This window comes from Hemitrygon akajei, chromosome 2 (assembly GCF_048418815.1).
Source record: "Hemitrygon akajei chromosome 2, sHemAka1.3, whole genome shotgun sequence".
Taxonomy (NCBI): domain Eukaryota; kingdom Metazoa; phylum Chordata; class Chondrichthyes; order Myliobatiformes; family Dasyatidae; genus Hemitrygon; species Hemitrygon akajei.
The window spans coordinates 91,009,332-91,297,689 of record NC_133125.1 but is presented as its reverse complement, the minus strand read 5'-3'; the positions used below and the strand labels follow the sequence as shown (position 1 = coordinate 91,297,689).

Below are 288,358 nucleotides of genomic sequence, written 5' to 3'. Positions count from 1 at the left end.
TAAATTCACCTTAATTACTGTTGTGGAAAGAGAGGATTTACATCCTTGGTACACAATTGCCTGAATTGTTACATGCACTGTAAAATCATGAAATTGAGGTTAGTAATTCAGAATGCCATTGAAATGAAATAACTACAAAGACAAATAAAGATTAAGCTACTTAATTTACAATTAATGTAGAAGATAGAGTTTTAAATTTTAGAAGAGAAACATTATGCCTTTATGAAATCTGCAATTAATATCTCTCAAAGTTCAACCAAACATTGAAATATTCACTACTCTCCCTGCTCTAAATTACTCATGTTTAATCAAAGTTTTGGACAACTTTTATGAAACAATGTCTTACTTTGGACAGCACTGTCATGAGTGTTCCTTTTGATTTGAAGATATTATGTAAATTTAACTTTTTAAAAAATTGAGCTTCTATTCAAATTGCTGATCTTGTACTAAACATATAAATGAAAATCTGAATCATCTGCATATGTCAGACATCAAAATGAAACCCTGTAAACTCTTAACAGGTCAGCAGAATCTGTGGAAAAAGGCGATAAGTTTGAGTTTCAAGTAAATATCTACAATGTCTTTTCTCAAAAAAACTCGGATCTCAAAAAGAACTCTTCTCATTGTTAACTGTCGGGAAGGAGGAACAGAAACCTAAAGGCACACACACAGCGATTCAGGAACAGCTTCTTCCCTTCTGTCACCTGATTCCTAATGGACATAGAATCCGTGAACACTACCTCACTACTTTTTTATTTGTTTATTTTTGCACTACTTCTTTTAACTTAAACTAGTTGAAGGACATACATTGAAATCATTATGTAAATCAGATTTCTGAATTAATTACATTCTTACTATAATTCAGATTTTTTGTCCAAATTTATCATGTATTTTATTGTACTGCTGCCGTAAAGCTAACAAATTTCACGACATATGCCAGAGATATTAAACCTGATTCTGACTCTGAAGATAAACTTGATCGGGAATGTTTATTGAGGAGTACAGTTCTTTCACTGAGATTATTGGCTACCACCAACTTCTTTTGTGCTAAACAGGGTTCCAACACTTGAAGCTTTCTCTAGTTGTGGCGCTGGGAATAACTTTGATAGGACCTTTTTGTCATCTTCCCTCCAAACCTAATCTATTTTTATTTATCTGAATCAGAATTTTTTTTAAATCTCTAAAAGGTGGGCAAGGATCCATTTAAGTAGGAGTCATGTCCCATTATTATCAGGTTTGCGCTCAATTTTAACTGCTGGTCTAAACATTAAACATTTACAGACCCACCTGCAAAAACTGGCAATTGTATCTGCGAAGATTATCATTATGCTTCCAAAATTTAGGCGTTACTTACTAACTTTCCTTGAGGCCAATCCTGTAGCTCCCACAATGGACAAAGTCCCCAACTAATTTTGAATTGAGGGTCCGAGCTACTATCAAGGCAGAATAATGAATCCTGTAGTTTAATGCTCCAAACCTCACAAGTTCTGAGTGGTTCATCACTTTCTCTGGCCGCGGCACGTCCAAATCACATTGAGTTAAGATCGATCATTCGTAAAGGATTATGAGATTAGTCCTAAAGTATGTTTCCCATTAAGCCCCACTGTGAGGGCTGCCAAAAGTCTTGTAATCAGTGTTTGAATAAAGGGTGGAAGGAGAATGATCCAGCAAGGTATTATACAGTACTGCTGTTCTTCAGGATGCCGCATCAGACCTGAAGTCAGGGGTCTTCCTACAAACGAGGGTTGATGACGGGCTCCTCAACCTCGCAAGACTGAGAGCAGAAACAAAAGTCGGGGACATTGTGGGGCATGAGCTACAGTTTGCTGATGACTGTGCACTGGTTGCCCACTCTCTCAAAGACTTACAGGAGATCACCAGTCACTTGCCAGTGCAGCCAAAAGCTTCGGACTGACAATCAGCCTGAAAAAGACGGAAGTTTTGTACCAACCGGCTCCTGGCTCAGGCTACAAAGAACCAACTGTCCTCATTGATGACACTCATCTCAATGTTGTCAACAAGATTTGCTACCTGGGCAGCATAATAACATCCTCAGCTTCTCTGGATGTAAAGATTGATTCAAGAACCAGAAAAACCTGCTTTGACTTTGGTCAGCTGGTAGATTGAGTTTGGTCACAGAACATCAGGTTGGCCACCAAGTGCAAGGTATACAGGGCTGTTGTCATATCAGCCTTGCTATACGGATGTGAGACGTGGTGCCCATATCAGAGTCACTTATGCCAGCTTGACCAACTGCAACAGCGTCACCTACGTTCTCTGATGAAGATCACCTGGCGAGACAAGGTCTCCTATACCGAGGTCCTCTCTTGAGCCAGAATGCCAGCAACATTGGTGATGTCAGCCCAACTGCGCTGGGCAGGACATGTTAGAAACATAGAAAATAGGTGCAGGAGTAGGCCATTCAGACCTTCGAGCCTGCACCGCCATTCAGTATGATCATGGCTGATCATCCAACTCAGAACCCTGTACCTGCTTTCTCTCCATACCCCCGATCCCTTTAGCCACAAGGGCCATATCTAACTTCCTCTTAAATATAGCCAATGAACCGGCCTCAACTGTTTCCTGTGGCAGAGAATTCCACAGATTCACCACTCTCTGTGTGAAGAAGTTTTTCCTCATCTCGGTCCTAAAAGGCTTCCCCTTTATCCTTAAACCGTGACCCCTCGTTCTGGACTTCCCCAACATCGGAAACAATCTTCCTGCATCTAGCCTGTCCAATCCCTTTAGAATTTTATACGTTTCAATAAGATCCCCCATCAATCTTCTAAATTCCAGTGAGTATAAGCCTAGTCGATCCAATCTTTCTTCATATGAAAGTCCTGCCATCCCAGGAATCAATCTGGTGAACCTTCTCTGTACTCCCTCTAAGGCAAGAATGTCTTTCCTCAGATTAGGGGACCAAAACTGCACACAATATTCTAGGTGTGGTCTCACCAAGGCCTTGTACAACTGCAGTAGAACCTCCCTGCTCCTGTACTCAAATCCTTTTGCTATGAATGCCAACATACCATTTGCCTTTTTCACCGCCTGCTGTACCTGCATGCCCACCTTCAATGACTGGTGTACAATGACACCCAGGTCTCGTTGCATCTCCCCTTTTCCTAATCGGCCACTGTTCAAATAATAATCTGTTTCCCTGTTCTTGCAACCAAAGTGGATAACCTCACATTTATCCACATTAAATTGCATCTGCCATGAATTTACCCACTCACCTAACCTATCCAAGTCACCCTGCATCCTCTTAGCATCCTCCTCACAGCTAACACCGCCGCCCAGCTTTGTGTCATCCACAAACTTGGAGATGCTGCATTTAATTCCCTCGTCTAAATCATTAATATATATTGTAAACAACTGGGGTCCCAGCACTGAGCCTTGCAGTACCCCACTAGTCACTGCCTGCCATTCTGAAAAGGTCCCGTTTACTCCCACTCTTTGCTTCCTGTCTGCCAACCAATTCTCTATCCACATCAATATCATACCCCCAATACCATGTGCTTTTACTTTGCACACTAATCTCCTGTGTGGGACCTTGTCAAAAGCCTTTTGAAAATCCAAACATACCACATTCACTGGTTCTCCCCTATCCACTCTACTAGTTACATTCTCAAAAAATTCTATAAGATTCATCAGACATGATTTTCCTTTCACAAATCCATGCTGACTTTGTCCGATGATTTCACCTCTTTCCAAATGTGCTGTTATCACATCTTTGATAACCGACTCTAGCATTTTCCCCACCACCGATGTCAGGTTAACCGGTCTATAATTCCCCAGTTTTTCTCTCCTTCCTTTTTTAAAAAATGGGGTTACATTAGCCACCCTCCAATCCTCAGGAACTAATCCAGAATCTAAGGAGTTTTGAAAATTTATCACTAATGCATCTACTACTTCTTGGGCTACTTCCTTAAGCACTCTGGGATGCAGACCATCTGGCCCTGGGGATTTATCTGCTTTTAATCCCTTCAATTTACCTAACACCACTTCCCTACTAACATGTATTTCCCTCAGTTCCTCCATCTCACTAGACCCTCGGTCCCTTACTATTTCCGGAAGATTATTTATGTCCTCCTTAGTGAAGACAGAACCAAAATAGTTATTCAATTGGTCTGCCATGTCTTTGTTCCCTATGATCAATTCACCTGTTTCTGACTGTAAGGACCTACATTTGTCTTGACCAATCTTTATCTTTTCACGTATCTATAAAAGCTTTTACAGTCAGTTTTTATGTTCCCTGCCTGCTTTCTCTCATAATCTTTTTTCCCTTTCCTAATTAAGCCATTTGTCCTCCTCTGCTGGTCTCTGAATTTCTCCCAGTCCTCAGGTGTGCTGCTTTTTTTTTGCTAATTTATATGTTTCTTCTTTGGACTTGATACTATCCCTAATTTCCCTTGTCAGCCACGGGTGCACTACCTTCCCTGGTTTATTCTTTTGTCAAACTGGGATGAGCAATTGTTGTAGTTCATCCATGTGATCTTTAAATGCTTGCCATTGCATATCCACCGTCAACCCTTTAAGTATCATTTGCCAGTCTATCTTAGCTAATTCACGTCTCATACCTTCAAAGTTACCCTTCTTTAAGGTCAGAACCTTTGTTTCTGAATTAACTATGTCACTCTATTAATTAACTATGTTTTCAGAATGTCTGACGGAAGACTGCCCAAGGACATCCTGTACGGTCAACTGTCCAGTGGTACCCGAAAATGAGGAGGTCAGCAACTACGGTACAAGCATGTTCTGCACAGGAGCCTCAAGAAAGAGCTGACAATGCCCCATCAACGTGGGAGGATCTGGCACAAGATCGCTCACAGTGGAGGGACGCCATCAGAAAATGTGTGGACGCTGCTGAGAACAAGCTCATAGAGGCAACAGAGGAAAGGCACAGGAAGCCCCCCCCCCCCCCCCAGCAGAGCTTCTGCCCCTGCTGCCCCTCCAGGCCTCACCTGCCAAGTATGTGGCAAGCAGTGCCTGTCAGGGATCGGCCTGTACAGCCACTCCAGGACGCACATATCAAACCCCACTAACTGACTGAAAGGAACCATCATCATCCTTTGGGATGGGTAGCCGGAAGAGGAAGATACAGTACTGTGCAAAAGTTGTAGTCCCATATGCCGAAGAGTCCTGCTCAGTACTGTATTTGTCAACATGGAGCAGACAGTGAGTTTGTAAATCTGGGAGAGAAAAGGATTTTGGAAGTAGCAAGGATGGACTACATTCTGGAAGGGTGTGGTGGCAGAGGAGGTGTGCAGGCCAAGGCCTTTTGATTCCAAACAATTGGTTTAATGATCATTACAGAATACCTCTCTGGTCCTTCCCACTCCCTCACCTCTCCCTTCCCCTTTCCCAACCATGATTCCCCTTCTCCCTGCCCCTTTCCCACTCTCAGTCCACAAAAGAGACCCGTATCACAATCAGGTTTATTGTTGCCCACATATATATCATGAAATTAACTTTTTTTGTAGCAGCAGTACAGTACAATACATAAAATTACTACAGTACAGTGTAAAAGTCTTAGGCACCCCAGCCATATATAGGATCCTAAGACTTTTTCACAGTACTATATATCAAAAGACTACTGATAATATTTCTGAAATTATTTATCTGCATCTTAATCCCCCGATGGGTGGCCTATATTATCTTTGTATAAGAACACTAGCTCTCCACTGACAGAGAAAACAAACAATATACAATCTAATGTGTGTTCACATGTTGTTATCCAACATGTAATCAGCTGTCTCAGACAGTAATACAATTAGAAATGGAATAATATTTACACATGTACCAAGATACAGTGATGAGCTTGTATTGCATGCTGTTCATACAAATCAGATCATTATACTGCACATTGAGGTAGAACAAGGTCAAACAATAACAGAATGCAGAATAAAGTGTAATAGCTGCAGATAAAGTGCAGTGCAGGTGGGCAATAAGATGCAAGATCATTATGAAGTAGACTGCAAGGTCAAGAGTCTACCTTATTTGCTAATGATACTAAGCTGGGTGGCAGTGTGACATGTGATGAGCATGTTAGGAGAACTCAGGGTGACTTGGATAGGCTGGGGGAGTGGGCAGATACTTGGCAGATGATGTTTAATGTGAATAAGTGTGAGATTATCCACTTTGGGATTAAGAACAGGAAGGCAGATTATTATCTGAATGGTGTAGAGTTAGGTAAGGGAGAAATACAAAGAGATCTAGGAGTCCTTGTTCATCAGTCACTAAAGGTGAATGAGCAAGTGCAGCAGGCAGTGAAGAAGGCTAATGGAATGTTGGCCTTTATTACAAATGGAATTGAGTACAAGAGCAAGGAAATCCTCTTGCATTTGTACAGAGCCCTGGTGAGACCACACCTGGAGTATTGTGTACAATTTTGGTCTCCAGGGTTAAGGAAGGACATCCTGGCTATAGAGGAAGTGCAGCGTAGATTCACGAGGTTAATTCCTGGGATGTCCGGACTGTCTTACGCAGAGAGGTTAGAGAGACTGGGCTTGTACACGCTGGAATTAAGGAGATTGAGAGGGGATCTGATTGAAACATTTAAGATTATTAAGGGATTGGACAAGAAAGAGGCAGGAAATATGTTCCAGATGCTGGGAGAGTCCAGTACCAGAGGGCATGGTTTGAGAATAAGGGGTAGGTCATTTAGGATAGAGATAAGGAAAAACTTCTTCTCCCAGAGAGTTGTGGGGGTCTGGAATGCACTGCCTCGGAAGGCAGTGGAGGCCAATTCTCTGGATGCTTTCAAGAAGGAGCTAGATAGGTATCTTATTGATAGGGGAATCAAGGGATATGGGGACAAGGCAGGAACCAGGTATTGATAGTAGATGATCAGCCATGATCTCAAAATGGCGGTGCAGGCTCGAAGGGCCGAATGGTCTACTTCTGCACCTGTTGTCTATTGTCTATTGTCTTATCATTCTAGGGAATCATTCAGAGGTAAATCTGTCCTTGAACTTGGTGGGACATGCCCTCAAGTATATTCTGGATGAACTCAGCAGGTCGGGCAGCATGAATAGATGCTGCCTGACCTACTGAGTTCATCCAGCTTGTTTGTACGTCTTGATTTGACCACAGCATCTGCAGTGTACTTTGTGTTCAAGTATATTCTGCCTGGTGTGAGAGGGAAGAAGAAACAATGTCCAGGATCAGCTTAGACCTTAATTATACTGTCTGCTTTACTGAGGCTGTAAGGAATGCAGACAGACTTATTTTCTGTGATGTGCTCAGCTGTGTCAACAACTTGCTGCAGCTTAATCCGGTCACAGGCAGAGCAAGTTTCTAAGTTGGTTAAAAGTATATGATAAAAGTAGGTACTTAAAAATTATTTTGAAAATTTGTATTCACAAAAATACCAGAGGCATAATATCTTTTCAGCTCCAAGCTAACATTCCAACAAATAAAGCCAAGATTTTAAATGAATTTGTTGGTATCTACTTATCAAGTCAATGGTGCCACCTTAAAAGGACACAAGGCATTGTTTTACATCACAAAGATTGTGCCAAGATCCAATTGTGAGAAAGTTCTTTTTCTGAAACTAATTCCTCTTAGATTTATAAGGATAAATACCTAAATGGGACATGTCCTCTTCTCATTACTAAAGCTGGGGAAGAAGTACAGGAACCTGAAGACCCACACTCAATGAATCAGGAACAGTACCTTCCTTCCACCATCAGATTTCTGAACAGCCCATGACCAATACCTCTTTTTTTTTGGCACTATATATTTATTTTATTATTTCTAGTGATTTTGCACTGTGCAGCTCTCACAAAATGACACATTTCACATCATGTAAGACAGTGAAGTTTCTGATTCCCAAAGTTACCTCCAAGTTACTCAAGAAATTTGAAATTTAAAAGCTACAGTGGCAACATTACAGTGCAGTTATATCCAATTTTATTTACTTTTCTTCATAAATGACATTTTATGGAATAGTTCTCTATATTCCAACATTAGAGTGGGGCAGAGATCTTGCTTCTATTGCAGTGAGATTACAAATCATCTTGGTCTTCTTAATTAAAATTTCAATAATGTTTCCATTCAAGCATTAAGTTATAACTGAGTATAAAGTTTTATTTTATCAACACAGAACAATACTTTGTATTGAAAAAGATCCACAATATACTGAAGTGTTGGAACGTTATACAGATCTATTAATACAGCTGAAAGATGTTTATTATAAAGTGCAAGAGATTTAGAACATAGAACATAGAATAGTACAGCACACTATAGGCCCTTCGGCCCACAATGTTGTGCTGGCCCTTAAACCCTGCCTCCCATATAACCCCCCCATCTTAAATTTCTCCATATACCTGCCTAGTAGTCTCTTAAATTTCACTAGTGTATCTGCCTCCACCACTGACTCAGGCAGTACATTCCATGTACCAACCACTCTCTGAGTAAAAAACCTTCCTCTAATATCCCCCTTGAACTTCCCACCCCTTACCCAAAAGCCATGTCCTCTTGTACTGAGCAGTGGTGCCCTGGGGAAGAAGCGCTGGCTGTTCACTCTATCTATTCCTCTTAATAATTTCCTTAAAGTTAACTTGCAGGTTGTGTCAGTAGTAAGGAAGCCATATGCAATGTTAGTGTTTAAGAGCACTCTAATATAAAAGAAAGGAAATAATGCTGCGGTTTTGTAAGGCATTGTTCAGACTGCATGTGGAATATTTTAAGGAACTTAAGGTCCTGAATCTCAGGAAATATTTGCTGGCCCTGAAGAGGGCCCAGAGTAGGTTCACAAGAATTACCCCAGGAATGAAAGGGTTAACTTCTGGTGAGCATTTGATGCCTCTGGGCCTATACATGAAGGACTTCAGAAGCATGAGGGGGAGTGATGGGAAGAATCTCATTTAAGCCTACCTGATACAGAAAGGCCTATATAGAGTAGATGTAGAGAGAATATTTCTCTTATTAGGAAAGCCAATGATCTGAGGACATAGCCTCAGAATAAAGGGATGTCCCTTTAGAAATGAGATATGGAGGAAGTTCATTAGAAAAAGGGTAGTCAAGCTGTGAAATTTGATGCAACAGGATGTTGTGGAGACCAAGACATTGGGAGTATTTATGACAGAGATGGAGAGGTTCTTTTTGGGTGAGGGGGACAGAAGGCAAAAGAATGATGTAGAAAAAAGAAAAATAAATCAGCCATATTTGAATGGTAGAGAAGACTCATTTGGCTGATTGGCCTAATTTTGCTCCAATATCTTATGATATTCTGGTAATGTTAGTTTATGTCTAACCCACCATACAAGCCTGATTTATAAGTCTTTCAAAAGCTGTGTTGAGTGATTTAATAGTTTCTTTGCTAAGTAATCCAAATATTTTGTATTTAAAAGCCTTTTAAAGTGACCCACTAATAAATTGGACCAAAAATAAATGAAGTCCTCTGTAGTTTAGCAGCTTCCTTAAAATTCACAGCAAAATACAAATGTCAGAAGCCCAATGGCGCTAGACGGTGACTCATTTGCTGGCATCTTTAGAAGCAGCTCCATCTCCATCTTTAATATCTCTATTTTTCCCTTTCAGGTTTATTTTGAAGTCCGTGACCTGGAGTTACACGCTGACCAGTTCTTTGCAGGTATGGGTCCCACTGTCAGGCTGTCATGACTGGTGTTATCTGACATGCCAAGGGCATGGCTTTAGGGCTCTAGAGTTGGGTGGATCACAGGTTGGTGTCCTGGACCGATGTGTCGTGGGAGCTGGAAGATCTTTGGCTCTGTGCCCAGAGATCTAAGATCTTTGGGCACAGAGTTTGTAAAAAGCGATGCAACGGACTTTTAACATCGTAAACCAGCAAGTTGTTTGTTATGTCTCCCCTTTCACTGTGTGGTCTTTGGAGTACTGCAAGTCTGTGTCTTTGCTGTTGCTTTTGCTGCACACTTGAGTGCTCAGTGTCGGGTGCCAATGTTTTTTTTGCCGGTGGGGGGGGGGGAGATCGTTGCTTGCTGCCGTATATGCGCAGGAGAGAGAGGAGCTAGGGTGGGGGTACTTTGGGGTTCTAATATTTAACTTGATGCACCATCAATAACTCTCCGAGACGTGAGGCGAGATATCGGCTTTTATTGACTGGAAGAAAGAACAAGCAGTAGTTGACCACCATACTACATCCTGGAGACTGAGGGCAGGGCTCAGGCCTCAATCGCCTTTATACCGGGGTCTGTGGGAGGAGCCCCAGTCAGTGGGAGGAGCCACAGGAGCAGTCATCAGTGGGGTGTGTCCAGACAGGTATATGTAGTTCACCACATTACTGTCATTCATTCTTTGGGCCACTCCTCTGTTTTTGTGGATGGTTGCAAAGAAAAAGCATTTCAGGATGTGTATTGTATACATTCCTCTGGCATCAAATGTACCTTTGAAATTTTTGAAACATGGTGATTCATTCAACTTGAGGGCAGGGCTAGGTTTGTCAATGAAACCAGCATCTATCAATATCATTCAAAGCATAGCAAAACAAAATATTGCATCAAATCTGAATGAATTTATTCAAAATTCCTCAATCGATAATGATTTTGCCGACTTGGAACAAATAGTGTGAAATCAAACAATCCAACCAACAAAGCATCCAAACCACCACCAAAGTTGAAGATAACTCTTCTCGCCCATAGAAGAATGTGGCTTACTGGATGATTACTTATAATTATATCTAAGACATAAATAAATTTTATATATAGATATAAAAATTGGGGCAAGAGAATATTGTTGAACAATTTCTAACTAGTGGCAGTCCTACGGACTTGTTCTGCTGTTAGACACTATTCTGTGCTTAGAATGATCAATTTTTAAATAGGGTCAGTTGTGTTGTTTGTGTTCAAAAAGTAGTGATTTTTGTTACTGATGGTGGAAAATAAGCAGTAAGAGAATTCAGAACTGTTTCACTCACTGGAGTTTGAAGCATTCTGACTTGGAGATGCCAGAATGGCCAGAAGTGAAAGTGAAATGATTTCAGTACTTCAAGTTAAGAATTATGAAGGTACCAACAATCATCTTGTATGTTACAATGAAAACAAAGATCTGGAGGATGCAGTTCTCCAATACATTGTAAGAAGGTAGTCCATTGTCTGCACTAGCTGTCCACACTGATTTTCTTCATTTACAGTCATTCATCAGAACCTGGCTGAGGAATTCCTCGTCAATAAATATTAGGAACTAATACACAGTTTTATAGTACTATAGAGGTATTGGTGGTGTTCTAATTTGTTCTGTATTTCATTTAAATACATAAGTTGTTAAACAGTTAGATGATGGTCTGCCTTTTATTCATGAAACTTTGGCTAATTGGGCAGCTGCTTAATTAGGCAACAATATGTCCCAATAAACCAGAATCCACTGTAAAAAAGTGGCTTCCCAAGTTAGCCAACGGGGGGGGGGGGGGGGTGTGTGTGTGTGTGTGTGTGTGTGTGTGTGTGTGTGTGTGTGTGTGTGTGTGTGTGTGTGTGTGTGTGTGTGTGTGTGTGTGTGTGTGTGTGTGTGTGTGTGTGTGTGTGTGTGTGTGTGTGTGTGTGTGTGTGTATATATATAACTGCTCTGTTGGATATATATACATATCCAACTTTATCTTCAGGTACTATGTTAAAAAGTGGTAAGGCAAGCCACTAATGCTTGAAAACTGGCTGATAAGAAGTTAATTTTCAAACCAGAAAGTAGTGGGCACTTGGACACTAACAGGAACCCTGCATTGACATTTATCACTCAATTCAAGTAAAGACTAAAAATGAGAATTTTTTTCCTCTACGTGGCTCTTCAGTGACAATGACAAGTTATAGTTGAGACGTAAGAGACTACCAATGTTGGTATCGGGAGAAACGATCTGCTTATAGTAAACACAAGAAATTCTGCAGATGCTAGAAATCCAGAGCAACCCACACAAAATGCTATCCAGCATTTGTGTCTCTTAATCTACTTATCTTTTCATACTTAGAGAATTACCAATTCTTTTTACACTGATCAGTGTAAAAATGATTACATTGATCATTGTAATAAAAATACATAAGTATAAGGAATCAAGATTTAAGATTCAAGTGCGTTTATTATCAAAGAATGTAGATATTATACAACCTTGAGATTTTCTTGCTTGAATTTATTTGTCCATTTTGGTTTACTCATTCAGAAGGCTCAGAGATTCTTCAAAATCATGACAAATTGCTTTCCAATATGCCATAGCATTGGAATTAGACCAAAACTAATATGTGACTGCTTTTTCACTACAGGAGGTGCATTTTTGCATTAGTTGCAAATTGTGTGAAATGTTTTGATGCAGTTTTTTAGTTTAATTTTTCACATAACTGGTTACTCAAGATCCTGATTAACTTCCCTGGGTCCGGGAAACTTTTAGTATTTTTGTCCAAACTAGCCTATCTAGGAGCCCTGATGAAGGGTCACAGCCCAAAACGTTGACTGTTCGTTTCCCTCCATAGATACTGTTTGACCAATTGACTTCCTCCAGCATCTTGTGTGTGTTGCTCAAGACTTCCAGTATCTGTAGAATCTCTTGGGTCTTCACTGTTTGTATTGACCACTGTCTGCTGGTAATTATTTTGTTACTACTTGAATATGTACAGAAATATGTCATTCAACCCCATGGGTCTCTTCCATATTTGAACTGCATCAATTTCTATTACATGTATGTATTTACCTCATGTAATTAATATGCCATCACAACAATAAAGTCTGAAAATGATGAAAACAGCAATAAACTAAGAAAATGAAATTTAATCCGAGAAGAAATGATGGAAGAATGACATTTTGATCTTAGGCCATAAAAATAGAAATATTTCAAGGTGGCCTTGCTAATTAAGAAGATCATAAAAAATAAAATCTTCAGCTCCATAAAGAGATGAATGGAATACAAGACCAACGGTGTTATGGTCAATATTAAGCATCAACATTTATGACCCTGGAGAAGGAGCATTACAGTGGTACCAATAACGTGAGAATTTAATTGTGCAGTGTAATTGAAAATCATGCATTTGGTTTTGCTACTCTCAAGAGAACAATGGGAAGATTATCTAAGGGTTTTCAAGATTAAGGGGAGTTACTGGAATGTACATTGTTGTTGGAATCTATTATCAGAGACAAAGAGATTGAGCATGGGCAAAGTATGTGTGAAGGGTTTTCACTTTTTTGGGCCTGACAGTCTTATTGCTAACCTCAGCTTGCAGGCACAGCAGCATGACATTACCAAAGGGGCAGAGTTGTTTTTAACAAGTAAGCAGTGAGGTTTTGCAGGACCATGTTTGATCAAGAGAAACACTGGGACTATGTTAATCAAACCAGGGAACTAGAGCTAAGTTATTTACATCACTCTGATAGAGATCAAGGATAGATCCTGAGAGACTTGATTTGTCACTTAGCACATCAAACATGGTCACAGGTATAATCAATCAATAGCTGAAATACTTGTGTACTCAGAGAGTCTGCATTAATTCCCAAACAGTGCATGGAAAGCTATTCAATCTGTTGCTCTATCTCGGGCCACCAGACAACACTTTGAGCCAATGCTTTCATTTTGACAACACCTAAATAACTAGCATGTAGCTCCTTCAACATTTTAGCTCTCAGCTTTTATGGATACAACAATCCTTTGCCCAAATTGTACATGCTGACCATATTGCCCAATTCTTTCAGAGTAATTCTCTTAGAAAATTACACATCCTTTTTGAGATAGTTCACAGAGGGTGGCTTCTTCAAGCTCATCTGCGAAACAGCTTCCTCTTTAATGTCTCTTATTTGCTTTTCAAGGTGGATGGGGTTCTGTCGGAGTCCGTGATCTGCAGCTGCACTTGAACTGTGGTTCTTTAAGGCAATGGTTGCCACTTCCAGAGCTCACTGATTGTCTGTTTTCAGTATCCCCAGGATACGGCCTGGAAGACGCGCATCTTTGGGGTCAGACCTTGCAGCCCTGAGGACGAACTGATTCCATGCTGGTGTCACTGACTGAGACGCCGCAGGAGAACGGAACATCACATTGCGACAGCAGATGAGGCTGTCGGAGGCCTCTGTACTCAGGTGATCGATCTCTCTCTCTCCCCCTCTTTCTCTCTCTTTATCAATGGTGGGGGAGAGTTTGCTGCCAATTCTTGAGTCAAAGGAACTCAGAGTAAAAGTTATGCTGCAGACAGTAACGTCATAATCAACAAACTGTTTTGTTTTGTTGGTCTCCCCTCCCACTGTGAAAGAGTGGCAACTTACTGTTCCTTTTAGTGAAAGAGAGAGAGAGCCTGAGGCGTGTCAAATTGTCAGGTAAACAGTAGTTTTTGCTGGACTGCCAATCATGGTTTCTCTTTGAGGGCTTTGCTGTTGCTTGGGGGGTGGTGGGTTGTGGGCATTGATGTTTGCTACTGAAATAATTGGGGGAAGGGGAGGAGGAGGATTGATGCTGATGCTTGTGCAGGGGAGGGGGAGAGGGGTGCTTTGGGGTTCTAGCATTTTTCATTCATTCCTTGGGGTTCTTTTTGGTTTTTGTGGATGTCTGCGAAGAGTAAGAATTGCAGGTTGTATACTACATACTGTACATTCTCTAATATTAAACCGAACCATTGAAATATTGAACATCAGAAATGCAAAATCATACAACAGACAAAGAAGCAATTGAGCAACTTGTGCTTTGCTATTGATGCGTCAGCTATAGATCAAGAGGAATCACTTACTTAATTTAACTGAGGAAATTTAGGACAGAAGAACAATATGCAGAGGCTTATTACCATCTGTACTTCTTCCCCTTTATTTCACCACTGTTTGATCAGTGAAACTGCTTTCACAATGTTGTCAGTTTTAAAAATAAATTTATAGAACATCTTTCCTCTCAGATAGAATTAACATTGCTTTCCAATATGAATCATCAGAAGTAATGCTTGCAGCAAACTGAACCATAGATTTGTATTGTGGTTTGTCTCAGAAACTCCTCCCTTTGGCTGCAAGGCCACTTTGCTTTTGTTTTATGTAGCTTATCATTAAGTGAAATTTTTCAATGCCCCATTTTGAAATGTAGGTTAAGTAAAATAGGCTCTAGTTTTAATCTTCAAATTTGAGGATTTAAGTTAACTGGATGGTTCTGTTCTTAAAAATATTATCCAAATAACCTGATGTGAAGTATGCAGTTCAAATTTAACAAATTTCTTCTTCAGTTTTCTTCTCTAGATTTTCTTTAACTTTTTTGAGAACAGTCGATTCTTTACTCTCTTGACTCTACCGGTTCACATAGACTGTATAGACCCTACCATTTTGTCATAGAAAGTAAACTTCAATGTATCTAATTCAGAAATATACAAGAATTGTGACAACAATCACTGATCAAATTATGCCATTAGGAATGTGCTAATAGATTTTCTTTTGTAAGTAATGGCAAACAGAATAAACATGGGAAATACGAATTTGTTGTGTTACTCAAGGAATAAAAAGATTGGTTAGGGGAAACTTCGTGGATAATAAGATCAATGCTTGCCTGCACCCAGGGAAGTACATCAGGATCTTGGGTAACCAATTATGTTAGAAATTAAACTAAAAAACTGCATGAGAACATTTCACACAATATGCAACTAATGCAAAAATGCACTCCCATAGTGAAAAAGCAGTCACATATTAGTTTTGGTCTAACTCCAATGCTATGGCATATTGGAAAGAATTGTTGAAATCTATATTTGTTGAGGCCTCTGTCAGTCAGAGTTGACCATGGATATTCTTATCCTAGCTATCTAAACATGTAAGCCTGGGCAGTATGATATGGAGAGCAAGCTGTTGCCCATGTAGCAAGCTCCCCCTCTTCATGCATCTAATGAACCCAAAGGAATGCAGAGACCAATACAATTTGGCTCCATCAGCACTGCAGGAGTTGCCAGTCAGCACTGAACTCAACATAGGACAGCCTTAGGGACTCCAGCTCTAGATTTTTCCCTCAGGGTTTACTCCCAAAACCTTCCCCAGATTTGGGTATAGCCGCAAGGCAGCAGAGGTTTGAGATCAGAATTTTCCTTCTCCTAGATGAGCTGCCAATCACAGCCCCATCTGCCCAAAGCAACTGGTTTTAAGGTGCCAGTAACTTACCTTTGCCCCTTCTCCCATTAGTAGAAATGATTCTGCCAGGCTTAGGAGCTAAACCACATGTGAAGGCCAGGAGCTGGACCTGGTGGTCAGAGGGTATTTGAGGCACATGCCTTTGGGAGTATTTACTAGGTAGTGGGAGCTTGTCCCCATTATCACCCCCAACTATAACAACCTTATGGAACCTGAAAGCTATATTAGTTTTGTATAATCATAAGACCATAAGGCATAGGAGCAAAATTACTCCATTGTCCCATTGAATTTGAATCTTGGCTGATTTATTATCCTTCTCAGCCCCATCTTCCTGCATTCTCCCCCTATTTGGCACCCTGATTAATAAAGGAACTGTCAACCTCCACTTTAAATATAACTAGTGACTTGACCTTCAAGCTGCCCGTGGCAATGAATTCCATGGATTCATCATGCTATGGCTAAAGGAATTTCTCCTCATTTCTGTTCTAAATGTATGTCCCTGTTACATCCTCTCCACATGTACTCATTCTTGGCCTTTCAACATTCAATAGACTTCAATGAGATACCCCCCCCCACCCCCGAAATCCAGGTGTACAGGCCCAGAGCCATCAAATACATCTCATGTTAACCCATTCATTCCTGGAATCATTCTCATGCACCTCCTTTGCATCCTCTCCAATGCCAGCATATCTTTTCCTAGATAAAGAGGCCAAAACTATTCACAATACTCTAAGTGTGCTCTAATGGCTTATAAGTCCTCAGCATTACATCTTTACTTTGTATCCTAGTCCTCTCAAAATGAATTCTAACATTGCATTTTCCTTCCTTACCACTGACTCAACTGCAAGGTAACCTTTAGGGAATCCAGAACGAGGACTCTTTGCACCTCTGATCTTTGAACTTTCTCCCCATTTAGAAAATAGTCTATCCCTTCACTCCTACCAAAGTGCATGACCATACACTTCTCTGCACTCTATCTATCTGCCACTTATTTGTCCATTCTTCCAATCTGTCTATGTCCTTCTGCAGACTCCCTGCTTTCTAAACACTACTTGTCCCTCCAGCTATCTCTGTATTGTTCACAAAGCCATTAATTCTGTCATCCAAATCATTATCATATAATATGAAAAAGTGGACCCAAAACCAACTCCTCTGGAACACCTCTATTCACCAGCAGCCAGTCAGAAAAGATTCACTTTATTCCCACCCTGCATCCTACCAATCAGCTAGTCTTCTAATGCATGCTAGTAACTTTCCCATAATACCATGGTCTCTTGTTAAGCAGCTCATGTATGGCACTTCGTCAAAGGCCTTCTGAAAATCCAAGTAAATTGTTGTGTATTTGATATTTCAATAATATTTGAGTAATATATATATATAGGTTGATGAAGCATTCGTGTTCAATTAATTAATTCATTATAGGTTATATGTATCTCTACCACTTGACACGCTACGCCTCGCTTAAAATAAACTCAAAGTTAGACCTGCATTTTCAGACTCCCGTCTCTTCCTTTGAAGTAGTTTAATGTTTTAAAGTTGCAAAATGTAGCATTGGTGATGAGGTATTTTTAAAACAAACACGAAACTACTTCTGACCTGTTGAAACACAGCAAGACATTTGAACTAAAAAAACAGTGAGGAACGGTCGTATTTAAAAAAAACAACCCAGCACATGCAGAGACTGGTGACTTTTAAAAAAAACAGCATAGTACTTGTTCTTCAGAACTGAAAATACGATTGAGTTTTCTAAAGTCATAAAATGGAAGAATTCATAGGTTTATGAAGTGTGAGTGCTGGAAGATAATAATCATAAATAAAAAGAGCAGAAATAGTTATCTACGTCAGAAAGATTAACACATTTGATTGCTCAGTGGATAACAGGTTTGTGTATACTGAGCTAATTCAACAGTATTTTTAAGCAAATAAAATAGCTAATGAGAAACGAGTAGCAATTTTACTGAGTTCATTGGCTTTAAAGGCATACAGCTTGTTTCAATGTTTGACTCCTCTAACCAGAGCAGCAGAAATAAGCTTTGCAGATATTGTCAAAGTAATGCAGCAATATTTAGAACCAAAGCCACTACAGATTGCAGAAGAACTTGGGTGAATGTGAACAAAATTGCAATGTCTAAACAGCAAATGGCCTGGCTAAACAAATTGTGTTACCATTGTGGCAGGGGCTCACATACACCAAACAAATGCAGATTTAAAGGTGAAACTTGCAGAAAATGCAACAAAGTAGGACACATACAAAGAGTATGTTGGGCAGGCAAAAATAAATGGACTGCTCAAGGAAGAGAAAAAGATTAACAGTTAAGTTGCAGTTTCAAAAAGACCACTAATCTGCATGCTGTTCATGAAAAATCTGGTAATACTGAGAGTGACACGGGAGTGGGTAGTCTTCAGTTTATTTACAGTGTGAAAATTAACAATACACAAGCAATATGATTTACGACAGAAGTGACTGCCAAAATTAATTAAAATGGAATTAGACACTGGTTCAGCTGTTTCAGTCATTCCACAAAATGAATTTGAATGGCATTTCAAACATACTATATTAAAGCCTGCAGATATCCAACTAAGAATGTATACAGGAGAAAAGATCATTTCTATGGGAATGACATCTGTAAGAGTATAATAAAACAACCAGCAAGCCACATTGAGCTTGCATCTGGAAAAAACAGGAGGGCCAGCATTGTGAGGAGATGAGTGACTGAAACAAGAGATCCATCCACAATTTGCATGTCAGATCCCCTGAAATGAAGCCAACTGAAAGCAAATTAAGAAAAATATTGCATGATGCTATAACTGTCTCTATTCTGAACATCAGGAACCATTGCCAAATAGAGGATAAGCAGGTGTTGGTGCCAACCTCTGACCCTCTGGTTGGAAATCATATTGGACCGAGGAAAGACCATGCTGCTCAAAGGAATCAGAAAATGTCGAAAGTAGTGGTCCAACTACAGCAGTTTTTGAAGGCAACAGATCTGAGGAAGTTTCTGTTATGTTAATCAGCAGTTACATCATCACACTACCACCTGATATGTGCATGCCTCGATTACAGTAAACACGAAGATAGATCTGTATTTTCGGATTCCCGTGTCTTCCTTTGAATTAGTTTAATGTTTTGAAGTTATAAAACATAACATTAAACAAGATGCACTGACTTCACTTTGTTCATCTCGCATGTTAATTCCTCCAAGTATTCCAACAGTTCTGTCAGGGAAGATTTCCCCTGAAGGAAACAATGATGACATCCATCCATTTTATGACATGCCTCCAAGTACTTTGAAACCCCATCCTTATTAATGGACTCCAAAGTCTTCCCAACCTCTGAAATCAGGATAACTGGCCTATAATTTCCTTTGTTCTGCCTCCCTCCCTTCTTAAAGAGTTGAGTGACATTTGCCATTTTCCAGTTCTCTGGAACCATTCCAGAATCTAGTGATGCTTGAAGGATCATTAGAAATGCCTTTACAATCTCTTCAGCTACCTCGATCAGAACATTGGGGTATCATCCATCTTGTCCAGGTGACTTATCTACCTTCAGACCTTTCAGCTCCCCAGGTACCTTCTCCTTGGTAATAACAACCACACTTACTTCTGTCCCCCGACATCCTCAAATTTCTGGCACACTGCTAATGTTTTCCACTGTGATGCAAAATACTTATTAAGTTTGTCGGCCATTTCCTTGCCCCACTACTACGTCTACAATGTCATTTTCCAGCTGTTCAATATCCACTCTTGCCTCTCTTTTACTAAAAGCTATCTTCTTTTATATTTTTGGCTAGTTTTCCTTCACATTTAATCTTTTCACCCCTAATGGTTTTATTTCATTTGGATTCTTTAGGTTTTTAAAAGCTTCACAATCCTCTAACTTCTCACTAATTTTTACTATATGTTCTCGCTTTTGCTTTTGGGCTGCTTTTGACTTTCTTTGTCAGTCACAGCTGTGTCATCTTTCTTTCATCTTTGCTTCCAGAAACTCCAGCCATCGCTTTTCTGCCGCCATCCCCTTCCAATCAAGTTTGGCCAGTTCCTCTCTCATGCCTCTGTAATTCCATTAGCTCCACTGTAATAATGATAGGTCCAGTTAAAGCTTCTCCCTCTCAAGCTGCTGGGTGAATTCTGTCACACTATGATCACTTCTTTCAAAGGGTTCTTTTATCTTGATCTCCCTAATCAAATCTTGTTTGTTACACAACACCCAACCCAAAGTTGCATTTTCCCTAGAGGGCTCAAACACAAGCTGCTCTACAAATCCCCTCTTCTCAGTTCCAGCAGTAACCTGATTTACCCAAACCACCTGCATATTGAAATCCCCATGACCATTGTAACATTGCACTTTTTACATGCCTTTTCTATATTCTGTTGTAATTTGTATCCCACATCCTGGTTACTGTTCAGAGGCATGTATATAATTCCCATCAAGATATTTTTACCCTTGCAGTTTCTTAATACTACACACAAGGATTTGGTATTTTTCTAAGGATTTGATTTCATTTTTACTAACAGAGCCACCCCACCCCACCCCCTCTGCCTACCTGTCTGTCCTTTTAATACAATATGTATCCTTGGACACAGCTTCCAACAGTGATTTTCTTTCAGCCACAACGCAGTTATGCCCACAAAGTCATACCTGCCAATCTCTAGTTATGCTCCAAGATCATCTACTTTATTCTGTATACTGTCTGCATTCAAATATAACCCCTTTAGTCCTGTTTTCATCACCCTTTTCAACTCATCCCACTGTCCTATCATCTGCCTGTCCTTCCTCACATTCTCACTACATTTACTTGTATACCAACTCCTCATCCTCAGCTCTATCACTCAGTTCCTATCCCCTTTCCAAATTAGCTCTAGCAAACCTGCCCACAATGATATTAGTGCCCCTCGAGTTCAGGTATAATTCACAATTTTTGTACAGGTCATACCTTCCACAGAAGAGATCCCAATGATCCAAAAATCTGAAACCTTGCCACCTGGACCAATTCCTCAGCCATGCATTCGCCTGCCAAATCATCCTATTACCCTCACTGGTGCATGACAGAGATTCCAGACCCAGCCAGTCACCTTCTACCACGACACTTCGCCGCCTCGCAGAATTAGTCCTCACCCTTAACAATTTCTCCTTTGGCTCCTCCCACTTCCTCCAAACTAAAGGTGTAGCCATGGGCACCCTGCCTTTTTGTCAGCCATGTGGAGCAATCTATGTTCTAAGCCTACACCGGTATCTGTCCTCCTCTTTTCTTACGTTATATCGACGACTGCATCGGCGCTGCTTCCTGCACGCATGCTGAGCTCGTCGACTTCATTAACTTCGCCTCCAACTTTCACCCCGCCCTCAAATTCACCTGGTCTATTTCTGACACCTCCCTCCCCTTTCTAGATCTTTCTGTTTCTGTCTCTGGAGACAGCCTATCCACCGATGTCTACTACAAACCTACAGACTCCCACAGCTACCTAGACTATTCCTCCTCCCACCCTGTCTCCTGCAAAAATGCTATCCCTTTCTCTCAATTCCTCCGCCTCTGCCACAGTTTTTGTCTGCAATTTGAGAAGGATAAGGGCAGCTCGGAGGTGTCAGTGTTGCAGATGAACAGGGGAAACTATGGAGCCATGAGGGAGGAGCTGGCCAAAGTTAACTGGATGGATATCCTAGCAGAAAAGACGGTGGAACAGCAATGGCAGGTATTCTTGGGAATAATGCACAAGGTGCAAAATCAGTTCATCCCCCAGAGAAGGAAGGATTCAAAGGGGGGAAAGGGGCCACAGTGGTTGACAAAGGAAGTCAGAGATTGCATAGTATTAAAAAAAAAGGAAGTATGACAGAGCTAAGGTGAGTGGGAGGACAGATGATTGGGAAGTTTTTAAGGAACAACAGAACTAAAAAGGCAATACGGGGAGAAAAAAATGAGGTATGAACGCAAGCTAGCCAGGAATATAAAGGAAGATAGCAAAAGCTTTTTTAGGTATGTGAAGAGAAAGAAGATAGTTAAGAACAATGTTGGGCCCTTGAAGAATGAATTGGGTGAAATTGTTATGGGAAACAGAGAAATGGCAGAAGAATTTAATGTGTACTTCACGAAGGAAGACACAAGCAATCTCCCAGATGTATGGATGGGCCAAGGACATAGGGTAACAGAGGAAATGAAACAGATTGACATTAGGAAGGAAACGGTGTTGAGTAGACTGATGGGACTGAAGGCTGACAAATCCCCAGGTCCAGATGGTCTGCATCCTAGGGTACTAAAGGAGGTGGCCCTGGAAATTGCGGATGCATTGGTAATCATTTTCCAATGTTCCTTAGATTCAGGATCAGTTCCTGAGGATTGGAGAATGGCTAATGTTATCCCACTTTTTAAGAAAGGAGGGAGGGAGAAAACAGAGAACTATCGACCTGTCAGCCTGACATCGGTGGTGGGGAAGATGCTAGAGTCCATTATTAAGGATGAAATAGTGGCATATCTAGATAGCAGTGATAGGATTGGGCCGAGCCAGCATGGATTTACCAAGGGTAAATCATGCTTGACTAATCTGTTGGAGTTTTTCGAGGATGTAGCCAGGAAGTTAGACGGGGGAGATCCAGTGGATGTAGTGTACCTCGATTTTCAGAAGGCATTTGATAAGGTCCCACATAGGAGATTGGTGAGTAAAATCAAAGCTCAGGGCATCGGGGGGAAGACATTGACATGGATAGAAAACTGGTTGGCAGATAGAAAGCAAAGGGTAGCGGTGAATGGGTGTTTCTCGGAATGGCAGGTGGTGACTAGTGGGGTGCCACAGGGCTTGGTATTGGGACCACAGCTGTTTACAATTTACATCAACGATTTAGATGAAGGCATTGAGAATAACATCAGCAAATTTGCTGATGATACTAAGCTGGGTGGCAGTGTGACATGTGATGAGGATGTTAGGAGAATTCAGGGTGACTTGGATAGGCTGGGTGAGTGGGCAGATACTTGGCAGATGACATTTAATGTGAATAAGTGTGAGGTTATCCACTTTGGGAGTAAGAACAGGAAGGCAGATTATTATCTGAACGGTGTAGAGTTAGGTAAGGGAGAAATACAAAGAGATCTAGGAGTCCTTGTTCATCAGTCACTGAAGGTGAATGAGCAAGTGCAGCAGGCAGTGAAGAAGGCTAATGGAATGTTAGCCTTTATTACAAAGGGAATTGAGTACAAGAGCAAGGAAATCCTCTTGCATTTGTACAGAGCCCTGGTGAGAACACACCTGGAATATTGTGTACAGTTTTGGTCTCCAGGGTTAAGGAAGGACATCCTGACTGTAGAGGAAGTGCAGCGTAGACTCACGAGGTTAATTCCTGGGATGTCCGGACTGTCTTACGCAGAGAGGTTAGAGAGACTGGGCTTGTACATGCTGGAATTAAGGAGATTGAGAGGGGATCTGATTGCAACATATAAGATTATTAAGGGATTGGACAAGATAGAGGCAGGAAATATGTTCCAGATGCTAGGAGAGTCCAGTACCAGAGGGCATGGTTTGAGAATAAGGGGTAGGTCATTTAGGATAGAGTTAAGGAAAAACTTCTTCTCCCAGAGAGTTGTGGGGGTCTGGAATGCACTGCCTCGGAAGGCAGTGGAGGCCAATTCTCTGGATGCTTTCAAGAAGGAGCTAGATAGGTATCTTATGGATAGGGGAATCAAGGGATATGGGGACAAGGCAGGAACCAGGTATTGATAGTAGATGATCAGCCATGATCTCAAAATGGCGGTGCAGGCTCGAAGGGCCGAATGGTCTACTTCTGCACCTATTGTCTATTGTCTATCTGCTCTCAGGATGAGGCCTTTCATTCTAGGACAAAGGAGATGTCTTCCTTTTTTAAAGAAAGGGGCTTCCCTTCGTCCACTATCAACTCTGCCATCCATTGCGTCTCCCGTATTTCATGCAGCTCTGCCCTCACCCCATCCCCCCGCCAGCCCACCAGGGAGAGAGTCCCCCTGATCCTCACCTATCACCCTACCAGCCTACTGATCCACCGTATAATCCTCCGTAACTTCCGCCACCTCCTACGTGATCCCACCACCAACCACATCTTCCCCTCCCCCCCACTCTCGGCTTTCCGCAGGGATCGCTCCCTACGTGACTCCCTCGTCCATTCATCCCCCCCATCCCTCCCCACCAACCTCCCTCCGGGCACTCATCCCTGCAAACGGAAAAAGTGCTACACCTGCCCCCACACTTCTTCCCTCACCACCATCCCAGGCCCCAGACAGTCCTTTCAGGTGAGGCACCACTTCACCTGCGAGTCAACTAGGGTGATATACTGTATCTGGTGCTCCCGATGTGGCCATTTATACATTGGGGAGACCTGCCGCAGACTGGGAGACCGTTTCGCCGAACACTGACGCTCAGTCCTCCAGCAGTGGCGGGATCTCTCTGTGGCCACACACTTCAATTCCACAGACCACTCCCACTCCGACATGTCTGTCCATGGCCTCCTCTACCGTCAAGATGAGGCCACACGCAGGTCGATGGAGCAATACCTTATCTCCCGCCTAGGTAGCCTCCTTCCTGCCGGCATGAACATCCAACTCACAGACCTCCGTTGATACCCCTGCCCCCCCCCCTTACCCCCATCACTATCTATTATTTTAGTCTGGTTCTCTTTCTCTCTCTTTTTTCACCCCTCACTATAATCTCCCCCCAGCCCTACCTTTCTTTCTCCTTTATTTCCCATAATTCTCCACCTTCCCCCTAGCCCATTTCCCTCCAGCCTATCACTTCCTAGCTCTCTACTTTATCCCTCCCCCCACTTCTTATCCCCCCTTGACCATCCCATGTTACTTCACTCCTGATGAAGGGTTTCGACCAGAAACGTCGTCACTACCTCCTCCCATAGATGCTGTCTGGCCTGCTGAGTTCTGCCAGCATTTTGTGTTTTTATTTATTTCCAGCATTTGCAGATTCACTCGTGTTGCCTTTGAATCCAGAGGTTACTATCCTTGAAGTCCTGCTTTTCAGCTTTTTGTCCAACTCACTAAATTCGTTCTTCAGCACCTCCTCCCTCTTCTAACTACCGGTATGTCATTGCCACCACTGTGCAGCATGACTTCTGGCTGCTCATCCTCCCCTTTAGAATGCTAAACTAATTTATGGCAAAAAGGTGTTTGAGTAGTGACATCAAATTTGCGTATTCACTTGGTTCATGATAAGTCACTCATTCACATTTACTTGAAGCAATTGTATTTGTTGAAGTTGTATATTTCAATAGTACAAGTCTTATTCAGGCAGACATGCAATAATTTTTGGTTGAGTGCAAAATTGATTAACAATGGGCAGAACAATGTACTCGGTTCAGCTGAAGAAGGCAGCAAAAGTTCAGTGCCATTGCCATGAATAAATCCTGTTACATACAGGATATAATACACGTCAGTGATAACATATGTCACTGTTTCTTATTCTGACTATCTGTTTTCAAATCACCACCTTGGAGAGTGTAGGTTCATAATTATCCAAAAGCATCAAGTAAAACTTTAGGTTGTGAATGCATGCACATACACTCTTGCCCCATTAAACCAAGGAAGCATGCATGTGCACCACCAGAAGCCAACAGATCTAAGTTCCTGTTTGCAGCCTTAAGGGAGAAATCTGATGAGGTCATGTTGGTTATGCAGAAGTATTCTAAAGTGTTATTGTTGGAGATATCACTATTGAGATGTAGTAAAAATAATAGCAGCACATACAAATTTCACAATCCAAGAGTAAATGCTATAAGTACAAACTCTATTTTTGCATTTTCCCTGACTGCAGTCTCTATCCTTCAACATCTACTTAGTATACCTGCTGCTAAATGTCTGTCATCAACGTGTGGTCACAAACTGATAAAGATAACAATGCCATTCAATTCCAATCAATATGAAGCCAAATGAGTCACTTGCAGCTTCAGCTGGATCAAGATTCACAAATGCTTCAACACATGAGAATCAACTAGTAAACTAACACCCAGCAATCTATGCCAATTTCCTCCAAATATTGTTTAATTGTGATGCATAAGTCCAATCGGAGATACTACAATCAGCGTTGAGCACAAGAGTTCTTTCAAAGAGCAACGTGAGTATCAGTCAATGGGAGGAAAATTTCAGCAATGCATTGTTAAGCCCATGATTGCATGGCCACGCACAGCTCAAATGCCATCTATAAATTTGCTGCCAACAGCAGAATTTCAGATGGTGATGAGAAGGCATTCAGGAGCAAGATCAATTAGGAGGCCGAGTGATGTCGCAGCATCAACCTCACACTCATGTCAGTAAGGCCAAAGAATTGATAGTGGACTTCAGAAAGGGTAAGATGAGGGCATTCATACCAATCCTCATCGAGGGATCAGAAGTGGAAAGGGTGATCAGTTTCAAATTCCTGGGTGTCAACATCTCTGAGGATCTATCCTGAGCCCAAAATATCGATGCAGTTAAAAAGAAGGCATAACTGCAGCTATATTTAATTAGGAGTTTGAGGAGATTTGGTATGACACCAAATACACTCACAAATTTCTACAGATGTACCATGGAGAACATTATCATTGTCTGGTAAGAGGGGACCACTACACAGGATTGAAATAAACTGCAGAAAGTTGTGAACTTAGTCAGCTCCATCATGGGCACTAGCCTCCCCAGCATCCAGGACATCTTCAAGGAGTGATGCTTCAAAAAGATAGCATCCATCATTAAGGACCCTCATTACCTAGGACATGCTACCATCAGAGAAGAGGTGCAGGAACCTAAAGGCATACACTCAACAATTCAGGAAGAACTTCTTCCTCTCTGTTATCAGATCTTTGAATGGACATTGAACACATGAACACTACCTCGCCACTTTTTTTTCTCTTTTTGCACTACTTATTTAATTTAACTTTTTAAATATATATATCTTACTGCATTTAACAGCTTTAATTATGTATTACAATGTACTGCTGCCACACAACAAATTTCATGACATATGCCAGTATTATTAAATCTGACTTTGATTTTGAAATATTAAGCCCATAGCCTAAAAGATTGACTTGGCCTCGTGAAGTCAAGTCTTAATTAACACAAGTTTCAATACTTACTATCAATACAACATTAACAGAATTTTCAGCATAGGACGTGATATGCACCTACATAATTTTACAAAGAGAATAAAGGATTAAAATAATAAAATAAAATAAATAAATCAGATCATTCTAACATTTCATTCTATACATCGTGTATTGTCTTTACTCAGAGTAAGTTTAGCAATTTGCCACTCTATTCCCTAAGTTTGCAGAATTATAAATTATCTTACTTTATAATTATGACCAAAAGGTACATTTGCATTTGGTTTATGAGAAGCTCAGTTTTCCCTGCACACTTAAGATTATTTAAAATGCAACACAATTTGCAACTTGCAGGGTTAAGTCTACTGTAAGTTGATTGTTCAAAATTCAGGAAGAAAGCAGAATATCTTGATTTAATAAGTTTCAGACCCGTTAATGTGCACCACTTTATTATTCTGTGAGACAGAGCAGCAATAAGTAAAGTGTTCATGGAGCAAAAGGTCTAATACAAATGAAGGTTGGGCTCATGCCTGATTAAAATCTTGTATTTTTAATTACACAAGATTTTTCATCAAGAGTAGGCTTTGCAGAATACATACAAATTACCACATACATTATTCTTATTAAATAAGGCAGCCAAACACAATATGTTCGATGATATTTATGAAGACAATGATGATTAATAGCACTGGCCATTAAACAAATCCATAGTGATTCTGACCCTCGATGATTAATTAGAAATCAAATGCAGTACCCTGATGAGTCCATACATCCATTTATATCGCAGAAATATAAATGCCAAAGGAACAGAACTGTCAAGACAGCAGATGACAACATCGGTTGTTATAATGAAAGCATGGCCAGGTTTATTGTTTAGTTTTATAGTCCCTCACAGACTTCAGTCTGGAGATCAGAATCAGGTTTAATACCATGAAATTTGTTAACCTAGCGGCAGCAGTACAAGGCAATACATGATAAATATAGAAAAAGATAGTTAAATTTAGGAATAATAGTGCAAAAAACAAATAAAAGAAGATTTGCTCAACAGGAATATCAATGCACATTTTAGAAGTTCAGCATACATATTCCTGCTGCTGCCTGTAAGGAGTTTGTACGTTCTCCCTGTGTCCACGTAGATTTCCTCCAGGTGCTCCAGTTTCCTCCCAGAGTCCGAAGACATACTGGTTGGCAGGTTAATTGGTTGTTGTAAATTATCCCGTGATTAAGCTAGGGTTAAATCAGGGGATTGCTGGGCTCAAAGGGCAAGAAGGGTCTACTCTGTGCCATACCTCAATAAAATCACCTTGAAATGGGTCCAGCATGGATGGTAGCAGGTTAGCAACCCGCCGGCCCTCTACTGTCACAGGGAATGGTCCAGGGGAAATCTGCAGTGTCTATGACCAAGATAGGAAAGACAAGACCTCAAGCCAGACTAGAGACAGAAAGTGTAACAGGAAATATGATCTATAGGAAGCAAAACAGACTGGAAAATCAAGAAAGCATGAAGAGCAAATCGGAATCATGTTTATTATCACTGACATACAGTGTGTGGTGAGATTTGTTTTGCTACACCAGTACCATGCAATACAACGCTATAATATAAAATAGGCTATAATAGGAAATAAATAAATAAACAAACAAACAAACAAATAAATAAATAGCAGAAAAAGAGAGCAGTATAGTGAAGTTAGTGATGTAGTGTTCATGGGCCATTCAGAAACCTGATGGCTGTTCCTAAAATATTATCTTCAGGCTCCTCTGCACCTTCCTGATGGTGGTAATAAAAAGAGTGCAAGTCCCAGCGGTGAGGGTCCTTAGTGATGGACGTCAGTGTCTTGAGGCACTACCTTTTGAAGATGTCCTCGATGGTGGGTGATTAGTGCTATGATAGAGCTAGAAAGGGTAGAAGTGGCAAGTTGAAAGAGTAATAAAAGTGTTTTAATTAAATAAATATATATATATTTTTCTTTCAGGGAATTAAACTCGTGAAAAAGATTGGCACGTAACTAGTTAGTGATTAAACCCATTTCATACTGCAAAATTCAGGAAGAAAACTGACTTTGTCACCAAATTTATTTGTGAGGAGGACAACAGATAATCCTGAAGATGAACAAATAATCTTTGAGAGCAACTTCTGGATTTCCATGATTGGTTGAATGTATATAGAACCTGGAAATTTTTGTTCAATTCAAACTGATCTATTTTCTACACAAATCAAAGGCAATATAAAATTACACAAAATATGCACTGTAATAACATTTAGTCTATGCCAGAGTTTATGCCCAGTTTGTGCCTCCTCCTATCATTTCATATATCAGATGATCACAACATAAGCTATTCCCTCTTTCCTTACTTATCTAAGCTCCCTTAAGTACATCCTTAGCATTGTTTTCAACTATCAACTACAGCATCTGCTTTTTCTCCTTACACAATCTGCTGGATTTCCACTTCAATTTTGTTGATTCTGAGGTGGCTAATAAGGCATTTTGGGAATCAGCGATTCTTCTACAGAATGGAGGTGTGGTGTCTGATGGAATAGCCATTTCCACACTCACACCTCCCTGGGTAATGAGGTTTCTCACTGGACTGTGTTGGCTGCATTCTTACGAGAACATTTTGGATGTCCAGTCTATCAAATCCCTGTAAAAGTTCAGTAACAGATTACTCGGTTGCTTCTTTTCAAATGAAAATAAATCCTGCTCTTGCAGGGTTTTTGCACACCCAAAACATACTTTTCTGTATGTTTTTCTTGTGTATTTAAATTTGCTTGCTGGTTACATGCCAGTAATGCAGGCTTGTTACAAACAGACGCACAAAATTCTCACTCTTCTTAAATATGGATATTTAATTAACTAAGCAATACATGCACACTTTCACAGTGCTATCCAAAAATTTTAAAAGTTATGTTTTTGATTCTATAGATTAAATAGTTACTGTAAATTGTGAACAGCAAAGTTCTGCTGTCCCTTTTTGTAACTCGATCACTGACTCAATTTGTTCATATCTCCACTATGCAGAAGGCTATGAACTTCAGAAATTGAGACAAGCAAGACTGATCAATTCCACTTCCCAGTCCCATTCTGATATATCTGTCCATAGCCTCCCCCACCGCCCTGATGAGGCCATACTCAGGTTAGAGGGGCAACACCTTATATTCCAACCTGGTGGCATGAACATCAATTTCTGAAACTTCCGGTAATGCCCCCCCCCCCCCTTCACCATTCCCCATCCCTTTTCCCTCTCTTACCTTATCTCCTTGCCTGTCTATCGCCTCCCTCTGGTGCTCCTCCCCATTTTTCCTTCATCCATGACCTTCTGTCCTCTTCTATCAGACTCCCACTTCTCCAGCCCTCTGTCTCTTCCACCAATCAACTTCCCATCTCTTTACTTCATCCCTCCCCTTTCAGGTTTCAACTATCATCTTGTGTTTCCCTCTCCCATCCTTTTAAATCTACTCAGCTTTTTCTCTCCAGTCCTGCTGAAGGGTCTCGGCCTGAAACGTTGACTGTACTCTTTTCCATAGATTCTGCCTGGCTGAGCCCCCCCAGGTGTGTGTGTGTGTGTGTGTGTGTGTGTGTGTGTGTGTGTGTGTGTGTGTGTGTGTGTGTGTGTGTGTGTGTGTGTGTGTGTGTGTGTGTGTGTGTGTGTGTGTGTGTGTGTGTGTGTGTGTGTGTGTGTGTGTGTGTGTGTTGGTTGCTTGGATTTCATATGTTCCATCTTCCTTCTTAAATACAGGCAAGAAACTGCAAGATGCTATTTACACCCCAAACATAACTTTCATTAATACAAAAAAACTTTTTAGTGAAAACTGATAGAGACAAATAGTACCATGTATGCCCATGAATTTCTTCATTTACTTAGTCATCCCTCAAAACAAGTTATCTGTGGAAATAGAACTCTAAAGTTAGTGATTTGAAGAGTTCTTACTCTAGTGAACATTTTGTAAATCCTGCGAAGACATATCACAGCAGTTCCGAGAAAGCAGGGAAGGAACTTGAGTCCTTAGTTTAACCTTGTTTATGTCTCAGTAAGTATGACTCCCAGAAAGTTTTCAATTCTTAGTTTTAAAAGTTTCTTCAATAAGTTCCAGGTTATTTACTTATTTATTTATTTGTTCAGATACCCTTTCTGCCTTTCAATTTGCGCTGCCCATCAACTCCCAATTTAATCGTAGCCTAATCACAGGACAATTTACAATGACCAATTAACCAACCAACCAGTGTGTCTTTATAATGTCAGAGGAAACCAACGCCCAGATGAAACTCATCTAGTCACAGGGAGGACGTACAAACTCTTTTCAGACAGTGCTGGGAATTGAACCGGGTGACTAGTATTGTAAAGCTTTGTGCTAACCACATGCCGCCTCAAAGCTTGCTGGGATACAAGCTTTGGCCAATTTTAGTCAATGTTTATCATCAGGATTTCAATGCAGGTTTCGGTCCACAATAGTGCTATTTCCAGTACTAGAATTACACAGAACATACAGGAACAACATTTAGCCCAAGTATACTATTCCAGAGTTCATGCTCTACATGAGCCTCCTCCAGCCACTTCTAACATATGATCGAGATATTCTAACCCCTTTTCCCTTATCTAACCTTCCTTAAATGCATCTGTACTATTCTTTTCAAATACTACCTGTAAAAGAAGTTTCTCCTCCTGAGGACCAACAACAGGATCAAACAATGGCTTACTTCTACTTTGATTTTGTGAGTTCTAAGGTGGTTAATAAAGACAAAGAGTAAATCAGATATTCTTCTACAAATGGGAAGCGTGGATACAAATTGATAAGCGCATGTGTATCATTGTAGACCGGAGCAACAGATGATAATAAAGCCAACTTTCCGGGGCTGCAAGTAGACTGGTCAATAAGACTATAAAACAGTGCTGTAAAATAACAGTGGAAGCATACTCTATATAAATACCCTTTGCCATTTTCCCAATATTCATGTACTGTATATAGTCACATATGTCCAGATTTTAAAACTTTTACTTAAATTATCTTTACCAACCACACTGGGTTCACTTCCTAATCTTTATAAAGGTTGTAAGATAAAGATTAGCTTTATTTGTCACATGTGCATTGAAACATGGAAACATTCAGTAGAATTGGTTGTATCAAAGACCAACACTGTCCGAGGATGTGTTAGGGACAACCTGCAACTGTTGCCATGCTTCCGACACCGACCTAGCATTGCCCAAAATTTACTCTCCCTAACCCAGACGCCTATCAAAGGTAGGAGGAAAGCTGGGCACCTGGAGGAATCATACGGGGTCACAGGGGAAAGTGTACGAACTCGTTTACAGACAGCGACAGGAACAGAACCCTGATTGCTGCTTCCGCTTCTTACATTGAAAAGGGTTTGCCTTTGACCTGTTTTGATAAGGCAGTCAGCGAATTCTTCAGCGAATCTTGAAGTGGCATTTCTTGACATTAAGCCATGCTTCCTGCGTCTGCATTAAAACTGCAATGACTTTTGTAGAAAATGTTGTACGTGGAAATCAAACAGAGTACCTTAAAATGTACGTCAACTAATAGTCATTTCAGAATCTCCGGTAATTCCATGTAGATGACCATAGCATAATTACAACTGCCTTTAGTTTTAAAGGAGCCCTTATGCTAATGTTAAAACAACCATTCACATGCTATTTACTTACTTGAGCATATGACGTGCTGGGTTGAGACTGATGACCACCCAAGAAGACAGCATTCAGAAATGTTTGACAATTGTACTGTAAAATTCAATTATAAGATCTAAAGTGTGTATAATACTGCTGTGGACTAGTTTCAACTGCTCTGGATTTATTGGATGGAAATAGATGGATAAACAGCAGTGGGGCAGTAAAATGACTCTGCTGCAGTGAAACTATCCCACATTTCCAGAAGTCCAATTTCAATTCTGACCTCTGGTGAGGTCTGCATGGTGTTTGCATGCTCTCCATGCAAATACATGCGTTTCTTCTGGTGCTCCAGTTTCCTACTATATCCCCAAAATGTGCTAGTTGTTGGGGGAACTGTCTTCTCTAAATTGCATGGGTGGGTGCTGGGGGAAATGAGGAATGAACATGTGAAAGATGGCAAAGTTATTGGGATTATAAATATGTAGGGTAATGAGATTGATCGGGTTACCCTATAAACTAGCATAGACTTGATGGGCCAAAAGGCCATCTTCTATGCCACAAGAAAACATGAGATCTTTGGTCTGGCACACATTGCCTGCAGTTTTCAGCTTAGTTTTAAAAAAGGAAAATAATTCTCATCAGCCTGCACCCTAATAAATGACCAAGTACAAAGTAATTTCCACTGTTAATTAATAATACTCCAATACGCCAGAGATTATTACAGTCTTATTTACCTAGAAATTAGATTTCTAAGATGTACTTATCCCAAAGTGACACATGTATGACTCTTGATGAAATGTCACTCCAGTCAGCAGAGATGTCTTATGTGCTTCCTGAAAGTGAGGCATTTGTAATCAGGAAATTCTAGCAGTGATCCATATTGTGCTGTACATTATTGATTAGTGAAATTTGTTCCTGATGAAAAATAATAGTCTAGGTTCTTCATGGAAGTCCTTCTTGAACATGAGTTCAGCCAATGTCTGCCTGCCGTTAGGGGGAGCCAGCTAGCTACAAGAGTCCAGGCTGTTGTTTCATCATCTCTGAAATCAACATCAGGGGAATAATCACTTTATGAATACACTGGCCTCTCTGATAATGTAGCAAGTAGCACATTGTGACTTGCCACTTGGAAACTTCCTTTCACATAGAAAGAGGCATGGGTGACTTTGAGATCAGCCTATTTATGAGAGTATATGACATATCTCGCTGATGCGAGCCTTGGAAAAACTCAGCCTATGAATATGTTGTTCATCAGAAAGATCCAAGCAAGAGACTCTCTAACAGAAGGTGTCTGTGGAGAACACCATTTATCATTTTCAAAGAGTTTTAAGATCCAGGAAAGGTTAAGGCAAATGATCATCCTGGTGCTCAGAATCAAACTCTTAACACCCTGTGTTCATTATCAAAAACATTTGAGTTAGATTCTGCATGGGTCTTTTCTTGCAACTGCTTATAATTTCAATTGTACTGAGTACAGAAAGTCCATTTCAGAGTTGGCATCTGCATATTGCTTGCAAGAATAATTAATAAACTGATAGAATAGTTCCAAAACAATTTATAGCATGGGCTTATTTAACATCATGTATTAGTTACAGCAGCAATAACATAAACCATTCATTAGCTAATCAGTTCATTATTAGAGCTCTTCATTTTATTTGTTTAGTTCAGAACCACAAGATGTCCTAAATCAATCTCGTAGCATCATTACTGATTAAGGAGCGGAGAAATTTGGCAGCCAATTCGCACACACATAATTATGGAGAACACAATAAATATAATATTTGTGAAAGACTATTTAAATAATCCAAAGATCTGTGAAGGTTTGTGGAAAATGCTTGGACTTTGAGAACACAATTGCTTCTGGTTTAAAGGTAGTGATATGTCCTGGCCATTAATGTTTCAAGTGCAACCTCTGCAGATATACAAACACATTTAGTTTGGAAGCAATATTATAATAATGGCTTAGACTTTACTGAGGGTAAGCAATGAGGCATATTGCAACTAGTTATTTTTAAATTGGATAGGAAATACTTGAATATGAACGCAGAAAGAGCAAAGGATGAAAAGCAAACTCCTGCACTGTAATAGTAGCCTGCTGATGGATCCAGGATTGTTGAAATAAATGCAAAGTCATGAAAGTTGCATAGTTGCTCACCGGTTATTCATTAAACACAGCCGAAAAGAATGTGGGCAGCTGTGCTCATGTACAAGTGATTTTTTTTTTCAAACCATTATCTAGCTTTGAAAATTTATTCTGTTTACGAATACTTTCATTCAAAATTTATTATTTGGGGATTTAAAACATTTGTTTTTGGCCAGTTGCTTCATCCTCCTTTTGATCCTGTTACTAATCTTTATTTATGTTGTGTAGTTTTCACTTTCGATTCTACATGCCACAGCCGGATACTTCAGTGTGAAGAACATTGGTTTTGCTGCTCATCGTCACATGCCTGTTGGATGTCATGTAGAGGGGTGTGCAGATCATTCTGCTGCACTGTAAACTGACAAGAGGTGTCTGCATTAAAAAAAAGTCTTAAAGACATTTGTAGGCACAATGTGCTCCCGTTCTTAGAATTCTGTAAAATCTATCATTATTAATGTAAAAACAATCTTCGATTTAACAGTTTTCTTTCTGGATAATAAGCAGTATAACCTTGTTCAATTCTTTAAAATAAAAAGTTTTTAAGTGGAAAGATATACAAAGATATTTCTGGTTTAAAAAATCCTTGGTTATCCCATGGTTAAAATGAACCCTCTATGGATGACAGAGTTGTTTCCAAATGTGTAATCTTTCTAGGGTTCTGAACACAGCTCAGCACATCACAGGAACCAGCCTCCCTGCTATGGACTCTGATTCTACATCTCGCTGCCTCAGTAAGGCAAAGACCCCCACCAATCTCAGACATTCACTCTTCTCCGCTCTCCCATCAGGCAGAAGACGCAAAAGCCTAAAAGCACATTCCACCAGACTCCAGGCCATTTCCATCCCACTGTTATCAAACTCTTGAATTAAGATGGACTCTTGGCCTTACAATCTACCTCATCACAATCTTGCACTTTATCCTTTCCCTGCAATATGCCTTTTCAGTAGCTTTTACAGTTTATTCTGCTTTGGTACTGTTTTATCTTATTGTAGCTCAATGAGCTGTGTAATGAGTTGATCTGTATAAACAATATACACGACAAGCTTTTCACTGTATCTTGGTACATATGACCATAATAAACCAATACCAAGCCACTGACACAGAAAACAGAGGAAGAAATGACCGATGAGCCTAGATGTGCTTTCAATTGTTCAGAAACAAATCGACTGCAAAGCATGTGTGTAACAATCTTGTTTTCAATTGGCATCATTACAGCAAATGCCAAATTCCTAGAGTAGTTTTTATCTGATGCATCTTGATAGCCAGATTACATTTAGATGAGTGTCAAGAAGCGATACTGTATATTATGAGCTATGGTGGGAGTTTTAAACTGTTGAAAGTAAATTCATATGGAAATTTAGAATTGCTTTATAGACAGGTAAATAGAACTGTTCAAAAATGATTACAGACAACCAGGTAATTAAACGTACTCCTGCGGTTGAAAATCAAGCTGAGAACTATTGTTAAGAAAGAATGGGGACTGTAGAATCAAGCAGCACAGAAAAGTACAGTCTGTTTTATATAAAAATAAAACAAGGATATTACAATAAGCAGATACAAATGCTGCTACTGGAGATTTGAAAGAAAAGTGTTGCATGTTGGAAACATCCAGTAGGTCAGACAGCTTTGGTAGCTTTTAAGGAGAGGAAATAACCCAAACTGACAACGGTTTCACTTTCACAGATGCTTCCAGACCTAACTCCCAGTATTTCCTGGATCCTGAAGACCTCTGTCTTGGCTTCAAATGGAGTACAGTCGGCCCTCCTTATGCGCGAATTCAACCAACCGCAAAGCGCAAAAACCCGGAAGTGCTCTTTCAGCACTTGTTGTTCGAGCATGTACAAACTCTTTTTTCTTGTCATTATTCCCTAAACAATGCAGTATAACAACTATTTTACATAGCATTTACATTGTATCAGGTATTATAAGTAAGCTAGAGATGATTTAAAGTATACGGGAGGATGTGCGTGAGTTATCATGGATCGGGATCGAAAAAACATCAGAAGTTCTTTTACTAAGTAAGTCAGAACAGGTACATCCGGTATTATTTAGCGTCAGTTAGTCAAACGTTTGTCTTAGTATACAGTATATATTTTACCTTTCTATGCATATAAAACACTTAAGAACGAATGTTTCAGCGCCGGGCTCGGGAGTTCGATCCAGTGACAGATCGCTCCTGATTGCGCTCACCACCATGTCGGGTCAATGTGGAGGATCAAAAACCCAAAACCCCAAAACCCAATAATTGTAGCTTTCATCGGGGCAGGGCCTTTCTCACTTTATCCTTTAAAATTGTTCCAGTCGTTGTCCGACGTAGCCTAACGCTTTTCCAACAACCGATGGCGTTTCACCTCTTTCCGATCGCTTTATTATTTCCACTTTATTTTCAATCGTGATCGTGATTATTTTCGCAAACAGAAACACTGCGGATTCAGAGCTCTGACACCGGGTTCTAATGTCCCGGTGAGACAGGTTAAATAAGGTCTGGGGTTCCGCTGGGTCCTAAGGTTCATTGTATGGAGACAGGTTGAATAAGGGACTTGAGCATCCGCAAATTTTGGTATCCGCGAGGGGTCCAATCCCCTGCGGATAAGGAGGGCCAACTGTATTGTGACAAGGTATATTAATATAGTTCATAGCCCGCCCCCTTTCGCTCATGCAGCTTTTGAAGAACTAAGCAATTTTCTTCATAAGACCATAAGAAGTAGGTGCAGAATTAGGCCATTCAACCCATCGAGTCTGCTCCGCCATTCCATCAAGGCTGATCCCAGATCCCACTCAAACCCAAACAACTACCTTCTTGCCAAATCCTTTGATGCCCTGACCGATCAGAAAACTATCAACTTCTACCCTAAATATACCCATGGACTTGGCCTCCAATGCAGTCTGTGACAGATTAACCACTCTCTGGTTAAATAAATTCCTCCTTACGTCTGTTCTAATAGGTTGGCCCTTAATTTGTTTCATTGGGGAATAATATTGCTGGACTGTGTGTTTAAAATGCAGAGCTTGCTAACACAGAATGTCACTGTATCAACAGATTGATTGTTTTTAAAAAGACAACTAGACTACTACTTGGGAAATAGAAAACTCTACTGAAAGTTGGGGAGGGGCAGATGGAGTATGGACCAGAGAAAGGGTAGTAAAATGGACTGGATCAATATGGCTTCCTACAGATGAGCATGTCAATTTAACAGATTCAACATGGATGTCAAACTCTTCCCTTCTACACAATATCCCTGGTTACATTTGTACATACTGCTGCTTAGCCAATCTGACTGCATCTGTTTATGATGCCAAGATACATCCCAGGATGCACTGGGACACATCATCAGTGATGTAACCTGGGGTCATTGAGTGTTTCAAGTCTTTCAACATCAGACATCCTACTGCAGGTGACCCAGCCAGGGTTGATGAGGCCCCAGCTTTTGTCCCAGCAGCATTGGTCCATGGGTCAACACCTCTTAATCCATAGTCATCTGGAGACTTGCCTAGCGGCCTCTGTGATGATGCTGATGGTTCTTCTCTTTGCAGCTCCTGTAATGCCAAGGGTGGCATGGTAATGTAGTGGTCCATGCAACACTTTACAGTACAGGTGACCTGGGTTCAATTCCTGCTGCTGCAAGGCATTTGTATGTTCTCTCCGTGACCGTGTAGTTAACTCTGCTCCTCTGGTTTCCTCCCACAGTCCTAAAGATGTACCAGTTGGTAGGTTAACTGGTCATTGTAAATTGTCCCTTGATTAAGCTAGGATTGAATCGGGGGATTGCTAAGCAGATTGGCTTGAAGAGCAGAAGATCTTATTCTGCACCATATCTCAATAAAATAAAATGAGAGAACAGGTTACAATAAACCAAAGCCTATTCTCTAGACTGAGTCTGAAGTGAATTTCTGTGGGATAGCAAACTGTATGTAATAGTTTATTGCTTAATCAGTTGGTAATAAGCTACAACAATCTTTCATTCTGGCATTTCATTTGTTCATAGTTGGTTTGTTTCTTCAAGATCACTAGCATCAAGCAGGAGACAACATTAATCATAAGTTGTTTCAGTTACGTCAATTTCACTTGCCGTCAGACCAAACTCGTTAGAAACGGTGCTTTGCTTCACTGTTTTAAAGGATAAAAGTCATTCCACATAAAGGGATGTTCAAGACTCTGCATCTTCAACGCATGGTGGCTTTAACGCAGCACAAGATTCCAATCTGCTCCCCAACTGGGCAAACATCCATGAAATTAAAGGAAAACAAGTGAACAAACATTTGGACAAAGTCAGATTTTAAACAATATCTGAAAAATCAGCAAGACTTTTAAAATTTGAATTATCGATTCAGTAGAGGCATAAATTTGAATTATCGATTCAGTAGAGGCATAAAAGAAGTGAAGAATTGGCTACCGTAAGAAATAAAGAACTGAAGATTACGGAGACAGGCCAGTTATGACTGAGGAAAATAGAAACATGTTCAGTAATAATTTTAATGTGAACTGGGTATAAATTTGAAAAGGAATATTCTGCAGTACTAAAAGATACAGCAGGAGAGTTGATATACTCCAGATTAGAACTGGAATTGGTTTTAGATTCACATGTATCGAGATACCATAAAAACTTGCATAATGTTCACACAGATCAAATCATTATACAGTGCATTGAAAGAGAACAAGGTAAAGCAACAGCAATGCAGAATAAACTGTAACAGCTACAGAGAAATTGCAGAGCAGATAAACATTAAGGTTCAAAGGTCATAAAGAGGTAGATTTTGAGTCCATCTTATTGTACTAGGAAATCACATAGTAGCCTTATAACAACAGATTAAAAGCTGTCCTTGAGCCTGGTGGTATGTGCTTCAGGCTTTTGTATCTTCTGGCCACTGGAACAGAGGAGAGGTGAGAATGTCTGGGACGGGTGGAGCCTTTGAATATACCGGCTGCTTTATGGATGCAGTGAGAAGTATAACCAGAGTCCATAGAGGGAGAGGTTGCTTTCCGTGATGTGCCGAGATGTGTCCATAATTCTACAGGTCTATGCAGTTGCAATAAGGGCAGAATAATTGCCAGAGCAACACACACAAAACGCCGGAGGAACTCAGGGCAGGCAACACCTACGGAAATGAATAGATAGTCGACGTTTTGGGCTTAGACCCTTCTTCAGGACTGAGAAGGAAGGGGGATGATGCCAGAATAAAAATGGTGCAGGGAGGGAAAGGTGATAGGTGAAGCCAAGTGGGTGCAAAAGGTCAAGGACTGCAGAAGGAATCTGATAGGAGAGGACCGTGGACCACAGGAGAAAGGGAAGGAGGAGAGGACCCAGGAGAAGGTTATAGGCAGGCGAGAAGAAGTAAAAGGACAGAGTTGGGAGTAAAGGAAATGAGATGGAGGGGTGGAGTGGAAGTTGTTTACCGGAAGGTGAATTCAATATTCATGCCATCAGCTTGGAGGGTACCCAGAAGGAATACAAGGTGTTGCTCCCCCATCTTGAGGGTGGCCTCATCTTGACACAAGGGGATGCCATGGATCGATATGTTGGAATGGGAATGGGGATAGGAATTAGAATGACTGGCTACTGGGAAATTCCAGTTTTGGCAGATGGAGTGGATGTATTTGACAAAGCGGTCACCCAAGGGAATCATGGAAGGAGCAATCTTTGTGGGGGGGGAGGATAAAGGTATGTTTGGTGGTAGGATCCTGTTTGAAGATGGCAGATGTTGAGGAGAATGATGATGGAAGCGGAGGCTCATGGGGTTGTAGGTGAGGACAAGAGGAACCCTATCCCTGTTAGGCGACGGGAAGATGGAGTTCTGATATGCATTCAGATAGATGCTTATTTAGTCAACAAAAAGTCTCACATCTTCTATTGGTAGTGGAAAGAGTAATGTTGAAAAGTGATTTCCCCATAAATTCCTGCTTCCCATAAAATTTCCCTGTCATTCTCCCAGTACCAGTGCTTGGAACATAGATCATAGAAGAGTACATCTCAGGAACAGGCTGTTCGGTCCAATGTTGTGACGAACCAGCTAAAAAGTAAATCAAATACACCCTAAAACTAATCCCTCCAACCTACACAATGTCCAAATCCCTTCATCTTCCTTGTACTTATTTGCATATCTAAATATCTTTTAAAATCCTCTAATGTATTTGCCTCTACCACCATAACAGGTAGTGCATTCCAGACATCTCAGTAAAAAACTTAGCTTTCACACCCCCTTGAACCTATCCTCTCTCACATTCATGCATGCCCTCTGGTATTAGGCATTTCTACCCTGGGGAAAAAGATACTCCCTGTCTACTCTGTCTATGCCTCTCATAATCTTATAAACCTCGATCAGATCTCCACTCAGACTCTGCCACTCCAAAAAAAAAGCCTAAGTTTATCCAACCTCTCATGATAGCACATGCCCTCTAAATCAGGCAGCATCTAGGTAAACCTCTTCTGCACCCTCTCCAAAGCTTCAACATCCTTCCTATAATGGGGCAACCAGAACTGTATGCAATACTCTAGATGTGGCCTAACTAGATTTTATAAAGCTGCATCATAACTTCTTGACTTTTGAACTCAATAGCTTCAGTTCTTTCATAAATTTCAGCTTTTCAATCATTTCAGTTATTTCATAATGTAGCTTCCCAATTTCCGGTCAACCATTTCTTCTATTACCCACACAAATGCAAGATCAGTCTTTTGGAGAATGAACCAGCAAAGCATCAGGCCTGGATGCTGTCCCTCACCATGTCAGCAGATCCTGTGCAGATCATCTGTCAGGCGTGTTCACAAACATTTTTCGACTTCTCCCTGCATAAATCTGAAATCCCCACATGCTTTAAGATAAGCACTTTCATACCAGTACACATGAAAAACAAGGTAACATGCCTTAAAGTGCATCACCCAGTGGCTCAGACATTCATCATCATCAAGTGCTTTGAGAGGCTGGTCATGGCACATATTAACTCAAAATGCTGGTAGAACTCAGCAGGTCAGGTAGCATCTATGGAAATGAATAATCAGCTGATGTTTTGGGCTGAGGCCCTTCATAAAGGCATTGAGAATAACTAAGAAATACTAAGCTGGGTGGCAGTGTGACATGTGATGAGCATGTTAGGAGAACTCAGGGTGACTTGGATAGGCTGGGTGAGTGGGCAGATACTTGGCAGATGGCGTTTAATGTGAATAAGTGTGAGGTTATCCACTTTGGGAGTAAAAACAGGAAGGCAGATTATTATCTGAACGGTAAGTTAGGTAAGGGAGAAATACAAAGAGATCTAGGAGTACTTGTTCATCAGTCACTGAAGGTGAATGAGCAAGTGCAGCAGGCAGTGAAGAAGGCTAATGGAATGTTGGCCTTTATTACAAAGGGAGTTGTGTACAAGAGCAAGGAAATCCTCTTGCATTTGTACAGAGCCTTGGTGAGACCACACTTGGAGTATTGTGTACAGTTTTGGTCTCCAGGGTTAAGGAAGGACATCCTGGCTGTAGAGGAAGTGCAGCGTAGATTCACAAGGTTAATTCCTGGGATGTCTGGACTGTCTTACGCAGAGAGGTTAGAGAGACTGGGCTTGTACACGCTGGAATTAAGGAGATTGAGAGGGGATCTGATTGAAACATATAAGATTATTAAGGGATTGGACAAGATAGAGGCAGGAAATATGTTCCAGATGCTGGGAGAGTCCAGTACCAGAGGGCATGGTTTGAGAATAAGGGGTAGGTCATTTAGGACTGAGTTAAGGAAAACCTTCTTCTCCCAGAGAGTTGTGGGGGTCTGGAATGCACTGCCTCAGAAGGTAGTGGAGGCCAATTCTCTGGATGCTTTCAAGAAGGAGCTAGATAGGTATCTTATGGATAGGGGAATCAAGGGATATGGGGACAAGGCAGGAACCGGGTATTGATAGTAGATGATCAGCTATGATCTCAAAATGGCGGTGCAGGCTCGAAGGGCCAAATGGTCTACTTCTGCACCTATTGTCTATTGTCTATAAAGACTGGAAAGGAAAGGGGAAGATGCCAGAATAAGGAGGTGGTGGAGGAGGGAGGTGAAGTAAGAAGCTGGGTGGTGATAGATGAACTCAGAAGAATGAGGGATAACCTAATTGAAACATATTGAATGGTGGAAGGCCTTGATAAGAGTAGATATGGCGAGGATGTTTCCTATGGTGGGAAAGTCTAAACCAGAGGACACAGCCTCAGAATAGAGGGGCATGCTTTTGGAACAGAGAGTGGTGAATCTGTGAATTTGTTACCATGGGCAGCTGTAGAGGCTAAGTCTTTATGTATATTTAAGGCAGAGTTTGATACATTCTTGATTGGTCAGGACATGAAGGGATACGATATGGGGGTGAGGGGGTGGAGAGAAGGCAGGAGAATGGGGCTGACAGAAAAAATGGACTAACTATGATGAAATGACAGAGCAGACTCAATGGGCCAAACAGCCAAATTCTGCTCCTATATCTTATGGTCTAAATGGAAAAAGGGTTGAAGAAAGAGAAATAGGAAAATGGGTCATGGGACAAAGGGAAGACGGGTGCCAGAGAGAGGCAATAGGCAGGCTTGGAGAAGAGGTAGGAAGTCAGAGTTAGGAAATGAAGGAAATTGAAGGGGGAAGGAAAAAAATTACTAGAAGTTGAAGAAATCAATATTCATGTCTTCAGGTTGGAGACTACTTTAACAAATGTGAGGTATTCCACTCCAACCTGAGAATAGCTTCAATGTAGCAGAAGAGATGGCCATGGATTGTTAGAATGGGAATGGTGATAGGAATTGGAATATTTGGCCAGCAGGAAATTCAACTTTTTGCAGATTGAACCATTGAACTACAGAGTTGGGGTGCTCAATAAAGTGGTCCCCCAATCTACACTGGGTCTCACCAATGAAGATGGGACCGCACCAGGAGATCTGGATACAGTGGATGATTGCAACATATTTGCATGTGAAGTGTTGCCTCACCTGGAAGGACTGTTTTGGTCCCTGAATGGAGGTGAGGGAGGGGGTGTACGGACAAGTGTAGCACTCGGGCCACTTGCAGCGATAAATGCCGGTAGGAGATTAGTGGTGTGGGACAAACAGTCAAAGGAACCTTACAGGGAGCAATCCATGTGGAAACGGAGAGTGTGGGAAAGGCAGACGTGTTTGCGTAAGGTCTTGTTGAAGATGGTGGAAGTTGCGGAGAATGATGTGTTGGATGGAGAGTCTCATGGGGTGGTAGATAAGTACAAGAGGAGCTCTATCCGTGTTAAGGTGGCAGGAAGATGGGGTGAGTGTGAATGTCCAGGAAATGGAGGAGATTAGGGTGTGTGTAGCATCAATGATGGAGGAAGGGATCTCTGTTTTCCTGGAAAGGAAAGCCTTATCCTGGGAACAGATGTGGTGGAGACAAAGAAACAGGGAAAAAGGAATGTAATTTTTTACAGGAGATGGTAGGAAAAGGTATAGTCAACATAGTCATGGGAACTGGTAGGTTTATAAAAGATATTGGTAGGTAGTTTGTCTCCAGTGATGGAGACAGAGATCGAGAAGAGGAAGAGAGGTGTGATAAGTGGCTAAGAAAGGGGAGCGAGGTATACATTCACTCCCGTTTCCCAGACAACCATGACCCACCACAATTCACTTATTGCTCAAACAGGTCTAGGGCAAATACCCTTCTTCCTGACCCTATTCTCATCTCTGGAGCATCTGGACAGTAAAAGTCCACATTAGACTATTGATCCACCTTTAATCCTATAATTCCAAGCAAACTCATCACCAGATTCTTAGACCTGGGACTCAACTTGCAATAGGACCCTCAGCTTCCTGAAAAGACCACAATCAGTAAGGTTAGGCAGCAACACCTTCGCCACAAAGTATTCTTGACACTGGTGCCCCACAAAGTTGCATCCTCAGCCCTCAGTACCACTCTCTGTACATTGATAACTGCACGGCCAGATTCTGTTCCACTCCAAGTTTGCAGGTAAATACCACTGTAGTGTGCTTTATTTCAAATAATGATGAGTTGCAGTACAGGAAGCAGACAGACCTAGGGACAAGATATCAGGACAACATCCATGTCAGCAAAAGAGCTGATCATTGTCTTCAGGAAGTGGTGCAGTGCTCATACCCATTTGTATCTATGGTGTTGAAATCAAAAGGGTTGAGAGCTTTAGATTCCTAGGTGTGAACATCACCAATGGCCCATCCTGGTCCAGCCACATTGATGCCTCAGCCAAGAATGCTCATCAACACTCCTACTTCCTCAGGAGGCGAAAAAATTCTGGCTTGTTCCGTCAACCCTTACCAATTTTTATTGATGCACCATCGAAAGCATCCAATCAGAATGCACTGCGGCTTCACATAGCAGCTAACTCTGCTCATGACTACGAGAAACTGCGAAGCTGTGGACCCAGTGCAGCACATCACAAAAGCCAGCCTTCTCTCCAGAAACTTCTTGCTGCCTCAGCAAAGCAGCCCCAACATAATCAAAGACTCCATCCACCCAGATATTCATACTTCTGTCCCCCCCACCCCCCACCATCTCATTGAGCAGAAGGTACAAGATGCTGAGAGCATGCTGCATCCGGTTGGAGGACAGCTTTTAACCCACTGTTATAAGATTGTTGTATGGCTCCCTAGTGCAATAAGGTAGACTCTTGGTCAGTCTACCTTGCAATGACCTTGCACCTTGTCTACGTGCAGTGCACTTTCTCTGTAACACTTTGTCCTATATTCTGTTACTGTTCTACCTTATACTAGCTGAATGCACTGTTGAATAGATCTGTCATTTAGGATACATTACAATAATAAGCCAATTTACCATTTATTTCCTGTACTCTCCCTACTCCACTTAGAGCAAGGATAGCATCTTTCATTGTCTGTGGAGGCTGCTTTGTAATTTCCACAGCTTTGATCAGATTTCACCATTAAATGCACCTTCTCCTCCACTTCTCGCACTCAAGACACAGCTCCCTCCAGGGATTCCTGCTTCCCTGTTCCATCTCTACTCACCTTCTCTTTACCCACAGCACTTTACTGATGCAGCTGAAAAAGATACAATACCAGTCCTTACACCTTTTCCCTTTTTACCCTACAGAAGCCTGAGCAGTACTTCCAAATAAGGCAATAAATATTTTTTTCATTTTTTTCTAACATGATCTACGTTGTTTAAAAAAAAACAAATGCAGATCGGGTGACCTTTTTGGAGAATATCATTTTATTTAAATTCAATAATACTTCGATTCTCCGTCTTTCCACAGTTACTATCTAATTTGGGAAGAACTTACAGGTTTCCTTTTTAAGTTATAGATTTCCACAGCTAATGTATTTTGATCGCACAGCTCTGCATTGTATTTTTCCTTCTCTACAGCCTCATTCATCTTCCTATGTTTACTGTGCTCTAGACTGATCCACTCCAATTAACAAATGTCCTTGGTTTCCTAATCATCAGACATTCCCTTTGCTCACTCCATCCCTCCACCTCTGCAATTAAATGACTCATTTTCTCCTCTGCTTGTTCTGAGGAAGGGTAATTGAAATATTTGCTGTTTCTCTCTTCATCTACTCTTTCACTTTTTGTAACTTCAATATCTAAAGTTCCATACCAGTGATGCAAAGTTGTCATCTCGGGAATATTCTGAATGGAGGGGTAGAATTTATTAGCACTGACAAGTGAACTGTTCTGATGAAGAGTCTCGATCCGAAATGTCGACTGTTGACTCTTTTCCATAGGGGGTGCCTGGCCTGCTGACTTCCTCCAGCATTGTGTGTGTGTGTTGATTGGATTTCCAGCATCTGCAAGTTTTTCTTGTTTGCCCTTATAAATATTATAGCTGGTAAAACAGTATTTTGTATATATTTTCTTGCTGGATTCCATTTTATTTGTGTCTACTACAGAAATTCATTTTTTATAAACAGGTACAATATTCTAAAATTTTATCGTGAGTCAGATGTGCAGACCAACTTTTTACATCTTTTCCTGAAAGCAATTATGTGATCTGTGCTGTGTTTACCAACAGTACAAAAAGTTAAAGACAGCCTAAATACACAAGAGACACGATTGATTGACTCAACAGTAAAATATTTACATAAATATCCAAGTAATTAAGCTTCCAATGACCTAAAACTACCAAACACTCCTACAAAAAGAAATGCAAAACGTAGTCCATCTTTCATTGGAATTGTCCCGCTTGGTTGCGCAATAATATCAGCACCGGACTCCAGAGTGAAAGTTCCCAAGCTTGAATCCAAGTCGGGTTGAGCGTCGAGCTAGCAACTCAGCCTCGTAAAAACAAGAATAGCTTGCTATGGAAACACTGTCAAAAGACTGTGCCCCGATAACTCCACTGCCGAGTTTAGGGCTTTTCTTCTTTTACTTGGAACGCCACAATTGGCAGATTATTATCTGAACGGTGTAGAGTTAGGTAAGGGAGAAATACAAAGAGATCTAGGAGTACTTGTTCATCAGTCACTGAAGGTGTATGAGCAAGTGCAGCAGGCAGTGAAGAAGGCTAATGGAATGTTGGCCTTTATTACAAAGGGAATTGAGTACAAGAGCAAGGAAATCCTCTTGCATTTGTACAGAGACCTGGTGAGACCACACTTGGAGTATTGTGTACAGTTTTGGTCTCCAGGGTTAAGGAAGGACATCCTGGCTATAGAGGATGTGCAGCGTAGATTCACGAGGTTAATTCCTGGGATGTCCGGACTATCTTATGCCGAGAGGTTAGAGAGACTGGGCTTGTACACGCTGGAATTAAGGAGATTGAGAGGGGATCTGATTGCAACATATAAGATTATTAAGGGATTGGACAAGATAGAGGCAGGAAATATGTTCCAGATGCTGGGAGAGTCCAGTACCAGAGGGCATGGTTTGAGAATAAGGGGTAGGTCATTTAGGACAGAGTTAAGGAAAAACTTCTTCTCCCAGAGAGTTGTGGGGGTCTGGAATGCACTGCCTCGGAAGGCAGTGGAGGCCAATTCTCTGGATGCTTTCAAGAATGAGCTAGATAGGTATCATATGGATAGGGGAATCAAGGGATATGGGGACAAGGCAGGAACCGGGTATTGATAGTAGATGATCAGCTATGATCTCAGAAGAGCCTTCGTGCAGGCTCGAAGGGCCGAATGGTCTACTTCTGCACCTATTGTCTATTGTCTAATTGTTTGAATATTTCACCATTACCCATGTGCTTTGTATTGAAGACCTAAAGGATAAATCTATGGCAGTTATTTTCAAGTTTAGATATTGTGAATATCACATTTGTGCTGACTGTTCTTATGTCAGAATTTACAACATTGTGGTTTACCGCTGTATAGGTGCCATAAGATACTGGAATATCTTCATGCCTATCTGAGGGAAAAGCCTATCCAGCAATACTAGAAGATTTTATTTTGTTGTTCCCACTTCTCTTCAGAAGCTGATATCCCAGTTCAATCAACAAAAATGTCTTTTGCACATCAAATCTGCCTTTGAGTAAAATCAATCCTGTCATCAGTGTAGTACATAAATAGTCTTGCTTTATCACCCATAGATCAACAATTCCACTAGTAGGATCAAATAATCTTATCTACTTCTGCAATGTTTATTTCAGAATGGTCTTGGTTGCAGTGGTGGCTTGAATCTAATTATCATTTGATTTTATCAAATTCTCCTCATTTGGATGGCTGACAAAATTTATTAGAGTGTTACGTACCCCATAACCGGCTGTCTGACCAGCAGAGAAAGAAGAATCCGTTGGAGTCTGGTGGTACCAAACTAAAGGTGTTTATTAGTAAACTACACAATACAATATTAAAAATGCAAATATACATATAAAACAAGTTAGCAGTAATAAACCTAAAAGTGTAGGAATAATAATAATCAATAATAAACAAGCTCTATCGATGTCTAGGGGTAAATGAATTGTCATAGGAAGGTAGAGTTCAGTTCATAAATGCTGAGGTGGTTATGGTTGTTGTATTGAAATCGTTGGAGAGAGAGAGAGAGAGTGAGATGTAACAGCAACAGCTGCGGCAGGCAAACCTTTTGTGGCTTTTTTAATCCGTCGTATCGTTGTGGTCATTCAGTTATGACCCCTCTGGTCTTCAGCTAGACCGTTCTTCTGTGGTGGACTCGTCACTCTGGCATGAGTGGACACACACACAAGTCCCCACCGGCCCTGCCGTAACACTGTGAGCTTTACTGACCAATCTCCTGGTTTGGTCTCCGAAGCCCCCCCCCCAACCTTTCTGTGGGTTCCCAACACTCAATCAGTGTCCACTAGTGTGTCTGAAGGGTGTCTCTCCAGACCTGTCTTTTATCCCCACTCACGGGGTCTCAGCTATCCATCAACTCTGAATGACCCTGTCCATCAAATCAGGCCGCTCCTGCTATCTCCTGAGGAACATTAACGAGCAAAGTAAAGTCCTTGTAGTGGAAGGTAAATAATGCAGGAAGAGTCAAAATACCATAAATCAACAGTCTCTCTCCCCCTCTTATCTGTAGCAGATGTTCTTGCCTGGGATTTATCTCTCTCTCTCTCTCAATAGCAGCATAGCAACAGCAATAGTTCGTAGTTCTCGGGGGGGGGGGGGGGTAAATGGTTAAATGCCATATGCCTTCTTAACCACCCTATCAACCTGCATAGTCACTTTCAAGAAGCTCTGAACTTGGACCCCCAAGATCCCTCTATTCATCAATACTGTTGAGGGTCTTCCCCTTAATAGCATACTGTCTCCTTACCAACGTGTAGCACTGCACATTAAAATGGATTAAATGCCATCTGCCATTGGAAATTAAACTGTCTACATCTCAGAAAGCAAAGAAATAACAGTGATATTTTTGTAGCTGAAAGGCTATTGCCAGAGGGGCTTCACAGGATTCAGCCTTTGGTTTTATTATGCTAATAATCAAGACAGAATTTTAAAAAGAACCAGATTTAGTAGCACAGGCATATGTCATGAAATTAGTTGTTTTGTGGCAGTACTGTGCTATACATAATTAAAAAACTACAAATTACAATGCAAAATATATACAATTAAATTAGTGCAAAGAGAGAGCAAATAAAAGTGAGGCAGTCTATGAGTTCATTGTCCATTCTGAAATCTGATGGAGGAGAAGTAGCTATTTCTAAAATGTTTATCTTCAGGCTCCTGTACCACCTCTTTTTTGGTAGCAATGAAAGGAAAGCATACCCTGAACAATGGATGCCTACTTTATTGAGGCATTGTATTTTGAAGTTGTCCCCGATGCTGGGGAAGCTGATGGAACTGGCTGCTTGTGCCTTTCTGCAGCTTTTTCCAAATCTGTGCAGTAGCCTCTCCATATCAGGTAGTGATGTAGCTGTTAGAAATCTCTCCACTGTACATACTTCTGTAGAAATTTGCAAGTCTTTGGTGACATACCAAATTTCCTCACACTCATAAATAATTATAGTTGCTGTCATGCCTTCATTGTATTGGATATGTTGGGCCCAGGTTTGATCTTCAGACATCTTGGAACTTGAAACAACTACCCTATCCACTGCTGGTCCCTCAATCACTGACTTCTGTTCCCTTGACTTTCTCTTCCTGACATCCACAATCAATGACGTTGAATGGAAGGTTGCTTTTGCAATACCACTCAACAAACTAATCTATTCACTCCTGAGCACGTCACCATCTGAAATTCTGCCAACAATATTTGTGTCATCTGCAAATTTATAGGTGGCAATTGAACTGTGCCTAGCCACACAGTCATGTGTACAGAGAAAGTAGAGCAGTGGGCTAAGCATGCATGTTTGAGGTGCACCTGTGTTGTCAGCCAGGAGGAGATGTTATTTCCGATCTGCACTGACTCGGGACTCGACAAGGAAATCAAGGATCTGGTTGGAGGGAGGTACAGAGGCCCCGGTTTTGGAGCTTGCTGATTAGTACTGAGGATATGATGGCATTGAACACTGAGCTGAAATCAATAAACAGCAGCCACACATAGGAACTGCTATTGTCTAGTTGGTCCAAGGCCGAATGGAGAGCCAGTGAGATTCATCCATTGTAGATCTATTGTGGTGATAGGCACTTTACAGCAGGTCCAGTCCTTGCTTAGGCAGGAAATGATTCTGGCCATGACCAACCTCTCATAGCACTTCATCACATTTGTCATTGAGGCAGCTCATCTTGGTCTTCTTGGGTACTGGCATGATTGCTGTCCTTTTGAAGCAGGTGGGCACCTCCAGCTGTGGTGCAAGATTGAAGGTGACCTTGAACACTCCTGTCAGTTGATTGCCAGAGATCCACAGTTCCCTACCAGGTACGCCATTAGAGCATGATGCCTTATGGGGATCACAAACTTGAAAGGTGTTCTGATGTCAACCTCCAAGACAGAGATTGCAGTGTCTGCAGGGATTCGCACAGGTGTAGTTTCAGTTTCCCTTTAAGACACTCATATTAGATTTCATGTTAGCTTCCCTTTTAAGGACACTCATGTTAGGTTTCATCTTGTAAGAAATAATCAAGAAAGGAAGAAATTATAAGATCAAAAGTTTTGGTGCATGATTTAATGTTTGCTGATGACACATAGTTTGGCTAATGATAATTTTTATTAGATTGCAGGAACATACTGATGATAGCATGATCAGCTAGACAGCAAATAGAAACATGAGGTTACACAATCAGGAAGATGCATCGGAAAAGGAATATACCCTCAATGCCTGCTGTACCTAATAAAGTGGCTACTGAATGCATGTTGATGCTAGTCTTTTGCTTCAACATCCACTTCAACGTTCAATGTGATGTGCATTCAGAGATTCTCTTCTGCCTTCCTGTCAGCTTGAAGAGTCAGGCAATTCTCCTCTGACCTCTCACAGGCATTTTCACCCAGAGAACTGCCACTCACTGAGTTTGTTTTTGCTTTTTGCACCATTATCTGTAAACTCTAGAGGCTGTTGTGCATGTTTCTAATTGGCAGTTTCTAAGATACTCCAACCACCCCATCTGGCACCAAAAAACATAGTCCCTTAGTTCACATTTCTTCCCCATTCTGATGTTTGGTCTGAACAACTGAACCTCTTGACAATGTCTGCATGCTTTTATGCTGCCACATGACTAATTAAATATTTGGATTAACAAGCTAATAAAGTGGTCACTGAGCGTACAATAAATGGGAGGATACAAAATAGTGTGGAGTTACAGAAGAATCTTTAAATGTGTATACACAAATCCTTAGGGTAGCAGGGCAGGTCAATAAGGAAGTTTAAAAACAGACAATGCTATTCTTTCTTAGCTGAGTAGATACAGTAGTGAGATTCTACTAGAAAAGTAAACACCAATGGGCTATGGCTTGTATATTGCATATTGTTCTGATCACCATACAACAGGATAGATGTGACTGATTTGGACGGCTTAAGAAGTGATATAATAGGAAACTTGTCAAAATAATACCTTTGAGGAAACACTGATTATGTTACCTAAGGAGCAGAAGGGAAGATCAATGGAGGGGCTGGATAGAGTAAACAGGAAAGACTTTTTACACCCTTCCACCCAATAATGGGGAGATCAAAAACCAGTGGACACAGATTTAAAGTATTTGGTAAAAGGATTAGTGGGGAGATATGTAAATCAATAAGGGTAGGGACAGGAACCCATTGTGCAGAGGAGTGGTAGAGATGGAAACCCTCATCATCATTGAACCAAGTATTGATATGAGCCAAATAGTCTTCTTTTGAGTTGAAGATTTGTGATTCTGTGAATTGAAAAGTTCAAGCACTATATCATTCATATTGTGTGTACACACACACAAGAAAAGGAAAGATCCTGTGATACTAGAAACTGCATGATTCAGTTTCTCCTTCTGAATCCCTTTCTTTGCACAAGGAAATATTTCAGTAGAATGTTTAGTCAGCATAAATTAATTCAACTTTAAATACTTTTTATTTCTTCATAATCATGAAAACAAATTGCTTCCACTTGGTTTCAATCTGACACGCTCCTCAGACATAGCTGCAAGGAACTATTATTGGGTGTTTTCCCTTTTGCATCAAAAGGCTTCAGTCATATCCCAGAAGATGTTTTGCCAGTAGCAACATTAGAAACTTTTGAGGCATGATGAATTAAGTTAAATCATTTACATCAAAGGAAGACATAAAATTCCATTAACAGCAACATTATCCTCAAAATCATTTTAATTGCATATTTTTCTTCTCGAAAACTAATTTTGTACCAGAGTTTTTGTATTTACTTCAAAGACACAGAAAGAGACAAATAGACAATTCTTTTTAACTACAAACACTTTATCCCTTCCCGAAGTAAAAATTCTCCGCTTAAAATAAAAAGAGGGAAGAAATTGCTGATTGGCAATCAGGGTTGTTTTAATACAAGACCAGAAGTACAGTGGATTCTGCTTAATTAGACAATCAGTTAATTAGGGCAGCTGGTTATTTGGAACAACTCTTAAAGAACAAAATCTAATCAAGAAAATTGCTGGTATTCCTTTCATTTATTTGGGACACTATGCTGCTTAATTGGAGTAGGAGACTTGAACAGGTTCTAACTAGAATCAGTCAGGCGCACTTGTGTGGCCATTAGGCGCTACACCATGTCTAGAGCAGAGTTTTACCCATAGCATCAGTTGTGTATGATTGTGTTTAAAAAAGCAGTAAATTTTCTGATAGTTGGCAAGAAATAAACAGTAAGACAATTCCAAACTGTCTTGCTCAGCATTCAGACTTGGTGATGCCAAAAACAGCTGGGAGTGTAATTAACTACTTCAACTTGGAGGAGTTTGAAGGTATCAACAATCATCTTGAATGTTACAACAAAAATTAAGATTTGGAGGATGCAATTGTCGATAGCACTGTAAGAAGACAGCCTATTATCCACACTAGAAGCCTGCGCTGATTTTCTTCATTGAGTACACTGGATGAATTCCTCCGTCGATAACTGTTAGTTCTTACAGTTTTCTAGTACTGTAGTTATATTTTCAAATTTATATATATCTACCTCCATTTCCATGAAACTTCAGCTAATTGGGGCAGCTGCTTAATTGGACCAAAATGTACTGGTCCTGATTAAGTCCCCATTAACCAGAATCTACTGCATTTAAATGTTATTATTCATCTTGCACATCTTTTGATAATGCACAAGACAGGGAGAATAGCTTATAGGTTTAAATGCAATTAGTAATCACAGGACAAGCTCCCATCATAAAAAAAAGAGAAAAAGCTAATCACATACAAGTATTTGCAGACCAGAACACCAGCAAAAGAGCACTAGAAACCTAATCAAAGGAAAGCATAGGGTAAAAATCTAGTGCAGGAAATCCTAGCTCTCTACTTCAAGAGAGAGCGGTATGTGGAAATTAAATTAAATTTTTTCCAGTTTGGGGTTCTAAGCACAAGGCCATTTTTATGATTGTGCTTACAGAGGGAGCTTCAATAATTCAAAGGCAGGGAAATGCTGCTGTAATATTTTAAAGACTAGTGATCTAGGAAATAGATGAACACTTAGAGACCTAAAGTAAATTAGACAAATTACACTTCCTGTACATTTCGTGCCTAACATGAAGAAAATACACCATGACATTTACACAGGGATGAAGGGGTAGGGGGTAGGGACAGAGAGAGAGGGAGGGGGGAGAGGGGCAGAGAGGGAAAAAAGAGAGAAAATGAGAATCTGGAAGGCAGAGATGAAGGGTTGCAGATTCTGGAATCAAATAAGGAAGGCGATAAACAGAACCTGACATGAAAGGAATGATGAGCTACTTCTTAACATTGGTTTGCAGGCTACTCAAGTGGAATATAAACTGTAGTGCCACATCCTGGCAGGGGAGGCAGGTCATTTTGGAGTGGGAAACTAAAATGGCATGCAACTGGGAGCCTGAGATGGCCACTGTAGATAAGAGTGCATGTGTGCAGCCAAGCAGTCACATATTTTACACCTGGTCTCATCGATGTAGAGAAGGTGATTATCACAAACACTAAATGCAGTGGGCAAAGCAGAATGGGGTGCAATAGATGCAGGGGAAAGTGATGAGTGAACCAGGGAACCACAGAAAGTGTGGTCCCTGCAGAAGGCAGAAAATGTTGGGGGTGATGATAAGTAATTGGAGTGTTCTGTCTGTAGGTCAATGAGCAGTTGTGTTCTACAGGGATCTGTTCTGGTTTCTTTGCTCGTTCCAGACTTATAAAATCCTGTTCGACCACACTTGGAATATTGCAAGTAGTTCTGGTTGCCTCATTATAACAATGATGTGGAAGCTTTTGAGAGGGTGCAGAGATTTACCAGAATGATGCCTAAACTAAAGGGCATATCTTATGAAGACAGGTTGAGTGAGATGAGGCTTTTCTCCTTGGAGCAATGAGGATAAGAGGTGACCTGATATGCAGGTATAGAAGAAGCATTGTTAGAAATATAGCCAGACTTCTGGCCAGAAGGGAGTATAGTTTGAAAGTGATCACAACAAGTCTACCTCTTTGATACTATGGTGGGGGTGGGAGATGACCTATCAGGGCCCATCAGAAGCAGTTGCAACAAGTTGCATCAGAAGCCAGTTGCAAATTTGATTAAGCAGATGAAGATAAAGGAACCCTTGGGATGAAGTGATCATAATATGATAGAATTCACTCTGCATCTTAAAAGAAGTCAGATGTATCAATATTACAGTGGAGTTGATGGAATTACAGAGGCATGAGAGAAGAGCTGGGTGAAGTTGATTGGAAGGGGACACTAGTGGGGGAGGTGATGGCAGAACAGCAATTGCTGGAGCTTCTGGGGGCAATTCAGAAGGTGCAGGATAGATACATCCCAAAGATGAAGTAGTAGTCTAAAGGGAGGATGATGCAACTGCGGGTGACAAGGAAGTCAAAGGCAGCATAAAAGCAAGAGAGGGCATATAGTAAGGATTAGTGGGAAGTTAGAGAATTGGGAAGTTTTTAAAACCCAATGGAAGGCAACTAAAAAAATCATAAGGAGACAAAAAGTAAGCTAGCCAAAAATACCAGAGGATACCGAAAGTTTTTTCAGATATATAAAGTGTAAAAGACAGCAAGAATGGATAGTGAACCCCTGGAAAATGACACTGGAAAGGTAGTAATGGAGAAGAAATGGCAGATGAACTCAAGTATTTTGCATCAGTCTTCACTGTGGAAGATACTAGCAGTATACCAGAAATTCAAGAGTGTCAGTGGGCAGAAGTGAGGGTAGTTGCTATTACTAAGGAGATTCAGAAATAGTTCTAGAGAACTGGAAAATTGCAACTGTCACTCCACTCTAAGGGAGGGAGGCAGAAGAAAGGATAGTTAGCCCCACTTCAGTGGTTGGGAAGGTGTTGGAGTCCATTATTGAAGATGAGATTTTGGGCTACTTGAAGGTATATGATAAAGTAGGCCAAAGTCAGCATGGTTTCCTTAAGGGAAAATGTAAACGGAGAGACAGTGGCTATTATTTACTTAGATTTTTCAGAAGGCCTTTGACAAGGTGCTAAACATGAGGCTGCTTAACAAATGCCCATGGTGTTATAGGAATAATACTAGCATGGATAGAAGATGGGCAGAAGGTAAAGTGTCTGAATAAGGGGAGGCCTATTCTGGTTGGCAGCTGGTGACAAAGTGGTGTTCTGCCGGCATTGGGACTGTTTCTTTTCACAATATAGGACAATGATTTGGATGATGAAATTAATGGTTTGTGGCCAGGTTTGCAGATGACACAAAGATAGGTGGAGGGGCAGGCATTTTTTCAGGAAGTGTATGATCATGCACTTCAGTAGAAGGAATAAAGGCATAGACTTTTTTGTAAACGCATAGAAAATTTAAAAATCATAACTGTATGTTGCAGGGTTTGCCAAGCTTGCAGATGTTTCATCACTAGTCAAGGTGAGATCTTCAAGTGCGTAGTTGTTGGTGCTTCTCTCTGGGAGTGCCCATGTTTATACAGTGCCCCTCCCCATTCTCTTGCCCCAGTCCTGATTGGCTAACCCTTCAGCTGTCCTTTGAATTCCATTGGCTCTTAAAGGCTTGTAGTGGCATTGATTTCAATATGTTGGTGTAGAGTTTTCAGAAGACAGCCATGCTTCTAAATTTTTTTTACTTTTGTCTGTGCCAGAACTTCCATCGTGTCCTTCTTGATATTCATGTACTGATATCAGCAACAATGGATCGTGTCTTCGTACTGCCCATTTGTGTTCCCGTAAATGAGTTGAGCATTTACATCCTGTCTGGTCTACGTAGTTCTTGCTGCAGTCTCTGCAGGTGATCCTGTACTCCACATTGCTTTTTACTTGGGAGTCCTTGTGTAGAATTCTCTTAAGGTTAATTTGCAGGTTGAGTCAGTGGTAAGGAGGGCAGATGTAATGTTAACATTCGTTGAGGGACTAAAATATAAAAGCTAGGATGTGATGCTGAGGCTTTATAAGGCATTGGTCAGACACTTGTGAGCTGTTCTGGGCTCTTCATCTAAGGATGTGCTGACATTGGAGATAGTTCAAAGGAGGTTCATGAGGTTTAATGGCTTTGAGCCTGTACTCACTGGAGTTTAGAAGAATGGTGGGGGGGGGGAAATTGGATCTCATTGAAACCTATTGAATATCGAAATGCCTGGACAGACTGGATGTGAAGAAGATGTTTCCCCATAGTGGGCGAGTCTAGGACTAGAGGGCATAGCCTCAGAACAGTGGGCCAAAAATGAGAAGGAATTTCTTCAGCCAGAGGATGGTGGATCATTGCCACAGACGGCTATGAAGGCTAAGTCATTAAGTACATTTAAAGCAGAGGTTGATAGTTTCTTGGTTAGTCAGGGCATGAAAAGTTATGGGGAAAAGGCAGAAGAATGGGGTGAGAAGGATAATAAATTAGCCATGATGGAATAATGGAGAAGATTCGATATGCCATGTGACCTAATTCTGCTCCTATGTCTTATGATTGGAGGTAAGTATTGGGGTGGGTGGGGGGGGGAAGGATGTCAAGAGTTAATTCTTTACAGAATGGTGCATGCATGGCACACTCTGCCAGGGATAGTGGTAGAAGCAGATACTTTGGGGACATTTCAGAAACTCTTAGATAGGCAAAATAATGATAGTAAAATAGTGGGCTATGTAGGAGGGGTTATAAAGCCAGCACAACATCATGGGCTGAAAGGCCAGTACTGTACTATGTAATGGTTGGGAGATACTTCTACATCTGGACGCTGACAGAAATTTGGAACTCTTCTGCATCATTATCCACAACTTGGCTTATATATCTAGAATAATAGGTTATTATTAACCAAAAGCATTACAGGATATTAAGATAAATAAATATGAAATTAGACTATGTATCAGCCATCTCACTAAATATTCAATGGGAAAACTGTCTACTCCTGTTCTTCTCATTATTAAGCAAAACCTAATTAGGTAAGTGAAATCTGGTTTTTAAGTTCAACAAGTCTACTCTTTTCAAACTGCCCACTTTTAAAACAAAGGATCCCGTTTCAAATGACACTGAAATATGCTCAAAGGTGTTTGTCACCCCTCTTCTCAATCACACAGAGCATATCCTATTTGGACTATGAATAAGAAACTAAATCAGAAGCAGAGAAATTATAATATAAAAAGGACAAAAGAAATTCAAAAGAAAAAGACAGAGATGACTTCTTTCTATGACATTTCACTGTCGACCAAAGGCTAATCCATATTCTTATCTTCCCTAATTTTGGGAAGAGGAAATGATTAAATGAATAAAATTATACAAGATGGTACTGCCCAGGCTAAAATAATCAATTCACAAATAAATAAAATTAAAAGAAACTATTCATATTCAAACTCCTCGGTAGAAGTACTAAGCATTATTTTTGAACAAGCATTTCAATACTCATTTTTAAGATGTTTTATTCAAATTTTCATGGTGTGTAGTTCATGCAACCATACTTTGAATTTGTGATATGACAGTAAACAGATACATTGACAAATTAAACCCATTGGCTTCTTGAACTTCCAATTTTTAAAAAATATTTGAGCACTCTAACAAAAAATGATTTTCACGAAACAATAGCCTACAGAATGAACAAATTAGCCTACAGCTGATACAAATTAGTGCATTCAATTGCATTTATAAAGTTTTACAAAGTTTCTTTAACCTAACACAAGTCTTTTTTTATGAAATATATTGATGCATAATAAATAAAATAGCAAAACATAAGCAAATCAATTGCCATGTAACGTCAATTTGAGGCATTGCAAAAATCATTGTTCTGAAATGTGGAGTTTTCTACAAAATTTACAGTGTTACTTTAGCAGTGTCTCAGACAAATGACTTGATTACAATACCTGTTCAATCTAAAAATGGAATTCTCCTCAGTGGCTCAGTAAGTTTATCCAGTGAGTCACTGAGCCACATGTACCAGGAAGATCTGTTTCAAATGCTAAGCTGTGCTGAGCTAGATGGTTTAGCTGAACTAGCAGCAGAGCTGCTCTAGTGGGCTATAAACCCACTTGGGTAAAATGGGAAATTATCCAGGGTTCTCACTTCTGATTGCCATCCAAGCTGCATGTTGGGTGAGTACTGCAATATGCTTGACTGTCCCCCAGTGGTTAAAATAGCCATATGAAAGTCACACTTGAGCAACAGCCACTTGGGTGAGATACTGGATGGTGGTGGGCGGCCAGCACCCATGGATCTAGATCCAAAAGAATCAGCACCTCAAGGAAAGTAAGGTGAACAGAAAATTCTTGTGAAGTTAAAGGGATAGAAATATCGTAAACATATTCTGGAAAAATTAATTTGATCAGGTGATCTTCAGTGTCTTAACATTGTTTTGGGAATTTTAAAGGGATAGTCTTCAGAAATGCTCTTTTGTTATTCAAGTTAAATATATTTAATTGAATCATTCCAATGTTTTGGTACATCAGTATCACAAATTATAGTGTTTCTACTTCAGTTATGTTGCAATCTCAAGTTCTAGAAGGTTGCTGAACATTACAAACCATTTTCACACAATTGTAACAAAGGTCTTTAACATTTCTGCCAAAATTGTGAATTTAATCTTCAAAAAAAATCTGTACAGTAGAAATTCCAAACTGTAAACAAAGTTTACAAACACTGAAAAGAAAATGGTGGTTCACAAACCAACCACGTACTTCATATACCACTGGCCCAATAAGGACATGTGCTATTGAATGGTACATCCCTTTCAGGCTGTCATGCAGAATTTTAACAGTATCCATAATGCAAATGTGTATTGAGGAAAATCACAATTGAAAGCTAATATTGAAAGGTGAGTGGTTATAGCTAACTGCTCCAATTGTTGGCTAATTAAGGTTAATAGACAAATTTGCAGGGAAGTTAATTATTAATTATACTTTCATGTGAAAGAGCAAACACTTAGAAAAGTGTTAGAGGGTACGTTTGCCTTTTTCAACTATTCAATGGATGGTTCTGCATTTTGGTTTCTGATGCAATTCTGCATAGCCTAGTCTTTTGACAAGGCACACATTAATTTAAAAAATAAGGAAACATAAAAAATATTTAAACTGAACTAGAAGGATGAAAAATATTTAAGGCTGTTTAAGTGGCTGAGAGAAAAGCATGTAAACTAATTTAAAGCTGAAGACCATACTTGAACACATCCTTCAGCAGAGCAATTAAAAGACGGTTAAAGTTCAGGTTGTGTCCTGTGTATGCAACTGACGAAGTCTTCATCCTGCATGGGTGGGTGCAAGGTAGAAATACCTCTACACAAAGTCAGTAGCAAGATCAGTACCTAAAGTCCTCTAGCACAATTACGACTGTTTTAATCGTTTGCGTGGAATACCAAAAGTAGGGCACTGTGCCGTTGCTAGTGCTCGGAAGGCCTCTGCAACTAAATGAGGGTGGGAGTGGATCATCGATTTCCAGCCTTCTGTCTCCATTACGTCAGTGGCATGGCTGTAATTGAGAAAAATTGGTAAAAAGCTATCAGAAAATCAGCACAGTATTTGTAAATAATGAGCACAATTATTAATAACTGTTGTTTAAAGATCTGGAGAATAATGTTTTATTAATGAGGGATTTGCTTTAGACAATGAAGCTTTCTTTACCAAATTACTGCATATTAGGAACTCTTGCAAATTCCTATTGAATCTACAGTGAAGAGCATTCTGACTAGTTGCATCACAGCCTGATATGGAACTTCCATTGCACAGGATCTCAATAGGTTGAAGTGGTTTGCAGACTCAGCCAGTTCCATCATGGGCACAACCCTCCTTAGCATCAATGTTATCTTCAGGAGATGGTGGCTCAAGAAGTCAACATCCATCATTAAAGACCCACACCATCCAGGCAGGACATGCCCTCTTCATGTTACTATCATCGGGGAGAAGGTACATGGGCCTGAAGACCCGCACTTAATGTTTGAAGAACAGCTTCTTCTCCTCCACCAGCAGATCTCTGAACAGTACATGAACCCACAAACACTACCACATTATTATTATTTTCACCATTTTATAACTTAGTTTTTTTTTAAAACTTGCACTGTACTGCTATCGCAAAACAATACATTTCATGACATACATCAGTAGTAACAAACCTGAATCTGATCTTCCCTGGAGGATAAAATCAGGTTTCACTGGACTGATCCAACTTGCTGCTGATGGGGAAAGATTATTTTGCTTTGCAAATCTTTACTTTTTAGTTTTCCCTTCTTACTCACTCATTTTATTCCTCACCCCTTTGCTGTACCACTTTGTGCTCTCTTCCATTCCACCTTTTGACTTCCCTCTACTCTAACTGAAATTCAGCTCTTCCTCTTAAATGCTGAATTTAAAAAAACAAATGAACAAACTGACAGTTGTACTTTACCCAACTTCACACTATTTAGGCCAGGGGTACTCAACCTTTTTTTTGCCATAGCCCCCTACCATTAACTGGAGGGTCTGTGGACCCCAGGTTGGGAAGCTCCGATTTAGACCATTGCACTCTCATATGCTGTCAGGAAATGGAATATAGCTTAAAAGGGCCATTTCACAATAGGGATATTGTATTTTGTTTTTGTAAGACCTGTACTTCTCTCAATTTACAAAAGGACTTTAAAAGAATTTCAGTTGCTCTGTGCTATGCAAATCTTCAAGCTTTTAAGAATGTCTTTAAATTCAAGAGATATTTACAAGTTGACTCTCACTACCTTACCAGCAACTTTGATTGTTAACAATTTTCAGATAAGAACAAATTGTTACATTAGAGAGACCTGATTGAAAGTATCTATTACCAAATTCACAAGCAAATCATAAAAAGGCATTGGTGAAATAGATAAAGCCCATAAAAATTTCTTCACAGTATTTCACAAAATGTTTTAAAACTTTCTAGTCTGAGATGGCAAACCTTTCAAGTTTCATTTTATTCTTTGGATAGCTTTTTGTGGAATGTTTTCTTGACTACATTGTAGGTGCTCTTCTATGTTAAATCAAAAATGGATAAAAAGGTCCAAAATCAAAAATGGACTACTTTGGTGCAAAAAAAGTCACAAATGATGCACAGTGATAAACCCAAAATTAAATATTCCATCACATTACTGACTTGTTACTCCAGTTTTTCCCATCCTTACACCCAAGTTGTCGGAGAACACTGCACCTATTAGGAAAAACCGTAAGGAAAAGAATAAATAACATCAGACATTTAAGATAAATATTTGGCAATCTAGATAACACAAGACAGAAAGCAATGACACTTGCCTGTTAATGAAGTCTATTGCTTGTGCTTTCAGTTGCTCTGCGCTGTGCAAATCTGCAAGAATGAGAATTTCTGCAACATTTTCAACTGAGAGGTTACTACACAAAGTTTCTTCACACATGACCTTTAGTCGATCTAGTGCATACTGTAAGGAGATAGAGAAAAAAATCCATTACCCGACCATGATGGGAAATGACAACTAGAAATGCAATTTACTAACCGAAGATTTAATCTAGATCAAAATGACCATCACTTCTGATAGCAGCTTCCATTTTTCCGAAGCAGCTCAAATAAGTCCCTTTCAAAAAATCTTTCTAAGAATGCAATAAAACATCAATATACAAACCAGAACTTTAAATTCACAAAAAACACACTACAAAAAAACAATATCTTACCAATTTCAAAGATTATTTTAGCTACTTATTTTATGGCTCAAATTCCCAACAGTTGGGCACGGAAGTGCCAAATGGATCACCTCATATGCTTTGGTACAATCCAAAGTGCTTCAAGTGATATTTTAGGGGTAATACAACATCGTGAGGAATGTACGGTAATGGGAGAATGCTGATGGGGAAATTTGGAGAGTATGTGCACTGCGAGGAAACGAGGGGGGGGAGCTAATCATTAGCAACATGTCTGAGCAATTTGAGGGAATGATGTACACTTGAACATGATGGGCGTTAGATCATTCAACCAAGGCATGCTTCTACATTCAAAAGAACATTGAATATTTTATGGTATCTGATGAGCTCAAACTGTACAATATTTATAGTGAAATTTCTAATCCTAACACTTTAAGATCTAGATAATCCAATCTCATTTGCTATGGCAATTTGTCATATGCAAAACAACAGTCATTTGCCTTCAAAAATATTCTTGCATGACATTTATTTGTCATTGTCATTAAGTACTTCCAGGCATCTAGATGACTTGAGATGCACATTATATCTACATTTTCTGGACACCTGCTTCAGAATACTCATTACTTACTTTGTCTGCAGCTGCTAACAGGTTGTCAGCCATTTTATCAAGATTTGGTGCTTTTCCTGTGTAGATAAATCTCATCATTTCTTTAAAAACTTCTGGATCTACATCATTAATTTCTACTCTATTCTGTTGGGAAAAATTGAAAAGAAAAATAAATGAGTATACATGAACAGAGTTTAAAACTAAATAGCTTCATTAATATTCCATCAATGTAGCAATTGCATTTCTCCTACAGTAATTATTTTTATGAAGATACACTTAGTCACATTATCGTCAAAACTAGAATCAAACTGCAAAACCAATTTCATGATCAGGACTTAAACTTGAAAATAACAAGTACATAGAATTCTTACCCTCTTACTTTCTTTCATTTCATGTTCAAACATAGCATTAAAAACAGGAGAACGAGCTGTCAAATGGAAAGGAAAAAGAGTATTAAAAAAATCAGGATTTCTTTTTGCTAATAAAATACACGTAACTTGACATCCAAGCTTACCTACCTGCTAAAATTGATTTGTGAGCTTTAAATTCTTGCCCTCCTACATAAAGGGAGCAATCTGTGAATCTAGAACTTTCCAATAGATTCCCCAAATCATCTGCTAGACGACATTCTGGAACTTTTAATGTATTCATATTTGATTGGCCGGATATATTAACAGAATCTTGAACTACACTCACCTAAACCAGAGCAGAAAGAACACAAGTTTCAAAACCAATAAACATTAGGTTTAAAAAAAATTGTAATTAATTCAGCTGAAATAAATATTAATAAATAGCTTGCTAGGGAATTACTTATTTGCCTTTCAGATTATATTTAGGACAACAACAGCCTTAAATGTCTTACGATCTAGGTGGCAAAACATTTGGGTGTTGGAGACAGCAACCAAAACACTCAGGGAAATGAACAATGGAAAGACGGACATTGTTTAAGGAGCATTTGCACGGGGTTCCAGATAGGTCTGTTTCATCGAGCCGAGGGAAGTATGGTAGGATAAAGGAATCATGGTTGACAGGAGATGTGGAACACCTTGTCAAGTGGAAGAAAGAAGTTCACTTAAGATTTAAGAAAACATTAGGGTCGATAAGTCCCGAGAGCTAGATGGGATATACCCCAGGTTACAATGGGAGGTGTGGAAATATTTCTGTGCCCTTGGTGCTAATCTTTGCATCCTTACTGGCCATAGGAGAAGTGCCAGATAATTGGAGTGTTATTCCTTTTGTTTAAGCAAGGGAGTAGGAATAATACTGAGAATTATACCCTGTTGAGTCTTACTTCAGTGGTGGGCAAATTATTGGAGAAGATTTAGAGGTAAAGATTTGAGAACTTGGAGAAACATTTTCTGATTAGGGATAGTCAGCATAGCTTTCTTCAGGGACAAAGACATGCCTCATGAGCCTGATCAAATGCTTTGAGGATGTGATAAAGTACTATGATGAAGGTAGAGCAGTAGGTCGCTTGATAAAGTTCCAGCTGGTAGGATCACTTAGAGAGTCAGGAAGCATAGGATCCAGGGAATCATGGCTGTGTTGATTCAGAATTGGCTTGTTCATAGAAGCAGAGGTTAGTTGGAAATGAAGCATATTCTGCTTGAAGGTCTGTGACCAGTGCTGTTCCACAGGGATCTGTTCTGGGATCCCTGCTCCTCATGATTTTTATAAAAGACTAGGATGAGGAATTGGAAAGCTGTGTAAGTTTTCAATGACACGAAGGTTGGTGGACCTGCAGAATCTGTAGAAGGTTGTGATAGGTTATAATGGAACATTGACAGGATACAGAGCTGGGCTAAGTGGCAGATGGAGTTCAACCCAGAGAAGTGTGAATTGTTTCACTTTGAAAAGCTGAATTTGAAGTTTGAATATGATTCTTTGCAGTGTGGAAGAACAGAGCAATTTTGGAGTCCTCATCAATAGATTCCTTAAAGTTGCTGCACAAATTGATAGGGTTGTTAAGAAGGTGTATGGTATGTTGGCCTTCATTAGTCAGGGATTGAATTCAAGAGCCATGAGGTAGTGTTGTGGAAATGACTAATAACAGGCAACATATTCTTAAAATGATTGGAGGAAAGTATTGGGGGGCGGGGAATGGATGTCAGGGAAGCTTTTTTTAAAAAGAGTTCAAATGTGTGAAACACCCTACCAAGGGTGGTGGTGAAGGCAAGTATGTTAGGGGCATTTAAGAAAATCTTAAATAGGCACACCATGATAGAAAAACAGGAGGGCTACGTAAGAGGGAAGGGTTAGATTAATCTTGAGTAGGTTAAACAGGCAGCACAACATTGTGGGCCAAAAGGCCTGTACAGTGCTAAAGTGTTTTATGTTCAGTGTTCTCCATATGGCTGCAGGGATGAGGGATGATTGATGGATGGATAGATTAGAGGGGTTGGGATTACTTTGTTTGAGAAGGTTGAGGGGAGATTTGACAGAAGTATACAAGATAATGAGCATTTGAAGAGAATGAATTACAGGAAGCTCTTCTCTTTGGTAAATTGTGTCAAGGATCAGTTGTCACAGGTGTGAAATAACAGAATTAAGACTGACATGAAGAAAAATCTTTTTCTTTTTAAAAAAAAGCATATTGTGTAACTGGGATATGAAATACACTGTTTGCAGGTGTGATGTAGGCACACTGTGGCCTTCAAAAGGGAACTTAAACACATACATAGTGATCAAACATTCACCAGGATTCAGAGAAGAAGCCAAGGGATTGGGGGTGGCTGGCGATTGGTGGAATTATTGAGTGATTCTGATGGAGCTGGTAGGAACGTGATAAGCTGAATAGCCCTCCTTCAATAAAGTAACTATTATGTAAAAGTAACACAATAAGGTTGGTTTCTCCCAATGACAACTGAGTTGCATATTTTTCCACATTTAAAAAAAAAATTTAATTGGGAAAAGAATGCATTAACTGTTATTATTAACAATAATGTGCTTCACTTGATCTTGTTTACCAGCTGAATGGTTTTACCACTGTCATATTGTTTAACAGCCATCTGAACGAATAACTAGATTGTTAGTTAAAAGAATGCAGTAGGATTTAAGAGATTTATAAAACAAATAAATATTCAAAAACTAGAACCTAGATGGAAATGTCTATGCGCACCATGATTTTTAACAGTGTAATGATGACTTTAACTTCATGGATCACAATACATCCAGAAATGTACATTAGTAAAATTAAAATTCCTTTCCTCTAAAAAGTTACAATCATCTAAAAAATAGCAACAGATGACATTTAGCCAATCTCCTGACACTTCTTGTAATCTTTATCAGCCAAATTATATTTATAGCAAATATGTATCATATATTAAACTTCTGACCAAGGGAAAATAAGATACATTAGAGTCACTGTAAATACTTCCATATACCACATTTCAATGATTCTTTTTGCAAAGTAACATGACATTATTAAACAACTTGACAATAAAGTTTCTCACATAAACTGTAAATACCGGAATAAAATTGAAATGATGCAATGATCTGTCAATCTTGAAACCTGCTAATCAGTCAGCTGTTTCAGTAATAACCTGACAATCTATCTTTATTATAATTCTAATCTTCGCAGCATAGAGGTTCAACACACTAAAGATGACAACTGTGTTCAAACAATTTCACTTTATCTGTAGATATGTTATCTCACCATGTCTGCTCATGTAAATATGTAACATTTTAAGTATGCATTAAGCTAGCTCATAGAAGTAAGCTATTGACTAAATAAATACTTTCTGAAGGGCGCTTGGAAGTTCACATTAAGTATATAGAAACTAGTGAACACAATACTAGTTTGACACTAAAACTAGCCTATAATTCAAATCTAGAACTAGTTGAAGGAGGATAAATGTATTCAGAAGAGTGTGCGCATTTGGAACCCAAGTGTCAAGAGTTTTCATTTCAGATTGCCATCCACAAAGCCAGTTAAACAGATTAAGTGAAATTTTGAGGATTACCTTCACAAGTGATTTCCCTTTTATTTTATAAGTAACAACTACTAATTTCACAAAACAATAAATTCTAAAGTTAGTGCACTGCAAGTTGAATGAGGTTTAAATTTTTCATATTAAAATGGGAAGTCTCAAAACAAACAGGAGAAAAGGAGAACAAGAAAAACCTGCAAGAAATGAACTTTGAATGACGATAGATATTGCTAAAGAAATAAAGTAAAATCCCAATAATCCAGCAACTTCATGACCATTGTACACTGGACAGGTAGATTTCCTGGATGACTGGAAATTATTTTTAGTAATACACCAATCACAGTAAAGCATTCTGTATGTTCAACAGGAATGCAAGTACAGAGCCTTAGTATTTTTAACAGGAACAAGAGAAACAAGGCCTGGTGAGCACAGAGAACCTGCGTCCTGCTTAGCTTAAAATGAGTACAGGAAATAGATCATTGTGAGCGAGATACTGAACCATCAGCGTTTGTGAACAATAGGAGAGTGAATTAACAAAGTATTATGTACTATCATTTGGCAGGAATGATGTCAAAAATTTCCACTTAGGCCTTACAACTTCTGAGTGGACAAGGCAGAAGGCAAAAATTGAACAAGTTCAAGACTTACAATGGTCAAGTAAACTTGGAGTGGATGTCTTAAATAAAACTGATACATTAAAATAAACACTACATTAAAATACATTTACCCAACCATTTGTGATTTAAAACATTCACCTACTTCACAAAACAGTGTAAGTTTATCATCTGGAAGAAGACCATTCGCTTCATCGAGAAGGAAGTCTCTACGGATAAACTTTTTGAAACCCCAGTCCTTGCCTTGGACAAATCGATATGCCCTTTGACTTTCTATTAGAAATAAATTGAGAAAGGGGTATTTAATAAAACAAGTACATATATGCAGCAATCATATGACTATATTAGACAAGTATCAGAATTTCATTATTTCTGACAAAAGCTATTTTTAATGAAAATAATGAAGAGGAAATCTTATCTCCTTTTGTACAGAGAAAATTCAATTTCATTCATTCTACGAAAAATAGACCTATGACATGTTGTGTTGGTCTAATTCTTAAGACAGATTAGTTTAATCATAATTATAATATGTGCTCTCTTTATAATTGATAGAATTAACACTGAATACAGCTCTCAAGAAAAGATTACATGACACTACAATGTAGTGGATTCCAATTAATGGGAAAAACATCGGAAACAGTTCATTTTAGCCCAAAGTTTCATGGAAATAGTTAAAAGGGTATAAAAACACAAACTCATTTTAAATGAGTAACAAATGATATATTTAAATTAAATACAGAACTTAAAAGCAACACTGTGTACTAGTCCCTAATGGTTTTCAACAGAGGAATTCATCCAGTGTACATATGCTGCTGTGTTCTATTGACAGAGCATAAATGAGCAAAAGCAGAACAAAACTGAATGGACTTCCTTCATACAATGGTTTTAATGATTGCACCCTCCAAATCTTCATTTCACTGTAACATTCAAGATGTCAATACCTTCAACTTCTTTGTAGTTCCTAAATTGCCAAAGAAGTGAAATTGTTTTAATTTCATTCTCAACTGTTTCCTGAATCTCTGAGCCTGAATGTTTGAAACCACAGTGAGCAGGGAATCCCAGCTATTTTCTCAATTACCGTAGATTTCGCACTACAGAGCGCACCTGATTAAAAGCCGCTGGCTCTAATTTTAGAAAGAAAATCAATTTTGTACTTGTACAAGCCGCACCGGATTTTAGGCCGCACCGGATTTTCGGCCGCAGGTGTCCCACGTTGTAATATGAGATATTTACACAGAAAGATATTACACGTGAGGATTTTTAAACTTTTAATTAAATCCATATGGTAACATAAACAAATACATATTGCAAATGCTTTTTTTCGAACCGTGCCTGTAACGCGGCTACTTTTAAATATACATACGTATCGGTAACACAAATTACGTTGCGTATACTTTTTTACTGAACAACATTCCAATATCTCCTAACGACTGGTAAAAAATATATATACTGCAGCCTACCAGGAAAAGTTATTGATCGCCTTTAACTTAAAAGCAGCGTTCGCTCAGATCTAATGCCGCTCGCCCCCACCTTCCCGTTTATCGCAAACCAGTATTTCCCACAAGACGCGGCGAAACCGGGTGTGACGTCATAGCATCCCGCGATGTAGTACAGAAAACAAATATAGTTAAAACACTTCTAACTTTAACTAGAAATTACTAACAAATGAATTACTAAGCAAAAATATTATAAACTAAATAACTGCTATAAAGGCAGCACAATGCTTTTCTTCGAGTGTTTTCCATGTTGATGAGGGTGAGTACAAATGACTGATTTACAATAATTTAATTGTGAAAGTGCGCTTGATTTATCGTACAATTTCATTGGACCTCTGTGAACTACTCATCAATTTTATTGGTCTACTGTTACGAGGCAAAATGTTTTTGGCGGCATGAAAAAAAATCATGCATTAGCCGCACCGCAGTAAAGGCCGCAGTGTTCAAAGCTGTTCAAAATGTGGGAAAAAAGTAGCGGCTTATAATCCGACATCTACGGTAGTTTTGTTCTTTAGCAGTTACCTCAAATAAGCAGGTACTCTGATTAACTGATGGCCAAATTACCAGGAATCCACTATATTTACTGCTCTTGACACTAGTGCTCAGAACAATGAGCTCTGCACTACTTTGTAACGTTTGATATGATGGTGGATGGCTTAAGTTAAAAGCTCTTTGTATGTATTCTGGTCTGAGTACTGGACAGAACTGGAATCTAGCACATTCCCACTGTGCAGAATTGCCTTGGATTCACCATCCACACTGTCTGCCTGCACTAACATATTCTGGATGAATGGCCAGTCAAGCTGAGACTTTATACATGAGATCAAATCCAAGAGTATTTTCTGTAGAAAGACTTTAGGCAAGGATCCTGAAGACTAACGATTGAAATACCTGATAACCTTGACACTTAACTGCCATCACAAAACATTTGAAACTGGATTTGAAATGCTTTTGATCATTAAGGACGACCTAAAAGCTGTTCAAATAAATTTAAACTTTTAAAGAGTAACATGTAAAAATTCTTAAAATATTTTAAAGCTGGAGAAGGCCACCAACTCTTAGAGGGAAATGCAGGTACAGTGGAAAATGTTTTCCAGCAATTTTGAGCCATCAGTTTGGTAGCTCTGAACAGAGGCTGCTTTGACTGAGAGGGAAAACAAGGATACCAGCAAAGAGACAGAATACTGAACACCATCAACCTGTGAAATTAAAGAGAACAGTGCCCTATAGTGTTATTGTCAATTCTCAAGCACGGGAGTTACACATTCTTATTAAATTGTTTAAATTGATGGACTGATGAGTGACACGACAAGCCAATGATTGTTGCAACATACACTCACTCTGACACCACCATGGAAGAAAGCTGACCTGGAGTGACAACAATTAGAGGATCCACTGTAGCAGCAGCAGCAGCAGATGGCTACTGCTTGCAATGTAACCTGCAGCATCAGCCACCAAGCACTGTACCCGTGGGGCTCACCTATAGAAGTGAGATTGGGCACCACTTTCACAAAGACTGTGCTTGAAAATATGCAAACTTAGGAGCATATAAGAAATAGAGGAAGGAGGCCATTTGGCTGCTAAAGATGTGGCTTGAGGTTAGATAATAGAATGAGAAATTAAAACAAAATAAGCAAAGGTAGGAGTGAATAGTTAGTCGATGCAGGAATTGAAAAAGATGAATGCTTACGCCATCCACAGGTTGTATACCAGGTGTAGACAGAGGAATAGGGCATTATCTTGAAGTTAGAGAAATTGATGTTCATGCCATAAGGTTGCAGGCTATATTAATTAGCTTTTACTAAATCTAGCTAAAGCTGTTTAAGTTGATTCCTCACATAAAGGTGTAGGAAACTCTTGTTTACACACCACAAATTCATCCTCTGTATATTACCGCTCATTGTTTGCCCAGTCTATAGGTAGATTAAAGTCCCCCATGATCATTATACAACATTATCATTGTGACACATACCTCTAATCCTCTGATTTATACCATGTTCTGCTTTACCATTACTGAGAGAGCCTTTAGATTACTCTCACTGACAATTCCTGCCTCATGGTGCATCATATAATTTCTGAATGCACGATGAACCCATGAACCCTCAATATGTTTTCCTCACTTTTTGCACAACTTAGTTATTTTTTTACAAATCCTTCTTATTGTAATTTGTTGTTTTTATTACTATGTACTGCTACTGCAAAACAATAAATTTCACCACATATGCCAATGAAATTAAACCTGATTCTTAAATCTTATTTCTGCAACATAGGGGAACCCGATTGCCAGGTCCAGCATGTGTTGATTATGAACCAGCAAGAGGTAGGCTCTTGAATCCTAGTGACAATACCTAGGAGGTGCAGACGATGGACTGAATATTAATGTTACGGCTTTTTTGGGAATCACATGGCTGTTAAATTCTAGTCATTCCAAAATTGTTACCATATTTTTACTGAGAAACAGAAAATGACCAAAACAAATAATTGTGACCAGCTAATGCACAGAAGATTCATTCAGTATTTGATGGAAAATAAACGATGAACAAGGCAATAAAATGTTCTTATACTGTTAAATTATTTGCGTTAAAGCACACAAAGAGAATAACCAGCAGGTCTCTAGCAATGTATAGAGTTAGAGAGTCATTCCTTGAATCTGGATTATTAAGCACTATTTCTACAATGATGATGCTTGTGTCTTAATCTGAAGAAATATCAGGAATAAGTCATTAAAATATTAGGAAGCACCAGCAGGAAGTTCCAGTCAAAAGAACTGAACCATAAAAACTAGCTAGTACTAAAATACAGGATCCTAAAACAAAAAAAAGCAAAGTTGAGCTAAAAAAATAGATTCATACTAGAGGGCTATATAATTATGAAGGCTATAGAAAGATAGTAGAGCAAATCAAAGGAGGGTTATCAGCATTTCTGAAGTGTAGTTGAGAAATTAGAGTAAAACCACTTCTCAATTGAAAAGATTTCCTGGGACCATTGACTGTCAGAATTCAGCACACATACAAACATTTGATAATACTGTAAAGCAAGTTCATTGCCCTGACAATAATGCTGAATTGTACACAGTAATCAGACAAGGTTCAAAAGCAGCTATGTTGTGTTACATAACATTCAGACTGAGGTCTTTCAACTTTGTTCTTAGATAAGACAGGGATCCATGACCTCATACATGCTTGAAAACCCATGCTATGAATGACTGTTATAATTGTTGTATAAGCTGACATTTAATTCATTCCTACCCTCAGATGAAAACAGATCTCAAAGAAATGATGCAAACCATTGTGTTATCTTCTGCACTTAATTCTCCATGTTTGTTATGTACCTCATGTAAGCCTTATATGTACCTTGCAAATACACACAAAAAGCTGATGGAACACAGCAGGTCAGGCAGCATCTATAAGGAGAAGCACTGTCGACGTTTTGGGCCGAGACCCTTCGTTAGGACCCTTCCCCCAGCATTTTGTGTGCGCTGTTTGAATTTCCAGCATCTGCAGATTTCCTCGTATATGTACCTTGCCACAGTTTGTCAACTGCATTACTAAAGGACTGCTAGATTTCCTTGCATTGAAGCTCTGAGGTATCCTGATGTTATAAAAGCAATGTTATAATGCAAATTTATTCATTTAAAAATAAAATCAGGGAAGAACGTGAAAAAGGAGGAAATATTTCACTCTGCTTACAGTTCTGTTTGCTGATACATTACTCCACATTAAAAGACTTGTATAAATTCAAATGATTCATTGCCGTTAGCTCAATAGAGTTGAAGTTTCAAGCTTTCAAAAAAACTGGGCTAAACTCAGAATGCACGCCAGTTTAGGAATATATAAGTAACAATGTATTCCCACAAATTATCACCAATAGTTGGTAAATTGTTGAAATTGGTACTAAATATAAATTGACAATTGATATGTCAATCTTCACAATTCAAGTATCGTAATAAAGGAGGGAAACAATGGCAACTGTACATAATAATAAAGCCAACCAGCTGTTGAGATGTTGAGGATTATATGTCAGAAGCAATAATGGAAAATGTTTTCCAATTCAAATAATGTTTTGATACATTTTGTGGCCACACTGAGGACAGTTATCAGTAATGAAATATAGTTGTTTCAACAGTGAAGGAAAGTTTCAGTTCTAAAGTTCTTACTGTTCAGGTGTCCATAATGGGAACTGAGCTCATGACATTCTGATTACCTAAGAGGAGGAATGTCCTTGCCCATGAATGTTTAAATTCCAACCTCCAATAAGGCAAAAACAATCACTGGAAATGATCTTCAAATAAAAATTAGTGTAACATTCGTGCAAGCACTTACCCATAGCTTTTGTTTCTTCTCTTTTTGCATTCAATAAAGAAAATTTAAATTTTGCTCGAACTTCACTTTTTGGACAACTAACTAAAAGCAAATATAAGGAAAGGTAGTCTTTGCTTTCTTCATCTAAACCCTTTGGGTTTACTCTGAGGCACCTGGAACATATGCATTGAAAAGTATCAGTTAACAGAAACAATTAAGTACTTTCCTTATTAAGTATAACACAGATCTTTAAGAATAATTGTTAGTATTCATATATTCGTTAAAATATTCCAAGCTCTGTGTATAAGGACCTTGCTTTCCAGAACTGAACACCTAAAACCTGTAAGAGACAGAAACCTGTCATTGTGAGTAAATAGTTAACAGTCCATTTAATATTTCTGCTATGCAGAACTTCTAGGAACATGATTATTCCCATAGCTATAAATCAGGCCTTGATTTTGGCCACAGCAGTGTGTTGTTCATCAAGGGACTACCTTGAACCATGGCAGGAGGAAGGATATCAGAAGTGACAATCTACCATTAAAGAAGTTAATCAATCAGTTCCAAAATCAAATCTTTTAGGACAACAACTATTTGCATAGCATCTTCAGCACCTTAAAAACTGTCAATAGCTTGTCACATATGGTCTCTGTATAGTAATACAGAACTATTACTGCTATATCGGGCAGTAAGTAGCATCCTCCCAATGTCTCAATCTCAATGTCCATCTTCCCTGGATGAACTCAGAGGCTTGAGGTTACAATTAAATACATTAAAGGAAAATTTGTACCCTGCAATAATCCAGGTGGGAGTGTTAAATACTGGCTGCTCCTTTAGCTAAGCTTTCAATCGCAGCTATCCTTCAATGTGGAAAACTGCTAGGCAAATTTAATTTACAAGAAACAGATCAAATCAAGTCTCGGCATCATCAGACTCTTATCAATAAATATAACACCAACTAATTGACAATGAGCTGTTAGTGTTGGCGCGTGGCCTAGTGGGCAAGGCATCAGACTAGTAACCTGAAGGTCACTGGTTCGAGTCTCAGCTGAGGCAGCGTGTTTGTGTCCTTGAGCAAAGCACTTAACAATACATTGCTCTGCGACGTCACCGGTGCCAAGCTGCATGGGTCCTAGTGCCCTTCCCTTGGACAAAATCGGTGGCGTGGAGAGGGGAAGGCCTGCAGCTTGGGCAACTGCCGGTCTCCCATACAACCCTGCCCAGGCCTGCACCCTGGAAACTCCAGGCGCAGATCCATGGTCTCTTGAGACCGACGGATGCCACTACCCCCACATGCTGTGTTACTGTTCCATGGCAATTACTTTCATTGATTCAGACATGGAAACAAGAGCAGAACAACAGTAGAGAACAGTACCCTCTTGCATCAAAGTAGCATTCAATGTAAGAGCGACATCAAGTGTCCCAAATAAAAGAGATGCCCATACAGGTCTAAAGATATACTTGACAAAGGAAAATGGATATCATTGTTTATTTCTGGTGTCAGGACGTGGTGCAGAATAACTCAGAATTATCCTCAATTGAATCATCTTTGGCCATTCCTCCATCACAAGCCCAGGACTTGGCTCACTAATCCAGCTCTTTTCTCCCCCCACAATTCTCATGCTAATATATCCCATGTCAGCTACATTACGACCTCAACAACAATTATTTTAGAACATCAGATAATTAAGCCAATATGTAACAGCCAACTCTAAGCTGTCATTTGTTTTTGATGGTGTCCAAGTCCTCCATTGTTCTAGCCAAAAGCTGAATTAACTTGGCCATAGCAATAATTTCAACAGCAGGGCAAAGGCATGCAGACACACAATTTGTTTGCACAAGAGCTGCAATACAACAATCAATCTGGAAACATGACTTCAAGACACCATTCCAGACTCAGCCATTCAGTTAGGACGCCTAATCTCTTTTCAGGCATACAGAAATGTGGTGAACTCTAGCAAGACCCATGGAAGAGGTCTGTGTCTACCTCAATAAGAAATGAAATGTGAACGCCTAGGTAGTAATGGCCCACTGCTCACCACAGAATTTTTAATGAAATACAGGCCTTTCCACTTACTGAGGGAGTTGACTGCAATTGTGATTATTGCTGTTTACTGTCCCTCCCACCCATGCTATTGCTGGGGAAGCGCTGCGCTGCAGGAGTTTTATGGCGCAATCTGCAACCTCAAAGTCACTCGCCTCAATGGTTCCAATCTCTATTATTATGCAGCAGGGATTTCATTTTAGCAATTTTCTGCAAAAGCAATGTGCCCTGCTAGTAGAATATTATTCTGTTGCCCTTTTGTTCAACTTAGGAATGTTGTGTCAGTCAATCAGGATGGTGCGATCTGGAGATGGTTCCAGAGAGCGGGGTGGAGAGAGATTTGTGGCAGACAGTAGTCTGCTTTGGTGTCTTTTTGGTGGGAGCTGCAGAGCGGGACAGAGAGAAAATGCTGCAGAATACTGTGGGAGGCAGAGTCCTCAATGCAAGAAGTGCTTTGTGCAGATGAATAGCTCCAAGGAGGAGGGCCAATACTTCAGAGAGAGAGCTAGTTTGCTCGAGAGAGATTTCAAGGGAAGTTCGGACTGTGGCTGCTGCTTTCACGCAGACCATGGGTTCAGCACTGCGAGTAACGGTTGTACCCAGCTTTGGAAGAGACCAGCTCCAATGGTCATGTGCACATTTAGACTGCTTTAACTGTAATGAGCTCTTTTTCTTTCTTTTAATAAAGCTGAATTTGGTAAATATAATTTCCTTATAATTTTATGCGGCGTACGATCTGTTATTTCTTGCTGATTGATAATTGTGTATGGGCTGTATTTACACAGCAATCGCTTAAGTCGAGGTTTCTTTAATTAGAACATCATGACGTTCCTGTTTGGTTGAACCCTAAATCCTATCACCCTTAGATGCATATTGTTTATGAAAGGTGGCCTTCTCACCTCTGAGTCACGTGGCTGCTTGCAGAGTTTTCATATGAGCCCGGTGACAGGGTTACCAGTGGAACTGCTAAGAGATCAGGGAAGAGGACAACTCTAAGATCAACAGGAGCCGTGCTCCCCTGTGACACCAGGGACATGCAGCACACGTTATGGTCTGTCTACTTTGCCACCAGTTACAAGTACACCCTACTTCATCGACGTCTGCGGTGCCTCCCTTCCTGATAGGCTGAATGCTTTTTATGTATGATTTGAATCAATTAAATGTGAGTTTGAGGAAAGCCTCTTCTCTTCCTGAGGAGCAGGTAGCTGCCAAACAACATACCTGGTCAGGTGCTGAGGGACTATGCAGCTCACTAACAGATTAACACCTCTCTGAAACAGTCCCCCGTCCCTGCAGACTTCAAGGCAGCCAGCATCAATCCAATGCCTGAGAACAATGGTAACTGGCTTAAATGATTACTATCCAGTGGCACTGACTTCAACAAACATGAAGTGTTTTGAGTGGCTGGTAATGAATCGTATAAAATCCCACCTTCCAGCTACATTGGACCCTTCTCAGTTTGCCTACTGCACAAACAGATTCACTGATGATGCCAAAGCCTCAGCCCTTTATTCCATCCTGTCCCACCTAAGAAATGATGCCTCGTACATCAGGATGTTGTTCATTGACTTCAGCTCGGTGTTTAACATGATCATCTCGCAAAGGCTCATGGTAAACTGTCTTCATTGGGACTCAACACCCCTCTCTGTAACTGCGTCTTGGACTTCTTTACAGAAAGACTCCAGTTAGTTTGGGTTGGGAGCAACTGAGCGTTTGTGCCCTCCAGGGCTGCGTACTTAGCCCGCTGCTGACACATGACTATTCTGCCAGATTCAGCTCAAACTGCATCACCAGGTTCACTGATGGTACCTCAGTGGTTGGCCTCATCAGCAATAAGTTGGTATACAGAGAGAAAGTAGAGAGGCTTGTCAAATGGTGCAAGAATGACAACCCGAGTCTCAACATGGTCAAGACGAGAGTTGATTCTGGACTTCAGGAAGGCACAGGTCAACCAGTCTCCACTGCATGTTAATGGCTCTACCATGGAGAGAGTGAAAACCACGAAGTTCTTTGGTGTACACATAATGGACAAGCTAACCTGGGCCGGTATTACCTCTTTAATAGTCAGGAAGGTACAGCAGCCTCTACACTTTGAAGAGATTGAGATGTGCAAGTTTCCCTGCACACATTCTAACAACTATCTACAAAAATACCATTGAAAGTGTCCTGTCTGACTGCATCATTGTGTGCTGCAAAGCATCAGACCTCAAGATCCTAAAGAGGACAGGGAAAACCGCTGAGAGGATCATCAGGGTCTCTCCACCCCCCTATTTGTGACATTTACTGGGAGCGTTGGAGAGGAAAGGCCCAAAGCTTTGTATCTCACAACCTCTTTGACCCACTACTGTCAGAAAGGAGGTACAGAAGCATCAGGACTATGACTGCCAGACAGGGTAACAGCTTTTTCCCCTAAAGCTATGAGACTAATGAATAACCTGCCACCACAGAGGTCTCGTCACTAGGGCAGCAAGCTGTTTGCTGTAGTTTACCTGAGCTGCGTTTTACTACATGCATTTCAAATTACATTTTATTAACTTATTTACAGTCTAATATTTTGGTTTATGTGCTGTGGATGATACATATTGTGCAGGTGCAGTGTGGTCTGGAGGAACTTTGTTTGATTTGGTTCTATATATGTACAGTGAGATGACATTAAACTTGATTTCAAGAAAGTCACACTGGAGAATTATTTATCCAATGACCATCATTCACTCTATTCCTGGTACAGTAGACCTGGAGTATGTATTTACAAAATTGTTTACAGTATTTTTTTTAAACATTGATTGCACATCCTCCATACAACATAACAAAAGGAGCAATGCAATAAGCAATAAAGTCTCCTTCAAGTTCATCCAAATCAAAATAGAACCAGTTACCTATTCATTCACTACCACCAGTAATTTTGAAATTTCAAGAGAGTATTTTGAAACCATCTACCGTCACCATCATCAGATCATCAAAACACAAGTTGGATTACATCTTATCAAAACAATTTAAAGAATGATGGCATCTTAACACCGTGGCTTAAATTCTGATTTTTTGCTTTAAAGGAACTGAGTAATTTGCCTACCATCTGCCTATAATCCACACCCCAACCTATCTGTGTTTATTCCCCCTTGGTTCTTTCCCCACCACCACCCACCACCCCTAACAACCTGGCCCTATCTATCTATCATCCTTCTCTTATCTGGTTCTACCTATAACCTATCAACCAATCTCTACCTTTACCCCTTCCGGCTCCCATTTGGCTCCATCTGACTACTCTTTTTCATTTATATTTCCACCTATCACCGACTCGCCTTTGTCTCAACACTCCTCCCTCCCCTTCTACTCCCCTCCCCCAGTTTCAATTCTACCAATTACTTACCTGCCCGAGTCCCACCCCTCCCACTTGATTCTACATACTGGCGGTCTTCTTAATGCAATGTTTTGACCCAAAGCATTAACCCTCCCTGTGCACAAAAATCGCACAAAACACCAGGTTGTACAGATGGCTCAAAAGCACACCTCCCAACGGGAAATTACAGGCTGCAGATTGCAATGATCAGTCCTGACAAAGCATATTTAGTAGAATTGTTAGTACTTTGGTTAAATGCCTGCAAAGCATCGCTGTGTCTCACCAGCGCCATCTTCTTCTAGGTGTGTTGTAAAAGAATTAAAGAAATGACCTCATACAATGTTCTGTATATATTATAACAATGACTAAGCTAGACATAAATTTATGCATAAACAGCGAGTTTATGTAGGTATAATTTTCAACATGCAAAGCCACAAATTCTACACTTTAAGTGTTAAGAGTGAATTTTGGGTTTAGGTCATTTACATTTAGCAAATGGCTTTGGCTACCGGTCTTCTGTTCCTTGATAATGTATTGTGGATTTAATTTGGAACAATGCATTTCCTAAAAGCTGTGGATCCCAGTCCAGACGCTGCTGGTTGCCTGTGGGATAGATGCGAGTCAGAAAGTGAAAAGTTTGTATGTAGCTTCAAAAGCATTGGCTACACTTTGTAAATATGGAATTGTCCTTTGCGTTTAGCAAATAAATATTGAGCCCCACGTTGGGCTAGCAGACATTTTCACCAAAAAAATTTCTGCATGATGCCTGCTGTACCTCGTTTTGGTGAATAAAGAAGCTGCTTTGTATCTACCAGTAACTCTCTCTGGTGATTTTGTTCATGCAACAAGAGTATGTTTGGGAAAATAAAAATAAACATCTATTAGTTGTATGTTGGTTACTTACATTTTCTAAGAACTATTAAAACATCAAGCTTTGATTCTTACAGTTTGAAAATTTTTTTTTTAATTATTTTGTATAAAATATTTCTCAAGCACTCATCCTGGTGAAGTCAGTGAATTAGAACTTGTTAAAGATTGACTGAACTAAGAAAATCATAGGAATTCATCTGGATAATCTTAAAAACGTTTGTTGTTTCTTTGCGCATGCAGTGAGGGGCTTTGATATAACCATATAACAATTACAGCACGGAAACAGGCCATCTCAGCCCTTCTAGTCTATGCCGAATGCTTACTCTCACCTAGTCCCACCGACCTGCACTCAGCCCATAACTCTCCAATCCTTTTCTGTCCATATACCTATTCAATTTTACTTTAAATGATGTTCTTGTTGTTTGCAGGATTTCTCTTTTTTGTGCATGGGGGTTTGATGTTTGATGTTTTTCTTCTGAATGGCTTCCATGGTTTTCTTTGTTTCATGGCTGTCTAGAGAAGACGCATCTTGGAGTTGTATATTACACACATACTTTGATAATAAATGGATCTTGAACCTTAAAAGCATTGAGAGCCAATAAACTCTTCTCACTGCCTACAGTATAATCATTCCCAAAATTACCTCCTGCTATATGGCCATATCCAGAAAAAAAGCAACTGATTTGGCTGCAGCTTACAAAATAGCCCAAATTTGAAGCAGTTGAATGCTATGTATTTTTCTATCCTAAAAAGCTGTTATCACCAAATACACAATGAATCATCACTCACCAAAATTCATTGAAAGCAAAAAAAAGTTTTGTTGCAAGCCGACCATGTATTACACATAAAAGAACAGGTGGAGGAGAGAGAATTGCATATCAAATGCATATTATTATGGATCCCAAATAAATAAGATGAGGTGGCAGTCAGGAGTAGGTCAATCTGCTCTCCAAAGTGAGAACAGAACCAATCACAAATACTACACATCAGGATTTTTCAACACTATCCTTTCTACCCAAAACAGCACATTAAATTTGCATACAGTTAAACACAATATTTGTAATCATATCTGGAGAGTGTTGAGAAATAAAATCAGCTACTTTACAGTGATTTACAAATAATTTTACTTGCTGCCAGAAGTATATATAGCTTTCAAATAATGGAGTCTTTGAAGCCATTACTAGGTGTCCAGATTACATCTGCTCAGAGTACACAGTCAAATGTAAATTTAGTCAGCTCTATTGAATTATTACCTATATTCCATTCATATAGTTTTCTTTGATAAGATGACCAGAGTACATGTGTTTTATACTGTTTCAATAGATAGAAATAAAACTTACCATTTCATTTTATCATTTGGGCCGGATGAGAAAGTTGAGCTCTTTAACACTTCACCCATTTCCTCTCGACAAAAGCTAAAGTTATTGATGGTCCACATGTAGGAGAACTTCACCACTTTTACCTAAATATTAATCAAAAGAAAGCATTTGAAAGCAACAATAAAAATAAAATGGTTTAGATTGCCAAGCATTGAACGGTGATAATCTCATTCACAAGTGGAATCAAGACATTTCACATGATTTGTTAGCTTTCCAGCAAGCATAGTTCTCTCTCCTCACACACACACACAAATATGTAAGTAAAACTTCCTATGATGTTGAACAGGAGTAAACAAAAGGAGTTATTAAGCTTTGGTCAAGAAGTCATAGAAGGACATCATAGTCAGCAAAACAACAAAGGGGAAACTTGCAAGGATTGCTCTTCCCTCATCATTACTGGTCCAAATGCTCGATTCCTCTATCTTACAACACTGTGGTAATATCTTCAAAGCTCACATCATCTTCTTCAAAAGAAAAATATGCTGGGCTTTGCAACCACCCATCATTCCATAAAATGAATATTGAAAAAAAATTTGTACAGCACTATACAACATAGCGGCTACACATGCGATATGTTGAATTTGGTCAGAACCTAAAAAGTTTTTCACTCTATCTTACACGTATCCCAGTGTCTCACAGTCAATGAACCGTTCATTAAAAAATGTCAAGTTTTGTATCATCCAAAAACACTTCACTGTGCTTCTTGTTTAAAAAATATTGCTGAAAGTAACATTTTGCATTTTCTAGTGCATATCAGGATAACAAGTTGTTCCATGTATGTATGACTACTAAAGTAAGCTTTCGATGTAGCAATTTTACACATAGCAGACAATGAATTTGCAATTCTTTGAGGTGTCACACTATCAAAGGAAGCTTAGTTACAGATAAATGGGCAGCATCTGAAGACAATGAAATCAGCATTTGTGGATCCCAGACATTGGAACTTGAACAAAGAATATCCTTTTATTTCATAGCTTAATCTTCTCAAAACTAGACAAAATCTAAAAACATTGATTATATTTCTTTGCAATTTATGTCTTATAATAATTGTAGATCTGGCTGGTCAGCAAGCCAGTGCCAAGTACACAGGTGGCACAGAATCAGAGCAACACACCCAAATGCTGGAGGAACTCAGCAGGCCAGGCAGCCTATGGAAAAAAGTACAGTTGACTTTTCGGCCTGAATGTTATCTTAGATGCTGCCTGCCCTGCTGAGTTCCTCCAGCATTTTGTGTGTGTGGCTCGGATTTCCAGCATCTGCAGATTTTCTCTTGTTTGGGCAACTATAATGCACATCTGTTCTTCCCTTGGAAGTTATAACTTGTTTGAGCAAGTCCTTACAGCTTTTGCCATGCTTTTGTGTACTGCACTCTGGTGACTGTATATTTCTATTATGTATAACAATATCAATACACAGCAGTTAGAAATAAGAATATCAGCTTCAGCTACTTGGCTCGTCAACACCCTTTGGGAAAGGAAATTTACTGTCCTTAGAACTGCCTCCAGATTAGTGGAAGATTTACTGGACTCTGGACAAACAAATTTGGGCAATTCCCACAACTTACTACGGTGGGATATGGCAACAGCAAACCCCAAATGATAACAGAAGATCCTAGAAGTAGCTCAGGTCAAAGGCCAAACAGCCAAAGAATTAAGTGATATACATTGAAAGGGAAAAAATGCACTTCAAACATTCATTAGTCACTTATTCCTATAGTCACACTCTTTAAGTAATGCAATCCTCCAAGTTACATTCAACATAAAAAAAAAACAGGAGACATGAACCATTTGGTCCGTAAAATCCTCTCTGCTCCTCAATATCAAGATCAACATGACCTTATACATCAACAACATTTTCCGTACTGTCCTCAGTAACATTTTGATAATCCACTCTCCAACCACTTAGAAACCCCAGTAGTTTGGTATGGGACCGAGATGATGTTTACTGTGTTCCCTTTTGTCAAAGCCTTTGTTCCCATGCTCCCTCTGCACTTTAGGGTATAAAATTTCAACTCTCTTCTGTGTTAAGATACTTCTCAGCCTAATCATTAAATTTCCTACCGCTCATTCTGTGATGGCGACTCCTCAGCCTGGGGAAACATCCTCCTTACATGCAGTCTGTTGGGTCTTACGCTTTAATGAGATCTTAAGTCTGGAGAATACTCCTTTGTCTATTCAATGGCAAGCTCACAATCACTGAAAGCAGTCTAGTAAATCTTCACTACACTCTGTGCAAGAATATCAGTTTGCTTTAATGAAAGGAGACTGAAACCCTACACAATATACCAGGTGTGGCCACACCAACCTCCCGTGTAACTACAGTTTCTGAATTTCTCATGACGTGCGATGCCAATGCTCGCAGTAGTGGGCAGTGACTGAGCAGCTTCGTTAGCAATCTCGTTAGAGGTCTCAGTCCAGCATGGCACTGCACAGCAGGACCGGGTTTATTTGGTTGAGTCCATTCTCAGTTTTTGATGTAAGATAGGGGAGGTGATCACTGTATTGCTTGGAGGGGAGGATGGTAGGCTGATGAGGAGCGCTGTATTGCATGGAGGAGTAGCAAGTAGGCTGATGAGGAGTGCTGTATTGCTCGGAGGGGAGGATGGTAAGCTGATGAGAAGCATGAAGTGCTTTTTCCAAGCATTGAATGGACTTGCCCAACTTGTGCTGACGTCAGCCTCTACTCCCCAAACAACTTCCCTCAACCTCCCCTTAAGCACCACATTGTTTGTTATGGGAACAAACAAACTACAGGTGCAGTAGAAAATTGAAGGGAAATTTTCATTCTAAAGACAGCCCGATATGGCAATTTTTGAAGAGGAGGTGTGAGATGGAAGAGGAGGATTCTAGGCCTGGGCCTACGAACAATTCTGATAGGTAAATGATGAAGAATTACAGCTGGAGTCATTTCACTGCACTAGTGCAACAACAAACACACAATAAAAGTCTGTCTTTACAATGAAAGCTACTTATCAATGGGTTTTACATTGACTGGTGATCCAAGTTTATATGATTTGCAAATAATAGTGAAATACAAGAAGACTTTTTCTGTTGCGATGAGCTGCCCAAAGCAAGCAAAGGCCAACTTATATTTAATGGTTTGTCTTTGTATCTGGAAACAAAAGGTCTGTCTTGGAGGAACTGTGTTGCCATCTGTTCTGATGGTGCCCTATCGATGATTGCCTCCATGAGAGATTCCGCTTGTCTTGTTATAAAAAATCTTGATGTTGTCACAACACCCTGCTTTCTTCACAGAGGTGTGATGTCAAAAACGCTTGGAGATGAAATAAAAAAGTTTTGGATGATGCTACAAAAAAGGTTAACTTTATTAAACAAAGACCAGTTCACTCGAGAATGTTTTAAAAAACTGTGTCAACACCTGGACAAAGAGCATACCAATCTCTTACTACATACAGAAAACCAGGGGCTCAGCCGAGGAAGAGTTCTCAACAGGGTGTTTGAGCTGAAAGGTGAATTGAAGGAGTACTTTAAAAAAAATAGGAGGCCAGATTTTGCTGAGTGCTTTGAAGATGAAGAATGGCTGCAAAAACTAGCCTACTTAACAGACATTTTTCATCATATGAACCAGTTGAACAAGTTTTTGCAAGGCCCTGGAGAAAATGTTTTGAATTAAGTGATAAGATTTTTAGATTTAAAGGGAAACTGAATCTTCGGAAAAATTTTGTTGCAGAAAGGAAATCTTGAAACTTTTGCACTGCTGCTTGGGCTTGAGAGTGAGAAAGGATATCAGAAAGTTTTCAAAACCACCTGAAAGAACTGCAGAACAAAATTGAACAGTATTTTTCCTCCCTTTTAACACAAGTGTATAACTGGGGAGGGACCCTTTCTCTGAATCTTCTGCTCAGCCTGAGAACTTCACTTTGAAAGAAGAAGAGCAACTTTGAGATTGTACACTTAAGATGAGATTTACAGACCCTGCCAGTGGATAAGTTCAGGATTTCTGTGAAAGAGTATCCTGCACATGATGCTGCAGTTTTTAACTTCTTACATGTGTGAGCAAGCTTTTTCTTGTTTAACAAGCACCAAGAGCAAGGACAGAAATCATCTCATTTCAGTTGAAGATGAAACCCATGTGTGCTGACCTTAAGTTCAACTCAGAGCTGAATATTTGTGCAGCAAAAAGACAAGCACAGGTTTCACATGATAGGCCTATATTTGAGCCTGGTCATGTCACTTAGTAAGAAAATGTTTTTTCAAAGCCTTGATTAAAATTGTGTCTTAGCTTATATTTTTATCCATATTGCTTTGGATTAAGGTTTTTAGTAACTACTGTTCAACCATGTCAATTAATTTTGATGTTGTAAATAACATTAAAATCATTTTGCAACCTTTATTTAAATTAAATCTACTGAACTTACCTTTAGAAAAATTAAGTCCCATTTGGCTTAAGCCAGTTATTTAACAGAAATTTATTATATATTCCTTATGAGTTTTTAAAATTTATGAAAGGGAAAGAAAGAGATCAACTTCAAGAAAGTTAAGCTTAGCTTAACCACCTGCTTCTTTCAAGAAAGATTGGCTAAAAATTCATTCTCTACTCAAAAGAGCATTGACAATTAATTTTGTGTTATATCTACAACTTGCTAACGTATCGTGAACTGTAGGTTTAATAAATTATTTTTACACAGGGGTTCCCCAAGACATGAAAATTATTTCAGGGGTTCTGCCAGGGTAAAAAAGGTTGAGAAAATGTGTTCTAGGATTTCCCTGCTACAGATGTTAGGCTGATGTAGTTCTTACAGGTGTAGTTCTTATTTTTTCTCTTCCCTTTCCTAAATATTGGGATTACTTTTGATACCTTCCAATCAGTGAGAAACACCCTAGAATATGGAAATATACAAAAATTGCAAGTGCCTCCATTATCTCTCATCACCAGCCACCTTCTGAAATTTCTTCAGAGACTTTATTCAGAGAATTCTGAATCTTCACAATTTTCTACTCAAAAGGCCTGCAGAATCTCAACTGATTCTGATATTTCAGGAAGAGATTGTTAGATTTTTATAGATTAAGAAAATCAAGGAAAATGTTAATATGGGGAAAATGGGATGGGGTACATCAACTGTCATCTTGATAAATTGTGGAGCAGGCATGAGAATACTTCTACCCCTAATTCTAAATTCTTCTACTTGTGGTAGAAGACCATAAGACATACGTGCAGAATCAGGCCTTTCAGCCCAACGAGTCTGCTCCGCCATGCCATCAAGGCTGATCCCAGATCCCACTCAACCCCAAGCGCCTACCTTCTCGCCATATCCTTTGATGCCCTGACCGATCAAGAAACTATCAACTTCTGCCTTAAATATACCCATGGACTTGGCCTCCAATACAGTCTGTGACAGATTAACCACTCTCTGGCTAAATAAATTCCTCCTTACGTCTGTTCTAAAAGGTTGCCCCTCAATTTTGAGCTGTGCCCTCTAGTTTTGGATACTCTCACCATAGGAAACATCCTCTCCACATCTACCTTATCCAATCTTTTCAACATTTGCTATGTTTCAATGAGATCCCCCAGCATTCTTCCAAATTCCAGTGGCCCAAAGCTGCCAAACACTCCTCACATGCTATTCATCCTTGTGAACCTCCTCTGGACTCTGTCCAATGACAATACATCCTTTCTGAGATATGGAACCCAAAACTGTTGACAATATTTCAAGTGTGGCTTAACTACTGTCTTTTAAAACCTCAGCATTATACCCTTGATTTAATATCTATTCCCCTTTATTCTTTCTCGGGGTAAACACAAGTTTAAAGCAGGCGTCTTTTATCGTAAAAGCGAAAATCCTCTTTCGGTTAGCGAAAACAGCTACTAATGTAAATCTTTCATAAAAGCAAAGTTGCGTAAATCATACGTTTGGAAAGAGGGGGACACCTGTAACACTGCCAGGGCAGTGAATAAAGTGGCAGATGGAAGTGTTGCGAAGTGTAATAGAAAGCATTTTGGAAAACTATTGTGCAGGCTATTATCTAAATGTGGAGAAGGTTCAAACATCAGAGGTGCAGAGGGACTAAAGAGTCCTTTTGCAAGACTTCCAGAAAGTTAATTTACAGGTTGAGTCTGTGGTAAAGAAGGCAAACGCAATGTTGTCATTTATTTCAAGGGGAATAGATATTAAATTAGTTCTGACCACTGGCATGTTTTCCCACGGTTTGCACATTTCGTCTTTGGCATTTCCCTCAGCATGTCCTCTGCCTTTCTCCACTCTCTCACTTGTTTCTCATTTACACTAAACTTCTTAGCAGCTGCAGAATTATTCGTTCCTTTAGCAAAATCAACAACCTTCAGCTTGAAGCCAGCATCATATCGCATTCGTTTTAATCTTTTGTACATGGCGGTCACAAACTCAATACTGAGTAGACGTATTGATCCTGCCGCCCCATGTTATGTTTTAATGAGATTATGATAGGCGCTAAATGGTTTCACGCGGGTTACATTTCAGAGGATCCTTTGCCATTGGAGACCTAATCCAAAATTTCCCTCCCTGATTTATTTATTAATAATTTGCTTATAACGCTCTACAATGTGTAGGCCTGTTTTCTTAGCAGGTATTGGTTCACAAAATTTCCCAGTTCCAGATCCGGCAAAGCTGAGTACCAGCATGTGAGACCTTGTGATCTTTTCTGTTTAAATCAAAAACCTCTAGAAAAGGGGTCAGCATATACAATGGTAAAATGAAAAAGTCACTTTTTTAACCTTGAAAATGGGGGGGGGGGGGGGGGGCTGGCTTATACTCCGGAATATATGGTAGATTATTTTCTAAACGGAGAAAATTCAAAAATCAAAAAGGTAGAAGGCATTTGAGAGTTCATGAAGGTTAACCTGCAGGTTGAGTCGATGGCAAGAAAAGCAAATGTAATGTTAGCATTCATTTCAAGAAGTCTAGAATATTAAAGGGAAGATGTAATGCTGAGGCTTTATAAGGCATTCATCAGACCACACTTGGAGTATTCTGATCAATTCTTGGCCCTTCATACAAGATGTGTTGTCATTGGAGATAATCCAGAGGAGGTTCATGAAAATGGGATTAAAGGTAATTTAAGGGATTAAAAGTAACATTAGCAAATTTGCAGATGACACAAAGCTGGATGGCAGTATGAAATATGAGGAGGATGTTAGGAGAATGCAGGGTGACTTGGACAGGTTGGGTGGGTGGGCAGATGCAGTTTAATGTGGATAAATGTGAGGTTATCCACTTCAGTGGCAAGAACAGGAAGGCAGATTACTATCTGAATGGTGTCAAGTTAGGAAAAGGGGAAGTACAACGAGATTTAGGTGTCCTTGTTCATCAGTCACTGAAAATAAGCATGCAGGTACAGCAGGCAGTGAAGAAAGCTAATGGCATGTTGGCCTTCATAACAAGGGGAGTTGAGTATAGGAGCAAAAAGGTCCTTCTGCAGTTGTACAGGGCCCTGGTGAGACCACACCTGGAGTATTGTGTTCAGTTTTGGTCTCTAAATTTGAGAAAGGACATTCTTACTATTGAGGGAGTGCAGCGTAGGTTCATGAGGTTGATTCCCGGGATGGCGGGACTGTCATATGTTGAAAGATTGGAGCGACTTGGTTTGTACACTGGAATTTAGAAGGATGAGAAAAGATCTGATTGAAACATATAAGATTATTAAGGGATTGGACACGCTAGAAGCAAGAATCATGTTCCCGATGCTGGGGGAGTCCAGAACCAGAGGACACAGTTTAAGAATAAAGGGGTAGGCCATTTAGAACAGAGTTGAGGAAAAACTTTTTCCACCCAGAGAGTTGTGGATCCATGGAATGCTCTGCCTCAGAAGGCAGTGGAGGCCAATTCTCTAGATGCTTTCAAGAAAAAGTTTGATAGACCTCTTAAAGATAGCGGAGCCAAGGGCTATGGGGAGAAGGCAGGAATGGGTTACTGATTGTGGATGATCAGCCAAGATCCCATCGAAGGGTGGTGCTGGCTCAAAGGGCCGAATGGCCTACTGCTGCATCTATTATCTATTGTCTAAAATTATCCCAGGAATGAAAGGGTTAACGTATGCAGAGAATTTGATGGCTCTGGGCCTGTAGTACTCACTGGAGATTAGAAAAATGGGAGGGGTTCTCATTGAAACCTATCAAATATTGAAAGGCCTAGATAGAGTGGAAGAGTGGATGTGGAGAAGATGTTTTCTATGGGGGTGGGGAGTCTAAGATTATAGGGCATAGCCTCAGAATAGAGGAACAATCATTTAGCACAGAGATAAGGAGGAATTTCTTTCACTCAAGGGAGGTGAATCTGTGGAATTCCTTGCCACGAATGGCTGAGAAGACCAAGTCATTGAACATACTTAAAGCAAAGGTTGACAGTTTCTTGATTAGTCAAGGTGTCAAAGGTTATGGGGAGATTAGGGTTGAGAGATAATAAATTAACCATGATGGAATGGTGGAGCAGACTCGATGGGCGAAATGGTCTAATTCTGCTCCTTTGAGGCCTCCCGGAAATCTAAATAACTCAAATGACTTGCTCTCAATAAGATTTATCAAATGCTCATTCCTTTTCATATTTCCAGTCACCTACAACTAATTTATTATCCAAATGCTCTAACACATCCTTCATTCTAGCTTCCAAACTACAAAATCAGTTCCAGAACCTGGAATTTTGAAAATATCTGGTATTATGTTCTATATTCATTATCATTTCCTTTAAATCTTAAGATGCCAGCCCGTAGGTTAAGGGGTTTGCTTTCAGACCTATTAATTTTCTCCACTTTTCCCCAAATATGAATTTATTTGAACTCATTTACTCTAGATACACAATTCTGTACAGGGGAGTTTTGTGTTCTTTTCAAGTCAAAAATAAAATATCTATTTAATTTCTATGCCATTTCTTTATTACACTACATACTTTCACCTGTCTCAGTCTACAGGAGAAGCACATTCATCTTTGTCTTTTTATTATGTGTATTCATAAAAGCTTTCTCAGTACACAATACTAGATCTAAAATAGCTTGTTCCCTCATTGTTTCTGAACAAACTGATTTAGGAAACCACCTGTCATACATCTGAACACATTTGGGTGCCTACATGAGGGTACACTAATTGCTGCTCATTGTTTCAGTGCTTCCCAGGCCCTTATTTCAAAATCACCTGTCATCCATTATTAAAAGTATTGAATTGAAGTTACTCTTCTAGCCAAGTTATCCCGGTAAAATTCCAGCACTGACATTGACTGTGGGTGAAATTTGCTTGAGAATAACATACCTCGACAAACCAGGAAAAACCAAAACCATCCAATTAGCTGCACCTGTCTTGATAGGTGCTTTGGTATCACTTATTCATTAATAACAAGCACTGATGATTATTTAGGGCTCAACCAATGCCACGATCCAAAATCCTTCACGGGGAAATGGGCACCGTAACACTCCCTGGCTAAATATAAACTTCAACATGATTTTTTAAAAATATAACATTTCAGAAAACATAGAGTATAAATGCAAGGACATCCCAGGGCACTTTAGAATCAATAAAATGCTTTGGGATGTGCCACTATTATAAAACAGGAAATGGCATAGATAATTCAATAATGACCAAATTATTTACTTTAGTAATATTGATCAGATAATAAATCTCTCAGCTATTTTCCCACTTAGTGTCCTGGGATCTTTTGAACCTAGACTGCAAGAGGGTTCAGAACCATTTGTTCGTTTTGCAATATATAACAGGCCCTTTGGACAAGACATAATGTTGATCTAATTGAACAAGTAAGTAAATGAACTATATTAATCCCTTCTGCAAAAACAATAATTTGCTCTTATTTTACAATCATAGCTCTGCTCCTTCGGTGTCTATCTGGCACAGCCATGTTGTCTGCTCTTCTAATCCAGCCTACAGACTTCAAATAGATAGTTTAAAAAAGATTTAACAACCTAATAGAGATTACTCATTTCAGTTCTGTTGCCTAGTTTGATTAATCAGAGATTAAACTTTATTATGAAATTCCCAGTAATAAAGCATGTAAAATTCAATAAAATGAAAAGCTTGAATAACAGAAAATTCAATATGAAATGATATAATCAGAAACAAAAATGAAAAGCACCAAGATTATGTGAAATATCAATACAACAATCTTGGATTGTTTAAAAAATAAAAATAAAAATAAAATAAAATTTAAAAATACCCTTTTAAAAAGGGTACAGAGGAGATTTACCAGGATGCTGCCTGGTTTAGAGAGTATGGATTATCATCAGAGATTAAGGGAGCTTGGGCTTTACTCTTTGGAGAGGAGGATGATGAGAGGAGACGTGATAGAGGTGTACAAGATTTTAAGAGGAATAGACAGAGTGGACAGTCAGCGCCTCTTCGCCAGGGCACCACCGCTCAGTACAAGAGGACATCGCTTTAAGGTAAGGGGAGGGAAGTTCAAGGGGGATATGAGAGGAAGGTTTTTCACTCAGAGTGGTTGGTGCGTGGAATGCACTGCCTGAGTCAATGGTGGAGGCAGATACACTAGTGAAGTTTAAGAGACTACTAGACAGGTATATGGAAGAATTTAAGGTGGGGGGTTATATGGGAGGCAGGGTTTGAGGAACGGCACAACATTGTGGGCCGAAGGGCCTGTAATGTGCTGTATTATTCTATGTTCTATGTTAAGAATTAATGCCAAAATAAAAGGCTGCCTGAAGACAGAATAGAAAACTAAAAAGTGAAACAGCTCAATTCTTCCTTCAGTAAACTCCAGTCAGTCCTTAATCATCTCTCTCACTTTCGTCCTGCATTTTGCCTGTAGGGATCACCTGCTTTTCCAACAGATAATGCACTACATTTACAATGAATCACGAGTGTATGCCTTGTTATGACCTCGGCCCCCTCCTTTGTGAGAATCGCAAGAGCCCTAGTCAAGGGGGGGTCAACTGACCCAAGAGGGGGAGAGACGTGCTGAATAGACACAGGAAATGGGAGAGAGAGAGAGAGAGAGACGTGCGGAAGACCATGTTCTCCCGAGAAGCAGAATAAAGGCGATATTGACTATTGTCTCATGAAGACCACGTGAAAAGCCCTCGGGCAAAGTGGGCTGGTTGAGAGAGAGATCGCATCACCTGCAACCTGATTGACACCTGCGATCCCGTGAAGAAGTATAAAGGAGGGTCTGAGGGGGGCACAACCCTCAGACGCACCCAGGAGACACCAAGGAAGCACGATACCGATTCCCGTGGGAGCGGGAAGGCATTTTGAAGGAAGCCACGTGCGTTAGATTCCAAATTTTGAATCTGTGGCTAGAACCAATGGAAGACTGCTTTTAACTAACAACGGGGAAGCCTGCTCCCCTGATTCCAAGGATTTGCTCTGTAAAGACAACGGGCAAGTGTTTATCCTTTCTCAACCATCTCTCTCTCTCCACAACGTGAAACCCCAGCGGTTCCCAAAAGGGAAAAGCCTGCAAACTTCTGAGTGACTCTTTATATTTCAATTGGACTCAGTATTATCCCCTAGACAACTATAGAGCTTATTTCTGATTGATTATTATTACACCGGTGTTTTAGATTGAGTTTTGACGATGTATATGATCTGAATGTTTTGTTTTAACCATCCGTTTGTGCCCCTTTTTGAATAAAACGTTTGAAAATAGTAGCATCCGACTCAGCTGATCCCGCTATCTTTGCTGGTAAGTTACCTGGTTACGAGGTTACGTAACAGCCTCAAGTAATATGTAACTACCAAACAAACTATATTTATTTGTGTCCATTTGGGAATCCTTGATTGCAATGTAGAGCATACATTTGTTTCAAAAGTTGTCCACTGTTCATGCCTAACTATGAAGAAAAACAGTTCCAATTTAAAGTCAGGTGAATGTCACAACACTTAAATTTGCTGTTCTTCTTTTCCACCGAAAATCTCGGTTCCACTGTCATGACTTTATAATCAGTCACAGAACTTCTGGGGTGTACTGTACCTGGGTGTAACACCAACTCTCTGCCACAGGTCCACTAGACATTTCTCCAGGCGGAGGGGGTGTTGGCACCCTTGACATTGCCAGCTTGTCCACTGTTTTGAACCTTTACGCCACAGCAAATTTCAGGCCTTCTCCTGCAATGAAACAGAGTTAAATTATTAACCTCGAAATACACTTATTGTGTGGTACAAAATCAAGTAAAAAAATCAAAAGCAATTGAACTACTAAATCTCTTAGAAAATTCCAAATGCTAGAATTTGCATTTACTGAAAAAAATCATGTGCATTAGTTTTCTCGCACATAGACAACTACATAAAATATACTGCTCTTTCAATTCCGCTTATAATATCCATAATGTTCAGTGCTGCAGAAATAGAATACAGGACAATGAGTCAAGCATTTTCACATTGATATATCCTCTCAGGCCAACATCCCCTGTGCATTGCAAAGTTATTTAGTGGGTTTCACGCAGATTAATGGGGGTGGGGGTAGTCTAATAAAAGAGTGATTTATTGTTAACTACTTTAATATTAAATAACTTTAATATACAAATGACTGACGAAAAAATCATTTGCATGCTTACATGCCCATTTCAGTTTTAGTCTAAGCAATAAGGCTTTCCAAAATACAGGTTCATTTTGATTTGCACATCAGCATTAAAAAGCGATGATAAAATAGACTGATTAAAGAACTAAAATTATTACTAAGACAGAATGTGAGGTGCAGAATCCAATAAGGAGTTGGTAACCAGATATGACACTAAAACAAATAACCTAACTTAACCTACCTGTTTATAGTAACTTTCATGAAGCAAATTCAGTACTTTATTTGACAACTCATTCCTTCCACCAGTCCTGCTTCGAAAATGGTAAACGCTCCACTCTTTGCCATTCTGGGGAAGGGGGAACTCACCTAAAACATTGCCTGTTTCCTTCTTTCACAAATGCTGCTTGACTGGCTAGTTTTTACAGCATTTCTATACTTCAGTTTTGTTCAGGTCCTTGTATAGCAAGAAAGCCTTTTTTGCTTGCACATAGGATGCTCCCAGAGTGATATCCTTTAATGCTTTTCACATTGGTTTGCTTTCTCAAATGCAAAATGACACATCTCTTAAAACCATTAAAATGTTTAAGTTTATGTGTTTGAGAAATACTAATTAACCATGTATTTAAAAAAAATAAGATTTAACAGTAGAAACTGCAATCTCTCTCACCACTGCGTACACAGCACCAAAGTGGTAACAGAATCAAGTGCAAAGAGGCTGAACTCTGCAAATTAAGGAAGCCTTATTTATTAAGGTGATGAAACAATTACTGTTCAATCTCACATGAAAAATCACACCAGAAAACACTATTATAATTTTGAAAACCTTCTCTACAAGTGATAATGAAAGTTGTACTGATGTCCTCCTTGAATTGGCATAGCAAGGTTTTGGCCAGCATTCGGCTGGTGCACTAACAGCACAGCGTTCATCATTGTACCGCTGGAGTAACCTGAGGCAATAAAGTATGACCCAATGTGCAGTAGCTTCCTGTACAAAATAATTGCAATGTTCATCAATCAACAAGCCCTTGATTGAAGATGCTTGACAGAATTACAAAGACAATTCACTGTAATTCCAGAGATATACAAAGTCAGTCAGCTTCTATAGGAAGAGAAAAAATATTTCAAGATGAGACCAGATAAAAAGGTGATGAAGTCAAAATGTTAACACTGTTCCATCGACAAATACAGTGGATTATGATTAATCGGGACACATCGAGACCAGTGCATATTGGCCTAATTAAGTGGCTGCACCAATTAGCCGAAATTTCAAGGAAATACCTAAAAATAGGTATAAAGAGGACAAAATGAGTAACAAATTATGTATTTAAATGAAATACAGAACAAACTTGAACACTACCAATAGTACTATAGTATTATAAAACTGTACAAGTCCCTAATAATTATCAGAGGAATTCATCCAGTATACACAATGAACAAAATCAGTGTTGACACCTAGTGCAGATAATGGGCTGCCTTCATATAATGCTAGCAAGGAATGCATCCTCCAAATCTTCACTTTCATTGTAATATTCAAGATGACTGTTGATAGTGTTACGAATGTGCCGCAACTCTGAGGGGCCGAAGGGTACAAAGTCGCCCCCTCCTTTTTGAGAATCGCAAGATCGCTATTAATTCGGGTCTGGGACCCAGGAAATGAGAGAGAGACAAGCAGAATCCACAACGTTTGGAATGTGTCCTGGCCTCAGTGAAACAAAACCATTGATAACAGCTATTGTCTCTTGGAGACGGAATTGTGTATTGAGTACTGTACTATTCATTGAAGCCCCTCAGGGGACAACCAGAGTAGGCTGGTTGAGGGATTGCATCATCCCAACCTAATTGACATCTGAGACCCCGTGAATAAGGATAAAAGAGGCTCTGGGGAACAACCCCTTCAGACGCACCAGGAGAAACGCTAGAAATCCCGTGACAGTGTTTAATAGCGACAGCTGGTGGGGGGCTCGTGTGCGTCCTTCCCTTGCCTGGGATTGGCGGGCTCACCACGGAAGAACGGCTTTAGCTAAAGGAGAGGCCACAAGTGAACGGCCACACCAACGGGACTCCGACGGATCGAAATCATAAAAGGAAAGCTGGCAAGTTTTTCTCCCAAAACTCTCTCTCTCTCCAACCATTGCAAACCCAGCGGTCCCCAAAGGTTGCAGCCTGCATGAACTGAGTGAACTTTATATTTCCATCGGACAATACATTATCCCCTAGACAATGATAGAGCTTATTTCTTATTGATTATTATTATACCCGCACTTTTAGATTTAGTATTGACGACGTATATTATCTGTATATTTGCATTGATATTATTTTTGTGTATTTTTACTAATAAATACTGTTAAAAATAGTATCATCAGACTTCAACGGACCTCTCTATCTTTGCTGGTAAGTGACCCAGTTACGGGGTTCGTAACAACTTGGGGGCTCGTCCAGGATTTGATACCAAATTGGAGGGCCAGTGAATCGGGCTTTTAAGTCCAAATGTGGGTCTGGTTGCGCGGGTAACCAGACGGGAAACCAGCAAAGATGGACGTTGACGAATTTATAGAAAATCCGACTCTGGAGGCGCTAGAGGCCGCCACAAAGTCGGACTTGATAAATATCGCGAAAGGACTAAATCTCGCGGAGGTGAGGTTGTCAATGAAAAAGCTGGAGGCGCGGAGGGCCATAACTCAGTATTATATTGTGAAGAATGTGTTTTCGGCTGAGGTATTGGAAAATATCCCTGAAAAGGTACCAGTTAGTGGGACGGCTCAGTTAGAGTTGGAGAAATTAAGGTTGGAACATGAAATTAAGTTAAAGCAGCTAGAAGCAGCCGAAAAGGAAAAAGAAAGAACCAAAAAGGAAAGGGAGCAGGACAGAGCTGAGAAGCAGAGGGAGCATGAAATTAAGTTAAAACAGCTGGAAGCAGCTGAAAAAGAGAAGGAAAGGGCCGAAAAGGAGAGGGAGAGAGCCGAGAAGGAGAGGGAGTATGAGAAGGAGAAACAGAGGCAACATGACTTGGACATGGAGAAGTTAAGGCAAGAGTGAAGAGCTCAAGGGTCAGACCGAGAGGAGCGGTTTAATGTTAGAAGGGAGTTCAGGTTAGTACCTCCGTTTGAGGAGACGGATGTTGATAGTTATTTCTTGCATTTTGAAAAGGTGGCAGTGAGTCAGAAGTGGCCCAAAGTGGCGTTGTTACAAAGTGTGTTAAAAGGGAAGGCACAACGGGCATATGCGGCGTTGTCCATGGAGGAGGAGGAGTCTGAGAATTATGAGAAAGTAAAGGAGGCCATTCTTCGGACCTATGAATTGGTACCTGAAGCGTATAGACAAAAGTTCAGAAATTTAAAGGGTGGAATCAGACGTATGCAGAATTTGCCCATGAGAAGGGTGTGCTCTTGGATCGTTCGTGTGCAGCAGAAATAGTGGAAGAAGATTTTTGGCGTCTCAGAGTTAATTCTGTTTGAGGAATTTAAAGGTTGTGTTTCAGATGATATCTGGATGTATATGAATGAGAAGCCGAATAAGTCCATATCCAAATTTGCTAGGTTCACAGATGAATATGCCCTAACCCACAAGACAAAGTTTTCCTTGAATAAAAGTTACCAGAGAGACCGTGGGAACGGTAGAGAAAGCCCGCCGGCTGAGGCAGAGATCCCGCTGGGAGCTCGTGGTAAAATTAAGGAGGAGGAAAGGCATGACGGCAGGAGAGGTCCTGGCTTGACCTGTTTTAATTGTGGAAAGGTGGGCCATATTGCATCTAAGTGCCTTGCTCCGAGGAAGGAGACAGGAAAATGGAGTGCAGCAGTCCCTACAGGATGTATTGTGGTGATCAGTAAATCGACGAGAAAGCCCCAGGTAGACAGAATACGAGAGGGGTCTGAGAAATTTATAGCAGAAGGAACCGTGTCTGTGAAAGAGGGAGACACACCAGTTCCAGTGCGGATCTGGAGACACAAGGGAGCTGAACTGTCATTGATTCGCAGTATGGTGCTAGATTTTGGTTCTCAGACTGGAGAGGTAGCTTTGAGAGGCATAGGAAAAGGGACAGAAGTGGTGCCTTTGCATAGGATCGTTATAAATTGTGAGCTGGTATCTGGACCAGTTGAAATAGGGGTGCGATCAGAATTTCCGAGAACTGACGTAGACATCCTTCTGGGTAACGATTTAGCTGGTGGTGAAGTCTGGTCGGCCATGGAGCTGACGAGCCAGCCTGTAAGTGTTGAGGACCTGCCCCTAGATTCAAAGATCTATCCCACATGCGCGACCACTCACAGCATGTCGAGAAAGGCAGCTGAGAACGAGACCAGTTTAAATCCGGCCAGTATCGATTTGGCCGAGACGTTTTTACCGACCCTGTACCAAGAGGAGTTAGAGGGTGGTAAAACGGAGAATAGGAAAGTGAAAGAGAGTAAGGGAGAGGAGGTAGACCTGCCCTTAGCTAGGAGGAAATTTATAGAGGCACGGAGTAAAGATGAGAAACCGATAAGGCTGTTAAAAGGTCCAGGGTTGGACATGGATGATCTGTCTGGTTTGGCAGAACTGTTTGAAGAAGTTGAAAATTTTAAATGTGTTCCCGATAATGAAATGAGGGCAGTCCTAGATGAAAAGGATGCCATTACCTTGAAGAAGTCTGCTGGGTTGGCAGATGAGGTTGTTTCAGCCCGCAGGGTTGAGTTTACTCCGGAAGGGAGTTGCCCAGAGAGTAACTGGGAGGATCAGGGGAACTTAGAATTTGAAAAGGGTACGGGTATTGAAAGCCTGGAAGAGGCAGATGTCCCGTTCGAGTGTGTTCAAGATGTGGATGCACGTGGTACTGAACCTAGTAAGGGAACTCAGAAAAAGTCTGAGGTATTTGATTCAGTTGATAAGGAATGCAGTCCTTGTGGGTCAGATAGACTTGGTTCAGTGAAGAAAGGGTTAACCTTGGTATTAGTGGGAAGTGAATTCCCAGTTGTTTGTGCTCAAAGGTGCGTTAAAAGTTAGTGAGGAGATAAAAGGTGGTGAGGTGAATAGTATTATTGAAGGAAAAGGGAAAAGTGTAGTTCCTAAATTGAATGAAGAAAATTTAAAGCAGAAGCAGCAACCAGGCTACAGAGACAATGGCTTGTTAACACGGTGCCTGCGAATCAATTACAGGTTGATTTGGAATGTAAAGGTGCCCTACACGCTATTGTTATTCAAGAGAGTGCTGTGAAGAGGCAGAATTTGAAATGCTGTTTGGACAAAGAGGGATCGCTTGCAGAGTTTAAACTGAAAACTAATAGCATGAAGGGTCCAGAAGATAAAATTAACGACTTGCTTAAAATTAAAGAATTGTGTGGAAATTCGGAAAATGGTCTAAGTTTGGAACACATTGTTGATAAAATAACTCCTATGAAAGGAGCATGCAAAAGCCTATTCCACACTAGTATACAAGTTAACCACGTGGGAGTTAACTGGAAACGGGGCGAGGGTTGATGGGATGCCACTTTAAATAACAGGATCCGGTTTTAAGGGATTTTGACAAAGCATGTAACTAATAAAGACAACCCCATGGAAGATTGACTGTTAAGTTTGAAAGTAAAATAAAGATTAGTATTTGCATGAACTTTTGTAATATACACGTAAGCTAAGATCACAACTCTTTAGTTTTTGTTTGCTGAAGAAAAGGAATAAAAATAAGGTGGTTATTAAATTGGAGTCTGATGCTACAAGAATTTATTAAGGTACAAGATGTTAAGATATTAAAGGAAGTGACAATGTAATCGCTAACTGTTTAGATGCTGACTTGAATGTATAACTGTATTACTCTGTAGTGAAAAAAAACTCTTTTGTATTGTGTTAGATTCTGAAATCCTGTAAGACTCTGTATTAATTCATTTTTACCGGTGGTAAAAATCTTAGAAGGAAGGGGGTGTTACGAATGTGCCGCAACTCTGAGGGGCCGAAGGGTACAAAGTCGCCCCCTCCTTTTTGAGAATCGCAAGATCACTATTAATTCGGGTCTGGGACCCAGGAAATGAGGGAGAGACACGCAGAATCCACAGGTTTAGAATGTGTCCTGGCCTTAGCGAAACAAAACCATTGATAACGGCTATTGTCTCTTGGAGATGGAATTGTGTATTGAGTATTGTACTATTCATTGAAGCCCCTCAGGGGATGACCAGAGTGGGCTGGTTGAGGGATTGCATCATCCCAACCTAATTGACATCTGAGACCCCGTGAGTAAGGATAAAAGAGGGTCTGGGGAACAACCTCTTCAGGCGCACCAGGAGAAATGCTAGAAATCCCGTGACAGTGTTTAATAGCGACAGCCGGTGGGGGTCTCGTGTGCGTCCTTCCCTTGCCTGGGATTGGCGGGCTCACCACGGAAAAACGGCTTTAGCTAAAGGAGAGGCCACAAGTGAACGGCCACACCAACGGGACTCCGACGGATCGAAATCATAAAAGGAAAGCCGGCAAGTTTTTCTCCCAAAACTCTCTCTCTCTCCAACCATTGCAAACCCAGTGGTCCCCAAAGGCTGCAGCCTGCATGAACTGAGTGAACTTTATATTTCCATCGAACAATACATTATCCCCTAGACAACGATAGAGCTTATTTCTTATTGATTATTATTATACCCACACTTTTAGATTTAGTATTGATGACGTATATTATCTGTATATTTGCATTGATATTATTTTTGTGTATTTTTACTAATAACTACTGTTAAAAATAGTATCATCAGACTTCAACGGACCTCTCTATCTTTGATGGTAAGTGACCCAGTTACGGGGTTCGTAACAATAGCTTCAAATTTATAGTTCTTAACTTGAAGTAGTGAATGCTTGAAACCACCAGTGAGCAAAAGTTTGGAATAGTCTTACAGCTTATTTCTCGCCAACTATCAGTAACAAAAATCACTGCTTTTTGAACACAAATGTGTGCAACTGATGTTATTTAAGAACTGTTCACTTTAAGCATTATGTAGTGTCTAACGGCCATGGAAGTGCACACACTGATGATAGTTCGTATCTGTTTGGCAACTCTCTTGCCAAAATTAAGCATATTGTATCCCAAATAAATGCAGGGATTTCCAGCCATTTTCTCAATTTGTTTTGGGGTTTTTAAAAAAATAGTTGTCCCAAATAAGTGGCTGCAATGATTAACCAATGGCCCAGTTAACTGGAATCCACTATACTACCCAACCTACTGAGCATATATGTGTATTCATGTACAAGGTCTTCTAAAAAAAACAGTATTAAAAAAATACATCTTTCAAAAATGCTTTTCAATTTGACCTCAGTCTGCTGGTAACTAACACCCACAACAATTCAATGCACCAGCCTATAGTAAATACAAGCATTACTACCAACACTCTAGATCAGTTTGTGGGCATTTATCACCAACATTACCCAAATTATTAAAAAAAACTAATATTTAACATTATGGATTTTTTAAAACTGTCGAGCAATTTCTTGCCACAGTTCTATTTAAACCTTTGGAAATTCTCTACCTCAATTAACAAAACCTTGTAATTTTTAATGCTACTCTTTATTTGCTCGCAATATGAGAAAGGTTAAGTACTGAGCAGAGTTTAACGTTCCATCCTTTACTACTTACAGCCAGATACAGACAGATGCATGTTTTATATAATAACAAAATTCATTCCATTTTTAGAAAATTTGATTTAAATTAAGAGCTGAATTACCAATCAATGTATTATTGCGGTTTATTCAGAGACTTAATTATGCAATAACAACTGACATTTGGTAACATTATTACATGCAGAACTTGAATTACTTGCTAATACCACAAAAGTATAAGCTGCTGTGTAGGTTGACTGTGTGGTTAAGAAGACATATGGTGTATTGGCCTTCATGAACCGTGGGATTGAGTTCAAGAGCCGAGAGGTAATGTTACAGCTATATAGGACCCTGGTCAGACCCCACTTGGAGTACTGTGCTCAGTTCTGGTCACCTCACTACATGGATGTGGAAACTATAGAAAGAGTGCAGAGGAGATTTACAAGGATGTTGCCTGGATTGGGGAGCATGCCTTATGAGAATAGGTTGAGTGAACTTGACCTTTTCTCCTTGGAGTGATGAAGGATGAGAGGTGACCTGATAGAGGTGTATACACTGATGAGATGCATTGACTGTGTGGGTAGTCAGAGGCTTTTTCCCCAGGGTTGAAATGGCTAGCACGAGAGGGCACAGTTTTAAGGTGCTTGGAAGTAGGTACAGAAGAAATGTCAGGGGTAAGTGGTTTTTTTTTTTTTAAAACGCAGAGTGTGGTGAGTACGTGGAATGGGCAGATAGCGACAGTGGTGGAGGTGGATACAATAGGGTCTTTTATGAGACTCCTGGATAGGTACATAAAGCTTAGAAAAATAGAGGGCTATGGGTAACCCAAGGTAATTTCTAAAGTAAGTACATGTTTGGCAGAGCATTGTGGGCCTAAGGGCCTGTAATGTGTTCTAAGTTTTTCTACGTTTCATTTGATGTTTCCGGTTCTTTGTCATATTACTTTAAGTACACAGAGATAGACTGGAGCTAAAATAATTTTTTTTTTTTAAAAATCAGCCTTTCATTTAAAGTTAGATATAATTTAAAAAGATGTGCGTGTTGCGTATTTTAGAGTCACCCATAGCTTAGTGTTGACAAAGTGCCCTTTAGGCTTCTTTCTCACTTAAAGGCCAACAATGTATTGGCTATACGTTGACGTCACACCCAAGTTGCTGCTGTGACTTCTAATAAATTTGCAGAGATGGGAGCCATTGTGCTGCAGTCTTTTATCATAGTTAACTGTGGTCTATTTTGTGGCCTAGGGAGTCTAACTTCAAAAAATTTGATGCAACTAAAACCACCTTCTTGTATGAACCTTAGTTGAAAGTGCAGATCGGTCAGGAGATCAGTGTGACATTAGATGTGCAGCAAAAGCCAGAGGCTGGAACATCGAACACAGTGGGGCCTGGAGGCACCGTTACTTATGTGGTTTGAATTCTTGATTGGAAATGGTATCCAGTATGCAGCTCAGAGCAAGAGCTGGGAACAGGTCAAGTAAAGACATTGATGTGAATCTAGATGGGAAGCAGCGGACAAAAGTTTTCTCATCTTATGTGAGCCTAACACACACACACAGTGTACATACATCTACTGGTTAGCACTTTACACACAAGTTCACAGCCGTGACAGTGCAAACAGCTATGCAGCAGAATTGGTCTCCAATTAGCTTAGGCCCATTTGCCACTGGATCGAACCCTATGACAGCTGATCTGCAACAGCAATTCCAGACAACAGCTACTCTCACTTGAGAAGGGTTCCTAAAGATCACCGACAACACCCTAGCACAAATTTCATGGTCTTCCAGATGGCAGTAGTTCATATGGCTGAGATGTTCCGAGATCCACACATATAACAGACAGGTACCCAAAGCCATAGCTGCAAAATCAAAATTCACTAGCAGCTGGACAAATAAACCAATGCCAGCATTTTGTCCTTGGCTAATATCTTCAGCATTGAGGCCCTAGTTGTAGTTAGTTAACTACATTGGGTAGTCCATGTTGTTCACTTGTCTGGCACTATGTTCCTGAAAATGTGCTCAGAAAAGAGCATCTGTTCCTAGAAGAGATTACCAGATGGACCAGAGAAAAAAAATAAGATTGTGCTCAGGACCTCTGAGAATGCAACATTCCCAAACTCCAGTGAATCTCTGGTCCATGACTGTTATACGAGGAGGAACAATTAGGACAGCATTTAGTAGCTAAGACCATTCATTCAGAATCCCTGTGTAAGTGGAAATGAAGCATAGCATCTAACTACCGTAGATTCCGGATTTTAAGCCGCTACTTTTTTCCCACATTTTGAACAGCTTTGAACTTTGCGGCCTTTAAAACGGTGCGGCTAATACATGATTTTTTTCATGCCGCCTCGTAAACATTTTGCCTCATAACAGTAGACCAATAAAATTGATGAGTAGTTCACAGAGGTCCAATGAAATTGTACGATAAATCAAGCGCACTTTCACAATTAAATTATTGTATATCAGTCATTTGTACTCACCCTCATCAACATGGAAAACACTCGAAGAAAAGCATTGTGCTGCCTTTATGGCAGTTACTTAGTTTATAATATTTTCGCTTAGTAATTCATTTTCTAGTTAAAGTTAGAAGAGTTTTAACTATATTTGTTTTCTGTACTACATCGCGGGATGCTATGACGTCACACCCGGTTTCGCCGCGTCTTGTGGGAAAAATGCCGTTTGCGATAAACGGAAAGGAGGGGGGGAGCGCATTACGCGAGCGGCTTTGGATCTGAGCGAACGCTGCTTTTAAATGCCGTTTGCGATAAACGGGAAGGAGGGGGCGAGCGGCATTAGATCTGAGCGAACGCTGCTTTTAAGTTAAAGGCGATCAATAACTTTTCCTGGTAGGCTGCAGTATATATATTTTTTACCAGTCGTTAGGAGATATTGGAATGTTGTTCAGTAAAGAAGTATACGCAACGTATATTTAAAAGTAGCCGCGTTACGGGCACGGTTCGAAAAAAAGCATTTGCAATATGTATTTGTTTTTGTTACCATATGGATTTAATTAAAAGTTAAAAAATCCTCACGTGTAATATCTTTCTGTGTAAATATCTCATATTACAACGTGGGACACCTGCGGCCGAAAATCCGGTGCAGCCGAAAATCCGGTGCGGCCTTTACAAGTAAAAAATTGATTTTATTTCTAAAATTAGAGCCAGCGGCTTTTAATCAGGTGCGCTCTGTAGTCCGGAATCTACGGTACTCACCTACCCATCCTATTGTTCACTATTTGATTAACACATAGAACTCTCAATAAACAAAGCAGGAGTCAGTCATCTTCAACCCTAAGGTAATGCCCAAGGAAAAATTATGATCTGAGATGTTTTGAATAAATATTCTATTATAACTACTGGGATATTGAACACAGCATTCTGTTTCACTTGGCTGTATGTAATCTGAATAACAAGTCAGCACAAAAAGAACCAAACAAATTAAAAGGAAAATCGTAGTAGAAATATTGCAACATATTGCTTTAGATTTTTGTTTTGATAGCTGAAAAATACAGGCAATTACATAAGGTTTTGTTTACAACAATTTCAGAAAAGTATACATCTTTTTGTTATATTGCCATACTCTTATTCCTCACATAATTATCTTGTAATTTGAAACAGATTATATTTACTGAACATTTATGTCATTATTCAAATATTAGTGCAAATTTTGAAGATGTACTTTATTCCCTCTCCCATCCAACAACTAAGTTCCATACATACCCAGATTCAGGATCAGGGTTCTCACAGAGGCACCAAGAATACTGGAATATCTTGGCAAATCGAGCTCAGCCTCAGCAAATTAAAGGTAGGAATTTCTTCATTCCCAAATTTTGTGGTGAAATCTCAAGGACATAGTAAATTATCAGCCCTCTCAATTCTCCTCTGATATTCAATATGATCATAGCTGATTTGCCCCAGGCCTCAATTTCCTACAAACTTAGGTAGAGAATTCACAATAGGAAATAACTCAATTTCTACCTGTCATTTCCCCTTCGAATCTATATCAATACAATCACTTCCAGTCTACATTCAACAGAATTTGAATCTAACTTTCTTCATGGTCGACAATAACGTTGCACCTTACTGAATAGATTTTAAGGGTGCACTAAACCACAGTTACTGCTAAAAAAAAAACTCTGATGCTAAAAAATGTGCCAGATATTTCTGGACTGCCAATATAAAAATTCTCAAGTACTTAATTAGGTTATGTTTTTCAACTTTCATCTTGGTTAACCAATTCTCCACTCCTAATTTTGCTCTCAATAACATGCAGTATTATTCCATTTTAACATGCAGGGGGTGTGGTAGTGTAGCAGTTCATGTAACCTTTTACAGTGCGAGAGACAGGGATTTAATTCTCGCCACTGTCTGTTAGGAATTTGCATGTTCTCCCCATGACTGCTTGGATTTCCTCCAGGTCCCATATTCTAAAGGTAAACAGGTTAGTAAGCTGTGGCAAAGAAATGCTGTCACCAAAAGCATGGTGACAATTGCAGGCTGCTCCAAGTACAGTACATCCTCAGACTGTGTTGGTCATTGACGCAAACAACGCACTTCAGCTTGACACATCAGTTTGATCCCATAGAAATCAAAGCTAGATAATACAACTAAAAACCTAATAAAAGATGCAACACAAAACTTCAATGGTAATACCTTCATGTCAGTTAATCTAAAAGTGCTTTGTCATTTTCAATACAATCATAGGTGAATAATCTCTATGCATCCTTTCTCTAGATTTGCAGTGCTAACTGGACTAGCAGACTTATCTCTCTTCATCTATCCTGAGTTAAGGAATCCATTAATGACCCTATGTTGTGATAGGAATATAGAAAATACAGAACTGAATAACTAGGTCTATAGCTTCTCAACACAGTGGATTATGTACATAGCTTTCTATTCTACAGTGACGCAATTCAGTAGATTCTGGTCAACTGGGACACACTGGGACCAGAACATTTGGCCCAATTAAGTGCCTGCCCCCAATTAATTGAAGTTTCATGGGAATAATTAAAAAGATATAAAAATAACAAACCAGCCTTTAACTGAGTAACAAATTATGTATTTAATTGAAATACTGAACAAATTAGAACATTACCAATGCTACTACAGTACTATAAAACTGTATTAGTTCCTAACAGTTATTGAGGAAGGAATTTATCCAGTGAATGCTGCCATGTATTGAGTGTTCTGGGAAGGTAACATCTCCAGTGAAGGGACTTGCCATGTCCATTCTGGGGCAGCACATTCACGTTTGTTCTGCACCGTTCACTCAGCTCTCAGCTGTGGCTCCAAATTGCTGTTTGCATGTGACAGCGGCCACACTCCGGTGAAATAGGGCATGCCTGTCATAGCATGTGAAGTCAGCTCTGGAGGACTAAGCAGATGATTTCGAAAATGTGATCAAATGGCCAAGAGGGTGATTCTACAACACTTCATGGAGAGCAAAGGGCATGACAAGGCACAGCAGTAGTCATGGCTATCTGCTGCAACCAAGGAAGACCCCAGTTTGTGAAGGCTACTTGTACACAAGACCCAGACTTTTGAAACTGAGAGAGCAAACTGTTTCAGTGCACAGCTTTTCCACTTTAAAATCTTTCCGCACAGGTTTCGTTGTCATCTTTGGATAGGATGGACAACAAATATACTGTCATGTTTCTTTTCACTGATCATAAATGAACAAAATTAGTACAGATAATGGATTGCTTTCATACAATGCTATCCAGATGAATGCTGGTATCTTCGAATTCTTCATAGTTCCCAACTTGGTGAAGTAGTGAAATCATTTAATTTTCACTCCCAGCCGTTTTTGGCATCTCTACACTTGAATGCTTCGAGATGAGTAAAACAGCGAGCAAAACAGTTTTGGACTGTCTTACTGCATATCAGTGCAAAAATCACTGCTTTTTGAACAAAGCACACACAGCTGATGCAATTTAAAATGTGTTCACTATAAGCATGCTGTAGTGTCTGACGGGCACACAAGTACACACACTTGCAGCATGTTAGAAATTATTTCAAAAGTCTCCTGTCCCAATTAAGCTTTTTAGTGTCCCAAATAAACAAAGGGAATCCGAACTATATTCTCATTAGCACTTGCTCTGAGTTGTCCGAAATAAGTGATTGCCCTGATTAACCATTGGACCTATTAGCCAGAATCCACTATATTTCATAGTTATGACTGTACTTTATCAGAGTTCAAAGTAAAATATCGAAGTACATGTATGTCACCAAATACTACTGAGGTTAACTCATAGAACACTGCAGCATAGAAACTAGACCTTCAGCCTATCTGGTCTGTACCAAGCTATTAACCTGTCAAGTCCCATCGATCTTCCATACCTTTCCTATCCATTTACCCATCTAAAATTTCTCTTAAATGGTGAAGGTGACCCTGCATCCTCCACTTGCACTGGCAACTCATCCCACACTGCCACCACCCTCTGAGTGAAATAGTTTCCCCTCATGATCCCCTTAAACATTTCATTTTTCATCCTATCCCATGACCTCTAGTTCTAATTTCATCCAACCTCAGTGGAGAAAGCCTGCTTGCATTTGCCCAATCTGTACACCTCAACTCTGTATACCTCTGTCAAATCTCTCCTCATTCACCTGAACTCTACGGAATAAAGTCTAAACCTATTCAAACATTCTCTCTAACTCAGTTCTCAAGTCCCGCTGGCAACATCCTTGTAATTTTTTTCTGTACTCTTTCAATCATATTGACGTCTTTCCTGCAAGTAGGTGGCAAAAATTGCACAATCTACACCAAATTAGGCCTTATTAATATCATACACAAATTCAACATAACATCCAAACTCCTGCACTCATTACTTTCATTTAGAAGACTGTACTTAGGACTTCCAGCCCATTGGATCTGCTCTGCCATTGCAGCATGACTGATTTATTATCCCCTTGTCCCCATTCTCCTGCCTTCTCCCCGTAACTTTTGGATGCACTGACGAACCAAAAACCTATCAACCTCCACTTTATATACTCTATGATTTAGCCCCCATGGCCACCCTTGGCAATGAATTCCACAGATTCACTACTCTCTGCCTAAAGGAATTCTCCCTCATCTCTGTTCTAAAGACATCCCTCTATTCTGAGGCTATGGCCCCAGTTCTAAACGCACCCACTATAGGAAACATTCTCTCCAAATCCACTTGATCTAGGCTGTCTGGCATTTGATAGGTTTCAACGTGACTCCTCTCCCCCCATTCTTCTAAACTCCAGCGTATGTAACTCTCAGCCATTAAACGTTCCTCATACATTAACCCTTTCATTCCTAGAATCGTTCTCCTGAACCTCCTCTGGACTCTCTCCAAAGGCAGCACATTACTTCTTAGATAAGAATACAAAACTTCTCACAATACTCCCAGTGTGACCTGACCAATGCCTTATAAAGCCTCAACATCACATCCTTGCTCTTACATTCTAGTCATCTCGAAATGAATGCTAACATTGCATTTGTCTTCCTTACCACCAACTCAAACTAAAAGTTAACCTTCAGGGAATCCTGCACGAGGACCAAGACGCCTCGCACCTCTGAGTTTTGAATTTTCTCCCAATTAGAAAATAGTCAATGCTTTTATTCCTTCTACCAAGTGCATGACCTTACATTTCTCTACACTATATTCCATCTGCCAATTCTTTGTCCATTCTTCTAATCTGTCCAAGTCCATCTGCAGACTCCCTGCTTCTTCCATGTTACCTACCCCTTCACCTATCTTCACATCATCCACAAACTTAGCCACAAAACCATCAATCTGTCATCTGAATCATTGGTATAATGTAAAAAGTGATGCCAAACTGACCCCTTCCCCAATGAAGACCAGTGTGTCTAAAGCTTTCTTTACAACCCTCTCTACCTGTGACACCACCTTCAAGGAATTATGGATCAGTATTTCCAGATCCCTCTGATCTACCCCACTCTTCAGTGCCCTACTACTCACTTTCCTCCTAAAGTGCAACACCTGGCATTTACCTGCATTAAATTCCATCTGTCATTTTCAATAAGCATCACAGTAGAACAAAAAAGTACAATAAAATCAATGAGAAACTACACTGACTGACAAACTGTAAATACAAAAAAAACAATAAATAACTGAGAACATGAGTTATAGAGTCCTTGAAAGCGAGTGAGAGGTTGCATTCCATGTTCGGTGCAGTGTTGTGGTGAGGGAAGAAATCCATGCTGGATCAGGAGCCCGACAGTTGAAGGGTAATATCTGTTCCTTGGGTGGAATGGAATCCAAGGTTCCTGGACCACCACCTTGACAGTAGCAGCACGAAAAGAAAATGTCCTGGATGGTGAGGGACCTTGATGATTGATGCTGCTTTCTTGGGGCAGCACTCTGTGTAGATGTGCTTAGTGATGAACCAGGCTGTAGCCACTACTTTTTGTTGGTTTTTCTGTTCCTTGGCACTGGTGATTCCATAACCTTCCGTGATGCAACATCAGTCAGGAAACTCTCCACTGTGCATCCACAGAAGTCTATCAAACTTCCAGATGGTGCCAAACTTGGACAAACTTCTAACAGCTTTCTTTGAAATGGCATTTACCTCCTGGTCCCAAGACAGATGCTCTGATATGATTATGCCAAGGAATTTAAAGTTATTAAGCCTCTCCATCTCTGATGCCCTAATGAGCACTGGCTCATGGACCCCAAGATTCTTCCTCCTGAAGTCAATAATCAGCTCCTTGGTTTTGTTGACGTCAAGTGAGAAGTTGTGGTGGCACCACTCAACCAAATTTCCAATCTCCCTCCAATATGCCAAATTGTCACTACCTATAATTCAGCCAAAAACAGTGGTTTTGTCAGTAAACTTAAATATGGTGTTTGGGCTGCACTTGACCTCACAGTTGTAAGTGTACAGCAAATAGGAGGATAAGCACACAGCCTTGTGGTGTACCTGTGGTGATGGTGATTGTTGAGATGTTGCTATCAATCTGTACCTTCTGGGGTTTGCAAGTGAAGAAATAGAAGATCAAGATACACGAGGCCTAGGTCCTGGAGCTTATTGATTAGTTTTGAGGGATGATAGTGTTCAATGCAGAGCTGTAATCAATGAAGAGTTTGCTGATGTATGCATTTTCACTGTCCAGATGTTCCTAAGTTGAGTAGAGAGCCAATGAAGTGGTATTTGCTGTTGACCTGTTGTGAAGGTAAGCAAACTGGACTGGATCCAAGTCATTCCTCAGGAGGAGTTGATGTGATTCATGACCAACCTCTCAAAGCGCCTCATTACAATGGACGTACAGCATGTGCTACTGGGTTATTTAGGCATTGTTCCACGTTCTTCTGGGTTACCGGTATGAATGAAACCTGATATAAGTAGTTGAGTACCTGACTGCCAAAGTGAGATGTTTAAGATATCAGTAAATAGTTGATTAGCATAGGTAAATATTACGGAAAATTACTGTTGCAAATTTAATCATCAGGTTGCTTAATGCTTGTAATTATTTGTTTACAGTCTACTCTAAAACGTCATTGTTCATTATCCAGGCTTTGAGTTTCAGGAATACATTAGTCAAACCCTGCATTTGTTTCATTTCTGAACTAGCTATATTTAATTAGATATTGTCATGAGATACACGGTCAGTGTCATAGATATGGGCCCTTCAGCCCAATGAGTATGCCAACCACAGTGCTCACTCAGCATTCGGCCTCTAAGCTCCACCACTACATGTACCTATCCATGTGTTCTTAAATGATGCTAATGTACCTGCATCAACCACTTCTTCCGATAGCTTATTCCATGTACTCACCATCCTGTGTGTGTATAAAAGTTGCCCCTCAGCTCACTTTTAAATCTTATCCATCTTATCTAAATCTGTGCCTCTTAGTGTATGTCTCATCCACTCTGTGGAAAAAGACTTGTCATCTGTTACCAAATATTTCCAACTTTTAGGAATTCCAACAACTAAAATTTGGACAAAAACTATTGCTAGTTGCATAATCACAATTAATATGAAGCCTCAAGCAGCATTATTCTGTTCATTTGTTTGTCCTCTAACTCCAACAAATATAGAGTCAGCTGCATTAAGGCAAGTATAAAATTGTGCAGTACATAATAAGCATATAATTATGCAAATTGTACAATCTGGACAGCTAGGTCATGCTGCCGAAGTACACCCTCACTGGCAATAGGAAGGAAAGAAGGTGATTGATTAAAGCCATCTTAATATGCAACTCCAGGCATGAACAGAAGTCTATTGCGTGGGGAGCAAATTTCTGTAAGCATAAAAATAGGTTTTCGTCATGATTCTTCGGTGTGGCATTACACCACATTCTGCACAATCTGTTGCTGGACGTTTCTTCTTACATTGCTCTTGAAGACAGGGTGACTTGTTTCCATGCCAATTATGCAGAGTAGAAGACACCCACATTTGATTTCTTTACCATGGGTAGTTGTTACAATCTGGCCAAAAGAGATTTGACAAAGCAGGTTCTTGGACCAGTGGCAAATAGATCCATAACAAGCAGAGGATGGGCTCCCCACACAGAAAACACATGGACACAAGGAGTCAGATTTAAGTCTTGAAAAAAAAATCTTGGGTCTGAAGGCAAGAGAACTTGAAGAGAAATGCATGATAATCAAAAGATTGAATGTTACCAAGAAATCTAAATGGAATGTACTGGGCATCGTAGGTCAATGAGACTGGTAGCAATAATCCGATTGTGCTTAGTACATCAGATGTTGGCTGCTCTGTCGTTAATAAGTTTCTGGGTGTACCAGGGTGGTTACACACTACATCTGATTAAATCAAGGTTTTTAACAACACATCCATAATTGGAATGAAGATAATGCAGAGGTACAAGAAAACAAAACACATCTTTGCGTAGTGGGTTAAGAACATACACTCTACTAGTAGCTGGTTTCATTCAGTCTTAGAGGTTGAAAATGTTGATGGCATTATAAGAAAATATTTTTGATGATAGCTAAACATAATAGCTTCATTCTTCTTAATGCTCATCAGAAAGCAACTGGAAATCTTAGAGTTAATGATAATTATCCAAAACTGTGGTTTATTGATTAAGCTGTCAAGAGATATAGTAGAAAAATGGAGCCTGGGTTTGCTATGCTCACAAGTGAGTTTGTCAAGCAATAAATAAAGTAAAACAAGGTAAAACCTTCATCTTGGGAATTCTTCTTTTAAGTTATTGACTTTGTGTTACTTCAATGACAATCTAAAATTAATCATATAAACATAAGAAATTAGCACACATTTGTTTTGTCATCACATTAAATTATTAGCTAACTGTTTCAGAAATCAGTTTCACCACACAATAAACTGTTCAAAGTTAAAGCATCAAGCTTCAGATATAAAATTGTTACTCATTTTCCTCACATTTTACTGATTGGTTTCAAATACGCTTTCTGTTTGCCTGCTGTCCCCTTTTCCCATTTTGGGAGCATTTTTTTTGACATTTCTTGAAGTGATAGTGAAACTCCTTGAAGCATTTAGTCATTCACTGCTTTACCCCCAAGAAGCTGTTCTACAACACTCCCTAGTTTCCTGTCATTCACTATCTTCCCTTTTCAAATGTATTACTTTGCACTTGTTAGACTCAATTTCCAACTACCTTTCCTTTATCCAACTTCCTAGTTAATATAGATCCTTTTGTAACTTTAGACAACATACTGTATATATTTTGTAACTACAGACACTGTCCACTATACCGCCAACTTGGTGTCCCTTGCAAATTTACTAATCGTGCCACCCCAGAATCAGAATTATCACTGATACAAAATGTTAAATGTGCTGATTTGCAAAAGTATACAGTGCAAAGGCATAAAAATTTATAAATTACAGAAAATACGTGGAGCAAATAATGTTAATAGTAAGGCAGTATTCATAGGACATTCAGAAATCTGATGACAGAAGGGTAGAAGCTGCTACTAAATCAATAGAATTGGCTGAGTCTATAACCTTCTGCAACCCTTCATATTGCAGGCTCCATACCAAGCTGTGATATAACCAGTCAGAATGCTCTCCACTGCACATTTAGAGAAATTTCTAAGAATCTTTGGTGACAGACCATATCTTTATAAACTCCTAATGAAGCTGCGATTCAGGCATGCCTTCTTTGGGATTGCATCAATGTGATGAACCCAGAAGAGATCCATGAGATGCTGACACCCAGGAACATGAAGCTGCTCACTATTTCCACTGTTGAACTCTGAAAGAGAACTGATGTGCGTTTTCCTGACATCCCCTTCTTAAAGTCCATAATTAGTTCCTTGGTAGTGCTGATGTGTGCGAGTTTACTATTGCAAAGAGAAAAAAAAACTCAACCAGCTACTCTTGCTCATCACCATCTGAGATTCTACCACAACAGTGGAGTCATTTTATATTCTTGTCTAAATTATTAATATATATGACAAACAGAAGCCTACACTGAATCTTGTGGGTAGTGTCATGCAGTGTTATTAACACCAAATGGATCAGAGTATCAAAGCACCATTTCCATTCAAATCAAGATTTTTAAAAAGTACCCACATTCCGCCATTCAGCCCACTACGTTACACTGATTGTGATGCCAATTTATACTGGATGTCCTCCTCACTTGATCCATTTATAATCACGCCATTCCCTTCATATTCATGCATCCACCTAAAAGCCTCTTAAACGCCTCCAAACTGCCTGCTTCCACTACAACTCCCAGAAACCTAATCCAGGCACCTACCATTATCTATGTAATAAACTCGCCTCACACATCAGCTTTAAATTCCTCCCCAACCATAAAACCATGTCCTCTGGTGTTTGTCACTTCTACCCTGGAGAAAAGGTTCCTCCTTTTCCAGCCCTTTGCCTTTTCCACTGATCACCTACCAGGTTCTTACTTATCCCCCTCCTCCACCCATCTGACTTCACCTATCACATAGTTTGTCCTCTTCTTATTCTGGCTTCTTCTCACTTCCCTTCTAGCCCTAATGAAGGACCTCAGCCCAAAACATCAACTGTTTATTCATTTCATTGGTCCCCAATGGGGTCCAATATTTTTGTGGGCAGATTTGTTAGAACTGTTGGGGATGGGTTTAAACTAATTTGGCAGGGGGTCAGGAAACGGAGTGAAGGGACTCAGGATAGATGGATGGTGAAAAAAAAGCAAAGACAGCATGCAGTCAGACTGTCAGGAAAGGCAGGCGGGTGATAGGACAAAATTGCAGCCAGCAAAGTGAGTATCAGTGCATTAGGGATGCAGAATCAAAAAGGGCAGCAAATATAAGAAATAAGGTGAATGATCTTGTTGCACTTTTACAGTGTTGAATCTTGAATACCTACAAGATGGCATTTTAGAGCAGTTTGTCGTTGAGTTACTAGGGGATCAGCTACATCAGACTGAGTGTTATGAAATGAACCGGAGGTGATAGACAAGCTTAAGGTAAAGGAACCCTTAGGAGACAGTGATCGCAATATGATTGAGTTCAACTTGAAATTAGATAGGGAAAAAGTAAGGTCTGACATGGTAGTACAGGCAGTCCCCGGGTTACGTACGAGTTCAGTTCCTGAGTCCGTCTTTAAGTCGGATTTCTACGTAAGTCGGAACAAGTACATCCAGTATTATTTAGTGTCAGTTAGTCAAACGTTTGTCTTAGTATATAGTATATATTTTACCTTTCTATGCATATAAAACACTTAAGAAACATATGTATTCCAATAATTAAACCACTGCATTGCTTAGTAATAATAGTAGCTTTTCATCAGGGCAGGGCCTTTCACATGCTCCATTATTCTCACTTTATCTGTTATTCTTTAAAATTGTTCCGATCGTTGACCGATTGTAGCCTAACGCTTTTCCAATGACCGATGGTGTTTCACCTCTTTCCAAACGCTTTATTATTTGCACTTCATTTTCAATCACTATCGCTTCCCGTCAATGGAACAGAAACACTACAGGCGATGGGTCCTGACCTGCACCGTGGTGCTCCTGAGATCCGCTAGGTCCCAAGGACCACTGCACTGAATTCCCCGGGTCCTAAACTCCACTGCACTGAGACAGGTTAAACGGGATAAGTGGGGGCTGTGCTGGGTTTGGGTATTTGATCCTCCACAATATTCCGCATGGCAATTTAAACTGGAGGTGGCAGTGGGTTTTTTTTACAAGGTCAAGTTGCGAGCTCGACATCAACCTGGCACGGATGGTACGGGAGTAACTGGATCGACATCAACCCGGCACAGGAGGGGTCTGTCACTAAATTGAACTCAGCAACCTCCATTCTCGAGCCCGGCGCTGATCTCATTGCGCCACCAGCCGACCGGAACTGGGGTGGGGGTCAGGGTGAATCTTACTAAGAAAAATTTAAGCTAAATACAACGTTAAACACTCAATACAGTGTCAAAGGCAATGACTTAAAATGGTGGACGATGTTCTCCTTCCTCGGTTCGTAAGTACGAGTTGTCTGTAAGTCGGACGTTCGTAACTCGGGGACTACCTGTATTTCAGTGGAGTAAAGGAAATTAAAGTGGTATGAGAGAGGAGCTGGCCAAAGTAAACTGGAAGGAGATACTGGCAGAAATGGCTTGAGTTTCTGGGGAAAATGAGCATGGTGCAGGGTAGATATATTCCAAAACAAAGAAATTCTCAAGCGGTAAAGCAGTACAACTTTGGCTGACAAGGGGAGTCAAATCTAATGTAAAAGCAAACGAGGGCATATAACAAAGAAAAAATTAGGAGGAAGAAAGAGGATTGGGAAGCTTTTAAAAAGCTACAGAAGGCAACTAAAAGAATCATTAGGGGATAGATGAAATATGAAAGCAAGCTAGCAAACAATATCAAGGTGGATTTTCAAATATATAAAAATTAAAAGAGAGATGAGAGTGGAAACAGGTCTGCTAGTAAATGAGGCCTGTGAAATAATAACGGGGAACACGGAGAAGACAGATGAACTATGAGTATTTTGCATCACTCTTCACTGTAGAAGACACTAGCAGTGTGCCAGATGGTGAAGGGTGTGAGGGAAGAGAAGTTACAATTACAAGGGAGAAGGTGCTCAAAAAGTTGAAAGATGTAAAAGATACACAAGTCACCCAGATCAGATTAATTGCACCCTAGGGTTTTGAAAGAGATAGTGGTAGAGATTGTGGAGGCATCAGTAATGATCTTTCAAGAATCACTGGACTCTGGCATGGCTCCGGAGGAATGGAAAATTGCAAATGTCACTCCACTCTTTAAGAAAGAAGGGAGGTGGCAGAAAGGAAATTACAGAACAATTAGCCTAACCTCAGTGATTGGGAAGATGTTGGGAGTCAGTTGTTAAGGATGAAGTTATGGAGTGCTTGGTGAAACAGGATAAGATAGGACAAAGTCAGCACGGCTTCCTTAAGGGAAAATCTTGACTGACGAACTTGGCGGAATTCTTTGAGATTACAAGTAGGATAGACAGATAATGGGGATGCAGTGGATGTTGTATATTTGGATTTTCAGAAGGCCTTTGACAAGGTGCCACACATGAGACTGCTTACCAAGTTAAGACTCCATGGTATTACAGGAAAGTTAGTAGCATGGTTAGACCATAGGCTGCTCGTAGGAGGCAGTGAGTGGGAATAAAAGATCCTTTTCTGGTTGGCTGCCAGTGATAGGTGATGTTCCGTAGAGGTCGTTGTTGGGATTGCTTCTTTTTATGCTGTGTATTAATAACTTAGATGATGGAACAGATAGCTTTGTTTTCAAGTTTGCAGATGATATGAAGATTGGTGGTGGGGGGCAGGTAGTGTTGAGGAAACAGGCAGGTTGCAGAAAGACAGATTAGGAAAAAGGGCAAGTGGCAAATTAAATACAATATTGGAACATGTATGGTCGTGCACTTTGGTAGTAGAAATAAATGTGCAGACTATTTTCTAAACAGGGAGAAAATCCAAAAATCTGAGATGCAAAGGGACTTGGGAGACCTTGTGCAAAACACCCTAAAGGTTAACTTGCAGACTGACCCAATGGTGAGAAAGGCATATGCAATGTTAGCATTCATTTGAAGAGGTCTAGAATACAAGGTAGGGATGTGATGCTGAGGCTTTAAGATACTGGTGAGGCCTCACCTTGAGATTTGTGAACAGTTCTGGGCTCCTTATCTGAGAAAAGATGTGCTGGCATTGGAGGGGTTCAGAGGAGGTTCACAAGGATGATTCCAAGAATAAAAGGGCCATCACATGAAGAACATTTAATGGCTCTGGACCTGCAGTCGCTGGAATTTAGAAGCATGAGGGGGGAATCTCACTGAAACCTTTCAAATGTTGAAAGGCCTAGAAAAAGCAGATGTAGAAAGGATGTTTCCCACAGTGGGGGACTCCAGGACAAAAGGCCACAGCCTCAGGATAGAGGGGTGTCCACTTTAGAGAGATGTGGAGAAATTTCTTTAGGCAGAAGCAGGGCATCCATTTAAAACAGAGATGTGGAGAAATTTCTATAGGCAGAGGATGGTGAATTTGTGGTATGTGTTACCCCAGGCAGCTGTGGAGGCTACATTGTTCTGTGTATTTAAAGCAGAGATTGGCATCAAAGGTTACGGGGAGAAAGTCAGGGAGTGGGGCTAAGGAGGGAGGACCAGCCATGATTGAATGGCGGAGCAGAGTTGATGGGCCTAATGACTTAATTCTGCTCCTATGTCATATGATCTTATTTCCATAGATACTACTTGATCTGCTAACTTCCAGCAGCACTTTGTGTGTGTTGTTCTGGATTTCCAGCATCTGCAGGATTGCTTGCATTTACCTTTCTGCAAGAGCCAATCTTATCCTTACTCATAACCATCTCAAAACAATGTTTTAATGCATTGAATAATATTAAATCTCTGAAATGGCGCCAGCAAACAATATGAGCGATGACAACATCCTTCAGACAGTTCACAAAACTTTTTTTTAAAAAACACCTTCTTTCAAATATGATTCAGCTACTACGCTGTGTGCAAATGGAACTTGCAATTTACATTCTGATGGTCTGTTTTCGCGCCAATTGAGCGTTCTGGTATTTTGCCATCTCCGAGGGAGTTAGGTGAGATTTGGAGTGGAGTGTGTGGCCTGGAGGTGGGGCACAAGCCCATTTCTTGCCAATCTCAGTGGTGTTCAAGATTGAAATCAACGAAGGCGCGAGTGGAAGGCAAGCGGTTGTCCAATGCCATCTGCCTGCGTTTGACTGCTCTCTCTCTATCTCTCGTTCCCTGCTGTGATAGGAAGGCGCCTGCTTTTGACCACTCTCTCCCAGTTCCTCAGTGCTGCTGGTGGATGGTGCCAGAGTTTTGGACAAGGTTTAATTGACACGGTTTGTAGATCTGTGTTTTTTTAAATTCCTACTTTGTGAAATTTTGATCGTGGTCGACTGGCTATGCAGTCAACATGCAACAGTGCTAAATTGAACCAAACTGAACATTCCTAGACTGTTTTAATGACTCTTGTGATTTGATGTTTTATATTGTGTCTTTTTAGCTCTTTTTTGCCGCTTGCACAATTTATTCTTTTTTTGCATGTTGGGTGTTTCATGTTTTCTTTGAATGGATTCCATAGGGTTTCGTTGTTTTGAGGCTGTGGGAAGATGAATCTCAGGGTTGTATACTGCACAAACACTTTGATAATAAACGTACTTTTGTTTTAAATGTGTTGCATTCATATCAAGAGTAACAACATGCTGAGATTTTCTGTGCCAGCTATTGTAAAGGAACAGCCTTCAAAGATAATGTTAAGCAATTCTAAACAACACACAAAATGCTGGAGGAACTCAGTAAGTCAGGCAGCATCCATAGAGGGGGATAAACAGTTTTTTGGACTGACATCTTTACCAGGACAATAATTCCATACCAGAACCTATGCATGAAGCTATTTTCACGCTGTATTTGATGTACATCCAAAATAAAATTCTGTTGACAGCAGTCATTGGCACTTGCTGGAGTATAGAGACAATGGCTGAGGCTTAACCAATCCTAACTACACTTTCACAATGAAAGTCTGAACACTTAATAAAATACAAACACAAATGACAGTGATATTAGTAAAGAATAGAGAAATCATACCCTGTAACTATTAATCAATTAGTATGATGTCAATGTCTTCATGAGATAGAAGGAAGATCCGAAGACTATCCGAAAGGTTGGAAGACTTTTTTATAAAAAATCTCTGGTAACACTGACATTGTCATACACACATCTTAAACTCGAAAGCCAAAATTTAGATACAGCATACTCACCTAATGGCAATAACTCTGTGATTGCCCTTTTCAATCTGCAAATCCCAATTATCTGGGGAATGCTACCTTCACTCGGGAATATTGTATATTGGCTAGAATGGAGTCATTGCCAGAAAACTGATGCCTACAAAAGAAAAGATTTTCTTTTTTAAAAAAGTAGCTTTTAACTTTTATATTAAAAAATCATTGCATGGCTCGTTGCTGTGAACTACCAAAAATGTAAACATACTGTTCTCAATGAGGCCCATTTTATCAAGCAATTAAAGTTCATTTAATGAAAAGTGATTATGTGGAGAATGTGTAAAACTATTTCCCATGTGTAAAGACTCATGCAAAACTGGATGCTACAATAGAAGTTGTTTGGTGAACTCATACAGAAGTTGAAATATCACAAAATCATTGGCTGAACAGAATTTGCATGGATGTATCTATCACTACCTAATGCCAGTATTACAAATGAACGTATATCAAATTGCAGCAAGTAAACAGTATTAATAAGAAGTGCCTGAAACCTGGCTTACTTAATTCAAAGTAATTTATTGCACTCATTAAATTCCATTGTGATCTGTTTACCTCAAATGCTTTGATCAAATGGAATTTTTCTAACAAAGCTGCCACACATTACAATAAATGTGACGAAGAGCCCTCTATAATGTTAAGAGAGAAGTGTTAGTAATTCAAAAAGCTAAGAGTTCAAGTTTCAGAGGAGTCTCTGGAGAACAAAACTGCCAACCATTATCATTTAATAGAGAAAGCAATAAAAGGGCTAATAAATAATTTATAAACATGATCAGTGAGTGAAAACAATTACTTAAAATAAATGAGAGACGAAAACCAGTGAAATATTTGCAACATGTCTCCAACTTCACCTTAGTAGACTGCACAACATACCAAACGTAGTAATCATAAATTGCATCTAAATTCCTATGAATCTGGAGCAGAATGAATGTTTCGGAGTTTGTAAATTAATTGTAACAGACCTTATTTTGCCCAAAAGGCCTACAGTAATATGTTAAACAAAATAAACTATACTTCCAGACCCTCTCATCCAATTCTTACTTCCTTCAATCACTAGAGCCAATATGAAAGTGTCCCCAGTGTTACACCACAGCACTTTATAAAGCCGCAACAATAGAGCCTCTACAATTACTGAGGGTTAAATATCTATTCTCTCTACTTCTGTCTTCTAGCTGAAAATCACCAATAAGCTAGTGCATATTGTTAAAAATATTCTATATATACACACTCACACACACACTTGAATTACTTATCTCAACACGATTGGGATAGGAAAGTGAAGAGATGTTTTAGCTATTCACAAAGTATTAGCCGTAGATGCCGGATTATAAGCCGCTACTTTTTTCCCACGCTTTGAACAGCTTTGAACACTGCGGCCTTTACTACGGTGCGGCTAATGCATGGTTTTTTTTCATGCCGCCAAAAACATTTTGCCTCGTAACAGTAGACCAATAAAATTGATGAGTAGTTCACAGAGGTCCAATGAAATTGTACGATAAATCAAGCGCACTTTCACAATTAAATTATTGTAAATCAGTCATTTGTACTCACCCTCATCAACATGGAAAACACTCGAAGCATTGTGCTGCCTTTATGGCAGTTATTTAGTTTATAATATTTTCGCTTAGTAATTCATTTGTTAGTATTTTCTAGTTAAAGTTAGAAGTGTTTTAAGTATATTTGTTTTCTGTACTACATCCCAGGATGCTATGACGTCACATCGGGTTTCGCCGCGTCTTGTGGGAAAATACCGGTTTGCGATAAACGGAAAGGCGGGGGGGGGGGGGAGCGCATTAGACCCGAGCGAAAACGCTGCTTTTAAGTTAAAGGCGATCAATAACTTTTCCTGGTAGGCTGCAGTATATATTTTTTTACCAGTCGTTAGGAGATATTGGAATGTTGTTCGTGTACTGTTCAGTAAAAAAGTATACGCAACGTAATTTGTGTGTTACCGATACGTATGTATATTTAAAAGTAGCTGTGTTACAGGCACGGTTCGAAAAAAAGCATTTGCAATATGTATTTGTTTATGTTACCATACGGATTTAATTAAAAGTTAAAAAATCCTCACGTGTAATATCTTTCTGTGTAAATATCTCATATTACAACGTGGGACACCTGCGGCTTAAAATCCGGTGCGGCTTGTACAAGTACAAAATTGATTTTCTTTCTAAAATTAGAGCCTGCGGCTTTTAATCAGGTGCGCTCTGTAGTACGGAATCTACGGTAGCTTGCATTTGGTTTCAAACACTGAAGCTCATGAAAGATACATTGGCCTGAAAGTATTGTGCAGATTCACCAGAATGATCCCAAGACTTACACATTTAATGAGATAACAAATTGCATAAACTTGATTTATACTTTCAGCTTAAGAGATCAAAAGACAGTTAAGATGTTACCCCAAATTTAATTGGGGAAATACAGAAACATTTTCCTCCAACTGCAAGAATCCGGAACAAGAGGGATCAGAAATTAGAGCTAACATTGTACAGCCAGATTTTCAGAAGAATCATAAGGCACTACTTCCACCATTCAAAATATCAGACTGATCTCTTGCAAAGATGGAATTAAACTGTAAAATGAATCAGAAAGAAAATCTGCTGATAGTTGGGATCAAGCACAATTTGATCTTCTTTCACTCTCCATAAGACATAAGAGCAGAATTATGCCATTTGGCCCATGAAATCTGCTCAACCACTCCATCATTTCATTTATTCGCCCTCTGAACCCTATTCTACTGCCTTCTCCCCATAAGCTTTGGCCCCCTTACTAATCAAGAACTAATAATCTCCATTTTAAATATATCCAACAACTTGGCTTCCATAGCCACCTGTAGCATTGAAGTCCACAGATTCACCACCCTCGGGCCAAAGAAATTCCTCATCTGTGTTCTAAATGGACATTCCTCAATTCTGATGCTGTGCCCTCTGGTCCTAGACTGCCCCACTACAGGAAACAACCTTTCTATGTTCACTCTATCTAGGCCTTTCACTATTCAATAGGTTTCAAGAGAACATGTCTGGCAAAGTATCTATCGGAGTAGATGTCAGCGAAGTCTTCACCATCAACTACGGGTAAAACGGATGCATGCGTTCTTGCTCCAACATTGTTCACATTATACCTTGCTGAAATTTTGGAAATAATGGACCATAATTTAGACAAAAGTGTGTACATCAGGACTCGCTCAGATGGAAAACTGTTCAACCTGTCAAGACTCAAAGCCTCAACCAAATCAAGAGAGATTGTGTCAGAGAGCTTCTGTATACAGACGCCTCAGCCCTGGTTGCTACTGATGTTAATGTGATTCAAAAAATTGTAGACCGCTTCTTATTTGCTGCCACTCTTTTTGGCCTAAGAATGTCTCCAAAACCAAACTTTTGTACCAGCCTCCTCCGTGTAGTCCCAGTGAGACCCACCCACCAGTCATATCGGGTAATGGGGTAGCGCTGAAATGTTCTGACTCTTTCTCATACTTAGGAAGCGCTGTGACCAACACCAACTCATCAGATCTGGAAGCTGAGAGGAGAATTCAATCAGCTACAAAAGTCTTTGGTGCTTTGCAGAAGCGACTTTGGTCTCGCCACAACATTAAAATGGCAACCAAGGCCAAAGTGTATAACACAGCTGTTTTACCATCTCTGCTTTGTTCAACTGCAACGATGACATTGGATCGGAAGCACATCAGAAATTGACCAAGACACAACTCAAGAATTTACGCCAAATATTACACATCAAGTGGCAAGAGAGGGTACCAGATGTGGAGGTGTTCAAATATGCTGGGACAGTCAGTGCAGATTCGCTCATCACAGCTTCTCAGCTGTGTTGGACTGGTCATGTCACAAGAATGAGTGATGATCGTTTACACAAAGCTGTTTTCTATGGCCAGCTACATGAAGGAAAGAGGAAGCATGGTGGTCATAAGCTGCGCTACAAAGATGTGCTCAAGCGCCATGTGAGGAACACTGACATGAATGTCAACACCTGGGAGAAAGATGCTTTGGACAGAAGAAGTTGGCTCTGCATTGTCAAGAATTGTCAATCCCTGCTATTGAGGAGAAAAGGCAGAAGAAATATGAAGCAGGTCATGAACACAGACATTCAGTGCTGGACCAGTCAAATCACAAAAGCAACCGATGTGGGAGACGGTGCTGATCCAATGCTGGTCTTGTGGCCCATAAACGTGCCTGCAGAAACTAAACTCTCAGCACAGTCAACATCAAAATCGATGGACAGCCGAAGAAGAAGAGGTTTCAATTGGATCCCCTCTCCCCCACCCCCATTCTTCTAAATTCCAGAAAGAACAGGCACAAGCTATTAAACGCTCTTCGTATGTTAACCCTTTCATTCCTGGGTTCATTCACCTGAACCTCCTCTGGACCCTCTTCAATGCTAGCACATCCTTTCAAAGATCAAGGGCCTAAAATGGCTCACAATAATCTAAGTGTGGTTTTAATCAATGCTTTAAAGTCAAATATCAGTTGTAACTCCACAAGTGAATGGCCCACTTTCATTCCTATGTATCACAGCAAACGATCAGGTATACAAGACTAACTGAGATTCAGAGATAAGTGCTTCATGTAGTCACTAGTGAGCCAAGAATCCAAATGCTTAAATTCCTTTTACATCCCCACCATTGACTACTTAACACTGAGCGTCATAGGAAGTCATTCCTACCTGTGGCCATCAAACTTTACAACTCCTCCCTCAGAGTATCAGACACCCTGAGCCAATAGGCTGGTCCTGGACTTATTTCCACTTGACATGATTAACTTATTTTAATTTAATTATTTATGGTTTTATATTGCTATATTTCTTCACTATTCTTGTTTGGTGTGACTGTAACAAAACCCAATTTCTCTCGGGATCAATAAAGTATGTCTGTCTGTCTGTAAAACACTTATCCCTGAACTTCAATCAGCCTTGTTCTTGTCTCCAAGATCTTACACTACGCATATTCAGGCTGTGGACACATTGTTCTGCTTGGGCAAAACCCACTATTATTATCACTTTATATAATGGAGCTGTTCATTGATGCGTTTACCACAAAACCATCAATTCTAACCATATTTAATGAGCCATAAAATAGAACACTACTCCAACCATAAGTCAATAACAAATGCTTTGCACAGAATAATATATTTCAACATATTTGCCACTTTGAAGGCGTTGGTCCCACAGGATGTTCATTCCAAGAACTCTGCACTATGGACTGTTCCATTTGGACAGTCTTTAGACCACAGACTACGGACTGTTAGGCTGTCTTTAGCCCAGGCAAAGTATGTTGCCCCTTCAGTGCAAGGAATGATCTAAAAGTGAATGATGGGCACATTGAATCTTGATCCAGCCACAAAGAGACTGTGGGAACAGACCACATTCTAGTGTCTTGTCATCATAGGGTTAGTAACACTGACATATCCTAGGGCACCCATTACAGTGAAACTCCAATAATGTGATACTCAGGAGTATGATAGTCTAGACTTGCAGAGTTTTCAGTATATTGGATGGTACACTTTATTTCCAAAACATTTTAAATCATTTTAACAGGTTACAGTTATACAATATTTTTGAAATCACCCTAATGAGTCAAAATGGATTAATGGGATCTTGCCCACAAGTCAGTCAGGAGGATGCACGATAAACTACCAGATGCAAAACTATTAGGGAATTACAAATAGCATATTTAGCTGCCCTTCTCCAAAAATATTCCATCACATTTTCCTTTATTTAGGTTTCCTGGTCTCTAATTTTATGTCCAGCTTCTGACTTTAGTACAATTCTTAACGATTCACCTTCATGTTTGCCAACATTTGCCACTGACAAAAATAAGAGAATTTTTCAAAAGAAAGTTTTCTGTTAATTCAAATGAATATTAAGTCGTGACTCTCGCTCAACTTTACTCAGTAATTCACTTCCATGGATATTACTGCCTACAAGGATATCACTACCACAGGTTTTTATTAATTGTACAGCATACAGCACACATCATGAATGGCAGTGATGCTTTACTCTCAGATAAGCTTAATACTTTTTAAGCTCGCTTTGAAAGGGAGAACAGAACTATAGCAGTGAGAATCCCTGCCGCACCTGGTGACAAATCCCCAGGGCCAGACGGTCTGCATCCCAGAGTGCTTAAGGAAGTAGCCCAAGAAATAGTGGATGCATTAGTGATAATTTTTCAAAACTCCTTAGATTCTGGATTAGTACTTGAGGATTGGAGGGTGGTTAATGTAACCCCACTTTTTAAAAAAGGAGGGAGAGAGAAACCGGGGAATTATAGACCGGCTAGTCTGACATCGGTGGTGGGGAAAATGCTAGAGTCGGTTATCAAAAATGTGATAACAGCACATTTGGAAAAAGGGGAAATCATCGAACAAAGTCAGCATGGATTTGTGAAAGGAAAATCATGTCTGACGAATCTTATAGAATTTTTTGAAGATGTAACTAGTAGAGTGGATAGGGGAGAGCCAGTGGATGTGGTATATTTAGATTTTCAAAAGGCTTTTGACAAGGTCCCACACAGGAGATTAGTGTGCAAACTTAAAGCACATGGTATTGGGGGTATGGTATTGATGTGGATAGAGAATTGGTTGGCAGAAAGGAAGCAAAGAGTGGGAGTAAACGGGACCTTTTCAGAATGGCAGGCAGTGACTAGTGGGGAACCGCAAGGCTCAGTGCTGGGACCCCAGTTGTTTACAATATATATTAATGATTTAGACGAGGGAATTAAATGCAGCATCTCCAAGTTTGCGGATGACACGAAGCTGGGCGGCGGTGTTAGCTGTGAGGAGGATGCTAAGAGGATTCAGGGTGACTTGGGATAGGTTAGGTGAGTGGGCAAATTCATGGCAGATGCAATTTAATGTGGATAAATGTGAGGTTATTCACTTTGGTTACAAGAACAGGAAAACAGATTATTATCTGAACGGTGGCCGATTAGGAAAAGGGGAGATGCAACGAGACCTGGGTGTCATTGTACACCAGTCATTGAAGGTGGGCATGCAGGTACAGCAGGTGGTGAAAAAGGCAAATGGTATGTTGGCATTTATAGCAAAAGGATTTGAGTACAGGAGCAGGGAGGTTCTACTGCAGTTGTACAAGGCCTTGGTGAGACCACACCTAGAATATTGTGTGCAGTTTTGGTCCCCTAATCTGAGGAAAGAGAGTCTTGCCATAGAGGGAGTACAGAGAAGGTTCACCAGATTGATTCCTGGGATGGCAGGACTTTCATATGAAGAAAGACTGGATCGACTAGGCTTATACTCACTGGAATTTAGAAGATTGAGGGGGGATCTTATTGAAATGTATAAAATTCTAAAGGGATTGGACAGGCTAGATGCAGGAAGATTGTTTCTGATGTTGGGGAAGTCCAGAACGAGGGGTCACAGTTTAAGCATAAAGGGGAAGCCTTTTAGGACCGAGATGAGGAAAAACTTCTTCACACAGAGAGTGGTGAATCTGTGGAATTCTCTGCCACAGGAAACAGTTGAGGCCAGTTCATTGGCTCTATTTAAGAGGAAGTTAGATATGGCCCTTGTGGTTAAAGGGATTGGGGGTATAGAGAGAAAGCAGGTACAGGGTTCTTAGTTGGATGATCAGCCATGATCATACTGAATGGCGGTGTAGGCTCGAAGGGCTGAATGGCCTACTCCTGCACCTATTTTCTATGTTTCTATCTCTCTTGGAGGCCGATGTCAGGTTGTTTTTTCAAGAGTTTCTACCCTCGCAAGGCGACAGGCTCCGCTGGAGTACCTGGAAAGGCTCTGAAAACTTGTGCCAACCAACTGGCAGGAGTGTTCAAAGACGTTTTTAATCTCACTGCCAGATGGAAGTCCCCACCTGCTTCAAAAGGGTAACATTGTACCAGTTCCCAAGAGGAGCACGGTGAGCTACCTAAATGACTATCATCTAGTAGCACTCATATCTACAGTGATAAAATGCTTTGAGAGGTTGGTTATGGCGAGGGTCAACTCCTGCCTCAGCAAGGACCTGGATCCACTACAATTTCCTTTATTGCCACAATAAATCTATGATAAACATGATCTCATTGGCTCTCCACATGGTCTTGGATCACCTGGGCAATACAAATACCTTTGTCAGGCTGCTACTTATTGACTATAGCTCAGCATTAAAACACCAATATTCCTACACTTCTGATCAAGAAGCTCCAGAACCGGAACCCAGAGGCACACACTCAACAATTCAGGAACAGCTTCTTCCCCTTTGTCATCCGATTTCAGAATGGACATTGAACCCAAGAACACTTCCTTACTACATTTTTATTTCTATTTTTTGCACTATTTATTTAACTATTATTAATATATATTTAATGTAATTCTGTTTTTCTTCTGCATTATGTATTGCATTGATATTAAACCTGATTCTGATTTAGACAATAGTTAGTTGAGAGACTTGAACAGATGACTGGTCACATGACATATTCAAATGTTGAAAAATGCTGCAGACAGAACACATTCAGTGACTGATCCAAATCTAACTGCTGAGTCATAAGAGATGAATATGTCGCAAAATTAACTTAGAAGGAAACAAGATTGTTAAGGGATAGGAAGTGAATGGGTAAGGTAATGCAACATTGAAAAAGATAAATTACAGATGGAAAGAAATACTTCACAATGAATGATCAGTGGACTTACAAATACAGCAAATACAAAAAAAAACTCAATAGCAGGTGAATGATGCAATGAAGAATAACAGAAATCTTTTGAGATGGATAAATTATTAGATGTCAATTCTGTTCTTCATCCATATGTGAAACGAAAATGCTAGAGATGCAGAGTACCTGAAATCTGTTAAACTCACTGTTTTAAAGGCCATAATATCTGTGTCCTTTAGACAGCATTATGCTTGTTGCTATCCAATGCAATGATTTCAGTGATTCAATAATTAACAGAATTTCAAACACTTTCATTCCAGCAGTTTTCTCATCTACTAATTCTGCAGCCTCAACATACATCTACTCCTCCAGACTTTTCTTCCCTCACTATTACCACCTTCAATTTTGTCATTTAATATCCTTTACTTCTGTCATTTCCCTTGATTTTATCATTTTCTAATTCTTAAAATTATTCAGGCCAAAATTATTTAGAATTAGAAAAGAATAAATTCGAGGAAAATGAAAGTCAAATTTTAAGAGGTTTTGAAGAAAGCTCAGGTGCAAGCAAAGTATTGAAGTGTAAGCAGAAATAAAAATATCTAAATAATATGGCAGCTGTTGTAAAGAAATAATTAACATTATGAAATAAGAAAATATGTTATTTTTCTCTGCTTTTCAATCAAGTTCGATGTGAGGAAAGAAATCTTCCATTTGATATCAAGCAAGAGAAAATCAGCAGATACTGGAAATCCATGAACTGGCATGTTGGAATGGGACGTGGAGTTACACACACAAAATTCTGGAAGAACTCAGCAGAATCAGGAAGAACTCCCATGCCCATTCATCTCCCCCCACTGATTTCCCTTCTGGCATTTATCCTTGCAAGCAGAACAAGTTCCAAACTTGCCCCTAAACCTCCTCGCTCACTACCATTCAGGGCCCCAAACAGACCTTCCGGGCAAGGTGGCACTTTACCTGCGAGTCTGTTGGGGTGCTCCTGGTGTGGCCTCCTGTGTATCAGTGAGACCCAATATAGACAGGGAGACCACTTCACTGAGCTTCGTCCTCCAGAAAAAGCAGGATCTCCAATGGCCAGCCACTTTAACTCCACGTCCCATTCCAACATGCCAGTTTATGGCCTCCTCTACTGTTGTAATGAAGCCACACTCAGGTTGGAGGAGCAACACCTTATATTTCATCTGGATAACCTCCAAACTGATGGCATGAACATCAATTTCTCGAACTTCTGGTAATGCACCCCCCCATTCACCATTCCCCATTTCCTTTTCTATCTCTCACCTCATCTCCTTACCTGCCCCATCACCTCCCTCTGGTGCTCTTCCCCCTTTTCTTTCTTCCATGGCCTTCTGTCCTCTCCTATTAGACTCCCCCTTCTCGAGCCCTGTATCTCTTTCACCAATCAACTTCCCAGCTCTTTGCTTTACTCCTCCCCCCACCCTCCGGGTTTCATCTATCACCTTGCATTTCTTCCTCTTCTCCTCCCACCCAAATCTGATTCACCTCTTATCTTATCCAGTCCTCATGAAGACTCTCAACCCGAAACATCGACTATACTCTTTTCCATAGATGCTGCCTGGCCTGCTGAGTTCCTCCAGCATTTTGTGTGTGTTGCTGCCACCTAATACACTGTCTATTTGCACTTAAGACTACATTACGCATCTTTTAAAAACACAACAATCAGAACGTTTACACAAGCATCTCAGGAATGGTGTCTTACTTTAATAATAATCCAGCAGAATTTGCTGTTGTTTCATGTTACAGATAATTAATTAAAAATGTACGCACTCACTGACATTGGAGTTCTTCAGCAGAAGGTACAAGCAGAACCATTTTGTTAGAACACAGCAGCAAAATAACATTTTCTAGTCTGGTTTCCATAGACAGCAAAAACAAGATCAACTCCCTACAGTAAACAAATCTCTTGTTCAACAACTGAAGTTGCTTTTCATTCTGCCTGGGCAAGTCACTTACAGGTTTATACTTGTTGTATGGTTGGGCAAGTTCATCCACAGGTGACAAGGGATGTCATCGTTTTTCCCCTAACAGCAGTAAGTACATTAATAATGTAACAAACAAGAAAGACTAAAAATGGTACTTTGATTCAAAACTTGTCAAAGCCTTTTGTTATAAACTGAACTGTATTCTATTCTGGCATTTTCCACATTGGATATTGTTAATGACAAAGCCTATTCTGAAGTTTCCTATGTAATTACAGTTAAGATCAAGAATATAATCTTCAATATTCTACTGCAAGCACCGTATAAATGGAACTGATGTGTAGATTTGGTTTTAAAAATACAATATTAAGGCTCTCAGTTAAATTTAAATTAAGTACTGACACTTTCCAAGAATACTTCAACTATTTTTTTTTTAAAAAAGGTTTACCAAAAAGCTCCATAATATAAAGAGCATGTTATACCTCAGAACCACTTGATTTACAAAAAAAATGCTCCCCTGGAAATAATTTAAGTGTAATTTTGTAAATCCAAAAGGCTGGGCAAATGCATCATCCTTGTAATGAGTTGGTGGTTAATCAACAGATGTGCAGATTTTAAAATGTGTGCCTAAAATAGTCAAAGAACTATCACAAAAACTTGAAAATCTTGGAATTCCTATACTGAGCAAGCTGAAAAGGAATTCACTCCCCTCCAGAACCACAATAAAACACAGATTTGAGTTTTATTTTTAAACTAGAATTATTTTGAAGTTAGTTTAATGGTGCTGAACAGTGTAGTTACTGAAAATAGTTAACCAGTTGGAATACAGGTTTCCCCCACTATTCAAAAGTACAGTGTTCCTATGAAATGGTTCGTAAGCCAGAATGTCGTAAAGTGAAGAAGCAATTACCATTTATATGGGAAAAATTTGTGAGCGTTCGCAGACCCAAAAAAATAACCTACCAAATCATGCCAAATAACACATAAAACCTAAAATAACAGTAACATATAGTAAAAGCAGGAATGATCTGATAAATACACAGCCTATATAATGTAGGAATACTTTTCTGCAATTATTGCAGCACTGTCCACCGCAGCAAAAATCTCACACAAGCACTCTTGGCAGCACTCCCGGCTGAAGCACTCTTTCCAGTAACCTTTAAGCTATGAAGCTACCAAATAACACATAAAAATACACAGCCTATATAAAGTAGAAATAATCTATTTCATATGGCTTTGACTCGAGAGATTCTGGCAGTTTTGGCAGTTGGACTGTGCAATCAAGTCAATCAAGATTTGAATAGCTCAGCAGAAAGCTGTTGATTAGACAATCAAGATTTGAATAGCTCAGACTCAGCAGAAAGCAGCTCATTGGGCAATCGAGGTCAGGTGACCAAGCAGTTTGAAAAGCTCGAACAAATAAATAGAGGGTCACCTCAAGCGGAGCGGCCTGTGGAAAGCGGCCAGTGAAGGAGTGGAGATTTGAGGCTTTGATGAGAAGAGGCAGAGGACGAGCTTGTTCCCAGTTAGTCTTTACAATGCCTCCTGAGATGGTGATGTGCCTCTCCTGTGAGATGTGGCAGTCTTGGGGGAACTCCCCTCTCCCGCAGAGTCACATCTGCCAGAAGAGCTTGCGGCTGGGCGATATGGAAGACCGTGTGAAGAATCTGGAGCAGCAGCTGGATGACCTTCGACTCATAAGGGAGAATGAGGCAGTAACAGATGAGAGCTACAGGGAGGTAGTCACACCTAGGCTGCTGGAAGCAGGTCGTTGGGTGACAGTCTGAGGGGGGAAAGGGAAGGAGAGTAGACAGGTAGTGCAGAACACCCCTGTAGCCATTCCCCTGAATAATAAGTTTACCATCCTGGATGCTGTTGGCGAGGACGACCGACCAGGTGTGAGCCACGGTGGCATAGCCTCTGGGACTGAGTCTGACCCTGTGGTGCAGAAGGATGGGACGGAAGAGGAGAGCTGTCGTCACTGGAGACTTTATAGTCAGGGGAGCAAACAGGAGATTTTGTGGACGTGAGAAGGAAACCTGCATGGTTTGTTGCCTCCTGGATGCCAGGGTCCGGGATGTCTCCGACCGGCTGCATGACATCCTGGTACGAGAGGGACAGCAACTAGAAGTTGTGATACATGTTGGGACCAACATGCCTATGTCCCAGGAAGAGGGATGAGGTCCTGAAGTGTGAGTTTCGGGAACTAGGCAGAAGGCTGAAGAACAGGACCTTAAGGGCGGCGTTCTCAGGATTGCTGCCAGTACTACGTGATAGTGATGGTAAGAACTGGAGGAGATGGCAGTTCAATGCGTGGCTGAGGAGTTGGTGCAGGGGGCAGGATTTTAGATTTTTGGACCATTGGGATCTCTTCTGGGGAAGGTGGGACCTGTACAGACTGGATGGGTTGCACCTGAACTCGAGGGGGAGCAATATCCTTGCTGGTAGGTTTGCTAGCATGGTTTGGGAGAGTTTCAACTAATTTGCAAGGGGGATGGGACCCGGAGTGATACAGCAGTGAAAGAACTGCATGGAATAATGCCAGATCTAACATATAGAGAGGCTTTGAGGGAAGAGCAACAGAATAAAGGTAGTAAGCTAGAAGGGCTAAAGTGTATGTACCGTACTTCAATGCAAGAAGCATCAGGAACAAAGGTGATGAACTGAGAGCTTGGATACATACATGGAATTATGATGTAGTGGCCATTACGGAGACTTGGCTGGCACCAGGGCAGGAATGGATTCTCAATATTCCTGGATTTCAGTGATTTAAAAGGGATAGAGAGGGGGTGAAAGGGGAGGAGAGGTGGCATTACTGGTCAGGGATACTATTACAGCTACAGAAAGGGTGGGTAATGTAGCAGGATCCTCTTTTGAGTCAGTATGGGTGGAAGTCAGGAACAGGAAGGGAGCAGTTACTCTACTGGGGGTATTCTATAGGCCCCCTGGTAGCAGCAGAGATACCGAGGAGCAGACTGGGAGGCAGATTTTGGAAAGGTACAAAAATAACAGGGTTGTTATCATGGGTGACTTTAACTTCCCTAATATTGATTGGATCTTGATTAGTTCCAAGGGTTTGGATGGGGCAGAGTTTGTTAAGTGTGTCCAGGATGGATTCCTGTCACAGTAGGTTGACAGGCCGACTAGGGGAAATGCCATACTAGATCTAGTATCAGGTAACGAATCGGGTTAGGTCACAGATCTGTCAGTGGGTGAGCATCTGGGGGACAGTGATCACCGCTCCCTGACCTTTAGCATTATCATGGAAAAGGATAGAATCAGAGAGGACAGGAAAATTTTTAATTGGGGAAGGGCAAATTATGAGGCTATAAGGCTAGAACTTGCAGGTGTGATCTACGTGGATTTTAGTAAGGCATTTGATAAGGTTCCACACGGTAGGCTTATTCAGAAAGTCAGAAGGCATGGGATCCAGGGAAGTTTGGCCAGGTGGATTCAGAATTGGCTTGCCTGCAGAAGGCAGAGGGTCGTGGTGGAAGGAGTACATTCAGATTGGAGGGTTGTGACTAGTGATGTCCTACAAGGATCTGTTCTGGGACCTCTATTTTTTGTGATTTTTATTAATGACCTGGATGTGGGGGTAGAAGGGTGGGTTGGCAAGTTTGCAGACGACACAAAGGTTGGTGGTGTTGTAGATAGAGTAGAGGATTGTCGAAGATTGCAGAGAGACATTGATAGGATGCAGAAGTTGGCTGAGAAGTAGCAGATGGAGTTCAACCCGGAGAAGTGTGAGGTGGTACACTTTGGAAGGACAAACTCCAAGGCAGAGTACAAAGTAAATGGCAGGATACTTGGTAGTGTGGAGGAACAGAGGGATCTGGGGGTACATGTCCACAGATCCCTGAAAGTTGCCTCACAGGTAGATAGGGTAGTTAAGAAAGCTTATGGGGTGTTAGCTTTCATAAGTCGAGGGATAGAGTTTAAGAGACGTGATGTAATGATGCAGCTCTATAAAACTCTAGTTAGGCCACACTTGGAGTACTGTGTCCAGTTCTGGTCGCCTCAGTACAGGAAGGATGTGAAAGCACTGGAAAGGGTACAGAGGAGATTTACCAAGATGCTGCTTGGTTTAGAGAGTATGGATTATGATCAGAGATTAAGGGAGCTAGGGCTCTACTCTTTTGAGAGAAGGAGGATGAGAGGAGACATGATAGAGGTGTATAAGATTTTAAGAGGAATAGACAGAGTGGACAGTGAGCGCCTCTTCCCCAGGGCACCACTGCTCAGTACAAGAGGACATGGCTTTAAGGTAAGAGGAGGGAAGTTCAAGGGGGATATTAGAGGAAGGTTTTTCACTCAGTGGTTGGTGCGTGGAATGCACTGCCTGAGTCAGTGGTGGAGGCAGATACACTAGTGAAGTTTAAGAGACTACTAGACAGGTATATGGAGGAATTTAAGGTGGGGGGGTTATATGTGAGGCAGGGTTTGAGGGTCGGCACAACATTATGGGCCGAAGGGCCTGTAATGTGCTGTACTATTCTACGTTCTATAATGTATAGTGTAGTTTCACTTACTGGAATCGGGAAGACAGTGAGCACACTGATGATGTTGTGTTAGGCTGAGTCGTCTGAGGTTGGGGTGGTGGGAGGTAGAGGAGACTGGGGAGTCATCGTCGCCTGTTTCCATCAGGGCAGGCAGGACACCTACTTCTATGTCTGCCTGCCTCGATGTCGAAGGTCGAGGTTCATCATCTGCTGTGGCTGATGTGGAAGGCTTGAAAAACGACAGTATGCTTGACTGCTTAGCCTCGCGCATTTTTCTATCATACACTTCTTTGTAAGCACTCAAACCAACCTGCAAATATGCCTTAGACCTATGTACCTTTTCAAAATTAAAGTCATACTTTTCTGCAATCATTGCAGCATTGTCAATCACAGTGAAAATCTCACACAATTGCTTCACGTTCAGTTCCTGGACAACTTCATTTTTGGGCTGTTCACTACTGCGTTCAGCTTCAATTGTTAGCCTTTCCTCTTCATCAGCTCTTCATCTGTCAGTTCTTGGTCATGGGATGCCAAAACCTCTTCAACATCATCTTCGTTAACTTCCACAAACCCTTAGCCAAACTCACTATGTCCTTACTTCATTCACCACGATCGAAATGCTTAATTATGTCTAGTTTTACGCTAAGTGTAACACTCTTACGCGCTCTTTTAGGCTTTTCCAATACCTTAGATCCCATCTTGCTAACGGATGCACAAAATAAATCGACATAAAGCACAGATGCTCACAGGCACGTGTTTAAGCAATGCCGGCTAGAATGCAGTTCCGGGGGAGGAACTTAGCTGCTTGGCGCACGCACGCTGCCTTTTTTCGTGTGCTACCTTTTTTTGTAACAGTGAAAACATCTACTGTTAGCGAAAACAGGTAACTAATGTAGGTCTTTCGTAACAGCAAGGTGTCGTAAAGTGAATGTTCAAAAAAAATCGGGGGACACCTGTAGCATAAAGGAAACATTCAGATAAACTTGGCTCTTACTCTCAAAGAATAGCTCATGCTCATCAATTACACTGAGTACGTCAGTGATCATACACCTGACTATGATTCTAATTTTCAAGAACCTAGACTGATGTGACCCAAATATTTCACTTCCATTTATTGTAGCTTTACAGTAAAATATCCTTAAGCAATTTCAACCAAGTCTGGAGGTAGCCCTAAGCTTCCCTTGTAAATGACCCAGATTCAGAAAAGATATACATAAAGAACATTATACAATGAAAGAAGAAAAAAACAAGCAGTGAAAAGGAAATTGTAGAAGACGAGAGGAAACCACCACGAAAAGGTTAATTATAGAGTCTCTGGCTCTCCGCATGATCATTGCTCCTCATCTTATCCACCTCTATCAGGTCGCCTCTCATCCTCCATCACTCCAAAGAGAAAAAGCCAAGTTCACTCGACCTATTCTCATAACCAGGCATCATCCTGAACATTAGGGCACCGAGGAGTATAACAGAACAGAAGGTTCTCGGAGTAGGAGTCCCTAATTCATTGATCAAAGATAGGGCGTTATGTTGAAGTTTTATAAGATTTTGGTGAACCCTAATCTGGAGCATTGTGTCCAGTTTTTGTCACCTACGTCCGGGAAAGATGTAAATACGATTGAAAGAGTACAGAGAAAATTTACATGGTTGTTGCCAGGATTCAAGGACCTGAGTGTGAAGGAAAGAGTACTGTTTTTGTTGGAGGGGGAGAAAACAGGAACTCCTGTGAGTGGTACTCTATAATCGACCTGAAATTGTTCCCTTTTGTCCTAGAATCCCCTACCATGGGAAATATCTTTACCATATCTAATCTGTTCAAGCCTTTTAACATTTGAAATGTTTCTATGTGATCCCCCCTCATTCTCCTGAACTCCAGGAATGAAAGGGTTACCATATGTTAGAGGCAGCGCGCACCCCGAGCAGCCTCTATATAAATTAATGGTAATTGCTTCTTCGCTTTACACCATTTCAGTTTATGAAAGGTTTCACAGGAACGCTCTACTTTTGGATAGCGGGGGAAACCTGCACAGTCGCTGTTGCAGTACCTCACTTCTAATGACTGTGTCCAACTCCTGAGAAAATACAGAAGTAAAAAATCCAATGAAGATCTCCATCTAGTTGCAAAGTGTTCCCCTATACAAACATCAATTTCAAAAATTCTGTCTTGCCAAGAAAGCAGAAATGAGATGCCAACCTACTTCTTAATTACTCCTAACCACTATAAAGAATTTAGTATTGAACTGGTACCAAGCAAAGTTTTGTTGAAATTTAAGCTTCGCAAACAGACCTTATAATGCACATAAGAGAATTTCAATGTAATGCTCATGGATTTCATATTCCAGGATCAGACATTACATCTTGTTCCTCTATCCCATTTATAAAATGAAAGAATCCATCTGTTACAAATAGTGAATGCCCTACAGCTGTTACATGGAAAAGCAAGGTTGGTTTTAGCCAAGTACTGACTATGTGGTAAAATTTTACTTGCAAAACAGCAACTACAAGAAAATAAACTCAATTACTCATTTACTCAATAAACTCATTTCTAGAGTTATGAAAGCTGACTCAATACTTTACAGAAGGGAAAACAGCCTTGTAATCCTGCATTACAATCCTGCCTTGTAATCCCGCATTTCTATCAGCTTCACTTAACCAAGACATTTAAAAGTATACACAGTGCACATGCAGAAAAACATTTATGTTTTGCAAAATTTACCAAAGCTTGACTTCATCCATGGTGTCAAGAAAGGGAGTTTCATTGCTCTAACTTGTGTCTCAATCTTTCTTAGCAAGACGCTGCATCTCATTTCCAATGAGCTTCCAGCCAGAGTAAAGTTAATCTACAGGACAACAGGAAACCACTTAACCTTCATCTCCAGACCAGAAGCAGTCACTTCAACTGCAGGATACCTACAATGCTAATGATGCATATATCTGGAGGCCAAGCCCCAAGTAATCGTGGACAACATTCAATAAAACATAGAAAATAATGCCCTTGAGTCAACTGTTCAACTGCACAACATCTTTTGATAATAAGGGTTTATATTGAGTCCATGATAAATGTGGACAACATCCCACAGGAAAGGTAGACATCAACATTATTGCCTTAACTGTACTAACAAGACATTCAGCAGTTGGAGGCAAAGTTGCTTAAGTGAGAGACAACCCTGAAAATAACTCAGCATCAACGCGCTTTCAGTCATTTTCATTGTCCAGTGTCCTCCACAGCAAGGCTATAAGCAGGTATCTGAAAGAACACTGAGAGATACCAACAGTACTGATGCTGAAAATTGCACCATCTCAATCTAGCTTTACAGTTTTGATGACTACACAAATGTAGACTATTATGCAAAAAGATTACATGATATACACAAAATTAAAGAAAAATGGCAATCAGATAGAAACATGAAACTTGCCTCCAGACTACGCAGGTAAAAGCTTCCTTTGCAATGGCTTCAGGTGGTTGATTTCCTCTCAAAATAAAACAATACACTTTATCTTGTCAGTTAATATAACCCATAAATTACAATGATTTGTGACTAACACCAGAAGTTTTGACACTAATTGAGAACGTAATAATTCACTGCCTCTACGATTTTCACCAACTGTTTACGTCAACTGAACTTCACTGACAAAATTTTCAAATCATGAACTGTTCTGAGCAGGAACATGAGCACAGAGGATATTATGACATCATTTCAAAATTATGATGTATAACTGCATTGTCTAGTAATTGTTGACCAAATAATTGCAGCTGTATTAGTATTTCAACAGCAAATACAGTAAAAATTAAACAATATCAGAGGTTGAGGACAATGAAAATCCATACATAGCAAGTACATGACTATGCTATACAATTTTACTTCCAAATCATCCACTATAACAAAATAAACTATTGTAGTGTTGTGAAGACTGACTCAATATTTCACAGCAGGGAAAACAACCCTGTTATCCTGCCTGTGGTGAACTACATGTACCTGTCTGGACACGCCCCCCCCCCCCCCCCCCCGCTGACTGCTCCTGTGGCTCCTCCCACAGACCTCGGTATAAAGGCGATTGGAGCCACAGACCCTTCCTCAGTCTCCAGGATGTCGTGTGATGGTCACTTGCTGCTTGTGCTTTCTTCCAGCCAATAAAATCCTACCTTAACCCACGTCTCAGAGTTATTGATGGTGCATCACTGCCTTACATACATTTCTATCAACTTCACTTAACAAAGACATTTAAAAATATACACAATACACATGCAGACAAGCATTAGCAAGCATTTATGTTTCCAAGTCTGTTTCTCCAGTAGTATCTCAAAATTCAGTTTCATAGCACAAGGTGAAGAAGTCACAAAGCACTGACATAACATTCCATGAGTCACGGAAAATACTGAATAGACCTTTACCTGAGACAAGGTCTATTTATTACACTGAATTTTGCATTGCGTAGTTCCCTTTTGTTCGAATGAGTATCTTTTGAGATATTACTAATATCACACATTTTAATTAAAATATGTACCTTCTAATTCAGTAACATGCAAAAAACTGTGGATTCCAGAAATCTGAAATTAAAACAAAATGTTTGAAATATTTCTAACTTGCAAGTTGAGGAAATAATAATGGTGCAATGCAATATGGAGTAAAACTCCAATAATCTGACATCCGTTACTTGGAAATTCTAACAGCTTGTTCACCCATTAGGTTTGGGCCAGGTGACCAGATTATGAAGAGCATACAGCCTGAGCCTGGACTGTAGACCAGATGGGCAGGGAGAACTGTGAATGGAGTTCAGAACACCAGCAGTCAGAAGCACGGGCAGGTTTGCAGTGAATGCTTATTGCTACTTTAAGAAACAACAGGTTCACTAGAAAATTAATGATTTTACTGTGTAATAATAGGTAAAATTGCAATACAAATATATTGCAATATAATTAGGAATGTTTTTGGAAAGTTGGCAAAAATTTGCCGAACCAGCATTGAGTCTCAAAGGTGCCAAATTATTGGAGTGTTACTCTAGAATGGTCTGGAGCTGAAAAATAGCAAATGCAATCTCTGCCACCAAATGCTATGTGAACAAATCTAAACATTTTTTGAGCTCAACTTGGCTTTAGGAAGCATGCAAGGTTCCTAAGGAAAGGTAAGATTAATTTCAACAGAACATAGCAGGTGTTAACAGTACCAGGTTTTTTGATCATCACAAACAAGAGAAAATCTGTAGATGCTGAAAATCCAAGCAACACATACAAAATACAGGAGGAACTCAGCAGGCCAGGCACTATCTATGGTAAAAATGTACAGCTGACATGTCGGGCCAAGATGCCAACTGTACTTTCTTTCCCCACAGATGCTGTCTGACTTGCTGAGTTAGAAACATAGAAAACCTACAGCACAATACAAGCTCTTCGGCCCACAAAGCTCTGCCGAACATTTCCTTATCTTAGAAATTACTTCCGGTTACCCATAGCCCTCTATTTTTCTGAGCTCCATGTATCTGTCCAAGAGTCTCTTAAAAGACTCTATCTTATCTGCCTCCACCACCGTCACTGGCAGCACATTCCACGCACTCGACACTCTCTGAATAAAAAACTTACCCCTGACATCTCCTCTGTACCTACTTCCAAGCACCTTAAAACTGTGCCTTCTCATGCTAGCCATTTCAGCACTGGGAAAAAGCCTGACTACCCACATGTTCAATGCCTCTCATCACCTTGTACACCTCAATCAGGTCACCTCTCATCCTCTGTCGCTCCAAGGAGAAAAGGCCGAGTTCACTCTTATCTGTTCTCTTAAGGCATGCTCCCCAATCCAGGCAACATCCTTGTAAATCTCCTCTGCACCTTTTCTATGGCTTCCACATCCTTCCTGCAGTGAGGCGACCAAAACTGAACACAGTACTCCAAGCAGGGTGTGACCAGGGTCCTATATAGCTACAACATTACCTCTCAGCTCTTAAACTCAATCTCATGATTGATGATGGCCAATGCACCATATGCTTTCTTAACCATAGAGTCAACCTGCGCAGCTGCTTTGAGTGTCCTATGGACGTGGACCTCAAGATCCCTCTGATCCTCCACACTGTCAAGGTCTCACCATTAATACTATATTCTGCCATCATATTTGACCTACCAAAGTGAACCACCTCACAGTTATCTGGGTTGAACTCCAGCTGCCACTTCTCAGCCTGGTTTTGCATCCTATCAATGTCTCACTGTAACCTCTGACAGCCCTCCACATTACCCACAACACCCCAACCTTTCTGTGCTCAGCAAATTTACTAACCCATCTGTCTACTTCTTCATCCAGGTCATTTATAAAAATCACAAAGAGTAGTGGTCCCAGAACAGATCCCTGAAGCACACCACTGCTCACCAACCTCCATGCAGAATATGACCCCTCTACAACCACTCTTTGCCGTCTTGTGGGCACGCCAGTTCTGGATCCACAAAGCAATGTCCCCTTGGATCCCCTGCCTCCTTACTTTCTCAATAAGCCTTGCATGGGGTACCTTGTCAAATGCCTTGCTGAGACCAATATACGCTACATCTACGGCTTTACCTTCATCAATGTGTTTAGTCACATCCTCAAGAAATTCAATCAGGCTCGTAATGCATGACCTGCCTTTGACAAAGCCATGTTGACTATTCCTAATCATATTATGCCTCTCCAAATGTTCATAAATCCTGCTCCCCAGGATCTTCTCCATCAACTTACCAACCACTGAAGTAAGACTCACTGGTCTATAATTTTTTGGGCTATCTCTACTCCCCTTTCTTGAATAAGGGATCAACATCCGCAACCCTCCAATCCTCCAGAACCTCTCCCATCCCCATTGATGATACAAAGATCACTGCCAGAGGCTCAGCAATCTCCTCCCTCGCCTCCCACAGTAGCCTGGGGTACATCTCGTCTGGTCCCGTGACTTATCCAACTTGATGCTTTCCAAAAGTTCCAGCACATCCTCTTTCTTAATAATATCTACATGCTCAAGCTTTTCAGTCCACTGTAAGTCATCCCTACAATCACTCAAGATCTTTTTCTATAGTGAATACTGAAACAAAGTACTCATTAAGTTCCTCTGCTATCTCCCCCGGTCCATACACACTTTTCCACTGTCACACTTGATTGGTCCTATTCTCTCACTTATCATCATCATGCTCTTCAAAGAAACATAGAAAAACCTACAACACAATACAGGCCCTTCACAACACAAAGTTGTGCCGAACATGTCCCTACCGTAGAAATTACTAGGCTCGAAGGCTCTTACACATACATGTAAGAAAATGATTTTTTTTTAAAGTCCCACATCCAAATTTGAGCTACAGCTATAAAATTATGGTTGTCCAGTTAGGAATAAAAAGATCACACTGATTTCACAACATATTATGATTTGATTATGTACTTCAGAAAGGTTTGTTAAATTGTAGCTGTGATCTCACATACACAGTTCCTGTTGAATTAGTGTGCAAGCAGGATGCTCTGAACTCCACCCCCCAACTGTCTCGCTCATCCAGCACACCTGAGATCCAGCCAAGGACACATGCCAGCTAAAAACAGCGAGTTCCCTGGACCAGGTAGTATATCCCTATAGCAAAACCAAGGACACATGCCAGCTAAAATCAGCGAGTTCCCTGGACCAGGTAGTATCCCTATAGCAAAACCTAACAAATTCACATTATAAAACAGGAATTTAAGCGCTGAAGACAGTATAATTTAGAACACATCTACATGAACTTTTCAACACTATCAAATAAATTGCTGATAGTAATAAAAAAAAACTGCACACAAGCATTGCTAGCACAGTACTCAGAATTACTAGACTAAGAGTTATACTTTTATACTAGATTCAATGGTGATCCAGTACAGTAATTCCATAGAGATCTTGTTTCAGACTCTTTAAAATTACATTGACCTCAAAGTAACCTATCCAATTCAAAATAAAGAAAGAAATTGCAAGGAGCTGCTGCAGGGATGCCAACAGAGCAGCAATGGCAAGAGTTTCTGGAAAAAATGAGGAAGGTACAGGACAGATGTATTCCAAAAACAAAGAAATACAGTACTCAAATGGCAAAATAGTATAACTGTGGCTGACAAACGAAGTCAAAGCTAATGTCAAAACAAAAGAGAGTGCATACAACAAAGCAAAAATTAGCAGGAAGATAGAGGACTGGGAAGCTTTTAAAAACCTACAGAGGGCAATTAAAAGAATCATTAGAATGGAAAAGATGAAATATGAAAGCAAGCCGGCAAACATAATCAAAGTGGATTGTAAAAGCTTTTTTTTAGGTATGTAAAAATAATAGAGATGAGAGTGCATATAGGTCAGCTAGAAAATGAGGCTGAAAGAATAAGAACAGGGGACAAGGAGATGGCAGATGAACTAAATGAGTATTTTGCATCAGTCTTCACTGTGGAAGACACTAGCAGTGTGCCAGATGTTGTTAATGTGTGAAGGAAGAGAAGTGAATGCAGTTACTATTACGCGGAAGAAGGTGCTCAAAGAGCTGAAAGTCACTTGGACCAGATGAACTGCACCCTAGAGTTCTGAAAGAGGTAGAGTTAGAGGCTGTGGAGGTATTAGCAATGATCATTCAAAAAACATTGATGCCAGTGGACTAGAAAATTGCAAATGTCACCTCATTCTTTTAGAAAGGAGTAAGATAGAAGAAAGGAAATTAAAGACCAGTTAGCCTAACCTCAGTGGTTGGGAAGATATTGGAGTCAATTGTTAAGGATGAGGTTATGGAGTACTTGGTGACACAGGTCAAGATAGGACAAAGTCAGCATGGTTTCCATAAGGGAAAATCTTGCCCGACAAACCTGATGGAATTCTTTGGGGAGATTATAAGTAGGATAGATAAAGTAGATGCAGTGGACCTTGTACCTTTGATTTTCAGGCCTTTGACAGGGTGCCACACCTGAGGTTGCTTACCAAGTTAACAGCCCATGGCATTACAGGAAAGTTACCAACACGGTAAGAGCATTATCAAGAGAAAATCTGCAGATGCTGAAAATCTGAGCAACACACACAAAATGCTGGTGGAATTCAACAGGCCAGGCAGCAGCTATGGAAAAAAAGTACAGTTGACACTTTGGTCCTCTGTTCCTTTGTCTGCCTGGTAGGAGGCAATGAGTGGGAATAAAATGATCCTTTTCTGGTTGGCTGCCAGTGACTAATGGTGTTCCACTGGGGTCATTGTTGGGACCACTTCTTTTTATGCTATATATTAATGATCACCATTTAGTGGTCACCAACATTTTTAAGCCCAAGATCTCCTACCTCAGCCTTAGTGAAAGGTAAGATCAACTCCAAATCGATTAGTTACACGCATGCGCACCGGGGCAGAAAAGACCGATAGTAAAACCCCACAACTCTGAAGTAGAAATAATATATAAACACCATGGGTACCCATCCTTTTTTGCACCGCGGACCAGTTTAATATTGACAATATTCTTGTGGACCAGCCGACATGGGCGGGGGGGGGGGGGTCCAAACACGACCGGAATACAGCGATTCTCGAAGCAGGTTCCTTATGTCCAGTCTATGCCACAATTTAGTTTTTGTGGCTCTCAGCACTTAGCTTCTGTTCCGCTTGCTCACATTTTTTCTGCTGAAAAAACTCAACGGGTTTGTCTTTAAGTGTAGGGTGCTTGGACTCAAGGTGCCAAAGCAGTTTTGAGTGCTTCATTGCCTCATTAGACAGCCTACTGCCCGCCCGCCGCCAGACGCCTTGGCCAGATGCGGCTGTTCCCGTGCTGGGGCTGCGGCGATCGCAGTCTGGAGCGACCGGCCGACCGAGGAGTGCGGCAGGATGCGCGCCCACCCCCCTTGAAGAACCTATCAGCTGACAAAAGTTTGTTTCAGTAGATTGCAGCGAAGTAGCTGCTCTGCTACTTACGAAAGCCTGAGCCCGAATTAGGTGGTCTGCTAATATTTTAGCACCGGGTTCCCCACGAGTATTTGGTGTGCTAAACAGGTTTAGAGGCAGCGCCCAGGCCAGTAGCAATGGCACTTCCCGCCGGCCGCGCGAGGCCAATCAGTGAACCCTGGCGTGAGAGTATCACCGCGTTTAGGTGACTGATGATCTCGCATGCATTCAAGTTCAACAGTGGGCGTGACAGGGAATGAGGAAAGGTGCAGCTGACTCATATCGTTTCCTCGCGGCCCTGTGGTTGGGGACCACTGAAGTACACTGTATAGTGCGGGGGAGCTACACGCATGTGCACTGGGCAGAGAGAACGGAACTAAAACCCCGCAACCCGGAAACAATCTCTCAACAGTATTTGCGTATTTATTTTTCTTTTTTTTCCGGGATCTACTGGAAAAGTCTCAAAGATCGACCAGTCGATCATGATTGACGGGTTGGTGACCACTAATTTAGATGATGGAATAGATGGATTTGTTGCCAAGTTTGCAGATGATACGAAGATTGGTGGAGGGGCAGGTTGTGTTGAGGAAACAGGTAGACTGTAGAAGGACTTAGACAGATTAAAATGAGCAAAAAAAGTGGCAAATGAAATTCAAAGTTGGAAAATGCATGGTCATGCACTTTGGAAGTAAAAATAAATGTGCAGATTATTTTCTAAACAGAGGAAAACCAAAAACCTGAGAAGCAAAGGAACTTGTGAGTCTTTGTGCAGAACAACCTAAAGGTCAACTTGCAGGTTGAGTTGGTGGTGAGGAAGTCAAATGCAATGTTAGCATTCATTTCAAGAGGTTTTGAATACAAGAGTAGGGATGTGATGCTGAGGCTTTTTAAGGCACTGATGAGGCCTCACTTTGAGTATTGTGAATAGTTTTGGGCTTCTCATCTAAGAAAAGATGTGCTAGCATTGGCGAGGGTACAGAGGCAGTACACAATGATAATTCTGGGAATGAAAGGGTTATCATATGAGGAACGTTTGATGGCTCTGGGTTTGTACTCACTGGAATTTAGAAGGACGAGGGATGAGCTCATTGAAATCTTTCAAACGTTGAAAGGCCTAGACATAGTAGATATTGATAGAATGTTGAATGTTTCCGATGGGGGTGAGGGGAACCTACGACAAGAGGGCACAGTCTCAGGATTGAGGGGGCATCCAGGTAAAACAAAGATGCGGGAAAATTTATTTAGCCAGAGGGTGGTGAATTTGTGGAATTTAGTACTACATGCAGCTGTGGAGGGCAGGTCATTGGGTGTACTTAAGGCAAACTGACAGGCTCTTGATTGGCCATAGCATCAAATGTTACAGGCAGAAGGTCAGGGAATGGGGTTGAGAAGGAGAAAAAGAAAAGGATCAGCCATGATTGAATGGCGGAGCAGACTTGATTGGCCAAATGGCCTAATTCTGCTCCTATGTCTTATGGTCTCATATTGTAAAATAAAGTCGCAATATACTTTGAATATGTTTTTATACGCTTACCACCATGGACCACATGTTAACATTCCTACTTACAAAGTTAATCCCCGCTATAATTAAGTTATCCACATATTTGAAATGATTTAGCAAACTATTAATTCATAAATTATTTTCCAACCAACAAGTAATTTGAAGAGCCAGTGATATTTTAGAACTTTTCTGTATGGTATGCAAAAAATTATGATCACTATTTAGTACAGACATTTAAAACATCATATATTCAAAAAAGCAAATACAAGTCAAAACCGCAAACGAGAAAATCTACAGATGCTGGAAATCCAGGCAACACACATAAAATGCTAGAGGAACTCAGCAGGTTCAGCAGCATCTATGATTGAAAATACCATTGAGAATGTGAAGAGGGTAAGGGGTACATGTAGAAGGGGTGGGTGAGGGGTAAGTGTAGCAAAATATGACATGACCAGGGAGAGGATACGTCATTGGGGAAGTGTAGGAGGACAGGGAATAGGTAGCTAAAATAAGATGCCAGACAGCATGTGGCAACCACAAGGAAGAGGAACCTTGCGACCACAAGACAATGTGTTCGGCAAAGTATTTTGAGCTATATACCTATTTCGAGTGTTTTGCTTGCGTCCATACCCATTCCAAGTATTACGCTTGCATCTATGCTTATTCCGAGTATCCTGCGTGCTTAGCCATGCAATAGCCAATCAATTGATGAATTTGAATCGGTAACCATATTTGCGAATGTAGTACCCTGCTTTTGGGTATAAGTATGACCTTTGTAAACTGACAAATTGGGAGTTGGCTACCTTACGCCCGAAGTGCGTGGGGCTGCGAACTCCTCTCTGAATAAAAACCGTTTCAGAGGTAATTTCGTGTCTCTGGTGTTTTTCCTCCACTGAGCAGGTTAATAATTTCAGGTTGACACCATCGGTATCAATTAACAGCAGAATTAGACACCAAGCAAAACTGGAGTGATGGCAGCAACTTACTCAAAAGTTGTCTACAATACAGTGTTGATAATAATGAAATGGTTTTAGGGACTGCATCATTACCAGTTTTATTTAAGATGATAAATCGTCAAGAGTATAGCAGCTAGTTAGAAATTCTCAAATTTACATTGCAATCAAACAGAATTTCATCTTCATTGCTCTAACTCGTGTCTCAGTCTATCTTAAGTTACTGCACCCTATTTCTAATGAGCTTCCAACCAGAGTAAAGTTAATGTACAGGACAACAGAAAACTGCTTAACCTTCATCTCCAGACCAGAAGCAGAGTCACTTCAAATGCATGATACAGACGACACTAATGAAGCACATTTTTGAAGGCCAAGTCCCAGCTAATCATGGACAACTTTCAATAATATATAGAAAATAATGCACTTGAGCCAACTGTTAGCTGCACGTGATAAATGTGGACAACTTCCCACAGGAAAGGCGGACATCAACATTATTGCCTTATCTGTACTAAAGTTGCTTAAGTGAGAGACAACCCTGACAATAACTCAGCATCAGCATCCATGAGCTCTCAGTCATTTTCATTGTCCGGTGTCCTCCACAGCAAGGCTATAAGCAGGTATCTGAAAGGGCACCTAGAGATACCACCAGTACTGATGCTGAAAATTGCACCATCTCAATCTAGCTTTACAGTTTTGAAGACTATTTAAATATAGATCATTATACAAAACAGCACGCTACACTTACAAATTTCAAAAGAAATGGTAATCAAATAGAAACATGAAACTTGTCTCCAGGCTATGCAGGTAAAAGCTTCCTTTGCAATGGCTTTAGATGGTTGATGTCCTCTCAAAATAAAACAATACACTTTATCTTGACAGTTAATATAACCCATAAATGACAATGATTTGCGACTAAAACCAAAAATTGATACTAATTGAGAACATAATGATTCACTGCCTCTATGATTTTCACCAACTGTTTACGTGAATTGAACTTCATTGACAAAATGTATTTTCAAATCATAACCGTTCTGAGCAGAACAATTACCTTGAGCAGAGGATATTGTGACATCATCTCAATATTATGACATATTATAACTGCACTGTCCTGTAATTGTTGACCAAATAGTTGGAGCTGTATTAGCAGCATTTCAGTAGCAAATACAGCAAACCCATATATATAAAGTAGTATCACCTCAGTGACCTCAGAAGTTGAGGACAACCAAAAGCCACACATTACAATGTTTTCTTTTCTGGGTTCTCAAGGAGATATTCACATATTATTTGAACAAGATTACCAGGATTGGGTGCCCAAACTACTCAAAAAATCCTACTTTTTTTTTGCTAAGAAATGCAATTAACTACACTATATCTGAATCCCTATATGAGGGTGATCGGTAAGTTCATGGCCTAAGGCAGAAGGAGTCAATTTTAGAAAACCTAGCACATTATTTTTCAACATAGTCCCCTCCTACATTTACACACTTAGTCCAGAAGTCATGGAGCATACAGATCTCGGACCTCCAGAAAGTGTCCACTGCATGGGGTGATTGATAAATTTGTGGCCTAAGGTCGAAGGAGATGAGTTATACAGCTCTCGTTACATGCACATGCAGTTCAACTCTGAGTGATTATGCAGAAAGTCTGAAGTTAATAACTCATCGGGGATGATTGATAAGTTCGTGGCCTAAGGTAGAAAGAGACAAGTGCTTCAAACTTTTTGCATAATCACTCAAAGAGTTGAACTGCATGTGCATGTAAAGAGAGTTGTATAACTCATCTCCTTCTACCTTAGGCCACGAACTTACCAATCACCCCTGCTGTGGACACTTTCTGGAGGTCCGAGACCCGTATGCTCCACAACCACTGGACTAAGTGGAGGGGACTATGTTGAAAAATGTGCTAGGTTTTCTAAAATTTACTCCTTCATGAACTTATCAATCACCCCTCATATTAGCAGCTGGAACATTAATCAAAAGGACAAAATGAAGTAGTACGGGAATTTATATGTACTAAATTATGTTTTTTTCCCCCCCGGGGTAGAAGTTGGGAATAGAAAATAAATAAAATCAAATTAGTACCTTTAAGGGCAAGAAATGAAAAACCTGTTTGCAAAGAAAAAGTATCTGTCAGGTACTGTCAACTCTGAAGTATAAAGAGGTATAGGAAAGAATAAAATAAGTTTTAAAATGTTGCAATTTCTATTGCAAAATACATTACAAAAATGTGCTGGTATTTATACATAGTATTTGCAAATGTGATTACAGTACTGCATGTTATGTGGTTTTTCTTGTGTGGTCTGTTTTGTCGTGTGCTTTTTTGTGATATCATTCCAGAGAACGTTGTCTCATTTTTTAACTGCATTACATTTGTGGTTTCTAAATGACAATAAACTGAATCTGAATCATGTTATTCATAAAATAATGTTGAAAATAAAGGTTATTTTTAGGATTTAGCCACTTGGTGGCAGCATAACATGACCACAATCAGTCATTCACACTTCCACAACCTTTGTTAGATAGCTTCGTACTTTTAAGGTAATGGCTGAAAGCTTAAAACATTGTACTAAAATCATTCAGAATATATCTCTACCTCTTATTTAAGCTCATGAAACAAGCCTTGATCAGCTGGCCTGAACATTTTATTTGTTTCCCTATGTGAAACTTTGGGACCATCAGAGGAGGTACAAATAGTTCTACGTCTGCAGTCAGATAATTTGGGTGAGAATGTAGTTGGCGTGATTGACAAGTTTGCAGAAGACACCAAATTTTAGGGGTGCCAGGGTAGCATAGCAGTTAGCACAATGCCATTTCCTCCTACAGTCCAAACACCTACCAGCTGGCACATTATTGGTCATTGTAAGTTGTCCTGTGATTAGAACAGGATTAAATAGGAAGGCTGCTGTGTGGCACAGCTCATTGGGGCAGAAGGGCCTGTCCCACAAAGTATCACTAAATAAAAATGGTGAGGGGGTAGCACTGAAGAAGGTTCTCTGATATTACATTAATTGGAAAAGTGGGCAAAGAAAAGCAGATGGAATTGAACTCAGAAATTTTGGATAAACCAGGGCAAAGCAGGTGAAGGAATGAATGGTAGGGTTCTGGAAAAAGTTGCTGAACAGTGAACAAGGAGTACAAGCACACAAGACCCTGAAAGTGGCATCACAGGTAGTCAGGTCAGAAAAGACAACATAGTACATTTACCTTCATAGGCTGAGGCAATGAGAACAATAGTTGGGACATTTAGACATAAGCATGGAATGGGCCCTTCAAGCTGCACCACCCAACAACCCCGATTTAACCCTAACCTAATCACAGGACAGTTTACAATGACCAATCTACCTGGTACATCTTTGGACTGTGGGAGAAAATTTGAGGACCTGGTGAAAACCCACCATTCTGTGGGTAGGACATACAGAGACTCCTTAGAGGATGCTGGGATTGAACTCTGAACTCTGACATCCCAAACTGTAACAGCATCAAGCTAACCCCAATGCTACCATGGCACCCAACCATGACATGTCATACGAAACATTAGTTAAGCTGCACTTAGAGTGTTGTGCACTGTTCTCGTTTCCACACTACAGAACTATGTAATGTTAATGTTCTTTATATCAGCATTACATGCAAACTAAATAAAATTCACTTTTCTCAGAAAGCAGTTGGCTTCTTTGGAGCATTATTCCAAAAGGCAGTCTCCATAATTTAGCTAGCAGTAAAGACATTGCTTTGGAGGCCCTCTGTTGATCGGGATTAACCACAGATGGTGCATACCAACTGTCTGTGACAGATACATAGATATTTTATTGATCCCAAAGGAAATTACAGAGTCACAGTAGCATTACAAGTGCACAAATATACAAATATAGGTAGTAGGCAACTGTCAATCCCAGGAGATCATGAGTTTGCGCCTCTGGTGGACTGTGTCCTCTCCAGGGCACAAGCCTGGGTGGGAAGATTTGAAGAACCAGCTGTTGCCCATGCAGCGGGCTCCCCCTCTCATGTCACTGATGTTGTCCAAGGGAAGGGCAAGTGCTGATACAGCTTGGCACCTGTGTCATCACAGAGGTTGCCGGAATGAAGCTGTAAACAACATCAAGCTGCCTTAGGGACCCCAGCTCCAGATTTCTTCCTCAGGGCTTACTCCCAAAGCCTATCCCATGGGTAGGTGTGGCCGCAAGGCAACAGAGATTTAAAATCAGTTCTCCTCCTCCATACAAAATATTAGAAAAGAAAGGATTAAAAAAATCAGATACCTCAAACAGTCTGATAGGAGGAGGTCATCACTTTCCTGAGTATAGGTTGACTCATTGCAGAACCTAACGGCAGGGCAGTACGAAAAGCAGAGTAAGCTGTTGTAAGCCCATGTTGCAGGCTCCTCCTCTGCATGCAGTTGATGAATTGAAAACAATGGCAGAAACCGATACAGTTTGGTACCAACGATGTCACAGGAGTTCCCAGTCAGCATTGAACTCAATGTAGGACTGTCTCAGGGACTCCAGCTCTGAATTTTTCCTTGTGTTTACTTCCGAAGTCTTCCTCATGAGTGGGTATAGCTACAAGCCAAAGGACATCAGTTTTCCTACTCCTATGTGAGCTGCCAATCACAGCCAATGAGCTCCATCTGCCTCAAACAGCTGGTTTTAAGGGGACAGTAACCCAACTTTGCTCCGTCTCCTGTCAGTAGAAATTGTTCCACCAAGTTCAGTAGCTAAGTTGTGTGTGAAGGCCAGGAGCTTGACTGGTTGTCAGAGGTTATTTGAGGCACACACTATTGGGAGCATTTAATAGACACTGCAAGCTAATCTCCGCTACCACCATGGCTATAACAACCATAATGAACCAGTAAAAGCTATACAGATTAAAAAAATATATTCACAATACAGTGCATCTTAAACAGTAGTTATTCAGGATAATTACAAAGCAGTGCTTTAACCTGCTGATGCACAATGAATAGGAAATTGATGATCTAGAGTTATAATTATCAAATTTATGAATGCTACAGCAAAATGTGTAGCTTAGTTTAAACAGGGAATGTAACAGGGCAGAGTCAATTTAACCCGTATTTGTGGGAAGGACAGAAACATAAAACATGCACATGATGCTAATATCAATGAGCTCAACTTGTTTGAACTGAGTATTCATTATGCAATGTGTACTAAATTAGCAAAATAAGTTAATTGCAAATGTCTAATCTGAGAATGTAGAGGTAGAGAAAATGTTGAAAGAAAATTTCATTTCAATCTTGTACCAATGCCAATATTGCTCTAGTTGTTTATACAGGTTACAACGGATGATAAGACACGTAAAGTAAGAGCAAAAGAGCAAGAAATAATAATTAAGTAAATTAACAGGTCTAAGAACAAAAGCTCCTAAACATTAGCAGGTTCATTTGTTGTCTCTTAAAATTCTCTAGGTTCTGAAAAAGTCCCAGCAGACTGGAGAACAGAAACAGCACAATGGAAAGAAGAAAACAATATGTTTACATAAATTGTCACAAAACTTTTGCAATTTATTATCAAGAAAGTGATAACATGGCACTTAGAAATGCCTAATATGATTAAGCAAAACTATATTAAACCTCAAATCTCAAAGTAAATTATCGAAGTACATATATGTCACCATATACAATCCTGAGATTCATTTTCTTGCAGGCATTCACAGTAAATACAAAAACCCATAAAATCAATCAAAAGCTGTACACAAGACAGACAACAATCCATGTGCAAAAGACAACAAGCAGTGCAAATACAAAGAAAATAATAAATAACCAATAATTATCAGGAATATTAGATTGCCAAGATGGCACCAATAAACAATGGCAATGTTCCACAACCACATACTTCTAAATGTACCTCTTTTGAATTACTCTCACTGCAATCTTTAGCAAGTAATTTCCTTTAAGCAATGTACTTTTAAATCTTAATAAACTACAGATTTCACGGTCTTCTGAAGGACTCGGCAAACTTGACTCTCAAGTAGGTATGGAACCTTAAGTTGACCAAGGCTCATCACCATGGTCAGATGTGAGGCAGGAGGGATGGGAAACAACTCCAAGCACTGCTGAAATGCAGAAGGGCGAGGGCCCCTCTACCAAGTACCTTGCTAGCAAATGTGTAATTGCTAGAGAACTCCTACAGGCAGGAGTGCTGTATCAAAGAAAAATGAGAAATTATTGTGTCCTGTGTCTTACCGAGATGTGGCTTATTCAGAGTACGAAAGATATGGCGATCAGTCCTGAAAATTTCTTGAAACACAGGATGTATCCAACTGCAGATTCAAAAAAAGGCAAAAAGTAGAAGTGTGCGTTTTATGGTAAACTGTGTGGTGCTACAATTTGTGGTTTTGTCATACATTTGTTCCCCCTGACCTTGAACACTTATCAAATGCCAACCTTTATTTACCAGGAGAGCTCTCCTCTATAATCCTGACGGCAGTTTACATACCATCAGTGGTCGACTATAATTGAGTGCTTGAGATCCTGCACAATCTCATCTCCAAACATGGAACTGTCCATCCTGTCGCATTTCATATCATAGTCAGGGATTTCAATCCGCTTGTTTGAAGAAACCCTGCACTATTACCATCATTATATAACCTATAGCACCAGAGGTCCCACCATATTAGACCACTGTTGTACTATAAGGAATGCCTACCATTCTGTGCCCAGACCACATTTCAGTAAATCTGATCACTTGGCTGTCCTTCTACTACCTGCATACAGGCAGAGGCTAAAGAGCAAAGCTCCAGAGATTGGGACAACAAAAGCAGTGGTTGCAGTAGGCAAAGGAACAGCTATGAGATTCCTTTAAGTCAGTGGACTGGGCTCAAGGACTTAACTGTGGATCTGAATGAATTTGTGATGGTTGTCACAGACTTTATTAAAACAGTTGCAGATGAGTGCGTCTACACAAAATTATTCAGTGTCTTCTCCAACCAGAAGCCCCGGACGAACCATGGTATCTGCAATCTGCTGAGGGTTATGTCGGAGGCATTCACGTCCGGTAACCAAGAAAGTTACAAGAGGTCCAAGTACGATCTCCGTAAAGTGGCAATTCCAGACTAAATGAAGGATGCTTGACAGATGCAGCAGGGCTTGAACACCATTGCCTCTTACAAAGTGAAATCAAACAACATAGGTAACAACAGGCTTTGACTTCCAGATGAACTCAATGCCTTCTCTGCTCGCTTTGACCATCAAAACATGGACCATCACGAACTCCCATGGCCACCAGTGATCCTGTGGTTTCAAGATCTGAGACCCATGTGCAAGTATCTTCCAAGAGGGTGAAACCAGACATAGTACTCTGCCAGGTACCCCTCTGGGCCAGATGCTGAGTGCTGATCAACTGACTAAAGTGTTCACGGATGTCTTTAACCTCTCGCTTTGGCAGTCTGAGGCACACCAGCTTTAAGCAGGCCTCAATTATTCCGGTGCCCAAGAAGAACGTGGTAACCTGCCTCAATGACTATCCATCCAGTGTCACTTGCATCCACCATGATGAAGTGTTTTGAGAAGTTGGTGAAACATACCAACTCCTGCCTGAGCGGTGACTTGGATCTGCTCCAATTTGCCTAGAGGCACAACAGGTCCACAGTGGATGCCATTTCATTGGCTCTTCACTGAATCCTGGAACATCTGGGCAGCAAAGGATGCTCTTTAGTGACTAAAGCTCAGCATTTAATACAATCATACCCTCAAAGCTAATTAATAGGCATCAAGACCTTGGCCTTAATACTTCCTGTGATATTGAATCTTTGATTTCCTGCTTTGCAGACTCCAGTCAGTTTGGATTGGCAACATCTCTTCCACGATCTCCATTAGCACAGGTGCACTACACGGCTGTGCTTAGGACCCCCCTGCTCTACTTACTTCATACTTCTGACTGTGTGGCTAAGCACAATTCCAATGCCATATTTAAACTTGCTTGACAACACCACTGTCAAGTGTGAAATCAAAGGGGGTGACGTATCAGCATACAAGAGGGAAAGTGAAAATCTGGTTGGATGGTGCCACAACAATCTATTACTCTGTGTAAGCAAGACTGAGGAGATGATTAAAAATGTGAGAAAGTCTGCAGATGCTGTAAATCCGAACATCACACAAAATGCTGGAGGAACCCAGTAGGCCTGGCAACATCAACAGAAAAAAGTACAGTCAATATTTCAGCCCAAAACGTCAACTGTACTTTTTTCCATAGATGGTGCCTGGCCTGCTGAGTTCCTCCAACATTTTGTGTGTGCTGTTCCAAGGAGATGATTATTGACCAGGAGGAGGAAACTGGTAAGTCCTCACCGAGAATCAGAGGTGGGGGGAGTCAGCAACTTTAAATTTCTCTGTTTTCATTCCAGAGGACTTGTCCTGCACTCAAGACACAAGTGCAATTACGAAGAAAGCACGGCAACGCCTATACTTCCTTAGGAATTTGTGAAGATTTGGCATGACATCTATAACTCAGACTAACTTATATAGATGTGTGGTGGAGAGTATATCGACTAGCTACATCACAGTTTGCTATGAAAACAGCAACGTCCTTGAACAGAAAATCCTTCAAAGATTAGTGGATAAGGTCCAGTCTATCACCATTGAGCATATCGACACAGAGCATGGTCACAGGAAAGCAGCATTCATCATCGGGGATCCTCACCACACAGGGTATGCACTCTTCTCGCTGCTGCCATCAGAAAGGTGGTTCAGGAGCCTCATGGTTCACATCTCCAGGTTCAGGAACAGTCATTACCCCTAAACTATCAGAGTACTGCTACTGAACCTGAGAGGATAACTTCACTGTTACTGAACTGTTCAAACAACCTATGGACTCTCTTTCAAGAACTCTTCATCTCATGCTCTCAATATTTATTACACATTTATTACTGGTTTTTTCCCTTTTGTATTTTCAGCTTGTTACCTTTTGCACACTAGTTGTCCATTCTATTGGTGCGGTCTTTCATTGACTCTACTATGGTTACTGGATTGATTGAGTATACCTGCAAGAAAATAAATCCCCAGGTTGTATATGGTGATGTATATGTACTTTGATAACAAATCTACTTTGAACTTCAAGATGAAATGTCCTTGAAGGTGAGTATAAGGTTGTCGGAACTTCAGTGTTGGGGTGAGTGAAGTTATGCCCTCTGGTTTAAGAACCTGATGGCTGAGTGATAATAACTATTCCTAAACCTGGTGATGTGGGAAACTAAGTAAAATAGGGATAAGCAAGCCAGTTTCAAGCTGTAATAATTGGGGCATTTTCATTCAATGCAGAAATATCAGCAAATTACAATTTATATTAATGACTATGATGACATAGGAGAATAAATTGCATAGTTACTAAACTTGAATGCATTATACTATCTGATTTTGTGAGATGGCCACAAAGGCCCTGAAGGAGTTGAAGGGTGTTTCATGTATTAAATGGATACTGCACATAGGGCTAATGCCAAGTAAGTAGTCACAGAAAATAAAGCAAGGATGACAGTTATGCAAGCTTACTCTCCATTAACCTATACCTGCACAAGTCAGAGACAACTTCAGCACAAGCCACTGCAGCTCCCACTACAACATACTAATGGGAGAGGGACAGGCAAGTAGAAAGACTTAAAATAGGGAAAAACTTAAAATTGTTAAATAGGGAAGGGAGTCAAGGGAAGATAGACATTTAATGGAAAAAACTTTCAAAAGGCAGATAGCTAGTTCAACTACTTTGCATGATGCACTAGTCATTTTAAAATGTGTTAATCATTAAGTGTCGTAGTTTGAAACCTATAGATTCAATTTCCATCATTAATTAATTAAAATGAATCACGCACATAAATAGATAGATAGATAGATACTTTATTCATCCCCATGGGGAAATTCAGAATGTCCTCATCACCTATAGGAAACTTAAATGGTAAATGTGTTAGCCCTAATTATGTCCCAACTCGTCAACCCACTTATCCAACGAGAAAGACTTCCACAGGAAATGATAACAGATACTTCAGGAAGGCGGAGCTTAGAAGGGATAATGGCACCTAACGGCAACTCCTTTGCTTGCATCTTCGGAAACAGCTCTATTTCCATCTTTACTATCTTTATTTTCCCCTTTCAGGGTTCTTTTGAAGACCCTAACCTGGAGTTACACACTGACTTTGGTTCATTGCGGGAATGGGACCCGCTCTCAGGGTTTCATAACTGGCCGTAGAGTCCGGCTCCGATTTGGAAGCCTAGGATCTCGGGGCTCTGGAGATGGGTGGATCGAGGATTGGTATTACAATAGGAAACCCGTGTGTCATCGGGGGAGTCAAAATATCTACAGCTGTGTGCCTGGAGACCCGGGATCTTTGCGAACTTCAGGCACAGTGCTCGAAAAAAGTGAGGTAGCGGACTTTTAACATCATAAACTAGATAGTTGTTTGTTATGTCTCCCCAATCACTGGGAAAACGGAGATACCTGCTTCTCCCATATTAGGGAGAGAGAGAACCTGTGGTATGTCGAATACCAGGTGAAACACAAAGTCTATGGGGTAACTGCAAGTCTGTGTCTTTGCTATTGCTTTGTTCATGCTTGAGTGCTCGGTGGGTGCCGATGTTTTTTTTGCCGGTGGGGGAGGGTGATCGTTGCTCGCTGCCGCTTACACGTGGGGGGGGGGAGCTGGGGGGGACCTTGGGGTTCTAAATTTAACTGTCGTTCATTCTTTGGAGCACTCTTCTGTTTTCATGGATGGTTGTGAAGAAAAAGCATTTCAGGATGTATATTCTATACATTTCTCTGACATTAAATTGTACCTTTGAAAACAGGAGATTTTTCTATCAATTTCAGAAAAGGATGTGCTATTGGATTCAATTTCAAGTCTATAAAATGATAGGGGCAAGTTAAATGAAAGACCGATTAAAAATAACGGTAGATGGAATTTAATGAGGAGGTCTGTGAGAGACCCAATTTGATTAAAGAAAGGCAGAGTATTATTTAAACATTGTGAATATATTTCCATCCTAAGAGGAATCTATCAACTGAGGCTTGTGCTTTAAATCCTTCCTCCTGCTCAGTGGAAAATACAGATTAAAACAGAAAACTCAAATGCATAACAGTTGTAGACACTGAGCACCAGGCTGGCAGAGCAATAAGGCTTCAGCAAATCATGGGCCCTTGTACATCTTCAAAGTAATCACTGTTATCATAGATTAGTAAACTGTCTAACATGATATTTTTGTTATGAGCTAAATGGAACAACATTACAGCACTTAAGCCCTTGCCAAGAATTTATTGACAATAAAATGGTTCGGGTTACAAACAATATATAGCGACTGAATTAAAGAGCACAATTATACATTTCCTACACTGCAAAAAAAAAAATGACATTACAAAAGTATTTCATTACATTGAAAGAGCCCTATTACTGGAAGTTTTATTAAGCTGGTACACCACTTCAATAATAAAGGAATAGTGGAAATGGTTAGCAATATTTCCCTTATCCACGATATAAACAGACCATTAAAGAACTGTTAAAGCAGCTTAGATGCACGACCTGAGACTGAAATTGCTAGGAAATACTTTGTTCTTGCCACAAGTTCTCTTCCTGGTCGTATATAATTATTCTCATCAGGTGCAATAACTTATGGAAAGTTTCTCTAGATAATTTAGTTCTTAACAACACTGACTCTGACTTGGAATTTGAAGATAAATTCTATTCCTCCCCACTGCCCCCCCCCAAGTAAAAACTGACATACATTATCAAACGTTTTATAAAAAAGACTGAGGTCTGGCAAATCATTAAGTTTCATCATTCCTCAAAATTGAATAAAAGGGAGTGAACAAACGGGTTGGGTTACATTAAGCATATAACATGGAGACAACTAATGGTCCAAATCAGAAAGATTGACTAGTGTGTTGCTATGCTGTAACATTTATAGTGCAGGTTGTAACCAAATTTGTTTATGATGCAGATGCTTTTGTCACTCCCCACAACCAGATCTTTATCTGTAGATAGTTATTAATTAACCAGTATGATGTAATGTATTTCCAACCTGATGTTATTTTCCTTAAAAAGGCCAGTATCATATATACAGATAGCTGAGAAAGCATGAGTAGTTAAAGATCTGAAATGTAAAATTATATTTGCACATTTGTAAAATTAAACCAATAAAATTTCACACAATGCCATTTACAAAATGAAGTCAAATTATTACAGATTCAGTTTATATGTAATTTTAAACAATTGACCTTAACTGACTCAAAAACTTTATTGAAATCCATCTGTTTTACTTCACCTGCTCTTAGTCATTAACTTGGCAGTGATTAAACCACTGTTAAGAGTCTGAGCTTGACAATATTGAGTTGGTATCAACAGTAATGCTGTTAATTTATATGTGACATATCAACCTGCCATCCTGTTATGAAAAATGGATTTACCAGCATAAATATCAGAGAGCCCTCAAATGTCAGGCTCAGGAAATAAAATTGACAGAATATGAAGAAGATAAAAAAAAGATTGCTAGCTCCACCATAGCTGTATTTGTTTGGCTATATGCCCTCCAGCTTATAGGGATGCAAAAATTCAATTTTGCTATCATTTAGCAACTTTCTAGTGGACAAGTAATGGCCAAAAGTTTAAGAAAGGAAATGCAATAATGTGGATATTAATTAAAAAATGCATGACTAAAATACTTTAATATGTCTTATTCACGTAGCCATGGAATAAAACAAAATCACTGGAAGAACACAAGTCAAAGTAGCCAATTTTCTACCCTGGTGTTCATGAACCTAACCTATTGAATTGAATTGACTTTATTACTTACAGATTCACATACATAAGGAGTAAAAATCTTTATGTTACATCGCCATCTAAATGTGCAATGTGCAATTAATAGTAATTTGTAATAAATAGTATGTACAACAGGACAGTCAATATAGTGTAACCCCTGGGTCGCCTCAGGCATCGCTCAAACTCGTTCTAGTCTAGGGGGAGCAGCCTTCGGCCCCGCCAAACTGGGTAATCAGCTGGTGTGGATGCTGTGTGATGTCCCCGCCTCGCCCAAAAAAAACAGACAGTACACCTTATGCGATTAAATGAGTACAATTTATAAAGATTACTATAACTAAGCAATTACTAACGATACAGTATATATGAATAAGAGAAAAAAAAGAAAAGGCGCCAAACTTATCAAAGTCCAAACCACTTCGTGCACAATCGTTGGAGCTCAATTACTGAAGTCTTCTGGCCACCATTCGATCCCCTCCGACTTCCTCGACCCACCTCCTGGGACCCCCACCGTAGTCGACCAGACGCTCCACACTCCTCTGTCTCTGTCTTCTCTCATCACCGAAAACCTTGGGCCGGGGACCGTCGCCCAGCTTCCAGCATCCCGTCCTCTCTCTCTCACTCCATCGCCCCGACTCCCCAAAATCCCCGCCAACAATCAGTTTACAGTCCCAAACAAGTTTCCAGCACTTATCATAACAAAGATGCTAGCATTTCTACTATTAACACAGGCGCCAGCATTCCTACTTTTAACAAAACAAAGACGCCATTTTGATTACATACACAGTAACCAAAAAAAAGAAACCCCCCCGTTACAATAGTATGGAAATACTATTGTATCAGCTTGAATTAATCAGTCTGATGGCCTGATGGAAGAAGCTGTCCCAGAGCCTGTCGGTCCTGGCTTTTATGCTGTAGTACCATTTCCCAAATGGTAGCAGCTGGAACAGTTTTGTGGTTGGGGTGACTCAGTTCCTTCAATTATCCTTTGGGCCCTTTTTATGCACCTGTCTTGGTAAGGGTCCTGAATAGTGGCAAGTTCACATCTACAAATGTGCCAGGCTGTCTGCACCACTCTCTGCAGAGCCCTGTGATTGACAGAAGTACATTTCCCATACCAGGCAGTGATGCAGCCCGTCAGGATGCTCACAATTGTGCCCCTGTAGAAAGTCCTTAGGATTTGGGCACCCATACCAAAATTCTGCAACCATCTGAGGTGAAAGAGGCATTGTTGTGCTTTTTCACCACACAGCCAGTATGTAAAGACCATGTGAGATCCTTGGTCATTGCAGACATAGACTATTATGTACAACTTAACGTACATAGTTGACTAATCTATGATAATAATTTAAACCTTAATGCTCTGATATTAATGTCATTTCAGTTTTCTCTTGTGATGTGAATCTTCTAATGCCCAGCAGGAAGGTTTACAGCATGAGCTTCAATTTGTAGATCGCTCTTTAGGATGAGAGCAAGGTATCATGAATTTCTTTTCTAACAAATAATGAATGGAAATATGCTCACACAATTTAAATAACGCACTGGCTTTCTTTTCATGTTATCAAATTGGTAACTCACAGACCCCTCAGCAAATACCATCTACCTTTTACTTTCTGGCCACTCAGTTAACTTGCCCTTATGCCTTTTGTATACATCATTGCCTTGAAACTGAATCCATTAGCAAATCTATTTTCTAAAATCCTCATATTAAAAATCTCCTGTTTTGAAGTCTCCATGCTCAATTCCTGTGGAAGCCTTTATCATTAGGGAAGTAGACCTACAAATTTGGACACAAGTCAGGGCTATCACATCTACTGGTTAAATTTCCTACATGTGTTGACGTCATTGATGTACATGATTCATTTTAATTAATGACAAATTAAATCTACATGTTTCAACCTGTGACACTTATTAATTAACACATTACAAAACAAGGAGTGAACTGCCTATGATTTCAAAGTTTTGTTTTAACATTAGGTATAATTCTTCCCCTTGCTGTCCCTCTCCCAGTAGTAAATTGTAAATTATGTGGCAGCTACTTGTGGTAAAGTTTCTTCTGATTTGTTCAGGTTAAGACTTTACACCTTAAGGAGACTAAATCTCCATAAGTCAGCCTTGCTTTAATTTCATAATTATCTGTGACTTCTCATTTGGTATTAGCCCCATGTGCAGTATACAATTAATGCACAATGCGCTCTTCAAACACATTCAGTGCATCTGTGACCTTTCTCACTAGAACAGATGGTACAATGCATTTAAGTTTACTGACTATGCAATGTTTACTAACTACACTATGTCTCTTCATCATAGTCGTACCATACCATACCCACTTTGCAAACATTATAATAAATGAGGACTCATTTCTATCCATTTTCTCAAATGGATTCATTGCCAAATAGTAATTTCAACTGAAATGCAAAAAAAGATGGATGCCTTCTTAGTACGTCAATACACTATTTTAAGTGTAGGAAAGAGATCGACATTCAGGAAAGTTTGTAAGGTCAATTCCCCCCCCCCCCCCTTTAGTAACATTGGGACAATCACCTAAAGTTCAAGGTAAATTTATTATCAAGATTCATATATGCCACCATACAGTGCTGTCAAAGGTATTCACCCACTTGGAAGTTTACAGGTTTTATTGTTTTACAACATTGAATCACAGTGGATTTAATTTGGTCTCTTTTGACACTGATCAACAGAAAGAGACTCTTTGTGTCAATGTGATCACTACAAAGTGATCTAAATTAACTACAAATATAAAACACAAAATAATTGATTGCAAGCGTATTCACCCTCTTTAATATGACACATCAAATCATCACTGGTGCAGCTGATTCGTCACGACCTTCGATTTGGCCAGCTTCAGTGGTGTTGTCAGCAAACTTACAATAATTCAGAAACCAAGTTTGACAACAGCTTGACAACACAACTACCTGCAAAGTGAGCTTTTTACCTAGAAGCAGAGACTACATAAACTTGTTGCAATGAGAAAGGTACTTCAGTGCACATTCACAGTCATCACTAAATATCATAATATACATAATTAATGTTGACATTTCTGAACACCTGACACCAAATTTTGTAGTTTTTTTTTAAGACAGCTACAATTGCAAGAAAAAGCTTGTGAACCATAACCTGGTTTCTGCATTAATAACTCATAAAATGTGATCTGATCTTCATCTAAATCACAATAACAAACACAATCTGCCAAAACTATTAACAAACGTTACTACTTCTCATCAATACGGAGCATACCATTTAAACAATCACAGTCTAGGTTCAAAAAGTACATGAACCTCTGAGGTAATGCCTTCTACAACAGCTATTTGGAGTCAGGTGTTCCAATCAATGAGATGAGCTTGGAGATGTGGGTTGTAGAGATGCACTGCCCTATTTTTAAAAAGACACACAAAGTCAGGTTACTGACAGACCCTGATCTTCTCGAGAAAGATCTGTTTACGTACTTCATGCCTCGATCAAAGCAACTTTTAGAGGACCTTGGTAAAGATGCATCAAGCTGGAAAAGGCTACAAAAACATTTCTAAAGACCTGAAAGCTCATCAGTCCACAGTAAGGGACGTTGTCCACAAATGGAGGAAACTCAGTATTGGTGCTGCCCTCCCTAGGGGTGGGCATCCTGGAAAGATCACACCAAGAGCACAATGTGCAAAGCTGAAGGAGGTAAAAAAAGAACCCAAGGATAACAGCAGAAGACCTGCAGAAACCTTTAAAACTTACTATAGTCTCTGTTCATGTGTCCACTACAAGAAAAACACAGAACAAGAATGGTGTTCATGGAAGGACACCACAGAGGAAACCACAGCTCTCCAAAAAAAACACTGCTGCACATTTCAAGTTTGCAAAAGACCACCCTAGATGTTCCACAATGCTTCTGTGACAATGTTCTATGTACAGATGAGACAAAAGTCGAACTTTTTGGCAGAAATGCACTCCGCTATGTTTGGAGGAAAAAGGGCAATGCACACCAACATCAAAACCTCATCCCAACTCTGAAGCATAGTGGAAGGAGCATCATGGTTTGGGGCTGCTTTGTTGCCCCAGCCCCTAGATAGCTTGCAATAGTTGAGGGCACAATAAATTCAAAATTGTATCAAGAGATTTTACAGGAAATGTCAAGGTAGTGATCCATCACCTGAAGCTTAATAGAAACTGGATGATGCAACAAAACAATGATCCAAAACACAAGAGTAAATCAGCAACAGAATGGTTTAAGAAGAAAATTTGTGTTTTTGAATGGCTAAGTCAGAGTCCAGACTTAACCCAATTCAGATGCTGTGCCATGACCTGAAGAGGGCTGTTGCTACAAGGTAGCCCAAAAGTTTTATATGGAGGAATAGTTTAAAATTCCTCCTCACAGTTGTGCAAGTCTGATCAGTAGCAACAGGGCATGTTTAGTGGAGGTTATTGTTGCTAAAGGTTCTACCAGTTAATAAATACAAGCGTTCACATACTTTTTCCAGCCTGGACCATGAATGGTTAAACAATGTGTTCAATAAAAGTAAATGAAAAGTACAAATATTTGCGTGTCATAGTTTAAGCAGATTGTGTTTGTCTATTATTGTGACTTAGATGAAGATCAGACCGCATTTTATGAATAATTAATACAGAAAAATAGATAATTGCAAAAGGTTCACAAAACTTTTTCTTGCAACTGTTTATATGCTTATTTCCATATAGCATAAACCAGTGAAGAGTCTGAATTGCCCACAAAGCTAAGGAAGTAATACATCTATTTATATTGCTCTCTAGCACAAAGACCTGGAAGAGAACTTGAATAGAAAATAACATTGTTCAAAGGAAGCAGGAGATGAACCTCTGAACTCAATTTCTCTAAGAATTCATGAATGGAATAGGAATGAAGGAAACTAGATTCTGGACCAAAACATAGCAAAGCAGCACAATAAAATCTACTTCAAGATACAAGTAAGTGAAGGGTCTAATAACAAGAACTGAAATAATAAGTATTAGAATACAAATAGTACTCAACAGTTGACGTGACACAAGGCTGACAAATTCCAAAGACCTCACAATCTACATTCTAGCTCGTGAAAAGCTGTCTACAGAGCCAGTCAACTCCCCCTCAGTGATCTCTGCTGCCCTGCAACTCTTCGTTCATGTACTCACCCAGTCTTACCACATATCCTTCCTGGGAAGTTGTCTTCACCACTATCTTGTTCCACATGACTTCCAGCTCCATTTTCAGACCTCCCAGTTTGGACCCACCAAGAATCCCAGATACTTATATTCCATTAACTGCTTCTCCCTCCCTCTCCACTATGTGGAGATACCTGCAGGCCCTCTCTCATTCTCTGCCTCAGCTCCAGGCCAACCTCTCCTCCACCTGCCATGGACCCCTCCAACATTTCATCCTCTATCAGATCCAGTCTTCAACTGTCAGTTCTTTGCCTATCTCACATCCAGGAAGATCGTCCATTTTCAGACAGCAGATCCAGCCAACCTCAACTCCAGTTTTGATGCCCTGAACATCCCAGTACTGCAGTCTTTGCCATTTCCTGCTCGGACCTCAATTTGATCAGATGCTTCTGGACTGATAATTACCAACTCCAGTTCCCAATGACCCTGGATGCCTTCAGACCACAAATTATGTGGCCTCTAGCTCTGGCTCCAGCCTGAACATCGGCCACTAATACCTCCAAACCAAGACTTTTCTCACTGCTGCTGGACCTGTAGACTCCCACTCCCCTACCAACACTCTCCAAACCCGGACTCTCAGGGTCCACCATCATCTCTTGGGTCTTCCAAGTCTCCATCTTCCCCCTATCCCACTTTCCCTGAACACGCCAACCCTGTCCACTCCTGACACTACCAACTCTCTCCCCAACCCCCACCCCCGATCCCAGCTCTAATCCCTGCCATGTTTTCACCATTCCTTCCAACCTTCCCCTCTGAGGTGGAACATTCTATCCTCAGCAAGGGCCATACCCTTGGCCGCCTTCACCCACACCTTAGTGAATTCCACACCCGCCATGACATCAAGTTATTCTCTCTTCCGTCACCTCTGTTCCCAAGCTACTTATTTGGCAAGAGTTTCTTAGCACACACCAATGATCCCTTCTTCCATCCCCAACACTCCTCCTGTTCTTGATACACCCCGCTCTAGTTCTCAGGTTTTTTCATCTCTAATTGCCAGGAGATATAAACTGGCTCAACTTCAGCACTCCTCCTCGAACCTTATCCCCTCTGAACACACTGCCCTACACGTCAATCCCAACTTTACTATCAAATCCGCAGACGTAAGGGGTGCTGCTGCCGTGTAGTGGACTTACCTCTACCTTGAGGAGGCCAGGCAGCAACTCTCAAACACCTCCTCTAACCTACCCTTTGAAAAGGACCCCACTCCAGATCATCAGAATTTGAAGCATAGTAAATTAACAGCTCCAGGTTCAAGGATGGAAGGAAGTCAGTAGATAGGGAACGAGACTTCTTCAACTCTGGAAAATTCCCATCCACTGCCACCAAACTCAGTTCCCTAACTCCACACTGCTTGTTTCTACCTCCTACCCAAGATCCACAAATCCGAATGTCTAGGCAGGCCCATCATCTCTGCCTGCTCCTGTCCCATTGAACTTAAGTCCACATACAGAGACTTCATTCTATTTGCCTTAGTTCAGCCCCTTCCTACCTACATCCACAACACTGCTCATGCTCCTGACCTCCTCAACAAAGTTCAATTCCCTGACTGCCTCATTTTCACTATAGATGTTCAGACACAATTCACTTCCATCAAGAAGCCTTAAAGTTCAATACTTCTTTCTCAATAAAGGACAGAACCAGTTCCACTCCATCACCACCACCCTCCTCCATCTGGCAGAACTGGTCCTCACCCTCAGCAATTTCTCCTTTCACTCTTCCTACCTTCTCCAGGGTAGCCATGCGCACCTGCATGGGCCCCACTATGCCTGCCTTTTTGTTGGCTATGTAGAACAGTGCATGATATGTGATACAAATTAAGACAGATTGAGAGTGGGGGAAAATAATGTAGAGGTTTCAAGCAGATCAGAGATGATGAGTCATAGGGCTGATACTCAAAAGGACTTAAATTTCCTCATTCATAAACCATTGAAAACCATTATATACATGCAGTGATCAGTTAGGAAGACAAATGGTAAAAACTGATTCAAGTACAGGAATAAAGACAGCTTAGTGCAACATAATGGATCCTTGTTAACACCACACTTGGGAGTACTGTGCACAGATTTGTAGCGTTACCTAAAATATATATATAGTTGCCATTGAGGGCATGCAATGGAAGTGGTCAAGACTGTCAAGACAAGTTATCTAGTGACAAGTTTAACCACAAAAATTGAGGCATAATAAATTAACAGCTCCAGGTTCAAGGATGGGAAGAAAATTAGTAGATAGGGAATGGGGCTTCAAACTTCCAGTATAACAATGGATTAAAGGAGAAAATGGCCTTTTAGGCACAGTGCAGGAAAATTGTAAAAAGTGGGGAGAAAATCAGCCATGACTTTGATGAATGGAAAAGCAGTTTCAAATATCACAAATGGCCTACTTCTACTCCCATTTCTTCTGTACTATGAACAGCGCTGGTGAAAATGTTATTTGAACCTCAACTGTTCTGTTTAAAGTATTACTGTACAATGTTCATTAGTACATATGGCTTGTTATTTTAACTGGCTTTGCATCTTTAAAGGCCTTCAGAGCATGTGATATTCATATGATTGTGAAGGGGTGTGGGGGACATGTTGGATTTTATTTTAGAAACTGCAGAGCCAAAACTCTTGCTCAGCATTGGTCATTGCCATTATATCACACAAATTCCAATTCAACGGGATCTCAACTACATTTTCAAATACCTAAACAACTAAATTTTTAAACAGGATATTGAGATTACTGGCAATGCCTGAAATTTACAATTACCTGTGAGTCAGGAAATGGTTAAGAGTCACCCACAGCAGTGAGTCTAAATTACAAAAAAAAGGCCAAAACTAAGGCCATAAGACATAGGAGCAGAATTAGGCTGTTTGGCCCATCGAATCTGCTCCACCATTCAATTCATGGCTATTCTTTTTTTCCTCTCATCAGCCCCACTCCCCAACTTTCTCCTGTAACCTTTGATGGCATGTCCAAAAAGAACCTATCAATCTCTGCCTTAAAAATACACTCAACGGCCTGGCCTCCACAGCTGACTGTTGTAACAAAACTGATTTAAGAGTCACTTCCCTCAAGGATATATGTGAGCCAGATGGGTTTTTACAGTATCCTGTTAATGTTATTGTGACCATTATTTTGACTGGATTTTCCTTTAGTTTTCCCAGATTTAGTAGTGTGTTGCCTTTATGGCATTTGTTTAGTTTATAATATTTTCAGTTTAGTAATTCATTTGTTATCATTTTCTAGTTAAAGTTAAGATTGTTTAAAGTAAATTCGTTGTCTGTGATATATCGTGGCATGCGATGATGTCACACCCGGTTTCGCCGCGTCTTGTGGGAAAATACCGGTTTGGAGAAACGGGAAGGAGGGGGCTCACATGTGCAGGATCAGCGCAAGAAAAGTTTTCTTTCTACGCACTAGAAACATCAGTGAAGCAACGCCGTAAGTTCATGAGATAATCGATATGTTGAATTAAAAATGTTAACGCTGATTCTGTTAAAAGTAATGACGGTTGATAAGGTTTATGTTTTTGTTATTTAAAGAGCTGCAGATAGTTTGTGTTGAAGTGTATTTAAAGCAGTCAATGGCGTAGGTAGATTCTGACTGTATGTTGCACTTTAATGTAATGTAGTTGTTGTAGTTTTACTTTTGCAAGTATTTACGATGTAAATGTGATATCAAGAAGGAAACAAATACTGTATATATTTTGTACTGTTTTATCAACAGTTTTCACCATACGTTAATGTGGAAGAGTGAACAGTAAACGGTTAATCTTACTGCAATCCTGTCTTCATTGACTACGGTTTACCTCGGTGTTTAGTTCAGAGTTCTTTTACACCTGTGCGAGAACACTACAAGTAGAATAGTTTAAATTCCCATGTTATTATGGTGGGATTTGAATTTGTGCACTTGGATTAATGGTCCAGAACACTGGCCGCTTATCCAGTAAATCGATTAATTTACTGCAACTCCTATTTCAAATTAGAAGCAACTCAAATTTCAGATAAAAAAGAATGAAGCTTGTGTATGAGAATACGCAATCTTAAAATAAAATTGCCCACACAAGGACATTTTCTGATATCAAAAAATCAGAAAGTCATTTGAGGAAATGAAATCAACAACACCCACAGAAGATAAAAATCAATTATCAAAATTCAGCAGCATGAGGCATGCATCCCAGTCACCTTATTTGAATTAAGGGAACAACAACTAAAACTACAATTAATGTTTTTTTAATGATTTTTACCAATAGGACAAGGATGAACTATAACCATGATTGAATCACAACATTAAAGAATGTGAACATCAGTGATGTTGAACAACAAAGGCTGTAAGCTGGACAGGGATAACAGGAGCTGCACTTAAAATCATGACTAATCAATTTGCAACCACACCTCAACATTCCCCTCAAGCTGCTCAATTTTTCAACCCCTTGCTTACCAAGAGAAAGAGCCAAAGATAACAAAGACCAGATACAGTCATTGATAATTATGCAGAATTAAAGGAACGAATGAAGAAAATAAACATCTACAACAATCTACACCAGAATCAAGTTAATATCACTGGCATATGTCATGAAATTTGTTGTTTTGCAGCAGCACATTGTAATACATAGTCATAAAAGCTATAAATTACAGTAAGTATATCAAAAATATAAATTTAATCAGTAGTGCAAAAAGAGGGAAAAAATACTAAGTGTTCATGGGCTCACTGTGCATTCAGAAATCTGATGGCGGAAGGGTAGAAGCTGTTCCGGAAACATTGAGCACGTATTCAGTCTCCTGTACACGGCAAGACTCACAGCCGTTTAGGAAATAGCACTGAATTTCACCCTTGCTCTCACCCAACCCTCAACCACCTCTCCAGGAAATGTAATGCTATGACTATTCGTCACTTTGGTCTTTGACTCACAACAAGGGTGGATACTTAATACAGTGGTGCTAGAAAGTTTGTGAACCCTGTAGAATTTTCTCTATTTCTGCATAAATATGACCAGATCTTCATGCAAGTCCTAAAACTAGATAAAGACAACCCAATTAAATAAAACAAAAAACATACTTGTTCATTTATCATTTGAGGAAAAATAATCGAATATTAGATGTATATGTTGGAAAAAGTATGGGAGCCTGTGGGGTCAATACCTTCTACAAAAGCTATTTGGAGTCAGGTGAGATTGGAGGTGTGGGTTGTAGATGTATCCTACCCTGTAAAAAGAACACAAAGTCAGGTTACTGACAGACCCTGCTCTTCTCAAGAAAGATCTGTTTATGTGCACCATAACAGATCAAACTGGAAAAGGCTACAAGAGCACTTCTAAAGACCTGAGTGTTCATCAGTCCACAGCAAGAGAAATTGCCTACAAATGGAGGAAACTCAGTACTGTTGCTACGCTCTGTAGGAGTGGGCATCCTGCAAAGATCACACTGAGCACAACATGTAATGCTGCAAGAGGTGAAAAAGAACCCAAGGGAAACAGCAAAAGACCTGCAGAAATTTCTATAACTTGCTAGTCTCTGTTCATGTGTCCACTATAAGAGAAACTGAACAATAATGGTGTTAGTGGGAAGACACCACAGAGGAAACCACTGTTCTCCAAAAAAAATTTGCTGCACATCTCAAGTTTGCAAAAGACCACCTGGATGTTCCACAATATTCTGTGGACAGATGAGACAAAAATTTAACTTTCTGGCAGAAATGCACTCCACTATGCTTGGAGGAAAAAGGGCAATGCACAACACCACCAAAACCTCATCTCAATTGTGAGGCATGGTGGAAGCAGCATCATAGCCTTTCCCAGCTTGATGCATCTCTACAACTCTTCTTCTTCTACTATGGTCCTGTGAAAGTTGTCTTGATCGAGACATGGCAGAAGAGCAGGGCAGGGCAACTCTACAAATCACACCCCTCTAATCTAACCTGACTCCAAATAGCTTTTGTAGAAATTATGACCCCAGAGATTCACATTTTTTCCAACATATACATGTAATATTGGCACAAAATACTGGTGGAATGTAGCAGGCCAGGCAGCATCTAGAGGAAGTATAGTTGACATTTCGGGCCGAGACCCTTCGGCCTGAAACGTCGACAGTTCTTCTTCCTATAGATGCTACCTGGCCTGCTGTGTTCCACCAGCATTTTGTGTGTGTTGCTTGAATTTCCAGCATCTGCAGATTTCCTTGTGTTTGCATGTAATATTGGATCATTTTTTTCAAATAATAAATGGACAAGTATAATGTTTTGTGTTCTTTTTTAATTGGTTCTCTTTATCTAGTTTTAGGATTTGCATGAAGATCTGATCACATTTTAGGTCATATTTATGCAGAACTAGAAAAAATTCTACTGGGTGCACAAACTTTTAAGCAGCACTATGCATTCATATTTGATTAATCTAATCGAGTTCCCAAAGCAGGCATCAAGTGGTTGTTGCACATTTGGATATTCAGAAAGCTTACAAATATGATCTCAAAGAAGGTTGCTGAACAAAACTGAAGGTTGTATAACTGGGGTAAATTCACAACAGTACCTTCAGAGCTGGTTTACTGATAGAAAATGAATTAGAGCTAAACAGATCCTTTGCATATCAGTAAACTGTGATGGCGGGACACCACAGGATTAGCATTCAGGCCCAAATTATTCTCAATTCACATCAATTTGGCTATTGTGACCCATGTAACACTCCCAATTCTGCTGATGAAACAAAACCAAGCAGAAATGACAGCAGTGATGGAGACACAAAAACAGTTTCAAGTTGATACAAATAGCTGAGTGAGTGGGCAGCAATGTGGCAAATGGAACACAATCTGAAAAACAGACACAAAGCTATCCACTGTCATAGGGGAAACAAATGTCTTTTTTTTATATATATATATATGGTACAAGACTGGGAAGGATGTTAAAATGTATATCCCTGTACAAAAGTCACCAAAAGCAGACATGCAAAAATAGCAAGCAATGAGGAATACAACTTATTGCTGCAGGACTATACAAGGCCAGACCTCACCTGGAATACCCTGTACAATATTGAACCCTTTACCAAAAAGGAATATTGGAAGGAGTGCCACAAAGACTCAACAGGCTTGTGGAAGCCTCTTGAGAAAGCGTTTCTGTCATGAGAAGAGATCAAATAGGTTGATTCTCTTTAGAGTTTAAAAGAATAATCAAGTAATCTCATTGAAACATAACAAGATTCTTCTAAGGCTTGAAAGTGTACATGTGGAAGGATGCTTCCTCTATCTTAAACTAGGCTTTACAATTAGAATCAAGTTTATCATCACTGACTGATATGATGTGAAATTTGTGGTTTTGTAGAGCAGTCCAGTGCAAAGATACTGTAAATTATAGATGAATGGTAGTAAATGAGAAGACAGCCTCTCCCAGACAGTGGGGGTCCCTAGTGATAACTGCCACCTTCTTGAGGCACCACCTCTTGAAGATGTTTCAATGGTGGAGAAGGTTGTGCCCATGATGGAGATGCTCAAGTCTACAACATAAAAATTACAGAGTTTTAGAGGCCGTTTGGCTCATGATATTTTGCAGGCCTTTAAATATACAGTCGGCCCTCCATATCCATGAGTTCCGCATGTGCAAATTCAACCAACTGCAAATCGAGAAAACCCGGAAGTGCTCTTCCAGCATTTGTTGTTCGAGCGTGTATAGGCTTTTTTTTGTTGTCATTATTCCCTAAACATTGCAGTATAACAACTACTTACATTGTATTAGGTATTGTAAGTAATCTAGAGATGATTTAAAGTATACGGGAGGATGTGCGTAGGTTATCATGGATCAGGATTAAAAAAAAACAGAAGTTCTCTTACTAAGTAAGTCGGAACAGGTACATCCGGTATTATCTAGCGTCAGTTAGTCAATATATATAGTATATATTTTACCTTTCTATGCATATAAAACACTTAAGAAACTTATGTATTTCAATAATCAAACTACTGTGTTGCTTAGTAATAATTGTAGCTTTCATCAGGGCAAGGCCTTTCTCAATTAATCCTTTAAAATTGTTCCAATCGTTGACCGACTATAGCCTAACGCTTTTCCAATGACCGATGATGTTTCACCTCGTTCCGATTGCTTTAGTATTTCCACTTTATTTTCGATCGTGATCGTGATTATTTTCGTGAACAGAAACACTGCGGATTCAGAGCTCCGCCGGGTCCTAAAAACCAGCACACTGAGACCGGTTAAATAAGGTCCGGGGTTCCACTGGGTCCTAAAGTCCATATCACTGAGACAGGTTAATTAAGGGACTTGAGCATCCGCATTTTTTGGTATCTGCGAGGTGTCCCGGAACTAATCCCTCGCTGATAAGGAGGGCCGACCGTACTCTAAAATCAATATAACCCTTCTCTCCCATATAGCCATCCATTTTTTAAAATTCTGGATCCATGTACCTCAGAGTCTCTTAAATGTCCATAATGGATCTGCCTCTACCCCTGGCAGAGCGTTCCACGCACTTATCACTGTGTACAAAAATTACTCTGACATCCTCCATTTACTTTCCTCCAATCACCTTAAAAAATATTCCCCCTTGTATGATCTTTTGCAGCCTCTTGCAAACCAATGGTAGACTGTGATTCTACTCGTCAGAACGTTCTACACTGCAGTTCTATGGAAATTTGTAAGTCTTTGGTTACATACCATGCAGAGTCTACCCAAGTAGAGCTGCTGCTTGTGCCTTCCTCGATATTGCACGAATGCATAGGGTGTCAATATCCTCTGTGAATTGACACCCAGGAACAAAGCTCCTCACCATTTCCACTGCTAACCCCTCAATAAGGACGGGTGCATGTTCTGACTTCCCTTTCCTGAAGTCCACAATCACTTCCTTGATCTTGCTGACATTGAGAGCAAGGTTATTGTGAAGTAGCTGATCTATACCTCACTCCTGAGACTGGTGACATCTGCAAGTTTATACATGGTGTTTGAGCTGTGCTTTGCCTCACAGTCATGAGCATAGAGATATTAGAGCAGTGAGTAAAGCATATATTCTTAAGATGCTCCTGTGCTGACTGCGAGTAGGGAGGAAATGTTATTACCAATCTGTACTGACTGTAGCCTCCTGATGGGGAATTCAAGAATCCAATCGCAGTGGGAGTTACAGAGGTCCATGTTTTGACGCTTGATTAATATTTAGGGGTGATGGCATTGAACACCAAGCCACAATCCATAAACATCAGCTTGACATGTTCTGCTGTTGTTTAAGTGCTCCAAAGCAGAGTGGAGAGCCATTAAGACTGTGTCCACTGGGGACCTATCATCACTTGTAACCAATGCAGTGGATCCAGGTCCTCGCTCAGGCAAGAATTAATTCTAGGCATAACCAGCCTCTCTAAGCACTTCTTTACAGTAGGCATGATTGCTATTAGGCAATAGTCCGACGGCAGCTCACCCTGCTGTTCCTGAGCACTGCTATTAACGTTGCCCTTCTGAAACAGATGGAAATCACAGACCTCAGTAAAAATTACGGAGAACTACAGCACAAAAACAGGCCCTTAAGCCCATGCAGTCCACACCATCCTAGGAGTGGGGGAACTCCTAGCCCCATCCATGTCCCTATCCAAACTTCTTTTAAATTTTGCAACTGAATTCACACCCGCCACTTCCATTGGGAGCTCACTTCAATAATGCAACTACCTCCAAATGAAGTAGTTCCCCTTCAGGTTCCCTTAAGTATTTCATCTTTAACCAGAAGCCTATGACCTCTTGTTCTGGTCTCATCCCCACTGTTTTGGGAAAATGCAGCAGATTCTCAGAGGCACACAGCCATGCAGGTCTTGAAGTCAGTGACGGTTGGGACATACAGGTGTCCCCCGCTTTACAAATGTTTGCTTTACGTCACTTTGCTTTTACAAAAGACCTACATTAGTAACCTGGTTTCACATTACAAAGAGGATTTTCGCTTTTACAAAAATTTTTCCCATATAAATTAATGGTTCTTTGTTTTACGCCATTCGGCTTAAGAAAGGTTTCACAGGAATGGTCTACCTTTGTAAAGGGTGGGGAGGGGGGGAGAACACCTGTATTACAGTCTCAAAATAAGAGGTAATCTATTTAGTACTGAAATAAAGTGAAAGCTCTTCATTCAAAAGGTGTCGAATCTTTGTATATTTCTCTATCCTTAAGGGCTGTAAAGACATTGATTTTGGGATTCTTTTTTGAATTATAGAAGAATCAAGAAAAATGGGAATAGAGTGGGAATATAGTGATGAGGTAAAAAAATGAGCAATGATTTTTGCAAATGATGAAGCAGGATTGAAGGGTCAAATGGCCTGCTCCTGCCTCTTATGCATGTTCATACCCACCTATACACACACCAAAAATAGAACTCAACACACCTATTTTTACAATACTGTCACCACAGGCACAACAGCGGCATCTCAAACTTGCAAGGCAGAAACGATCCACCTATCCACCGATCAGAAACTTAATGCTAGAAATATACCATATGCATTTCAAAAAGTAAATGTTTTGAGATTAGACTTTTTGGATAAGGTAACTTATAACTGGTGGATCCTTAATCAGATGTCACCAATTTTGTGTAGCATGGGCAGAGCAAGCCCTGTAATAAAATCAGTAACAAATTTCAAACTATTTCAGTTCCTTTTAGTTTATAGCAGAAAACGTTCAACTATTTCCAGCTGTTTATGCTTCAGTTTGTGGCTAGAAGTGTTAGCAGCTGTTCTCTTTCAAATACAGGCAAGGTAACTGCTCCCTTAAGGTACAATACCATCAACAAATGGGATTCAAGCCAACAATTTAAATGGCCCTGAAATTACAATAATGACAAGACCACCTAAATTATCATATTATTTAAAACTTCAGTTGTCTGCCTCCTTTATTACTATGCAAAATACTATGCTATTTGCTTATAGCATAATATATATTTAGTCAAACACACCTGCTGTATCAGCATCGTATGCTACAGGTTGCTGGTATAGTCCTCAAAGTCATAAATCAAAACTCTTGAGACAACTTATTCTTTAATTTTGTCAGAGAAAACAATTAGAAATTTTAGTACTGCCTTAAATGTTTGCCAATACAGTGTTGATGGTGTCTACCCACAAGCAGCAAGGTAACTCTCTGGAGACTGAACGCAAAGTACCAAACGTTTCAACTACAGGTGAAACTAATGAACCACTATGAAAATTATTTTTGCACATACCTCCATAGACATTTTATTTAGAGATACAGCACTAAACAGGCCCTTGCAGCCCAATGAGCAATACCGCCCAGCAATCCTTCAAACCCCAGCCAAATCGCAGGACAATTTACAGTGGCCAATTAACCTTCAACTGGTACATCTTTGGACTATGGGAGAAAACCAGAGCACCTGGAGAAAACTCACACACTCACGGGACAGGCATATGAACTTCTTACAGAGGACACCGGAATTGAACTCCAAACTCCAACATTCCCAGCTGTAGAAGCATCATGCTAACTGCTATGCTAGCACTTCAGAAGATCAATTGTTGTGTAATTTAGATGAGAATTCACAACAATTTATAGCAGAGTCATTAACGTGGTAGAATATTCAAATGCCCAATCAATAAAACATGGTTGATCTTTCACCCCAATGCCATTTCTTCAAACTAACCTCCTATCCTGAATTCCCTTAATATCTAAGCATTTGTTGATCCATCTTGAAAATACTCAAAGACTCCATAGCCCTCACAGGGAGAGAATTCTGAAAGATTGCAACATTCAAAAGACAAAATTCCCCTTGCCGTTCTTGAATAGGTGACTCTCTGATTTGAAATGTTGATTCCCTGAATGGAACATATCGATTATACCTATCATCAGCTTCATATCTATCTTGCCAAGCCCCAAGAATTCCTTTTCGACTCCACAGAGAATACAAATCCAGTCTCTCCTTATGAACAAATACACAATTTAATCCAATAGTTATGTCAAAACTCCAAATCACAGGTAGAGAGGGTGGTAAAGAAACTTTTGGCACATTAACCTTCATAAATCAAGTTGAGATGTTGAGGCATTGGTGAGGTCTAATTCAGAGTAGTGTGAGCAGTTTTGGTCACCTCCCTACAGGAAAGATGTAAATAAGATCCGAAGAGTGCAGAGAAAATTTACAAGGATGTTGCTAGGACCTGAGGACCTGAGTTATAGGGAAAGGCTGAATAGGTTAGGACTTTACTCCTTAGAGCATGGTTTTTCAACCGAGGTTCTATGAGAAGTCGTTAGGGGCTCTGTGAGAGATTGTGACTGGGAAAAAAAATAAAGATCTTTTTTTGAAATTCACTCAATGCGCAATGCTAGCACTTGCAGTGGTGGGCAGTGACTGAGCAGCCCCGTTCGCTGTCTCGTTAAGGATCTCTCAGTCCAGTATGGCACTGAGCAGTAGAACCATGTTTATTCTGTTTTTGATGTGAGGTAGGGGAGGCCATTGATAATTGACGAGCGCTGCATTGCACGGGAGGAGAGGACAGTAGCCTGATGGTGAGCACTGCATTGCACAGAGGGGAGCACGGCAGGCCGGTGAGCAGCATGAAGTGCATTTTCTGAGCATTCAATGGAATCACCCACCCAGGTCTGTAACATCAGCTTCTCACTCCCAAATTACCTCCCCCATCTTCCCCTTGCACACTGCCAACTGACTCAAGGCAGCAAACAAACTGTACTGGTGTAGTAGAAAATTGGGAGGGAAATTTTCATTCTAAAGAATTTCTTGTGTCTTTACATGCTGCGACTCAGCTGCTGGCCTCTCGCTTTGCTGTTGTAAACATTGAAAAAGGTGGATTGTGTAGGTTAGAAGTAAATCGGTTTTTTTGCAGTTTTTTGTCTAGTTATTTATTACACTGTTCTTTTTTAAAACGTTTTAACTATTCCATTGTGCCTGGTCTATGGCAAACAACTTACAAATGCAGCAATGGCTCCAGCAAAATTGAAAAGACACTTAACTACAAATCACAGCCATATGACATGTAAAAGTCCTGATTAGTTTAAATGGCTATTAGAACCTCAAAACAAACAATAAAGCTTTTAATTAAAATCAACTTTCAACCTTTATTTAAATTAAATCTACCAAGCCTACCTTTAGAAAAATTAAAATTCCAATTGAGCTTAAACCAGTTATTTAACAGAAATGTATTAAGTTTGCCTTATGGGTTGTTAAAATTTATGAAAGGAAAAGACAGGCAAGACCTTTCTTTTATTTCAAGAAAGGCAAGCTAAGCTTAACTACCTGTTTTTTTCCAAGAAAGGTTGGCTAAAAATTCATTCTCTATTCAAGAGCACTGACAATTACTTTTAGATTATTACATCCACAACTTACTGATCACACTAACACACTGTGAGTTGTAGGCATAATTTTTATGCAGGGGTTCCGAAACCTGATTATTATTTCAAGGGTTCCTCCAGGGTAAAAAAGTTCAGAAAAGCTGCCTAGAGTGTAGAAGAATGGGGTAGATTTGATAGAGGTATACAAAATTATGAGAAGCATAGATAGTGGAAATGCAATCACTCTTCTTCCACTGAGGTTGGGCAAGACTACAATCAGAGGTCATGAGTTAAGGATGAAAGGTGAAATGTTTAAGGGGAACCTTCTTCAGAGGGTGCTAAGAGTGTGGGATGTGTCACCAGTGTAAGTGATGGGTGCAATGACAACTTCAACATTTAAGAGAAATTTGGATAGGTACATAAATGGGAGGGGGGAGGGCTACAGTCCGGGTGCAGGTCAATGGGACCCAGGCAAATTAACAGTTAGGCACATATTAAATGGGCTGAAGGGCTTTGTTTCTGTGCTGTTGTGTTCAATGATTCTATATAGCAAGGTATATGGAAAATAATTAAATAGATTATTCTCAACAGTAGTTTACAGTATTTTCCCCCACTTTTGACTTCTGCTTCTTGTCTCTCCCTTTGTTAAATATCTGTGATCTCAGTTCCCTTCTTAACATAATAGGTTTAGTCAATAAAACCTATTAAAATTATACTCACTAGAACATATTTAATGATTTAAAACATATTTGGGTATTGGTCTATGCACCTTGAATGGCACAAGTTAATAACTATCTAAATAATGATTGGTTTCCAATCCTGCTTCAAAACAATAATACAAAACATTAATACAGTTGAAGTCTACGGAGCATAGGCCCTCATCCTGTCTTAACAGCTTTTCATTCCCGAGAACTGCTTGTACCCAAACAGTTTATAACTTGGAAGTACAGCCACAAAGTTTTCTCATACAGAAGATGCCTGCAACCCTCCAGCAGCCAGCAAATCCATCCTGCAGGTCTCCGAGATGTTAGTTTGTCTGTACAGTCTGTATAGAAGTAAAGTGCTCACAAATTGGGCAGAACTTACAGTTTCTTTATCCAGGAATACAAACTGCAACCAGGCCAACTCTAAGAATGGGTTGCCAGAATACTACATCCCACCTGAGGAGCCCAAACAACCTTGACACTACCGCAAAACTATAGATGCTTACTGAGTCGCCATTCCCAGCCACAGTTTAGTAAATCAGACCAACAGGTTTGTACTCCTTCTCCCTGCATACAAACAGAAGCTGAAATGTGAAGATCTAATGCACAGAGTCATACTGTGTGGGTCTGAGGAAATAAATGAGCTTCTAAGAGACTGTCCTGAATCGGTAGACTGGCCCACGTTAGCCTAGAGAGCATGTCACCAGCATCATGAATATTAGCAGCACATATGTAGAAGATTGTCCCAATGAGGATAATCAGTGTGTTCACAAATCAAAAACATAAGATGAACCAGGAGATCCAATTGCTTCTGAAGTCCAAGGCCGCAGCTTTCAAATCAGGTGACCCTGAACTATACAAGAAATGAGATACAATCTCTCTAAAATCTATTGGGGATGGCAAAATACCATTCCAGTCCAAAACTGTGTGCAGTCTGTCAGTTGTAGCATGGCTTACATTGAATGAATGAGCTACAAAACCAAGTCAAGCAGCATTACCAGCTTCAGTCTGTCCATTCCTAACGAGCTTAAGGCATTCTACGTGCACTTTGAAAAGAAGGGGTTTGGAATATCACCACCCTCCCAACAGCCTCCAATGCGCCTGAACCTAAAGTCACTGCTACAGGCACAAGTTCAGTCGTGCAGGAAATGAACCTGTGGTAAACATCTGAACCAGATAGTGTTCCGCTCCACCCCTTTCATCCTGTACAGGTCAGCTGGCTGGGTATTTGCACACCACTGTAACCTCTCCTTGTTTCAGATTCCCAGCTGCTCAATTCGATACCCACAATAAACAAAGTAATATGTTGTAATGACTACAGCCCAGTGGCTCTAACATCCACAATCATGAAGTGCTTCAAGCAGCTAGTCATAGCACACATTAACTCGTGTCCCAGAGAACTCTGACCCACTAATCTATCTTCTGCCAAAAGAGGGCTCCACCATCTTTCTGGCCCTACACTCATCTCTGGAGGACTTGGACAATAAAATATTCCTTTTTTTATTGATTACAGTGCCTAGACTGGAACTGCCTCAACACCACCTTTTGCAACTGGATCCTAAACTTCCTCACCAACAGACCATAATCCGGAAAGCTTCACTGGAAAACCACCACTATTATTTTCAATACTGGTACCCCCACACGGCTGTGCCCTCAGCCCTCTATTCTACACCCTGTGTGACCAGATTCTGCTTTAACTCCATCTACATGTTTGTAGATGACGCCACTGGAGTGGACCTTATCTCTGTTAACAATGAATCAGAGTACGAGATGATAGAGTTTAGTGACATGGTGTCATGACAACTACCTTTCCCTCAATGTCAGCAAAACAAAACAACTGGTCAATGACTTCAGGGGAAATGGGGGGGGGGGGGGAAGAGGTAAAAATACTCCTTTTACATGAATAATGCTGAGGTCAAGAGGGTTCAGAGCTTCAAATTGCAGGAGTGAACATTATCAGTAACCTGTGCCAGTTCAACCAAGTTGGCCAAGAATGCACACTAGCATTTTTACTTCCTCGGGAGGCTGCAAAGCTTTGGCAAATACCCCCTTTGACCCTCGAAAGCACCCAAATGGATGCATCATGGCTTGGAATGGCAACTGCTCTGCCTATGACTGCAAAAAGCTGCAGTTGAGAACTTAAGCTCAGCACATCACATCACAGAAACCAACCTCCCTTTAATACTGTTTACATTTCTCACCGCCTCAGTAAAATAAGCAGCATAATCAAAAACCCCTTCCACCCTGAATATTCTCTTTTCTCCTCCTCATATCAGACAGCAGGTACAAACCCTGAGAGCATGTTCTACCAGGCTCAAGGACAGCTTCTATCCTGCTACTACAGGACTACTGAACGGATCCCAAGTTGGAGGTATCCTGGAAAAGGCCAGCCTGGAATGTATTAAAAGGCAAGTCTAGAAGTAATAATGAGACTGATAAACACTTCAAAAGATTGGCTGAGACAAAAGCTGTAGTAGGCAACATCAGTTAGGTGCAAACAGACGCAAGCGTTGCGATTCGAAAGTTACAAGTTAAACACAAATTACAAAATACGCGCATAATCCCTGACAGTGCAACACTAAGAAATCCTGTCTCCTTGACAGAAGACCCCTTAGCATTATAGTTTTACACTGGAGACATGAAAAAGAAATTTAAAAAAATAATTCACCGACAGTAAGTAATACCTGAAATGAGACAGTATGTATACAACTTTCCAGTTCCATTAAAGGTCAGACCAAATTTAAAATTTACTCACATTCAAGGAAAAAAATAACAATTTCTACAGAACATAGATTAACTCCACCCCACTAATGTAATAATGGAGTCTCTCTGATTGGAACAACACAAAGTTCAAGCAGCCAAGATCAGTTCAAACAGCAACTTTTAGATTTGCACATTTAACTACAGATACAGATGCCAGAAGTTGTTGTCAAATATACTCCATAATAGTGAAAGGTAATAGTCCCAGCTTGATTTTTTAAGCAAAAAACAAAGCTCAAATCCATTTTATTAAGTGTCCAAGTTGGTATTACTCTTAATTATGTTTGACCATCAACATTTATAGGCATTTCAAAATATATTATGTCACATCAGTTCAAAATGGAGGAATACTGTTTCATTGAGCTGTATTTATGTATGGCTGAATGAGTATTGAACTTCAAAATGAGAAACTACCTGTGCTTATTAAACTGTTGTTATAACCTTGGTGTGTATCTTTTATCAACTGGCATTCGTACTGTTTAGCAGCTGAGCTTATCAGTACATTGGCCCTAAATACAGACAAGACGTCCCAGACCAAAATCACACACCATTACAATTTATTTCCTAGGACTGTTTGTTCTCTACGTCAAGCTACAAGTTGCCAAGTATTTATCAAATTATGTAATGCTTATATGTGAGTTTATGAGCTAGACACAATATCACAATTGTCAGCAGCAAAATACCCACAAAAGATTGAAATTGAGCTTTGAGTGACAGGACAAATTATAAACATCTAATTAGTGGATATACATGCAACCACCTAATCTGATGTACTACAAAATATTAAAAATGTAAAACACTCAAACGTTGCAGTCTTTACAAAAAGACTATCTTGAGCATGGAGCAGTTATGCCTTTGACTAGGTAGTTTATAAGAAACAATTTTATTGACTCAGAATTAGCAAAAAAAGAACAATGGGCTAAATACATTGTTATAAGAGTAACTACTGTAAAGTAATAGTTGTGCTGCTTATGAGCACTGGTCTGTGGGACTTCAAACCTGGCATACCCACCTTTCTTGAGAGCTGCCAAAGGGTACTGGACATGTGAGATAAATGAGATATGGGGTAATTTTGGTAACATGAACACCATGTGAACTTGTCCATGGGTGTGAATATTGATAGTTGCACAGCACAATAGCTGGAGTGAACTCTAGAGTCTCATTGGCAAGGTCTAGGTCAACATAGACTTTGTGGATGATCTCTGGAGTGGAAAGAGGAGGGCACTGTCTTTCCTCCTAACAGAGGTATCAAAAATCTGTCTGAACCCACATCTAATTTAAGAGATAACCAAATGGCATATTAAAATATCATGAACAAACTAAAATTTATTTATCTTGTTTACAGACACAGCACGCCGAGACACGCCGCCCAGCAACACCTGATTTAAACCCTAGCCTATTCACAGGGCAACTTACAATGAACAATTAACCTACTAACCTGTACATCTTCAGACTGTGAGAAGAAACCAGAGAAAACCCACGCATTCCATGGGATGGACAAACAAACTCCGGGATTGAACTCCAGACTCCAATGCCCCAAGCTGTTAAAGCGCCATGCCAAATGCTATGCTTCCATGGTACCCAAAACGCATACTAACACTCCCAGATGTACTTCAAATGGCCCTAGATAGGTTCCAATCTCAAGAGAAGATCTGCAGATGCTGGAAATCCAAGCAACACACACAAAATGCTGGAAGGACTCAGCAGGTCAGGCAGCATCTATGGGGGAAAAAAGTACAGTTGATGTTTTGGGCGAATCCTGTCGAAGGGGGTCCGAAACATTGACTGTACTTTTTTCCATAGATGCTGCCTGGCCTGCTAACTTCCTCCAGCATTTTGTCTGCGTTGCTTGGATTACGGATAACATTCTTTCACCTCTCTAGCTTTAAGAATTGAAAGGTGTTGTGCATAAACATTTTTAATCATAATCTCTAAGTCTCAAACAAATTTGAACCAAGTTTTGCGACATTTTGACAAACACTTTCGGGCCAAGCGCAAGATCATGCCTTCATGTTTTATCCCTTTCAGTCCTCGATCTCCCTGCCTCTGTTACTGAACTGTCTTTGACCTCCCTGGCCGTCAGCTCTCCTCAAGTTCCCATCGCTCATCTACTTCCTTTTCACTCTCCTGTCAAACCTGGCTATAATAAAAGATCCTTCCCACTCTAGTCATTCTCCATTCTCCCTCAACAAGGCAGAAGATAGCAAAGCTTGAAATTCATACCATTAACTCAAAAACAGCTTCCATCTCACTATTGTAAGACTCTTGAATGGAACTCTTGTACAATGAAAATGAATCTTTGATCTCAGTCTACCTCAATATAGTTTTTCAACCATACCTACCAACCAGCCTGCACTTCTCAGGAACTGTAACACTATTCTGCATTGCTATTGTTTTTCCCTTGAACTACATCAACATACACGTTTGGAATAATCTGCCTGGATGGCATGCAAAACAAACCTTTTCATTGTATCTTGGCACATGTGACAGTAATAAACCAATCCCAGTTACCCCCCAAGGAAACCAAATATTCACCAAGTGCCACGCTTTCTCTACTTTTCCCATTGTTATAGTTTTCCTCCAGGACTCACTCCCATATCACTTCTCACTCCCTTCTGAACCATCCTTTTCATCTTATCAATAATCCCACTTCATTCCTCTCTAACCATCTGCCAAATCCTTGTGATCTTTTCATTAATGCTCATCATCTTCAACAAACCGACTCTGAACACAATTCAAGAGAGACCAATAAAATTAATCATGTGCCCTTGCAAATATTTATTCTTCCAACCAATATCATTGAAATCTTGCGCATGCTCATTACCATGTTGCTGTTCACAAACCGTCATGCTCCAACTGACAGTATCAATTGCCAGCCACATTTACAACAATCTTCACCTTCAAATGCTTCAGATGGTTGTGAAGTAATTTTGTGTTCTGAGGTTAAAATGTTGAAATACTTTACACTCCTCACTAAACAACTGTGTTTACTTTATCATTTTAAAAATAGTTTTTCTGATTCTCAAAATGCAGACAATTGGCAAGCAAAGATATTAAAAAGTCCAATATTTCTAATGAAGACTGAATATTTAAGTACATTTCAAACTATCAATTTAACATAATGTACACTGCTGACAAAAAAAATCAAATTCCCTTCAAACGAATTTCCCATACTCAAAGTAAATTATAAGGTACATATATGTCACCTTATACTCATCCTCTGAACCCTTAGTGCCTAGGTGGCACATGGGGCCTCGTCACCTTATACTACCCTGAGATTTATTATCTTGCAGGCATTCACATTAAATATAAAGAATATAATCAATTAAATACTGCACACAAGACAAACAACCAATGTGCAAAAACAAACTGTGCAAATACAAAAACAATAAAAAATAAAATAAAATAATAATAAATAAACAAGCGATAAATATCGCGAGCATGAGATGAAGAATCTGCCAAAGTGAGCCAATATTGCACTTGCATATTTAGATGCTAAAGCTAGCAATTAAGAACATCATTAGATATGGAAAGTATCATGGTTGAAAATAATAAATATTCAATTTACTCCAGTACTCCCTGAAAACAGAAAAGATTTAATAACAAGAATTTTCAGTACTAACTATACAAAAATCAATCAGTACATTTTGTGACTAAATCCCAATTCAGAAGCAATATGTGGTGACACTTGTGGACAAAACAGACATTTCACTGTATGTTCTGATGCAAGAGTAAATCTGAATCTTGAATTCTTTGAAAATTCTCACTTCAAGATTAATTTTACCTAGTTTAAATTAGTAATAAAAAAGCAGCTTTAATGAAGCTACTTTGGAGTAAGAATATCTAATCTGCTGCCCTTGTACATCAACCCAAAGCAGATACAAAAACAGAACTTGTTAGCTTTCTACAATCATCTACCAGTTAATGCTGATGTGGCACCATACTAAAGGATGGATATGACTTAGCATTAGAAGGTACAGAGATAAGATTCACAAGGATAACACTGGGAAAAGAGAATTTTAGTATTAGGAAGACTCACTAGATTGGGACTATTTTTGACAAAACAAAGAAGTCTGAAGGATGACCTCAGACAGAAGATGAAAACAGGAGCAACATATACAAGATGCACTGTTGCAATCTTTTTTATGCCAGGGTAGCGAAGTCTAAAACTACAATGCATAATTTTAAAGTAAGAGGATGAAAATTTAAGGGGTATCAGAAAACCAAGTTTTTCCCCTCCACAGGATGGCAGGTATACATAATGATCTGCCAAAGGAGGTGGAAAAGCAGGTACAAATACAACGTTTTGCATAGGTCCATAGACAGGAAAAAATGAGGGATACGGGGCAAACACAGGGAAATGAGACAGCATGTTTGGCATGGATGAAAAGGACTTAAGGGCATGTTTCAATGCTGTATGGCTAACTCATTTTAAAGCTCAAAAGTCAAAGTAAATTTATTATCAAAGTACATATATGTCACCATATATAACTCAGATCAATTTTTTTGCAGGCATATGCAATAAATCTATAGAATAGAGTGCAGAAGAAAATAAACTGTAAATACAAAAGACTTAATAATAATAATAAAAAATAATACTTAAGCAATAAATGACAAGAACATGAGATGAAGAGTCCTTGAAAGTGAGTCCATTGGTTGTGGGAACATTTCAATGATGAGGCAAATTAAGTTGAGTGAAATTATTCCCTTTGGTTCAAGAGCCTGATGGTTAATGGTTGAGGGGCAGTAACTATTTCTGAACCTGGTGGTGTGAGTCCTGAGGCTCCTGCACCTTCTTCCTGATAGCAGCAGTGAGAAGAGAGCATGTCCTAGGTGGTGGGGTCCCTAATGATGGATGCTGCTTTCCTGCAACAGCACTTCATGTAGATGTGCTCAATTGCTGGGAGGGCTTTACCCATGATGGACTGGGCCACATCTACTACCGTAGATTCCGGACTACAGAGCGCACCTGATTAAAAGCCGCTGGCTCTAATTTTAGAAATAAAATCAATTTTTTACTTGTAAAGGCCGCACCAGATTTTAGGCCGCACCGGATTTTCGGCCGCAGGTGTCCCACGTTGTAATATGAGATATTTACACAGAAAGATATTACACGTGAGGATTTTTTAACTTTTAATTAAATCCATATGGTAACAAAAACAAATACATATTGCAAATGCTTTTTTTCGAACCGTGCCCGTAACGCGGCTACTTTTAAATATACGTTGCGTATACTTCTTTACTGAACAACATTCCAATATCTCCTAACGACTGGTAAAAAATATATATACTGCAGCCTACCAGGAAAAGTTATTGATCGCCTTTAACTTAAAAGCAGCGTTTTCGCTCCGCCGCTCGACCCCCGCCGTCCCGTTTATCGCAAACGGCATTTAAAAGTAGCGTTTCGCTCAGGTCTAATGCCCCCTCCTTCCCGTTTATCGCAAACTGGTATCCCACAAGACACGGCGAAACCGGGTGTGACGTCATAGCATCCCGCGATGTAGTACAGAAAACAAATATAGTTAAAACTCTTCTAACTTTAACTAGAAAATGAATTACTAAGCGAAAATATTATAAACTAAATAACTGCCATAAAGGAAGCACAATGCTTTTCTTCGAGTGTTTTCCATGTTGATGAGGGTGAGTACAAATGACTGATTTACAATAATTTAATTGTGAAAGTGCGCTTGATTTATCGTACAATTTCATTGGACCTCTGTGAACTACTCATCAATTTTATTGGTCTACTGTTACGAGGCAAAATGTTTACGAGGCGGCATGAAAAAAAACCATGTATTAGCCGCTCTGTATTAAAGGCCGCAGAGTTCAAAGCTGTTCAAAATGTGGGAAAAAAGTAGCGGCTTAAAATCCGGAATCTACGGTACTTTTTGTAGCATTTTCCAGTCAAAGCATGGGTGTTTCTATACCAGGCTGTGATGTGGCTAGTCATTACACCCTCCACTACACATCTATAAAGAGTTTCAAAGTTTTAGATGTCATGTTGAATCTGTGCACCCTCCTAAGGAAGTGGAGGCACTGTTGTGCTTTCTTCATAATCGCACTTACATGATGAGCCCAGGACAGGTCCTCCAATATAATAACAACTAGGAATTTAAATTTGCTAACCCTCTTCACCTCTGATTTTTTGGTTCTCTCCTCCTGAAATCTATAATCTGCTCCTTGGTCTTGGTGACATTGAACAAGAGGTTATTTTTATGGCAAAGTTCCTCCAGACTTTCAATCTCCCTCCTATAGGCTGATTCATCACCACCTTTGATTCAGCCTCTACCACAGTGGTATCATCAGCCAACTTGAATATGGCATTGCAGCTGTGCTGAGCCATACAGGTGCAACTCTGCAAAGGTAGTGTATAAAAAAAAAACACCCACTAATAGGGGGTACACGGACAGAACCAGAGAGTTCCAGCAATACCCACAGTTACCATACCCTTTGTTTTCTCTGAGTGCACCTGTTTCCTCACAAATTCAAAAGATGTGAAAGATGATAGCTTAATTGGCCATTGTAAATTGTTTTTAATGTGGAAGTGTGAAAATCTGAAAATAGGTGCTTTATGAACAACATGGATTTGGTGGGCGGAATGACTGGTTTCCTATGTTTACATAACAAAAAGACGTTGTAAATGGCTCAATTGTGTTCCCCTCACTCCACACAAAAAAAAAGAGCTTTCACTCAAGGGAAACAGAATTAAGCAACACAAATGGAATTGCTTAAATAGCAAACACATTGCACTTTTGCTAAACCTGCAGGTATATGCTTCCAGCAGTTTCCATTGCAGCTTCTGTCATGCCCAGAAATGTTCTCAATCCTATGAAAGGGAACACATCTCTTAAAAAATGTTCAGTCCTTCATATCCACCAATTTGCTATTCATGGATCTGTGCATTTGAGAGGATGACCCAAGACCCAATCAAATGTTTCCAGACAAATCTATCTGTATAACGACAGTCATCTGTGTCCAGACCACTTCCAACAAGAGGTTTATTTCCATGCAATTTCCAATAAGGTAGGGATTTTGTTTAGACAGTTTTACTTTCATTTCAAAACCAATAACTGCCTGAAGGTTTCAAAGAATCAGAAAAACCTACAGCACAACACAGGCCCTTTGACCCACAAAGTTGTGCCAAACATGTCCTTACCTTAGAAATTACTAGGGTTACCCATAGCCCTCTATTTTTCTAAGCTCCAAATACCTATCCAAAAGTCTCTTAAAAGACCCTATAGTATCCGTCTCCACCGCCATTGCCGGCAGCCCAATCCACGCACTCACCATTCTCTGAGTAGAAAACTTACCCCTGACATCTCCTCTGTACCTACTCCCAAGCACCTTAAACCTGTGTCCACTTGTGGCAGCCATTTCAGCCCCCGGAAAAAGTCTCTGACTATCCACGTGATCAATTTACAGGTTAAGTCGATCAGGTGGTCGAATCGTTCGCTGCGATCTACGGAGCTCCGGCTGCAATTGCACAGGAGCCGGAGGTGATGACGGCACAGGTGCCGGAGGTGGTGTGTGCTCCGAAGGTGGAGAGTGGGTTAATTCTGTCCCAACAGGAGGTGTCAGGGATCCCTCGCGTGTGAGCGAGGGCCCTGGAACAGACGCATACGGAGTCTGTGTGGGGCACGGTGCGCGCGGAGTCACTTCGGGTACAGGGTGCAAAGTTACCGTGGAGTGCTCGGGGTAGTCAATAACTCACGCCGAGACTTAGGTAGTGAGTTATCGGCTTTTATTGACTGAAGAACAACACTACATCCTGGGGAAAATGAGGGAGAGCAGCAGGCCACAGTCGCCTTTATACAGGGGTCTGTGGGAGGAGCCACAGGGGTAGTCAGCAGGGTCTTGGGAGGAGCCACAGGAGCAGTCAGACAGGTATATCTAGTTCACCACATCTTATACACTTCTATCAGGTCACCTCTCATTCTCCGTCACTCCAAGGAGAAAAGACCAAGTTCACTCTTATCTACTCTCATAAGGCATGCTCCCCAATGCAGTCAACATCCTTGTAAATCTCCTCTGCACCTTTTCTAAAGTTTCCACATCCTTCTTGTAGTGAGGCGACCAGAACTGAGCACAGTAGTCCAAGTGGGGTCTGACCAGGGTCCTCTATAGCTGCAACATTAAATCTCGACTACTAAATTCAATTCCATGATTGATAAAGGCCAATATACCATATACCTTCTTAACCACAGAGTCAACTTGCGCAGCTGCTTTGAGCGTCCTGTGGACTTGGACCCCAAGACCCCTCTGATCCTGCACACTGCCAAGAGGCTTACTATTAATACTATATTCTGTCATCATATTTGAGCTACCAAAATGAACCACTTCACATTTATCTGTGTTGAACTCCATCTGCCACTTCTCAGCCTGGTTTTTCATCCTATCAATGACCCGCTGCAACCTCTGACCGCCCTCTACACACTATGCACAACACCCCCAATCTTTGTGTCATCAGCAAACTTACGAACCCATCCCTCCATTTCCATATCCAGGTCATTTATAAAAATCATGAAGAGGAGGAAGTCCCAAAACAGATCCCTGAGGCACACCACTGGTCGACGACCTCCATGCAGAATATGACCCCTCTACAACCACTTTTTGCCCTCTGTGGGCAAGCCAGTTCTGGATCCACAAAGCAATGTCCCCTTGGATCCCCTGCCTCCTTACTTTCTCAATAAGCCTTGCATGGGGTACCTTATCAAATGGCTTGCTGAAATCCATATACACTACATCTACTGCTCTTCCTTCAATGTGTTTAGTCACATTCTCAAAAAACTCAATCAGGCTCGTAAGGCACGACCTGCCCTTGACAAAGCCATGCTGACTATTCCTAATCATATTATACCTCTCCAAATGTTCAGAAATCCTGCCTCTCAGAATCTTCTCCATCAACTTACCAACCACTGAAGACCAAGACACACTAGTCTATAATTTCCTAAGCTATCTCTGCTCCCTTTCTTGAATAAGGGAACAACATCCACAACCCTCCAATACTCCGGAACTTCTACCGTCCCCATTGATGATGCAAAGATCATCGCCAGAGGCTCAGCAATCTTTTCCCTTGCTTCCCACAGTATCCTGATGTACATCTCATCCGGTCCCTATGACTTAACCAACTTGATGCTTTCCAAAAGCTCTAGCACATCTTCTTTCTTAATATCTACATGCTCAAGCTTTTCAGCCTGCTGCAAGTCATCACTACAATCACCAAGACGCTTTTCATAGTGAATACTGAAGTATTCATTAAGTACTTCTGCTATTTCCTCCGGTTCCATACACACTTTCCACTGTCACACTTGATGGGTCCTATTCTTTGACGTCTTATCCTCTTGCTCTTCATATACTTGTAGAATGCCTTGGGGTTTTCCTTAATCCTGCCCACCAAGGCCTTCTCATGGCCACTTCTGGCTCTTCTAACTTCCTTCTTAAGCTCCTTTCTGTTAGTCTGATAATCTTCTAAATCTCTAACATTATTTAGCTCTCCGAACCTTTCGTAAACTTTTCTTTTCTTCATGACTAGATTTACTAAAGTCTTTGTACACCATGGATTATGTACCCTACCATAAATTCCCTGTCTCACTGGAACATACCTATGCAGAACTCCACACAAATATCCCCTGAACATTTGCCACATCTCTTCCGTACTGTTCCCATCTGTTCCCAATTTAAGCTTCCAAGTTCTTGCCTGATAGCATCAAAATTCCCCTTACTCCAACTAAACGCTTCAATAAAACAAATTTGTTAATATCATTTCTTTGCAGGTATTCAAACATTTCAATTATTTTAATAAAGTGTATTAATGCTTTAAAACATTTTAAGGCACAATTCTGTTTATTTGGGCATGTTATGTACCCCTAGGGTTCATATTTTCTGTGGACAATCACTTTAAAATGTTGGGAGAATGCGACTGGCTTTTGGACACTGTTTGAGCTGTTATTAAGAAAGAGAGAGGTGAAGAATGCTCAGAGGATTGATGTTATGGTTTCTCAGCAGTTTGTTTACCTTTCCAAGGACACTTGCCTGCTAGCAAAGTTCCTGCAGAGAGAGGAGGGCAGAGCAAGTTGATGGACAACTGGTGTTCAACATGCTGAAATAAATACCAGGTCAGCTGCTGGACCCGGACATACACGGTTTTGGACACTGGATGAGCTTGTTGTACCCACAGGAAGGTGGGGGTTTTGGAGGATCGATTCGGGGAAATCGATCAGTGGCTCTCGCAGTGCAGATACGGTGTTACCGGTGGGGAGTTATTTGTGTGTCCAACCCTGGCCTGGGTTGATAACTCTACCACAGAAGTCACCTTGGTTATGGTCACAGTCGGTGACTTTAAAGGAAGAGAAGAGGGGAGAGGAAGGTTTGAAGCAGAAGAAACCAAAGAGGTCACTGTTTGGACTCTCTCCTCTGTAGCCCGTAAGGGTGAGTTTGAGTTCCATTCGAATACGAAGGTGTGACTGTCACGTAGTTAATCCACAGGAGTGGTTTCTCTGGTGAGGGGAAAACCTTTGTGAATACCATTTGTGTGTTACCCTTGTCTGGGTGTGGTAGTTCACTGAAGAAAGGCACCCCTGTGGCAAATCACTGTAGGAGTTACTTCATATGTCGTGGAACTGGGTAAGTGGCTATCACGTTGTGTGTTTAGGGTAACCTTGTGTGGAAACTACCTGTGTGTGATAATCCCTGCCTGGGTTGGTAGTTTTACCACTTGAAGATGGTATCTCAGTGATAAGCTATTGTTAGTGATAATCCATACGTGGATTCTGTTTGAGTATCCTGTAGCCACCACTTTGGGATGACCCGTAGCTGAATTTGGGTGTGGTACCACTTGTGTTGAAAAGATATTCGTTGAAGATCACTGTCGGTGATACTTCGTGTGTGGAGTGGAACAACTTCGGAGATAAAACCTACTGCTATTGTTATTTTGGAATATGAACATAATTGCCTTCTCACAACATAGGCCTTTAGATTACAAATCTCTCTCTCTTACCAACAGCAGCAACCTCGTGCATTGAACTGACCTTTCTTACATATCATCATAAGAATGTATCCATTCACCCCTAGGTTTGAAAGAGCCTAGTTTTGTTCATATTTCCACACTTATATGTATATATCATTGCTAACCTGTTTAAGATATTTGCAGTTATAGTACTGTATTGCATAGTTTACTAATAAACACTATTAGTTTATAGCAATACCAGACTCCAATGTGTTTCCCATTTCTGTTGGTTCTTTAACCCGGTCACGGGGTATGTGACAGGCATCTAATGATTGTAAAAGAGAGAGCCTTAGTATTAACTTCTAGATGGTACCTGCACAAAATCTGCCCATCCTCGACAGATAACAAAGACTTCAGACATATTCCATAGACATACTCCACAATACAATCAACAGCATGCAAAACAATCTACAGCAAATATAAAAGGAGAATTAGGAATTGGACAATTAACATAATTCTGATGAAGGATCTCAACCCAAAATGTTGATTATCCCTTTGCCTTCACAGATTCTGCTGTGTTCCTCCAACAACTTTTTTTTTAAAAAACAGATGTCATGGTTGTCTCTCCATTTTTGCAACATAATCAGTTATCTACTTCAGTGATTAGAAGACTAACTCTTCCCAAAGAAAAATATCACTACAATCACAAGGTGACACCTTATGAGGAACTGCAATTCACAATGAATTCTGCTTGAGATTTGCAAATTTTTTGGAACTTTATTGAACAAACACATATCTACAAACAAGTATCAGCTATCAGTCCACAGTCCACTGCACAATGGTAAATACCTATATTAACAATACCAGGGGTAGAAGGGCGTAGGAGCAAGAGAAAGAAGAAACAAACAGCACATACATGCAATTACATACAAACACAAACATACACATGATTTACATACTTTACATCACCCCTCAATGTACATTTACATCTATTTTAAATAAAATCACAATCCTCAGTAAATCAACTCAAGTCCTACAGTTTACCAGGCCCCTGTGTGGGCCTTTCACTGTGCCAGGTACACTACAACAGAGTTCCATCTTTCCAAGTAAGAGTCCATTTTCAGTTGTAAACTTGCAAGTGATATTTTCTATATAGTTCACTTCTTTCAGTCTCTGTATCCATTGTTCCAAAGTGGGTGGGTGAGATTTAAGCCAGTTAACAGTTATCATTTTATGAGCAATCAGAATCAAGACTCTCAACATGTATAGTTTATTCTTCTCTATTGCAGATTGAGGGAGGTTGCCTAAAATTAAATGACTAGTTTTAAAGGGTATACTTATATCTAAAATCCTTCTTATTTCCTCAGTGACAAGTTTAAAATTGGGTAAATATTTAAAAAGAAACATCCCAAATAACTGCTGGCATTCTCTAAAAGCAATAAAAAAAATCCATGGGCACTAGGCAGGCAAATTTTCAAGCCACCTAACTTCCCTGCACAAATTCACAGCTTCAATTCCCACAACATCCTGCAAATCTGACCTTAGCCATGATATCATATCCATCTTCAATATATCAAAGGACACATTGGTCACATAAATAAAAGACACAGAAGGCTCCTCTTCCCTGATTGCTAAGATGTTCACAAAAACCTCAACCCTCTTGAATCACTGAATCGTGGCTGAAGAATAGGTTGTTGTTGGAAGCTGAATATCTAAGGTTATACACTATATAGGAGGGATAGGAAGGTAGGCAGAGGGGTGGCATGGCTCTCCTGGTAAAGAATGGCATCAAATCATTACAAAGACATGACATAGAATCCAAAGATGTCGAACACTTGTGGGTTGAGTTAAGAAACTGCAAGGGTAAAAGGACACTCTGCTGGCAGTTATATACAAGACTCCAAACAGTAGCTGGGGTGTCAACTACAGATTACAACAGGAATTAGAAAAGGCATGTCCAAAGGGCAATGTTATGATAGCCATGAGAGATTTTAACATGCAGGTAGACTGGGAAAATCAGGTTGGTAATGGATCTCAAGAGAGTGAATTTGTTGAATGCCTATGAGATGGCTTTTTAGAGCAGTTTGTTGTTGCCTACTTGGGAATCAGGTATACTGGATTGGGTGTTATGTAATGAACCGGAGGTGGTCAGGGAGCTTATAGTAAAGGAACCCTTAGGACAGAGTGATCACAATATGATTGGGTTCAACTTGAAATCTGATAAGAAGAAACTAAAATCTGAGGTATCAGTATTTCAGTGGAGTAAAGGAAATTACAGTGGTATGAGTGAGGAGTTGGCAAAAGTAAACTAGAAGAAATACCGACAGGGATGACAGAAAAGTGACAATGTCTTGAGTGTCTGGGAGAAATGAGGAAGGTGCAGGTTAGATGTATTCCAGAAAAAAAAATAATTCAAATGACAAATCAGTACAACTGTGGCTGACAAAGGAAGTCAGAGTTAATGTAAAAGCAAAAGCAAGGGCAGACAACAGAACAAAAATTAGCAGGAAGAGAGAAGATTGGGAAGCTTTTAAAACCCTATAGAAAAAAATGAAAAGAATCATTAGGAGGGGAAAGATGAAATATAAAAGCAGGCAACAATAAATATCAAGGTGGATAGAAAAAGCTTTTTCAAGTAAAAAATAATAAAAGAAATGAGAGTGGATATAGGACTGCTAGAAAATTAGGCCGGAGAAACAGTAACAGGGGACAAGGAGATGGCAGATGAATGAACTGAGTATTTTGCATCAGCCTTCACTGTGGAAGAGACTAGCAATGTGCCAGATATTGAAGGGTATGAGTGAAGAAAAGTGAGTGCATATATTATTACAAGGGAGAAGGTGCTCAAGGAGCTGAAGTCCTAAAGGTACACAGGTCACCAGGCCAGATGAACTGCACACTAGGGTAGAGACGGTGGAGGCATTAGTAATGAACTTTTAAGGAAAATTGGACTCTGGCATGTTTCTGGAGGACTATAAAAATTGCAATTGTCACTCCACTCCTTAAGAAAGGAGGACGGCAGCAGAAAGGAAATTATAGATCAATTAGCCTGAACACGCTGGTTGAGAAGATGTTGGAGTCCGTTGTTAAGGATAAGGTTATGGAGTGCTTGGTGAAACCGGATAAGATAAGACAAAGTCAGCATTGTTTCCTTAAAGGAAAATCTTGGCTAACGAACTTGTTGGAATTCCTTGAGGAGATTATAAGTAGGATAGATAAAGGGAATGCAGTGGATGTTGTACATTTGGATTTTCAGAAGGCCTTTGACAAGGTGCCACACATGAGCAGCTTACCAAGTTAAGAGCTCATGGTATTACAGGAAAGTTACTGGCATTAGTCAGCTCCATCTTGGGTACTAGCCTATAAAGTACCCAGGATGAGAGGTGATCTGATAAAGATGATGAGAGGCATTGATCGTGGATAGTCAGAGGCTTTTTCCCAGGGCTGAAATGGCTGCCACAAGAGGGTACAGGTTTAAGGTGCTGGGGAGTAGGTACAGAGGAGATGTCAGAGGTAAATTTTTTTTTACTCAGAGTGGTGAGTGCGTGGAATGGGCTTCTGGCAATGATGGTGGCGGCAGATACGATAGGGTCTTTTAAGAGACTTTTGGATAGGTACATGGAGCTTAGAAAAACAGAGGGCTATGGGTAACCCTAGTAATTTCTAAGGTAAGGACATGTTCGGCACAACTTTGTGGGCCAAAGGGCCTGTATTGTGCTGTAGGTTTTCTATGTTTCTATGGTTAGAGCATTGACTGGTTGGTAGGAGGCAGTGAGTGGGAATAAAAGGATCCTTTTCTAGTTGGCTACCAGTGACTAGTGGTTTCCGCAGGGGTCAGTGTTGGGATTGCTTCTTTTTATGCTCTTTATCAATATTTTAGATGGAATAGATGGTTTTGTTGCCAAGTTTGCAGATTAGTGGAGGGGCAGTGTTGAGGAAACAGGAAAGCTACTGAAGGACTTAGACAGACTAGGAGAATGGGCAAAAAGTGGCAAATGAAATACACTGTTAGAAAATGTATGGTCATTCACTTCGGTAGAAGAAATAAATGTGTAGACTATTTTTGAAATGGGCAGAAAATACAAAAATTTGAGATGCAAAGGGACTTGGCAGACCTAATGCAAACATCCTAAAGGTTAACTTGCAGGTTGAGTCGGTGGTGAGGAAGGCAAATGCAATATCAGCATTCATTTCAAAGATCTAGAATACAAGAACAGGGAGGTGATGCTGAGGGTTTATAAGGCACTGGTGAGGCTTTACCTTGAGTATTGTGAACAGTTTTGGGCTCCTTATCTAGGAAAAGATGTGCTGGCATTGGAGAGACGTCAGAGGAGCTTCATAAGGATGATTCCAGGAATAAAAGGGTTATCATATGAGGAACATTTGATGGCTCTGGGCCTGCACTTGCTTGACTTTAGGATGGGTGGGTGGGGTCGGTCTCATTGAAACCTTTTGAAAGTTGAAAGGCCCAGACAGAGCAGCTGTGGAAAGGATGTTTCCCATGGTGATGGAGTCTAGGACAAGAGGGCACAGCCTCAGCATTAAAACAGAAATGTGGAGAAATTTCTTCAGCCAGAGGGTGGTGAATTTGTTAACACAGGCAGCTGTGGAGGCCAGGTCATTAGGCGTATTTAAGGCAGGGATTGATAGGCCATGGCATTAAAAGTTATGGGAAGAAGGCCGTCGAGTGGGGCTGAGGAGGGTTTTTTTAAATAAAAAGCATCAGCCCTGATTGAATGGCAGAGCAGACCCGATGGGCCAAATGGCCTAATTCTGCTCCAATGCTTTATGGTCTTCTTCCAAAGAGGGTCAACAAAAAGTAAATTTGTCTGTACCAATCTCAGAAAACAAGTACAACTAGGGCAGAGCATTTTAGATCTAAACATAATACTGTAAAGAAATTTAATTCTATCTCCAGTTGCTTTCATTTAGCCTACAGTTTTTAAACAGTTAAACACTGATTAATAATTATTCCATTACATTTCTTAAAAGCCATAAATTTTCAAGAACAAAATAACAATTATTTCAGGATCTTGCATGCAAAAATCTCATTTCAGCACACTATCCACTTTCTATACATGTGCTCACTGCAGACAACTGGCTGTTTACATTCTGTGAAATCTTCAATTAGCATTTCATCCAAGAGGGTATCTTTGGCCAAATATTATTCTTGAAGACTGCATCATCAGCCAAAATTACATGCTTAAATCATCAATTTTCTTACATGAAAAAAACCCAGAAGCAGGCCAGGGTGCATCAGTGGAGGGAAATACATATTCAAGTTAACATGCTTCATCTGGATTGAAAAGGTAAAGGGAAGATGGCAAGTGATAGGTGGATCCAAAATGAGTTAATTGGCAGACGGAGTCAGAAGGAAGATTTAAGGTTAGGAATGCTGACAAGAAGCTGGGAGGCAACAGATGGAGGCTATAAAAGAACTGAAAATGGAATCTGGGGATGTAGCCCTTTTCTGCCATGTCCCCAGCAATCTCCTCCCTTGCTTCCCAAAATATCTGAGGATATGTAGACAAATCTCCAGTTTTGCCTACCCTTGTTTCAAGACTTCCAAGACCACCTCCTTTGATATGAACCAGGAGATCACTGTTCTTTCAACTGAACTCACTCGCTTACTTGTCCGTCAATACAGTAAATACAGGCAGGAAGTATTATTTAAGACCTCACTATTTCCACAGCTCTCCACCTACTGTACTGTAGATCGAATGAACGAATGAACACACGAACACACACACACACACCCCCCCCCCCCCCCACCTTTTCTGTTAGGGATATCTCATGGTCCACTCCTGCCCTTCAAATTCCCTTCAGTGCATTCCTACATCCCTTATACTCAAGGGACTCAAAAGATCCTAGTTGCCCATACCTGACATATGCCCCTTTTCTAACCAGACCCTCGAGATTTGTCATCAACCAAGGTCCTTAATCCTTCCAGTGCAGACCCAAAGTTCTTCCCATCTTACTTTCAAAAGCCTCCCACTTGACAGAAAATGAATGACAAATATAAGCAGTTGTGGTGCTAAACTTCTGGGGTCAGAAGTTCAGCCAGTATGATGCTACTATCATAAATTATCTGGTTCAGCTTCACAGCTGCCAGGGAGAGGGATGGAGTCAGTAGACAAAGGAAGCATCTTTGCAATACTGACCAAATATATTTGTTTCAGGCTTCCCATTATTTTAGAGGCAATTTTTGTTCATCTTGTATAGATATCATTCAAGCACTGTGATAAATCACTGAGTCATGGAGTGGCTACAGCAAAGACCACTTCTGCTGACTTCAGATTCAAGACTGTTTAATGCCATTTCCTGTACACAAGTGTAACAGACAACAAAATATTTGTTACTCCAGATCCTATGCAGCATAAAAAAACATAAAAGATAAAGACAGTAATTTTTAAAAACAATAAATATAAATACATAAGATAGCTTATATACACAGATTAATTGTACGTCCATAGAGTGACACTAGGCTGTATACAAAGTGACTGATGGATAATAATAAAGTAGTGGTGATTATTGGGTGGAGGTGTTATCAGCCTTGCTGTTTGTGAAAAGTGATTGCTTTTGAGACTGGCAGTCTTAGCATGGATGCTATGTAGATTCCTCCCTGACAACGTGTTTCTAAATCGCAACTACATTCAAAAGATCACAAACAATTGTAGTAAACTTCCAACTAAGTTTATTTAACCTCTGGTCATAAAAGGAAGTCAGTCTTCAGTTCTTAAAAAGTAAATGGGAAGCAATAATCAACTTCAAGTTAAAACGTAACTTCGTAAACAAACTCTGTATTTTGCAGAGTTAGCAGTTGTTAGCTCACAACCTCCTGACATTCTGCTGATGACTACGGTATAAGACAAAGGGTTACTCAATTCGTGTTGTTTCAAACAGACAAACTGACTCTAAGTTGCTTAGTTCAAGGAAGCTTGCAGAACAAACAGAGATCATTCAGCAGATCAATAACTAACATTTATAATTGGGAGTTTTATGTAAGCTTTATAGCATTAGTTGTGAACTACGAACATTAAACTGGTCTACATCTCAAAAAATTGCTTTTGGACTCTTCGTAGTAAGGGATATCTTGGGAAAAATCATATGCTTGGGCCGGCTGGTGATGTAATGGCATCAGCACTGGACTTCAAGGTGGATGATCCCAAGCTTGAATCCAACAGTGTCCTACCTACACAGCAATAGTATCTGTGCAGAAGAGAGGTCTTTATCCATTATAACTTACAGATTCATATGCTTGTGAAGTCACCAGATGAGAGTAGAGTATAAATGTAGAAAGCAGTTCAGGTTTATTAGGGTAAAGAACATCGGGAAACATGAAGGAAGGGAGGGATGGAGGGAGGGGAGGAGAAATCCATATCTCCAGTTTCAGTTTCTGCAACAGATGATTCATTTGTCTACGCTTATTGTTACATCATTTTAGTTCACAGGAATTGGACCTGTGCTTTGGAAATACTTTGAATTTTAGAAATGCTCCATTTGTTAAGAAAACCTTAGTATGAGAAATCCTTTGTGTTTTAGAAATGGTTCATTCTTTGTACTTAATGCTTGTCTATTAGAAATGGTTTGTAATTTGGAAATGTTTGAGGTAGAAATCCTCTGAGCTTTAAATATGCTTTAAGAGTGTTGTGTGGAGTTAAAAGTGTATCACTGAAAATAAATGAACTGTGTTTTAAACTACTTTGTCATCTGGAAGCATCTTCAAATTGGTAGGGAGAGGGGACCACTGCTTAAGTAGTGGGTATTGACAGCTAAACTCACTGTGGAAAATTAAAAGAGATGTAAACTAGACTTTGAAGACTGGGTAGTTACAGTATAATCTCCCTTTAATGAGAGTGTCCATGGCTACTTATATCAGCTAGGGCTTTGAATTCAAAACTTCGTGGTCAGCAAACCCAAAACCATCACAATGGGAATAGGACAAACAATCCGAGCAGGGTGGGTGGGATCCTTCATTATGTTATTGGTCAAGTTTCTTTCCCCACAGCCTCAAACTTTTTCCCTCAATATTCTGAATTTTTCCACTACCCTTTCAAGCAACAAGTTCTTGATTATAGCACGTAGTTAGATAAATTGCTTTCTTACATTTTCTCCTGATTATCGTTAAAATTTATCCTATTTACATTAGTCATGACCCACAAACAAATCTTTGCTCCAATTAGAATAAATTTGGCCTCTTTAATTAAGCTGGTATGATTTATCCTGGAACTATTCTAGCAAGTCTTTTGTACAACCTCCCAATGACCTTCACATATTGCCTAGATAACAGTGGTATAGCTAGAAACACTGCTGCCTCAGGGCTCTGGTGAACCTGATTCAATCCTGACCTAGACTGCTGTCTGTGGTGAGTTTGCAGCTTCTCCGTTAATGTTTGTGCTTCTTCCAGTTTCCTCTACTGTCTCAAGCAAGTGCAGGTAAACAAGTGTAAATTGTCCCTAATATACAAGAAAGGGATAGAATCTGGGAGAGTCGAATGAAATGAGGGAATAATAAAAGTTATAGAACAAGGGAAGATTAAATAGAATTTATGCAACTGGACATTCAACATTCAGCGTGAACTTAAAGTCAACTCGCTGTGTGATTTTGATGCAATATTCCAGTTTTTATACAGCAGAGCACCCAGATTATTTAGTTCAGAACACCAAGAAATCTCACAACAACATTAAAAGTTTTTTTTTAAAGAAAAGAACTCAGACTTGATGTCAAAACCAGTCATTCTCAACTCACCTCCTGGATTTAACTCTTCGATCAGTGTGTGGACCAAATTGTCAAGTGATCCCAGGATAACCTTAGTAAACTATCAAGGAACAGATTATTGTTAACCGTCATACTTGACAGCTCTGCTAATAATACCTATCAATTTGCTCATGAATGAATGTAGATTGTTCAGGCATAAATCAAAGTGGATTTGTCCCATTTTTGAACTAGACAGTTTTCTACACAGTGAGACACACACTAGTTTTGTAACTGTACTGGATTAGTACGGCTGGAAGGACAGTTCTTAAAGACAATTCTTCAATACTACAGATGAGACTCTGGTCTCACTGCCTTTAAGATATCCAATAATCTGTTCCTTGAAATCATGGAATAAAGCCTAGTGATTGAAGTCTGCCTTCTCCAAGGATCTCTGCGAAACCAAAATATAATTCATTTGGAATTTCTGGCCAAACATTATTTTAACATTTACATGCTCGATTGAGTTTTGGGATGAGTTTGGAGTCTCCTCTTCCCACTACATATTTAATTATCCTCCACGAACACCATGTAATCCATCATTGAAATAAACTATTAATAAACTGAATTAGCACTTTGCTACGTAAATTGCAACTGAAACAGAAGAATTTGTTCACATTTTGTTCATTTCATTCTTTAATATATAAATTTCAGATATACACCTGCTTTAAATAAGTCCCAAGTAGACAGCAATCTCAAAATACCTAATATTTCAGACTCTTCAATAGTTAAAAGCAAAATTAAAAGCTGTTTCAAATTCGATTATATTTGTATAGTTCAAAATGTTTAGTTAATTTATTCTTGTATGGCACCTTGACTCAAATGAAGCTTCTCAAAGTACTTTTCAGAGACAATGAGTCAATTCCAAAGTGTGGCAAATAGCTGTTTATGTATACAGGCAAACTTCACTCGAGTTTTAGAGGTTAGACAGGTGTTCATTTCTGAGAGCTCCTCTAAGTAGTGACACTCCCTTTGAATTTTAGCAAACTCTGCAAACAGCCACACTCCTGTCAATGTCTTCATTCTTTAAGAAATGAAAGAGCAAACTGTCCGAATACATGAAGATGCTAGACAATATAAACAAAGACAAAAAGCACTTTAGAATTCAGCTATGTGGATAAAAATCTGATCAATAAATTAACAACACAATTACAGAAAATTAGAAAATTATTAATTCTCTCATATGAGGAATCAATGAAAAGTGAATGCCAGAGAGAGAATGTATGATTTGGTACCTAACAGACAAAACACATATTAAAAAGAGGAGAGTAACCAGAGGTGAAACAGCAAAAAAAAACACTGAAGAAATTGGTAAAGAAATAGTACTGGATAAATTAATGGGAGATGCCAACATTCTATGGGAAGGTGTGCATAATAATGCTTAAAACAAAAATAGATGCACATAAAATCAATTGCATTTAAACTTTCCAAACTGTCAAGGCTTCAGAAATATTCCCTATGTATTACACTTCAAATGTAATTCATTCAAAAGGAAAGAAAATGCAAGAAAAATGAGAATGACTAGGTAGGGGTAGTGGGAAAATTATTTTGCAATCTATTTTACAATGTCAGAAGCAAATCATAAATATTTTTTTCACCAGACTAGATAAAAAGGGTGCCAGTGAGTGAATTTAGTATATATTGGATTTTCAAGAAAATCGAACAAAGCTTTATACTGGCTGTTAATGGACAAAATTATGGCTCAAGGATATTACCATGAAAGCTCTTCGAGCACTAATGGCCTGCTTAGATTGACCATTCTAAATGCCACTGGTTCTTTGAAGCCAGTCCTTTAGATCCTATTGGTTTTCTAGCCTTCATGTCCTCTGACATTCGAGTATTGTGGCACCAAATTCATCAAACACATGACATTATTAGTATATATTATCCAATTATCAATCCATTTTAATGAACAAAAGATGGGTCATTTTCATCAGCAGAATGTACCAACAGAAAATCACACTATTAGAGCTTGCACTCACACAACCTACGACGAGGTTGCAAAATGAAAGACCATGCAAAGTACCGCAGAAGAAAATAGACAGGTTCAGCTGATGGGCAAAGCAATGTTTTTGATATACTGAGAAATGTGAAAGAATACAGAAATGCAGAATTATATTATTTGAAATATAAGTATAATGAGAATCATTAATCGGATGGAGCCATATGTAGACAAGGGATTGCAGAGACTGTAATCTGGGGAGAAACGTCAACTGAAGGAACTTAAGAGTACACATGGGGGAGAAGAAACTGTTGACATTTTGGTCAAAATCTTTGCATCAGGACATTAGCCATAGTTGTACAGTAAAACAGCATGGATACAGGCCCTTTGGCCTAAACTAGTCCATGCTGATGATGTCTCTCACCCAGCTAGTCCCAAGTTCCTGCATTCAGACTTTCTCTCTGAGCCCTCTCCTCCATATACCTGTCCAAATGTTTCTTAAATATTATTGTACCTACCTCATTGACTTTCTACGGCAGTAAATTGCATATATTCATCACGCTCTTTATGAAAAATTGGCCCCAAGGTTTCTTTTTAAATCTTCCTCTTCCCACTCTATAGCTATGCCCCTTAGAGTTGGTCTCCTCTAGCTGAGGGAAATGACTTAGCATCCACCTTATCTACATCTTCCATAGTTTTGTCGGTAAGTTGGATGGTCTTATTTCAGTTTTCAGCCTTAAACAATGTCAACAATGCTTCCTCCTCACACCAGCCCACCCTAAAAATGTTCTTCAATCTGCTGAATTCCTCCAGCAGATGGCTTGGATACAGATCACCAAATATTTATGCATCCAAGTTTAATGATTAAGTCTTAATGAAACCATAATTGGGCCTTCATATTCAAATAATTCTTTCCCCAAAGAGAATATGAATATATACATACACATATGTGTACACATGTATATATATACGAGTAGATAAGTTAAATAAGTGGTGCAAAAATATAAATTAAAAAAGTCGTGAGGTAGTGTTCATGGGTTCAATGTCCATTCAGAAATCAGACAGTAAGAGGAAGAAGCTGTTCCTGAATCATTGACGGTGTGCCTTCACACTTCTATACCTCCTTCCTGATGGTAACAATGTGAACAACACATGACCAAAGTGATGGGGGTCCTTAATGATGGAGTCTGCCTTTTTGAAGCAATGCTTGTTGAAGATGTCCTGGAAGGCTAGTACTCATGATGGAGCTGACTAAGTGTAGAGAGAGTAGAGCAGTGGGCTAAGCACACATCCTTGAGGTGCACCAGTGTTGACTGTCCGTGAAGTGGAGATGTTATTTCCAATCCACACAAACTGTAGTCTACCACTAAGGAAGTCAAGGATATAGTTGCAGAGGGAGTTACAGAGGCCCAGATACTGAAGCTTTTCAGTCAGAACTATAGGAATGACTGCGTTAAATGCCAAGCTATAAACAACAAACAGCATCCTGACATTGGTATTTGTATTGTCCAAGTGATCCAAAGCCGCACGAAGAGCCAATGAGATCGCGTTCACCACAGACCTATTGTGGCGATAAGCAAATTGCAGTCGGTCCAGATCCTTGCTGAGACATGTTATTTCTAGGCATTATCAAAGCACTTCATCACCAGAGGTATAAGAGCTACTGGACGATAGTCATTGAGGCAGCTCACCCTGCTTCTTGGGTACTGGTATAATTGTTGCCCTTTTGAAGCAGGTGGGAACTTCCGACTGCAGCAATGAGAGACTGAGAGTGTCTTTGAACACCCCCACCAGATGGTTGGCACAGGTTTCCAGAGCCCTGCCAGCTACTCCATCAGGGCCCATCACCTGGCGAGGGTTCACCCTCTTGAAAGACAGCTGATGTCGGCCTCTGAGACAGAGATCACACAGTCACTGGGTGCTGCAGGGATCAGCATAGCTGCAGTTTAATTCTTGCTACAGTTGTAGGTTGGACTAATGACAATGAAAAGGGATTTTCCCTATCAAGAGATATTGTTAAATAGGTCAATATTCCCTCATGTTCTGAAGAATGAAATCTCCAGAAATGTTAAATTTATAGGAGGCTTAAATGAGACAGCTGCAGGGAAATTTCCCATGACTGGAAAGAATTACAATAAGGTTACTCATTTCTTGTAGAGACGAGGTGAAATGTGTTCTGATGGTGATAAAGCAGGTTCTCAGTTATTAAATAGATTTCAGCAAACTGAGAGAGCTTTGAGCATTAATAGACCCGAAAAGTATTGAGACAGCCCAAGAATGTGGAATTAAAGAATCAATTCAGGTGGTCTCACTGAGTACAAAGAAAGCTCTAAAAGAAGCTAATAGCTGAGTCTTGCTCTAGTTTCTAACATTCTTATGTGAAATTAAGATTGCAAGTAGTATTAACCAGAATATACTGCAAGTACTAATGATCTTAAAACTATTAAACTTCTAAGTCAGGAGGTGAAAGCTTGTTACTTGAGCCAATCTTCATGTTAAATCACTGCAGGAAAACAAGGAAAAAGCAAACTAGATAATAAATAGTGTTGGAAGTGGTGAGAGTAAATAGAGAAGAAAAAAGGTCCACTGCTAAAACATTAAATCTACAGCAATAAGATTGGTAATATTCTGACACTCGGTATGCAAATAATTTGAAGGTGGTGTGTTAAATTAACCATTTGTATTTTGACAAATCACCAAAAGCCAAAATAAAAACATAAAGTACAGGCGGTTTTCTGAAAGCCATACACAAGTTAGCTAGCAAACATTTCATATTGATAACATTATGGAGATAAAAGGGAAAAGGGAACAAAAAAATAAAAAGGAATTACACTGTACCAATCCATAGTGAAAATAAATTCTGTTTGTTTTATTCTCTGACGTTAACTGAACAAATATGGCAACAAACATAAACACACAACTGAATGCACAGATATAACTATTGATATGTAAACTCAATATCCCAAATATATTCACAAACAAGAGAAAAGCTGCTGATGCTGGTAATCCAAACAACACAATCAAAATGCTGAAGGAACTCAGCAAGAATACAGTTGACGTTTCGGGCCAAGACTCTTCAGCAGGACTGGAGGGAAAAAAAGATGAGCAGTAAATTTAAAAGGTGGGGGAAGGTGATAGGTGAAACGGGGGGGGGGGGGGTGTGGAGGAATGAAGTAACGAGCAAGGAAGTTGATTGGTAAAAGAGATACAGGGCTAGAGAAGGGGGAATCTAATAGAAGATACTAGGTCATGGAAGAAAGAAAAGGGGGGAGGAATCAGAATCAGGTTTATTATCACCAGTATGTGTCGTGAAATTTGTTAACTTAGCAGCAGTAGTTCAATACATAATATAGAAGAAAGAATAATAACAAATCAATTACAGTACAGGTATCCCCCGATTTTCGAATGCTCGCTTTACACCTTGCTGTTACATTAGTTACCTGTTTTTGCTAACAGAAGGTGTTTTCACTGTTACGAAAAAAGGCAGCACGCGCCCCGAGCAGCCAAGCTCCTCTCCTGGAATTGCATTCCAGCCGCCATTGCTTAAATACGTGCCTGTGAGCATCTGTGCTTTATGTTGATTTATTTTGTGCATACGTTAGAAAGATGAGTTCCAAGGTATTGGAAAAACCTAAAAGAGCTCATAAGGGTGTTACACTTAGCGTAAAACTAGACATAAGCGTTTCAACCATGGTGAACGAAGTAAGGACATAATGAGCTTGGCTAAGAAGGGGGGGTTTGCGGAAGTTGATGAAGATGATGTTGAAGAGGTTTTGGCATCCCATGACCAAGAACTGACAGATAAAGAGCTGATGCAATTGCAAGAGGAAAGGACAACAATCGAAACCGATTGCAGTAGCGAATGGACCGAAAGCGAAGTCATCCAGGAACAGAACGTGAAGCAATTGCGTGAGATTTTTGCTGCGACTAACAACACTGAAATGATTGCAGAAAAGTATGACTTTAATTTTGAAAGGGTCTGCAGGTTTAGGGCTTATTTTCAGTATGGTTTGAGTGCTTACAAAGAAGTGTATGATAGAAAAATGTGCGAGGCTAAGCAGTCAAGCATACTGTCGTTTTTCAAGCCTTCCACATCAGCCACAGCAGACGACGAACCTCGACCTTCGACATCAAAGGCAGGCAGACATAGAAGGTGACCTGCCTGCCCTGATGGAAACAGACGACGATGAGATGACACCCCAGTCTCCTCTACCTCCCACCACCCCCATTCTCCGACAACTCAGCCTAACACACCATCATCAGTGTGCATAATTTCTACTTTATATAGGCTGTGTATTTTTATGTGTTATTTGGTATGATTTGGCAGCTTCATAGCTTAAAGGTTACTGGAGAGAGTGCTACTGACAAGAGCGCTTGTGTGAGATTTTTGCTACACTAGACAGTGCTGCAATGATTGCAGAAAAGTATTTCTACTTTATGTAGCTCTGTATTTAGCATATCATTCCTGCTTTTGCTATATGTTACTGTTATTTTAGGTTTTATGATTTGGTAGGTTATTTTTTGGGTCTGCGAACACTCACAAATTTTTCCCATATAAATAAATGGTAATTGCTTCTTCATTTTACGACATTCCGGCTTACGAACCGTTTCATAGGAACCCTCTACCTTCAGATAGCAGGGGAAACCTGTATATGTATATTGAACAGATTAAAAATCATGCAAAAAAGCAAAAATAACATATATTTAAAATGTGAGGTAGAGCTCAAGGGTTCATTTAGGAATCAGATGGCAGAGGGGAAGAAGCTGTTTCTGAATTGCTGAGTGTGTGCCCTCAGGTTGCTATACTTCCGACCTAATAGTAACAGTGAAAAAAGGGCATGCCCTGGGTGCTGGAAGCCCATAATAATGAATGGTATCTTTCAGAGACACTGCTTCTTGAAGATGTCCTGGGTACTTTGGAGGCTAGTACCCAAAATGGAACTGGATAATTTACAACCCTCTGCAGCTTCTTTCAGTTCTGTACAGTAACCGTGCCCCCACCCCCCCCCCCAATCAATACCAGACAGTGATGCAGCCTGTCAGAATGCTCTCCACGGTATATCCATAGAAGTTTTTGAGTGTATTTGTTGACATACTAAATCTCTTCAAACTCCTAACGAAGTATAGCCACTGTCTTGCCTTCTTTATAACTGCATCGATATGTTGGGACCAGGTTAGATCCTCAGAGCTTGACACCCAGGAACTTGAAACTGCTCACTCTCTCCACTTCTGATCCCTCTATGAGGATTGGTATGTGTTCCTTCGTCTCACTCTCCAGAAGTCCACAATCAGCTCTTTTGTCTTAATGACATTGAGTGCCAGGTTGTTTATGTGACACTATTCCACTAGTTGGCATATCTTACTCCTGTATGCCCACGTCACCATCTTAGATTCGACCAACAATCATCAGCAAATTTATAGATGATATTTGAGCTGTGCCTTGCCACACAGTCATGGGTATAGATAGAGCAGTGGACTAAGCACACACCCCTGAGGTGCGCCAGTGGGAGGCAAGGAGACAAGGTGAGAGGGGAAAAGGAGGATGGGGAACAGTCAGGAAAGGGGTGATTCATCATAATTTTGAGAAATCGATGTTCATGCCTTCAGACTGGCGGCTACCCAGACGGAATACAAGGTGCTGTTCCTCCAGCCTAGTGTGGTCTCATCATAGCAGTAGAGGAGACCACGGACAGACATATCAGAATAGGAGTGGGAAGTGGAATTAAATCGGGTGGCCACTGGGAGATCCCATTTCTTCTGATGGACGGAGCGTAGGCGCTCGGCAAAGAGGTCTGCCAATCTGTGTCGGGTCTCACCAATATTACAGAAGCCACACACAGTAAATATGATCCCAACAGACTCACAGGTGAAGTGTTGCCTCACCTGGAAGGACTGTTTGGAACCCTGAATCGTAGTGAGGGAGGAGGTGTAGGGGAGGTATAACACTTGTTCCGCTTGCAAGTATAAGTGCCAGGAGGGAGATCAGTGGGGAGGGGCAAATGGACAAGAATGGAGCAATCTCTGTGGAAAGCAGAAAGTGGGGGGAAAGGAACGATGCTCTTGGTGATGAGATCCTGTTGGAGATGGCTGAAGGTCTGGAGAATTGCCAGCTGGACGCGGGGGCTGGTGGGATGGTACATGAGGACAACAGGAACCCTATCTCTGGTAGGGTGGTGAGAGGATGGGGTAAGAGCAGTCATGCATGAAATGGAAGAGATGTGGTTGAGGGCAGCATTGATGGTGGAGGAAGGGAAGCCCCTTTCTTTGAAAAAGAAGGATATGTCCTTTGTTCTGGCATGAAAAGCCTCATTGTGAGAGCAGATGCGGTGGAGACAGCGGAAATGACAAAAGGGAATGGAGTTTTTACATGTAACAGGGTGGAAAGAGGTACAAGTCCCGTAGTTGTGACAATCAATGGGTTTAGATATCAGTAGATACACTGCCTCCACAGACAGATTGAGAAAGAGGAAGGATGTGTCAGAAATTTGAGGGCAGGGTGGAAGTTGGAGGCAAAGTTGATGAATGCGATGAGCTCCGCATCGGTGCGGGAAGCAGCACCAATATAGTCATCAATTCAGTGCAAGAAAAGTGGGGGACAGACACCAGTGTAGGCTTGGAACATAGATAGTTCCACGTAGCCAACAAAAGGCAGGAACAGCTGGGATCCTTGCAAGTGCCCATGGCTACATCTTTTGTTTAAAGGAAGTGGGAGGAGCCAAAGCAGAAATTATTTAGAGCGATGACAAGTTCCACTATACAGAGGAGAGTGGTGGTGGAGGGGAACTGGTTGGGTCCAGAAAGAAACAGAGAGCTTTGAGGCCTTTCTGGTGGGAGATGGAGGTGTATAGGGACTGGACATCCAGAGAAAATAAGACGTGGGCCAGGGAACTTGAAATAATTGAAAAGATCCAGAGCATGTGAAGTGTCACGAATGTAGGTAGGAAGGGACTGAACTAGGCAGGATAAAACAGAGTCAAGGTATGCAGATACGTGTTCAGCAGGGCAGGAACAAGCTAAGATACTGGGTCTACCTGGACGTGGGTTTGTGGATCTTGGGTAGGAGGTAGAAACAGGATGTGCAAGGTGAGGGAACTATGAGATTGGTTGCAGTGAATGGGAGATCCCCAGACTTAATAAGGTCAGTGATGGTGTGGGAGACAATGACCTAATGCTCCTTAGAGAGATCCTGTTCAAGGAGTAAGTAAGAAGAGGTGTCTGAGAGTCATCTCTGGGCCTCAACACGGTATAAGTCAGTCCACCAGACTACTACAGCACCTCCCTTATCTGTAGGTTCACTGATGAGGTTAGGATTAGTGTGGAGGGAGTGGAGGGCAGAGCATTTGGAAGGCATGAGGTTGGAATTGAAGTGAGGAGTGTTGAAGTCAAGATGGCTGATGTCCCATCGACAACTGGCAATGAAAAGGTCCAGAGCAGGCAGAAGACCAGGTAAGGGAGTCCAGGAAGAGATGGAGGGTTGAAAATGGGTCATTAGTGCAGGGTGGAGAGTACTTACGAAAGAAGTAGGCTCAGAGGCAGAGGCAGCGGAAGAAAAGCTCAGGGTCATGGCGGGCATGGAAGTCACTGAGGCAGGGGGACAAAAGTGAGGCCCTTACAAAGGACAAAATGACTGCCTCAGAGAGGGGAAGGTCAAAGGGAATGGTGAAGATACGGCACAGATGAGAGCTGGGATCATGGGGGGGGGGGGGCGGAAAAAAGCAAGATTTTGGGTGTTCGGGGATGGTGCAGTGGGAAGAAGATGAAGCCTCCGAGGACCCAAGAGCTGACAGTGGAAAGAGCTGAAGAGACAGGATTGCAGAATGGTGGTGGGGTAAGGGGAAACAGGGGTTCCAGCGGTAGTGTGTGAAGACCCAGCCTGGAGGTCAAGACTGGAGTCACAGAGTTGGAGGTTGCATAATCAGCACTGTGGAGGTGTCCCTCTGGTGCTCCTCCCCCTTCCCCCACCCTTTTCTTTCTTCCATGGCCTTCTGTCTATGATTCGCTCTTCTCCAGCCCTGTATTTCTTTCACCAGTCAATATCCTAGCTCCTTAACTTCATCCCTCCCTCTCCCGGTTTCTCTCTCCCCTCTCCCCACCTTTTAAAACTACTCATCTTTTTTCTGCAGTCCTGCTGAAGAGTCTCAGCCCGTAACATCAACTATACTATTTTCCATTGATGCTGCCTGATCTGCTGAGTTCATCCAGCATTTTGTGTGATCCCAAATATATTCACTTCCTTTAGTCACACAGAGCAAGACATCTGTTGCATTGTCTTATTAACAGACACAGAATGCTGAAGGGACTCAGCAGGTCAGGCAGCATCAATGGAGAGGAATAAAAAGTTGGCATTTCAGTTGAGACTTCATCAGCACTGGAAAGGAAAGGCAAAGGTGGGTGGGGGGAGGGGAAGAAATGCATGCTGGAGGGTAACAGGTGAAGCCAGGTGCGAGGGGAGGGGATAGGTGGAAAAGGTAAAGGGCTGAAGGAGAAATATAAAGAGTGGACCATGAGAGAAAGAGAAAGAGAAGCACCAGAAGGTGACAGCCAAATGAGAAGGGGTAAGTGCAAGAATAGGGAATGGAAAAAGTGAGAAGGGGAGAGGGGATGAGAAATTACCAGAAGTTAAAGAAATCTCCTCCAACCTGAGAATGGCCTCATCATGGCAGCAGAGCAGACCATTGATTGACATGTCAGAATGGGAAAGGGGAATGGAATTAAAATGGTCGTCCACCAGGAATTCCTGCCTGATGCAGACAGAGCAAAGGCACTTCAGAAAGCAGTTAAGCTTATCTAACTGGTATTTAATCATAAAGCAAATCAAATAATTTTGTGTTCAAAACAACTATAATAAGTTCCAGACTTACAAGAGTTTGAAACCATATTATGCAGTTATTAGGTTATGTATAACTTCTGATAATATAAACAAGTATAGGGAACAATTCTACCATTAGAAAATGGCTTCGTCCAGATGGAGTTTTTGAAGCAAAACCATTCATACTGGGGTATTAATGATGAGAAAAATATTCACAACTTCAAAAAGCAAAGTTAGCCCACTATTCGTCCAAAGCTCAGCTGAATCTATTTCCTTCATTATATTTCTCTCAATTCTTAGCTAATAACTCATGCATATCTAATACAAAGAAACAGAAGCATATATTCAATTCTAATGAAGGTTACATTCAGAACTTTGTTACACTTGACAAACTTCATTTGTACTTTCAGTATATTCTGTTAATGGCCAAAACTTTGAGCTTTTACATAATTGACTTGTTTTTGTTGGTTTAATTATTTTGTCTCAAACCATGATCTATACCTGGTATGGAAGTTCCGATGCACAGAATCGACAAAAAGCTAAAAAGGATTGTAGACTCAGCCAGCTACAAAATGGGCACTACTAGCCTTTCTACCTTAAAGAACACTTTCAAAAAGCAGTGCCTCAGTCATTAAGAGCCCCCACCATCCAGGACATGCCCTCTTCTCGTCACTACCATAAGGGGGGAGGTACAGGAGCTTTAATATTGAATTTTATTAAATTTGTAAGACATTAGAGGAATGACGGATGGGGGCCGGGGGGGGCGGGGGGGGGGGGGGGGGATGATGACTATTTAGCTCTTCCTGATCTAGTAGCATGTGGGGTCTGTTAATGTATGTGAAGTATCTGTACAAAGTAAACACTGCAGGTCTGTTAGTATCTGTTAATGACTGTTGGTCACTAAGAGCTACGTTAATGGATTCTTCTTAGTGTCTACATTCAAGCTTAACGTTTATGTGTAGACATTAATGTTCTTTTTCAAGTCCAAAGGAATGTTGTGTGCTATGAAATAAAGAGGAGTGACCATTAAAGTGTCTGATTGATTTATGAGAGCATGCTGAACACTGTTGATGGACACACATTGCTTGGATGAAAGCAACCAGGCTGAGCTAATGTAAGAACAAAGAGTTTGTCTATCTTATGGTTGCTTTGCGCTTGTGAAACTCTATTTATTGGGCTGCCTTTCCCTGTTTTTTTTGGACTTCAAGTGGAACCGGAACACGATCAGTGCCCGTGAGCAAAAGGATGGCTCCACAAGCAATTCAGAGATCCTGTGACAACAGCAATAATCAAGTGGTGACCAAGAACAGTGAGTCTTCAAATCTTTGTGCAAGTCTTTATGATTTGCAATGTAGCATTTTGTATGGCTTATTTGGGCTTTCTATTTTATGATAATAAATTAAGCTTAAGTTTCTTTGTTGTGCTTGTACGCTTATTACCACTTCTCCTGGACACTAGAATTGATTAGGGTCTAATTAAACCAGACCATAACAAATGCACATACACTTTCAGAACAGCTTCTTCCCCTCCACCATGTGATTTCTGAACGGTGCATGAATATATCTCATTATGTTACCCTCTTGTTGAACTATTCATTTATTAATTTTTATATTTCTCATTGTAACCTTTACAGTAAGATTTGTTTTGTATTGCACTGTACTGCTCCCACAAAACTAATTTCACAATACAGGCAATCCCCGGGTTACGTACGAGTTCCGTTCCTGAGTCCGCATTTAAGTCGGATTTGTAGGTAAGTCGGAACAAGTACATCTGGTATTATTTAGCATCAGTTAGTTAAACGTTTGTCTTAGTATATAGTATATATTTTACCCTTCTATGCATATAAAACACTTAAGAAACGTATGTATTCCAATAATTAAACCACTGCGTTGCTTAGTAATAATTGTAGCTTTCATTGGGGCAGGGCTTTTCACATGCTCCATTATTCTCACTTTATCCGTTATCCTTTAAAATTGTTCCGATCGTTGACCGACTGTAGCCTAATGCTTTTCTAATGACCTCTTCCAAACGCTTTATTATTTCCACTTTATTTTCAATCGCGATCGCTTCCCGTCAATGCAACAGAACATTGCGGGCATCGGGTCCCAACCTCCGCCGGCTCCCGAGGTCCGCTGGGTCTTAAGGACCACCGCACACCGTCAACGAGACAGAAACACTGTGGGCATCGGGTCCCGAGCTCCGCCTGCTCCCGAGGTCTGCTGGGTCTTAAGGACCACCACACACTGTCAACGGAACAGAAACACTGCGGGCGGCGAGTCAATAAACAATAGACAGTAGGTGCAGGAGTAGGCCATTCGGCCCTTCTAGCCAGCACCACCATTCACTGTGATCATGGCTGATCATACAACAATCAGTACCCCGTTCCTGCCCTCTCCCCATATCCCTTGACCCCGCTATCTATAAGAGCTCTATCTAACTCTCTCTTGAATGCATCCAGAGACTTGGCCTCCACTGCCTTCTGGGGCAGAGCATTCCACATATCCACCACTCTCTGGGTGAAAAAGTTTTTCCACATCTCTGTTCTAAATGGCCTATCCCTTATTCTTAAACTGTGGCCTCTAGTTCTGGACTCACCGGGAGACATCAGCGGGAACATGCTTCCTGCCTCCAGTGTGTCCAATCCCTTAATAATCTTATATGTTTCAATCAGATCCCCTCTCATCCTTCTAAATTCCAGTGTATACAAGCCCAGTCGCTCCAATCTTTCAACATATGACAGTCCCGCCATTCCAGGAATTAACCTTGTGAACCTACGCTGCACTCCCTCAATAGCAAGAATGTCCTTCCTCAAATTTGGAGACCAAAACTGCACACAATACTCCAGGTGGGGTCTCACCAGGGCCCTGTACAGCTGCAGAAGGACCTCTTTACTCCTATTCTCAATTCCTCTTGTTATAAAGGCCAGCATGCCATTAGCTTTCTTCACTGCCTGCTTGCTTTCATTGACTGATGTATAAGAACACCTAGATTGTGTTGTACTTCCTCTTTTCCTAACTTGACTCCATTTAGATAGTAATCTGCCTTCCTGTTCTTGCCACCAAAGTGGATAACCTCACATTTATCCACATTAAACTGCATCTGCCATACATTTGCCCACTCACCCAACATGTCCAAGTCACCTTGCATTCTCATAACATCCTCCTGACATTTCACACTCCCGAGCTCCGCTGGGTCCCAACAAACACCGCACTGAGACAGGCTGAATGGGACAAGTAGGGGCTGTGCTGAGTTTGGGTATTTGATCATCCACAATATTCCGCATGGGAATTTAAACTGGAGGTGGCAGTGTTTTTTTTAAAACGAGGTTGAGTTGCAAGCTCGATATCAACCTGGCACGGATGGTACGGGAGTCACTGGATCGACCGGCACGGGAGCGGTCTGTCACTGGATCGAACTTGGAAACCTCCGTTCTCCAGCCCGGCGCTGATCTCATTGCGCCACCAGCCGACCGGAACGTGAGGGGGGGACGGGGTCAGGGTGAATCTTACTAAGAAAATTTTAACCAAATACAAAGTTAAACACTCAACACAGTGTCAACGGCAACAACTTAAAATTGCGGACGGCATCGGGATCCAACTTAAAATTGCGGACGGCGTTCTCTTTCCTCAGTTTGTAAGTACAAGTTGTCCGCAAGTTAGACGTTCGTAACTCGGGGACTACCTGTATATGGCAATGACAATAAACCTGATTCTGAAGATTTAAGGATGGAGAAAAAATTGTTAACAGTGGACAACAATGGAATTTTTAACTGTGCAATCTCAGTAGAACATAGACCAAGCACAGAATACAAACCTTCCAATTATTATATATCTCATTTGATTCTTTGGAGAATAACTTAACAGATGAAGTCGAAGAAATAGCACTCAACACTGAAAGGTAGCGGATCCCACCAATCCCACCTGGAATCAGGACTGAAGTGGTGGTTTCATCATGCCACAAAAAGGTTATGTATTTAACTTTGGCCTCTTCAAAATAATACAAAGTACAAATTGATTAATGTCAAAAGTCCCAGAAGAAAGGAGTAAATTTTGTACACTTCATCATTTGAAACAAACAAATGACCAGAGCTGAATGCAAATGCAAAACGTATGCCAAGTAAGGGCAGTGACCTACAGTAACAGCCATGATGGAATATGATAAAATAAACTTGTCTCAAAAAAAGGGATAAAGCCAGAAAAGTGTTCAGAAGAGAGAGATTAGCAAGGAAAGAACAGAGGGCAAGAATAATGATAAATAATTATTACAGTACAGGAGAAAGGGGATGTCAAAAAGGTAAAAGTGAAGGAGATGTCACAAAGGTAATAAAAAAAACAAGACTGGCCATCCACTACTGAGTGAATAGTTCATCAGTAAGTAAATATGGAGAGAAATTATTGATAGGAATTTAAAAAAATACAAGGTAGCACTAATGGAGGACATAAGACTATTATATCCTAGTTTAGACTGAGATAGTTAAGTGCAGAGTATGCAATTTTGCAGAAATATATCCAGGGTAAATTTCTATGTCTGTATGCTTCTGGTTCAAGGAAGAAACTTTACTGGATCTCACTTTAGGAAATGATACGGTAGGGAAACATGTGGGAGATAGTGATCGTAACTTCATTGGTAAGGAGGAGGAGCAATCCAAGTTAAAAATTCACTAGGACTAAATTCAATACGATGAGGTGTGATTCTGGACTAGGTATACCTAACCGTAAACGGACAGAAGGTGCAACAGCACAATGGACTGTCTTTATGAGACGTTGGGTATGGATGAGGTGCACTCTTATGAAGATCAAAAGGAACAAAATCTAGAACTTCCTGGTGGAAATACTAATATGGAAATAAAGCAAAAATGCTGTCAGTATAAATAGAATTCAGGAGTAATCAATCACCATTAAAATATTAAAAAGGTGGTAACTGGAAGTATGTGAAACTTTCACATTAATGCAAAAGGTACTATAAATGTACTAAATGAGTACTTCAAACATTCCTTCACCAGAGCAGAGGCTGCTTCCAAATGTTAAAAAACGAAGGAAAATGAGACACCGGACACATTAAAAATTGATAGTATTGGAGGGGGTTTAAGAAACTTGATTGAACCTAAAGGTACATAAGTCACATAGACCAGATATGATTTTTGAGAGAAGTACAAGGAAATCGCGGGACACAGACCATAATCCTCCACTGTTCTTTGAACATGTGGGTGATGCAACACAAACGCAGAGTAGCAAGTATTCAAACAAGGTAATGAAGAGGAAGACCAGCAAGAGCCAGTTTAATTAGCAGTAGCACCACTGATTGAGGACAGGATAAAAGCATTAACTGGTTAAAAATCAATAAAGGCAAGCTAGCAGAGTTTTATTAAGGGAAAATAGTGTTCAACCAATATGATAGAATTGTTTAGTAAAATAACAAAAAAAAGTTGCAGAGGGTGTTGGGGTCGATGTGATATCAAGTCTTCCAGATGGTTTTTGATAAAGGTACTATAACAAGTTTTAAAAGTAAAGCTACAAGAGATTATACAAGAGAGACATTGATAGCATAGATGAGAATATAGCTATAAAGGCAAAATATGGCATTATAATGAACAGCAAGGGTTGTTACAATTTTAGCACGATATAAACCCGACTGATAAATGGACAGATGGATGGCAGACAAAATATAATGCACAAAAAAGGTAGATGATGCATTTTGGCAAGAAGAACAAGGAAGGTCATTATAGAACGAGAGAGCAGGAGCATAAATGGGGCGATGGGAGCACACATCAGGCCAAGAAAATTATAATAAAACTGTTAAGTAAGCAAGCACACTTGGGAATTTCATTTTAAAATGTTATATACAGAAGTTCCTAGTGAATTAGTGAGCAGGTAAGAAGTGCCAAAACTGGTTAGATGCTGAATCACTGGGCTTTGAGAAGAGCTAGATAACAAATATCAGAGTTTTACTGGCAATAATGCATGTACAATTTCTGGCATTGTCAATACAGGCAGAGGTAGAGTATAAAAGGTATGTTATGTAGGACTAGATGTTAACATCCCTTATTCGCACTCCTGAGACATGCTGCCTAGACACTGCGGGGTAGCAAGTGAGTGGTGGCATCTTCTGGGTTATCAAATGGGCGTCTTCTTTCCTCAGTGTTTCGCTGATAGGCCCACGATACCTCCGGAGGGTTCAGCAGTGAATCCTGGCGTCCCGGCCACATCCCCTAGATGCCATTCACTTACTTGGGAGCCCAGATGGAATCCTTTCTCTTCATCCAGAGCCACTGACTACCCTTTTCAGCAAGATAAATTATGCCAACCCTTTACAAAATATGCACCCTTTCAATTCTGTCAAAACTTGATTTTCATGTTGGTGTTTGTGTCAGTATATTCTAATCTCCATATCATTACAATGTGAATGCTTTAATGAGGACAAAAAAATCAAAATAACATTTTCTAGAATGGAGGACTAAAGTAAGGACTGATTACAGGAGTCAGGATTATTTGCTTTGAAGAGGAGGCTGAAGGCAAAATTGAAAGTATATTAAAATGAAGGGAGGACTAGTTAGAGTGGATAGCTCACTTTGGCACTGAAGTCAGACACTAGAGATCACAGGTATAAACTACAAAAAAAATTAACCAACAACAAAGTAAAACAGATGCAGTGGAATCAATTTCCTCTTGACAATTTACTACAGAACCTACATAGTGAAGAGAAAAATTTGCAAAATCATTAAGGACCAATTGTTAAAACTAGGTAATTAGCACAGTGAAGATAGACTGAATGGTCACCTCCTGTGTAGTAACTATTCTATGGCTCCAAATCAGATTATTCAGGAATGACCCTGGATCATGAAAACAAAGGCACATTTGAAATCATTATTGCTAAATTTAAATCTGAATAATATATACTCAGTTGCAAATTTTTGCCAATCTTTCAGTTCTAAACTAACTTTTTTTTGAATTATGATGATTCACTATGCATTTTTAAAACAAATTTTCATTGCAGTCCTTTTCAAAAACTTTCTTGGAGCTCAATAGGCCTTATAAACAAACAATTTCCCATGCTTAAAGGATGCCCTTTGTGTGCCCTTCTACACACACAAAAACACCAATATGATTACAAGACAAAAATCAATTTTGCAGTAAAAAAAATGTAGTGTTATGACAATTTCAGTGTCAATAGCTTTTGGGGTTTACTAATATTCAGCACAAGCTCACATCATTCATTTCTGCTGGTTCAAATTCCACCATCATCTTTCCAAAACTTCAATTACAGAAAATCAGAAACTTCACCATGGTACATTATAATCACCCTCAAGGTCAGAGAGTCACAGTATCAATAACATGTATACAGATGTAATAAAACTATTTCACAACCAAGCAGACAAATGAAATAACAATTAACAAAAAAACACAAGATAGACAATTCAGGTCTGTACAAGGTATGCAATTTAACCCTTGTACTACTCAGCCTCAGCAGCTTATTCATGCCAATGGCTACTGGTGGATTCCAAAATAAATTTTATCCCCACCTCCCACCCCTAAAATTCACCAGTATACATAACTGTACATCTAATTGAAACACTAATTAAAAAATCCTTGAATCCTACAGCCAGCCAGGCAGACAGACCCCAGGGGGATAAAGGGCCTAAACCTTAATGGAAAACTGCTGAACTTTAGAAGATCCAAGCAGGTACAACATTGTTTCCTTCCAGCTTTGGACTTTTCACCCAGATCAGTCTCCTTGTGGTCAAGGTCTCTGAAATTGAGGCCTACTCAAGTTATATATCCCTACCATCAAGCCATCCCACACACAAATCCATGTAAAAATAGAAATGTTGCTTCACTCAGCAGATTCCAGAGGCATCTGAATAATAGCATTCAAGTAATGCAATAAATTAATAATTGAACATTATAGTAAAAACAGTATTAAGTATTGTTATTTTCCTCCATGACGCAAGCAAAGTAAGGTGAATAGGCTTTCCCATTTAATGTTTCAGATCCTTCCAACAGAATTGAAAATGCAGTCACAATCTTCAGTATACTTTAACTATAGAGTATATATTTAAAAAAATGCATTTCAGTGGTTTAAATATTAATTACTTCTCTCTAAAAAAATGTTTATTAACCAACCCCCAACTGTCAGGGCAGAGGGAGACATCTATAAAATCCGACTATGCTAAGTAAGTAAATGAATAAATAACATTCTCCTTCAAAGACTAGCATGCTTTATCTTTTTACTACACCTACAGAACAGACCACACTAAAACCAATATTATGTAGCACAAAAATAGGTCCAGTAGGCATCAAGAGCCCTTCTATTCCAATCCAATTTACCAACACTTAGTACAAAGCTTACTGTGCCTTGGTAATTAATCCATATACTTAAATTATACAAAATATCAGCATTCACCCTTTTTTCTTTCAGTATTTTAGATTGCCACCATTTTCTGGTGGGAAAAAATGTTTTTCTAACAATCATAATCCTACCGTCTGCCCGCACTCCACTTTCTCTGCAACTGTAACATACCTCAGTGCCTCTTGTTATGCAATGAAACATATAACAGTTTTTCCACCTTCGTACACAATAATTTCCCAATGTTTTAGATATGACCATTGTGAGGGAAAACCTGCCATTCACACTATCTATGCCCCTCAGTTTTGTACAGTTTTATCAGAATCCTTCTCAATATCCTATAGTCTTTCCCCATAGTCAAAACATTCCATCCTAGTAATATCCTCTGCATCTTTTCCAGTGCATTCACTGTCTTCCCATAGTGTGTTGGCTAGAGCAGCACACACGCAGCTGTGGCCTAACCAAACATTTAAATTCATACCATGACCTCTATATGCCCTGCTAATGACATATTTCTTCAGCACCCTCTATGGATGTATACAGTCAATATCCCTCAAGACTGCATATTCTATAGTTTAAATGAGATCTCGCCTCATTCTTCTAAACTATAGAACTATAGTGAGTGGAGCCCAGTGGTATCAAACACTCCTCATATGTTAACATTTTTATTTCCAGGATCATTCTCTTAAATCTCCTCTGAACTCTCTCCAATGCCAGCACATCTTTTTCTAGATAAGGGGCCCAAAACTGCACACAATATTCCAAATGTGGTCTGACCAATGCCTTATGAAGCATCAGAATTACATCCTTGCTTTTATATTCTAGTCTTCTTCAACTGAATGCCAACATTGCATTTGCCATCCTTAAAACTGACTCAACCTGAAAGTTAACCTTTAAGGAATCTTGCACGAGAACTCCAAAGTCCCTTTGCATCTCTAATTTCTGAACTTGATTACCATTTAGAAAATTGTCTACACCTTTATTCTTTCTACAATAGTGAATGCCCTGCACTTACCTATGCCACATTTCATCTGCCATTTTCATCTGTTCATTCTCCTAATCTGTCTAAGGCCTTGCTTCCTCAATACCAACTATCTCTGTACCACTCTGTACAAACTTGGCCACAAAGCAAACAATTTTGTCATCCAGATCATTAACATATAATGTAAAAATAGCAAACCAAACACCAAACCCCATGAACAACATAGTTAATATTGTCTGTTATTTCCTCATATGTTGTAATTCCAAGAGATTTGTTAAGCAAGATTTCCCCTTAAGGAAACCATGAACTCCACTTATTTTATCATGTGTACCCGAAAGTACCCTGAAACCTGGTCTTTAATGGACTAACAACTTGCTAACCACAGAATTCAAGCTAACTGGCCTATAATTTCCATCCTGACGAAGGGTCACAGCTCGAAACATCGACTGTACTTCTTCCTATAGATGCTGCCTGACCTGCTGCGTTCCACCAGCATTTTGTGTGTGTTGCTTGGATTTCCAGCATCTGCAGATTTCCAGAAGTAGAAATAATGTATGAACACCAGTGGTCACCAACCTTTTTTTGCACCACGGACCGATTTAATATTGACAATATTCTTGTGGACCAGCTGATGGGGGGTGTTAAACATGACCGGAATACAGTGATACTCGAAGCAGGTTCCTTATGTCCAGTCTATTCCGCAATTTAGTTTACGTGGTTCTCGGCACTTAGCTTCTGTCCCACTTGCTCACTGTTTTTTCCGCTGGTTTGTCATTCAGTGCAGGGTGCTTGGACTCAAGGTACAGAAGCAGTTCTGAGGGCTTCATCGCCTCATTAGACAGCCTCCGGGCCCAAACTCCAGCATCCCGCTCACCCGCCGCCAACCGCCCTGGCCAGGTGCGGCTGTTCCCGTACTGGGGCTGCAGCGGTCGCAGTCCAGACAGAGCAACTGACCGAGCAAGAAGTGCAACAGGGTGCGCCCCCCACCCCCCACCCCGTAGGATCTATCGGCCAACAAAAGTTGGACTTGAGGGATGACTTCAGTAAATCGCAGCGAGGTTGCTGCTCTGATACTTGATGAGACCGCACCTAGAGTATTGTGTGCAGTTTTGGTCCCCTAATCTGAGGAAAGACATTCTTGCCATAGAGGGAGTACAAAGAAGGTTCACCAGATTGATTCCTGGGATGGCAGGACTTTCATATGAAGAAAGACTGGATTGACTAGGCTTGTACTCACTGGAATTTAGAAGATTGAGGGGGGATCTTATTGAAACGTATAAAATTCTAAAGGGATTGGACAGGCTAGATGCAGGAAGATTGTTTCCGATGTTGGGGAAGTCCAGAAAGGGGGGTCACAGTTTAAGCATAAAGGGGAAGCCTTTTAGGACCGAGATAAGGAAAAACTTCTTCACACAGAGAGTGGTGAATCTGTGGAATTCTCTGCCACAGGAAACAGTTGAGGCTGGTTCATTGGCTATATTTAAGAGGAAGTTAGATATGGCCCTTGTGGCTAAAGGGATCGGGGGCATGGAGAGAAGGCAGGTACAAGGTTCTGAGTTGGATGATCAGCCATGATCATACTGAATGGCGGTGCAGGCTCAAAGGGCCAAATGGCCTACTCCTGCACCTATTTTCTATGTTTCTATACTTACGGAACACTGAGCCCGCATTAGATAGTCTGCGAATATTTTAGCACCGAGTTCCCCACGAACATTCAGTGTGGTGAACAGGTTTAGAGGCAGCGCCCATCTGTCCACGCTCCAGGCCAGTAGCAACAGCACTTCTTACCAGCCGCACAAAGCAGCCGGTTACCCGAGGCCAACCAGTGATTGCTGACGCACTTGGGTAATGACCTCAAGTGTATTCAAGTTCAACAGTGGGTGTGACAGGGAATGAGGAAAGGTAGAGCTGACTCTTATCATTTCCTCGCAGCCCAGTGGTTGGGGATCACTGAAGTACACTGTAGTGCGTGGTGGGGGGAGCTACACGCATGAGCACTGGGCAGAAAGAACAGAACTAAAACCCCGCAACCCAGAAACAATCTCTCAACAGTATTTGCGTATTTATTTTTCTTTTTCAGGATCTACTGGGAAAGTCTCAAAGATCACTACTTTAAACCTTTCGGCTTCCCAAACATGTCCTTAGTAATAGTGACTACACTCACTTCCACCCCTTGACACTCTTGAATTTCTGGCATTCTGCTGGCATCATCCACAGTGAAAACTGACGCAAAATACATTGTCTTCCAGTCATCTGTTCCCCATTACTACCTCTCCAGTGGTCCAAAGTACACTCTTAACTCTCATTTACTCTTTATATATTTAAAAAAAATATTTTGGTATGCTTTCATGCTATTAGCTAACAAAGTTCAAAATCAAGGTATGTACAGTAGCATGCAAAAGTTTGGGCACCCTGGTCAAAATTTCTGTTACTGTGAATAGCTAAGTGAGTAAAAGATGACCTGATTTCCAAAAGGCATAAAGTTCAAGATGCCACATTTCTTTAATATTTTAAGCAAGATTGCATTTTATTTCCATCTTTTACAGTTTCAAAATAACAAAAAAGGAAAAGGGCCCAAAGCAAAAGCTTGGGCATCCTGCATGGTCAGTACTTAGTAACATCCCCTCTGTCAAGTATCACAGCTTATAAACACTTTCTGTAGCCAGCTAAGAGTCCTTCAATTCTTGTTTAGGGGATTTTCACCCATTCTTCCATGCAAAAGGTTTCTAGTTCTGTGAGATTCTTGGGCTGTCTTGCATGCACTGCTCTTTTGACGTCTAACCACAGATTTTCGATAATGTTTAGGTTGGGGGACTGTGAGGGCCATGGCAAAACCTTCAGCTTGTGCCTCTTAAGGTAGTCCATTGTGGATTTTGAGGTCTGCTTACGATCATTATCCTGTTGTAGAAGCCATCCTCTCTTCATCTTCAGCTCTTTCTTTCTTTCTTTTTTACAGACAGTGCGATGTTTGCTTCCAGAATTTGCTGGTATTTAATTGAATTCATTCTTCCCTCTACCAGTGAAACGTTCCCCGTGCCACTGGCTGCAACACAAGCCCAAAGAATGATCAATCCACCCCCATGCTTAACAGTTGGAGAGGTGTTCTTGTCATCAAATTCTGCACCCTTTTTTCACCAAACATACCTTTGCTCATTGCGGCCAGAAAGTTCTATTTTAACTTCATCAGTCCACAGGACTTGTTTCCAAAATGCATCAGGCTTGTTTGAAGGTTCCTTTTCAAACATCTGATGCTGAATTTTGTGGTGAAGAAGCAGGAAAGGTTTTCTTCTGATGACTCTTCCATGAAGGTCATATTTGTGCAGGTGTCACTGCACAGTAGAACAGTGCACCACCACTCCAGAGTCTGCTAAATCTTCCTGAAGGTCTTTTGCAGTCAAACAGGGGTTTTGATTTGCCTTTCTAGCAATCTTATGAGCAGTTCTCTCGGAAAGTTTTCTTGGTCTTCCAAACCTCAACTTGAGCACTGTTCCTGTTAACTGCCATTTCTTAATTACATTACAAACTGAGGAAACGGCTACCTGAAAATGCTTTGCTATCTTCTTATAGCCTTCTCCTCCTTTGTGGGCATCATTTATTTTAATTTTTCCAGAGTGCTAGGCAGCTACATAGAGGAGCCCATGGCTGCTGATTGTTGGGACAAGGTTTGAGGAGTCAGGGTATTTGTAAAGCTTTGAAATATGCATCACCTGGCCTTTCCTAACGATGACTGTGAATAAGCCATAGCCCTAACAAGCTATTTAAAGTCTGAGACCTTGGTAAAAGTTACCTGAGAGCTCAAATCTCTTGAGGTGCCCAAACTTTTGCATTTTGCTTTCCTTTTTTTCTAAAATTGTACAAAACAAAAATAATACACTCATCGTGCTTAAAACGCTGAAAAGAATGCTTCGTCTTTAACTTTATGACTTTTGGAGATCAGTTCATCGTCTACTCACTTAACTATTCACAGTAACAGAAATTCTGACCGGGGTGCCCAAACTTCTGCATGCCACTGTATACCTCACACAACCCTGAGACTTATCTTGTATTCATATTTCATCTTTTCTCTCCTTACTGCTTTTCTACTTACCTTCTATTGGTTTTTAAAAGCTTACCATGTATATTTGCTATATTGTATGCCCTCTCTTTTGCTTTTATACTGTGTATGACTTCCCTTGTCAGCCATAGTTACCTCATCCTTCCTCCCTTTAGAATGGCTTTAATTCTTTAGGATAAACCAATCCTGCATCTTTGGACCCAATCCCTCAAACTCTAGCCTATCTCTATCTTCACCCCTGCTAGTGTCCCCTTTCAAATCAGCTTTGGCCAGCTCCTCTCTCATGCCACTGTCATTATATTTACTCAACTGTAATAATGATACATCTGATTTTATCTTCTCCCTCTCTAAAAATACTCAGTTATTGTTTTAAAAAATCCATTGTTCCATTAATTCGATGTTTTAAACATTTAAAAATTCAGTACATAATGGACAACCAGAAAACATTGGTATATTTTATAATGCATTGTAGGCTTGGCCTGATCACCACATATGTAAACAATTCACAACTTACTGTAGAAACCATCAATTAACATTAGTCTTGACAGGTCATCAAATACCAACAGGTAAAAATTGAATGAGCAGTATCATTTCCATTTTCTGCATGCTGTGAAAAATATTTCAACTTGTACTGCACAGATACCAATATTATCTGCATTTCTTTGGATGTGGTAGTTGCCAATGTGAACAATTATTAACACTTTCGGAGCAAACTTCAGCGAAATTTTCGTCTTTAAATTGCTGTGAGAAGCCAATACTAGAACTCTTGTACAGTTTTAATTGTATCAATTTACCCCTTTAGGGGCAAATCATCATGATATGATCGAATTCACCCTAAAAGTTAAGATGATGAAGTCAGATGTAAAGGGAATTACAGAGGCATGAGACAGGAGTTGGGCAGAATTGATTGGAAAAGAACACTTGCAGGGATGATGGCAGAGCAATAACGGCTGGAATTTCTGGATGCAATTTCGAAGGCATAGGATATATATAGCAAAGAGGAGGAAGTATTCTAAGGGAAAGATGACACAACCATGGCTAACAAGAGAAGTCAAAGCCAACATATAAACCAAAGAGAGTGCATATAATGAGCAAAAATTAGTGGGAAGTTAGAGGATTGGGAGGCTTTTTAGAAAAAAACAAAAGAAGGCAACTAAGAAAGTTATTAAGTTAAAGATGGAATCCATAAGTAAGCTAGCCAATAATGTTAAAGAGGATACCAAAAGTTTCTTCAGATACATAAAGTGTAAAAGAGACAAGTTTGTTCGAATACTTTGAAGAAATAACAAGCAGGACAGACAAAGGAGAATCCGGTCGATGTTGTGTACTTCAAGTTACAGAAGGGTGCCACAAAACGCTGCTTAACAAGCTAGGAGCCCATGGTATTACAGGAAAGATTCTAGCATGGACAAAGCAGTTGCTGATTGGCAGGAGGCAAAGTATGGGAATAAAGGGAGGCTTTTCTGGCTGGCTGCCAGTGATTATGGTGTTCAACAGGGGTCTGTTGGGATCAATTCCTTTTACATTATTTTACTCCAGAGCTGATTATCTGTTATTTGTGAAGCAGGGTGCCATGCGCAAACATAATCGGATGAAAAACGGATGTGGGAGCACGAAGGAACATCTTGAAATCTCCAGGAAGACCTTCTTTGTTGCTGCTGCTGCTGTGAGGTCCGGGTCTCTGCTGGGAAGAACAGGCCCCCAGTCCTTGGGGTCGCGTTGCCGATGTTTTAATACACTCGGCAGAGGATGGTGCTCGGAGAAGCTGTACCGGAGGGGGTGGTCAGAGGCTCAGAGGTTCGACAGACTCGGAGTCCGCTGCAGTCGGAGCGCTTTCACTGTGTGCTGTGTCTGCGAGGCTGAGTCGGGCGGCACCGCCGAAGTCCATAGCGGGGGTATTCCCTTCTGCCGCCAGCATGGGATGGCGAGTCTGTCGGGACCCTGGGGACTTGTGGAAACTGTGTGGTGGTTTCTTTTGAACTTATAGTCTTGTAACATCTTTGGACTATTTTTACTGTGCCCTCTTTTTTTTTATCAATTATGCTATTGTTTGCACTGTTGTAACTATATATTGTAACTATGTGGTTTTGTGCAGGTCTTGTAGCTTTAGTTTTTGGTCTTGTTTTGTCTGGTGGAATTGGAGCTCCTTTCTGGGGAACGTGCTAAGATGGTAGCATAACATTAATACACAGCAACCTCTCCGGACTCTGGAATGGGGACGGCCAAATGTTAAGTGGATTTTCTGGTGTAGTCTGTTTTGTCATGTGCTTTTGTGATATCATTCTGGAGGAACGTTGTCTCATTTTTTAACTGCATTGCATTTGTGGTTTCTAAATGACAATAAATTGAATCTGAATTATATAAAAGCAAGAATGTAATGTTGAGTCTTTATAAAGCACTGAGGCCTCACTTCGAGTACTGACAGGAGTTTTGGGCCCCTATTATAGGAAGGATGTGCTGAAACTGGAGAGGGTTCAAAGAAGGTTCACATGTTATGCAACCAACAGCGATAGATATGAAATTGAGTCGGGTATTTATAAACAAACAACAAAATTTATTAACCTCTACTCAAAAACCTTGAAAAGTAAACAATCAACTAACTTAAACGGAAGTTAACAGTGTTATGCGTCTATAGTTATCAAATATTCGAACCTAAAGATAATTCTTAACAATTCTTATTCAAGCAGTCTTAAAGTGGTAGTTTAAGTTCAAGTGATTTATGAAATAAGTGAGAGCAGAGACTTCCCGAACCAGTGATGAGCCGAACCTTGAAACAAAGATGAAAATGCTGACGCAGATCCAAGCCAATAAATGTGCTTTCCCAAGATCCCAAAGAATAAGATTTCTCTAAGTAACTGACATTTTGCCGGAGGTGGTCACCACACACCCAAGATCTTGCAGGAGTTAACCAAAAGTGCGTGCACACTTCACGTCAATCATTTCAATACACACAGAACGCCGTTGATTCCTACCCAATTCTTTGGGTTCGCACAAAGCTGGTACTTCTTCACTCTCTCTCTTTTTCTACAATTACGTAACCACCAACTGTGACTCCCAACAAAACAATACGCAACAAATTATTGTCTCCCCTTTTATACCAGCGGGACATGCCATCACGTGACATCACATCACCTCACTATCAGAAGACAATTACATCATACCAATATCACAAGACAGTTACATCATGCTCACAAGAAACTCACAGGACAGGTAACACCCAAAAATGATTCCAGGATTGAATGGATTTTCATATAAAGAGCATTTGATGGTTATAGACAATAGGTGCAGGAGTAGACTTCGAGCCAGCACCGCCATTCACTGTGATCATGGCTGATCATCCACAATCAGTACCCCATTTCTGCCTTCTCCCCATATCCCTTGACTTTGCTATCTTTAAGAGCTCTATCTAACTCTTTCTTGAAAGCATCCAGAGAATTGGCCTCCACTGCCTTCTGAGGCAGAGTATTCCACAGATCTCAGCCTGTGTTCACTAGAATTCAGAAGAATGAGGAATAACCTCACTGAAATCTATGGAATGGTGAAAGGCCTTGATATAGCGAATATGGAGAGGATGTTTCCTGTAGTGGGAGAGTCTAAGACCACAAGACAGAATTGAGGGGCGTGCATTTAGAATGGAGATGAGGAGGTATTTCTTTAGCCAGAGAATGGTGAATTGATAGAATTCTTTGCCACAGACAGTTGTGGAGGCCAAGTCTTAAATATATTTAAGGCAGAGGTAGCTATATAGATTCTTGAATGGTCACAGCACAAAAGGAAAAGGCAGGAGATTGGGTCAGCCATGATAAAATAATGGAGCAAACTTGATGGGCCTAATTTTGCTCCTATATCCTATGGTCTTACCCCATAAGGAAAACCAGGCTATTGTCCCACAGATCCTCAATGGTCCATGAAGACCAGCTCATTATTCCTTTTTTTTTGCACAATTTTTTTTTATTATTTATAGTAATTTATGCCTTTGCACTGTACTACTGTCACAAATCAAATTTCACATCATAAGAGAATCATAAGAACCCGATTCTGATAAATGCAGTCTTGTTTTATTTCTCAGGTTTAGAAATAATTTGCCTTGACTCTGCCTTCTGTTACCTCACAGTCTGCAGAACAAATGAAGGATCTATAGACTTGACGATACATGGAACAGGCATGGCCTGATGGGATGGGAGTCAGATAATTGTGTAATGGTGCTCTCCTCTCATTGATTCCATGGATTTGCAAACTATCATGAAGCAAATGCAAGGAGAAATTTGTACAAACAGCAAAGTTTGAGATGGGCATTTTGCAGATTATTCCAATTAACGGATAGATTGTTAGTTACATTAGTATCTCTCCCAGCAGTCTCCCTCTTCAAATACTTTCAGTTTAAAAAAATGCAAAACAGGAAAGCCCTGTGAGAAATCAAAATATTCAAGTAGTGAACAAAAAAACAATTATAGATTTCTACTGACTTGGCACCTAACCCTATGCCCTCATAATAAGATGTACAAGTCATATACGACTTGTTGAACCTTATGTAAAACAATGCTAATTAAGATTTCCAAGGGCTTAGCCTTTCAGAACTCAATTCAAATAGATGAAATAATTTGGGATGAAAATCATAGTTTAAAACACAAAGGGCATTTTACACTCAAACAAATTAAATATTCAACATGGCCTAATTTTGATTTTAAAGTGCTGCTCACTACAAAGCTTAATCTAATCTAGATTTCCCTTGCAGCTCAAAAAGTATTCATATAACCATTTTGTTTTCTCACATGGAAATAAAAACTTTAAATCACTTTAAAATTATAATGAAATGCTACAAAAAGTATTGCTTTCATTTTAGTAAGTATGTGAAGCACAATCTGATTAGTTAAACAGAAATCCAGCATTAAATGGTACTCCTTACAATTTACTGTTAATACTGTACACATAAAACATTAAATTCATAAATGCTAAATCTTTGATATTTTTAAGCGCTACACATAGTGGAAGAATCTCAATCTACCATTGGCACAGATGAAAAATATCAATAGTAACACCTGCATAATATCTTCTACACAGTAAAACTTCAAGGTCTCCAAGTGTGCATGATAAAACAAAATCAGAGTACCAAAGAAACAAAAAGGGATGATCCATACAAGACTACTTTAAGGGGCATTCTAAAAAACAACATAGCACCATTTAATTTAGAAATTATGCAATGCTGTACTACCACAAAACAGGTTCAAAATAATAAGAATGAAGAAACAATGGCTAAAACCAAAAAAGCAGAAATGTGACCTATAACCAAAGCAATGATAGAACACAACTATAAATAGGAGGCAGCCATTTGTGACTCTTCTACCATTCAATACTATGGTTAATGTGATTAAGTGGGCAGTGGGAAAATATCCCTCAAGAGTTTGCAGATATCATACTGGAGATTTCTCACTTCAACCTGCCACTTTGACTTTGGCCCACGTCTTCATTATCCAGGTCCTCCATTTGCCTTCATTGGGATCTTCTTCCTCGTTAAATCCATTTTAAAGTTTATTACTAGTGTGCTAAGGCAGTGGGGCTGCTGCTCATGCTTAGTGTTGGAGGGGTTATATTATAGGAATGAATGCTGTGATTTGGGGCTTGTGCACCAACTTCTGAGGGTGTGGAGGGAAGAACAAGGAATAGGGTAGGGTTGGGTAATGGAGGTAGAGGTTTCATGGAGAAGGGAGGGGGAGCTGGCAGTGTGAAGAGGGATGATGTAGAACCTGGTGGAGGAGGGGGGTAGAAAGAGAGAGAAGAGGAAACTAAAAACTGATGGTGCTGTGAGCTTCTACTCTAGCAGCACCACCTGCACTAATCCTATATCCCTGAATTCCCTTAACATCTAAAACTCCATCAACCTCTCATGCATACTCTCTACAACTGAATTTTAAGTGAACAAACTTCTTATTTCCATCCTAAATGGTTTACCTCTGATTCTACAATGAGACTCATTTTCCTCATGCAAGACATGTGTAAGAATGTTGTCAATGAGATAAAATCATCTCTCGTTTTTCTGGACTCTAAGTGCAAAACCAGTCAACTTAACCGCTCATACAACACACTCTGGTGAATCTTTACCATGCTTCCTTTATCACAAGGACTCCCCTCTATGTGCAAGGAAATTAGACCTATACACAGTATTTCAGATGTCTCAACAGGGTTCCATGTAACCGGCAAAAAACATCTCTACTTTTGTAGATCATGTTTTTGCAAAATATGTTAATGCACCTAATTGCTCAGTATGTATGCACATTAATTTTCAGAGGTCTAAATACAATGATACAAATGCTCCTCAAAGGCCTCACAACCGTAAAATTCATGAAATTAAGTATATGGTCTGTCACAATGAAACATAAAATATGTGTAATGGAAGAGTGAAAAATTTGCAGAGTTTAACTGCATTATACTTCATTTATTTTTAATGTATTCATATTTAAAAGAGAAAAAGGTCAGAAATAATTACTGGAAGCACTTGGCTTTTCCACCATCAGTAGGGGAACAAGGAGCTCCCTTCAGATTCCTCAAAAAGGAAAAAATAACAAATCAATAAAAGCATTTATAGAGAATAGAGAATGAAGGAGAAACAAGATACCATGTACTATGACGAACAACTTGCTATGTGCTTCAATGGAAAAAAGATAGCTCAATTTTAATGTAGAGATTGAAACCTTACAAATATAAAGAACAAACAGGAGACCATGGGGAGCTGAGAAAAGAAGGGAGATAAAATTAGCAAAAACTACTAAAGTGCAGCAGCGTTGAGAGGACCCAACCACATTGCTGTCACATCCTTTCCCTTCAATATACAACAACATGAGACACCAATGCATTCTACTGCAACACCAATGACGTCCATGGAGAGAAAATAAGTTATTTAAAATCAATGCCACAGCACTGTAAACTCCTTAGAGAAAAATAGCCTGCCGCTGATCAAGTTTAGCTTCACGAGGCCATGGCCATCAAGATTATGGTGAACAAGCATGAGCCATAATACAGTCCCCCTAGATGATATTTGTACATCATAGAACAAATCCTGTGCTGTCAAAAAATTTGGAGAGTAAGACTTAAATGCAATATCCCAGCCTGAGATAAATTAACTTGTTTTCATTCAACAAGAATGTTTTGGGTTAACTTAGAAAAACAGCGGAAATAGACAACAGGCAGCATTTGTGTGAAGAGAAACAGAATTAATATTCCAGGTCAAAGACACCTCATCAAAACTGGAAAAGGGAAAATATTCTTCCACAGCTCTGTCAAAGTCAATGCAAATTTTATTTATTTTTCCACAGATTCAGCTCCATCTTGAGCATTTTCTTCTTACTTTACAAATTTCCAGAATATTTGGGAAGTAAATAAATGGGTGTTGCAACTCCCACAGTCACACAAGTGCAAAGCAAGAGAAGAAGGATGCTGTCAGAACTCTAGGACTTGAGTTATAGGGAGAGGTTGTGTACTGGTAATAGCATTTTATAACAGAATTTAAATGATTTTACTTTAAATTCTCAGCTGTCAGGGTGTGATCTGAACTCAGGCTCCAGACTGTTTATTCGGTAAATTTATTTGGAATTTTATTCATCCATCTACATTTTTAACAATATTATGTGAGTGATAAACTTGTTACATAGCTCCTTCTCCTGCTCTTTCTCTGTGTTGTTAAAAACACTAAATAATATCACACAGATCCCATCATGATGAAAAGGTCATTGAGTCTGTCTGCCAGATCCCATCCTGATGGAAGGTCATTGAGTCTGTCTGGCACACACACACATCCCTGCCTGACCTGCTGAGTATATTTAGCATTTTCAGTATTTTTAAGTACTTATAGAATGTTACACATCAGATCCCATACCCACTCTATAATCACAGCTTTATTGCCACTATCTCGGCAGATATCTTAACTCTGATAAAATTTAGTTTTTTGTTAAACCCCAGAAGCATTAATCTTAGTTTAAGTGTAGTAAATATGTTGCAGACGCTCATATCAATAACATCCATGAACAAACACTTGCCCATTACTCAAGAAAAAAAACATTCCAAATCAGTCACTTCTTAAAACTTGACCTACCTCTTTGGAAATCCACACTAGCTTTTCCTGATCTGCTGCAAATTTCCAAGGTGTCCAGTCATGTTATCTTTACTTATTGCCTCTAGTAATTTGTTGACAACAGCCATTCAATTACCCAGTCTAGAGAATTTCCTGGAAAACAGAATGGTTCTAAGATTTAGCATAATATCTTAGGCATGCTATTGTGCATAAATTCAAATAAACAATATTTTTCTTCCCAATATCAAGCGTATAGAGTTTCAGCATTTTATTGCCAATTTCTAATCTACAATCATTTGCCTCGTTTAATTATTAGCATCATGAATGATACATCAGTGAATATTTAATAATACATCTTCATTTCAGTGCAAACAAAGGCAACAAGGGTCAGAATTTCATACTCTGAACATCAATCTTCATAACTTTCATTTAGAATAGATAATAAACTTCTGTACTCCTATTCCTTAATTATCTGCCAAATTAACAATGCTAGTTACCATTTAATCTTGAACTTGTGCTTTGACACAGGAGTAATTGCAGTAAATGATAAAGACATATTTAAGGAGAAAATTTATAAGGATAAATATACAGGGAAGGAACAGAAGTTTATACAACAACACACACAAAATGCTGGTGGAACACAGCAGGCCAGGCAGCATCTATAGGAAAAATCACTGTCTCGGCCCAAAACGTTGACAGTGCTTCTTCCTATAGATGCTGCCTGGCCTGCTGTGTTTCACCAGCATTTTGTGTGTATTGTTTGAATTTCCAGCATCTGCAGATTTCCTCGTGTTTGCTCTAGAAGTTTATAAAGACGGGCTCAAATGAGGGGGAGTGAAAAAACTCACAAACAGTATCGACCAGTGAAATTAAATGGTCTGCTTTCAATACAGTTCATTCCACATTAATACACAAGTAAATTTCCTGCATTTACATCCCAATAAAACATTCATTATGAAGAGTCGAGAAACTCCAGATGCTGAAATGTGGAGCAGCAAATGATACGCTGGAGGACTCAATTTATGTTTAATCCATTGGGGAGGAAGGAAGGATTTAAATTGAAACCCCACATCAGGACTGAGAATGGAGAGGGAAAATAGAAGGGGGAGTGGTGAGACTGAAGCTCGTAGCAGATTAGAGGACCATGGTTCAAGTGTTGGTGAAACCAGGCAGGGGAGGTGGAGGGGTGGAGCTGGAAGTGGAGAGTAGAGTCAGAGTATTATAACACGGATACAGATCCTTTGGACAAAATAGTCAACACCGACCAGTGTCCACCCAGCTAGTCCCTGTTTCCTGACTAGTCCCCACGAAAGATCTCGGCCTGAAACGTTGACTGCTCATTTCCACGGATGCTGCCCGACCTGCTGAGTTCCTCCAGCGTGTTGTATGTGTTCCCTATTTCCTGCCTGCAGCCCATGTTCCCTTAAGCCCATAATAAGTGATGACACGCAAAAAAAGATAGTCACGTGGGGATAGGAAGTAAAGTACACCAGGACTGGAATCTTAAGTGAGGAAGGCAAGAATGCAGACACCATCAGGGAGACGTAGACAAATACATAGATAGAACCAGATAGAGGGGGTGGGGGAAGATGTGGATAATGTATGATGTGATAGTTGACTGAATTTGTGGGGGGACAGGTGGGTGGAGTGGTTTGGGCAGATATAACAAAATGGGAGAACCAGAGATGGCTTAGAAAGAGCACACCAGGGAAGGGCGAGTGTTTGCATATGAATGTGTGTGTGTGTGTGTGTGTGTGTGTGTGTGTGTGTGTGTGTGTGTGTGTGTGTGTGTGTGTGTGTGTGTGTGTGTGTGTGTGTGTGTATGTATGTATGTATATATATATATATATATATATATATATATGTATAGAGAGAGAGAGAGAGGAGAGAGAGAGAGAGAGAGAGGGAGAGGGAGAGGGAGAGAGGAGAGGGAGAGGGAGAGGAGAGGGAGAGGGAGAGGGAGAGGGAGAGGGAGAGGGAGAGGGAGAGGGAGAGGGAGAGGGAGAGGGAGAGGGAGAGGAGAGGAGAGGGAGAGGGAGAGGGAGAGGGAGAGGGAGAGGGAGAGGGGGAGGGGGAGAGAGAGAGAGAGAGAGAGGGAGAGGGAGAGGGAGAGGGAGAGGGAGAGGGAGAGGGAGAGGGAGAGGGAGAGGGAGAGGGAGAGGGAGAGGGAGAGGGAGAGGGAGAGGGAGAGGGAGAGAGAGGGAGAGGGAGAGGGAGAGGGAGAGAGAGGGAGAGAGAGGGGGAGGGAGAGAGAGGGGGAGGGAGAGAGAGGGGGAGGGAGAGAGAGGGGGAGGGAGAGAGAGGGGGAGGGAGAGAGAGGGGGAGGGAGAGAGAGGGGGAGGGAGAGAGAGGGGGAGGGAGAGAGAGGGGGAGGGAGAGAGAGGGGGAGGGAGAGAGAGGGGGAGGGAGAGAGAGGGGGAGGGAGAGGGGGAGGGAGAGAGAGGGGGAGGGAGAGAGAGGGGGAGGGAGAGAGAGGGGGAGGGAGAGAGAGGGGGAGGGAGAGAGAGGGGGAGGGAGAGAGAGGGGAGGGAGAGAGAGGGAGGGAGAGAGAGGGGAGGGAGAGAGAGGGGAGGGAGAGAGAGGGGAGGGAGAGAGAGGGGAGGAGAGAGAGGGGGAGGGAGAGAGAGGGGGAGGGAGAGAGAGGGGGAGGGAGAGAGAGGGGGAGGGAGAGAGAGGGGGAGGGAGAGAGAGGGGGAGGGAGAGAGAGGGGGAGGGAGAGAGAGAGGGAGGGAGAGAGAGAGGGAGGGAGAGAGAGAGGGAGGGAGAGAGAGAGGGAGGGAGAGAGAGAGGGAGGGAGAGAGAGAGGGAGGGAGAGAGAGAGGGAGGGAGAGAGAGAGGGAGGGAGAGAGAGAGGGAGGGAGAGAGGGAGGGAGAGAGGGAGGGAGAGAGGGAGGGAGAGAGGGAGGGAGAGAGGGAGGGAGAGAGGGAGGGAGAGAGGGAGGGAGAGAGGGAGGGAGAGAGGGAGGGAGAGAGGGAGGGAGAGAGGGAGGGAGAGGGAGGGAGAGAGGGAGGGAGAGGGAGGGAGAGGGAGGGAGAGGGAGGGAGAGGGAGGGAGAGGGAGGGAGAGGGAGGGAGAGGGAGGGAGGGGGAGAGAGAGAGAGAGAGAGAGAGAGAGAGAGAAAAAAACACTAGGAAAGGGTTACCTATAACTGGAAAATTCAATGTTTATTTCACTGAGTTGTTACCCTAATCCTACCACAGCAAAATACGAGGGCTATTCCTCGAGTTTACATTGGACCTCAGGCTGGCAGTGGAGAAAGCAGAGATGGGCAGGTTGGTGTGACAATGAGGAGGGTAGTTGAAATGGTATGCAACCTAGGAGCTTGAGATGGTCGTGCTGTTCTGAAGGTGTAAACGGCATCTTAAAAACACAACATATCCCTTCCACATAATCCTTGTGCTCACCATCCCAGGGAGGTAAATTTCAAACAAGAACACCACAAGAAAATAAATAATTTTGCACTTGCCTGTATTCTCCGTTAAAGAGTGATGTTTCATGCTCCTCACTCAATAACACAATGCACACAAACCAAAAGCAAACACACAGGTGCCCAGTGCTGCATGCAAATTATCTGCCACCGTTTCATACATTACATCTATCCTCCTTTGGCAGATCTATACAAGATTAAAATGACTTGCTTGCACTATGGTTTTGTTGTTAAGAGGTGATTGATGTGAGAACACAAACTCTTCTACAGAAAGGGCTAGTGGTGCTTGAAGGAGAGGACAAGTAGGTATTTTGTGAGGTTGCAGCTGATGCCCTCATTTTGTTATTTATGTGAAGCTTTTGTGTGCTCTGAATTCAAAGTTCTCAATGTCCAACACATTTCTTCACTGTGCAATCATAGGCAAGGAACTCCCAAACATTCTTAGGGATGAATAAAAACACAAAATGCTGGCAGAACTCAGCAGGCCAGACAGCATCTATGGGAGGAGGTAATGACGACGTTTCGGGCCGAAACCCTTCATCAGGAGTGAAGTAACATGGGATGGTCGAGGGGGTTAGGAAGTGGGGGGAGGGATAAAGTAGAGAGCTAGGAAGTGATAGGCTGGAGGGAAATGGGCTAGGGGGAAGGTAGAGAATTATGGGAAATAAAAGAGAAAGAAAGGTAGGGCTGGGGGGAGATTATAGTGAGGGGGGAAAAAAAGAGAGAGAAAGAGAACCAGACTAAAATAATAGATAGGGATGGGGGTAAGGGGGGGGGGGGCAGGGGTATCAACGGAGGTCTGTGAGTTGAATGTTCATGCCAGCAGGTAGGAGGCTACCTAGGCGGGAGATAAGGTATTGCTCCATCGACCTGCATGTGGCCTCATCTTGATGGTAGAGGAGGCCATGGACAGACATGTCGGAGTGGGAGTGGTCTGTGGAATTGAAGTGTGTGGCCACAGGGAGATCCCGCCACTGTTGGAGGACTGAGCGCCGGTGTTCGGCGAAACGGTCTCCCAGTCTGCGGCGGGTCTCCCCAATGTATAAATGGCCACATCGGGAGCACCGGATACAGTATATCACCCCAGCTGACTCGCAGGTGAAGTGGTGCCTCACCTGAAAGGACTGTCTGGGGCCTAGGATGGTGGTGAGGGAAGAAGTGTGGGGGCAGGTGTAGCACTTCTTCCGTTTGCAGGGATGAGTGCCCGGAGGGAGGTCAGTGGGGAGGGATGGGGGGGGATGAATGTACAAGGGAGTCGCATAGGGAGCGATCCCTGCAGAAAGCCGAGAGTGGGGGGGGAGGGAGGGAAGATGTGGCTGTTGGTGGGATCACGTAGGAGGAGGCGGAAGTTACAGAGGATTATACGGTGGATCTGTAGGCTGGTAGGGCGATAGGTGAGGACCAGGGGGACTCTAGCCCTGGTGGGCTGGCGGGGGAATGGGGTGAGGGCAGAGGTGCGTGAAATATGGGAGACGCGATGGAGGGCAGAGTTGATAGTGCAGTTTCCCCACAACAAGGATATTTAAGCACATTCTTCCTTTTCCAACTGGTAATATCTTTAAGGGACCAAACAAGTACAATTATATCCTCAGCACTGGGGCTATTAGCCTAGGGAGGACATCAACATTACTTTGCCTGATCATCCAACATGTTGAAACAATTTTGCAGAGACAGGGTTGCTGGTATCACATGTACTGAGTTGCCTGCTATAGGTTGTCCATGTCTCAGAAGAATATTGGAGGACAGCAATTACTACTATCCAGCAGACATGCTTGTGCCAGGCCTGAGTTCTTGATGTTCAAACATCTTTTCTTTAAAGCAGCTTTGCTGAAACATTGAAAGTACTAGTGAATTTTTAACATTGATGTCCACCTTTGTCAAGAAATGCTGCTCTAAAATATGCATGGGAGTATGGGAGAGGTAATATGCCTTGCAGATTTTGAGTGCTAAGTTCATCCTCTCATACATTTCAGTCATATAGTGAAAGATGTCATGGAGCTCAGTATTCCATCAAGAGTCAACCCAAGTTAACTTTTTACTACAGCTTAACCACAAATGTTTAGGTGACTTGAGCTCTGATGCAACACAGTAATGAGAAAGATTGTCAAAAGTCTTAGGGCAACATCACACCTTTGTTTGGTGCACATCTTCACCAAGAATGTAGGACAGATTTAGCTCCACTGGCTAGGATCATGATTTGTTTGTCATCAGGAAGCAAAAAATGAAATACCAGCAATTTCTGTATTCAGCTAAATTGAGTATGCATATTCAATAGGGCTCCTTATGGGTTTTTTGTAACAGTCATGTGATGAAGATCACATCCACTGTGCATCTGGACGCATGGATTCGAATTTGAGGAGCAGCTCTCCAGCCACATTGGGAAAGGCAACCATGTATGACCCTTGGGACCCCCTGCAGTTAGACCCCCTGCAGTTACCCTTCTTGATGATAGTTCTAACTACAGCATCTAATAACATAAAAAGAAATTGTAGATTTACAACTGAAAGTCTTCAGCACAAAGTTATGACATTAATACTTGTCACAATATTTTCAAGTTAGGATAAGGCCTTTTCTAATATCTTGACACTGGGGATGGAACGGACCAAATTGGTTGCTGTGCAATGAAGTTGAGGGTACTCATGTCAAGACAAGGATCATGGCCATGGAATTCTACAAAGTGTTCCTTTCTGCATACATTGACTTTTTGTGGCAAGTTCAACAAGTCCGTGGGCCTCTGATGCTTGCTTGGGCTGCAGATAGCCGTATCAGCACTGAAGAATCCTTCTCTCTCCATCCATCACCTGTTCTATAGGTCACAGGTCTTCTACCTTCAGGTGACTATTTTTTTTCCCCTCCCTTTGAGGGATAGTGAAGTTTCCAACCCAGAAAAGCCTGGAGATTAATTAGCTCCTCAATTTTGTGTTCATTCTCAAACCAGTTTTAGCTCTTCCTAGTAGTTAAGTTTCTATTCATAGATGCCAATTATGATGGACTTCAGAGCAACCAATAAACTGGGTCCTCCGGTAGCACTGCCAAACAGCTATGTTTGCGGGCTTCCACACTGATCTTCTTGAACAATGCTTCTGTTGATAGTGTCCTCAGGCCAAGCTGGTGAAAGCTGTTGCCATAAATGATGAGACAAAAGGTACATTCATTAACTGTAGAATGTTTTGAAGCACAAAAATGTTGTGAAACCTCTCCTGTTACTAATGATAGAAACAATGAGTGCAAACTCATCCTGGCTAACATTTTAACATAAATGAATTATCACTCCAATATTGTAATAGTCCATTCATGAAATGTTATATACATATGTAAATTAATTGTGTTAATCAGATTTCTGAAAATACAATGAAGAGGGCCATCATAAAGACAAATATAGGGTACTCAAAATCTTTATGAATGCCCATCTGATTCTTTGGACAATCATTTGGACTTTAAAAGAATCAGATAGGACTGTATGCATTATTAATTTTCTTGGTTCCGAGTTTCTGACTAGATTTAATTAGTGTTGCTATCTTTTAACATATTAAGATACACTTGCTGTAGTACCATTTCCGTGGACAAAGGGTTGGGGTGCATGAAAATTGCAAGTCCATGATATTCCATAACTGATATTGACAACATAGCTGAGGTTTGAGTTTCAAGTTCCTGGAACTGACTAACACCAATAGCCCAAACTGATCCACAACCAAGAAAGCTCACTAATGCCTCTACTTCCACAAGAGCTGAAAGGAATTTGGCAGATCCCTGCTGACCTTTATTAATTAAAAAAAAATCGCTGCACCATAGAAAGTATCTCATCTGGATACATGATGGTTTGATATGGCAACTGCACATGACCGCAAGAAACTGCAAAGTGTTGTGGACTCAGGTCAACACGTAATTGAAACCAGCTTCCCCTCCATGGCCTCTTACTACACTTCTCATACCTCATTAAAGCAGTCAGCATAATCAAATACCCAACCCATCCCAGACATCCTCTATACTCCCGTCTTCCACGGGATACAGTAATCTGCAAGCACATACCTCCAGACTCAAGAACAGCTTCTCCCCTATTAAAGATTACTAGATGTTTCCCTAGTATGATAAAATGGTCTCAATCTCACAATCTACCTTTGTGATCTTATTGTTTACCTACACTGCTGTTACATTATTCTGCATTGTTATTGTTTTTACTTGTCCATCAGTGCACTGTAATGACTTGATCTATAAGAATGGAATGCAAGACAAGCTTTCACTGTATCTCAGAACATGTGACAATTCCAATAGTTACACCTGCCAAGCCTCCAATAAACTGGCAGCAAAACACAGGCTTTTGTTAAACAATTAATACAAACCAATTACAATGGATGTTATAGTTGCAAAGGACGGGCCTGGGCTTGTTGCCGTATTAGGTTCTGTTCATTTGGGTTTTGCAACACTACCTTTCCTCCCAGAAAAGTTTCTGAATACAAAACTTTACTTAAGACCACAAAACCACAGGCAGTGGTCCGCAGACACTGCAGAACGACATAATAAATTCTAAGGGACAGTTTCCGAAGCTAGTATTAAAACATATGGCAGAATGCCTCATCTGCAGAACTCTCTGATAAATGGTAAAATCTTGTTTGGCTGCCAGTGAGACAGGCCACCCCATGTCAGGTTATTCCTTCACAGGCAGGGACTTTCTTGCTCATCGCCCTTGAGACAACTACAAAGAGGATTAGATAATCATCCACTCTGAACTGTGCTTTTGTAAAGGTTTGAAATAAGATGCTAGAATCATTGACAAGCTTCAATGCAAGCAGCCATGTATTCGGTTCAACAAGTTGTTCCCAGAAACATTTATCAAAACAAACATGCTAGTGGAAAATGACGGAAGATACATTTTGGTCTGCCCAAAACATTTGATCTTCCAATGGAACAAGGTGCCCAGTAATGAATGCTACCTGGCACATTTCACACTGCAGAAATATGTGCCGAAGGATGCACTGAAGGTTGATGCAGTCAATGCAATGGCGTTATGCAAGAGCACTGCAGTCCAAGGTCCTGCTGCAAGTTGACACTGAGGGGCTGAGTCTGTGCAACAACAATGCAAATATTAGAAGGGTATATTGCTTAGAGACAATGAGCAGCATTGGGTTTACAAATAGAACAATGAGACCTAATGACACTCTGAATGTGTGAACATGACACACTATGAATCAGAGTGTTTAAAATCACTGGTATATTTATTTATTTAGAATAGGCCCAACCACACCACCCATCAAATCCAGACAACCCTCGATTTAACCCTAACCTAATCAATTTACAATGACCAACTAACCTAGGAATCAGTAAGTCTTTGGAATATGGGAGGAAACCCAGAGCACCAGGAAAAAAAAACACATATCCCACAGGGATGACGTTCCAATTCCTTACAGAAGATGCTGGAATTGAACTCCAAACTCCGATGCTGTTAGCTTTAATAGCATCGCACTAACCACTTACACTACATGTCGTGAAATGTATTGTTTTGTGGCAGCAGTACTTAGCAATACACAATGAAAACTAAATTTCAATAGTACAAATATATTGTATATGTAGTGCAAAAAGGGGAAAATGTCATAAGGTAGTTTTCATGGGTTCCTTGTCCATTCAGAAATCCAATGGTGAAGGGGAAGAAGCTGTTCCTTAAACATTAAGTGTGTGTCTTCAGGCTTCTGTACCTCCCTCCTGATTACAAGAATGAGGAGAGGGCATGTCTTGGGTGATGGGGGGTCCTTAATGATAGATGTCATCTTTATGAGGTATCATGTTTTGAAAGTGTCCTGAATGCTGAGGAGGCTAGTGCCCATGAGGGAGTTGGCTATGTTTACAACTTTCTGCAGCTTTTTCTGATCCTGTGCATTGGCCCCTCCATACCAGATCATGATGCCACCAGTTAGAATGCTCTCCACGTACCGCTGTAGAATTTTGCAAGTGTCTTTAGTGACCTACCAAATCTCCTCAAATTCCTAATGAAATACAGCCACTGTCATGTCTTCATTGTATTTCCATCAATATGTTGGGCCCAGAATAGACCTTCAGAGATGTAGACACCCAAGAACTTGAAACAGCTCACCCTTTCCACTACTGATCCCATGATGAGGATGTGTGTATTCCCTCAACTTCCCCTTCCTGAAGTCCACAGGAGTGCAGAGTTGTTGTTGCGATACCACTCAACCAGCTGAGATATTTGCACCATTATCAACCTCAAGATTGACGAACATAGTTAATATAGTGCTTTTAAGAAGGGTGGCAGAGAAAAGCTTGTGATCTATAGACCAATAACTCCAAAATCTGTGGCAAGTTACTGAAGAGGATTCTTTTGTTTTTAAATTCAGAGATAATGTTGAACAGGCCCCTTCCTCAACCATCAAGCCCCACCACCCAGTAACCCACCTATTTAATCCTAACTTAACTACAGGACAATTTATAATGACCAATTCTATTTTCTATTCTGAGAGTTAAAATATACATATATTAGGTAGTTAACATGGTTTTGTGTGTGTGAGATCATATCTTACAAACCTGTTTTTTTTATTATTGAGGAGACCAAGAATGCTGATGAGGGCATGGTAGTAGATGTGGTCTACATGGACTTCAGTAAAGCTATTGCTAAGGTTCCACAGGATAGGCTGCTCTGGAAGGTTGAATCACATAGAATCCAGGAAGAACTGGCTAACTGCATACACAATTGGCCTAATAATACAAAGCAGATGGTGATGGAAGGCGGCTTTCTCGGAATGGAGTCCCGTGAATGGTGGTGTGTCTCAGGGCTTGGTATTGGGTCCATTATTGTTTGTTATCTATATCAAAATTTGGATAAGATCGTGTAAGGCATGTTTTGTAAATTTGCAGATGACACTAAAATTACATGATGGTGAAAAATGTTTTTGGCACACTGGCCTTCCTAAATCAGGGCACTAAGCATAAAAGTTGGAGGTCATGGTGCAGATGTACAAGATGCTGCTAGACCACACTTGGGAATATCATGCTCAGATAGGTTACCCTGCTATGGAAAAACATTTATTACCCTGGAAAAAGAGTACAGCAAAAATTTACAAAGATGTTGCCAGGACTTGAGGAATACAGTTATAGGGAAAAGGTAAACAAGCTAGGACTTTATTCCTTAGACTATAGGACAAAGTGATCTTACTGAGGTCCATAAAATCATGAGAGGCATAGCTAGGGTAAATGCACTCAGTCTTTTTATCCTCAGAGTTGGAATACCAAGGACTAGATCAAGAACTTGCTCAAGGAATAGGTTTAAGGGGAAAGGAAAAAAGTTAAAATGAACTTCACTTTTACACAAAGGATGGTATCTATGTGGAATCAGCTGCCGTGAAGTATTATGGGGTTAAGAAACAAATACTGGGAAATGGGACTAACTTGGATGGACATCTTGGTCAGGATGGACCAGTTAGGCCAAAGACCATTTTCCTTGCTCCGATTCTATCCCTTCCCATCATTAATATGTTCTACATGTGGCACTGCCTCAAGGAAACATCTGTCAAATATCCCCACCATGTGGGCCTGGCCATTTTCTAACAGCTACCATCAGAGAGGGGGCACAGCAGCCTGAAGTCCCTACACCAGCAAATTCAAGAAAAGCTGTTTCCCTTCAACCATTCTGTTCTTGAACCAATCTGCATTACCCCAATTACCAACTCAGTATGACAACACTTAGACCACTTTGCACTACAAAGGACTTATTTTTCTTATTCTAATTGGGTTCTTTCTAGGCAAAAAAAGTGTACAACTTATGTTTTTCTTGGAAATGCTGCTTATCTGATGCTATATGCCTGTATTCCTGCTGCAAGTTTTTCATTTCATTGGTTCATACACATACTTGTGCATATGGCAATAAACTTTGATCATGGACAGAAAAAAAGTTCAAATTTTAGATTGTTCATCTCTCATCAAAACCAAAAATGAGGACAAGCATATTTTAAATCACTGGGAAGGGGTGGGGATGAAGCAAGGGAGGAATGGGGAGAGCAAAGAATCTCTGAAAGAGGAGACAAAGAATCCATGTGAGAAATGCCACTGGAAGGTGTTGAAGGCTAATCATTGCTGATCAGTCAAGTGGAGTGGTAAATGGAGGGAGATGCGGGCATAAAAAGGGGGGGGGGGGTGTTGCCGGAACTGTGAGAAGCAGAACCTAGAGGATACTAGAAATCAGAAAAAGAATCCAGGAAATATTCTGCAGGTTTCTGTAGAAAAAAAATAAAATTGAGTTGCAGTTTGATAACCAAAGAAGAAGGCTATCTAACATTAGAGTATTACGATTGCAATGTACCTAGACTGAAGATAATCTGTTCCAAATGCATTCAGGCCTTGAATAGAACTGTATTGGAAATCAAAAAGACTTCAGAGTGGGAATGAAATGAATACTTAAGTGATAGGCAACTGGAAGATCAAAGGCACCCACGCAGAATCAGAAATGTCCTGCAAAGCAGTTACCCAATTAGCAATTTACCTTCCAAAGCCTAATTCAAGTTCATTAATTGTACCTCATCTTGTTTAACTATGCTGCAGCACCAGGATAATATTAAAACAAATATGTCAGAGGTCTGCCTTTCCTGCTTGTGTCAGAACTAGCCAGATCTAAGGACATGAAACTGTAGGTCAGATGTTGCACCCCCCCCCCCCACACTCTCCACTGAACCAATTTGACTGGCCAAGTATTAAGCATTTGTTTTTATTTCAGATTTCCAGCAACTGCTGTGACCTGCATCTCTCAGACCCAGTATTTTATTTCCTTCTCCTCATCTCCCACAACTTAAGATTCATGAAAGACAGATCAGTAATGATTAAAAAGTCTAAACCATCTCAGACAGTTCTAAACGTGTGGCAAGTTAGTTTATTATTGTCACATGCACTGAGCCACAGTGAAATGCTGTTTGACATGCCATTCATACAATCATTTTATCACATCAGTACACTGAGGTAGTACAAAACGCAACAACAAAATGCAGAATAAAATGCTAGTTACAGAAAAACTGCAGTGCAGATAGACAATAAGATGCAAGGTCATGATGAGGTAGCTTATGAGGTCAATACTCTATCTTATAAAAGGGGACCATTCAATAGACTTATAACAGTGGGATTTGAGTCAATAGCCCTGGAGTCTGGTGGAACACACTTTCAGATTTTTGCACTGTCTGTCTTGACAGAAGGAAGAAGAGAGAACGTCTGGGGTGGGTGGGGTCTTTGATTATGCTGACTCTTTATTAAGGCCTTAGAGGCGAGGCTCTTTTCCATGATGTGCTAAACTATGTGCACACTCTAGATTATTGTAGTCCCAGACAGAGCAGTTGCCACAGCAAACTGTGTTGTATTTAGATAGGAGCCTCCTGACGAAGTACAGGCACCAGTCCAGTTCTTGGCCATAAAATTTACATGGTTGAACAGGTTATGCTATTGATGATATTGGCCTAATTCTGCTTCTATGTCTTATGAAATATGCTGGTGAAATATGCTATAACAGTTAAAGCTAAAAACAGAAATTCCTGCAGGACTTTTGAGGAAGCACATTCAGAAAATTTGGAGTTGAACACCTTCAATATTAAGGTTATAATTGATGGGAAGCAAACAAAATGCTTAGCGAGACAAGTAACTGTGAAGAAATATAACAATTAGCAATTCACATTGATGACCTGATGAACATTCATGGACCTTTTTTCTCCCACTTTACAGACTGCGATCTGCCGAACGTTTTCAGCATTTTCTGCTTTTATTTCAGAGGCCCAGCATATGTAGCACTTTGTTTTGAATGGAGAGGTGAAACATAATTAATGGATGACCCAAAGCCTTCTCAACGCAGTCTCCAAACAGCAGGTTCACTGGACAATTCCACCACAACATACTATAGTTTTCAAATCCCAAGAACCCTATTGAATGAGCTACATTTACTAATGCAGTTACACTACTGCCTGGGCACTTCAGCATATGTCTTTACCGGAACATAATTTGTGGGTTTCAATATCCATCCCAAAGAGATCAAATCAATCAGCTGCTAAAATCATGCAGACATTTTTGTTGATTTAAGTATTTCCCCTTTATCAAAGAAAACAATTCTTCTCATAGTTGGTGGCTTTCCTTATCTTTCTGCATCTTCCTCTGTTTCCTTCAATGACATTAGGCAGGCTTGAACAGAGGCCTATCTACTTAGAAGCCCTGTGGTGATCCCAGTGTCCTTGTCTCTTCACTGGTAGATGGAGGTAAGGAAATAAGCTGTTCCATAATATACAAAGAGAACAGTGCAGCAAGGTTTAAGTTACCCATTTTTAAATACATACAAAAAGCTGATCTGGGGGTCTGAAATTCACAGAACATAACAGAAGCAAAAGCAACTTCAAAACATTTTCAGATTCCATCACATCACTAGATACCAATTTCTGATACTGCTTAAGTCTGAATCACAAGAACAAAATATTTTAATTTTATTTACAGATCCAGCATGGCAAAAGGCCCTTCTGGCCTAACAAGCCCACACTGCCCAATTACACCCGCGTGAGCAATTAACCTATTAAACCAGTACATCTTTGGAATGTGGACAGAAGCCAGAGCACTCAAAGGAAACCCAGGCAGTCAAGGGGAAAATGTGAAACACTTAACAAACAGCAGCAGGAATTGAACCCCGGTCACTGGTGCTGTAATACCATTACGCTAATCACTATGCTACCATGTGTTCAAGCAATTTAGTTTGTGAAATGTATTAAAGTTTGCATACATACATTCAAGGCCCCACAAGACTACAGAGGTGGGATAACTGTAACCTGTTACTGTTCATTGACTGGCACCAGCTCACGTTACAATTAAGATATTTACATTGTTTAACCAAATTCAACACATTTCAAACTGCAATGTCTTTGGAGGGGAAAGTAGGTAAACCCAGCAACAGATCTGAAAATCATCTTTGCAATATGCATTAATTCTGATATTCTGAGAATAAACTTTTGTATAATTAATCAACCTTTCTCCACATTTAAAAACTGATTTAAAATATAGGATTTAAATTAAGTAACCCAGCTGTATATCTCAAAACACTCAAAGTCAATGTTTTTCCCCACTGAAGTCTTTTTTAAAATTCACAAGTAAAACAGGCAATTGTTATTTCACACTCATTCTCATTGCCATTGTCAGAAGAATTTAGAGACCTCCATAATATATCTGGATGTATATATAGGCCAATCAGATAAGAAAGGAAAATTTCCTTTCCTGAAGGAACTTAGTAAAGGATGGGTCTTATACAACAATCTAGCAACTATAATTAAAACTGATTTCATATTTAGATAAATTTTAAAACCCCCAAACCATTAAGTAGAGTTGAAAAAACTCTCCACATGAATAGTCTAGGCCTCAGGATGCAAATTCAATAATATCCATTATCATACCAATCATATTTCTTTTACTTTAGACACATGGTCTGTTCTTAGAACCTATCTTTAGTTGCTTAGATGTTTAAGTAATCTAGTTGTTTATAAAACAAGACCAATTGAAAACAAACAACTGCAGTCCAATGAGTTATTTGAAAGTTATTCACACTGACATTACATGTAACTAGACTGGGCTTTCTTTCCTAAAGGTAATGGATTATTTGATATCCATCAGATTTTCATGTTATGCAACTTTGTATGCACAAAATTGTTTGCCCAGAAAGTTTACTTGGTGCTGCAGTTCTTTATTTCTCAGAACATCAAGTAACAAATTAGCACAAGTGTTTTAATGACAAAGACTGACATCTACTATTGATTAGCGTATGCAGTATGACATACAAATGAGAAACCAAGAACAAAAAACAAGTTCTTCAGCCACCCATAGCTATGCTCCCCACATCAGCTTTACCTGCTATAAAAGAACCACCTTCAAAGATTCAAAAGATCCAATTAGCCAACTGCACTTTTGCCCTTACTATTCAATTGCTGATGTAAATTAAAACCTAGCCCAACAAGTTAGCTATCAGGTACAATATTAGTTTAGTCATCTAAATTACCATTAGGTATGTTTATAAATAACAGACGATGAAATAACGTAAAAGGCTTTAACACCTTTTTGTCATGCCATATCAAACTGTCATTAACAAACCCCTACGTGGGTCAGAAACAACAAGAGTTTAAACATGTTTAACGAGATGCAACTTTCCAAAAGATTTTATGTGTCTGCGGGAGAGAAGTAATTAGGTAGAGAAGACAACATTCTTATTTCATCTGCTCGATTATACAACTCAGCTGGGCCAAAGGGTGAGGACGGAGGGGGAGGGGAGTGGGAGTCGGGGTGGTGGAGGAAGAAAGGGACAATCTCTTTGTTCGTCGCTAACCAATCGCCTCAGGAAGCCCCGACTGAAAGGTTCATATGCGACCGAGGAGAGATAGATAATACGCGGCGCGTTTTGGCTGCCACAAATGACTAGCACAAGCTCTGGCACATCCTCATCACAGGATCCACATATTAATTTTCTGTCAGTCAAACAACAGTCAATATTCTCGAATGTTTTGCTATCTTTTTTCCCAATCCGGTAGAGGTTCATCCTCCCAATGAGCAAGGATCATTTTAGGATAATAAAAGCGTGTGTCGCTGGTTTCAGATGAGCCCAGGAGGGCCGGAGCTCGGTGTCCATCATTACCTGCTGCTTTGTGAAGTTTCCCCCACTCCCATTTATTCAGGGACCGCCGGGTTGCGAACGCCTGCTTCGGCCCAATTAAAATACTTAAGTATCATTTGCTTTTCCAAAATCAACCAATATCAATCAAAGTAAAAAGGGAAGAGCCCGACAGGCTACTTACAGTCCTCGGCCCGGAGCCACACAGGCACCGAGGGCTCCTAATGTCCGCGGCCGCCACACAAGTTCAGGCTTTCAACTGTTTGGAGCGATCGGCCGCTGTTCGGCTACCTTCGTCACATCTCGGTAATTTCCGGCCCTTTCCGGAAGCCGCGGCCTCTCTGTTTATGAGCGAGCTGTCAATCAAATAAACCAGCCTTCCTGGAAGCAAATTCAGACGTTACAGGAAGTACGTTCAAGTGATTTTTTTTTCATATTGTTACACAAGCAAGGATGCGTTATGTTTTGCGTGTTTTTTTCCTGCAGCTTGCAGCCTCAGGTGCCCTTCCTATAATTAACCTGCATAGTAATGCTGTAAATAAGGATTAAAAAACAAGACAAAACCATGGATGCTTAATTTTTACCCTTCCATCAGAACATGGCCTGTGATTGCATTAACCAATCTGGCCATCATCTTAAAATATTAATCCTCTTTCTCCTTCCACCGATGCTGCCTCAACAGCAGAGTATTTTGGTATTTTATGTTTTAATTCAGTAATGATGTGCTGATGAACTTTTAAACAGGAACACTTATTGGCTTTCTAACATTGGACAAAGGATGCTATTTTGCAGATGGGTGTACAAATCATGGACTTTCCTTAAGGATAGGTCTCTGGCTTTGAGTTGCAGTATTGCTGGCTTGTACGAATTTACCAATAGAGGCTAGCAGAAAAGAAAAAAATAAAGATGGTTACATCCTAATTAGCACATGCCTTTGCCCTGCTCTTTATTGTAATTATAGTTACTACATTGGCAATATTTTGTTTTTACAATCAAACATTTGCATTTTTCAAAAATGCACAACAATGAGTTGCCAGCAATTGGGCTGGTACCAAAATATTAACAATTAAAATCCTCTTTTAATACCTTATTTGGATCATTTTAAATGACAATTAATATTTCAGATGAGAGAAAGAAAACATGATTCTTTCCATTTTAATCCCAGCAGATTTCTCAAAATTTCAAAAGAAAATTTCATTGGAATATACATAAGGCATTCTCTGACATTTCAAGCCAAGGTAATTTTCAAGCAACACATTTGAGGTCTCAACATTAGCACTAAAAAGACTATATCATTGCATTGAAGGGTCCAGTATGTTCCTGCATTCCTAGATGATAGTTGAAGAGATCTACACTCAGTGACCACTTTATTAGGTACACCTGCCTGTTAATGCAAATATCTAATCAACCAATCATGTGGCAGCAACTCAAGGAGCTAAGAAATTGCCGCGTTGCTAAAACAGTCTGCCATCACTGCAGAAAAGAAAGATGGGAAACAAAAATAAATGCTTTAATTGCTGATTGTGGATTCGTATTTCAGCAAATTTGAAGTCCAATTTTAAATTAATTTTAAAAGTTCAGCAAAAACATGTTGTAATGAATGTCACGAAAAGCTTGAGTGTTCATTTATCTTATTTAGAGGAGAAATCCTGCAAATTATATCTGATCTGATCTGTATGTCCGCTCACAAGTTAATGCACTGAACTTCTTTATTAACCCTGAGGCATTCGAAAAGCAGGCTGGAGATACAACAGACTGCAGAGGCTGGACAGTAACTCCTTTTCCCTCTGTAGATGCTGCAAGACCCACTGAGTTCCCCCAGTGTACAGTATTTTGTGTCATTACCTGCAGGCCACCAAGTTGTATCCAACTACTGTTAAAAACTGTCAAGGTTCAAGAAGATGGTATGATTTTGAAAATCAATGTGGATGCTTCCACATGACAAATTGAAACAAGTAATAGTACATTTTGAACATAATAAAATAGTATTTCGTGTTAATGTGTTTATTTGGCTACTAATGGAGCAATTTACAAATTGGTAGACTTATAAATGCACAATATTTAAAATTCACCAACATGTAACACATGCTGGACACTAATAAATATGACAATTTGGAGTATATCATGATCTGTTTTTTCCATGTAGGTAGATAGATACCTCATTGATCCCAAAGGAAATTAAAGTGTCACAGTAACATTACAAGTGCACAGATATACAAATATTAGAAGAAAAGTAAGAAAGAACTAAAGAAAAGTAACCCAAACAGTCTAACAGGAGGGGGTCATCTCTTCCCCGGCTATAGGTTGACTCATTATAGAGCCTAATGGCCAAGGGTAAGAATGATCTCATGCAGCAGTCTTTGGAGCTGAGCAGTTGTCTTAGTCTATTACTGAAAGTGCTTCTCTGTTCAGCCAAGGTGGCATGCAGGGAGTGAGAAACATTGTCCAGAATTCCCAGGAATTTTTTGTAGGGTTCTTTATTCTACCACAGCCCCCAAGTATGTCCAGTTTGACTCCTTCATGAATCTGAACTGTCATTTTAATTTGTTTCATAAAAACCGATAGCTAGGTACAGAAATTGAGGCAGCGGTAGCAAATCACCATAGTCCCCTCAGCTGAGTGAATTACAGATGTGGACCACAGGATAATATATATGGCACACAATTTGTGATCAGAACATTTTATGTGCTAAAAATGTTGTTTTTTTATTTATTAATGCTTAGCTTTAAAGTAGTAAGAGCAGCACTGTATGTCCAATGCAAGTCTTGATGCTCAGGGTTATAAACTACGGTAACTGCATCAAGTAACTTACTTCTCTATGTGAGAAAACTGAATGGCCCAAGGGCACTGTGAATTTCAAGACTCTGTTCTGTCAATCTATGCAAAACTACAGGGAGTTACTGAACCTTTCCATCATTAATACTTTACTCCAGGCAACGATTGAGAGATCAGTAATACAGAAAATACCACCAAGTTATTATTTGTTAGCAATTTTGAAGTATTTCAGGCAGTATGAATATACGTTAATAATCAAGATCAGTTTCTTTTTATGAAGAGAGTCTCTGCATTACAATAAATATCAAAGCATACAATTAGATACATTTTTACTGTTTGCAAAATTATATTGCTTATAGGTAATTTTGCCTTTAATGTAAACATATACAGGTATTTAAATTATCATTCCAATCTTTTTAACTGTTCAGGAAATCAAAGGCCAGTGATCTTGAGTTTTCTTGAATGGTTCAGAACAAACTTAATTGTGAAGATCTTGCCGTTGTACCTAAACCTTAAATAAATTACAGCAGTACATAAAAATAGCATCAAGAACCTTAACTTCTCAACTCTATTCTCCTTCAATTATTCAACATCGCAAAATTATTTGATTTTGTATTTCTGCTGTTCCCTTGCCTGTTTGTAAATTCTGTTACTTCCTATTCAGCAGTACCCTCACTCAGAGGAGTACAGTGGTTGTGGAAGGCAACGTATCACCTCCATAAGAATAATTCAATATGGGTAATAAATGTTGCCCACATCCAAAAGAAAAAACTTTAAAACAGGAAGAGCGGCGGTAGATTTTTAGCTTGCTGCCTATTGACTATCTGTAGGCCATTTTCAGATTTAACTTTAAAATAAATTGAGTGGGTTTCTATAATTGCTGGGTGATTTGCCAATTTTACAATCAGATGCTAAAAGTTTTTATTATTACAGGTGAATTTTGTGTTCAGAGAGTGTGATACAGTAGTCTTTTCAAGTACCAACGATTCAGATGGCAAATTGACCTGAATAGTTTGATAAACAAAATATGCAATCTTGGTATCGCTGTTGAAGCCTGTTGTAGCGTGAATGAAATCGCTGAAGAGAATTACTGGTAGATACAAAGCAGCTTCTTTATTTGACAAAACAAGGTACAGCAGGCATCATACGGAGACGCTTTTGATGGAAAGGTCTGCTGGCCCAACGTGGAGCTCGATATTTATCTACTAAACACAAAGGACAATTCCATATTTACAAAGTATAGACAATGCTTTCTTCTGAAGCTACATACAAACTTCACACCTTCTGATTTGCATCCATCCCACAGACGCCAGCAGCCTCTGGACTGGGATCCACAGCTTTTAGGAAATGCATTGTTCCAAATTAAATCCACAATACATTATCAAGGAACAGAAGACCGGTAGCCAAAGCCATTTGCTAAATGTAAATGACCTAAACCCAAAAATCACTCTAACAAAGCCAACACTGGATAAGGCTGCTAAAGGCTCATAATGGTCATATCATACATAAAGTAGTAGTTGTGCAATCACCCGAGTCAAGTGTGAAGTTGGCCTAAGAGATGTCTATTAGTGGATCTTCAGTTGACTGTAGAGGCCAATCCGGGATCACCATGGGACTTTATCCAGGATGTTGGGATGCATTCCCTTAATGGAGAATGCCTGTATGTAGCATTGAATACAAAACGACTGGAGACCATTCATCGCTGCAGCCTTTCTTCACCTTCACTGCTGTTGTTATAATGCAATCATCTTTCACCAACTCCACTGCTGAGGTCTTTGGAACCTACCAGAATGAGTGACCCTACCAGGAGCTAAGCTCCAGATGGCATTACTCTTGGCATCATAGCAACTCAAGTCAAGTTCAAGTTTATTATCATTCGACCATACACATGTATACAGCTAACTGAAACATAGTTTGACTGAACAAGCCTCTCAACCACAACAAAGTGACAATCATTGGAGAAGATGTGCAGAAACCCTAAATAACTCTTGACGTGCCAGCTTGCAACCATTTTAAAATGTTTGCACAGTACTTTAGTAACTACTGCTTGGCCAAACATTCTTTCCTAAGTACAAACAGTTATTTGGAAGCATGCACCGCATTTATTTTGAATCAAACTGGTATGTAAAGGGATATCCACATTTTATATTTACTTTGGTGAAATATGGCAGAGGATTTCTGCGTAACAATCAGGAGATTTTCAAGTATAGTTTGTCAACGTTTAATGTAGAAGTCAGTGATATCTTCATATAATTGTTCAAATAGCAGTTTTTCAGAGTCTTCATGAAAAACAGTCATGGACACCTTTCCAGAGTTGGTTTTGATTAAAAGTGCGAGATGGTGTCCTTCTTATAGGCGGGTAAAACACCAAAGTTTTGTGAACTTGGGCCTGATTCTTGGTCATGATTCTAGCATCTGCAGTCTTTGAAATCTACATTCTTGGTCACTGATCCACTTTCCTGCATGTTGCCAAGTTTTAGCAAGAGCACTTCTCCACTCTTTCCCCCTTCCGACCACATCCACTACCCCCTGCACTTTCTGTAGACATGCATCTATATTTACTGCTCCATGAAAACTGCATCTCGTCAGTACTTTACTACTAGATTGACAGGTGGTTGTCTTAACACCTCTAGACGAGTTATGGTAAGCAACATTATTTGTGAGATCCAGACTTCCAAAGAGATAATTCCATTAGCACTGCAGACACTTAGCATCTGCTTTCAGTCTTTACCCAAAATAACATCTACGTAATTAATTGGAAAAAAAACCTACACTTCAAATGTTTCTTTCTTGAAGAGATTGACAATGCGATGGATTGTATAATCCTCTTTCAATAGTTGAATTTGGGTTTCGGTCCAATGGGTGACGTAATTCTGAATATTAATGATGTGTGGAGGAGGTGGCAGTCAGACATAAGTGGGCTGGCATTTTAAATGATGCCATGAGAGCATGAAGTCATTCAACACAGCTCCGAACCTAATTGCTTCTTCCATACACGTAACTCAAATAGAAGTAGAAATAGTGAGATAGAGAGAATGCAGGATAATGGAAAGGTAAGGTCCTGCTTCCATAACCAACATAAACTCTAAGTAAAACTGAGAAGTTACTACAGATCAAACACATAATCTCCAGCAATTTAATTCTGTGATTATGAGAAATCAAATTAACATCTGAGGAATGTTTTGGGCAAAGTGAAGTGACCTTTATTCTTCAACTCTTCTCTGAGGATTGTCACCTTGTCGTGGAGGAGAGGTCTGTGAGTTCCTTAGATCCTGAGAGTGATGCCATCTGTAGATTGGCTCCTGGTAGAGGCACTTACAGTATGGTGCTAAGGTCAAGGGGAGGTTGCAAACAAGGAATGGTCCAACCAAGAGCTTAACAGTAGAACCGGCAGAAGATGATCACAATGACGGTGAAAGCAGAGGAAGACTAGAACAGTGAGGGGGCCCTAGTCATCTTGATGCTATGCGACTGGATCCTAACCCCAATTGACAAAGGACTGTGTAGTGACTGCCCATACCTCAGCCTCCCCATGTTAAACATAATCACGCATACACATTCTCAATTAAAACCCCTCGGGAGAGCATCATACTGGATTCGCATGATCACACTGTCACTACTATTCTTCATATGTTGAACCAATACTGGAACAGACTGTCTACGACAGCAAGAAAAACTTTTAATTATCCACTCAAAGTTTTCTGCAGAGAGGTGGGATTATGAAAATCTAAGAAATAAGTTGAAGAACATTCATTTTTCTTCAATTTCCCCCTGTACTGAAAAAATATTTACTGTTTGGAGAAACAAAAGTTTAAGGAGTGGTAATATGCGGGAATAGATGCTAGGCTGGTTGGTGGTTTGTAGATTTTAGGCAACTTTAACGAAAATGTGTCATTTTATATTCAAAAATTAAGTTGATCCTTTATTCTGTTGGAAAATACCATACTTACAGTGTTGCTGATATTCACCTCATTTTCATAGCAAGCATCTTATCTTATTTAATCTGTTTATGCTAAGCTTTTTCACCCACAACATCGTATGGCTGCTGCCTGAGTTGATGATTCATGTGCCTCATTGCTGCTATGTGATATGTATGGCAGATCCACAAGTGTGTGACAGTTACAATTCTGTATGTTAATGATATGAGGGGGAGGTGACAAGCAACTTGACATTCTGTAGAGAATACTATAAAAGCATGAGATCTGCACCCAACTCCAATTATACCATCAAAACAATTAACTCTGAAGGAAATGACAATGGAAGGAAAGCAGAACTATCTTTTGAATCGCTATCGCTAATGATCCATAGTTATGTAATATCCATTGGTAAAATTACCCATCTCTGCATTTTTAAGATCATTCTACCTAACTCCTTTGTATGGAAAAATGGTAAACTGAACAAATCTGAGAAGCATTAGTCTTCAGAAGTAGAGGTGTTAGAAGAATTGAAAAAATTATGAATGCCCCAACATTGCATCTTAGATTTCACTGCTGAAAAGGCATTATAGCAGTTGAATTTCATCATTAGTTTGAGAAGACGTGGTGTAAAATCATAAGTCATAGGAGCAGGTTTTGACTATTCTGCCATTGGGTCTGCACCACCATTCCATCATGACTGATTGATTATTCCTCTTGAACTCATCCTCCTGCCTTCTTCCAATAACCTTTGATGCTCTGACTAATCAAGAACCTATTAACCTCTGCTTTAAAGATACTCAATGACCTGGCCTCCACAGCCACCTACAACAATGAATTGCAAAGATTCTCAACTCTCTGGCTAAAGAAATTACTGCTCTGTTCTAAATGGATGTCTCTCTAGTCTGAGGCTGTGCCCTCTGTCCTAGACTCATCCACTATAGGAAATATCCTCCCTAACTCCATTCTATTCAGAGTTTTCAGAATTTGATAGGTTTCAATGAGAACCCCGTCATTCTCCTAAAGTCCAGCAAGTGCAGGCCCAGAGCCATCATAAGCTCCTCATACATTAACCCTTTCTTTCCCAGAATCATTCTCCTGATCCTCCTCTGGACCAATGCTAGCACATCTTTTCTTAGATAAGGAAACCTTTAAAAACTGCTCATAGTACTCCAAGTGAGGTCTGACCAATGCCTTTTAAAGCCTTAGTAATGCATCCTTACTTTTAGATTCTAGTTCAGTTGAAATGAATACTAACATTGCATTTACCTTCCTCATCAATAACTCAAACAGCAAGGAAACCTTTAAAATGACATACAGTAGATGTAGACGTAAAAGGGGGAGTTGTATGTTTGCAAATAACACGAAAGTTTGGTGGTGTTGTAGATAGTGTCGAAGGTTGTTGTTGGTTGCAATGAGACAGTGACAGGGTGCAAGAGTGGTCCTGAGAATTGGGCAGACAGAGTTCAATTCGTAAAAGTGTGAAGTGATACACTTTGGAACTTGAAGTCAGAGTACAAGGTTAATGACAGGATTCTAACAGTGTGGCAGACCTTGAGGTACATGTCTATAGATCCCTCAAAATAGCCATGCAAAGTGATAGGCATATGGTATGTTGTCTTTCATCAGTCAGGAGATTAAGTTCAAGAGCCATAAGGTATTGTTGCAACTCTATAAAATGGCTTAGCTATCACTTGCAGTATTGCATTAATTTCTGGTCATGATGATTTTTCATACCATTGGACCAGAGGGTGTGGAACTGCCCCAGTACAACAGCTATTTCACTATAAAACACCTCCCGCACAGATTACGCCATTGTCAGAATCGATGGACAACCAACACAAGATGCTAAGAGGCATAGGGTGGATAGCCAGCATGGCAAAGAGCATAATTTTATGTTGATTGGAGGCAAGTATGGGGGGGGGGGGGTGTTGGAGTCAGTAATAGGTTTTTTTTTTAAACATAGAGCGGTAGGTGCGTGGAATGTGCTGTCAGGCACAGTGGTAGAGATTGATACATTAAGGACATTTAAGAGACTCTTAGGTTGGCACATGGATAAAAGTAAAAAGGAGAGCTATGTGGGAGGAAAGAGTCAGATTGAAATTGGAATAGGTTAAAAGGTCAGCACAACATCATGTAGTGAAGGGCCTGTACTGCTGTATGTTCCTCCCTGCTTCCAGTCAGCAGAATATAATTCAGTAAATCACCAGCACTTCTTTAGCTCAACATCCTAACTACACTCATTTATCAAAAACAAATTTTAAAATGTTTTGAGTAGATCATCAACCTATGTATTGTGGCACTGAAGAAATTGGAGCCATTTTGAGGACTGTGCCTCATTTAAACATGCTGTAACTATCAGGATAACTATTCCATAAAGTGTGTTTTGTTGGACTGAAGCTGATGCACCTTATTGGCTGTTTGCTATGAGAAGGTATGTTGTGGATGCAGTTATGAACATCTAGTTTGATGATGGGCTGCTTCTGTTCTTCTTGATCCCACAAAAAATAATTTAAACCTTAATTGTCTTGGGCCTCTGATCCTACTGATAGCAATCTAAAAGAGATGTCTCATACATGGCCATTTCTGTTTTTAAATTATTTTCAATATCTGAAACACGTTATAAGTTCCCACTTTGCAAAGTAAAAGATATTCTGGTCATTTGTGAAAATATGCGATGGGTAGTTAAGGGCAGAATTGCACTGCCTCTGGATTGATAAGAAGCTTTGTACTATCTTAATGGATTTTTAAAATATTAATACCTATCCCAAATGCTCTGAAGTATGTGCAGTAAATCCATATAAACTTTTGCAGTCTATGTTGTGAATAATTTGTACCAACTGATAGTTATTTCACAAGGCAGCTGATTGGACAGGGAGTCACATCTGTATTGCAGATTTCCTTCCCCAAAAACGATTAGTAAACCATGTGAGTTTTTCCAACAGTCTGATAGTTCCATATTCCTTATTACTGATACTTTAATCCCAGATTATTTAATTAAGTTAATTTAAATACCTCACAGTTGCCACTCTGGCACCTGAGTTCATGCCTTCGGATCTTTTGTCCGGGCTTCTTAATAATTTATCCATTAATTTAATTATAGAACCACAGTGCTATTTAATAAACATAGCATTAACCTTAATCACACTTAAATTCTGTAAGAATTTCAATCAATGTAAATACTGTACTTTAAGGTTAAAAAGGCCTTTTTGGTGATTTTGTGTTAAGTTTCAGAACACTGTGGATACTCTGTCCTTCCAGATCACTCTGGTGACATCATCATCAGGATTGATATCTTGTCATCAGGGCATTGATGAGAGGATGGCCAGCCTCCTGAAAGCAGAGCTGTAACGGGCTGGGCTGATCAGACCCAGACTAACTGGACTGGCAGGAGATGTGGAAATAGGCATACAAGCACAACTGTCACGGCGCTGGAGCAGGGATCCAATCGCAGACCCAGTACTGTGCACACAGTGATATTAATTGAGTAACAAATCCCGAGGTGCAAACAAAGTCAGCGTCAAAGTTCAGGCAGAGATCAAAACATCCAGAGAAATCCAAAACCCAGAATCGGGAACCAGGCAGAGTCGATATTCAGATGGACAGAGTTCAGATATGAATGCTGGAAAGGCTCAGGAAAGTTTACTGCTACAATCTAGCAACAAGCAGATGAAAACACAGGACTGAAATACACTGAGCTATAAACAGAGAGGCAGATGATAGGTGGAGCACAATGAGACACAAGTAGCAGCAATACAGGTTATAGTGAGAAACAGATGAGAGACGGAGTACTCAGTGATACAGGGGCCAGAGTAGAGCAGGAATGGAGACAGGAGCACATGGCAATACAAAACCACAGACTGACAGCTAGGAGGAAAACACACAAAAGGACAGTTCAACTGGAGGTACTAACAGTACCTCTCCCCTCTACGGAAGCCTCATTGCGTCACAGCAGGTAGAGCTGGGTGCTGTCAATGAAAGTCCCTGAAGAGAGAGGGGTTGAGGATGTTACGGGCAGGGACCCAGCACCTCTCCTCAGGATCACAGCCCTTCCAGTCCACAAGGTACGGGAGGCCTCGGCCCTGGTCACGACCATCCAGAAATCGATGCACCATGAAGGCCTCTGACCCATCAATGAGCCATGGGGGGTGGGGTTTGGGGACAGGGCACAGGGGGTGACACATGAAAGGCTTGAAGCGAGACACATGGAAGGTGGGATGAATGTGGCGGAGAGTGGAAGGGAGGATGGCAGCAGGGCTCATGACTTTAGCAGTGGGAAAGGGGCTGATGAAGCGGAGAGAGGTGAGCTTGTGGGAATCCACCTTGGGGGGCAGGTCTCAGGTTGAAAGCCCCACACGCTGTTCCTGGTGGTAACATGGGGCCTTGGAGCAATGGCAATCAGCTTGACCCTAGCAGAAGCACTGAGAAGAGCAGAGTGAGTGCACCTCCACGTCCGCTGATAATGGCAAATGAATCTTCAGCGGATGGAATGCCAGCCTCCTCCTCCTGGGCGGGAACAGTGGCGGCTGGTCGCCAAGGCAGCACTCGAAGGGGGACAGACCGGTGGAGGAGGATGGATGAGAGTTTATGGTGTACTTGGCCCAGGGTAGCTGCTGACTCCATGCAGAGGGGTTCTGGGAGACCAGGCACCACAATACTGTCTCCAGCTGTTGGTTGGCCCACTCGGTCTGGCCATTGGTCTGTGGGTGGAATCCTGAAGACAGACTCAGAGGCACCCAGAAGATTACAGAATGCCCTCCAGAAGTTGGATGTGAATTGAGAGCCGCTGTCTGACACAACATCTACAGGGAAACCATGTACAGGTAATTTAGAAACATGCTGTACTATAATTTGGCTGTTTCATTGGCTGAGGGGAGTTTAGGTAAAGGAATGAATATACAGACTTGGAGAAATTATCAACTAGTGTGAGAATGGTGGTGTTACCATCTGATGGAGGAAGACAAAATCCAGGGCAATGTGGGACCAGAGTCTCTTGGGGATAGACAGGGGTTGTAACAGACCAGCAAGGGACCGGTTAGAGTTCTTGCTTGATCACAGACAGAGCAGGCTGAGACAAAGTTGCAGATGTCATCTCCCATGGAGGGCCACCAGAACCACTGACTGATGAAAGCCTGAGCACGCCTGGTTCCAGGGTGACAGGATAATCGGGAAGAATGACCCTACTGCAATACCCATGAGTGGACAGAGCTGGAACAAACATGGTTAGTGGGGCATTGACTAGGGGCTGCGTCGCTCTGTTGAGCAGCTTGCACCATGGCTTCAATGTCCCATTGCGCTGCACCCACGAGCCAGTGAGCAGGGAGGATGACATCAGGTACCTCAGGGGTCTCAGAGGAAGGAAATCTTTGGAAGAGGGCATCAGGTTTTCCATTCTTTGAACTGGGGTGGAAGGACAGAGTAAAATTGGATCTTGAGGTAAAACAGGGACCAATGAGCTTGACAGGAGTTGAGACGCTTGGCCGTATGGATATATTCCAGATTCTTGTGATCGGTCCAGACTAAGAATTTTCTCCCTCCGGCCAATGCCTCCACTCCTCCAGAGCTAGCTTCACAGCCAGCAGCTCCTGGTTTCCACCATCGTAATTCCACTCTGTGGGAGTGAGGCAGTCAGAGAAGGCGGCGCAGGGATGTGCCTTCTCATCCTTGGCCGAGCGCTGAGAGAGAACAGCTCCTACACCAATGTCAGACGCATCCACCTCCACAATGAACTGCTGGTCAGTGTCAGGTCGAATCAGGATGGGGGCAGAGGTGAAAGGTTCCTGCAGGTCAGAGAATGCTTTTTCAGCAGCAGGGGACCAGGAGAATCTGACAGCTAATGAGGTACGAGCAGTGAGTGGTGCAGCCAGTGTACTGTAATTTCTGATGAAGCGGCGATAGAAGTTAGCGAAGCCCAAGAAGCATTGCAACTCCTGATGAGACGAAGGTTGGGGCCATTCGACCACCGCCTTGACCTTCTGTTGGTCTATCTGAATGGAACTGCCTGAAATTGCATACCCCAGGAAGGAGACTGTATTGCAATGAAACTCACATTTCTCCGACTTCACAAAGAGCTGGTTCTCCAGAAGGTGCCAGAGAACTCTGCGGATGTGACCTGTGTGTTCAGCAAGGGACTTAGAAAAAAAATGAAGATGTTTTCGTGATCCACAAAAACAATTGGTTCAGCATATCCCCGAGAATGTCATTTACCAGGGCTTGGAAGACAGTGGGGACATTGGTGAGACGGAATGGCATGAGAAGATACTCATAATGGCCTGAGGTGGTGTTGAAGGCCGTCTTCCATTTGTCCATTTTGGGATGCAGACAAGATGGTAGGCATTACAGAGATCAAGCTTGGTGAAAACTGAGGCTCCTTATAGTTCAAATGCCAAGGTCATGAGTGGAAGAGGGCAACTGTTCTCAACAGTGACTTCATTCAGTCCCTGGTAATCAATGCATGGACGCAAGGAGCCATCCTTCTTTTCAACAAAGAAAATCGCAGCACGGGAGGAAGACGGCCAGATGATGCCTGCAGCCAGAGGGTCTTGAATGTGCTTATTCATGGCTCCTGTTTCAGGTATGGACAGGGAACACTGGCAGCCCCTTGGGGGAGATGTGCCACTTATGAGGTCAATGGCACAATGATATGGATGAGGAAACAGGGAGGTGGCCTGGGACATGCTGAACATAGCCTTAAGGTCCATGTATTCAGTAGGGATGGCACTAAGGTCTGGAAATTCCTTGGGGGGGGGGGGAGAGATCCGGGCTTGGAGACAAGCAGATCTGAGCAAGGCGGAGGCAGTGGGAGTGACAGAATGAGATCCAGCTTACAATCTTATGACTGAGCCAGCCAATGTGGGGGTTGTGTTTAACTAACCAGGGACGGCCCAGGACAATGGGAGCTTGAGGAGAGACAGTAACATAAAAGGGTTAACTATTCATGGTGGTTTCTGGATAAACTGAGACCTAGCAGGGCTGTGATGTGGGTGATGTTAGCCAGTCTCTGACTGTTCAAGGTGTTGGCCAGTAATGGTGACTAGAGAGCAGACATGGGTAATCCCCACTAGGCAGCCAAGCTGGAAATCGATAAAACACCCATCTGAACCAGATTCGAACAAGACGGAGACGGCTTGGTGTTGGACACCCCACTCCAGAGAAGCAGGTATGAAAGTGAGTGGTTTTGAGGAGGGTCACAATCACAATCCCCAGTACTCCTCAGCCTAATGGTGAGCGCTTGGCTTTTACCTGGCAGGTGGTGATGAAGTGGCTGGTTGGCCACAGTACAGACAGGAGCAGGTGCTGATTCTCCTTTGTCTTTCAGTCAGCATCAGGCAGGTACAATCAACATGCATAGCCTCGGGCTCTGGAACGGGAATTGTAGATGGAGGCAACGGCAGGACAATGTAGACTGACAAGGAGTTCAGAACTCACCCGGTACTCCAGGGATCTTCTGGACCCCCTCACTCTGTGGCACTGCAGAAGGCAAACGTCAATACAAATGGCCTAATCCACCAGGGCTTCAAAGGTGGCAGGAAGGTCCTGGGTGACCAGCTCATCTTTGATGTCTTCAGAGAGGCCGTTCAGGAAGGTGTCGTACTGTGTCTCCGAGTTTCCGAGCCGCTGGAGGTGCCTAGGGTCCGGAACTCTATGGTGCAATCTGACACAGATCTGCGCCCCGGTGCATGTGCAGCATTTCCCGGGCAGTCTCTCTCCCATGTTTGGAGCAATCAAGCACTTTTCTCATCTCCTCAGAAATGAACTAAAAACTAATGCAGAAAGGGGAGCCTGCCTCCCAGATGGCTATTCCCCATTCTCTCGCCCAACCAGGCAGTTGGGTGATGATGTAGGCTACCTTAGCTCGATCAGTCAGAAATGTTATTGGTTGTAATTCAAAAATGAGGGTGCACTGGGAAAGAAAAGAGTGGTAGGTACCAGGCTCACCTGAGGACTTTTCTGGAGGAGGCAGACGGGGCTCTTGGACGGGAGGAATGAGCGAGAATGCGGAAGGCAGGACAGAAGATGCAGCTACAAAATGTTGATGGGCACTCTGGGACGGCTGGAGTGACTGAGTCTGGGCCACAAGATCATCTCCATTGGCAGAAAGTGACTCCACTGCCCTGAACACAGAGTCCAGCTGGATCTGGTGTCTCCCCAGCATCACTCCCTGTTGTTCCAGGGCAGCTCTCAGACATTCAGGGTCTGCTGGATCCATTCTGGCCAGATTGTACTGTCATGAATGCTGGAACAGGGATTCAATCGCAGACCCAGTACTGTGCACACAGAGATATTAATTGAGTAACAAATCTTGAGGTGCAAACAAAGTCAGCGTCAAAGTTCAGGCAGAGATCAAAACATCCAGAGAAATCCAAAACCCAGAATTGGGCAACAGGCAGAGTCAATAGTCAGACAGACAGAGTACAGATATAAATGCTGGAAAGGCTCAGGAAAATTCACTGGCACAATCTGGCAAAAAAAAACAGGTGAAAACACAGGACTGAAATACACTGAGCAATAAACAGAGAGGCAGATGATAGGTGGAGCACAATGAGACACAAGTGGCAGCAAAACAGGTAACAATGAGAGACGGAGTACTCAGTGATACAGGGGCTGGAGCAGAGCAGGAGTGGGGACAGGAGCACACGGCAATACAAAACCACAGACTGACAGGTAGGGGGAAACACACAAAAAGACAGAGTTCAACTGGAGGTACTGGCAATGACAAGGTAACAAGCCTAATTTCTTCTCATAAATAGAAAGCACAAATAAACCACACAAAATACAAAGTAATAAGTTACAAAGATTTCAGGGTTCATGATTCTTGGTCTTCACATGATTGTTGTCGAGGGACTTGATTATTACTATTGTAAGAGGAGCTCTGAATTCCGACTCATGAAATCACTCTGGGTCCATTCTAGGTCTAGGATTCCTCAGCCTATGTAAAGTCCCAAAGGTGCCTCAATAAACAGGGGTTCAATCCATGAGGATAGCAAGACAGAGGTAGACAAACTATTTGATATTTTGTTCTCATACCATGGTTCCTTTAGAAGTTTCACAAGCATTGAGTGAAATGCAGAGACAGTTTTTTTTATTAAACAAAATATACTTTATTCATTGAAACTAAATATACCACATCCACTGGCTCTCCCCTATCCACTCTACTAGTTACATCTTCAAAAAATGTAATTCTATAAGATTCGTCAGACATTTGCTGCAAGCTCACAAAGTGCTGAATTGTCACTTGGAGTTGTTCAGACTGTCATCCAAAATTTTACAAAATTTAGTACATCACAACACCCGTCTCATAGAGGCAATGTTGTCCTTATTTGCATATGAGCCCAAAGCAGTCCACCATGTCCTTCTCAAAGCCAGTAAGGAATGAACAATACGTGCTGGTCATACCAGTGATGAAAATTGAATGTTCTTAAACGCTCTGTTCTGGGTTGACTTCAGAATTTGCAAGTAAAACAAGGTCTACAGTTCCAGAGTCAAACTAACAGCTACCTGATCTTCATTCAAAATGGGCAGAATTTTACATGGTTAAGAGTTTATATGTGTTTGTGCAAAGTGAACAAAGCTGAATTAAACAAAAAATGGTGGTGAAGTTTAAAATCAAAGAAATGCCTTAAGTTTTCATACAAAGATAGATAAATGGCATAAATCTAGATAAACACATTCGATGTATTTGTCATTATTGAGACATGGTGACCAAGGGAGGGAAATAAATATTCCAAGCATCTTGACATTTGCAAAGAACAGACAAAATGAGAAAGGTTATTGTCAGGCAATGGTATAATTTAATATAAAGGGAAATGTAAGAGTATTGGAAGATTGATTTATAGAATGCATTTGGGAAAAACTCTCTTGGAACCACTGCAAAGTGGAATACTTTGGACTTTATCTTGAGTGATGTCATATGGTTAGACCGAAATCTTCTTCTAAAGCATCTTTTCATGAAAAATTATCACAATTTCACAATGATCACAATGATCATTTTTGTATTCTATTCCTGCAGAAACCAGAGGCTCTAAATTTTATCCAGTTTCTGTGACAGTTTTACCTGAAAACTGGTTGCACAATGGAAGTAGTAACTCTATACACGTGTTCTATATTTTACAGTAATAAAGTGATAATACTTAGCATGATTCCATGTGTACTTACACTTTTCAATTCTGTTGTTCTCTGAATATGACAATGACTCAGTGTGAAATCCAAGCAGTTCTGCTTGGAAATACTGATGATACCCAATATAGAAAACTCATGCTTCAGTGAGCGCATATGCATTTATTTCTGAATTCCTGAAGGTACTTGCCGACAATTTCCTTATTGGATACAGATCTTGTAGGGCTCATGGAACCTAGCAATGGAACTCCAGCTTCCTGAATCACAGGTTTTGTGGGGTAACCCATGCTGAGGTAAACTTGGGGTAGGTTCAATAATTCTATGCAATGCAATGGGGGAAGAATGACAGCAAATGAGAGAGCTAAGTTAGAGGTAGTTTACATTCTCTTAAATTAATTGAATTTTACCAACACAAGAAAATCTGCAGATGCTGGAAATCCAAACACGCACAATATGTTGGAGGAACTCAGCAGGCCGGGCAGCATCTATGGAAAAGAGTAAAGTGGAAAGGAACAAAGTCCTGATGAACAGTCTCGGCTCAAAACATCGACTGTTTACTCTTTTCCATTGATGCTGCCTGGTCTGCTGAGTTCCTCCAGCATTTTGTGTGTGCTAATTGAGTTTTACTTGTTTTAAGCATTTTAATTCATTTGGATTTGAAAACTTATAAATTAATTTTTACAACACACACAAAATGCTGGATGAACTCAGCAGGCCAGGCAGCATCTAGGAGAAGAATACAGTCGACGTTTTGGGCCGAAACCCTTCGGCATGACTGGGGAGAAAAGCCGAGGAGTAGATTTAAATGGTGGGGTGAGGGGAGAGAGAAACATAAGGTGAGAAGTGAAACTTGAAGGGGGAGGGTGTGAAATAAAGGGCTGGGAAGTAGATTGGTGAAAGAGAGAAAAGGGGATGGGGAAACGGTGAAGGAGAGGGGGGGATGGAATGCATTAATGGAACTTCGAGAAATCAATGTCCATGTCATCAGAGTGGAGGCTACCCAAACGGAATATAAAGTGTTGTTCCTCCAACCTAATCGTGACCTCATCATGACAGTGGAGGAGGCCATGGATGGACATGACAGAATGGGAATGGGAAGTGGAATTAAAATGGGTGGCCACTGGGAAATCCCACTTCTGGCAAACGGAGCGTAGGTGCTCCGCAAAGTGGTCTCCCAAACTGCGTCAGGTCTCACCGATATACTGGAGGCCACACAGGCAGCACGAAACACAGTAAATGATTCCAACAGACTCACAAGTGAAGCGTCGCCTCACCTTGAAGGAATGTTTAGGACCCTGAATGGTAATGAGGGAGGAGGTGTAGGGACAGGTGTAGCACTTGTTACGCTTGCAAGGATAAGTGCCAGGAAGGAGATCAGAGGGGAGAGAGGAATGGACAAGGGAGTTACATAGGGAGTGATCCCCGTGGAAAGCAGAAAGCAGGGGGCGAGGAAAAGAAATGCTTGGTGGCGGGATCCCGTACATTTTTTTGAATGTGTGATTATGAACTCTTGTTCTGAATCCAAAGATATCTATAAATTTCTCACCATTTGTTAGTTTTGAACAACTGGTTAATGTTGTAGACATTACCATTGTAGCTGTAGTTGTTCTAGACATCTGCAAAGAATTTTTCAGTATTTTAGAATTTTTCAGGGCACACCTTTACAGAGTGGTGTACGCCTGGAACGTGCTACCATGATAGCAGAGAAAGCAAATGCAATAAAGGTGTTTAAAAGGCTCTTAATATCCAAACAATGGAGGAATACGGACTATGTGCAGGTGGGAGGGATTAGTTTAATTAGGTGTCAGTAGTTTAATTAGTTTGACACAGAATTGTGGTATTAATGACTGTTCCTGTGCCGTACTGTACCATTCTGTACTGTACTTTATATTCCGTCCTTGTGGGGTAGGAGTGAATCAGGTCCAGATATTTAAATGCATAAAGCCTTCCTGAAGAAGATGTACCGGCACAGTTGAAAGTATCCTGTACGGTTGCATCACAGCCTGGTAGAACAATTCCAATGCGCAAGAACGCAAGCAGCCACTATCAGTTGTCAGCACAGCCTAGACCATCATGGGCACAGCCCTCCCCACCATTGACAGATCTACAGGAGGCACGGTCTCAAGGATCCCACCATGCCATCATCAGGCAGGGGTTAGAGAAGCCTGAAGTCACACACCACCAGGTTTAGGAACAGCTACTTTCCTACAACCATCAGGTCCAGATGTACTGTTTTGTGTTCGATGTTCTATGCTTGTATGGTAGGAGTGAATCAAGCCTAGATGTTTAAATGCAGAATGCAATCCTAAAGAAGGCATGCAAGCACGTGTTCTTTCCTAGAAGCTTCAGTGACATATTGATAATAATTGGGCAGAGATTTCTTTAAAAAAAGTCTCATTGAAGTCCCCAATAATCCCCTACAGTCTACCATGAAAGGTCTGGTAGACTGTTTCTTGTTTTCTGATAGCTGAACTCAATACCGCGAGTACTTGTTTAACATCGGCCTTTGGTGGTACTTGAACTGCAGTCAGGATCACAGAGGAGAACCACCCCCTTAAGTAAAACAGTCGGCACTTCATCATTACCAACAGAAAATTGGCAGATGCTGGAAATCCAAGCAATGCACACAAGTGCTAGAGGAACTCAGCAGGCCAGGTAGTATCCATGGATAAGAGTACAGTCAACGTTTTGGGCCAAGACTCTTCAGCAGGACTGGAGAAAAAGAGAAGAGGATTCAGAGTTAGCAAAGAGGGGGAGGAACTACAGTGCGTTTGGAAGACATGAGGTTGGAATTGGGGAGAGGGTTGGTGATTTGAGATGGTTGATGTCCTGTCAGCAGTTGGCAATTAAAAGATCCAGAGCAGGCAGAAGACCAGGGCAGGGTGTCCAGGAAGAGGAGGAGGGTTGAAGACAGGAAAAAGGTTCATCGGTGTGGGGTGGAGAGTCCTTGCTGAAAAAATAGGCTCGGAGATGGAGGCAGCAGAAGAAGAGCTCAGCGTCATGGCGTGCATGGAATTCACTGAGGTGTGGGTGCAGGAAGATAAAGGTGAGGCCTGTACTGAGGACAGAATGTTCTGCCTCAGAGAGGGGAAGGTTGGAGGGGATGGTGAAGACCCAGCATGGGTGAGAGTTGGGATTGGAGGAGGGAAGGGGATCGGCAGTGTCAGAGGACGGGGGAGTGCTGGGACATTCAGGAAAGGTGGGGTGAGTGGAAGATGGAGACTCTGAGGGCCCAAGAGCTAGAGGCCCACTTTTCCAATGCTACATCGACAACTGCATTGGTGCTGCTTCCTGCATGTGGAGCTCATCGACTTCATCAACTTTGCCTCCATCTTCCACCCTGCCCTCAAAGTTACCTGCTCCATTTCTGACATCCTTCTCCCCTTTCTCGATCTCTCTGTCTCTATATCTGGTGACAGCTTATCCACTGAAGTCTATTACAAACCCGCTAACTCTTACAGCTACCTGGACTATACCTCTTCCCACCCTGTTACTTGTGAAAATGCCAATCCTTCTCTGAATTCCTCCGTTTCTGTTGCATATGCTCTCAGGATGAGGCTTTTCATTTCAGAATGGCTTCTTCAAAGAAAGCAGCTTCCCTTCCTCCACTATCCTCAACCGCATCTCTTCCATTTTGTACACGTCTGCCCTCACCCCATCTTATCGCCACCCCACCAGGGATAGGGTTCCACTTGCCCTCACCTACCACCCCACAAGCCTCTATGTCCAGCACATAATCCTCCGTAACTTCTGCCATCTCCAGTGGGATCCAACCACCAAACACATCTTTCCTACAACCCCCTTCCCCGCACCTTCAGCTTTCCACAGGGATCACTCCCTACGCAACTCCCTTGTCCATCCCTCTCTCCCCTCTGATCTCCCTCCTGGCACTTATCCTTACAAGTGGAACAAGTGCTACACCAGCCCATACACCTCCTCCCTCACTACCATTCAGGGCCCCAAACAGTCCTTCCAGGTGAGGTAACACATCACCTGTGAGTCTTTTGGGGTCATCTATTGTACCTGGTGCTCCAGGTGTGGCCTCTTGTATAGAGGTGAGACCTGACGCTGATTGGGAGATCACTTCACCAAGCACCTACGCTCCGTCTGCCAGAAGAAGTGAGATCTTCCAGTGGCCACTCATTTTAATTCCACTTCCCTTTCCCATTCCAACATGTCCATCCATGGCCTCCTCTACTGTCACGATGAGCCCACACTCAGGTTGGAGGAACAACATCTTATTTTCCATCCAGGTCGCCTCCAGCCTGGTGGCATGAATATCGATTTCTCAAAATTTTGGTCACCCACATCCTTTCTCTATTCCCCATCCCCTTGTTCCTCTCTTACCTTATCTCCATGCCTGCCCAACGCCTCTCCCTGATGCTCCTCCCCCATTTTCTTTCCTCTATAGTTTTCTGTCCTCTCCTATTAAATTCCCCTTCTCCAGCCCTGTATCTCTTTCACCAATCATCTTCCCAGCTCTTTACTTCACACTTCCTCCTCCCAGTTTCACCTATTACCATTACCTTGTGTTTTTTCCTCCCCTCCATTCTAACTCTGACTCCTCATATTTTTTCTGCCAGTCTTGCTGAAGGGTCTCAGCCCAAAACATCCACCGTACTTTTCTGGCCTGCTGAGTTCCTCCAGCATTTTGTATCTGGCACTTAATCGTTAGATTTCCAGGTCGGTTGAACAAGAATGTGACAAGATTGCTATGTCTGAGCACCACAAAGAATTTAACATGAAGCACAGACCCCCACCTTTTGCCCTCTCCAGAGCAGCAGTCTGGTTCATCTGGTGTATTGAGAAGTGCTCAGATCAGACCGATACATCTGGCACCTGAGGTTTTCCCAGTGTAATACAGATACAGCACATAGAGAGCTTGCCACTGACAAGAGGTTCCAGGCCAGATTTTCTGAACCAGTATAAAAGATTCCAAAACCTTGACAACAATGGGGACGGGAATCTGGCTCTACTAAGTTACCACAATATCAATCAGGAACTAGCACACGATAGTTTTCAAGTGAACATGAGGATGTAAGCCATGTATTACCTTAAAGTGCTTAAGGCAAGGTATCTCCATAGGATATGGGGAGTAATAAAACAATTATAGTAATTTAGATAAAGATCAGAAAGATTACTGACAGTCAGATTTGTTCATTTTTATCTTATTATGATATATTAGTGGTTTGTTTAGAATGCAGCAATCAAAGGTAAAATGATGTACAACTTTGGCAGGAATTTTGTTCAGTAGAGTTGCAATGTCTTGATAAAGATCTGATTTTGTAAATGATTGTGTGTTTTAATGTTAACTTTCAAAGAAAGATTAGTCCAACAAATCCCAGACAATAATTTTGTCATTACCTTATGATCCTTTTAGATGGGGTTTATATTGGTGATATTTGGATATTTGGATTAATTTGTTAGAAATTAATCATCCTTTTCTTTTGTGGCCATTCCTCTGGGAAGCTTATACTATTTAACTTTCTTAGCAACAAAATAGGTAAAGGAAGAAGGCCCATGTACTCCCCAAATTGCATTGATTTTTTACTGATTCCTTCTAGACTACCACAGTGAATGTCAGTAATGGGGAACTATTTTTAGAACATTGACATATCAATTGCACGATTGGTGCCTTGTGTATGAAAACAAAAACCTTCGCAACTTCATCGATGGATATCTAAAAGCAACAGATCCCGTGTTACGTACCCGTGACACGTGACAGTGGTGTACTTGTCCCGTGACTGGGGTTGAAGCTATACTGGACTTGAGGTAATGGTCTTGTGATGGTGGAGTGACGTCATTTTCTCGCCAGTAGAGGTCATGGGACAGGTTTTTTTTATAGGGTATAAAAGGAGGACCCCTCCCTGTGAGGAGGGGCAGTTTGTGGCTGGATTTGCCATGTTGACTTCATGCCATTGCGTGATTTAATGTTATGACGCAGTTTAGTTGAAAGATGAAGTTTTATCTAATGCCTAAAGTTTAAAAGGTATTTGCCAGCAGTTTCTTTATAACACTGCTAGTTGAGAATCAGTGGAGAGTGAAGATCGGAGTTTGGGAGTTAAAAGATCAAGGAGAATCGATTTCGACGGTGAAACAGGTTCGACCTTGTTTGATTCTCATTCGGAAGGAGTTCGTTGACGGTTCTCATGTTAATCCCTGTGAAATAGCAGAAAGGATTGGGAACAGTTCTGTAAAGGAAAGGTCAGTGCCTTTAAGCTGTTACATATCATCTTCGTAAAATTCTTCGTGGGAAAAGTAGTTCGACTGGGAATTGCAACAACACGACGTGAAAGAGAATTTAAATCGTCTTAAAAAGTCTCTCCCTTAAGTGGATTGTAAGCATTTTGAACTTTTGCAAGACTACTTTGAAGAACTGTTTTTGCAATATCGCTTTAAGAACTGTTTAAGCTGCCGCACAGCAGCTGATTTCCGGTTACTTGAGTGGTTTGTTTACTTTTGGTGGGTTTGTTTTCAGTGTTTAATAAACGTGTTATTTGTTATAAAAACCCCAGCCTAACTCATATATTTATTGTTGCTTGAATCCATAACAAGTAGTTCATCCACGAGACAGGTTCTAGGAGCAAAGAGTATTTTCATTTGACTCAGGTTTTTTTGGAATTGGGAGGGAGTTCTGTCATGTAAGATGGATAAGGGCAGCACAATCTATTTTCTTTGTTTCACCAATTTGTATCTGTACCGTATAGCCTACAGCAGAGTAAGGGACTACTTTATTTAGTAACACGTCGTTGCATGCGCTATTATGCGCGTATTGAGCATGTGCTATTGATCTGTACGTGTGTGCCGAGTTCGGCCGGTAAAGAACCATGAAACTTAGCTCACGTCTCCAGCGCTTTTATTAATAGCATTGTTGTGTGACCAGGCCACATACACAACCGTTTCCATGATGATTTACAAAATGTGTGGTGAGTATTAAATTCTCTGATGACCTTTAAAAGGACCGAGAGTGGGTTCTGTGAAAAAAAAAGTTTCAACTTTTGAAATGGAGATTGTGGGCTGACTGGAAAAAATTGACTTGGGGCAATGGTAGTCAAATGAATCATTGTCCCCTGAATTGTGTTTGATTGATAAAGTAACTTCCAAATTGAGAGCCACTATACTTATTGATCTGTACGATTAGAGTTCTCCAAGACTGCTGGAATCCTGTTGTAACGATTTCTGTTCATCCATCTGATGTATCCATCTCTCTAGTTTGGCAATTTCTGAAAAGGCAATGAACTCATGAACACCACCTCATTATTTTAGTTCTCCTTTTGTATTACTTATTTAATTACATATAGAAAATTCCAATAACTTATAATGATTTTATCAATTGCACTGTACAGCTGCTGCAAAACAACACATTGCACATCATATGTCAGTGATACTAAAGCCAATTCTGATTCTGAATTTAGTCATGATCAGGTTCACGAGACCTCTGAGGGAGGATGCGGCAGGCAAAAGGTTTGTGTATATTGAAGGGAAACCATAATTGGTAGATGCAAAAACTATCTAGAGATAAGAAGTAATATATTTTTGAGTAGATGATGTTCCCTGTATCCAGCAGCCTAGCAACCACCTTGATTTTGGAATACTGCTGTTTTTATTTTTGCAAGTGCATGGCACTGAAAAGCAATGGAAATGCATCAGTCGAATTCCAAGAGTTGGTTTCTCTCCTTGGCCAAGAATATTGAGTCCAGGATTTTCAGAATGGAGCTTAGAGACTGCACTGATTACTCAATTAGCTGTTCCGATCCCTAAAGCCAAACTACTTTGAATCTGGAGCAGCAACTGGATGTACGGGAGAGCGAGGATATAATTGATCAATGTTTAAGGGAAGTAGGCACCCCAAAGTTGCAGGAAGAGAGTAGCTGGGTGACCGTCAGGAGAAATGGAAATAGGCAGTTCGAGCAGAGCACCCCTGTGGCCATTCCCTCAGAAACTGCTTAGGAAACTTCTGTGGAAGATGACTTCCTGGGAGAATGTCATGGTGACGGGGTTACAGGCACCGAGCATGGGTCCGTGGTGCAGAAGGGAAAGAGAGAGAAGAAGGGAGTGGTAGTGACAGGGGATTCGATAGTGAGGGGAACAGACAGGACATTCTGTGGAATTGAACGGGACACCCAGATGGTATGTTGCCTCCTAGGTGTCAGGGTCAGGGATGTCTCAGACCGGGTCCACAAAATTTTGGAGAGAAAGGGGGAGCAGCCAGATGTCATGGTACATATTGGTACTGATGACATAAGAAGGAAAAGCAATGAGGTCCTGAAAAGAGAATTTAGATAGCTTGGTAGAAAGTTGAGAAGTAGGACCTCCCGGGTAATAATTTCAGGATTGTTGCCTGTGCCATGCGCCAGTGAGGGTAGAAACAGGATGATATGGCAGATAAATGCATGACTGAGAAGTTGGTGCAGGGGGAAGGTGTTCAGGTTCTTGGATAATTGGGATCTCCTCGGGGGAAGGTATGACCTGTTCAAAAGTGACGGGTTGCACCTGGACACAAGGGGGACCAATTTTCTTATGGGCAGGTTTGTTAGAGCTGCTGGGGAGAGTTTAAACTAATTTGGCAGGGGGTTGGGAACCAGAGTGAATGTACTCAGGACAGAATGAATGGTAAAAAAGTAAAGATAACATGCAGTCAGACTGTCAGGAAGGGCAGGCAGGTGGTGGGACTTAGTTGCAGCCAGCAGACTGAGTATCAAATCATTGGGGATGCAGAGTCAGAAAGGACAGTATAGATGGTACTCAAGGTGAACTTAGTATAAGAAATAAGGTGGATGCTCTTGTTGCAATATTACAGATTACCGGGTGTAATGTTGTGGCCATCACGGAATCATGGCTGAAGGATGGTTGTAGTTGGGAGCTGAATGTCCAAGGTTACACATTGTATCGGAAGGATAGGAAGGTAGGCAGAGGGGGTGGTGTGGCTGTACTGGTAAAGAATGGCATCAAATCAGTAGAAAGATGTGACATAGGATCAGAAGATGTTGAATCCTTGTGTGTTGAGTTAAGAAACTGCAGGGGTAAAAGGATGTTGATGGCAGTTATATATAGGCCTTCGAACAGTGGCTGGGAGGTGGACCACAGGTTACAACAGGAAATAGAAAAGGCGAGTCAAAAGGGCAACTTTATGGTAGTCATGGGAGATTTTAAGATGTAGGTCGATTGAGAAAATCAGGTTGATAGTGGATCTCAAGAGAGTGAGTTTGTTGAATGCCTATGAGATAGCTTTTTGGAGCGGTTTGTCATTGAGCTTACTAGGGGATCAGCTATATTGGATTGGGTGTTATGTAATGAACCAGAGGCGATTAGGGAGCTTAAGGTAAAAGAACCCTTAAGAACCAGTAATCACAATATGATAGTGTTCAACTTGAAATTTGATAGGGAGAAAGTAAAGTCTGACACAGCAGTATTTCAGTGGAGTCAGGGAAATTACAGTCATATGAGAGAGGAGTTGGCCAAAGTAATTTGGAAGGAGCTGCTGGCAGGGATGTCAGCAGAGCAGCAATTTTTCAAATGTTTCTGGGAAAAATAAGAAAGGTGCCGGACATGTGCATTCCAAAAATGAAGAAATACTCAAATGGTCAAATAGTACAACCATGGTTGACAAGGGAAGTCAAAACTATTGTAAAAACAAAAGAATGGCATACAACAAAACAAAAATTAGTGGGAAGATAAAGGATTGGGAAGTTTTCAAAGACCTACAGAGAGCAACTAAAAAAATCATTAGAAGGAAAAGATGAAATATGAAAGCAAGCTGGCAACTAATATCAACATGGATAGTAAAAGTTTTTTCCAAGTATGTTAAAAACAAAAGAGAAAGGAGAGTGGATATAGGACCGCTAAAGGGGACAAGAAGATAGCTGATGAACTAAATGAGTATTTTGGATCAGTCTTCACTGTGGAAGACATCTGCAGTATGCCTGATGTTGTAGTGTCTGAAGGAAGAGAAGTGGGTGCAGTTACTATTACAAGAGAGAAGGTGCTCAAAAAGTTGAAAGTCTCAGAGGTACATAAGTCAACCGCACCAAATGAACTGCACCCTAGGGTTCTGAAAGTGGTAGCGTTAGAGATTGTGGTGGCATTAGAAATGATCTTTCAAAAATCATTGGATTCTGGCATGGTGTCAGAGGACTGGAAAATTGCAAATGTTACTCCACTCTTTAAGAAAGGAGGAAGGCAATAGAAAGGGAATTATAGATCAGTTAGCCTGACCTCAGTGGTTGGGAAGATGCTGGAATCGATTGTTAAAGATGAGGTGACAGAATACTTGGTGACACAGGACAAGATAATACAAAGTCAGCATGATTTCCTTCAGTGAAAATCCTGTCTGACAAACTTGGTGGAATTCTTTGAGATTGCAAGTAGGATAGATAAAGGGGATGTAGTTGATGTTGTATATTTAGATTTTCAGAAGGCCTTTGACAAGGTGCAACACATAAGGCTGCTTACCAAGTTAAGAGCCCATGGTGTTACAGGGAAGTTATGAACATGGTTAGAACATTAGGTGATTGGTAGGAGGCAGCAAGTGGGAATAAAAGGATCCTTTTCTGGTTGGCTGCCAGTGACTAGTGGTGTTCCGTAAGGGTTGGTGCTGGGACCACTTCTTTTTATGCTATATATAAATGATTTAGATGATGGAATAGATGGTTTTTTTGCCAAGTTTGCAGATGATACGAAGATTGGTGGAGATAGTGTTGAGGAAACAGGTAGGATGCAGAAGGACTTAGACAGATGAGGCGAATGGAGAAGAAAGTGGCAAATGAAATGCAATGTTGGAAAATGCATGGTCATTATCTTTCATAGTAGAAATAAATGTGCAGAATATTTTCTAAACAGGGAGATAATCCAGGAATCTGAGATGCAGAAGGTCTTGGGAGACCTTGTGCAGAATGCCTTGAAGGTTACCTTGCAGGTTGAGTTGATGGTGAGGAAGGCAAATGCCATGTTAGCATTCATTTCAAGAGGCCTAGAATATAAGAGCAAGGATGTGATGCTGAGGATATATAAGGCACAGGTGAGGCCTCACCTTGAGTATTGTGAACAGTTTTGGGCCCCTCAGCTTAGAAAGGATGTGCTGGCATTGGAGAAGGTCCAGAGGATTCCAGGAATGAAAGGGTTATCATATGAGGAACGTTTGATGACTCTGGGTCTGTACTCGCTCGAATTCAGAAGGATGAGGGAGGATCTTGTTGAAACCTTTCGAATGTTGAAAGGCCTAGACAGAGTAGATGTGGAAAGGATGTTTCCCATGGTATCTAGGACAAGAGCCTCACGATAGACGGGTGCCCTTTCAAAACAGAGATGTGGAGAAATTTCTTTAGCCAAAGTGTGGTGAATTTGTGGTATTTGTTGCCACATATAGCTGTGGAGGCCAGGTCATTGGATGTAATTAAGGCAGAGATTGATAGGTTCTTGATTGGACGTGGCATTAAAGGTTACAGGGAGAAGCCAGGAACTGGGGATGAGGAGGAGATAGAAAAAAAAGGATCAGCCATGATTGAATGGCGGAGCAGACTAAATTGGTTAAATGGCCTAATTCTGATCCTGTGTCTTATGGCCTCCTTGTCAGGATGATCGTGGACCAGCTCACCATGATCCTAGCAGGTGCCAAAGCACTATGTAATGTAATCCGGTGCTGTTATGGCCTATAATACCTTTCACCCATGAAACATCTCTGGAAGCCCTTCATATATGCCAAAGCTAAACTACCATATTTATTGTTTATCAATGTTGTTACGAGTATTTAATGAGATTCAAAACCTTACAAAAAACTACCGTAGATTTCGGATTTTAAGCCGCTACTTTTTTCCCACATTTTGAACAGCTTTGAACTTTGCGGCCTTTAATCCGGAGCGGCTAATACATGATTTTTTTCATGCCGCCTCGTAAACATTTTGCCTCATAACAGTAGACCAATAAAATTGATGAGTAGTTCACAGAGGTCCAATGAAATTGTACGATAAATCAAGCGCACTTTCACAATTAAATTATTGTAAATCAGTCATTTGTACTCACCCTCATCAACATGGAAAACACTCGAAGCATTGTGCTGCCTTATGGCAGTTACTTAGTTTATAATATTTTCGCTTAGTAATTCATTTTCTAGTTAAAGTTAGAAGAGTTTTAACTTTATTTGTTTTCTGTACTACATCGCGGGATGCTATGACGTCACACCCGGTTTCGCGGTGTCTTGTGGGAAAATGCCGGTTTGTGATGAAACGGGACGGAGGGAGGGAGCGCATTACGCGAGCGGCTTTGGATCTGAGCGAACGCTGCTTTTAAGTTAAAGGTGATCAATAACTTTTCCTGGTAGGCTGCAGTATATATATTTTTTACCAGTCGTTAGGAGATATTGGAATGTTGTTCAGTAAAGAAGTATACGCAACGTATATTTAAAAGTAGCCGCGTTACGGGCACGGTTCGAAAAAAAGCATTTGCAATATGTATTTGTTTTTGTTACCATATGGATTTAATTAAAAGTTAAAAAAATCCTCACGTGTAATATCTTTCTGTGTAAATATCTCATATTACAACGTGGGACACCTGCGGCCGAAAATCCGGTGCGGCCTAAAATCCGGTGCGGCCTTTACAATTAAAAAATTGATTTTATTTCTAAAATTAGAGCCAGCGGCTTTTAATCAGGTGCGCTCTGTAGTCCGGAATCTACGGTATATAAAATGAAATAATGAAAATACATTTGAAATTATTTGTATGAAATATAGGCAGGAAATTTAAAATATAGCAAACAGAAAGAATAATTTAAAATAAAAGACAAACATTATCTTACTTTTCTCTGCAGCACAATCTCCAATAGAATGAATGGGTTCACAGATTCTGCACCATTTTAAACCTGGCATGATATCTGAAAGAAGATTAGCCAAAGTTGATGCTGGGGTATCTCAGCAAATTCAAAGGTTCAAAGGTTCTATTTAATGTCAGAGAAATGTATACAATATAGATCCTGAAATGCTTTTTCTTCGCAAACATCCTTGAAAACAGAGAAGTGCTCCAAAGAATGAACGATAGATAAACATAAGAACTCCAAAAGCTCCCCTCCCTCCAGTTCAAGGTCTTCAATAGTACCCTGAAAGGGAAAAATAAAAATATTAAAGATGGAAATAGTGCTGTTTCCGAAGATGCAAACAAAGGAATCACCCGTTGGTGCCATCTTAACTTCACTTTGCCTTCCATCTACAATTCCTGTTGCATTGTAGAATTCCACATGGCAGAAACTGTTCTGAAATCCAAATCGATAAAATCACAAAGGGGACTACAGATGCTGCAGCGTCTATGGTGAGAATAGAACTGTCAGTGTTTTGGGTGAATCCAAAATGTGGATAATTTGTTTACAACCACCACCCCCTCACCCCCCGCACTCCCTAACAGATGTTGCTTAACTCTCTGAGTTCCTCCAGCAGGTTGTCTGTGCTGCAGATTACAGTACCTGTAATCCCTTGTCTCTCCACTGATTTTATGGATATAAGTTTCAACACTGTTCCAACCAAACTGCACACAGTTTGAGGAAACAAGCAAATCCCAAACTTTTTTTCTCCAGGGTATTTCTGCATATTTACTTTTTAGCACGTAGTGAGAAATGTGGGGTAATAAAATACTTAATGTATTTTAGCTGGATGAAAGAATAATGTAATATCTCTATTTCAGAACAATAACAATAGATTCAGAGCTTGTAATAGTAAAATGTATTGTACAGAGTTCAAGTATTGAGTATTCAGATTCCTAATCAACCAGTATCGTTCTTTTACATCATTGTATTCAAGGTCAAGTTCAAGTTTAATTATCATTCAGCCATACATGAATATAGCTAACTGAAACAGCATTCCTCTGGGGCCAAGGTGCACAACACATTGCCAACAGCACACTGCACAAAGCACATAGCATAAATAGTATACATGGTTATGATTTCAGAAAAAAACCATACATTCACAAAAAAATATATAGCCTAAGTCCCTGAGTGACATGTCTGAGATCAAGGATTCCCAACCTGGGGTCCACAGACCCCTCAGTTAACGTTAGGGATCCATGGCATGAAACAAGTTGTGAACACCTGCTGTGGATTACTCGGGTCCAGCTTGTTCTTCCACTGACTGAATACTAGAAGGCAGCATTGAATGCTGTAGGGAAGCACCAGCGAACACCGGAGTGCAGCACTGACAGGAGGGGCCAGTCCCCAATGCAGCAGGATTTCAGCAAACCCAGCAGAGGCCCCTGCTCTCTCCACAACCATGGCCTAGTTCTCGCCACAACCAAGACTACACAGCTTCCCTGCCGTCGGTCTTACCAATGAAACAGAGAATCAGATTTGCAGAATTGTCCAACAGAGTCTTGCGATCCCAATAAAAATGTTAATGGTACTGTAATCACTCACTCCATTTGTTAAAAAGCTCATCATCTCACCACAATGGTACACAAGTCCAGACGACAACACAACAACCATACATAGTCAGATGCATCACTATTTAACAACTTGCTGATGGAATAGTCCTGCAGTACTTGATATTTTTCATATCCAGCAGAGACTTGAGGTTATTAAAAAGGATTTACAAGGTGAACAAACACACTTTTGATTGGACCCCAAGTGGGCACTGCATCTGAGCGTGTCACCATCCTACTGGAAGTATTCACCTATTTATGTTAGTATTACATAACCTACGAAATACATGACAAATAGGCTAGGAGAACAGGGTAAAACTGTAGAAGCAAAAAAAGAGATTATTTCAGCTGCAATTGAACCAGAGATATGAAACACTCAAACAAAAACCCTCTCCCCCATAAAACCCTCAATGTTTCTTTTGTAGAGTGGTAAAGCCATCATGTTCAGAGACACACTAAACTGCAAAAGTTTTGATTTTTGTGGCAATGTTAGACCTGCAGGAAAGAAAATTAAGAATATGGCAAGTCGCTGTAATTAGCATTATTACCAATAACACACAAAATGCTGGAGGAATGCGGCAGGTCAGACAACATCAATGAAGAATAATCAGTCATCGTTTCGGCCGAGACCCTTCTTCAGGACTGAGGACTGAAGAAGTGTCTCAGCCTGAAACGTTGACTGTTTATTCTTCTCCATAGATGCTGCCTGACCTACTGAGTTCCTCCAGCATTTTGTGTGTGTCGTTTGGATTTCCCATATCTGCAGATTTTCTCTTGTTTACTATCACTATTAATTAGCATACAAAATAATAGACAAAGACACTAGTAAAAGCACGTCCTTTAAGGATTTTATGCTTTTCATGTGCAGCACTGATTGAAATATCAGATTATTGCAACCCACACTACAGGATATATGCCTGCAGTACTCAGGAAATGATTGTTGTAAATAAGATTGAGCTTATTATGAAAGAATCATACTGACAGAATGGAATAGTTTCTTAGAAAAAGTTTCTTAGAAAAGAAAGAAGATTTTACATCAATGATTAAGGCTCAGTTTTGAATCCCTTTAATGACATGAAAATTTTAAAAAATAGGGAATTATAGTTGGTGATGCTCCTTGTAATTCCAAATAGTCCCTCATTCAGCTTGCTGACAAAATCAAGATTACAATCAACTTGAGTTCCATCCTCAGCAGTGTCTTGACACATTAACATTCATCAGAGCTTTCAACAACATCAGCTGTAACAACAGAAAAGTTACTAGCGAACCCAATACCTGCGGTGACATCTGTTCTGACAGTAGAGGATAAAGTATCTCCAGAGGAAGAATCTGTTGATGATTCAGATGTTCAGAAGTGAGACTGTTTCTTCTGAATATGGACTTGGAGAACAGATTAGACATTGTAACATTAACTACAAAAGTTTGTTAACCTACTGAAGAACTGAATCAAATTTACAGCTTTATGGTATATGGTACAGTTGGATTGGGGCACATTGGGTAAAGTACATTTCGACCCAAATATACAGCTGTCCCAAGTATCCAAAGTTTCATGGAAATAGCTAAAAGGATATTAAAAAATGTCAAACAACCATTTAACTGAGGGAAACATTACATACTTAAATGAAATACAGAACAAATTAGAACACTACCAATATTGTAAAACTGTGAATTAGTTTCTAATGGTTATTGATAGAGGATTTCATCCAGTGTATGTTGCCACGCTCTTTTGATTGACAGCAAATAAACAAAATTAGAGCAGACATCTTGTGCAGATAGTGGGCTGCCTTCATACAATGCTTTTGATGATTTCATCCTCCAAATCTTTGTGTTCATTGGAACATTCAAAATGATAATCATACCTTCAAATTCTTCATAATTCCTAAATTGTTGAGGTAGTGAAATCATTTCATTTTCAGTTCGGCCATCCAAGCCTGAATGCTTGAATTGTCTCAATGCTTATTTCCTGCAAGCTATCAGTGACAAAAAATCACTGCTTTTTTAAATACAAACACTCGCAACTAATGTTATTTAAAAATGGATGCATTACAGATAACAATAGCCTATCTTTAAAATAGAAAATGTTGCAGGGGATTTTACAGAATTTTAAGGAAGAGAAAGTTGACTTTGAACTGATGGCAGAGACGTTTAGAAGGTCAATTTCAGTTTGAGCAGAGAGGTGATTTTTAAGAAGAGTTAGCAGTGGCAATGGAGTTTCTTGAGTGAATTTCAGAGTGTGGAGTTTGGTAACTGAAACCACAATTAATGACAATAAGTAAAACTGAAATAGTTAAAACAGAGGAAATGACCCAGAAGATTCATGGATGCTGCCAAGATAATGAGTATTCACTGGCCTGTGAATACACAAAAGCTACAGAGTCTGGAAATGCAATCATTTTTGGATGATGGAAGAGACTCAGTTCAGCCAAGAAGGATTCAAGCCAATGTACATATATATCTGAAGTTAATGGCACCATGCACCAAGGAGAAGTCTGATATCTATTCAAAACCTCAATCTCAATTCAAGCAAGAGGGAAAACAGAATAATTTGCATTTATAAAGCATCTATCACACTCTCAAGATGTCATAAGTGTCAATAGGACCCTTTAAAATGTAGTCACTTTTGTAATGTAGGAAAGGAATTTGATGTCTTCTACTTTATAAGGAGAGGCCTTCAAATACCTTGGAATACTTGGTAAGGCTCGGAAAACCTGTGCCAACCAACTGACGGGAATATTCATGGATACTTTCAACCTCTCACTGCTATGGTTGGAAGCTTTCACCTGTTTCAAAAATGCAACGGTTATGCCAGTGCCAAAGAAGAGCAGTGTGAGCTGCCTTAATCACTATTGCCCAGTTGCAATCACATCTACGTTGATTAAATAATTTAAGAGGTTGGTCATGGCTAGAATGAACTCCTGCCTCAGGAAGGACCTGGACTTACTGCAATTTGCCCGTTGCTACAATAGGTCTACAGCGGATGCAGTCTGAATGGCTCTTCATGTGGCCTTAAATCACCTGGACAATACAAGCACCTATGTCAAAGTACCGTTTGTTGACCGTAGCTCAACATTTAACACCATTGTTCCCACAATCCTGTTTGATAAGTTAAAGAACCTGAGCCTCTCTACCACCCTCTGCAATTAGATCCTCAGCTTCCTAACCAGAAGATCTGTGCGGATTGGTGATAATATCTCCTCCTAGCTGTTGTTCAACACTGGCACACCTCAGGGATATGTGCTTAGCGCACTGCACTACTCTCTCTATACCCATGACTGTGTGGCTAGACAAGTACCAATAATAAATTTGCTGATGATACATCCATTGTTGGCAGAATCTCAGATGGAGATGACAGAGTGTACAGGAGCAGGATATACCAACTAATGGAGTGGTGCCACAGCAACAACCTGGCACTCAACGTCAGTGAGGCTGATTGTGGACTTCAGGAAGGGTAAGATGAGGGAACACAAACCGATTCTCATAGATGCATCAGAAGTGGACAGAGTAAGTAGTTTCAAGTTCCTGGGTGCCAAGATCTCTGCGGATCTAACCTGATCAGAACAATTCGATGCAGCCATGTAGAAGGCAAGACAACAGCTATATTTCATTTGGAGTTTGAAGAGATTTAGTTTGTCAACTAAAACACTCAATACCTTCTACAGATGCACCATGGAGAGCATTTTGACAGGCTACATCACTGTCCGGGATGGGGGTGGGTAGGTGAGTGTGCGGGGGGAGTGCTACTGCAGGGGTAAGCTACAGAAAGTTGTAAAATTAGTCAGCTCCAATCATGGGTATTAGCCTCTGTAGAATCCAAGACATCTTCAAGGAGCTGTGCCTCAGAAGGACCCTCCCATCACCCAGGGCATGCCCTCTTCTCATTGTCATCATCGGAAGGAAGTACAGAAGCTTGAAGGCACACTCTCAGTTATTCAGGAACATCCTACTTGGATGATATAGAACTAGGTATAAAATTGAAACCCCTTTTAACCGGGCATCTCTAAAAGCCTGGCTCGTTAACCCTTCACGATCAGCCATGGGACTCAGAAGTGAGAAAACCACCTTTTTTGAACTCTGTATGTCAAGGGTTGGTATGACTTGAGTCCCACCAAAAAAGGAAGTTGAGATATTTTGACCACACAAATCCTGATCTGAGTGAATACTATGTAATTACTGCCCACATGCAATTATCCGTCAGCTAAAATAACAGATTGTACGTACGTGGCATACAATTATAAAGAAGGTGTATTTATGAATGTTGGCTTAATCAGTTATTAAAGAAGAAAGAAAAAAAAGAAAAAAGAAAAGGGCCCATTATAATTAAATCAGTTAAATGTGTACAAGGTTGAAGATTGTATCGACCAAAAGCTGAATGTGTCCTTTTTTTCATGGTGCCCACTTCTATTCATCTATCCCCAGGAGAACTTTCCATCCTGGAATCCATCGAATTGCGTATTCCAGTTGAATCAAATCCTATGGCCTTCTCAATCTCTTTCTCTCTCTATCTTCCGCCAAGAAAGACCTCCACCCCCACCAGTGTCCGTCACAAAACTTCTCCTCCGGCATTCCCTAGAACCTTCTCCTAATTCCACCATCCTGACTGGCTGACACAACATTCCCCAGTTGAACATCACAACTCCTTATCTCTAACTGAACCTAAACACTATCAGCGGAGCACATTGCTTCTACAGAAAACCATTAAATGAAATGCCCTTCAGCATTAGCAGTAAAACCATAACCAGGGCATTGCAATCTTCCTCCACCCTTCCCCCATCCCCACCAAAAATAGTATTTTTCATTTTTCTGATTTTGAAATTTAACAAACCATCATTAAGAACACAGTTTTTTAAGGAATTTTGTGATGTCCAATCTATTTGGAAATGGTAGTGACTTATTTCACTGGGGAAATAGATGCAACACTCTATTTCCCTGGTGCAGCCTATCTGGGAGTTTCCTCACTCTTTGAGACATCCTTATCACATCTTCAGCTTCTTCAGCCTCAAGCCCTCCTTGGGGCCTTTCCTCTCTACATGTGATGCCCCCACCCCCGTCCATTACTTGTGCCCTGTGGCAGCTCAAAACACTATGTCAATTGACTGAGCTCAGCTCTCTTCTTTGTCTAGTATCCAGTCTGCCTGTCCACTGCCAGTACCCCCTGTTACATCTGAGTCGTCGTGGGGAGGTTCAGGAATCTCTTCATCAATTCTTGGGGACTTTACATAAGGTAACATAGACCATACCCCCATTTCCTCATCTTCTGAATCCTGTTACGTCTGTGGCCCCCTCCTTTTTGAGAATCACAAGATCACTATTAAGTCAGTTCAGGAGACTCAGGAAATGAGAGAAAGACATGCAGAATCCACAAAGAGTTTGGAATGTGTCCTGGCCTCCGCAAGGCGGAACCATTGATAATGGCTATTGTCTCTTGGAGACGGAATTGTGTATTGAATCCTGTACGATGCCTCGAAGCCCCCAGGCAATGAACCGGGGGGGGGGGGGGGGGGGCTGGTGGAGGGATTGCATCATCCCAACCTGATTGACATCTGAGACCCTGTGAGTCAGGATAAAAGAGGGTCTGGGGAACCGCCCCTTCAGCCGCACCAGAAGAAACGCTAGCGATCCCGTGATAGCAAAAACTGGAGGAAAGGCCACGTGCATCCTTTGCAGTTTGCCCCGGAATTGGTGAGCCCTTTACTACGGAAGAACGGTTTTTTAGCTAACAATGAGGAAATCAACTCCCAATGACTCTCGAAGGATTGACATCATAAAAGGAATGGGCAAGTTTTAACCCGTCTTTCTCTCCAACCAAAAAGCTGCAGCTTGAATGAACTACAGTGATTTTTATATTTCCATCGGACAATACATTATCCCCTAGACAACGATAGAGCTACTTCTTATTGATTATTATTATACCCGCGCTTTTAGATTTAGTATTGACGAAGTATATTATCTGTATGTTTGCATTGATATTATTTTGTGTATTTTTATCAATAAATACTGTTAAAAATAGTACCATCAGACTTCAACGGACCTCTCTATCTTTATTGGTAAGTGACCTAGTTACAGGGTACATAACAATCCATACGGTGGTTTGGCCCCTGTCAGGTCTCTCTGCTGATTGCCTTTCTGTTCTCTCCCTTTTGCGCAGCGTTCTACTAGGTGTAGAGTCCATGCCAGGCTTTGGATCAACATGTACCTCCTGCCCTAGAGGTAAAAGGTGATTCTGATGGAGAATTTTGACAGGCCCATTCCCATCTTCTGGCTTCACCCGGAAAACTGGCTTACTTAGCGTCTGACTCTCCACTACACAAGTGTAGCCACCCAGCAGTCTGCCAACTTATGCTTCCCTGGTACTCTAAATTCCTTATTAAAACTCTGTATCCAGGCATAATTTGGGAGAAGCTAATCTTTTGATCATATCTCCTCTTGTTTCCTTGATTCTGCTTGGTAGCAGAGACTTGCTAGTTCATAAGCCATTTGCAGTTCCTTCCTCATGTCAGACACATACTTGACATAGGTGTTATGTGGCAAGTGTTCCCTGCCAGTCCCCAAATAGAGATTTACAGGCAATCTCCCTTCAATCCCAACATCAAATAGTATGGTGAGTATCCAGTAGCTTCATTCTGTGTACAGTTGTAGCAGTGACCAAATGTCCAATATGCTGACTCTATTTGTTCTTCTTACTGATCTCCAGGGTCCTGAGCATGTCTAACAATGTCTCAGGCTGGGGATCACCCTGAGCGTGAAAGGGCATATGGTCCTCGACTTCTTGACTCCAAGCATGCCAAGTAACTCGTGTATGAGCCTACTCTCAACATCCCTTCCCTGATCACTGTGGATCTATCTTGGAAGGCCATAATAAATGAAATACTATTACCAAAACACCTTGGCTATGGTGGATGCCATCTGATCCTTTGAAGGGAAAGCTTGAGTATATCTGATGCAGTGGTCAGTAATGACCAAGACATTTGCAGTGTTGCTGGAATCGGGCTCTATGGAGAGGAAATCCATACACACCCGATCAAATGTCCCTGCACTCTGTAAATGGGATTATAGAACAACCCTTGTAGGCAGAGTCTTCCTCCAGATACATTGAGTGCACAACTTACAGTACTCTTCTACCTCAGGCTTCACTGGGGGCCAATAGAACGGAGCTCAGACCAATCCATAGGTCTTGTCAAACCCCAAATGGCCTGAATCATAATAAAGTGACTTCAATACAATCCTTTGATGCTTCTCAGGCAAAACCAACCAGGAATGTAAAGGCCTGTCTGGAGGAGACGTGACCTTGTTTAGAATGTTGATCCTTAAGTCCTGTTTGTTCCACTCTCTCATCAGTAGGGGTATGGTAGGGTGTTTTGTCTTTTCAACTTGGGCCATATCCCCTTCTGCAACAGCTGACCAAACAGTACTGATACCAGTGTTGTCTCGCTGAGCTGCTGCCAACTCCCCAGGCAACTGCTTTATATTCAGAGTGGTCAGGTTGCAGTAAGCTTGTGGAATGGCACAACCAGAAGCTCCCAAATGATCCACAGCTCTATCCTGCCATAGCCTTGCCTCTGATTTCTCCGTGGCGAAAACCTGGCACATTACTTTAGCTCCAGAGGCAGGAACGCTCTTCCACTCTCTGTCCATTTCCAGCCCCTTGTGCCAACATTGGGACAATGGATCTGCATCAACGTTCTGACTCCCAGGCTGAAATCATAGGCA

At 40.6% G+C, this 288,358-nt stretch overlaps 1 protein-coding gene across 3 annotated transcripts; it reads right to left on the bottom strand.

Annotated features, from left to right (window-relative positions):
- Positions 1–58,573: 58,573 nt before the first annotated feature.
- Positions 58,574–249,750, bottom strand: spopla (speckle type BTB/POZ protein like a). 3 transcript variants are annotated; one of them, XM_073025791.1, is made up of 13 exons: positions 249,637–249,750; positions 233,436–233,567; positions 119,525–119,648; positions 93,267–93,400; positions 81,305–81,426; positions 73,735–73,886; positions 68,062–68,189; positions 63,892–64,069; positions 63,745–63,800; positions 63,395–63,517; positions 62,407–62,549; positions 62,252–62,305; positions 58,574–60,625 (listed from the first exon to the last, which is right to left on the bottom strand). In XM_073025791.1, the coding sequence occupies exons 4-13, from the start codon at positions 93,342–93,344 to the stop codon at positions 60,481–60,483; spliced, it is 1,179 nt and encodes a 392-aa protein (XP_072881892.1). In that variant the 5' UTR covers positions 93,345–93,400; positions 119,525–119,648; positions 233,436–233,567; positions 249,637–249,750; the 3' UTR covers positions 58,574–60,480. The 3 variants fall into 3 exon arrangements, with proteins under 3 accessions (XP_072881892.1, XP_072881903.1, XP_072881897.1); XM_073025802.1 differs by lacking the exon at positions 62,252–62,305; XM_073025796.1 differs by lacking the exon at positions 119,525–119,648.
- Between the last annotated feature and the right edge of the window lie 38,608 nt (positions 249,751–288,358).

Coding starts and splice junctions, on each gene's coding strand:
- spopla (XM_073025791.1), bottom strand. CDS start 93,344: ATGTCAAGGGTGCCAACACCCCCTCCGCCTGGAGAAATGTCTAGTGGA. Junction 63,801..63,891: donor TCACAAATCAATTTTAGCAG/GTAGGTAAGCTT, acceptor TCCATTTGACAG/CTCGTTCTCCTGTTTTTAAT. Junction 63,518..63,744: donor AAATGAAAGAAAGTAAGAGG/GTAAGAATTCTA, acceptor TTTTCCCAACAG/AATAGAGTAGAAATTAATGA.